At 35.5% G+C, this 286,480-nt stretch overlaps 1 protein-coding gene across 1 annotated transcript; it reads right to left on the minus strand.

The window, feature by feature from the left end:
* Positions 1 to 4,793: 4,793 nt before the first annotated feature.
* LOC142327123 (serine/threonine-protein phosphatase alpha-3 isoform-like) lies at positions 4,794 to 237,817 on the minus strand. The gene is made up of 8 exons (XM_075370002.1): positions 237,567 to 237,817; positions 142,624 to 142,829; positions 69,731 to 69,838; positions 60,807 to 60,895; positions 23,473 to 23,543; positions 17,805 to 17,882; positions 11,180 to 11,437; positions 4,794 to 8,750 (listed from the first exon to the last, which is right to left on the minus strand). The coding sequence occupies exons 1-8, from the start codon at positions 237,648 to 237,650 to the stop codon at positions 8,718 to 8,720; spliced, it is 927 nt and encodes a 308-aa protein (XP_075226117.1). The 5' UTR covers positions 237,651 to 237,817; the 3' UTR covers positions 4,794 to 8,717.
* Positions 237,818 to 286,480: the final 48,663 nt, after the last annotated feature.

Here is a 286,480-nt window from a genome sequence, read left to right on the forward strand (position 1 = left end):
CCTGAGTAACAGCATATTAAAATGAATGAGCCCTTGTTAATTTACATCATAGAAGTGTTCTGTTTTTTACAGGTGCTAAAAAAAGTCATCTAAAAATTTCAGCACGGTCGTGGTGAAATTTTTAAGATATTAATTAAGGTACAGAATTAGTGATTTCGTATGGTTTTCGACCTGAAAAATCTAATAAAGTAGATCCCAGAACCGTATCTGCAGTTGTTTTTGAAAAATCTGTGGTGAAAATCAATAAATTGGGGTAAAAAATTCAGTTTTTAATGCTTGATGTACAATAATTTTGTTAAACAGGTAATAAACAAATAAGACTTTTTAACAAAACTTTCAAAAAATTGAATTCTGAACAAAATGGTGTAAGATAAGTGAATAAAATGAAGGAGATTAGAAAAATTTGATTTTTTTTTAGAACAGTGTACTAGACCAAAATTCATTATACGTACCAGTTTATAATAAATGTTCAAAAATGAGCCCTCCTATTTTCAACACATTTCTTGGCACGTCTCTGTACTGATTTTATTGCTGTTTTTAGTTCTTTAGGGCTGTCTTTAAGTTGCTCAGCAGCATCCATAATGAGGACAATTAATTCCTCACGAGAATGTATTTTTGTTTTGTATACAATATTTTTCATCCATCCCCAGGCACAAAAATCTAAAGGGTGTAGAATCAGGTGAAATTGGTGGACCTTCACAACTGATCCATTTCTCAGGGAGATTATGATTTAAGTGAGTGGAAACGACACAAGAAAAGTGGGAGCATCGTGCTGGAAGTATACTTTGTGTCTTAGCACTAGAGGAACCATCTTCAAGCAGCTGCAGCATTTCTTCTAGAAAAGTACAAATAGACCTCAGCATTTTAACTGCCAGGTAATATGAATGTTCCAAACAACTGATTGTGTAGAAGCCTGCATCATACATTGACCCTAAATCGGTGTTGAAAGTTGCCTTACACAGTTTCATGAGAATCTTCTGCCCATATATGCTCATTGCATAACTTATTGACTCCCTCGAGTGAAATTTGTCTTGTCAGTAAACAAAACATATTTGTAGATTTGTATTCCACCAGTTGCAGAACTTCAAGCGAAGCCAACCTTCTGGTTGTAGATGTTGTACTGACTGTTTATGATACAGATAAAACTTGTTTTGTTTAAGTGTCCTCTAAATCATTGAATGCGAAAATATGAACCGGTTAGAAAGATGTGTATTGATGCCTGGACTGCTTCGATAATAATTTTATCAGCATCATGTTGGACAGATCGTTCGTAGCTGGTACAAATACTAAGTAGTGAACCTGTTACCCAAAGATTTTGAAAAGTCACGCTTTCGTTTTGGGATCTGGAATCCTGCTACTCGGAAAACTTATTTCATTTTTTACTGCAAAAGCTGTAGCATTACCATTACACACACCATACCATAAAGTGAATACCATATCAGCATATTTCTCTGTCGTAAATAAGTATGCTATTACCTCAATGGCAAACCAATCATGTTTAAACTAAAATTCACAGAAAGTCTTCGCTAATGATGACAAATTTCACAGTACCAGATATACATGTACCTTACAGAATGTTTTAAACACTAATACAGTATTGTGCATTTAGGTTGTTATTTTATTGCCAACTTTGGAATAATAATTTTTTAATTATTTATTGTATTTTTGTAATTAACAAAAGATTTATTATATGTAATTTTTATTTTACAGTTGTGTAATTTCCAGTTTTTTGTAACTTAAATTTTGTTTTAAAAAATTTTTCATATCACCAAAAAGAATTAGGTTTTTGTTTACATAAATACTTTTCTGACAAATGTGGTATGTACTCTTTGTAAATAAAATTGGAATTTTCTTAACTTTTCTTTGTTTTATTCAGTTTATCTTACACCATTTTGTTCAGAATTAAATTCTCTACATGTTTAATTTAAAAGTTTTATGTGTTTATTACTCATATAACAAGGTTATTCTACGTCAAACATAAAAACAGGGATTTTACCTCAATTTATAGATTTTCACCCCAGATTTCTAAAAAACAACTGCAGATACCGGTTCTGGGAACTACTTTATTCAATTTTTCAAGTCAAAAACCATAGGAAATCACTAGTTCTGTCTCTTAACTCCCTTAAATAACGTCCTAAAAATTTCAGTATGACCTCATTTCACCAGGTTCACAAAATTCGACTGAATCTTTCACTAACCGTAACTTGCAAACGAAACATTTTAGGATGTGTGTTTATTTGAACTTTTTCCATTATATTCAAGAGTAGAATAGGTTAAGAAAGAAAGAAAAATATTTTCATAATGATTTTTTTTAAAAATTCATTTGTAGGTGCAGGGCCATACTGTAATATTCAGATATACCTGTTCATATTCTCTTATGGCTTATCTAAATTCAGTTTTATGTCACAGACACATAAGATCAGAACACTGACATTTCAGTTATGTAGTGATAAATTTGACAGTAGGCACTGCTGAAAGTTTCAATTTTTGGATTTATTTTTAACTTGATTATTCATGTAGTATACTCAATACTGATTGGTTTAACTTAAGTTGATATTTTATTTTGTGGTGATTATGCATGATCAGTGAAATAAATACGTTATACAAATTTATTTTTTATTTGTAAATGACTAAAATTTTTTAATTTTAAAAGTAATTTTAAAAGTTAATTATTAATCATCTCTAATCAGTATAAATTAGCATAAAATGTGCTTTTCTCATTATTTTTTTTTATCTCTATACGAATGCATTGGAGCTTATGAAATTATTTAACTTACCACATGAAACACTTTTTTGTTTTTCATAATGAGGTCGTAAAAATTAAATACAGTACGTTTAAAAAGTGACTAGCACATGTCTTGCACTATTATACTAGTATACATAACATTGACTTACCAAATAATAGTGGTTGGAAATAGTCACCACGAACATCCAAACATTTCTGCACGCGTTACTTCTTTGTTCTCGAAGGCTCTATGAACAAGGTTTTCATATAGTTCTTTGCAAAATCACATATAACAATTGAAGTTCCTGGAGGTTGTACGTGATTCCTCAATAAACATTTCTTATTGGATAACCCCAAAAATAAAAATCTGGTGTGCTTAAGTACAGAGAATGAGGTGGCCACAAGCCCTTAGAAATGACTTGATCTCCAAAAACCTCTGGCAATAACTTCATGAATGCCTGGTTATATGTGTAGACTTGTTGAATCTAAACATTATTAATTTCATCCTTGGTTAGCTTATCAGTGAACTGGTGAATGATTTCATCATAACAAGCTAAGTTTATTGTTTCTGTAAAGAATATCATTATTCGGCCGACTATTCTTCTCCTGGGTACTGGAATACCATCTTCACTTTATATGAGATGATATTAAGTTTCTCACAAACCACCTTGTGTGGAGTTGCAACATTGATGTTTTTCGGATGGGCAAAATTCTGCATTTACTGTTTGGGTTTATGTTGCATAACAACTGGAGTAATAACTTGGTGTTTTTCTTCACAGAGTACTGTTTATAGTCCATGAGTCCACTCATAGTCCTTTTCCTCTCCCTTCTCGCTTTCTAAATTTCTAGATTACCGATCTTACTCTGTGTCAATTTGGAACTGATGTACCTAGAAATCTAATGAAAAACTGGTCTTTCATTCTCTGTGTATACCCACATGTTCACAGGAGAAATATCCACTGTTCTAAAGTTAACACCATTTTTGGTGCACAGTCTCGGTTCAAAGGTGAACAGCAAAGAATCAATCACACTTTCTCATTTCAAGGTCATCAGTTTAACTGGCTTGTGGAAGCAAACTGCACACAACACAGAATTACCAACCTTTGTAGAAAAGTTTTCTCACAGTGCATGGAATACTATCTCTCAAGTCTAATCATGTTTATATAGGTGTTTAGATATTTTTCAAAGGCCCTGTTTAACTTCCATTGAAAACAGCAGAGAAAATTCTGAATGAAATCCTTTTTTTGCTCTTGGTTTTAGAATTTGCTTAAAGTATTTAGTATCTTCATCCAAATGGCATCAAATTATTTGTATTATTTTCAGACTTAACTCCATTCTTACTTAATAGAATGTAGAAAGTTTTTACACCAGTATGTAGTATGCGTAGTATGTATTCTGTTATGTAGTTTGCACGTATATTTATTCTGTTTTGTTTATTCTTTCTGTACTGTTAAATTCTAATAGTTTTTTTTGTTTTATTTGGTATAAGAAGAGTCTGATGATACCATTGTGTTTTCTGCATAAAGACATTCTTCCTTTTTCTATTGTCATCATTGCTTCAAATTGAGTTTTTATAGTTCAGTGATGCAGACTTGCATGTCATTATGACATTTAAGAAAATTATGTATAAGAATTAAAGTATAAAATTTCAATTTTAAGTATAATATTTCATACCTTAAAAGCATAAATTTAATTGCTCAGTGGTAATTTTGATCACTTTTCTCCACTCATATTTTAATTTTTACTAAGATAATTGTTTCTTGCAAATGGCTAGTTTTTTATTGGCAGCAGTTTGTATCCTTATCTATATTTAAAGAAAGAAACCATAGAAAAGTTGTACTACAAAAAATGCTGATATTTTTTTAGCATCAGCTTTTTTAGTGATCAAGAGTTTGTAAAATTAAAAATTTTACACTTCTAAAATCAAAAAGCATCTGTAAGTATTACTTTTTTAGTTATTAATTCAGATTTTTTAAATCTGTTTAATTCTTTTAAAGTTAATTTTATATATCAGAGTGTTTTTCAGTTGTAGAGAATGAAACTGGAATTAAAAAAAAAATTATTAACTTCTTTTCTAATAATTTTATTTCATAACAATGTTGAATTATATAAAGTAAAATATATTAACAAAACATTAAAACTAAGGCACAACTGTTTATTAGAAATGCCTACAAAAATTAAATACAAATTAACAGTACAGTACATTCATTATTTCTTACATGTATTATTTACATTTAATTAAAAGAGATATATGTCCATAAAAAAGATGGCAAAAGTTTAATTTAAAATAAAAACTTATTTCACAGTAATTATATTGCAGCAACAGTGAGGTACATGTTTTGAAGTCAGGTTGTTGTATCTCGCAATATAAAACAGAAAATATATTATATAATAAATTAATTAAATTTTCAAATCTGAAATTTATCATTGGAATGTCTCTTAATTGTATCTTACAATATGTAGAACATTTTTAAAAACCGACCAAATAAGGGCAATACTACACTAAAAAAAATGATTACTGCTTACTGATGGCTAAAGAAATTATTTATCAAATTTAATGAATTCTTACACGTTTAAAATAGCTGCTATATTGATAACTAAATTCTTGATTCTTTATTTAATATACTTAATTTCTTTTTGGAATTTATTTATCAAGTATCTTCATTACATGATCTAATTCATTTTTATGACGAGTAAGTAAAAATATTGAATTTCTTTATATATATTGCACATAAAATTATTCATCAATTATGCTTGATGAAAAGTGGTGGGAAAATGCATATAATATAAAAGCCAAAAAGTTTGAAATCCAGTCTTTTAAGTAAAATGAAAAATATACTTTTAATACAAAAAACAAAAAAAAAATTATTTAACCATTGATCTTTGAGGTTTTATTAATTGTCTACATATACTGTGATAAATGGCCTAAATACTTTGTAAGGCTATGCTAAACTTATATATTCTTGCTATAATTTTTTCAACCAGAATTTATTAATTTTTTGTATTTCTAAAATTCTTTTGTGAATAACATTAATGATGAAATTATTGATTAATACAATACGTGTTTTATTCCATGATCTTATCAGAAGAGAGGGTATTTGATCTGGGTGATGTTGTTATGTATGTACCTATAACACTAGATTGGTTGTACAAATTTAAAAAAAGATAAGTATCAAATGATTCTTCTAGATCATGTAAATGATATTGAATTTATAAAAATTTAACGTAAATGAGGTGGTTGGTGTAAGATGCCATTTTTCAACCATGAAAATCAAACTTGCTTGAAACATATCATGCACAGTGTATAATTATTACAATTGACTTTTAAAAATTAATATGTGTAGCCGGTTAGCTGATGAGCATCTTAATTCCTATCAGACAAATCATGGGTGACTAACAACAAAAAAATTCCAACATACATATCAGAGATAGTCTAATCTAAAGGTTTCTGCCTGCACTAAGATCTTGGTCCTATAATGAATTAGAAGTACCAAGTGCAGAAGGAAAAATATGCTTAGCAAATGACTGGTTGAGGACACTCATTGTGACAATGGAAATAAACTGCTTATGCGACAAGCTCTGAAAAAAGTAAATTCAACGGCACAGAAAAAGACACTGTTGAGTCAGTAGCTTTAAGCCTAGCTTAATTGATAATAAAAAAAACTTTCTGTACATCATTGTTATACCCGATGAATTATGTTTACAAATTAGTAATTTTTAAATACATTTAAACTGAATCATTGGAAATACTTTAAATTGTTTGAAATAATTACAAAACGCTAAATAAAAGAACTAATATATATTTTAAATATATTAATTAAAATATGTGAATATTATTTTTGCAGAACTGAACATTTGTAATTTTCATAAGTAATGAAATCACACTCTACACATGTCTTTGACATTAGGTACATGACAATAGAAAAAAAATTAAAAATTTATTTAATAAACTCATAATAGTAAATCGATAAATTGTGAAAATTTCTAAAAAATCTCTGAGGAACAGAGTTGATCCTACTACAAAATTAATTTTTTACCTTATGACATACATTATGTCATAATATATATATATATAATCATATTCCTACCTGACATGTTTAATACATTCTGATTTACAAATCAAGTTACAATTATTTGTATTAAATTACAATATCACTACTTCATGAGACCATTTCGAATCATACAGAGTGGTCAAATTAAGAAAATATATAAACTAATAAATCCTGCTCTTGTTTTAAAAGAAGTTATTGTTGTTGTCTGAAATGTTCATTTGTAAATTCATTTTAGTTGTTTTTGACTGTTATTATTTTTAATTGATTGTATGTATGTTAGGTGTCATAACTGTAATGGTTATAGGCAGCCTGATGATGAGTTACTAATCACTCCTAATAATGATATTTTCAAGAATAGTCCATACCAAACTTACTTAGAAAAATGAAAATTTAATGTTTTCCTTTTCATTGAGATTTTTATATAAACTAACATTAACAGATGATTGCAATTCTGGGTGGTGCCTCTTGTACTTCAACTTCAGCAAGTGTAAACTCTTTACTTATGTGTTCTAATTTGTTTATATTAAATGTAAACAAATTATGGGATTGTAATAAAGCTTATTTTAGAATACATGTCAATCATGTACTGTGATCTGTATAATACAACCCATTGATTGGTGGTGTTTAGTTAAATATAAATTTTCTATATGAACGTTCCTCTTGAACATATAGAAAACCTCTTGGTTTTTGAACAATCCTCTTGGAATTTTTTTCTCCATCTTTTAATTGCTGCTCCAATGCAATTAATTTACCTTGTTACCCAAAACAGTATTTATTTATCGTGAGAAATATTTTTCTCACAAATTAGAAATTACAAAACTATCACAAATTAGAAAAATATTACAAGATTGTGACTGGAGTTAATTCGTATTATTCTTTATAACAATACATCATCTGTAATTGCAATTTACAAGAATCTTTTCTATTAAGGCATAAAAATTTAATAAAACCTCAATAATGAGATTAGTGATGAAATTTAGATTTTAATTGTAAAAGAGACAGCTTGTGTGGTTTTAAAATAACTCATAAACAGTAATATACCTAAATTTAGGTGAATTTAACAATTAATAAATAGTTATTTATAACTGTATCTGAACTGAATTTGTTCATATATCTCAAGAAAATTATTAGTAGAACCATTATTTTAGCTTACTATTCAGTTACAAATAACTATTCTATTTGTGTGTATAAATATGCTTGTGCAAAACTTACAATTATATATCTCGGCTAGTAAAAAGAGATACCAATTAATGTATTAAAGAAATTTGATTTCCAATGAAAGATGAGCAGATAGTTTTTGTATGGCCTAAATTTGAATTTAAACAAGTTAATATATACACATAAAACTGTATCCAAGGAATCATTCTATATGAGTGACATTAGAAGATCTTGAATGAATTATATAAATATTTGTCAAAAAAATTGCTCAATTAAAAGCTTTTTATCCATTTAAAATCTTTCAAACTCTCATTGAATTATATTTGATTATAAAATTTAATATTTCACCAATTAAAATTCAACATTTCTTAAAAAATTTCATATCTTAAACTATAACTCATATTGTTTCATTAAAATTTATCTTTAAATTAATGTAGTTTTATTATTAATAGTTACTTTATATTAATTATCTGAACATACTTCAATACGACTTATTATTTTTACTTATTTCTACACATAAGCAGCTAAAAATATTACAAGATGGTGACTGGAGTTAATTCGTATTATTCTTTATAACAATACTGTTTTTTCATAAGTGTTACATTAAAATGAGAGATATAAATTATAAATGCATTATTTTATAAAAGCTTATAGTTATAAAAATAAAAATAATTTTATAATAAAATTTAGTGAAAAAGATACTATCTTTAAAATAATAAAATTCACCATACAATAATATTCATTTCTTTAAACACTGGTTTTCATTCTCTTCTATTGTACCTTCATTTAAATTTTACTGCTTTTTTCTTTTCAGGCTGAAACATTAAATTCATGAAAATTAGACATAAATATCATAAAAAAACTTCAACTGTAAAAATACAATGTTGTTGGTATAATATCTAACTATACTGAAAGATGATAACAAGCATAATAAAAAACATTTTTTAAAATAACTTAATAAAAACGTTTTAATTATAAATTTTAGTTTAGACTGTCATACAGATAAAACGTACAAATGGTATTTGATAAGTCCTTGCATAAATAAAGAAGACACAATTTTTCAGGAAAAAATTTTCTTATTTCTTAAAGTAATATCCTTTCAAATCTATAAACTTAGTCTAACAGTGCACACGTTTTTTAATCCTACCCCTACAATATGATTTATCAAATTTTCAAAATAGAAAAATGTTTCGGCAATAACTCTATCATTTCACATAAATTTCTTTCCAGCGAACCATTTCTTCAGATTGAAACCTGACAATAATCTGAAGGTGCTAAATCTGGCATGTAAGAGGATATAGAAAAATTTTGTAGTATAATTCCAACAATTTTGATGACAATTGCAAAAAAGTGATCTGAGGCATTGTCTTGATGAAAAAAATGTTTTTTCTTTATTTCCTAATTTAGTCGATCTGGCAAAGATGATTTCCAAGTTATTCTGTTATTCTTCTCCAGAGTAAGTCAATGAAGATTATGTTACAAGTGTCCCAAAAGACAGTAGCCACTATCTTTCCTGCTGATGGAACAGTTTTTACTTTCTTTTTAGCAAATTTCCCAACTATTTGACTTCCTTAATTTCAGGTCAATAGGGATGCATCCAGGTTTCATCAACCATTATGAAATAGAGCAAATATGTTTACTTGTTCATACTTTTAATCAATTGTGAGTAAACATGGCATACCGATCTTGTGGACAGCCTTTGCACATTTAAATATTCATATAAACTATGATGGATGATGGGCCCATTCCCTTAAAATGCCTTTTATCTTGGCAATCTCACATACTTTCAGTTTTCTATCTTCCGTCATTTTATCATTGATTTTTTCAATATTCTCTGCATTTTATCCTCAACAGGTGTCCAGAACATCCAGAGTTATTTGTGCACATATGGTCACTCCAAAAAATAACCAAACTACTTGTAATTGTTCTAATCTATGCAGCTGACTCACCATAACAGTTATCCGACCTGGCTTTAGTTCCTTGTGCAGTTTTTGCTTTTCATAAAATAATTACTGAACATTATACAGAAATTTCTTTTGTCCATTTTTAACTAATTACTATAGTCGGTCAATTCCAACAACAGAATTTTGAATTATCTACCTGAATCTTGGTGTCTGCTTCAAACAGAAATACAGAAAATTAAGAATGATTTCGTCAATTTGCTATGAGCCCCCTCTCTTGAATTTGCAAGGACTTATCAAATATCTCTCATAGTAAAATATTAATTGGTGTACTGGACCATCCCAAAGTACTTTTAGTTACATGTAATATATCTTTTATACATTAAATTGCAGTATGTCTGTTGCACACTTTGCTTAAATTTATGTGAGTCTACGCAATATTGTTAATAATAGAATAATAAACGAAACTCAACAAAGTGAATTACTGAGCTGAACTGTTTGTATAAAACCGGTTACAGAATTGCATTTTATGTATTTTTCTTAAACTAGTACTGTAGTACTAGAAACTATTGATAGTTTATTATAGTATTTAGAAACTATTGTTGATAGTTTCTCATTAGATGTTGATAATTTTAGATTTTTTACTAATGAAAGCAGATAGGATTTCTTTTAAAGCCTGCTTCCTTATTAAAAAAAAGAAAAAGAAAAAATGAAATTCAAAGAATATGCATCAAGACCACATTGCTGGAAATTACCAGAAGTATTTGAATATGGAGAGATATATATTTTATTTTTTAAAAGTGTTGGCTTCTGTGGTAGAAGGTAGTATTTCTGTTTTTCATCTAAAATATTCTGGGTTTGAATCTCAGTTAAGCATGGAATTTTTTTATACACAAAAACTCCATTTCTTATACTCACAATGGGTAAATGTAATTGGGTCTAATTTATGCAATCGGTTTAAGAATATATTATTAAATTTTTTTTTTTTTAAATGATAATTTTGCCAAATTATGGATAAAATATTATATTAATGCTGTGCATTAATATAATATTAAAAATAAGTCACATTTAACAAGCTGTAAAAAAATTACTTTGTTCTATACCAACAGCTGCCACCTACATTAATTTTTGATACTCATTTATCCATCTACTGCATTATATTATAGTACCATATTTTGCTTTGATTGGCCAAATATCTAAAAACCTTATAACTTTGACTTCAGAGTTTCTTACCAATGATCAAGGTTTTATGTAATACTTGATAGCAATTTTAGAAAAGATTAAACTAGCCTTTGTGACTGATAACTTATTAGAAAAAGATTCATTTTAAAAATAATTCTTACTGGCAGAATGCTAAAACAGCATGTGAGATCTTCAGAAACAGACATGATTGCACCAGCATTATCAAATTCACCACAATAATTTGGTGCTGAAAAAAGAGTTAGAAGACTGCGTCTTGAAAAAAATTGGTAACCATCTTCAACAACTTGATGTGCTCTAACAATCAAAGAGCAGTCGTGTCTTCGTAGGAAGCTTCTAACGACATCACCCCCAAAAACGTAACTTACGCCTCTGTCATTATGTCCCCAACCGATAACTCCCTGAAACAAAAATATATAGATTAATAAACTATCAATTTATTGATATCTTATTCCTGAGAAAGACAAGTTGTTTAAAAAACCAATCTCCTGTAAAAGAGCAGTCTGTTCTTACGATTATTTTTTCTATCCTCAGCCATTGTTAGAATGAAAATGAAATTAATTCAAAACTTAAGGTATCCTTCAGATGCAAAGAATTATATTTTAGTCAAATCGCATTTAAATTAAAAAATGAGTAAATTTATTACTGTAAAATATATAATTCTCATTTTAATGGAGTAAAAACTAGAAACAACGGTTAGCTCAAAGGAAAAACAACTACTTCATATAATAACACCAATAAAGTTCTTGCTGGAGCTAGAAATTGTATAAATATGTTATCTGAAGAAATTGATTTTTTTGAACAAGCTGACACGTAATCAACAATGGGATTTGGTTTGCTTGGCATTTCTCTTGCCACCACCCCATTCAGTCTCCCTAAAGCATACGACCGAATGTGTGTGACACAAATGGCAACTGAGCCTCAAACAGTTTAGCGACTAGTATCCTAAATAGCTCCTAGAGCTTACCTAACAGCATGAGCAGACTAACTGTGGTGCCATACACCACTGGCTTACATGCCCCATCTGCTCACTTGTCATACTAAAATGGGCAGGCACACCCTGTCAACTACTAAAAATATATATGACATCCATAAATAAAAATTTATTTTATCTAGACAGCAATTTGCTGCCACACCTAGGTCGCTGAATGCCAGGAAGTACCTGTCCACCATATTAAAGTGCTTGGAGCCTTAATTGGTTGGTAGTCAGCCATATATAAAGGGTCATTCACGGGAACCGGATGTTTTTAAAATAATCATAAAAAATTGAATATTTACTTTAAAAAAGTGTTATTGGTACTGAAATACTTGTTAAATCAAAGCATTTGTTACTTACTCATGACCGAAAAAATGTCCGGCAAGTGATGTCCATTTTGGGCAATACATTGTTGTAGCCTTTCACGGTAACTGGCCTCAATTCTTTGCAGCATGTCTACATCAATCTGGGTGATGTGATGACGAATTGCGATCTTTAGGTCCTCCAATGTACGCGGTTTATTGCCGTACACACGCAATTTCTTTAACCCCCACAGAAAAAAATCACAACTACTCAAGTCGGGAGACCGAGGGGGCCAAGGAATGTCGCCGAATCTGGAAACGATCCATCCCGGAAACAAGTTACGGAGAACAGCCGTCGTTGCCCTCGCTGTGTGCGCTGTAGCTCCATCCTGCTGGAATAACACATTTTGAAAATGTATTCCCCGGTTTCGTAACTCGGGATGAAAAACGTATTCAACATCGCAATGTAACGATCAGCTGTTACAGTTACGGCAGCGTCATTTTCTTTAAAAAAATATGGTCCAATAACACCGACCTTTCCTATTGCACACCAGAGAGTCACCTTTGGGCTATGAAGTGGTCTCTCGTGAAGCTAATGTGGGTTTCTTTCTGCCCAATACCGGCAATTCTGTTTGTTGACGAAGCCATTCAGATAAAAATGGGCTTCGTCACTCATTAACAATAACAAATTTTCATTTTCTTCAAAAACAGTAAGCATTTGTCGACAAAATTGTAATCGCTGCGTGAAATCTTGCTCGTTTAACTGATGCACGACGGCTATGTTGTAAGGATAGAAATGCAGGTCTGTATGCAGAATTCGTTTTACCGTACTTGTGCTCATTTGAAGCGCTGCTGAATGCCTCTGGATAGAGCGGGGTGGGCTTCTGATAATCGCTTCCCTTACTCGTTCGATGTTCTCCGGAGTGCTAGCAGTTCGTCGGGGACCCGGTGGTTTTTTCTTCAATATTGAACCACTTGTTCGAAGGTTGTTTACCCATCGCAATATTGTGTTACAAGAAGGGACACTTGCATTACGATGGATATTAAACTGACAGCGGAAATCTCGCTGAACAGCAGTTACGGATTCCTCATTTCGCACAAAACTGTCATACGCGTACAGGCGTTGGTCTGTCGTCCACGGCTCCATCTCAACGCCTAAAATGTAAATGCTATGAACAAAGGAAACGTCAGACACCAGACACGTGCCCCTCCCACCACGAACGCCCGAGTATAACCCACTTCAAAAACATCCGGTTACCGTGAATGACCCTGTACCTCTAGGTTAGCTACATACAGCAGTGTGGTAGGAGTCTTTTTCCATAGGTAAACTACTGATGTTGGTTGAACAAAGCAACCGTATCAAGGAACTCCCACACGGTCCAACAATGCGGCTCTCGCCACATTGACTTGCTGCTTAAGAGTGCCCAATTTTCTCCTTGACCTCTTAAGTTCCAGGGTGGACCGTGGAACTGCCAGGCAGAATTGAAACAGATATTGGTTTAAATTAACATAGTTGGTGAGCACCTGGGTACCTGTTGCCCTTAAAAACAAGCTCGAGACTCCCCCCAGATCCTTGTGTAAGTTTATACAGCATCTGGGGGGATGCTGTATAAACATTCCAGCTGCCATACTTCCATCGCGAGGTTCTGCAGCCTCTTTGCAGGTAGGAGATGGGCAACTGAACAAAATCTAGATCCAGTGTATTGTGATCACAGTACTGGTCCGCCTCAAAACCGCATCCTAAATACCTCTGTTTCCCAGCCTCTTTCCAATCTCCATATAGCTGCTCAAACCTTCACCACTAAATCAATTGGGAGAGCCTTTCCCAATACAGTGGTAGCCTCATAGGAGGTTGTTTTAAAAACACCAGTGCATAAAATTAAGTCTCTGCGCTGGGCACTCCTTAAATTTTGAACAAGTGGTCTAGTCACATCCAACCTACATGTCCAAATGGGTGCCACGTATGAGATCATGCTTTTAAAGACCACCTTGGTACACCTTGTACATTTGACAGCCCAACAACCCATAATCTTTTCGAGCAATCCTCCTAAGTTTGTGGATCACTGAGACGACATCGGCCACTACTTGCCTAATGTAAGTACTACTTACTTACTTACTGAACAGCAACTTTACATCAAACAAAACACCTTGGTACTTACGAACTCTAACTTGGCTGATTACACAGCCTTTATATTTAATATGGGGGTTATGACTTTACGATAATTTGTCTGCACCCTTGAGAAGCATAAACTTAATCGTGGGCAAAGAAATCTTTAAATTTTCAATGTCCATCCAGCCCTCTGCGGTTGACAAGGCCGCCTGTGCCTGGTCTTCTAGCTGTGGTTGTAAATTACCTCGAACTAAAAGGAGACAGTCATTGGCAAAAGCCTGGGCTGTGACCCCTTCTGGAAACGTCAATTCCAAAAATCCGTCAAATACCAGGTTCCACATCAGGGGACCAAGAACGGAGCTCTGCGGGCTTCTCCTGGTAACAGATTTTTTCACAACTAGGTGCGCATCCTTAAACTGGCATCCACACTAGCTTCGATTTAGAAAACACTTCACCTCAATGCTTTCCCAGAGCTGTTCCATAACCAGCCTTTCAGGCAACTTGCCGAATACTGGCAAGAGGTTGATGGGTCAATAACTGCCGACCTCACTAGGATCCTTTCCTGGCTTTAAGAGCACCTTCACCAAAGCCACTTTCCAACAAGTCGGGAACCAACCCCAACTTAGGCATCCAGAGAACAGCCTGCCAAGCAGCTCTCTTATGACAGGCAGCAGATGGTTAAATATATCTGGGTCAAGTTGGTCAGTCTTTTCAGACTGTTGGTGCCTTTTTCAGTGTCATTCGAAAAACCACTCGGTCTATATCAACAGGATCCACAGCCTGTACGCCAGGGAAGGGCATAGCCTTGCCCTAACGCCGACCTCTGCGTCACCTTCCGAAGCACCTGGAAACAGAGTATTTAGAAATGTCTGGTAAGTTGGCACATTATATTAAAGTGTGGTCACGACCACCAAACCTGCATTGAACACTGGATAGCACTTGCAATGACTATCAATAATGGGATATAATTATCAATAATGGATTATAAGGATTTAAATGAAATGTTATTACTTGAATTTGGAATTGATAACCTTTGTGATTTCTTATTTTTTATAAGTATATGGCAGATTGCCTGTTATGCCATACACTGATCCTTTATCATCTCTTCTTCAGTTACTCCAGATTGCTCTTCTCACTCAATTTATATTCATTAATTTTTCCAATTGGATAGAGTCATAATTGTTTAAAATATTTTAGCTTTTAGAAAAAAATATCTAATTCTACCCAAAAACCTTGTGTTTATCTTTGTATATCCTTTAAGAGATCTCAAAAACTTCATCTCTGCACTCTAAATTATCTGAGCAGATGAGATCAGCATATCTTGCTCCCAAATAAACAACCTGGGACTGATATTACTTTATAAAATTTGAGGAAGGTTCCTTGACTTGATTTTTTTGTTGTTTTTTAAGCATCCATTTTACTATGCTATTCATTTTGTTGAAATGTTATATCTCATTGATGTTAACTGATTGTGATATGATATGAACTACAATCTTTTATTTCTACCTGTGGGCACTGTTCCTCGAAAAACCATAACTTTGCTTTTTTTGTGATATATGTAAGTTAGGAGAACAAGACATATTCACACAAAATAAAAATCAAAAAATCTTAAAGAAGGTAAATGTATTTCTTCCCAATAATAGCCAATTTAAATGTTGCTCATTGTAGAGCACCTTCATCATAAGATATCACAACCAGATTATCAACAAATAACAAAGTAAGAACAATTTTACCTTCCCAAAGTCACAACTATACCAAGTAAATAATCTGTTTAGATAAGTATAATCTATATATTTATCCAAGTATAAATTCAAGTACATAATTCAACTCAATCTACCCAAGTACAGATACAGGTACTTATATCTATACTACTTGGGTGGATTGAGTTGAATTATATATTTGAATTTATATTATTAGTGCAGATGTGGTATGAAAGGTGGTCTTGAAAGGATTGATTTCAAAAAAATAATTATCCAAATATATATTGAAAAAATGCTAGAGAAGTTGTATTTCTGCCTTAGTCTTTAATTTATTAAAGAGTAATAGATAGAAAGTATTCTCTCCTGATTTTTTTTATTCCTTGTCATACATGTTTGAGAGTTACGCATACTATTCAATATCTCTACTAAATGTCTAGGAATTCCCTCTAGCTTTAATATATCTAATATTATTTGTTTATCCACCACATCTAAAACTTTAATGTAATTGATAAGTAGTATTAGAATTTTCTTTTTAAACTCCTGATTTTTTTTTTATTGATTTCTTTAAAATATTATTTACATTGTCTGCCTATTTTAAAATCTCTGTGCTCCTCTAGAATAATGCTATCCATTAATCAAATCTATTAGTTACAATTTTAGAATATATTTTATTAACCACATTCAGAAGAGATCACCTACATAATTATTATAAAAAGCTGTATTCCCTTTCTTAAAAATAAGACATTTCATATTTACTGTTTGTTCTGATGGAATAATCCTTTTCTCCCGACATAGTTTCAGAAATCTAAGATTTTTTTTTACATCTAGTGATGCGTACATTACCACCACCATCTATAAGCCATCACTACCTTCTACTGCTCTATTTTTGAACCCACTTCTAACTCCCGAAATTTCAGTCGGTCAACAAAATAAAGACTTTTGAATTCCATGAAATCCTCAACCTGCTTTCCTACCTACAAATCCCCTTACAATACTTTAAAATTTATCCTTATTGACCATCTGAATATTGACTGTATCTCTTTTCAAACACTTCATTATTTTATAACTTATCTGCTGTCAATCATGTATGTATTTCCAATATCTGCACCATATTTGTCCCACCTTTCCTGTAGGGCATTACCAATAAGTGGCATCCCACTTATTAAATTTGAGAACTTTTTTAATTCTTGTTTTGTTTCGTCAGTTACTGTCACAAAAATGCCTATAAGCCTTATTCTTCCTGCTCATGGCATCCTTAATATCATCATTTCAAAATTTAATTCTTTTCCATACTCCTCATTTTCTACTGCTAACCAAAGCTTCTATGGGCATTATCTGTTTTTACTAGTGAAGGTAAGGTTAACAAATGTGACACAACATTAATTGATGTTAAATCATTTAATAAATAACAATATTTTTATAGGCATGTTATTTATAAAAAATTAACATTGTCAAAACAACAGCTGATAAGATGTGATCAGTCGGCATTTATTTTGCATAATGCGATTTATCATTAAAAAAAATTGTAGCAACTATAAATGGATAACTTACTGTAATTGTGAGCATGAATATATTAACAATGAACATTTCATTCTTAAAGTGTTAACATCCTTAAAATATTTTTATCACTTAATATTAGTAACAATAATTTTATTTTTCATTAGTTCATTTAATACCTACTTCATCAGGATCACCCCAGAGTAAGTCACACACTAATCCACTTTCAGGAACATCAAGTGGTCTTGGAATAGTACGAATCTGTAAAAATTCATCAATCTTATTATTCTACATAAATTGCTAAACCTGTTAAGATAATAACACATTTTAACAGTCAAATAATATTTTTGTAATTAAATTATAACAAGCGATCTGTAATTAAGTTATTAAGGTGTAAAAAACTTATTATTAAGGTGTAAAAAACTGTAGACTCCTAAAAATCTGATGGTTATATAATGTCTCCAGTAGTGTTCTGGAAATTGAAGGGTGTGAAGTAAGGATACAATATCACTGACCAAAGCCGTATTTATTGCAGCGATTCATGCAGTACACCTACTGCACTTTTTTGCATGCTGTTGGGATTTACTGGTTTTGATTTGTCTGGCATTTGTCCCACCACTACCCCATTCGGTTGCCCTAAAGCATAAGACTGAATATCCGTGCCACAAACAGGTACTGTGCCTCAAAACGGTTTAGCAATCAATATCCTAATTAGCTCCTATAGCTTACCTAACTGCATGAGTGGAATAAGCATGGTGCCCTACACCACTCGCTCGCATGTCCCACCGCTCACTTGTCATATATTACTAAATTGGGTAGATGCACCCCGTCTACATAATAAAATATATGACTTGTCAATCAATTAAAATTTATTTCGTCAAGGACAGCAATTTGCTGCCATGCCTAGGTCGCTGAATGCCAGCGGTTGGAGCTATATTTGACCGATGGCAAGTCGTTTCTCCAGGGTAGCTTCCTACAGCAAGTGGTAGGAGTCTTATATCCCTTAAACTACTGATGCTGGTTGAACAAAGCAACAGCATGAAGGAACTTCCACACGGTCCGACAATGCGGCTCACGCCACATTGACTTGCCACTTATGAGTGGCCAATTTTCTCTTTGACCTCTAAGTTCAGGGTGGCCTGAATTCTGGCCCCCCCAAGAGCTGGGGAGTCGAACATCATGTGTTCGTTCGACTGGACTTCCCTGCAGACGCATAGCTCATCAGCTGCTAGGTGGTACTGAAACAAATATTGGTTAAAATTCATGTGGTTGGAGAGCACTTGGGCTTCTCTTGCCCTTAAAAACAAACTAGAGGTGTACCATCCCCCCAAGTTCTGTATAAATCTATACAAGGACCTACCTTTAGTTGTGGCATGCCATTCTTGCTGCCATGCTTCCATCACAAGGCTGTAAAGCCTACTCCACAGGCAGGAGTAGGGTAACTGTTTGAAATTTAGAACCGGTGCATTGCGATCACCGTTCCACTCTGTTACAGGCTGACTCGAAACCGCATCACAAATACCTCGGCCCCCCCTGCCTCTTTGCAATTTCCACATGGCCACCCGAACATTCATCACTAAATCGATTGGGAGAGCCTTTCCCAGTACGGTGGTAGCCTCGTAAGTGGTTGTTTTAAAAACACCAGTGCATACGATTAAGGCTCTGCGTTGGACATTCCTTAATTTTATAATAAATGCTCTATTCATATCCAACCTATGCACCCAAACGGATGCGGTGTAAGACGTCATACTTTCGAAGACACCTCAGTAGACTATGTACAAATGACAGTCCAACAACTCGTAATTCTTCCGAGCAATCATCCTAACCTTGTGCATCACAGAGACAGCATCCGCCGCTACTTGCCTAATGTGGTTGCTAAACAGCAACCATTTACTGGTGTCTAATTTAACCATAACAATCAATTTTTAAACAAAGCTATTTAAAATACATCTTAGAGATGAAGTTATACCTATAGATTGCGATTAAATGTGTAGCAATAATTAAACAGACATTGTAAAACTAAAAATTAAACAGTAATAGCAGTTGCAAATAATGATTAAATAGTTATTAGAATCATCATAAATACAGTTTTCTCCTAGTGATTGTAGGTAGTGCATATAATGCATGGTTTTCTACAGAAATGGATACATTAATTTGATGCTTTACACTGAGTATTTTTTTACAGCTACGGATAGGTAAAACAATTCATACAAGAGTCGCCACTCAGACTTACTTTTTCTGAGAATTATGATATTCATTAAACAGGCAGACCCTATGGTATGGAGAGTGAAGGCGGTACTTGCAGAGCTGAATGTCACTAGCCTATTGATAGGTTTGACATACTGATATGCAACAGTATATTTTGCTGTGTGAAGAAGTTAACAGGAATCCAGTTCACAAATTATTTAGGAAAACTATCACAGAATATTTGTTATTCATAACCAATAACAGTTATGGTACCTAACATAAAATCCAATTGTAGCTTTTTCTATTAATAAGTTATTTAAGTTTATTTTAAGATTCTTTTTTAGAAACAATTGTTGAATAAAGCTATTTATTTCAGAAATTAATTCCAATCTGAACATAACTGCTTCGTTGTTAGACTTGTTAAATACGTTTTGTTGACGCTGAAAAAGTAATTCTTGGTTTGTTATCAATGTGGTAATTCAGTAATTGTTTAATAATTTACTGAATAGTTCCTATTAATGGACTATATTAAAAAATATACATAAAAAAAATAAAATTAATGAAATTATTTTTTTTGTATATTGCAATTACCGGATCATATGTTGTAAATTGGATACATATTTCAGTAGATTTTTTTATTTTACGGCTTATAATAGATTATTATTGCTTAATATATTATTTGTTTTGCTACTGAAATAGAGTTGTTTGTAAATTATTTATGAAATGCAATAAAATTTTGGATATCAGGGATTTTGCAAGCGATCTTATGCAAGGGATATTTCAAGATACTCTTAGTTCAAATAACACAGAAAAAGTTATAGAGATTTCTGAAAGATGATGTACACACATACATCTGTGTGTTAACCTGTACTTTGATTAATATCTCTGGGCTGGTTCAACGTAAATTCATTGAAAGTGTCTCAATAAAAGTCTATTCATGAAATTTTGAACAAAATTAAAAAAGGACTAGTTTTCACCTTTTTTAATTATTGACTTTTTTTATATAGAGGTCATTGAAAATTGAGCTTCAGAAGGATGATATTACTTATTTAAAATTCTCAAGTTTTAAATCAATTGGATTTAGAGGTGGGGAGGTGTTCAACATTATTTCTTAACTGATTTTGCATCTTATGTTAAAAACATGTTGATCATAAAAGCTGAAATTTGGCTACCTATGTTCTAACTTTGACTTGATTTTAAACATTATTGACAAGGAAAACCATTCTGTACCTATTTTTTTTTTTTAAAGTATAATTTTTTTGTTGAATTACATTGCACCAAATAGGATCAAATTATTAAAGTAAATAATTACTCCAATAAATAAACTGTCAAGACCTCAAAAAAGAAGGGAACTGAGTTTGAATCATACCTAAAATATCAGTTTTTTAAGCTCTAATTTTCAAGGTTGAAAATATAAATGTATCTAGTATGAATGTTGATGACAGGCAATTTTTTAAAGAAAGGGCTTCAAGGGGCCAACTTATGAATTTAAAAAAAATTTGATTTTTTTTTTTTTACATTTTCTGACACTTTGTTTTTCAAGTACTGGCTGTTATTAAAAATATTATTCAAGGTAGTTGTTGAGCAAAGGGGTCAAATTGGACCCAAATATTTGTACTAAAATTCTTGAGTTTTTTTTAGCAGTTGTACTCTAAATGAAATATAATTTTGATGATTAAAAACATAATTGAGTCAAGTGGTCAACAACTGAATACAAAATTTTTTACTAAGAATTTTTATTTTATTTCTCAATTGTTCTTTTATTATTACATTATTTAAGGTAAAAACAAAGGGGTCAAATTGGACCTAAATATCTTTACTGAACATTTTTATTTTTTCAAAATTGTTCTAAATATTAAATAATTAGGTCATTAATATTAAAAAATAATATATAAAGACCTTATGGGATATTTGAAATGGAAATTTATGAAATTTCATTTTTCAGCTTATATTTCATTTTACAATGAAAATAATGATGAAATCGGTAATTTTTAGCTCTCTTACCCAGAAATATGATAAATATTCAATAAAGTAATATATTTGCTTACTAATAAATTATTCATAAATTTTATGGAATATTCAACAATACTTAAGATCAATAAGATCCTTTTGCTTAATACTAATTATTTTTATAAAAGTTTCACATATTTTCTACCTTAGTATCGGTATATAATTTAACAAACCATATAGAAACTTTTAATAACTTTAATCAAATTATTTGATGACTTTTCTGTAGTTCTTTCCATACACTCTTTGTTGCTGTATCCTTAATTGTCTTAACAAGATTAATGAAAAAATATACCTGTCTTTTATTGGCTCTCAGTTTTTTTACAGAGTTTAATGGAATTTAAATATTCTTCTCAGTGCTTTCTGGAAATGGAAAACGTATTGCAATTCTTCAGACTGATGTTTAATAACTTTTTGAAGACTGCAGGGTTTTTTAGTGAAGTTTTCTTATACGCTAAACAAAGATGTTCTCTAGTGACTGTTCATCAACAAAAGATGTTCAACATCTTGTTTCAGCAACATGATATCTTCAATTTTACTGTTTTTTTTTTTTTTTAATTTTATTTTTTTTCACCTTTTTTCTTTCTTTATCTATTTAGCCTCTGGAACCACCATAAGGTATAATTTTCAGAGGATGATATGTATGAATATAAATGAAGTGTAGTCTTGTAGATTCTGAGTTTGACCGTTACTGAGATGTATAGTTAATTGAAACCCGACCATCAAAGAACACTGGTATTCATGATCTAGTATTCAAATCGTGTTTCCACCTCTTTTTTCCCTGATTAGCCTTTGGGAATCACCATCAGGTATTACTTCAGCGGATGAATGAGGATAATAGCATGAGTGTACGTTAAGTGTAGTCTTGTACAGTCTCAGGTCGACCATTTCTGAGATGTATGGTTCATTGAAAACCCATCCACCAAAGAACACCGGTATCCACGATTTAGTATTCAAATCCATATAAAAGTAACTGCCTTTTCTAGGATTACTGGGAGTTTCCATCTTTCTCTTTTCTTTTTTTTTGTTTAACCTTCAGTACCATCATTAGGTATTTGCTTCAGAGGATGAGATGAATGATTTATAGTATGTGTAAAAATGCCATGCCTGACTGGGATTCGAACCTGGGACCTCCGGATGAAAGGCCGAAACGCTACCCCTCATGACACAGAGGCTGGCAGCTGTCCACCTGCCGGAAGCTTACTGCACCTCTTCATAATATCAAATTTTTTAGCGAGAAGTTTTGGATTGTATTCTTTACTTGTTTCGTTGGACAATGTTTTATTAAATCTCTTGCCTTTGAGGTTTCTTCAAAAAGCTCTACTTCATACTCTTTGAAAAGTTAATTACCAATCTCAGTTTTCTGTTTTAACAGTTTTTTAACTTCTCTTTCCTCTCTTATTATAATTGTCCTTTAACTTTAATGAAATATTTCTGCCAGTGACACTTTTTTTTTTGATTTCATCTTTAACTGCTGAAATCCATCCGACTGAAGATTATAATCTTCAGTCGGATGCTACTATTTTATCTGTGCTTTGTAGAATAAATTTTATGTTTTTGTAAATGTCTTACCTAATGTTCTGAATATATATCAAAATGAACTCTTAAATTTAAAAAAAAAATTATACGTAACATTTTTATTTTAATTGAAACTTACCTGATTTAGATCAATTAATTGAGGAGATAATCCACCATGCATGCAGAAAATTGTACCCTCTATTAAAGCAGCTGTAAAACAAAGTAGAAAAATATTTTTTAATAGTTATTAAAATAATTATTAAGACAAGTCAAGTACTTTCTTTTATTTTAATATTTTTGTGAACAATGATTCTGTTATGCATTTTTTAACCGAATTATTATTTTTTTTTAATTCTTATTTTTTTGTCACCGTCTACTCATAATTTAATTACATATTATATAATGTGATTTACGGTAAATTATAGTCAAAGTAGACATTTTTTTTGTATTAATATATGACCTGAAAAAATTTTAAATCCAGAATTTGTAACAATAAGTTTTTAAAACCTGATAACACCTATCAATGAAGTATTATAAAGAAAATGTTAGTTTTGTTGTTGTTTCTATTAATATTACTCATTACAAAAAAAGAAACCTAAAATTACTGTTTGGAGTAAAGATCAGCATACTTTGTCTTTCTCTCAATTAATTTAATCAGTATTTAGTCTGATATTTTGGTTCAGTTTTATCGCGATGTAACTTAGTTGTTCAATGTTTGTGGATGCGATAACGGGAGTAAAATTTGAAGTGTATGTGTACTACGTAGAGCATATAATTTAAATATTTAATTAAACCTACATTATGAGGGATGATTGAAAATATAATGCGTACTGAAATGTATCGGGTGAACAAAATGTCACACAAATAACAGGTGTTGCCATTTTCGTTGTTTCATTTCCCTACTGCTAAAATTCTAAAACATTTTAACCGACGATCTCTTATTTCTTGTCATCACAACCGCGTAGAGGGGACATTACCGGTCACCTCCTCCATTCAGAGGCCTAAGATGCTTTATTGGAGGTTGTCTTTAGACCCTCTAACTGATTACATCTCACAGTCATCAGCCACACCTCGGTCGGAATGCCACCGATGTAAATGCCGCAAATGGACATCTTCATATCCAACCTAACAAGATTCCCTCAAACTAACTAACCGAGACCAAGGAAGCGCGGACCCCACGCCTTGTCAAAATTTGCCAACACCGTTCGTGATTGAGAACGCCTCAGAAAACGAACGAGTTATAAGTCAAATCAGTGATACACTCGTACCGATCAAAATTACGTTTAACGGAACATAGAAATTCACATCTACACCCATATAAGACGAAAAAATTAGGTCACCTAACAAGGGGAACCCAACCTCATTCCGGTCCGCACAGAAGCCGGGGACAAACTCCGGACCGCCACCCGGTCCAATCATGATGTCTCGTGTGGCATTACCGTCACGATCAGGACCGCGACCGGCGGAGGGAAGCCATTCCTCCGGTCTTACGGGTTAACATACCCCGGTGGCGCGGCCACCCCCACCAGCAGGAGCCCTAAATCGAATCACAAACGATACCGATATAACCGCGGCACGATGCCGATACCCCTACCTTCAACCGATCTAATGTCTAAGCCGAAACCCTAGCCACCTGGGACCCTACGACGATCGAGTACCGTGAAATGTACAACAGTAATTTGACGCTACAAACAAAGAAAAAAACTAGTTTTAGTTGCACGTATGGCCGTAGATTGATTTCCTATCTTTCAGTTTAACAGCGCCGCTAGCAAAGATTGCGACTCCTAAACAGAAAGCCTTCTGTGTTTTGCAGTTTGCTTAATGTGAATCTGTAGTTACAGTTTAACGTGCGTTCTGCAGAAAGTTTAATTGTGCTCCTTCAAGCGACAATAAGACTTGTTGATGTCATAATTAGTTTGAAACGATCGCGTGACTGTGTAAAGGGAAGAGTAGATGACAACCGAGGTGCCTGAAGAATATGTCTAATGCGTTAGGGAGTCTTGCTGAGTAGTTGTTAAAAATCTGTTAGGATTTTTAAGGACTACTCGCTACTTATTTTTAACGCCAAATGATGACAACGTGAAATGCTTTAAGGAAACGCTTACATATGCGTTCATACCGTTTACTGCTGTTACAGGTTTTGAAGCCTACGCTGTGCGAGCTTACAAAGCAATCGAAATGTTGCAGCACGAAGGTGACTTTCTTGATCGTATTGTATTTAGCGATTAGTCAAATTTCATCGTAGCAGAAAAGTTGACGCACATAATATCCGTATCTGGAGGTTACAAAATCCCCAAGAACTCTTTACAATGCTTAAGAGGGGACTCTGCAGAATTAAATTTTTTCTGTACGATATCACGACGGCAAGTTTATGAGCATTACGTTTTTACTGAAACAAGCGTAATAGTAGTTGCATATTTGATATGCTGAGTAAACGGTTTTATTTTTCAGCTGAAGATAGATTAGAGAATTTTATTTGGCGACAAGATGGTGCGCTTCCTCACCGGCATAATTCTGTACGGGTTGGATTGAATGAGGTTTCCCCGACCGTAATGTACCCTTAAGGTCACCGATCTGACCCCATATGATTTTTTTCTTTTAGGGTCTTATAAAGAATGTTGTGTATGCGCCTCGGCTATCTACTGATCTACTCGAATCGAGGCACAGGATTGAAGCGACTATCGCTTTTATTACTTTTGACATGCCGGTTCAAGTACAGGGGCGACTCTCCTACCGGTTAAATTTATAACGCTTGAGCAAAGGCGCTCGCATTGAACACTTGTAGGAAAAAAACTGTATGAATTATTTTATTTTATTTGTTATTCATTTCTGTAAGTCAAATTTTAGAGATATTAAATTAATTTAAAATTCCGGTATGTACACCCGTTATAAAAATTAATTTTTTTAATCCGTTGATGGTCGGCAGTCTGAATTGGAGATTTTATCGGTTAAGATGTGTTTAAGCTAAATTTAAGTTCTTTTCGAAATGATCGTTAACTATTAACCATCTAGTTTTAAATTTTACGTATAATTGTTTTTGAACAATTACGAGCGTAATCTTGTTTTCAAAATTATTTCATTAACCGTTTTGCACAGCTGTTTATTTTATAGAAACTAATAAGTTACGTTAGAAATGTTTCTGCTAGCTAATAATCGAGCGTAAAAACAGATAATAAAATATTATAACTCACAGTATTTCAGTTTCAAAACTGTCCAAAAAAAAAGTTTTATTCGTGTTGCTTTGAGCGACTCGATTTATTTTCCTCAAAACATTTCGAGAATCAACTTCTGTAGAAAAAATATCCATATAAATTAAGGTTGAAAATAATTTAATTTGATTCTTCCAAGTCGATTTATCGGAAAAACATTTTACACAAAAGTATGACGATTCTTTATTTTGTTATACATACAGTATTAGACGAGTAGTAGGAATCACCTCTATGTAGAGTGTGTATATATATATATATATATATTTTAAAAGGTTAAATTTTGTCTCGAATTTTAGTATCCATTTATTTTACTATCGCGCATTTAAGTTTTAATATCGGTTGCGATTAATAATTTTTCTCTTTCCCAAAACTTTCTTATTCTTATCGGTATGCTGTAATACGAGGATCAAATTATACGAGGCCTTTTTTCTCTGACCTCTGACCTCGAACGGTCTGCGGTATCCGATCGCATTAAAATATGATAATACGTATTTATTTTTATACAAATATTATATTTTGTTATAACCGCATGACATGCATCGTTCCAGCAGTAAAAAGGAAGAACATTCTAGCGTTAAAACCCACATCGTCTAGACATGCGACGGAATTCTAGTAGCGAGTCCTTTTTAAAAGTATTACCGTCTTCAACATTTATGTAATTTATTATTCGACAAAGCTATTCCCTTTCTACCGCTTAAAATGTTATTGACGAATATAAAAACGTATTTATATTATTACATAATTAAATTTAATAAAGTGAAATTTTATAAAATTTGAGATAGGTCAAAACAGTTTCAGCGGACAAAAAAATTATACGTACAAACAAATTTTATAATTTTATAAAATCGATATAAATTGAAAACAAATAAAATAGTACTACCGTGTTTAATTAAATAGTTCTTTAAAAAAAAAAACTTCAAAGATTTCAATTTTAATTAATTAAAAATTTTAACGATTTTAAAAAAATTAATTTTAAATTAATTAAAAGATGAAATAATAGAATTGAACGTTTTATCGTTCTTGATTCCACGAAGAAAACGAAACGGTTTAACTAATCTTTGCCGTGTTGATACTCTGCTTAGAAATTAAACATGGGATTGAGGTACGTCTCGGAAAACTGTGTACTTGTGAAACATATTTGTTTGCTTATTAATTATTAAAATTTTGTGTATTTTATTACAGTCTTATTCCTTTATCCGGAGGTTCCGTCTACGAATTATAATCAGGCGTAGGATTTTCCAAGCGATGGAAATTCCCGTACTATATTCTCCCGCTTATAATTTACCAAAGTACACGCCAAAATACTGTTTATATATTTACTTCCCGTTTTTTTTTTATTGCGTTTAAGATGTATTAAAAAAATGTAATAATTTAATAGCGACAGATATCTAAAGGTAATTTTTGCAACAGATAATTCAGAGAAAGCTATTTTGGTTTGTAGGTTAGTAGAATTTGTATGAAAAATGTATTTTATCTATGTCGCAGTTCTCAACGAACGATTTTAAAACGGATGAAGAGATCGGAGGGCAGTAAATAAAACCGGAATATACTACAGAGATTTTGTAGCAATACGTAAGGTTAGCGCTGCAGAAGGCATTGATGTTTGTATTTCTACGTGAAAAATAACGATGAGTACCTAAAAACAGTAACGAAATTATTTATTTTATCTAAAATCTAGTTATTTAAAGGCTAAGACCAAGAAGAGCTAATTTACTTAAATAAATGTTTTATAATAAGAAATACGAAATTATGTTCTTTTTATAATACGCTGAAAGAAGACATTTTGCATTTTCTGCCCGAGTGCCCTCTTTTTAAAGAGATACGTTTGATTTGATTTATCTAATTAAAAGATGATAGATCTTATCTACGAAGCGGTGCTATCGTTCGTTAGCAATTTTCTTACAGATAGGCTATTCTTATATCAAACAATTTTGTAGTCGTTTTACGATCGGTTTTTATTACGACAACGAACGTTCGGTAGTAAAAATTTCGTATACTGTAGAAGTAGAGAACAAATGAAAAAAGAAACTGCGTGCTGTTGCAGACAAGTTACGTATTATTACTTAACCAAGGGCATCGGTTTGCTCGGCATTTCTCCCGCCACCACGCCATTCGGTCGCCCTAAAGCATAAGACCGAATGTCTGTGCCAGAAACGGCTAGTGAACCGCGAAACAACTTAACGACCAGTGTCCTAACTACCTCCTAGAGCTAACCTAAAAGCGCGAGCGGAATAAGCGTGGTACCACCAGCCGATTGTCAAACTGGTAGGCGCACTCCGTCAGCTACTAAAACATATATGACTATCTATAATTAATTTATCTCGTCAAAGACAGCAATTCGCTGTCACGCCTACGCCGCTGAATGCCAGCATGTACCTAGCCCCCGTTAAAGCGCTTGAAGCCTTAATCGGCTGACAGCCAGTCATATCTCTCGGTTAGCTTCCTACAGCAGCGCGGTAGGAGTTTTTTCCCTTAGGTAAACTACTGACGTCGGTTGAACAAAGCAACCGCATCAAGGAACTCCCACACGGTCCGAAAATGCGACTCTCGCCACATCCACTCGTCGCTTGTGAGCGGCCAATCTTCCCTTTGACCTCTAAGTTCCAGGGTGGCCTGAGTTCTGGCCCCCCAAGAGCTGGGCAGTCGATCATCGTGCGTTCGTTCGACCGAACCTCTCCGCAGACGCACAGCTTATCAGCTACCAGGCGGAACCGTAACAAATATCGGTTTAAATTTACACGGTCGGAGAGCACTCGGGCTCCTGTCGCTCTTAAAACGAAGGAGAGGCGTACCGTCCCGTATAAACTTATACAAGGATCTACCCGTAGTCGTGGCGTGCCATTCTTGCTGCCGTGCTTCCATCGCGAGGCTGTAAAGCCTCCTCCGCAGACGGGAGATGGTCAACCGTTCGAAATTTAGAACCGGTGCAATGAGATCACCGTTCCGCTCCGGTACAGGCCCGGTTCGAAACCGCATCCCAAATACCACGGCCTCCCTGCCACTTTGCTATTTCCACATGGCCGCCCGAACTTTCACCGCTAAATCGATCGGTAAAGACTTTCCCGATACGGTGGTAGCCTCGTAAGCGATTGTTTTAAAAACATCAAAGCATTCAATTCAGGATCTGCGCTGGGCACTCCTTAAATTTTGAATAAGTGCTCGATTCCTTTCCAACCTACGCGCACATACGGACGCCGCGTAAGAGGTTATACTTTCGAATACAGCTTGGTATACCGTGTACAAATGACGGCTCGACAGCCCGTAGTCCTTTCGAGCAATCCTCCTAAGCTTGTGCATCACTGAGACGGCGTCCGCCGCTACTTGCCTAATGCGGTTGCTAAACGGCAACTTCTCATCAAACAAAACACCTGAACTCGATCTCGAACTCGACTGATTACACAGCCTTTATACTTAATACGGGGGTTACGACTGTATGATAATTTGTCAGCACCCTTGAGGAACATAAACTTCTTGTTTGGCACAGAAATCCTTCAATTTTGAATGTCCATCATATGCGTCCGATGAATTAAATATCGGTAGGAATGAATTTAAAGCCAGTCTTAATTGGGTACACGGATTTCTTTTCCGACATAGTTTTTCTATTCGAAGAACGACTTAAGCACAGCGACTACCGGAAGCATACGGCGATCAATCGACAAAATTTAAAGATATTTAAAGAATTATCGAAAAAGGAACAATTATTCCCCAGATCGAATCGGGAAAGCGGACCAGACACCAGCGCCCTCAACAACAATCGAAGGTGTAGGTGCAAAATGTGTTCGGCTACTAACTGTCGGTTACGAAAATCAATGTCGCGCAGCGATGCTGACAGTGCTTTCTGTCGGGAAAAATTACCTCCGTATATAATTTTTAAAAGAAAAAATCTTCCGAAAGGTGAAAACCCTTCATCCAATGTTTCGTACGTGCACAAGAAAATAGATGGACGAGTAATGAATCGGTACCGAACCGGATAAAATGCATCTTGAAGTGTCTACCGGGCGCTTTATTATGAAAATCTTCGTACTTGTAACAGACAGTTTTAGGGGGTCATACGATTGATGATGTAAAGCGAAACCAGATCGCTGGAAAGTGCGATCAGGATATTATTTCTGGTAGAATGACATCTACCGTTCAACTTTACCTACGTAATCCGACCGTTTAAAATCAAATCCCGTAAACATTACGCAAACGGGACGGCTAACACTACACGACACTACATCATCTGTTAAAGAAACCGTGTTCGATACTGATTTGCGAGTGGATTATTGTGGATTACTACATGATTTCATTAAATTCTTTTTCAAGAAATATTGTACTTCGAACGCATTCCATCGAAGAGGGAACGATTACTTGCGGTTAAGTGATTACGAAGATAATTGCAATTCTTCGGCTGACTGTAATTAAGGTAAATAAATACTTACTGTAGTTTTTGTTATGTTATATATTGATTTACTGACATTTGAAAATAACAAATACTGTTGTACGTTCAAACAGGGATTTTATTAATAAAATGTAAAAATTAACAATATTTGTTTTGCTTTTATAAATTTTTCCAAACCCAGTGCGCGTTGTACATGGGTCTATATATGGTAATCCATTATGCTATTTTGATGCGACTGCTTTGAATTGTTTGGTTAGCTGGCATTTCTCCCGCCACTACCCCATTCGGTCGCCCTAGAGCATAGACCAAATGTTCCGTGCCAAAAAACGGCTACTGTGCCTCGAAACAGATTTGCGACCTCGTTATCCTAATGCTCCTAATGAGCTCCTATCTTGCGTGAGCGGTTAAGTTGGGTGCCGTACAGCACCCGCTTTATGTGTCCCTACCGCTCATTTGTCACATTAAAACTAGATCGGGGAGGCGCACCCCTTGTTACAAATTAAAACTATAAGAGTTATAAGTTAAAAGACGGCAATTTAAGCCGCCACGCCTCGGTCGCTGTTTGCCAGCTAGTGCCTGTCCACCGTTTAAAGCGCTTGGAGCTTATTACTGGCTGATGGCAGCCGTTAATTCAAGGAAGACTTCCCACCGACACGCCACAGGAATCAATAAATCCCGTTTAATTAAACAAACTAACGATGACGGTTGAACATCGCAACCTCATCGAGGAACTCCCACACGGTCCGACAATGCGGCTCACGCCACATTGATTCGCCGTTTATGAGCGGCCAGTTTTCCCCCTGACCTCTAAGTTCCAGGGTGGCCCGGTCTCTGGCCCCCCCCCAAGAGCAGGGGGCGGTCGAACATTAGGTGTTCGTTCGACTGGACCTCCCCGCAGACACACAACTCATCAGCCGCTAGGCGAAACCTGAACAGATATTGCATCAAATTCACATGGTTGGTGAGCAGTTGGGGACTCGCCGCCCTTAAAAATGAACTCGAGGCATACCATCCCCCCAGATCCTGTATAAATCTATACAGAGATCTTCCCTTAGTCGTGGTGTGCCATTCACGCTGCCACGCCTCCATCGCGAGGCTCCAAAGCCTCTTCCGCAGGCGGAAAATGGGCAACGGTTCGAAATTTAGACCCGGTGCATTGTGATAGCCGTTCCGTTCCGGTTTTAGCCCGGCCCGAAACCGCATCCCAAATACCTCGGTTTCCCGACCTCTTCGCGACTTCCACATGGCTGCTCGAACTTTCACCGCTAAATCGATCGGGAGAGCCTTTCCCGATACGGTAGTAGCCTCGTAGGAGGTTGTTTTAAATACACCAGTGCATACAATTAAGGCTCTGCGATGGGCACTCCTTCAATTTAGAAGCAGTGCTCTAAATGACTCGATGCTCAAAGACTGCTTTGAATAGGAAAAAAAATTTTTCCTATAGATGAACTTATTTGAATATTTATATTTTTACAGTTGCAGATAACTTACCTGAAAGTGTGTTCGCAACTGAATCTTGAAAATCGATGTCTTTTTTCACGAAATAATAATAATACTAGGTCTATAGCTATATTTTTTCCTGTTTTAAGTTTCCATTAATTTCTATATTCGTGTAATAATAAAAAGGTTTTAGATTAATTTTTTTGTTCGTTTAGGCCATCTTTGGAACCACGTTGACGTAATTTGACTTTTTTCTTCCGACCGAAACGTCTTCATTAACTCTGATTGTTTTATTCTTCTTTCTTTGCTCCTCTTGATATTTCTTTTAGATTTTATTTTTTCTTGAAAATTAAAACTCTGTATTTATCTTCGGTTCCTCGAGGTCTTTTTAGACCTCAATTTGTTTTTGTCTTTTTTTCATTAATAAAATTAAAAACGTGTTTGATAGACTGACGAAGATTACGGATGCCCGTAAAATTTGATCCTTTACTCATTATTGTTTGAATATTTTTTATTTCTCGATATAATTTTCGAATTTTCTTATCCGTCTTTATTTTTAGGACCGTAGATGTTCCTTTTCTCAACTCTGCTTAGAGAGTATAGTGTTTCTGAAAGGATTACGGTTTTATATCGTCTTAATTTGGCTTTCTTTGATATCGATTTTTTTACCGTACAGATTTCAAACTAAACGATACGCTATTTGAATTTTCTGTACCCTAGCTTTCATTCCTTCGTTTTTTAGTCCTATTGGGTGTTATTACTTCTCCCAAATATTTGAATCCGGAATCCAGATACCCTTCTGTTTGTTTTATTTTCTGATACATTAATTTCTTTAATTTTAGTTTGAATGTTGGACAGCCCTATTCTGAATTTTTTCATATGAAATTTGGAAACCGATTTTGACATTTTATTTTATCTATTAATTTTTTTCTAGTTTACGACTACGTATTTTTAATTTGTACCGGAAATATCTGATCGCAAAGAAAAAACCATTATAAAAGTTAAAATTGTTTTCTCTACACTTGACATTTACATTATTTAATAAAATGTCAAAGTCATCTTCACCCTTCCCTTCTTGTTCTAAAATAAGTTTGTTATTTGTTTAACGGTGTACAAAACATGAGCTTCAATCACATTCAATGCACATAAAAATAAAAAGTATAAACGTTATTACGTACAATTTTTTTGTTGCTGTTGCCGAAATATCCTTATGAAAAATAAAAATTACATCAAAACGAGACTTGTTTTTGCTATTAGGATTTTTTCGTATTTTAATATTTCAACAAAAATCCTTTTTTTTCTTGTAGTATAAATTATCATTTATGTAAATATTAACTACAAGATAAATTTTCCCCGTCTTTTTTTTGACATTTATACAAGAACTTTAATTAATTACGATAGAACTTACCGTGAAAAGTTACGTCTACTTACAAACAACTTGAAGAAATAAAATTTTGCATGCCTCTTGATATCTTATGAGTAGTTTACCCGAATTTGGTAAATAGAATACCAAAGGAATATATTTTTTTGTACTTGTTAATACCCCTAATGTTATCTCTTATAGAACGTCATTTATTAACGATTCAAACTATTACAAAAGAAAATGACGATATAAAATACGATCCGCCATTCTGTTTAAGCTTTACTACTCGTTCGACGGTGAAATTATTTTGATAAATTTAACCTCCGACCTTTCTTAAATTTAAATAAAAACGACGATAAAAGAATCTTCAGATCGGCTTCTGATCTCTATATTCTTAGGGGTACAGCAGCGCAAAAGTTACTACGTACAAGCATTCTGATTTATACTCGTATTAGTACATAAAGATAAACCGAAGACTTCCTGGAAACGGTTCAAGCATCGGATCTTAATAATTACTTGAAAGAAGAATCCAAGGTAAAAATTCCGAAAGTTTTTCGTGAAATTTCTTTCAAATTTTTATTTCTTTTAATTACCGTTAACAAAAATCTTTTACTAAAATTCATCCCCGGTGAGCAGATCACGAAAAAATCCCTGCAAGATAGGAAGAAACACCCGTTTTTAAAATTTCAAAAAAGCCGGCGACAGAGTTGTTTATGATGCACGGCTTACACATACGTACGCACACAATTTAATTTAAAATATTATCGTTTTAATTAAATATAACACTTTTCGTTTATTTAATTCAACAAATTTTCAAAAGTTTTATCGCATCACTATTTTTGATTTTGATGATATTTGGTATACGGTAACTACCCACCTTGTAGTAGCAAAAAATATTTTTCTATATTTCAAAAAAAATTTTTCTCGAGTAATAGACTATTTTCTAACTTGACAACAGGTAAAAACAGCCATTTTTGTCACTTTTTCCATAAGCTGTAGCGTTCTTATTTTACATCTAACAAGGGGGTCAAAAAGAGATTTTTGGAAACAGTAAAGGTGGAACTTCATCTTATCGTACTCAAAATTAATTTTGTTACAAAACTAAATTTTGTAATGTTTACTGAAGTTACGTTTACAAATGATTTTGGGCCCAAAATAAATAACGAAGGGCTTAGGGTAACAGGCCTGTTTTTTATCTTTTAACTCTTGGTAGTACTATTAGTACTTATAAAAAAAGATTGGACCGTTACAGAGTGTCTTTCATTAAAAAAAGTGGCCGCCAAATCGTGAGATTTTGAAAATGTTACATTTTTGGGGCCCGTAAACCACATGTGGCACAGGTAGAAAAAGTCTGAAATTTTTACAGCAGCAAGTAGTTTTTATGTCTTTTAAAACCGTATAAAATTTATTTTGTTACTCAAAGGGGTTGACGAGTAAAGGAGCCATCAAAACCGCTAAAAACACCGTTCCTTCTAACCGTGAACGATGTAGCTAAAACATTCACAGCGTGTATTTTTTCAGATAATAATGTATATTCTGCATAGTTTGTTACTTAAAGTACGAATCGTACACAAAAACTCACGTTTAAACACGAAAGTGAATAGACATGCACGGACATGAATGTTTGCGTTATCCTGAATGTAAACATTGTAAAAGGCTCGGTTACCGTTTTGATTTCAATGTGATGCGTTGTATCGTTAATACTGCGGTTAGGTAATGTTCACTTGTTTATAAAGTAATTTTATTAGCAGTGAACTTATCTTTTATGCGATATCTTTTATTTTTAATTTTATTAATTAGAAAAATTTTTATTTTAGCCGTAGAGAAACTGGGATAAGATAAAATGAGGTGCAATTAATAGTTTTATAATTTATCCTAACTGTATTATTATTGTAAGAATCCTTTTTTTAGAAACGGATTATGAAGCGTTGAATCGGCATTCACGTTGAAACAGTACGTCCCAAATTGGATTTCAATAAATCTTCAGTATTGCACGATATTTTAGAGTTTACCGAACGGCAAATAACATTGATATCTTTAAGAAGTGGATGTTCTGAAACAAAAAATATCTGTACTTTTCATAAAACCGAATATTTAGATAAATATTTTCATATTAATGGGAAAAGTTGCTTTGACTCATTTAGTCGTCATACTAAACCGGTTAAGAAATCTCTTCGAGAAATACCTTGGGCGCTTTTAACAAGCAAGCCAAATTAAAATTAATTCCAGGCAGAACACTGTGTACAATATGCTTAAACAAAATACAAAAGATGTTACAGAAAGCGAATCGGAACGTCAAGATATATTTGTGTTATTGTCGAGTCGGTGAATAATGCTTGTTCAACACTTGATAATTCCCCCGTTAAAGTTCAAAAATTATCCAGAAGCGCAAAGGAACCGATTTAAAAAAATAAAGTTATAAAATAGTCGAGTCGGTTACCGGTAAATTAAACGACTCCTTTGATCTAAATATTTTTACAGAAGAAACCAGTTTAGTACAAAAAAATTATACCGATTTAGATAAGGAATAGGAGAATCGATCGTTAAAATAATGGATAAAATGAAAACGGTTACATCAACCCGGGAAAAAATTAATATTTTAAGTTACCAAGTTAATATTAGCAAACAGCTAGAGCATTCAAAATGAGTAGTATTAGTCAGAATTTAGCCCGTCAATCCAAACAGTTAGTTAAAATAATTGGAATTTTGCCACAAATCGGTAAAAAGAAACCTAGTCCCATAATTAATGAAAATGTTATTAAATGTGTCCAAGATTTTTACCAGCATGATGAGTACAGCCGAATGATGCCAGTCAAGAAGGATTGTGTCTCTGTAAGACAAGCTGACGGGAAGAAAATTAATCTTCAAAAAAGGCTTGTCTTATATAACTTAAAAGAATTGTACATAATCTTCAAAGAAAAACGTAATTTAAAAATTTGTTTTTTTTTTCAAAATTTGCTGTTTTAAGACCTAAATTTTGTGTTCTGGTTTGCGGGTCAGGTACTCACTCTGTGAGGTGTCCCCACTAAAATGTAAAACTCATGTTATCTGCTCTAAAAATGAAATTTGATTATAAAATTCTCCTTTCAACCGTGGTATGTGATATAGACAATAAAACCTGCATGCTCTAATAGAGTGAAAAATGTCCAGGCACTAATGAACTGCTCAGATTACTGCAAGAGAGGTGGGATGATTTTGATTCTAAAACTATCTTCAAACAGTGGGTTTCTGTTGATCACTGTGAACTAACTATTCAAATTCTTCCATTTCAAGAGTATTTAGATAAACTTACTGAAAATTTAAATAATCTAAAAATGCAATTTTTTTTTGCAAAGAAACAAGCTGCTAATTTTCTCAACATTAAAAAGGAAAACTTATTGTTGGGTGAATATATGTAATGGGAGACTTCTCTCAAAATTTTTCTGCCATATCACTGGTCAAAAACGTACGCCACAGTGATCATTTCTCATATATTTTAAAAAAGAAGGAAAATCACAAAGCCGAAGCTACTGTGTGATACTACATCGTTCTTCTGCTTCCAAAAGTAACTTATAAAGTAAAAACACTGCTGCCAAAAGTTATTTGGGTTACCTCTCCGTTCGGGTACTCCCATTCATACCCGACCCACGGCGGTGTTTCAGATGACAAAGGTACGGTCACACTACAACATCTTGCTCGAGGACGGAGATCTGTGCTCGATGTGCTAACGAAGGTCACAATGTCACTAACTGCGAGGAAAGATGAAAAATGTGCCGACTGCAGTGGTTCACATACAGCCCGCTCCCGCGATTGCCCAACCTTTAAGGAAGAAAAGGCAATTATCAAGATCTGTACTGGGCAGAAACTGTCTTTCCCGGCTGCACGAAGGGGGTATAGAGATATAGTTAACTCACGGAACCTCGTAAAACCAGATTTGTCTTTCGCCACCGCTGTGTGGTCCATACGAAAGTTCCTGCTCCTAAAGTACTACCGGTACTGGCAGAGACTATCACAGCTGACAGTAAGCCGACTAACAAGCTCCCCGCAAACGGAACCCGCATAACTACCCCCTCTGGGATGTCAAAAGCGATATCCCATTCTAATAAGTCTCCTCCACCATCACCCCATATACTGGAGGATATGTTTAAAGAACCTCCCGACCCAAAGGCGTCGGAGTTATCTAAATTAAAGAACACAAAATAGAAAAACAGAATCACATACAACAAAATTTTATACGGTTTCCTTAGTATATTTAATTTTTTTTGTTCTCATTTTTTTAATTTGTTTTTATTTTTTCCTTATGAACATTATTCGGTGGAATGTTAGAGGTCTTCGATCCCGCATTGAAGATATTGGAGTACGGAGTACTGGCACACGTACACGATCCGATAATCATGTGTTTCCAGGAAACTCATCTTCTACAACATGACCCAAAAGCACTCAGAGGATACTTCTGTGAGAGATACGACTGAGAGATACCGTCTACTGAGACGGTAGAGAGAGTGGTGGAGTGGCTATTTTCATGAAGGATGAGGTATCGGCCACAAGGATTCGACTGACCACTCTCGTTCTTGCTGTTGCGGTAAAGATCTCTATCCCCTTCAAGTTACATATCTGCAATCTATCTCTCACCAAACACCGAGTTCAGTACTCTAGATATCTGAAATCTCCTCACACAAATACCATCTCCATCGTTAATAGTAGGAGACTTCAATGCCCACCATATTTCCTGGGGCTCGACCTTCTGCTCCGCTCGAGGAAATATAGTACACAGTGTGAGACAAGACTTAGACCTTTGTTTGCTGAATAATGGATTTCACACATTCATGTCTTTATCATCTGGTACTGTGTCTAACATCGATCTCTCCATATGCTCACCGAGTTTACTCCCTCATCTTAATCGGTCTGTTTGTGATGACTTTCAGGGTAGCGACCACAAACCAATTGTTATTGGTTTCGGTGTGGGCCACGAGATTTAGAGAAGGCCACGGAGGTGGATTGTTGTGGGATGTGAGGTGGGATGGATATCATAAAGCCTTCCAATCACAGTATGATGACGGTGAGAATATCCTTGAGCAATGTTCCTCTTTTACGTCCGTGATACTTGAAACTGCCAGCAGATATATCCCACAAACATCGGGTAATCCTAAACGTCCTTCCGTTCCATGGTGGAATGATGATTGCAAATGTGCTATTAAGTATCGACGGCGGGCACTACGTAAATTCAATAATAGACCTACAACTGAACATCTAAATTTGTACCGCAGGGCTAGAGCGGTATGCCGTCGGGTCTTCTTGAACGCTAAGAGGAATTCATGGATGAAATATGTGAACACCATCTCACGTACTATTCCCACGACTACTGTGTGGAAAAAAATCCATGCAATTTTCAGATCGCCTAGGCAATCTATTCTCGGTCTCATTGATGTAGGAGAACTGCTTTCATCATCTTCGGCTGTAGCAAATACTTTAGCAAAATCTTTCCGCTCGGTGTCTGTCACTTCATCATATAATAACGACTTTCAGAAGTACAAAGTACAGATAGAAATATTGTCGTTAAACATTGGTGATTCGGTTGGTGAATTGAACACTCCATTCGTATTTAAAGAATTGTTGCACGCACTTAAGAATTCACGTGACACTTTCCCTGGATCAGACAACGTTCGCCTTTGTATGCTTTCACACCTTCCTACTAACTCAACACTACATCTTTTGAATATTTACAACGGTTTATTCCCCTAACAAGTCTTTCCGCCCAGCTGGTCAGAAGCATTTATTATACCAGTACTAAAGCCAGGTAAAGACAAAATCGATCCCTCTAGCTACCGCCCTATTTCTTTAACAAGCGTGTTGTGTAAAATAATGGAGAGAATGGTAAACCGCAGGCTTACGTGGTACTTGGAGAAACATGGCTTTCTTTCTTCGGAACAGTGTGGTTTCCGACAATTGACCATTTAGTGTCAATGGAAACAGCCATATAAAATGCTTTCCTGAACCGCCAACACCTAGTTGCTATCTTCTTCGATATAAAAAAGGCGTACGACACAGCCTGGCGACGCTGTATTCTTAACACCCTCAAGAGATGGGGAATCAAGGGAAATATGCTTGCTTTTATCCGGGGATTCTTAAATCACCAAACGTTTCGTGTTCGTGTAGACGATTCACTTTCAGACAGTGTAACCTCGGAAAATGGAGTACCTCAAGGTAGTGTATTAAGTGCCACCTTGTTTTCTATAGCTATAAACAGCATTACCAATTGTGTACAGGCTCCTGTCTCATGTTCTCTATTCGTTGACGAATTTGTTATTTACAATGCAAGCCGTTCAACGCCCACTACAGAGAGACTGCTACAGAACACTATATTTCACCTTGAGGCTTAGTCCAGAATTACTGGTTTCACATTTTCATCCGACAAAACGAAATTTATAATCTTTCTCGGCTACGAAACCCTTCTATTCCGCAGGTTTTTCTGAACAGAGAACTTATTGCTATATCTCCTTACATCAAGTCTCTAGATTTACTTTTTGATAGCCGTCTTACTTGGGTCAAACATACAAAGGAATTAAGGACAACATGTTCCAAACTTTTAGATATGATGCGGGTCCTTAGTAACACCGATCGGGGAGCCGATCGGTCATGTATGTTACGATTTTACTATTCCCTTGTTCGTTCCCGTTTAGATTACGGTTGTGTCGCCTACTCTTCAGCTCGTCAAACCGTGCTTAAAATGCTGGACGGTGTACATCATGTTTTTCTTCGGCTTGCCACAGGTGCGTTTAGATCAAGCCCTATCGCAAGCTTACTTGTAGACTGTGGCGAGCCATCACTTTGGGATAGACGAGACCAGCTTTTGTTACTTATTTTGCCCGTCTCAAAGGACAGCCAAATCACCCGGTTCTTAGGAATCGTAATTTAAGGAAGTATGAGGACCGTCCACGCTGTACTGCGCCTGTGGGTGTCCATACCCGACGTCTGCTGCAGCATATAAATGTTGACACTCTCTCGTTCATGTCCATGCTCATATCCTCCGTGGAGAATAAACCTTGTAAATTTTACATTTTACCTTACAACATACGATAAACAATCAACACCACCTACTGTTTTCCGGCAAATGTTTCAGTATATTCTCACCAAGACGAACCCAGACGCGGTGATATACACTCATGGATCGAAACAAGATGATACCGTTGGTTGTGCTTTTGTTGTCAATGAAAGAACTTATATGTTTGGCCTACTCGGTGTTACGAGTGTGTTCACCGCTGAACTACTCGCTATAAATAAGGCTCTAAATATCGTAACCCTAAAATATAGAAACATTCTTATTTGCAGTGACTCGTGTAGTTCTCTCCAGGCGTTAGAAAACTTTTATTCCAAACATCCTGTCGTCATCGAAATTTACAATGCGATCGCTGAGTTAGGTAATCGCAACACAGAAGTATATTTTTGCCGGGTCCCTAGCCACGTAGGGATTCCAGGTAACGAACAAGCAGATTATGCTGCCAAAGAAGCGTGTATTCAACCTCCCTTCACCACCCGAGTGAAAATTAAGTTAAAAAATTCAGTGTTGTCATGAGGCTCCTCTTGCAGAAAACCTCGTCGTGAGGAAGTGGTCCTCTGCCGGTTACGGATAGGACATACGAGGATCACACACGAGTACCTAATGTCGGCAGGAATCGCACCCCTATGCACACGATGCAAGTGCCGCATGACTGTGCACCAAATTCTCGTGGACTCCGTATGTTATGCGGCGTTGCGTTGTAAGTTTAATCTACCTAGAAACATTCGTGATATCTTGTACAATAATATCGACATTTTGGACCGGATGTTTCTATTTTTGCATAGTACCAGGTTACTGAAAAAATTTAATATTATCATTTATATTTTTATGCTAAATGAGTTTTTGATAATTTTTAACCTTTACTTTAAATTTTGATTTTTTTGGTTCTATGTCTTTAATTTTATTATCCGAGAAGGGAGCCTTTTGCACAACCTATCGGAATTAGGTAAGTTTTATATAGTTTCTTTCTTTTATTATTTTAATTTTTATATTTAAAGACTTCGTCTGCGATATTAGTTTTGAGTTTTATTTCACCTTTTTGACTTTTTTTAAATAAATTTTTATTATATGATTAATATTAATTTTACACCTTATAAGTTTTATTATTGTGGAGTTATTTTACCGTTTTACTACTAAAAATTCCGGGCGATGGTAACGCTCAAGCGTTTTTAGCCAAATATGAATGAGGACTTTTTCAATAACATGACAAGTTCTGTTTTTCAATAACATACCCCATGGCAACACTGAATCTTTAAACCGTCGGAGTTTATTATCTACGGTAGTCGCCCAGTCACTTTGCCACCTTGCTCTCAGTAATTGTTTTACACGATAAATAAAATCGACTGACAAGTTTTTTCAATAAAAAAATGGCAGGGGCACTAAGTTATGTTAATTTTATTATCAAAAAGTGCAAAATTTATTCATAACTTCCATTAACAGGAGTAAAATTAGTTAAAAGTGAATCGAACAACTTGTTAATGTATTTGAATTAACATTATTAATGTTAAACAAACCGCTAAAAACGGTGTTTTTAGCGGTTTTGTTGGCTTAATTACTCGTCAACCCCTTTATGTAACAAAATAAATTTTATACGGTTTTAAAAGACATAAAACGTTTTTACTGCTGTAAATATTTCAAAATTTTGTCACCTGTCCCACATGTGGGTTTTCGGCCCCAAAAATGAGATTTTTCCAAAATCATACGATTTGGCTGCCATTTTTTTTAATGAAGGACACTCGGTAACAGTCCAATTTTTTTATAAGTACTACTAATAAGACTTAAAAGGTAAAAAAACAGGCTTGTTACCCTAAGCCCTTCATTATTTATCTTTGCCACAATTTGAAAAAAAACAACGATTTGTAAACGTAACTTCAGTAAACATTACAAGATTTGGTTATGTAACAAAATTAATTTTGAGTACACTGAGATGAACTTCCATCTTTACTCTTTCCAAAAAGTTTTTTTTTTTGATCCTCTGTACGATGTAAAATAAGAATGCTACAGCTGATAGAAAAAGTGACGAAAATGGCTGTTTTTACTTGTTGGCGAGTTAGAAAATAGCCTATTTCTCAAGAAAGGGTTTTTAAAATATAAAAAAAATATTTTTTGGCCACTAGCGGGTAGTTATCATATACCAAATATCATCAAAATCAAAAATAGTGATGCACTAATCATTTGTTGAATTAAAATGGAATATCCCTAAATCGGGCCCGCATACCGTTTTTAATTTGCGCGGGTGTGGCAATACTAGCGGCGACGGTTTGCACTAACTAAACTAATGTGATTTCACAACTTAAATACAACTAATTGTACGGTCGGCAAACTGGTGTAGCCGCGAGGCTTAACGCACCAGGTACCGAGTCGACCGAGCGATCGAGTTCGACCCGGCCAGACCGAGTTAATTTTTAATCTTCAAATATTGTTCATTTATTTAATACTACCGCTCACCTTTTTTTTTTTTTTTTTGCGTCGGAAGAGGGAAAATCTGCAACCAGGCGCCCAGCAGCCCGTATTGCCGGGTGTGTGGGGTTTCCTGCCGAGAGAGGGACCCGATATAAACCCTCCCCCTCACACAACGCGGTGATAGAACCACCCAAAGGGTATTGCATCATCACCGTGCGGGTCCACAGGCTCACCAGTGCCGACGTCAAGCAAAGGCTTCCAGCGTTCCCCAGAAGCACCCAGCAGCGGCGATGCAGTCGTGGCCACCCCCGGAGGCTGGCCTTCCACCATCACTCTCCGCCCCTACACCACCCGATTATCTCACCTCTTCAACAAGCTACCAGGAGAGTCTTTAAACCGTACATCACAGATTTTCCATTTCGCACATAAGGCCAACATATTTTGCACGATATCCTCCAGGGGGACCAGTCGTTCAACAGCCGCTGTGTAGCCTATTTTGGACACATTAAAATGTGCCCATTGCATGTTCCTCTACCGCTCACATGTGACCTCACATGACTGCTACAGCATCATTTTTTGGGGTGGGAGTGCGATTTTGCAAAGGTTTTTTGCAAATATTGTTTTTTTTAATCGTTAAAAAATGTGTCTAAGAAAAATATGACCTTAATTTTGCGAAATCTCAAGATACTGAGGGTGACCTTACTCTACAGCCTCACACCTTTGACCTTTTACATTGAAAATTTAATCGTATCAATGCCCCATATATATAGAAATAATCTAACCGAGTTAGGTCAAAGTCGGTTCAGCAGTTCCGGAGATATAAGGTAATTTGGAGGCCGACACAGAACACACACCCGTACATATGAACATTAACATCCGGAAAGTTTTCATCCGCTTTTTTTTGGGTTCCTTAGATGTCAAAACGTCAAGATCCGGTGAAAATCGCATATGCCCAAATCGGACCGATTACAATACCCCTTCTAGAGCTATAGCGCTAACTACACGGGAAAGTAAAACTATTCTGATTGATATCTATAATAATTCTGCTTGGAACAAAAATCCAGTTTCAACTAATAAATCGAAAGATACAGTTATAGAAGGAATTCCCTCTTAACTATTTGGAACGAAAAAACACTTAAAAAGTTGTTTCGAATTTATTTTGTACGTTGAAATTTAATGCTAAAACGGAGCATCTTAATCGTGTAAATTTAAAATTTTTACCCAAAAGGGGGCCGTGTACCCTTTTTAAAGTGTGTCTTTAGTAAGTAAAATGCCAAAAAGAATTTCATTAAAGAGAGCACCCATTTTTTTTATCGTTCACCGTTTTATCATTTTACCGTTTTCCATTTACCGTTTTATCGTTTTACTGTTGTTTTGAGTGCTACAGCCTTTTTTGGAGGTTAGAGTAATCAATCGTTCTGTTACCCTGAAAAATGATTAAACGAAGCAGGAGTCAGCAACACCAAGCCTTTCAATATGCTTACAATTCCAGAGACAATACGACAATTAAGTCAGCTGACGTTACATCGGTTGAGGAGAAGAGGAAGGATTGGAGGAAGAGGAACCGCTCTGTAAAAAAAAGTCTCCGTTGATTTAGAAATGGAGAGGGAGGAAAAACTTAAGAGCACCCTGCAGGGTAGCTAGTAAAATATGTTACAGAGCTAGTCAGTGTGAACGGAACGCTCACCAAGCATGCGGAGAAAAGCCATACAGCCGGAGAATTGAAGAAACTTGCTGTAGACATGGCGATGGTGGTGGCGGCCTTTAGTGGATTCGTAGAATCCCATCCTTTCGATGGGAAGGTGGAGAAAAAGGAGGTGACATGTCAGACTAGGGTTGATACAGAGAACAGTGAACTGTATGTCAATTGGAGGAAGGAGTAAAAAATGACGTCGTAGATGTACTTTTTGCGGCTAAGTGAAACAGATAGTGGCTCCTAAAGACAGTGGAGTTGAATGAATCCGTCTTCTGGGAGAGGGAGAAAGATTTAGTATTTATATTCGATCTGGAAAAATCTGGCAGAACCAATAGAACGACTGGCCTTTATGTTGAAAGAGTGGCCAAAAGAGAGAGATTGGCCAGTAGGTCACCTGCCGAGAAGACCAAGACTTTAGTTATTATGGCAGTGGTTATGCAGAGGAAGAAGACCTTTGATGACCTCCTTAAAGAAGTCAAGGAAGGAGTAACTGAGGTGGACAAGGAAATTCTCTCTGACCGTAAGGGACAGGGAGAAGATATTTTTATAAAGGTCAAAGATGAAGTGGAGGATCCGGATAGATTGATAAAAAAATTAAAGGGGTTTAGAGAGTGAAGGTTTCTCTAAAGAAGAGGAAAGGACTACAGAGAATAGATATTAAGGATATAGACGCCCTTACCACCAAGGAGGAGGTAGCTACGGCGGTAACTGCGATAATCGAGTTGGATGGAGAGAGAAAACTGGCTATTAAATTGAGACTTGCTCACTCAAACACCAAAGTGGTCTATCTGGCAGTTTCTAGCGGAGAGGCTGAGAAGTTAATTCAGAAGGGGCGCCTGCGGATAGGAGTGGTGTCTTGCAGGGTTGACCCGGCTTTGGAGCAAGAGAGGTGTTGCCGATGCTGGGACCTTTGTCATAGGCGGCGTCGTATAAGGGCCCAGATAGCTCAAAAAAAATATTTCCAATGTGGCAAGAAAGGTCACATTAAGGCGGGATTCCGAGAATGAGTTGTTTGCTGAAGATGTGGTGAAGAGACCCATTATGAGCGCAGCGGACAATGAGCCAAAAACTGAAGATACAGCTGAAGATTACAACTCAGTGTAAACAGGAGTAGGCGCTTCCACGACCTCCTATGGGCTATTACCAGGAAGGTTGGGGGAGATGTAAGGACAGTTGCTGAGCCAAACTGGGCCGTGGTTTCTAAGTGTGGCCGGAGCAGGGATCTCAGGTAGTGCTGCGATATTGGTGGCAAGGCTGGGGTTAGCTGTCACCCGACAGGGTTGGGGGATGGCTTTTTATGGACTTGTTTTGGGGAAAAATGGTTTTTAGTTTCTATGCCTACCCCAACAGTAGCATAGAGCATTTTGTTTCCGAGAGATGTGGCTCCGAGATGGAGGGAGCTAGCGGCTTTCGGAATTCCACGTGTCACATAGGAGGAGCTGTGGTACGCGGTTTCTCGACTCCACCGGAAGAAGAGCCCAGGGGTGGACGGCGTGCCTTCGGAGGCGATGAAGGCGTTGGTGGAGGCCTCCCCGTCCACATTTTTGGAGGTCTTCAATGACTGCCTACTTAAAGAAAATATTCCAACACCATGGAATGTGGAGAAGGAGTTCTTCTGCCTAAAAACATTAGGGGAGAGAGTGGCCCAACAACATACAGGCCGGTGTGCTTGCTTGGTAGCCAGGATAAGCTGTTCGAAATTATATTGGCGAAAAGGCTGCAGAAGGAGCTGCTGAGGTAAACAATATGGCTGTAGAAAGGAGAGAAGTACAGTGGACGCTGTTCGAAGAGTGATGGAGGTAATGGAGGGAGCAGCCCGAGGGTCCAGGCATGTGAGAAAGATTCCCCTGGTTGTCCTCCTGGATCTCGCTAACGCCTTCAACGTGGTGAGATGGGAGGTCATTTTGCGGCAGTTGGAGGAAGAGGTACTCTTCCTCCAACTTGTGTACCATCCTCGCCGTACCGGCGAGGATGGTACACAAGTACCTCAGTTGAAGGGAATTGAGAATTGTGTTCAAAGAAGGGAAGGAAGTCATTGTCCCATGCAGCGTGGGGTGCCACAGGATCAATCCTGGGCCCCATTCTGTGGAGCGAGGTGTATGACGATCTCCTTCGGAAGGAGTGTCCGCCTAAAGTGGAGTTGGTGGGATACGCCGACGATTTGGTGGTGGTGGTGACGGCGAAGGAACTGCATAAGGTGGGGAGGATTGCAACAGGGACGGTAGAAAAAATTAAGACCTGGCTTCAGGGGCAGGGACTACAACTGGCAGCCAAGAAGACAGAAATCGTATCGATGACAGGGAGATGGTGTATACCCTCATTTTCTATCAAAGTAGATGGGGGGGAGATTGACCCGAAGGATGGGGCCTAGTAACTGGGAGCGTGGCTTCACAGGTCGAGGGGCTTCGCCTTCTATGTGGAGCAGGTGGCCACGAAGGCGGAGGGAATGTTCTCAACACTGATGAGGCTGATGGCCAATGTCAGGGGTTCCAGTGCATATAAACGTAGGATGTTAGCGTCTACTATGGTGTTGGCCATATTGTATGTGGCCGGTACGGTGAGAGGTCTTCAGGATAAGGAGAAATGCTATTCAGGGTGGCCCGACTATACAGGACAGTCTCCCTGGATGATTCACTAGTGGTGGCGGAAATGCCACCGTTGGACCTCGTGGCCAAGGAAAGAAGGGATAGAACTGCAAAAGGCAAGGAACCGCATGTTTACTGAGTGCCAGGAGAGGTGGAGGGAACCCACCGGGTTGGTCTAGCGGTTAACGCGTCTTCCCAAATCAACTGATTTGGAAGTCGAGAGTTACAGCGTTCAAGTCCTTGTAAAGCCAGTTATTTTTACACGGATTTGAGTACTAGATCGTGGATACCGGTGTTCTTTGGCGGTTGGGTTTTCAATTAACCACACATCTCAGGAACGGTCGAACTGAGAATGTACAAGACTACACTTCATTTACACTCATTCATATCATCCTCATTCATCCTCTGAATAATTATCTAAACGGTAGTTACCGGAGGCTAAACAAGAAAAAGAAAGGAGAGGTGGAGGAATGCAAAAGAAGGACACTGGAGCAACATTTTGATTTCAGAGGTACCTGCGCGAGTCAATAAACCGCACGGGAAGGTGGTCTTCTGGAAGCTCAGTGGCTAACCGGTCACGGGTCGTTTGGGATCTACCTCCGCAGGATTGGAAGGAGGCGAACCGATCAATGTCAGTATTGCGAAGAAACGGACACGTTAGAACACATCTTTTTCGTGTGTCCCCGGTGGAAGGAAGAATTGCCATGTGACAGTTTGGACTTGCAGGGGAGAGTCATGCGATTAATGCTGTCGTTTGGTGAGGGTTGGACCGTGTGTGCTCAGCGGTTTAAAAGAGTGCTCCACCAGAAGATACTGGAGGAAGAACGTGAGGAGGACAGCGAGGATGTCGGTTGAGGACGGCGCTGGGCGGCAATCTTTTGGGGCGGGTGGCGAGTGCGCCTCGGCATTGTCGTCACCAATGGCTCTCGCGGGACGCATTCCTGCCGCTGAGGCGGGCATAGCTGTGCGGGGTTAAGAAGAGTTCACGTGTGTAATGTATATATTGAGTTGTAAATGTGATGTGTCAATATTTGTATGAACCTGAGGTGTGCCTGTGACGCACGTGGTGCCGAAGTTGTGTCTTTAAGTCAGTTCCAGCACCACGTTGCGTAAGGAAATGATTTTTTAGTGGGTTCCACTGCAGTAGGCGGTGAACTCCACACACACCCACTATGTACGGGCTACTGGGCGTTTGGTTTAGGCAAAAAAAAGCTATCGTCGTCGATGCGTAATATTGCACAAAAATAAAAAAAAGAGATAACGGGTACAGATTGAAATTAAAAAATAATTAAGTAAAAGTCTGTTTTTTTAATCGAACTGGAGTGCGGAACAGATTACTTTTTAGCGTATGAAAATGCCGTAACTGATCGGAAATTCGAGAACGAAAGGTTAAGCCGCTACCACTCCTCCACTGGAGTCCGCATGAAACAAGAAAGTAAATCGAAAATAAAACATTATTTAACAATTTACAGATAACGCTTATCGGTATAATTTATTAGGTAAAAATATGCTCCTCGCTAACTACGCAAAAATGTAACCACGAAATTTTCTATTAAATCTCAGAGAAAAGTTTTTTCGGTGGTTTTAAATTAGACACCGTAGTAAAAATAAGTATTTATTTTTATAAACTTTATTTGCGTAAACGCGATTTATTCAACGACCGAAACAAAAATATACGAAAAAAGATATTGTGAAATACGACGAACTCTGTTAATTTTTACCGATCAGATCACCCGTTAATGAAGTTATCTTTATAAATTTACACTTAAAATCATCCTCAGTGTTCAATAAAAGCAGCTATAAAATAATAATTAATATTATTCCAAAGGTAAAATAATAATAATTAAGATATTTAACAAAGGTTTATAAGTTTTAAGCGAATATCTGTACGTACAAATATACACTCGAACAGTATAATATATTTATAAACGTAACATGTTGCAAATACAGAATACATATTAACAGAATAGAAGTTTTGTTAAGTACGGATTACAAATTTATTTATAAATAATAAATATAAATCTCTTTATAATATGTACTCGTATATTACCGGAGTCTGTTTTTTTTTTTTTAATCCGAAAGGAACCCAAACACATAATGCATGTATTTTTACGTAGTCTGATGTTAACATACGATGGCAGTTTGCCACAGGATAGATGATCTAGGCTGGATGGGTGGATGTATAGAAGCCTACGCAATTTTATTATTGAGGAAGTTAGGCTATATTCTAAATACGAATTAAGTTTTTGGCAACCGCACACCGCAACTATAACTAATATAAGTGTAGTGTACACACGGTGCGGATGAGATTTTGCAAAATTTGGCACCGAAACAATTTTAAAATGTTTTATATGACCAAGAGTATTCGTTTTACATCCTTGCATATAAATTATACATTTTTCATAAATATACGTAATATAATCGCGCTTATGTTTTCTTTTTTATTACGTAAAAGATTGTAAAATTATAACGTTAATATTACTAGCTTTTTAATATAAAATTTAATTTTTTCTTTTTCGTTTTTAACTAACGATGAGTTAACGGTTAATATCTTTGTCGATTATTTGTCCTTTTACTCTACAGGACTTCTGATCGATATAAAATTACGGTTATATTTATTTGGTTTTATTTTCTCCCGCGAATTTATATGTTAGAATTAAATTAGTAGCATCGATTGGAAAATAGTCGGCCTAGGACTGGATAAAACCAACAACGAGCTAATTTAGCCTAACAAAATTAATTTTTTTTATTTTAGTAGTAAGAAGTAGTATTATCTAACATACGGTATCTTCAAAAAGTAAAGTTATTTTAACCCCGTTATATTTTTTTTAACACTTATTAGCCCTTACCTACTGTTTCTAGTTTTTGGAAGTAGGAATGTTGGTAACACTAACGTACTTCGTTGTGACGCCACAGGTGAGCGGCAGAATGAAATAAATGAATTATATTTATAGTAAAAAAAAGTAACTCGGTCTGGCCGGGTCTCGAATGGTGCCTTAAGCCTAGCGGCTACACCTGTCTGCCGACCGTAAAAGCGAAATTTGTTCTATGTAAGCAAAGGAAAAATATTGTACCGATCGACAAATTTTCTCTCTCCATTTTTTATTTCTCAAATTTTTGAGATCCATAAATTCAAAAATATTAAAATTTCGATTTTAAAATTATGTAAGTATGCGTTTGTATTTATCTCTACTTCGTTTTTTTTTTAATTTCAACATTATATGAAATTTCTTTGTCGGCTTACGCACTAGGAGAGTCGATCTATTTAAATTATTTAAAATTCTTGAGAAGGGGTATTACAAGGGTCTTTTAATAATTAAAAATACAAACGACTAGAAAAGTTATTATTTATTCCGTAAACTTAAAACTAACGCTCTTTACAATATATTTTCCGACTACAATCGAGCACTTGTCTCATCTTTCTGCGAGTTAAATTCCTCACAAATGCGAAAGGTGTCTGTGATTTTGAGTCGACTGTCTTAGAACTCACCTCGAATACGTTTTGCAGTAATTCAGGTTATCGTAGATATCGGAATGAAAAGTACTGATATTAGCGACACAAGCTTACGAAATTTACCAAATTTTTATGCGTCTTTCCTGAAAAATAAGATCATTAATGCGATTTTGCAAAGCGTCAGTCGAAACTTCACTGTTATGTAACGATAAAAATCGCTGATACATGTTCTGTCCGATTTAAATTGTTCGATCCGCTTAAATAAATTTGACGGTTAATGCGATTTTACCTTGAGGATGTTTTAACATACTCGAGTGAATTTCGTACGGTTTGACACTTTCTGAAAAAAAATCTTATCGCTGCTCGCTGTTTTTCCACGGTACATGATTTAAACAGCGCCGACATTTTGAAATAAAGAAAGGGGTTATAATAATGGAAAAGTTTTTCTTGCGGTTGATATGTGCCGACTTGAACAACAGTTTATTTTTTTTAATAGCTTTCCGTTGTTACCATGTGTGCCTTTAATTATTGACCCGTAGTATAACTAAAAGTAGATAAAAGTTAACAAAAATTGTATTTTTTTATTTAATAATCGATTTCATAAAACATTCGTAACTTTCAAAATAAATATTTTCTCGCGTTAAGTAAAAACATTCTTACGACCGGAGCTTAGATATGTTAAATACCACCTAACTGAATATAATAAACGTGCCGTCGACGCTTTTTACAGAGAAATTTTGTGCTATTCGTATTTAATTGGTTAATTTGAGGAAATAGATTGTAGCTGAAAAACGGGTTTTAATCAGACGCGAGCACAAAAGGTTTGTGAGTATTTTGTATTATTTCTGTCGGCCAACAATCAAATTATTTAACGATCGGTTAACTCCATCTAGCGATAAGGAAATAGATCTCTAAGTTTCTTCATAACTGTAGATGAGACCGACTGAGTTGTTTATCGGTGAATACCGTCCAGAGAAGAACGATATTGTAGATAATTTAGTGAAAAAGGGAACACGAGACACTTTAATTACGACTAATAAATTATCCAACCGTTCCATCAAGCGACTTCTTAATAGTAAATTAAAAAAAAGTTATGAAAATTTAACGATATAAGATAAAAGGAAAAAATTCGCCGTCACTAAATTACAAGAACATATTTTCTGCAAATAAAAAAATTAAAACGTTAGAAAAATTCTAAGCCGCGACTTCTTCGCCGAACGTAAAATCGGTAATTGTATCTTAAAATTCCAAAATCGTATAATATAAAAACAAGGATATACCATTTATAAATATCGATCGCCTAAAAAACGGAACAAAATGGATTAACAGTAAAAAAAATATATAGAGTAACATGATCGGTAGCCTGAATAACGGATTCCTACCGATTATTATGAAAGTAATAGAAAATGTAATAATCGGAAGAATCCAGAAAGGGACAAAAAGGAGAAGCCTTTTTGTGAAGTATAGGTCTTTTTAGCGATCGTCCTTTGTAATCCTGCACGCTAACATAAAATGAACACCTGATGTACGGCGAGAAGAGACCAGGTTTGAAATTCATGGGAACAAAAGCCTCGGTCGACTGTTCTCACGCTTCGACTTGGTAGGTAAAGAAGCTACCATTATAAGGAGTTCTGTTAGAACCGGTCTGCGAAGCGTTACGACGTCAGTTCCGCGCGGTAGTCCTACGAGGAGTTCAGGGAGGACAGACTGCGAGTTGTGTGGGTTCGGCGGAGTTCTGCGAACCGGTCCAGCGACACGTTACGACAACGGTCCGCCGAGAAGAGTCACAGGTGTGAGTCTTCAAGACGAGAATGCGAGTCGTCAGTCCAGCAAGGAGAGTCCTGAATCCAATTCGATAAAAGTGAGGTGACGCCAGGAGTAAATCCAAGTATACAAGAAATAATATCGGTGACTTGCAGTAAAACTATTGTATAAGCGAAAGAAATAATGCGCTAGACTTCATTCTGAAAACTGTTAGAGTAGACAGCAAAGGTATCTGCAAGTGAACATTATATGGTAATTTGTTAATATAAGACTAGCGGTTAAAAAGCGTTAAAACTAGCAGTTTTTTTTGTTAATGGTTCTAGTTTTATATTTATCTACCTGGAATAAATTCCGAACGATTATTTACTTTGAATTCTGTCTTGTGTTTAATCTGTATTTACTTATTTACTATTGAAATTACTATCGCTATTTCACGTGTAATATTATGATTGTTATGCTTTGTCGATTACGTTATGTTTTTATGTCACGCTTACTGTTTTGATTATGTTATGTTTTACGTCCGGTAATTATAGTTTACTACTATTATCCTGACTATTATTGTGATTGTAATTACCATATTAATATCTGTGTTTATTATTTTTATTTTTTTTCTTTCCGTAGCGGAGGAAAAAGCTCTGCCAGCCGCCGTCAGGCCCGCACTGACGGTAGTGCGGGGCTCTCACCCGCTAAAAAACCTCCCCTTCTACCATGCAGGGGCCGGATCTAAGCCGTATGGTACGTACAGCCCCTGCATGATCACCCAGGCACTCTATAATCCGAATCCGTGTGACCGGAAGGCGTCCCCAGGGGGCGATCGACGAGCGACGACTCCGAGGAGCCCCCGCCGCCCACCACCAGAAGCTGGCCTCCCTTGACCACCCGTCATCGAAATCCAAGCCTCCATACTCGCATCTACTCAGCCTGCCGTCGCCTCTCTTCATCGGCCTTCTCTCGTATCATTGATGCGATGGTAGTCGAGATACACTCCCGCTTGTTGCTATCGCTGAGCATTACCTCGATTATATTGTTGGCCCGCTCCACACCCTGACCCTCGAGCATCACGCGGAAGTTGCGCCATCTAGGGCAAAAAAATACTACATGTTCTGCTGTATCCAGTCCGCCGCAATCGTGACAGCGACTTGTATGGCATCTGCCCATCCTGTACAGGTAGTCCCGAAAACCTCCATGTCCAGACAGGAACATGGAATTCGTAGCCTGTATTACCGTGCTTTCGCTCCACCCGGTTCCTGACGTCTCGTACGGTCCCATAGGTCCACCTTCCTTTGTCCGAATCTCGCCATCTGTCACGCCAAGCCATGTAGAGACCGTCAATCGCCTTCTTTCTGTCCCCTCCATTCACTATTGCAGCTCTCATTTGCGCTTGTAAGTCTATGGGCGGTACTCCAGCTATAACCGAAGCCGCCTCGGCGCTGATCGTACGATACCCTGCGATGACACGTATGTTCAGCCTACGTTGTTGCATAACCAAACGCCTCACGTTCCTTGCCCTCGACAACGCTCCCGGCCATACAGGAACTCCATATAACACCACAGAAAAGTACACACTGGCCAACAATTTCCTCTTACCCGTCTGTGTTTATTAATTGTTTATTATTGTCACTTATTATTATTATCATTACTGTATTTATCACCGTTGTTATTATTATTAATTTGCGTGATTGTAATTTGAAAAACCGATAAACTGTAATTATATAAACACTAAATAGTCCTAATTTAACACTAAATTGACACTAATTTATCCTGATCGAGCCGAGGAACACGCGACAATATATTGTTTGGGAAGTTTTACTAGTATCTTCAATATCTTAGTAATGTATATATATATATACATTAATCACTCTAATCATTATATATATATATTTTAAGCATTCGATTTAAAATTATTTTACTTTTTTTCTATAAAGTTGGAAACACTTTTTACATAGGGGATACTGGTTATTTCAAGAGAGTTGGGGTTGGTTATACACGCCAACACTTAAAATTAAAGATTTTATAATTATTTGTAACCTTTGATTATTCTGATCAATTGACGTGATTTTTTTAAAATCAAAATATCAGAATGGAATAATTGTTCAACCGATAATAAATTCCTGCAATATCATTAAATATAAGGATCGTATAATTTTTTCTTCCAAACTAATGATAAATTGTAATTTTTTTTTTAATGAGGCGTTATCAGAATCGGGTTTTTTTGTATAATTATTAATGTTTTTTAAGGGTTATTAAATACGATATCACCTTTAAACAGGAATTTTATAAATTTGTTATTACACGACTGCCCAAAAAGTAGAGTAATGTATTTAGGGTGTATGTTTGTATTTATGTATGTTTGTTCCACCGTAGCGGCTCAAGGGGTGAACCGATTTACATGTGTAACCCAGCTATATAAATATGAGTATTTTCTATATATAAAATATGTTAAATATATAAATTATATTTGTATATATTAAAATTTATTTTAACACACACACACACACACACACACACACACACACACACACACACACACACACACACACACATCAAAATCAATTTTAAAAATACTATGCTAATTACAAAATTGTCACCCACACGCCTAACGCGCTCAAAATGAGCGCGTTAGGCGTGCGCATTCACATTAAATTTAATAATAATAAATCACATTTAATTTTCAAAATGTGAATTTCGAAAACCTTGCTCAGACGTTTCCGATTTCGACAGCTAGGTGGCGAACTGTATTTTTTTAGTTTTTTTTTGGCAGTCCTGTTTTATTAATTTTTAATAATTTAAAACTTTTTTACTTTTACATTTGTAACATTTTTATAATTATTTTAATTTTATTTTTGATAAATTGATTTAAACAGAAGGTTACAGAGAATCTTGTACGCGGGAAATGCAATTTTGTAGCGTATAAAAAATGCCATGCCTTACCGGGATTCGAACCCGGATGAAAGGCCGACACGCTACCAGTCCGCCACGGAGATCAGAATATTAATTAAATACTTATTTTTTTAATGAGGCGTTATTAGAATTTAATGTAATTTTTCAAAAAGAAATATATTTTTTATCCTAGAAACAGCGGAGGTAAATTAAATTAATAAATAATTTTTTTGTTCCTATAAACATATAAACTTACTAGCGTAATGATAAATTATTTTTTTATTGAAAATCCTTATTCCGTTTTAAGTTTTTTCACAGAAAAATCGGTTACCATAAAATATAATAAACTTAAGTAACATGTTTTACTTACAATCATGTGAAACGACTTAGCGCCGTCGTTTCAACGTAGAAAAAGGGCCATAGATAGCCGATTAAAAACGTAATAATGCCATCTGAAAAACCTTTACTAATTATACTTGTGTAATTTAAGCCTTTTTAAATTCTTAACGATCTTTTACGACAAAACGAGGAAAGAATTAGGTCTATATCATTGAACGACTCAGAGATGAAGTGGTGGGAGAAAAAGTCAGTAATTAATTACTTCGTAAGGCTTTGATGTCGTATACCCTTCCATTTTTTTATATATAAAATATTAATCGATTGTCCCTTTATATTTTACCCGTAATCCTTAAAACAACTACGCAATTAAAATCTAAATTATTAAAAAAATAATAACAATAAGAAAAGAGTTATAATATTTATCGTATCGGTCTGGTATGGAGTAGAAAGGAATAGTATATTTGACCTTGTAGGTAAGTTATTAAATGTTTATAGAAACTACGTTCAGAAGTATCGTAAGTAAGTAGTAGATTAATAAAATTATTTATTTTAATTATTATGTTTTTGCGATTAGTTTCCACTAATTGGAAATGCTTCAGAGGAAATCAGACTTTGTCAGAAAAAATCCACTCATATCCTAATTAATTTCTCAACAATCGTTAACTATATTATTAAACTAAGATGATTAATTTGAGTTTTATTTTGTTTAACGAAATTCATATATTTATTAAAAAAAAAAAACTAACATAAAGGTTCTTGACTTAACTGGTTGGTCGGTTGGTCTGTACACCACGGTCGTATCAGGTATAATCAATTTAATTATTGTTCCTCTCTATAATTACAGTTACTATCAAAAATTTAGTTCGTATAACATATTGCAGCTAAGTATGTATGTACATTGCACGATGTTGGTTTTAAATCACTGGATTAAAAAAAAAAATTATAAAAATTTCTTTATAAAAATTCCAATAATTTAAATAATTATTCGCAGTTTCTGTGAACGGTTGGATATATCTGACAATAAGGTTCTCTCGCTTCAAGGTTATATAATTCATGACAAAGATCGTTTGCAGTGAGTGTGCCCTCGGGGAAAATAATATCCCGTATTTGTAAAATTTCGGGCGATATAAAAAGGAAAAGTTCTTTATAACGTTTATACTACGAATTCGCTTCTCAGCCTCTGGCCCCGTACTGTAAACTTGCAATTTGCATTACCTGTAGCGGTTTTCTGCAAGGACAGTCAAGGAGTTAGTCAACCTGCGTGGCTGTGAAGTGTTACACGAAACAGCGGCGTTTTTTTTGTGTGTCGGTGTCTCCAATTCGTAGTTCGTGAGACCTCTTGCAGGTTCGGAAAGCGATTTCGCTCCGACCTCGCCGGTGGTCTGATTTGGGAGCTTTTAGCGTTTGACGGATATGTGAGAGCAGGTGACCTTGCTCAAAACGCTCACCTTGCCTTCAGTAAGGTGTTAGTTTCATTCAGGATGTGGTTGTAGTGCCTGGCGTCACAAACTGTGTTTCTTGCTTAAGCTGCGATGGAGCAATCCGGAGGAGATTGCTTGGAGGACTCGGTTGGTTTTACCAAGGACGTTGACCCCTTCTAGCCGAGAAGGTCAATCAGCAGGTATCCGCAGAAATCCCGGTCCTCCGCAAAGGAAGTCTCGGAGGTTTCCACAGGGAAGGTGCTGTGCCCTCTTGAAACGGATTGTACAAAGAATCCGGCCAAAACCTCTGTCACGAGTTGTGAGGGAAGGCTGCGACCGGAACCGCACAAGGAGTGCGCGGCAAGGAGGAGAAGCGCACAAGGAGAAGCGATGTTTCACTGCCCTGCTCTTGGGAGAGGGGCAGAGACCGAGCCACCCTGGAGGTCAAGCAAAATATTGGTCACTCACAAGCGGTGAGTCAATATGGCTAGAGCCGCAATGTCGGACCGTGTGGGAGTTCCTTGATGTGATTGCATCGTTCAACCGATATCAGTAGTTTTTCTAAAGGAAAAGACTTCTACCGCACTGCTGTGTGAAGCTAACCTATATATATATATATGGCTGATCACAACCCAATTAAGGCTCCAAGCGCTTTAATATGGTGGACAGTTACTTGCTGGCAATCAGCGACCTAGGCGTGGCAGCAAATTGCTGTCTAAACGAAGTAAATTTTAATTTTTGGATGTCATATATATTTTTAGTAGTTGACAGGGTGCGGTTACCCGTTTTAGTAAATATATGACAAGTGAGCGGTTGGGACACATAAGCCGATGTTGTATGGCTCCAAGCTTAGTCCGTTCACGCTGTTAGGCAGGCTCTAGGAGTTATTTAGGATACTGATCGCTAAACTGTTTTGTGGCTCAATAGCCGTTTGTGGCACTGGTCTTATGCTTTAGGGCGACCGAATTGTGATGGCGGGAGAAGTGCCAAGCATACCGATACTAGGAGTTCTCCTTTCCGATATCTCGATTCGTGTTCTTTACCGTTCCAGAGAATCGTTCTTTAGTTTCATTTAGCCTGTCGGAATTTTTCCGTTACTTCGGCTACTTTAGCGTAAAATATTTATCGAGCATAAGTTCTTCCATGGTGACGTGACTTAGCCAAAAGTATTGAAAGTTTCAAGATAAATTCGGAAAAACTTCACCCGGTTTTCACTAATATAAATATTTTTTTACAAGATTACCTTATTTTAGCGTCTTCTTAATATAATTTAAAAAATGAAACCAAAGAACCATTTTTTCTTGAAAACGTACCATCAATGTTGTTAATATTTAAACAGGTAATCACAGAATCCTGTAAAGCTTAGTATTTATTTTACTCTTTGAAAAACCGGTGGGAATTTTCTATTCCCATATTTTTCTCTCTGATATTGGTTCATTAAAGTGGTTATTCAGTGATTTTAGGTCCTCTTCTCCCTTTTATTTCAAGAAAATTTAATCAAATTTCAGATCCAACCTCGTTTTGCTTACGTAATTTTGTTCCGTTTTATTTTTTATTTCACAATGAATAAAAAAATCTTCTTTCATTAAAAAAAATTCTAATCTTACTTCCTCAGTTTACCTTACAAATTATATTATTAATCGTTAAATTGTTCCTAGAATTTTTTTAGGACATTTCCATAATTAAATATCACTGAAATATATCTGCATGTCCTAGAACGCTTCCAGAATCAGTGTAACAATTTTTTATTATTATACGTTTGACGACTATTTATTGTAATTTTGAGTTTCTTCTGGTTGCATTCAGGTAATACCCTCACTTCTTGTTACAAAAAATAAACAAAGCCCGAACCCTCCTATGCTTGTGTAATACTTGAACAGCCCGTAAATTAAAAATCTGTTTCACATTTTAAAAACGTTGGTATTACTTTGATTAGACCGTTAATTTTTTTATTATACTAATTTAAATTTAATCATTTGGGTAATATGTGCATTTCTTTTACAAAAAATTACAGATAAATAATAAAAATTACACAAAAATACAAAGAATTGCTTAAAATTTCGTCAACTAAGAACGATGAACAAATTTGTATAAAATAATCAACAGAAAACTTATTCGAACTAATTTCAGACATGGATTTTCAATAACTGTCTGGTTTGATAAGAAGCAATGATATTATGGAAACTCGTATCTTCCTTGATGGATTCAGATGAAATGATTATCAAACTATTCTTTAAAACGAGTAACCACACCTTTGTTAGGATTTCCCACTAACACAAAAACGTATATAATTTATATTTCCTGTGCGATGGAACGCTAGCTCATTTTCATCATTCTGTCATTCTGAACGAAACATTTCCCAACTGGTGTTGGTTTGGCCGAAATGTGCCGCAAGCACGGCCAGCCAAATCACCTGATATATATATATATATATATATATATATATATATATAAAAACCTCGATTTATTATTTTTTTTTGAGTATATGAAATCGCTAAAAAAGCCCAAAGATCAGACAGTGTAAGCGAAATTTAACAGAATAATCTTTGTTTCCTAAGAAATCAAGACTTACTCAAACATTTTGGAGAATATAATCTCATGTGTTACTCTCCTAGTTAAATGTGTATCCAGATAATTTGTAAAAAGTTTTAACAGCTAAAATTTTACTTTGTGAAGTATTTTATTATTTTTAAAATAATAATAATAATGTTTGTTTCGTGAAAATATTTTGATTTATATATCAGAACTGATTTTAGCGCAAATATTGTAGTCAACGTATTTTTTTCTACATGACTGGTTGTTTTTTACTGAAAATGTAATCTATTTACTCTTATATTGTGTCTGCTGTTAATATTTTTTTACAAATTTGTAGAGGATTAAATATTAAAATTTGTAGCGATTTTGTTTTATTCTGTAATTTGTTTGCAAGAATGTGAAAATTTTTTTGGCTGTTTACGATAAGACCCCCAAAAAAATCATAAATTTCTCTTTAATTGCCTCCGCGTAAGTTTAGTTTCGCATTATTTTGTTTTTGTGTTGAAAAGTACAAAGACATTTACGTTTGGCCGAAACTTAAAAAAAATGTGTTTTCGGATCAGTGTTTACGCTATTCTTTTTTCATTATTTTAATTAAAGGAATACGCCGGTAAAGTTTAACAGGAACCTCTTTGAATATTCCATTTATATTCTCATTAAACTTATTATGAAAATAAATAAGGAATAAACGTCGCGGAGGTTCTAATCTTACGGTTAAAGGTGTGAATCCCTTAAAAGTAGTTTGTAATTTGCAACCTAATTAATAAATAGTCTAATAAATAGTTGATTAGGATATCCATTATCATCGATTAAGAACGGAGAAACCGTATTTAATTAATTATCTTTATCCATGAAGTAAGTAGTTTTGAACTTATGTCATACATCGGTAATTACTGTACCTTTTAAGGAGAGTGTTTGATGCAAAGAATAATTAAAATGTTTTTAATTGAATTAATAAAATACTTACCGACTGGAAGGCAGTTGAAGAGATCAGTAAATGTTTTCCATAATTTTATTGTAAACCTTCGTTTACATTCATCGTAAAATCCGTAAATCCTGAAACATTAATTTTAATACGGTTACTTTGTAATAATATAAATTTATAAGGTATTGTAATAAGTGACTTTTTCATTTTTAACCATTAAATCCTGAGGAGGATTAAATCCGGAGGAGGGCTGGATTTTAAACCTTTTTCCCCAGTTCCCATAACATTTTTCGTTAGGTTTTCATAATATAAATCTGAAAAATACATTTTTATAAGTAAAAAATAAATTTAAGTTGAAAAATTGAAAAGTAGAATGTAAAAATTTTCCGTCAGAATTTCATTTCGTCGGAAATAGAATCCAAAGACATTAAAAACGATCTACAATATGTGAAACCTTAAGTAAATTTTCTTCAGTTAAAGATAGGAAAATGAAATTTAGCAAATCCTTCTCTCTCAAAACGATTTGTTTTTGAGAACAAGCAACTAGAAGGGCCCCGTGAGGAAAGGCAACTCAAGCATTTCAAATGGAAAGGATGGGGATTTGAAACGTAAGTTTAAAGCGCAATGAAAAACAAAATACGATGTAAAAGTCTTCAACTCGCATCGCCTGATATTTTTTTAGAGCATATTTGTGGCCTCTTAAATAACTGCTTGACAACGAAACATTAAAGAAATGAAATTAGGAAACGTTCTTACCTCAAAACTCTCTAGTTTTCGATATGAGATCGCTACTTGGGATTTCTGCTGCCCACTTTTAAAACTGGCAATGAAAAATATTGAATGGCCGATGTTTCGGTTTCGATTGCCGTAATCCGATGTTTTTGAAGTCTAATTTTTGTTTTTAAAATAATGATACGAGCTTACTCTTTCTGTTAAACATTTTTCTCGTTCCACGGCGGCTTAGGGTATAGTGGTTCGTACCCAAAAATAGATCTTTCGAAGTAGGAGCATTTACTAAATTTCAATTTTTGTATGTTAAACTGCTGAAAATTTATATCAGAGTTCCCCCTTACATTATTAACATTTTGTACGGGCAGTATATCTGACGTCAGGGATTTTTTTGGAATTTAAAAAATTTTGTATAGTTTACCCAGAAATCAAAACTGCTTTGAGAGAGAAGGTGAGACTGGCGAGAAACTGGACCGAAATACGCGACTCCTTCTTTGAGGAGATTTTGGAACATGCGGCCCTTCTCGAACCGCCCTAAACTGTTGGACCGGAAGTTCGCTTTTACAGGCTTCCACCCGGAGAACTCCCGCTCAGGGTTGACCACCACACCGCTGTCATCATCTCAATTCCCCCCCCCCCCCCCCGAGGGGAGAAGATCCCGCCTCGTAGCGTGTCAGGTCGCTACATCAACCCCCCGTTCCTTGCCAGTAATGGCTTTAACGGAGGACATCCTCTTGCCCTCAAACTGTAACACATTCCACAGTGTACAGCCCGGCCACGGGGAGATGCCACCGTTGCAGATGCCCCGAGGGACATCTACATCGGTAATTCGTCACGAGAGATAGTATTGAGCTCTGCCTTCCGAAGAAGACAGCTGACACCTAACGCTACCACGTTGCCCTCAGGAACTAAGCAAAAGCCTAACTCGCGGAGAAAAAGACCCCGCGCCTACCACAATCAGCCTAAACTATACTACGCCCCTAGTACATAGATGCATCAAGAATGCCACGACAGCAGATTCAGTCACCGCAACGGATCGTAAGTATTTAAGCGATCGAAGTACAGCCGCAAGAAACAATAAACCAAATCCCAGAGGTTCTAAAGTTTGGTCCGTCGGGAGCTGAGTATAACCTCTAATCTCCCACTACAGCTCCGGTTAGGAGGGCCTCTCGGATAACACCCTGGTCGATCGCAACCAATTTCACCCCCATTAGGTGTGCACTCCGTTAGTAAATCGTGCACGGGGAGCGAAACCCCCGAACACAACCTCCATTGAAACTAATCTAACCGAGGCCGGTGCCTAAGCGGCGGTGCCTAAGGGACAAGGCCCCGCAAGCGCCAACACAGGTACGAGAAGCCACAGGCTAGTCAGTAATTATACAGCAGCGTAAGCCGCTAGGATACCTACACTCTGCCAGGCCGACACCATCAAGAAAATGCCGCTACCCAGACAAGTCTGGGACTGAAAAACCTACCGCCAGATCCACCTATGTCCAATGCGGAATCGACTCTGCAAGCAGAGCAACACCAACAGAAACCCGCGGTCGAGAAATAAAACTGCCAAAGAAGCGATTTGGCTTCGCAGTAAGAAAAATACAGCCTTCCGCATCAGAAATGAGGTGGATCATTATGAAAGAACAACTAAACGACCTGGCAGATCGCCCAACTACAATGAGCGGTGTTGAAAAACAACACCGAGACTCCAGCAACAACTATCCTAACTGTGTGCAAAGACAATGCCCCAAAGAAGGATACTAACTATCCAAGGAATTGAAATACAATTCTACCGCACGTAAGTAACAACCACAGTCCTTACTGTTGACCGAATGCTTGCACTCTTTGCGCAACCTTTTACAGTTAACGCATGACTGAGCCTCGGCTTTTTGCGGACAGTCGTCGCGCTTGTGACCTTCCGCGCCACAATGCGGGCAGACTGACGCATACTTACAGAATTTGGCCCTGTGACCAAAACGACAGTACTTGAAGCATCTTTGCACATCAATGTACTCCTTAACCCTACAGGAAGTAAAATCGACATACAACTTACCCTCAGACACAAATTTTTGAAAGAGACCAGCGCCAAGTTCAAAAACGCCATGATACCGCTGAGCCTCACGGCGGCCGGTCTTGAAGAGTAGCCTACACTCTTTTGCAAAAGCAGCCTCATCCAACTCGGTGTTCTGCTCCCTCACGAGAGACAGAACCTCCTTATCAGATAACCGCCGGTCAATGTCGTAGACAATGACCCAGGGCCTACGCTTGCGCTTGGGGTCGACCTGGACCTCAAGCTTTTTCACCTCCGGAGACTACGGGATGACTCGGACTGTCTCCTTGTCATTCGCTGCTTGGAAGCCTGACTAGCCTCACGCTTCCCCTTTACAACACCGTAGAAACGCCTTTGCTCCCTCGGGGTAGGCGTCGGGACACTAATAACTTTGACCTCAGCGGACTTTGAGGCCAACTTCTCGTAACCATCTGCCAAGGCAGACAGCACACCCTTAATATGCCGCAATCGGGGCAATATTCTGGCCCTCGCACTAGCGCTGACGCTTTTAGGACCTTCAATAAAACTGAAGAGATAGTCTAAGCTCTGTCGAGCAGCCGCCAGCATAGCCTCGGAGCTCCCAGGTTCTCAATGGGAAGCCACGAAATCCTCCACCAAAGGATCATTAACACACTCCCGGGTGGGAGCCCTAACCACCTCTATCTCAGAGAGCTCACTCTCCGAGCAAGAGGGAAACGGTGAAACCTCCGCTCTCCTCTTGCGCCCAGGCCGAACTACCAGATGCTCATCTAGACTGGCCAGAGATACCCTAGCCTGCCTACTATCGGGTCGAGACATACTCGCCATCTTCCTTCTACAAGAAACTCTGGGCGAACCCACGTATGTGACGACTGCCCGCAGCGAGCCACGGACAGCTGGGGACCTTCTTTATCCCCTGTCACTCTTTGTTCCTGGATCGCTTCTTCTGGATCGATTAAGTGCAATACGGAACACGTACGGCACAAAACCACGGATAACGGCCCTCGCTCTAAAAAGAGCGCAAGCAGGACTAGGGAAAGCCAAAAATATTCCCTTGCTTGTTACGGGGACTTACAACCAGAAGTCGTTGCCACCTTTCAGCCCCGATGAGGCAGGTACGCGTCGTATAAAACTACTCCAATCACTTCCCAAAGAAAGTGAAATAATGAGTCTAACTTGGAAAGCACTTACCGTGATCGCAATAGCTCTATTCAGCAAGACTGAAACCACTGGAAGGTCCACACTCGACCAGCAGCCAAAATACACCAAATAGCAATCTAACCACAGTACTCTGGACGCACTTCAGGAGACCAGAGTATCACACCGCTGTCATCAGCCATTCTTGACTTCGCAAGAGAACGCCCCTCCGATTTGGCTAGCCACTTGCTACCTTGCTCTCCTAGTGCAGTTCCAGCTACCGCCTTCCCTGCACAATTCGAAGTAGAGGCTACCGCAGGTTTTACGTGCAATGCTACTGGAAACGATAGGTAGAGGTACCTCCCCCGTGCAGATCACGGGATCCTTAGCCGGAACCCGCGGCCTTGGCGGCGACCTTCCGATCAACCTTCGCGGTGCGAAGGGGTCAACGGATACCAAGTCCTTGGTGAAACCTACCAAGTCGTTCAGACTATCGCCTCCGGTTTGCCGCTTCATGCCTATAAAAGAAAAACTACATCAGCTGCAACGCCAGGCACTACGTTTACAGCTCGTAAGAAACCTATCACCTGACACAAAACCAGGTGAGCGTCCGCAAATGTAGTCCGAGCACGGCTGTCTGTCCATAACCCCAATCGAACAGTCAAAAGCTAAAACGCTCCTAATATATGACCACCGGCGAGGTCGGAGCGAAATCGCTTCCCGAACCTGCCAGAGGACCTGAAATTTCCTTGGCCTCACGAAATACGAAATAGGGTCACCGACAGACAAAGGAAACGTCCTTATTTAGCCGACGGTGGCACTACTGCAACACACTATGCCGCTGTTTTGGGTAACACTCCGCAACAACGTAGGTTGATTAACCGCCACCGATCGCTGTACAGCCCCGACGACGAGAACGTAGAACACTGCTCTTGCTGAAAAAGTTTCTGTCTTCTATGAGTTGGAACGCTGCAATATTCTCGTTGCCCTACAGTCCGTGGTACGTGAATATTTATCTAACCGTACGGCTATGTTTAAGGATGCGCACCTAGTTTTGGAAAAATCCATACCAGGGGAAGTTCACAGGATTCCGTTCTCGTTCCCCTGCTGTGGAACCTGCTATTCGACGGATTTCTGGATTGACATATCCTGAAGGGGTCATGGCCGAGGCTTCCGCCGATGACTGTTTCCTTTTAGTTCGTGGTAATTCACGACCACAGCTAGATTAACGGTCGCAGATGGCCTTGTCAACCGCAGAGGGCTGGATAGACATTCTAAATTTAAAGATTTCTCTGCCCAAGACAAAGTTTATGCTTCTCAAGGGTGAAGAAAAATTATTGTACAGTCGTAACCCCCGTATTAAGTATAAAGGCTGTGTAATCAGCCGGGTTAGAGTTCATAAATACCTAAGTATTTTGTTTGATGAAAAGTTGCTATTTAACAACCACATTAGGCAAGTAGCGGCGGACGCCGTCTCAGCGATACACAAACTTAGAAGGATTGCTCGGAAAGAGTAAGGGTTTTTGGGCCGTCAAATGTATATGTTATACCGAGGTGTCTTCGAAAGCATGACCACTTACGTGTCCCCGTTTAGGCGCATAGGTTAGAAATGAATAGAGCACTTTTTCAAAATTTAAGGAGTGGTCAGCGCAGAGCCTTAATGTTTTGCACTGGTGTTTTTAAAACAACCTCCTGCGAAGCTAGCACCGTATTGGGAAAGGCTCTCCTAATCGATTTAGTGGTGAAAGTTTGGGCAGCGATGTAGAAATTGCGAAGAGGTCGGGAAACCGAGGTATTCGGGATGCGGTTTCAAGCCGGGCCAGTACCGAAACGGAACGGTGATCACAATGCACCGGATCTAAATTTCGTTCAGTTGACCATCACCCGCCTGCAGAAGAAGCTTCAGAGCCTTACGATGGAAGCACGGCAGCTGAATGCGACACCACGACTAAGGAAAGCTCCTTGTATATATTTATACAGGATTTGGGAGGTGGTATGCCTCGAGCTCGTTTTTAAGTGAAACGGGTTCCCGGGTGCTCACCAACCACGTTAACGTGAACAAAATTCTGTTTCGGTTCCGCCTGGCAGCCGATTAGCTTTGCGTCTGCGGGGAGATCCAATCAAATGAACACCTTAAGTTTGACTGCCCTGCTCTTGCGGGGGCTAGAGATCGGACCACCCTGGATTTTACAGGTCAAGCGGAAAATTGGCCGCTCACAAGCGGCGATTCAATGTGGCGAGAGCTGCATTGTCGGACGTGTGGGTTCCAAGATGCGGTTCAACCGGCATCTTTTGTTTGCTTAAGGTAAAACTTCTTACAACATTACCGTCGGAAACTAACCCTGAGTATGGCTGACCACCAGCTAATTATTATGGCTCCAATCGCTATAAAATAGTAACCAGGTTCTTGCTGGCATTCAGCGACTTAGGCGTGGCAGTGAATTGCCGCCTGGTCGGAATACATTTTATTATGGATCTCATATATATTTTTAGTATTTAACCAGGTGCGCCTGACCATTTTAGCCAATATATGACAAGTGAGCGGTTAGGACATGTAAGCCGATGGTGTATGGCACCGCGCTTAGTCTCCTTACGCTCTTAGGTTTGGTCTTGGAGGTATATTAGGATACCGGTCGCTAAACAGTTTGAGGCTCAGTTGCCGCTTGTGGCACAGACGTTCGGTCGCCCTAAAACATAAGACAGGTTTTAGGGCGACCGAATGGGGTGGTGGCAGGAGAAATGCCATGCAAATCAATCCCAGCAGAAGATTTAAAGAGAACTAAAGAATTGATCAATACATTGAAGGAAACGACTGAAAAGACAGGCTTACGAATATCTTTCAGAAAAACAGAGCTCTTAACAAATATAAAAGATACATCCTAACACCTTAGCAAAGGTTACGGTAATTACCTTGGAGAAATAGTACAGCCCAGAGGACTAAATAAAGAAGGCAATATAACAGGAGCACAAGTACACTATTTATCGTGGTTCTACAGAGATCGAAACGATTCATAAAAAAAAAAAAAAAAAATTAGAAATTTTTCTGGAAGAATTTATAATACAAAAAAGAATCTTGATTCTATCAAAAAAAAAGTTTTCTTTTTAGTTCTGCAATTAGAACATTTACAATCGGCTCTTTAAGTAAATCGTTTGATAATAAGCACATGCTAAGGCGTTCTTAAGGAATTTCCATAATAACTCAATCCATCATAATAGTTATCTTAAAGTTCATTAGTAAAAAAATATTTCTGCTAACCCATCGTAGTCCATAAAAAAAATAATCAAGCGATAACCAGCCGAACAAAGAACACAACAACCTGCATATAAACCATAAAATAATAAAGAAAGAAATAAACAAAATAACATCACTAGATTTGGGAATAGTAATTTCAAACTGTCATTCACACGGATACTTTTCAACCTTCGGTCGTTCCCACTGTTATCAAGCAAATTGATCGCTAAGCGGTTGACGTGATTTTCTAAACGTTGTTGGTATTTAACACTGTGCTGTCTCAAAACCTAGTGAACTGTGTAATCTCCAGTAATTCGTGAATCTCATCCTTCCGTGTGAACCGTGGCGCCTTTGCAATTGTTCTCATTACCTTGTTTGGGAAGCGTTGTGTGATATCTACGTTACTATTATTTGCTGTCCCCCGCAACTCTACGCCATAAGTCCAGATCGATCGTAGTAACTTTGTAAATCAGAACTTTATTCGACAACGTAAGGTGTGAGTTTCTCCGCTGCAGCCGAAGCAGTTCCCTATACTTCGCGTTCGGTTATTTTCTTTTCATCTTCACGTGACACTCCCAGTTCAAAGCCGATCTAAGTGAAGTTCTAGGTACCTCAAACTCTCTGTTTGTGTGATCAAGCCACACGCCATACATGTTCATCATTAAAAAAAATAAAAAAATAGTTTTAATAAAAAATGTTATTAAATGACAGTAATAAAAGTCGTCATTATTAAAAATAAACCGTCTTTCTTTAAAATATGGCGTAAATGTTTTATTCCTAAAGCGAGTTAATCTTAAGTTTAAGATTTAAAAAAACTCGAGATAGCGCTCTTTATTTTAGGTGCCTGGTTACACTTATCCAGATAAGACTAAAGTCGCTTGGTCGCTTTAGAAATACGTCATTGCTTTTTTATTAAAAAGAATAAAATAAAATATTAATTTATAAAGAGAATAATATTTTGAAAAGAAAAGAACATAAGTTTTGATCTTCGAATCGTCTTTAATCATTTTTTTCTGGATATAATTCATTTTTATCTTTATTCGTAAAAATAGATTTCTAGTAAATCTTACTTAACAGTTTATCGTTAAAATTAGGAAATAAAAAAAAAAAACTTAATACAAAAAAGCAATGTTCGCACCTCTCACTGGGAAATTCAAAAGCTTGCTTGTTTTTGTATCTATTTAGGTCAAACGTAAACAAATGTCAAATTTAAATTTTATATAATATCCGGATATATTTTATTTTTATGAGAACTTTGTATAGGAAGGAACCGGAAGTTGTATTGGAACATGTAACCGTTTTGATTAAATTTCCTCTTTTCATTCGTTTAAAATATTTCGATATTTAAATAAATTTTATTTAATTTATATTTCGATACTTAGTACGTTTTTTTAGTCTGTATCTGTAGTTTTTATTGCCGAAATATAATTTATTATTTAATTTGGATTTTTCCTGCGTAATTGACTCTTCCTAATAATGAAGCAGCCGTCTTGATGTAGCTGTAAGTTTTTGTGTTCATTGAATTACTATAATCTTCCCTCTTAGTCATCCTTTTGTTCTAAAGTCGCATAAATTGAATCGAACTACTAGTTCAGTTTTTACGGTCTATCGTATAGTTGTATTTGAATTAAAAAACATATTTGCATATAAATGTCTTTGTTTAACGTATTTTGTTTGTAATTCTTTTAACGATTTTTATTACTGTCATTATTTAATTACATTTTTTTATTAAAACTAACTTGATTATATATATATTTCAATAGCTAGGCATTTTTTTCACTATTTTTCTTACGGCCAGCGCAAAAAAAGAAAAAAACGATAAAAAAAATATAATAAAGTTCTTACCTGTTAATACTAGCACATTCATGATTTCCTCGTAGTAAGAAGAAATTATTCGGGTATTTAATTTTATACGCCAAAAGTAAACAAATTGTTTCTAATGAATTTTTCCCTCTGTAAAAAAGAAGAAAATTAGTATCAGTCGCTTCTGTGAAAAAATAATAATTTAGTATTTGTATTTACCATACGTTATTATAAAATATAATTGTTAAAAGCAACTATAAATTTTAATCGTTAAAAATATTATTACAATCAGAAAAGTCCAACAACAAAAAATCTGTTGTGTCATAATTTTATTTAAGATTAATGTTAGCGGTAATTTTTTATTTATCCCATTTTATTCTCTGAGCCGTTTAGTAGCGTAGACTTGATATCTGTTCACAGAAACATTACTAATTTTAAATTATTAGCCCAGGGCTCAGGGCTCGCACTAGCAGTAAGGGCTCCGATACCCTTACCCGTGGGATAATCCCTGACAAGGACCGAAGTGCCTGACTCATGATGGACGGCGCAAGACTTCGGCAGAGCAAGCTCACAGCAACTCACCGTCAACCCGTCTGTACAACCGAGTAGCAGGATGGCACTACCCCTCCGTACCTCGCCCAGCGTCGGCAAACAGATTACGGTCATGCCACTTAACCCCGCTGCAAACAGCGAAACCAAGAAGCACAACGGCAACCAGCTCGAACAGCCCGGGACTGCCAATCCCGTACTCCATAGGAAGCTTCTGAGCAACACTATCTCCCCGTCGGCCGACATAAGTGCACGTACTGAAGTACCATGTCATTGTCCGCCCAAAACTTGTGCGTAGTTGAGGTTACATGGACGAGGGATTGGATTTATCCGGAGAATTATAATATATTTTCCTGGTGAGGAAAAAAATGCCATCTACGGACTGACTGTTGGACTCGGTAACTGGTTCCGCCAGATGTAGTTAAAGTGCACAGGTGTACCTGCACGCTACCGACTAAACCTCCGCTAATCAAACCCCCTCACGGGGCCATACGCAGCCCCGAAAGGTGCCTCGAGTGCGGGGAATCCAGGGTTCCCGAGCTTCATCACCGTCGCCTATCCGAGCAATGCGGACGAACGACGGCTCCGCAGGAGGCTGCACTTCACCAACTCACTCTCACTTCTCGGTCTCTGGTCCCGTACAGTAAACTTGCAATTTGCATTACCGGGAGCAATTTTCTGCAAGGACAGTGTTCTACATGCACGTTGTCGTGGCTGCACAAAGATCGGTTGGAGTTAGTCAACCTGCGTGGCTGCGAAGTGTTTCACGAAACAGCGGCGTAGTGTTTTGCCGTCGGCTAAATAAGGAAGTTCTCTTTGTGTGTCGGTGTCAGTAAGGTGCCTTCAGTAAGGCGTTACTTTCATTCAGACTGTGGTTGTAGTGCCTGGCCTCAGTCTGTGCTACTTGCTTAAGCTGGAATGGAGCAATTCGGGGAAGATTGCTTGGAGGACTTGGTTGGTTTTGCCAAGGAGTTGGTGGCCGTTGACCCCTTCCATTCGGGAAGGTCAAAAGACAGGTCTCCGCAGAAGCCCCGATCCTCCGCAAAGGAGGATCGGAGGTTTCCACAGGGAAGGTGCTGTGCCCTCTTGAAACGGATTGTACAAAGAATCCGGCCAAAACCTCTGTCACGAGGGTAGGCTGTACATCTGTCAGGGTAGGCTGCGACCGGAACCGCACAAGGAGTGCGCGGCAAGGAGGAGAGGTGAGCCAAGCTCGAAGGGAGGTTCCCCACGAAGTTAAGGGAAGTGGAGGATGGCGGTGTAGTGATCGGGCCTAGGCGGGAGGTCTTGGGAGGTAAGCCTGCGGAGAAGCAGGTCAATTCCGGGCCCAAAAGTTTAGTTCGGATCCAGGGGATGTGGTCGGGATGGACTAAAATATCCTCAAAAAACGAGTCGAGAGTATCCTTGGAGATTAGTCAGCTTGTCAATTCCTATTTCAGTCAATGTGCATTGTTGGTCTCGGATCTGGCATTAAAATGTGAGATACTCCAAGGTGCCAACATTGCCTTGGACTCGGTCATTTTACGACTGTCCGTAAGGTGGACCAGGTTGTGGAGGGAGTCAGGCGCTTCAAGCCGATGACTGGTGAGGCTCTGGGTGAACTCCACAAATCTATAAAATGGGTGGAGGAGAAGGTTAGAAAGCCTGCAGTGACTGCCGCGCCTGCGCTTAAGCGGATTAGTCCACCGCTGCCAGTTTAGGCGCCGGCTAACAAAATTAAGCGGGCCAATGTTAAGAAGGTTCCGCTAAAACCTGGTCCGGGGGCTTCGTCTTTAGCAATGGAGCTAACTCCTAAGAAGTTCCTGGAAATAGCGGAGGGAAATGATCCAAGTCTCCCGGGGCACTAAAACAAGGGACTACAGTGTCATCATGGAAGTCATAGGTGAGTGGCAAGCAAAGCAGCTGCTGGAAGCCGACGTTCTGACACGGAACGAACTGAAGGCTCAGTTGCTGGCCGAGCGGAGGCCTAGATATTGGTATAAAATATGGCAAGGGCGACAAGGGTAAAGGAGCCCAAAATCCTCACGGCCGTGCACGGGCATAATTCTTCATTGGAAATGTCCGTTGAGGATTTCCTTCTGGAAAACAAGGTGGCAGGCAGCCGGGGAGGAAGGAAGCCCCAAAGAGTCACTGCGTGTTGGAGACCTCTCCAAAGATCCAGCAGGTCTTGTTGGTGGGTGTACGTCTGTTTTTCGGGTTGATCTCGCAAAGGGTCGTCGATCATATAGAGATCGCCCGATGCTAAAAGTGTAAGGGCTTCGGTCACACCTCTTTCCGCTGAAGAGCGCAGTTGGATATGAGTGGTCACTGTGCTCCTCCAAAGCACAGGGCAGCCAATTGCGCTTCCAAGTCTGCGTCTGTCAAGTGCGCCGCCTCTACCTTGGTGAGTGGCAGCCATGCTGGACACCGGATCTGGAATAGACAGTGCAGTGTTTATGATATTGCAAGGGCGAGAGCTGTAAAAAACACAGCTTATGGCGGCGGCTGAATTGGGGGAAGCCGTTGAGGACAGATTCCATCATATTGAACGCTTGCGCCTGGGGCAGTTGAATTTGCATCTTGCCCGGGCGGCCACCAGTGAAGCCATTAGACTCCTTGAGAAGTACAACTGCAAGGCTCTCTTGGTCCAGTATCCGAACGCGGTCGGTGGCAGGGTGGTCGGCTTCCACGGGGTAGATGTTATTCTCGTGGGAGACGACCGCTCTCCGCGGTCGTAATTGCCTCAGATTCATTAGATGTCTCAATGGGTGGATGAGCAATTCACCGTCGTGCGAGTCATGAGGGGTGCGCTGGATGTTGTACTAGTGAGTTGCCCATTCACTCTCCGGTCCATTTTCTTCACCTCAGCATTGGAGAGCTTTTCCTTCAATCTAACTTCAGATGAGAATAACTTCCCTGTATTCCTCCTCCTTAATTTTCAGAAAGTCCGATGGAAATTTGGATACCGCCTCCCACTCTTTGAGGCCCCTAAGCATGTAATCTACTGTGTTCTCGGAAGTGAGCCAGTCTAGGTCCCAACGTCTCCTTGTTACATCCCACCGGTGGCAGACATAAAATCTGTGTTAAGGCGTGCCAACCAACCCACAGAACCTGCACTGAGGTAATTCTCTTCGTTTGAATCGGCAAAAGAACGCTGAGAAGTCCCCGTAACCGAACATGAGCTGGGTGAGGTAGAAATTCACTTCACCATGCTCCTTCGAATCCATGCGTTTAAATTAGGTATCACCCTCCTTGTCCATGCTCCTTTTATCGAGTTATCCCACGCCACTGGCCATTTTTGGAGTAGCTGTCTGTTGCCCACATCTCCTGGCATTCCATCATAAATTCTTGACAGTTGTTTCGCCCAGAGGTGTATCAGAAGGACACCAGTTCAACTGTATCACAGGACACTGTGCGGAAGGCTGACGACACCTTCAGTGCTGCCCGCCATTGAAGAGAAGAAAGCGTTCTGACATTCTTCTCCCTGTCAAGGGCGTCACTCCAGACCGAAACGGCATAAAGCAGGATAGAGGTGAGCCCGACATTATCAACCTCCTTTTACCAGCAGGCGGCTCCTTCATGTTACACAACAATTTTCTGAGGTGGTTCATCACGTTCTCAGCCCGATCTATAACATCAGATATATGTTCATTATAAAGGCCCGACCTCTGTAACCTGACCCCCCTGGTATTTTACACTCCTTGATGCGACTATTCTGATTCCGTCTACACTGATTTCTATTTCTCAGATGTGTCTCCTACCGATCATGGCAAGCATTGAAGTCTTCCTAGGGAACAAGCAATGCCCCTATTTCTGAGCCAGCCGCTCACAATCGCGACGGCCTCATTGGCCGTATCCTCGACATCGGTTTTGGTGAAACCTGCAATCAGCAATGTCAGATCATTGAAGTATGCTATAATTTGGGTGTTTCCAAGAAACGACAGCCTTAAAAGATCATCAAACGCCAAATTCCATAACAGAGAGGCTAACTTTGAGCCCTCTCCATGCATGTCAAATTCAACCTCACCGTCCTCCGTCCCCGCTTTCATTTTCCTTTCATGAAGGTATTTCATGAAAGGTATTTCAACGCTTTCAACGCTGTTGAAAGCGTTCCTTACGTCAAGGAGAACCACAAGCGGGATCCTCGGATTTCTCAAGGTACCGCAACATCTGTCTCTGACTCAACAGATCGATTTTTCATATAGCGTCGATCGTCGACTTTCCTTTTCTGAACTCGAACTGATTCTCTAATCCTCTTCTGTTATCTTGAAGAGGTTCAGTAGGACCTTAGGCCAAACCTTCTCATGACCATCCCGTAGACCCTCGCCTAAAAATTAGTGTCCAGGTCCTCCACAATTTTCCGCCATGCCTCTGCCTTTGCCGATTTAATACCGGCATACAGGGATTTTCTTGCCTTCAGCCAGCACATTTATATTTGCATTACTCCTTCTCCTGACTCGCTGGAGCCTCTTCCTAGAAGCAAGTGCGGTTGCCCTTAGGGAGCCAACAGCCGACGACTACCGGTAGACGCATTCCTTCTGAACCCGCTACGAGACCTGGCGTTCCGAGACGCCTTTGCAAGGGCATCCGTCAGATCCTTTGGTCGTCGCGATTGGGATAACTCAAATCTAGCAGCAGTAGAGTCTACGATCCTCATCGTTTGAACAACCGACGGATTCCACCACCTCTCGGGCTGGGCAGGCTGAGTCTGCGCATTGGATTGTGAAAGCGATTGCTCGATGATCGCTTGCAAACTCTTCGTCGAGGACGAACAGACTCTCGACACCATATTCTCATGTGTCGCCGTGATATTCACCGCGGATCCTCTACTACTGCCTATGTATGTCGGCTTGGTCGATGTGTTTAGAACTACCATCCCTGAAATGCCCAGCACGGTAGCTAGAGCGTAACCTCTGCAAGTGGATCTCAAACCTCCCAACTCCCGTATTCTGCATTTAATCACCCGAAAGAATCACGGGTTTCTTAGCTCTCTATAAATACTCTTCCAGTTCCGCTAGGAACGCTTCTAACTCGTCTCACACAATATCGGGGGAGTCTTAGCAGCATATGAGCGTGAGTTCCGATAACTCACGATGCCCTCACTACTTCTAACTTCAATGACCGCATGCTTCTCTGAGATGTTCCTTATCGCAGCATCGCTATTAGTATCTGTGTACCAGGCCTCATTGACCGTAACACTTTTGTTCGGCTCAGAAAGTAACACAAAGTCAAAGCCGTTCACCGTCACAGCTGACCGCAGTAGGTCGTGAACAGTTGCACTTCTATTTATGTTAAGTTCCAGACACTTCATTGTTTAGCGTGTCTGCAGTTCCGAGAGTCCATCCGATGCCCCTCTTTGCTACATACTACAGACCTCGGCTGTTCTTTGCAATAGAACCTCGACTAATCCTTGGCAGAGCATTCATCTGCCTTGTGACCTTCCATACCATAAATAAGGAGGTGCAGACCTCCTCGAGTTGGTGCAATGAGCCCGTTTATGTTCCACTTGGTCACAGTTAAAATATAGGGCAGATCTGTCAGTACCCTAGCAAGAGCAGGAATATTATTATTATTACTAATATTATTATTTTCAGTAAAAAGTAAGCCGTTTAAATAAAAAAATTAAAAAAGTTATTATTAATATATTTTTGTTTTTAAATAAAATTTTTGAATTCATTTGAATAAATGTTTAAATAATGAATTATTATACATTGAAACGAATAAGTATTGTTAGATTTTCTTTTTAAATTGTTCGGCTACATATTGATAAAAAAGTATACATTGCATAGGATATTATGATTTAATATTAATTTAAATAAACCATAAATAATTTATTTTACGGCTCGTTGAGTATAATAACGACCTAAAAATAATAGAATTATTTAAAAAATAATAATAAAAACAATATATATATATATATACATACTTATGTATTGATTCTTAAATTATAACTTAATGTACTTTTTTTTAGAGTTGGCAGTAGCACTTTGATGATAAATAAGTTGTAACTTGGTTTCTGTATTCATAATTGTCTATAGGATATATATATATATATATATTGTCTTATACTGACTTTAAAGTAACAAATGACGTTAGTCAGTGTATGTATGATAGCTATGCATGTATTAAAAGAAATAATGAATTATTTGCTGTTTAGAAAAAAAAAATTATTGTGGACCTATCGTGTAACAATTTTTCTAAATTAGTTTTATAATTTCATTGTTACTTTCATACACCGACCACTCTAACGAATAGTAGTGGTAAAGCGAAAATTTTATTTAAGTGACACCTTATAATAATTAAGATCATAAATATACGAGACGATTTAGTTTTTGAAATGCAGTGTCGCATTTCAAAATACGGGGTACTAATAATTCTGGTTAAAAATTATTATTTGGTTTTGGAAATGAGTGCGAACATTTTATTTTTCACTTTAGCCTAATTAAATGCGGTCCAAAATAATAATAGATGATAAATTTGGTAAACTTTGAACGAGATGAACATTTTCACCGTTTTAGTTAAAGAAAATTTATTTTAGAAATGTATCCCAAAATAGCTGACTTTTGCGTTACACTTACTAAAAATCTGATTGTGAATTGATGTTTACTAGATATTCTAGAAATAATCAAGGTCAAATTTTATTACAAACAAGTAAATTGTTAATTGTAAACGCGATCTTATTAGTCGCGTTTAATTGTTGAGACTTAACAATTCTCAAAAACTATTAAAAGAAGTACATAAAGCAATTAAATTACATAAAAAGTCACTCGTGAGATTGCTCTACGGAAAAGTGTGAACCATACTTGGCGCGCTTTATCTTTGCTTGAAATCTTAATAAGTCGCTTCTTAATCAGGGTAAAATATTTGTGTAATAACTACTTTTTTTCTCATAAAGGCCGTTTTTAGAGGAATGTTTTACAAGTTATCGGCCACTTTTCAAGTAACGGTTATTTCAGTCGTGGAAGATAAAAAGTCACGAAATTGGTTTTTCCCTCAACAGACTTCTACTTGGAGGAAATTTAAGCGGTAAAAAAAAAAATTAAGTAATGAATTAGGTACAAAAATGTTTCTATTCTTTCAGTAAGCTTCTGAGATACGGGACCCCATGGTGCGACCAAATCTCCCATCCCCTTAACCAATTATAACAAATATTAAATGCCATCCGTGACACATATGCAGAAGCAAATACAAAATTTCAAAGGTTAATCCAAACTAAAGATATCAAACAAACCGATAACCGATGAACAAAATTAGGCTAACTTATCTCAATTTTTGCTCCCACTCCTTGGTCGGAGTTTGATAAGACCAAACAACGCCAGAAAGAATCTTAGCTACCTTAGATTATTTGAAAAAAAAGACCTATCCTTTCAGTAAGATTCGTGATCCGTGAGGTCCACGCGTGAAGCGACCTGTGGGGAATTCGTCCCACCTGACCTGTCAAGACGCAGGGCTCCGGCCTTCAATTTGCTTTCGATCCGACGAAAAGAGGTAATTTGCCTTGGAAACATAACGTTCTTTACGTTCTACAGCCAAGGTATTTATCGGTTTGACACCGGATATATAACACAGACTGCCTCCCGCGAGACTGTTCCATAACCGCCTATAACAGCCGGCAAGAGGAGCCGCTGGGCTCGCAGCAAAATAACCGAATAACACCTAAAGGCCAAGCGGTGAGCCCAGACAGGTGCAGCATGTAGCATAATAGCCTCACTGACACCTTTGTAAAGAATACGCACGTCACGGTAATTCAACCTCCGATCGGGATGAATGACTTTACGGATCGCGTAAAACTCATCAACAGTCTTTTTAGTTACATATTGCAGATGTTCCTTGAACCGAAAATTCTCATCAAGGATAACACCCAGGTACGTTTGAGCCGTAACGTACCGAATGGGAAGACCAGCCATCAGAACTCGGACCCGCCGGGAGGCAGCCAATCGACCCCTCAGCAACATCATTGTGCTTTTCTCTGAACTAAAAATCATCTTCTGTTGGAGACTCTATAACCGGAGTGTCTTACAAGAACGAGCAGCCCGGAATTCTACCCCCTTTCACGAATCTCCTTCAATTAGCCGTAGCGCGTCATCAGCATAAGCGACGATACGAAAACCACTTGGTAACCTTGAGCGCAACATGGAATCAAATTCTGTAATCCAAAGAAAGGAAGTCAAAACACTGCCCTGAGAGCATGCTTTAGTCACGATTTTACACACCTCCAAACTGCCATCACGTAGGGAAATAGTCCGATGGCTGAAATAACTTGAGAGCACTTCTAATTCGTTCCGCGTACATCCAAGCTTCTGCAGGTGAAACAGGGCAGAGGGCCACCATAAGTTATTAAAAGCCCCGGATATGTCCAGAAAAATCCCTACCGCATATTTAAATAAACTAAAGGAAGCTATATCCATCATCTTTAGTACGGCATCCTCAGTACTCTTGCCTGGCGGAAAACCATACTGGTTTTACATTAGCAAATGATCAGTAATCAATCTATCATTAATACGCAAATACAAGACCTTCCAACACTCTTACCGATCACAGGCAAGAGTGACAACGGACGGTAAGAAAACTTCAGTAGGATCTTTGTTGCCGCCTTTGAACTATATTACCAAGTCACCGCGCTTCCAACATGCTGGAAAATACCTAGGTCTTTTGTTTGACGAGAAGTTGCCGTTTAGCAACCGCATTAGGCAAGTAGCGGCGGTCACCGTTTCTGTAATGCACAAGCTTAGGAGGATTGCTCAGAAGGATTACGCACTGTCTGGCCGTCATATCGAGCCACTTGTACATAATCCGAGGGTACCGAGGTGTCTTCGAAAGTACGATCTCTTATGCTGCGTCCGTTTGGGCGCATAGGTCGGAAAGAAATCGAGCAGTTGTTTAAAATTTAAGGAGTTGCTCTGGTGTATTTGCTAAAATTTAAGCTCTGGTGTGTTGAAAACAACCTCCTACGAGGTTACCACCGTATCGGGAAAGGTTTTCCCAACCGATTTAGTAGTGAAAGTTCGCCATATGGAGATTGCAAACTGGTAGGGAGGCCGAGCTATTGGGATGCGTTTTCGAACCGGGCTTGTAACGGAGCGGAACGGTGGTCGAAATGCACCGGTTCTAAGTTTTGAACAGTTGCCCGTCTCCCGCCTGCGGAGGAGATTTTCCAGCCTCGCGATGAATTTATGGCAGCAAGAATGGCAAGCCACGACTAAGGTAAAGTCCTTGTATAGATTTATACACCACTTGAGGGGATGGCACGCCTCTAGTTCGTTTTTAATTGTAAGGGGTGCCCAAATGCTCTCCAAATACGCGAATTTGAGCCAATATCTGCTTCATTATTTTTTTATCGACATTATGAGGTCACCGACTCCAAAAAGGCTTAGATCTTGATTACAAATTCTCTTCGTACGGAAATATTTTTGCACCCGAATATTTTTTTTGGTTTTATATCTTACAAACGGTTTAACATACAATCAAAAATTTGGTTTGGAATCTTTTGATGTACTAATGAGGGATAATTGAATTTTTTTTAAAACAGTCCTCTTTTGTGTTTTTAAGTTTAATCATAATAAACGCCGTTCGTTTCCATTTTTAAAAATACATTAAAATTTAAAAATAATAATAAACATTATAATAAAGTAATTAGCATAAAAAGATATTATTTGAAAATATTTCAATATTTACAACGCAACAACATAAGCTGGAATAGTTGGGTTTATTGAGCCGAGGCATACACAATACAATTAGCGGTGAATGAGGGGCAGGAAAACGGTTATCCTCCGAGAATTGACCTTGTTACGCTTTCAAATGAAAATTGGAAACATAGAAGTCGTTTAATTTGTATGATATTTTATTTCTATTTGTCTTTTTTTTGTACCGTAGTAAACATTCAATATTAGGAACCCGTTTTTGACCAAGAGGAAGCGACAATATTACGCAAATTATTTTAATGCGCTGGAATATCTGGGCTTGAAACTTTCCCGCAAATTTCATTAGAAAAAAAATTATTAAGGCATGATGCTTTAACAGATAACAGACTGTTTTATTTTATTTTTAAACATCATAGTATATATCTTCTACATACGTTAAAACACACACACACACACACACACATATATATATATATATATAAATATACAGACCAGACGCGCGCACACCCCCTACACACATGTACATATACCTCCCCCCAACACAGACACACACACAATGCACGCATTCACACAGACACGTGCGGTTGAGCACGTTGTGTTGTATGATAACTGGATCGCAGTAATTATAAATTTAATTATAGATTTGAATTTTGTATTACGCGTGAATAAACGTTCAAATCAAATCGTTAGTTCCAACCTACACGTCGATTGTAATACTAATAATTCGGTTTGCTCGAAATTTGTCCCGCCACCACTCTATTCGGTCGCCCTAAAACATATGACCGAATGTCTGTGCCACAAACGGCTACTGAGTCTCGAACAGTTTAGCGACCGGTATACCAAATAGCTCCTAGAGCTTACCTAACAGCGTGAGCGGACTAAGCGCGGTGCCATATACCACCGGCTTACGTGTCCCAAACGCTTAACTGTATCCGCTAAAACGGGTAGGCGCACCCCGTCAACTTATAAAAATATATGACATCCGTAAATTAATATTTATTTGCAATAATAGTAATACTAATAATAGTAAATAATATTTTTTTATTAAATTTACTCCTATTTATTTGTGTACAGATATACAAACCGTAAAATAGGCGAGTTAAGTAAGTCGCAAGTCATTTTCTCAAATGTTATACCTATCGTTAAAAGTAATAAGCTTACTGTAGCTTACAGCCGCCAGGCTATAAGTTATGCCTTAATTATGTTTATCACAAGGATTGGCTTTCTATAGCGATCATTATTATTCGCGTAATGCGATTGCGATTAGTTCTTCTAATAGCATATACCATAGGTGCTTTACATTCGTCAAAGCTATAAAAAAAAAGGTGAACGATAACTGTACCGCATTTTGTAACGAAACGATTCTGCTTCGTTTACCCTAGTTCTAGGGTAATTTATTAAATTACTAGATGAAATTATATATATTTCTTCCTACGTTTCAGATTTAATGACTTTTAATAAACATATATACTCGTCTGGTGAAGCGATTCTACGAAAGTGCTTTTAATTATGTAAATAATTGTAAAGCAGTACTTGCTTAAATAATATGTGTGTGTTTTTTAACGTATGTAGAAGATATATATTATGATGTTTAAAAATAAAACTCAATCTGTTCTTTCGATTTCTTTCTTCGAAAGATTAGTCGAGTGTTTGTATACAGAATGTTAAAAAAATTTGCTGAATCTTAAGTAACTTCTGAACAGTAAAACGTAAAAATAAAATTTAGCAAATGCTCGTACTTGAGAACGATATATTTTTCAGTATTAAACTTTCACAGACAGTTTAAGCGCCTCGGAGATTCTTGTGGGGGAAACGTTCATTTTAAAAAGGGTGAAAAACAAGCGTTTGGACAAAGTGGTAGTCATATAATATTTTTTACAACCGATTTTAAAAAGCGGCCTAACAGTACACCCGAAATAGTGATTTCATACCGAATACAGATAGTTTTGATTTAAGATCTTTGTTAAATTTTATACAAATAGTGTCTTTCATTGTCGAGCAGTACTCAACGGTAACTTTGGAAGGTAGTTGTGATAAATATTAAATTCCCAGTACGGGAATATGAATATAGCTTCGTAAATTAATTATTATAAATAAAGGTGTCCCGCCAAGAAACGAAGAAACTTTCTGGAGATAATCTACTGTTGAATATAATGAAAAAAGTTCATATAAACATAATGTTCGAATAAATATGCCTAATTGCACCTTCCAGTATTCGAAACTTATGCCGCTGGATCGATAATATCTTCGATAAATACTTTGTTAATGTATTGAATTGCATATATATTATATATACATTTTATTGCAGATTTATACATAACTATTATTCTATTATTCTATTATTCTATTATACTATTATTCCATTATTGCATTCTTGCCGCATTTGTTTCGCATTATTGAGATTAATCGGTGCATACATGTACAATATTTATATTTGAAGTATTACATTAACTATTTATTTAGATTCGTATTTTTAAATTATATTTTAAATAGCGTTGATGTAACCTTAAGACATCTTTTTTGAATTTACTTTAATAACAACTTAAATGAAATGTACTTTAACGATGGCATTATCAACAGCTATTGAACTAAACTCGATTAACGAGTTATGCCTATATGCCTGACGTAAGTAAAAAAAAAGTTACATAGTTTGTTTTAAATAATAAAGAGGACATGAAATTGAACATAACTGCCCGGCAAAAAACCCCAAGGATTTTTGTTTATAATATTTTAATGAACTAATAATAATCTTTATTTGTAATATCGACAAATTTAATAATATAATAATAAATATGTATCGTACAAAGTAAAATAATTGAAGGTGTTGTATAATAAACACGATGATGAAGAAATGTTTCATCTAATAACATGAAATAGTGATTTTAAATGTAAATTATAGAATATGATATCGGCGAGAAAATTAATTATACATATCATTTACGGTTAAATTATCGAATCGATAGTTTCAAATTATATTCGCGTGAGTTGTACATACTACAATAATAAATAGTAATGAATAATAATAGAGTTAATAATAATAAATATTTTAATAATCATTTTTCCAGTAAATCGTGTAACACAATCTATACCTGAATAATGCACACCGAGATAGCGGTATGTTGTATGTACGTGTACGCTTGTGTTGTATGTATGTAATGCGTGTTTGTACATGTATGTACAAGCGTTAAGTAGTTACATCGATATGTATCTAGCTTGTAACGATAAATTAATTAACAGATTTAGTCGTAACAGGAGATTACAATTTTAACATAAGATAATATACGATCGCAATTATAATAACAACGTATTAAGTCAAACGATATCTTGAAAATATCATCGTTTAATTATTTATTTCAATAATAAAATTTATATTAATCTTCAAAAGTCGGGAAAACATAATTTACGTACAGGTCTAGTAAACCTTTTAGCTTTAGTTGTAAGTCGACAACTCTTAAACGGATGAAGTATTTTCGTCGGTCAAACTAGATCAACTAGATCAAACTAGATCTCCAACCGAAAGGTTATGGTGGGAAAACGCCATTTCTTGTTTGTTGAAGATAGTGCAGATAGTCCTTTGACCGTCGTTTCGAAACCGATTGTAAAAATTGTTTTAGCAGCTGCCGATAACTGCTGCCGGTAATTGACCGAGCTGTTGGAACTGAGTTTTCGCATCAAATCTAAAGCAAGTTAAGCGGTTATGAACGATTGACGAAATTATTCTTTTTGCATTTATTATCCAGTATCTATGTCGCAACGAATGATGTGTTAATTGAACACCCAGAATGTAAGAGTCTTAAGTGTTCAGAGTTGATAATTTCGTAATGAACGCACTCTGATGTAAACGTGATATTGTAGGAGAAAACGTTGCAGTCTGCCTCCTAAACGGATAGACCTAAATCGTCCAAAAATCTATCTATTGAACTAAGCTTACTTTGTTTAGCAATGTCCCGATTGTTTTTAAGATTGTTTACCTCATTATTGAAATACATTGATCGTCAATATGCATTCAGGATTTAAATTATCATTATTGAACGTAATATTACGATCCGTTGAGGAGGAGGACCGTGCCACCACAGTGACATATCAAGTAACTCGCTTGGTGAGCAATCTCTAGACAATAGTTCTGCTGGATTATCAGAGGATTTGATGCCAGTTGGTAATTGAAGTGTTTTGTTGAATTTCAGAAACTATTACCTATGAAACTATTACCTTCCAACTCGAAGAATGTCCATGAATCCAACAAAGTGCTAATGTGGAATCCGTGTATAAGTGTATCTCGTCAAAGGTAATAAACAACCACACAGTTCAAGTCTGATTAATGTGATGTGTTTTAAGGGAGTAATTTTGATTTAGAACATAGTAGAGTAGATGTATTTACACGGTTGCGTATGTAAAGGCAACAACCGTAGCCCTTAATAGAGGCATCAGAAAATCCATTTAATTGAATGGAATGAATTTTACTATTATCATTAAAATTAATGGATCTACTCATTTTAAACGACTCAAATGTAATCGATTATACAGTGAAACCCATTGTATTAATGGTTTAGGTAATATTTCGTCCGAATTAAGTTTGAGCCGTCATAATGATCGTATAAAATGTTTTTATTAAAATATAACAGGGGCCGATGAGTCCTAGAGGATCATAGATACCTGCTATGATGGAAAGAATATTTAAGAATACCTTTTGGTATAAATTTTAGAATTAATAGAACGAGTGATTCGGAAATTTAGTGTATCCGACTTGTTGTTCCATAGAACTCCTAGAGTACGTATGTTGTGTTCTTGATTAGATGTTACGAATAAATTATGATTAGACGTAGAAATACTGCGATTGTTAGATTACCATGTGTGAAGTGAAAAACCATACCGTTGTAATAATTTGGAGATATCGTCCTTTAATGGAATAACTTCATTAAGGTTACCTGAACCGGTAATGAGATCCTCGTAGAAATAATTTTTAATGGCCTGAGAAGCTTGTGGAAAATTATTTTTATTTTCAATCGATATTTGAACGAACATCTTGTGGCTAAATACGGTGCAAAAGAGGTTCCATAACTTACGGTTTGTAGTGCGTAATATTTTATCTTTTGTTTCGAAGAATTACGCCAGAGAATCCGTTGTAAATTAGAATCACTGGATTTAACTGGTACCCGTCGATACATCATTTTTATGTCGGGGGTAATGACATAATTATGAATTCGGAATCTTAACGATATAGAAAATAAATCTTCATGGACAACAGGTCCGACTAGTAGAGTATCGTTAAGAGATAAACCGTTAGTGGTTTTAAATAAACCGTCGAAAACCGCTGAAGTTTAGTAGTTAGACTAGTCGATTTAAATACCGGATGGTGGGGTAAACAACATACATTTGATTTGTCTATTAACAAATCATCGGAGTTTAGTAATAACATGCGACCCGAGTTCAAATATTCTTGTGTGACACTGGAACAGTCACGTTTAAGATTGATATCGTTGTTTAACTTTCTTTACGACGACAGAAATCGTTTCTTCGCGTTTATGAAAGAATCGCCTAGCCTTATATCGTTGGGTTTACGTGATAATGCCGCTACAGATCTGCCTTGATTGTTTCGAATAGAATCGAATTGAAAATGTTTTTCGAAAATAGAAGTTTCATTAAATGGAGTATCAGTATTAATTTCCTCAATTTTTCAGAAGTTCTCAAATGCAGTCGAAATATTTGTAGAATCCTTTCGAGAAATAAAAGATGTAATGGTATTATTACTCGTAGAGTTAATAGGAAAACAACCGCTGGGAATATACCCCGATTTGGTTTCTTGGAGAACAGGATATTTAAAGTTTCGAATAAATTTTTTACGTAAAATAAAACTCGAGTAAAATTGTGCTCCGATAAGGATGTCAATTTTATTTATTAAATTCAGGATCTGCTAAAAACAGATTACGAGGCAAATTAAAATGCGAAATATCAAAGATACATGTCGGTAGGCTGTCTGTTAAAATAGCAAATCGCAATCGGAATGAAAAATTCATAGACGTATAAAGAATGCGGTGTCAATTCAACACTATATGACGTACGATTATTATTTTCAGACATTTTCTTTTAATTTAGAACTAATATCGTTTTTACGAATAAGAGTGTTATGTTTTTAAGAACAAATCTCACCTACAAGTTTAGAATAACATTCGTCAACCGAATCACCTTCAGAAAACAATTTATACGATCGTGGCGTTTCAGAAATTCTTTCCGTTCGACAGAAAAAAAGCTTAAAAATTTCTTACGACAAAATAAATAACGATTGGAATTACAAATTAGACGTTGCTTATTATTAAATTTTGAATAACAGCTAAAATTATTTGCCTTATACTACTTATTAGCATTTATATTAAAACATTTGGTGTAGCATTTAGTTCTGTTGTTGTGTGGTTGTCCCTTGGAATTACTCTTATGTCTTGAGAAGTTTTGCTGTTTTGACTTATTTGCTTTAATATTTTCAAGCATCTGTCTTCTAAATTCAAGGAATTCTTTGAAATCTTCGAATGCGGGAAACCTTTGAGTTAAAATTTCTCTTTCCGTTATCTGGAAGTATTATAATCTAAATTTGATGTTAATTTAACGACAAATTCATACGTATTGATCGGATTATTCATCGCTTCAAGAGCAATGACGTATGAAGAGAAGATATTTTATATATGATGTTCGCTTTATGGAAATTAAGTTTTAAAATACGATCTGCGTTATGAGATGCAAGTAAATATTTATTGTTAAAACGCCTTTTTAAAAGATCTAATGCAATTGTATAATTTTTATTCGTAATCGATAGATTTTTAATAATATGTAACGCCTCGTCCTTCAAAGAGGTGTGTAAAAAGTGAAGTTTTTGTAAATTACTTAAACGGTTTCTGTTATGTACTAAATCACTAATGTTGCCGGTCAAGAACATTACCTCTGAAAAATAGTAAATTTTTATAAATTGCAATGTAAATATACAATGTAATTTACATTCAAAACTGCTTAAATCGTCTTCAACCTGTACACGATCTGCACAAATATCGTCATCATCTTCAATTTCAAGTTGCGTTTGAACGGCACCATATTGAAGATCTCTTAATTTAATTCGTAAAAGATGAGTATCAGTTTGAGAAACATATTTTTCAATAAACGTACCGATTCTTGTTACAGAGCATTTAATTGGTACTATCAATTGTTTTTCTGTGTAATCAATCGATCGTTATAAACTTACAGTCATAATTAACAACGATAGATATAAATAAAAATTAAATGAGAAATAATTAAATGAAATTATTTGTAATGAAATAAGCTGTAGGCTGTATTTCATGAGATAATTGGCAACCTCAGTAACTCCTTTTTTGTTGAACCGTAGATTGATATGTTGAAATATTTATAACGCATAACTTGGATGGTATCTAACTGAACAATGCTACAATAAATTCTTCACATATCCGTGGCACGGAGGACCAAAAAAAATGTTCGAATAACTGTGCCTAATTGCACCTTCCAGTATTCGAAACTTATGCCGCTGGATCAATAATACCTTCACTAAATACTTTGTTAGCGTATTCAATTATGCGTTTATTATATATATATATATATATATATATATATATATATATATATATATATATATACATTTTTTATTACAGATCTAGATATAACTCATCTATTTTATTATTATATTATTATATTTGTTTGTATTATATTATTATATTTATTGTATTATGTTTGTTTATTATTATATTTATTATTATTATATTTGTTTGTTTATATTATTATATTTTATTATTATATTTGTTTATTATTACATTTGTTTCTTGTTACTGAAATTAATCAGTACATACATGTATGATATTTGTATTTGAAGTATTTATTTAGATTTAGATTTTTGAGATACATTTTAAATAGCGTTGATTTAGCTTTTAAGGCATCTTTTATTGAACATACTTTAATAACATTTTTAAAGAGATTGATTTTACTGTAACAACATTTTAGAAGAGAGAGACGATTTAATTTAATAACAACTTTAACAATAGCATTATCAAGGAGAAATATATATATATATATATATATATATATTACAAAATATCTGTTGAACTAAACTTAATTAACAATATCTATATGCCTGATATAAGTAAGAAGAAAAGAGTTACATAATTTTTTTATAAATAATGAGAACATGAAACTGAACACGTAGGTCTGGAAAAGCTTTGTTTTCGAGTTACGCTAGCGAAAGATATCGCTCGGATTTCAGCTCTAATAAAAAGAACGGCTATTGTAATTTTTGGGACACAAATTAAGGAGTGAATTCTGTGGTTGCTCGTGTAATTTGAGCCGGGAAATAGGATAAAACAGGTCCCAGAACTGTAACCGGTAGTTTTTAATACGTCCGACTTAAAACACAAAATTCGTGTAGAAAAGTAAGTTTTATTTTTAGGTTTGTAGTACAACAGCTTTGTTAAATGACCGATTAACGCGGAAGATTTAGTAACAAAACTTGTAGAAGATTTAATTCTAAGAAAATGAATGTAAATACAGCCGATAAAAACTTTTAAAAATCGGTTTTATTTTAAGCAAAATAGACAGAAAATAGTATTGTTCTTTCAGCACCGAATAAACATTATTCTTAATATAGCATATAAAATACGTGAAACGAAAACGGTAACAGAATAACAAACCTCAGTTACAGTTATCGTTCGAAATTCTCTCCTTCACGATGCGCACAGAAGTCTGCCCGACGTAAAATATTTCCGATGGCTTTCCGTTCATCTCAGGATCATTTCGTATTTTAATGAGTAACTCTTCTTTATAATATTGACTTTTTTTCGGTATTCTATTTTTAAGTCGGCTGATCGTAGTGGCCGATCGATCGGTCCACCACGCCCGATCAAATTTAATCCCATTTCTTCGTGGTTCACTGCGCTTTATATTTTTTAAAACCAAGTATTTCTGATAAGGTTGTTACAAAAACAGATAAAAAATAAGATTAAAAACCACAGTCAGTGCTAAAGTAGATAGAACAGTTTATTGTTATGTTAAGACATATCCGGTTCTATTTTTAAAATGTAACCGGAAGGAAAAGTTTAGTTTAATTCTAATTCATTCTTAGGATCGTAAGATTTATTTAAGATTCTGTAAAATTTCAAAATGTATCACGTGCATCTCTCTCTCTCTCTTGATCGGAAACATTCTTTTTTGCTATTTTATTATTAGAATATTTTTTAAAAATTAAAATGATTTATATTTTTTCACAGTATCTTAAAAATAATAAAACAATTTATTCCTCGTATAATTTTGTACATTCTGTTTTTGTTTATAAAAAAAAAAAAGATTATTATATGCTCAAAATGTTTATTTTACAGGGAAGCGTGTGAACATTCAATTTATTAAAAAAGTTTATTTTTTCCTCGATTTAAACTTTGCTAAATCTCATTTCAAATATATTTGACAAAGATATATCCGGTTTTTTGTAGAACCCAAAGGAAACCGCATTAACAGCAGTTATAATAAAAAACGAAATTTATTCCCGCGTATGAACGATACGACTTATAAAAATTATTTCAACTTAAGTTAAATTCGCTTCAGACCTTTATTTTTGGAGAATCGGTGAAAGAAATTTAGCTATAACTAGAAGAGGACTAAATTCGCACTTGGGTATAAAATAAATACATAAACGCTTGAGAAATATTTTAATATACGCATATGTTACCGGTACGCAGTATAATTTATAATTACGCCAAATAATTTCTTTAAAAATGTGTTTTATTCGTTACTATCATTTTATTTAATCGTTTTTTAAATTTAAAAAATACCGTAACTTTTTAATTACCAACACTGCTGTAACAGTAATTACTCCACGTTGTATGAACCGAGTGCGAAATGCAATGCGAGCGTGTAGGTGTTTTGTTTGCACAACAACACAACACCTACACGCGCACACACAAGTAAAAACTGGGTTTGTTTATTTTACGGTTTTTCTGTCTTCTTTCTGTTCATCCCTTAATACAATTTAGCGTTGTTAACCTTTCGACCGTTTATATATTTTTTGTTGCCCACCTCCGTTGCGTTTTTAATTCCGTCGTCTTTTCGTATTTTGTTCGCTCGAATTCTAGTAAGATATAAAAAGCGAATTCCTTTTATTTCACTCTTCTAAATAATTTTCCTCTACGACTAACAACACGGTATTTTCCTTACGTTAGAAATAACGAGGTTCATTTTCACCTCATGAAGGTCTGTTTAGGCGTTCTTTTTTGTAACAACGCTGCTTGGCCGACATTTTTTTAACGGGGTTTTCCCACCTCTTAAACCTTGAAAAGTATATACAGTAAACTGTTTCTCTTTGTGAGACCGAACAGTTCGTTATGAGTCGATGAACGGCCACCGACCGGTTTGGTCTAGCGGTGAACGCGTCTCCCAAATCAGCTGATTTGCAAGTCCTAGTAAAGTCGGTTATTTTTTACACGGAATTGAATACTAGATCGTGGATACCGGTGTTCTTTGGCGGTCGGGTTTTAATGAACCGCACATCTCAGGAACGGTCGAACTAAGACAAGACTGCAGTCCATTTACAATCGTACATATCATCCTCATTCGTCCTCTGAAGTATTATCTGAAAGGTAATTACCGGCGGCTAAACAGGAAATAGAAGATTAGTCCCTTAAAGATTCCCTAAAAAATGCCAAGGTTTAAAAACAGATTAGCGGTTAATATCTAGTTATAAGTGGTCTTATGTGAAATGTAAATTATTTTTGAAAATTGTGTATCCTGTTTCCTGAATTAGATTTATTTTACATATCGAGCCACCGAAATTTAAATGACATTTATTCCTAAAAATGACCCTTTTTTAATCTGATCGCTACAAAAACGGGTTATCTGATGAACAATCAGATCAGCTTCGAATCACAACAATCGGCTTTTGAAGACAACCGCTCAAGACAATAACAGGTGACACGGGTATTTTATATACTACCAGAAATACTGTACAAGTAATGCTTACTCTTTTAGTTGATTAGTAGCGCTTTATATGAATTAAAGCTGGAGAGGATCTTTTTTTATATAATGAAATTAGTGTTATATCGTTCAAATAGTACGTTAGCTCTCACACATGTTTCAGTGGTTTCACGGAAAACTAATCGAGGAGAATATAATAAGATAGTCAGTAACTATAGCTTTTATTATTAAAAAAATATATATATATATCTGAAGCTGTTGTAGTGTTCTTAAACTTTGAAATATTTATTACAGAAAGTAGGAATACTGTACGTTATCTGGATTACTTATAGCCGAGTCAACAGAGACTCAAAAAGGCATTAACTTAGAAAAGCTTCACTACAGCAGATATAGTACCGGAATTTGTTCGGAAAAGTATGTAGAATAAAAGTGTGCCCTAGCGGACCTGGGCGAATAACTATTTAACCTGTTCATTAACAAATTAAAGAACAATTTTCAGTTTTTTGCCAATAGCGGTTTTATTTTTAATCTCATATAAAAATAAAAAGAACCGATAGATAGCCGAGAAATTTTGCATAAAAAATCTCCTCTTACTTTTCTCTACGAGCAAAACCAACGGCGCTAGCGAATTTTTCATTAAGCACCGAAATCGCGTTATGGTAGAATCACTTGGAAACCGGATACCTTCTCGTATATAATAAGATTAAATACATAAATTATTCGTAATTTCTTAATTTTGGTCGTAGAAAAAAGTGTTCGGGTGCTTTTTTTTAATGCAAATTGTCTTAGTTTTCTATTGGCTGTATTTATTTTTTCACGAGATTAAAAATTAAAAAAATATTGATGAAAAAATGGATATTTTTTCAACAAAAAAAAACACTTTTTTCACAAACTGTAAAAAATGTACAAAATCAATCAGATCTAAGGTTAAATATTGAAAAATGATGTATTTTTACATGCATTTACGAAGTTGCATAAAAATATCTGTTTTAATTAATTTTTTATAAAATTTGGTTACTGCGTCATTTTCATGTGTTTATGAAGTTTACTAATATTTACTTGCTAACGCGCATTGAAAAATTAAAGATTTTGAAAAACCATCTCTGCCATCTTAAAGTAAATGTTTTACCTTTCAAATATTTTTATATTTGAAAAAACAGAATTATTAACGATCGGTTTTGACATCAGCCAAGGTACCAAAACACGTTTTTTTCTAAAAAATGCAATTAGGTACTAAGCTCGAGAACACAATTTTATATTGACTTTTTAATTTTTTGCAATTTGTTTATTATTGTAGGTGTTTTATAACCACCTGCAAATGTTCACAGTAGATCCGGATAAACGGGCGATCAGATATTAAAAATACTTGGAAAATTTGATTAATTTTTAGCCTGGGGCCTTATCGATTCGTATGTTTCTGAATTTTTTAATTATCTCATTAGAATAGAGTTATGGAAGTTTATTTATTGTGCGTCCTAGAGTTACGGTATCTATGTATGATAACTATAACGCGATTTTGGTGCTCGTTGTAAAAAGTAAAAAGAGAGGGTTTTTACGTGAAATTTCCTAGATTATCTATCGGTACTTTTTATTTATACGTACAATTAAAAACAAAGCCGTTGTTTGCGAAAACTAAATATTTTTCCTTAATTTGTGAACTAAAAAATTAACACGTTGACTGCCATGTGACTGAATTTTGGGTCAGACTCTACTCTGTGGATAGGCCACGTGAACCAAAACCGTCACAGACAATCTTTTTCACTAAGCCACACCTTCTTTTGCTAGCTCATTTCCCTGGGCTACAATTATTTTTTGTCATAAGTACGGTCAATTTTCTAATTTTTGTGACACTTTTAAATAGTATTTTGCATTTTAAAAAGTTTAATTTTACAACTAAACGGGAGATCCACTTTTGGGTTGACTTACCTATATAGAGGCCACGTAATTCGGCTTTGAGTCACAATGAAATATAGTATTATCAACTAGAAATAACACTGGCGTTAAAAAAATGAGTTTATCGGAATAAAAATTACGTAGGTAAAAATAATTATCGTTATACAGAATAAAATATCTATTTCTTTTCCATCAAAATGATGATCTTGTAAAATATTATTGCTCGTAAATTTATCATACGATAAAGAAATTAATTTACCGTAATAAACATCATAATATCATGGACAAATAATAAAAAATACACTGAGTAATACTAATATAAAGTAATATAAAAAATGAAATAAAAATAACAAAAAGTGTATTACTGCGTAATAAATAGGAAGGTTATTAAGTCTTCGTAACTCAAATTATATTTTGTATCGTTTCAGCATTAAGAGTTTTGAAGAATCGGTTTTTGCACATTCGTTCGTTACACTGATTACACTTCGACTTCACTTTTTTGGTTTTCAAAATGCTTCTTTTCGACCTAGAATTATAACCGGATTTTTGTAATACAATTTGCACCGACTTCTAGTTTTTTACTCTAACTGTTGTCCCTGTTGTAGACGGTTGGACATTTATGACAGTATTACTATCCAGCCGACTGTTGAGAATAAAATCTGTAACAGATATTGCGGTTTTTATAACCGATTTGTTTAGCCACAAAGCGTTGACGACAGCTGTGTTGAGCAGTAGGCCAAATGCAACCTTACGGTACCGTTTTACACTCCGTCTAAGACAACTGGAATGATAAGCGCTCATTTGGTCGGCAAATCTGTGAAACTTTACCTTTATTATATTCTATTACTGCTTGAGGCTTTTTTACTATCTTATTTCGTTTAATGTTCGTTGTTATACCGTCAACTTGTTTAGTATATAAAATAAGCACTTCTCTTCGGTCTCTCCGTTTTAACGCAGTTACATTTTTACAGTCCGTTGCTGCTACTGTTTCTCCTTTCCTTAATTGTACGTTAATAACCTCTTTTGGATTATATTTCCGTTTTTCTCGTAGTGTTCCGACCAAATGAACGTTACGTTTTATTAGTTCACGGGCTAGTGTGACACTCGTGTACCGATTGTCGACATAAATAATCGGTCCAACATTAAGGTAAGGTCCAGTCAACTGCAACACAACTTTAGTGGAGACACTGGCGTTAGGTGAACCTCTTTACCGGCACGGTCCTTCCGCGTAGTTTAAATACCTTAATGCCACAACGATGAGACTTATTTTGTAAGTATTGAAGGAAAACCGCACGACCTCTGAATCGAATTATGCCCTCATCTACGCACATAGATTCTTCAAGAACGTAAGCGTTTCTAAAATGTTCAATAACCGTGTCGATTAATAGTCTTGGTGGAGCAGCAGAATTATTCGAACGATGAAAATTAGCTAAAAATAGTTCATATATGTTCCGAGACATAAATGTAACACTTTAGTATAAAACAATGAATTAGTCTGCGAAAGATGAAATAGTCTACCCGTTTTAATATTCTAGCGCTTGGCGAGATCTGTGCTGCTGCTTTTCGACTGTTTGCATAACGATTTGTCTCCGTAACTAAATGAAGTATTATTTTATTTGTAACAAAATGTTCAAAGAAATCGACAGCTCTGCGTGCTTTCTAATATATCTGGATTTATACCACACGGCTCTTTAAAAGGATCGAAAACAAAATTATTAATGTTAGCCTCACCAACAGGAGCCCGCATAGAAGTAAGCACACCTCTATCGGTAGTAACGTCATGCCCGCTATCACCTTCAGCTGCGTTTTGAATAGTTAAATTTGTTTCATCTTCAACAAATTCTGTCACACGTTCACACGTTTCTTCATCGATTCCTGAAGATAACTCCTCTATATCCGGCTGATACAGCGGGTCTACATCGCTGTTGTACAAGCCAAATACATCTTCTTCATCACTACTACACGATTCTGCTAATACTGTCGAAATTCTTTCATCAGATAATATACTCATTTTTGTGTCGATAACGCAAAGTAAAGTTATGCGGTTCTAATGTACAGAAATTATAATACTCGCTAACAACAGAATTAAAGTTTTATTAAATAAAGTAAGACATTAAATCGTAGGATATAGTAAAACAGAATGGTCACAACACATCAGAACCTTCTTCGTATAAACATAACCTATCGCGCAATATGTTACATGTTTGTAAATATTGCAATGCTATTTAGACTGTGAATAATAACAATGTTTCGTTAATTTCTTCTTAAATCGCAATAAACGAATATATAAAACGTAAAAAAACATATAGCAAACTATAACTGCGTACAACATATTGATATTTCACGCAATATATGAGATACAGGCTGGCTAATTACACTGAATCACTCTCAGAGGCCACGACGTTTTAATAAACTGTATATAAAAACTATGTGAATATGAACTATTGTAGCATCACAAGACCTCCTGGTAAAGATATGCGTGTGCCCCGATTTTGATTCACTCGGCCTGCAGAGACAAGTTACTGTGAACCATTTGTGAGTCAAATAGCTTCAAGTTTACATATTTTATTTTGTTCAAAAATTGTCGTGGCCCGAGAGGATTTATCACTAAAAAATGCGTGGCAGTCAACGTGCTTTAAATAGTTTACCGCTTATGTCCGCTAGGGCAGACTTATTTTACGTATTCTTCCGAGCCCGCTCCAATAATTTATTTGATTAGTAAATTTTTTCGATATTAAAAAAGTCGAAATCACTTTTTCGTAGCTGTTTGAAGAATTATGACAAAAACTAGAAAAAGCCGGCAAAGGATTTTTTAAACATCTGTCAACAGCGAAGCCTGAAAAGTTCCGGGTTCGCTCTTCAGATGTTTATTTCAACTAAAGCATTGCGTTTTTAAATATTAATAGCGAAATTACTTTTTCTTTAAAATCGATGTCGTTAATTAGAAATAAAAATAGGAAACAAGTTTGGAAATCGATTTTTAATAAAAATTTAATAAACAATTTTTTAAATATTTTCTGGTTAGGGTTCCTAGAGGTTCTGGCGATGTTTCACTTAGCCGATATCAAATAGATAATGTTACCTTATATCAAAATTAATAACCCGTTGAATATTTTCCTTAAAGGAAGCATTTTAATTAATTATCACGCGTAAATATAATTTTTTTTTAATGATATTGAAAGAAAACTAATAAATATGAAATCGGTATCACTTTACCCGCTTTTCTGAAGAAGTGTGTGAACGAAAACTTATGCAGACTAACAATTTTATGGTCGTTTTAGGCGTAATTTTTTAAAATGTCAGTCGTATCACAGGTGTTTTGCCAATCGATTTGAATAAATGAGGTGTCATTTAGTTCACAATAAAGCCCTAAATTTTATTCCGTAAAACCAGTATTTACGAAGCTATTAAGTTTAAAAAATCTAAAAGACCGTCATTTTGGGATTTGCAAAGGTAAAATTATAAAACATGTTTATTTTGTAGATGTTGGTAAATTTCATTAAGATATCTCTAAATCCAATGTTTTGTTGAAAAAACATAAAATGGTAGACAGAGTAAAAATGAAGCCAGGTACGGGATTTGATTTGTCTACATGAATCTTTGTTTATTTTGATGTCCGGAATCAATCCGTAAGTTCGTCCAACACCTTCCGGGGAAAAAATAAAACAAGAAGAATTTTTAAAATATGAATTCCATGTTTCCCTCCTGTCTGATGTGATAAAAAATCAAGCCAAAAGAAAAATTATATATATATATATAGAAAGAGAGAGGGAGAGAGAGATATTATTTATTCGAAATTATACTCTAGGATGTGAAATTTGAATCTCAGAATCTTCGACTTGAAAAATCAACTGTTTAACAAGTGATTTCAACGACGAGTTTACCACTAGACCAGCCCTGTGGCCAGAGAAATATTTGCACAAAATTTCGGTTTTTTTTTAATCAACGAATTTTCAATAGATGAGGCGAAGACTGTTTAAAAATAATGTTGAATATCTGTCCATCCCTAATTTCAACCCGTCGGGTTACTCTTAATAGTTAAACTCATCATAACGAAATCGGCCGATTTTCGAAGTCAAAAGTTCCAAGATTCGAGTCCTCGTAAAGGTTGCTTTTATATGGATTTGAATGTTAAACTGTGGATATAAGTGTTCTTTGGTAGTCGGTTTTCAATTAACATCACGTCTCAAGAGTGGTCGACCTGAGATCGTTCAAGATATGTTTACCGGTGCATGTAGACTTTTGCACTGAACGTTGTACTTTTGCATCGTAGACATTGCACTACGTCTGCAGCTACGGCAAACTTGGAAAACGGTAGCGGCCGTTTTCCAAGTTTGCCGTAGCAATTGAGGAGGAGGAACTCTCCCCGGAAGCACTAGAAACATTGACCTCACAATCGGATGAGTATATTATTGCACTGTAACAGAATCTGGGCAAAGATATCGGAAGATATATTATAGAATATTCTAAAGGTTTGTGGGATCTGTATAAAAGATTCGGGCAAATATGCGAGATGTCGCCTCCGATAACTGGCATTATCCAAGCCAGTCAGATCGATGAGTTGAGAGTTGAGAGTTGAGTTATATGACGCATAAAACAGCAGTTGAGTGTGGCTGGTGATGAAGAGTGTAAAACGGCTGCCAGGAATTATATTAACGCGAGACGCGTTCTGAACTACGAGATTAAAAGGTCAAAAGAGATGAAACGGCGAGAGTTATGTGGTGAATTCGACGCGGATCCGTGGGGGCGAGCCTATTGGATTACTGTGAAGCGGTTTGGTAGGCATTTACCCGTCCTAATGGAAGAGACTGCTTCTAGACAGATATCTAAACTCTTCAATAGGGAGGAGAGTGGTCTAACCGAAATCGTAGAATGCGATCGTATGAGATTCACGCAGGAGGAAGTAGTCAAAGCGATTCATCTGCTACGTAATCGCATGAGCCCCGGACCTGATGGAATACCGGCTTCGGTCTTTAAAGTTCTAGCAAGTAAAGTGCTCTGGGAGCTGACTGACATTGCTAATTTCGGTCTTGAGACCAAAAGCTTTCCCGAGTGTCGGAAGGATTCAAGGTTGGGTTTCCGAAATCTTCTGAAAACGTGCCTAATGTTGATTATAGACCACTATGTTTAATTAAAAACATAGGGAAGACTGTGGAAAGGATGCTAGCGTCTCGTATGATTGAAGAGCTTAACGCGGGCGCTGGCATTCTACAAGTCAGTACGGCTTCCGGAAAGGACGGTCAACGGTGCAGGTTGTTCTGAAAGCGGTTAGCTGAGCCCACGTTACGGAAATAAGGGGCACCTGAAGGACCAGGAAAATACCCACGATCATTATGCTAGATGTACGCAATGCGTTCGGGTCTGTTACCTGGAATTGAATAATGACAGCGCTTCTGAGAAAGGCAATTAGCCCCTATATAAGAAGACAAATAGGAGAGTACTTGACTGAGATATGGATTGAGACCGACACATTGGGAGATAAATTAAGATTTCAAGTCTTTGTCGAAATGCCTCGGGTGTCAGATCTGGGCCCTTTATTATGGTTATTAGTGTACGATACGGTTCATAACCTTTCCGTGCCGATAGATACTAAATTAGTAGCGTATGCCGACGATCTCATAGTCCCGGTGAGTGTCAGGACGGAAGTAGGTATAAAGGAACGTGACAATTTGGCGTTAACTAGTATTACTAACTGGATGGAGCTAATGGGGAAAAGACGTATTGGCGGAATAAACCTGAGACTAGGTGACCGATCTTTGCAATTTAGTGAAAACATTAAATATTTGGGTGTCAGGATTGAAAATCCTGCAAGTTTACGCAACATATTCTTGGCTCTTGCGCAAGATCTGAGAAGACTTTTAAGTCGTTGAACATGCTGCTTTCTACGCAATCTGCTCCGAGAGCTTCCAAGTGAAGATTAATAACGTCTACAGTTATGTCTTCCGTTCTATATGCTGCACCGGTTTGGGATGTTAAAATAAATGTTAGATGTTAAAAGATATTTAACTCGTCTTCACAGTTTACATCGCCGTCCGTTGTTGCACGTGATACGTGGATTTCAGACCGTTTCATATGACGCAACCTGTTTGCTAGCTTCAGTTCCGCCAATCGAGCTGCAAGTGAAAGAACGAATGAAGCGATATGAAGGTCTGGGGAAACGTGATACGATGGAGGCTACGAGAAAGTTCTGGAAAATGAAATAGACTACAGGTGGAGATTCTAATTGGATCAAGCGGCTAATACAGACATAGATGTTTGGCTAAATAGGGGTCATGGCGAAATGAATTTCTTCATGTACAATATTTTAACAGGTCGTGTGACTTTTGAGTATTATTAGCACAAGTTCAGCAGACGAAGTTCTTCCTGTTGCATGTATTGTAATAGGATGGATACTGCGGAACATACAATCTTCGAGTGTGAAGAATGGCGCGTTTTACGTAGGTAGGCTGGCCCGGATGGGCTGCTGCCAAAGACTTTAATATCTTTTATTTTGACATCAGATGAAAATCGGAGGGCATTTAATTCGTTTGCCACTAAGGTGCTACGCAACGAAGACGAGGAGGAGCACCAGCGTGGATTTTAGAGTTAAGAAAGGGCGAATAATCCCGGTCGTGAGGGCCGGCATGCCGAGGTGTGTCGGTTACGATGATCGACTGGGGCTCCGGGGTCCTTAGGCTGGTTTGTGGGGCCGGAGGCGACTTGGTCAAGCCCGGTTCTCCCTGCTCAGCGATTAGAGGCGTGAGGCATTAAAAAGTATAGACCGGGACCCGATCTCCGAGGAGGGGCCGGGAACGACATTGTCGGGTCCGCTGTACCCCTTCTCGAAGATTAGAAGCAGGCGATATAAAAAAAGATCCACCGGGGGGGCTGAACTGCCATGCTAGACGTACTGCCGGTAGGTGGGGGAGGCCCTCTTAGAGTTGAAGGACGCTCTGCTGGGTTCAGCTTTACTTTATTGCATGTCCGGCCCAAGGGAGTAAGGGATAATGAGAAAAAAAGATGTAACGGGACTGTCGACAGGCTATCTGTCCCGTTAGTAATGACGTAAAGAACACCGGCCATCTACTTATAAAGCCGAATTTATAGAACCCTAATCGGGAGAAGATGTTAACGAAGGAAAGTAAAAGTAATGCGAGGTAAAAAAGAATCTGTCCAAAGGTGGAATCGTGCTACGAAAATAATAACTCTAGTCGAGACTGTAACCCGTTATTTGAGTTATGTTTTCGGATAGAGCATATACAATACTTACACCTCTAGTTTTTATCACGATTATGTAAATACATCTTTCGAAAGAGTAAATAAGATATTTGCTTTAAATAAAAAAAAGAAAATCATAAGTTTCTGATGTTTCAATTAACGTTTCAAAATTATTTTCACGTTTAGATTAATATATTACGGTGAATATTTTGGTAAATATATTTATTAATGTCTGAAAATTCAAAAATCTTCTGAAATCAGTAATTATTTTTTTAAACCGTATTTAATTTATTTTTTGACGAGATTATATTTGTGTGTTTTTCTGTAATAATGTTTTAAAGACTTTTGTAGTTAATTCCCGCCGAATCTTCTAAAAATTTTATCAAATTACATTCTCACATTAATAAATAAATCTTTATTCTGATCGGAACATAATAATAGTTTTTATAGAACCGCGTATGATATATCGGGCTGTTCAAAAAAATGTATACACACTTTAAAAGCACTTTATACATGCGATACGCTTCAAGGTTTCAGCGTGTAGAACTACGTCAGCAACAGCAACGAATGGTATTTGTCAATCGATGCGATTCGATCAGACGAATGAGTGAAGCGGTGACGCAAACCCGGATGTCATTGAAGGAGCGAAAATAGATTCGGAAGTTCGAAAATGTCTGAGAAGTACGACGACAACGGAGGGATACGTGTAAGCATAATAGGTATTTAATTATGATGACAAGCTTTGAGTTTTATTAAGGCACTTCAAAACAAACAGAACGGTTTGATTTCGTTCGAAAACGAAACGAAATCGATTTAAACGTTCTACGAGATTTAATTAAATAGAACCCAAGAGAAATTTAACTAGTCATTTTATTTAAAAAAGAATCTTTCTTTTATACTTATTCTACATACAATTTATTCTTACAAAAACTATAGGACGCATCAACAGATATGGTCTATAGCTCGCTGAAAATTGGTAGCGTATTAAAGATGCCATGCCAGATCGGGATTTGAACACGGAACCTCCGCACGAAATGCCGAGACGTACCTACTTAGCCACGGAAATCGGCAATTAAACCCTTTTTTCAAGTTTTAATCTTCGGTTAAGTTTGATAAAAAAAAAAATGAACGAATACGCTTCGCTCTCTTGGGTTATGTGTGCAAAGACGGATGAATTTCTATTACATAATAAAAAAAAAAAAGTAGGAAGTTTAAGAACAATTTATTCATATAAGGATGATAAAAACAAATACGGATAGAGTCCAGGATATAGAAAATGCGAGATTTAAATACATCGAAGAAATAATTGAGTATATAATTCGAAAAGGTAATATATTTTCAAAAAAAGTAGGGAAGAATAGAAATTAATATTAGAAAAAGAAATTAAGTATATTAAGGTCACGGATGCAATTAAAAAAAATCTGGAAGACAAAACCCCAATAGATATTAAATCTTTTCCTGTTTTTTTATTTTTATTAAATTTTAACTTTTTAGTTTATATGTACATGAAAATGTAATAAATATTTGTATATAAAACCAAATTATAAAAGAAACGTGTTCGAGGTATATTGTCTCAGTATAAATTTAAAACTAGCGCCTGTAATTTTTTAATAAGGCTACCTGCATAATTTATATCTCCTGCTTATTACATTAAAGAGAATTAACGATAAGATATCGATAAGTAAAAACAGGGCTGAAATAAAGATTGCGACTTGTACAAGTGAGTTAAAAGGGGGTAAATTACGTGCAGCTGAGAGTTTATGTGAACACGTAAGTTATTGTTAAGCTCTGTTTGTACAGAAAATAAATAAATATTACCATAAGACGGCATATAAAATAGAAATTAAAATAAGTGGAAAATTGTTACAAAAATTCCCCGGTATTTATTTAGAGCTTAAAATGTAATCTTTTATTCAATCATTAGCCGGCCCGTCTAGCCAAAATCTGGAGTCTCGCGGCTCAGGTCAGTCTAGGCGATTCCGCCAAGACTAAGGAGCCGACTAAGGGGCTCATCGGTCCTCCCGGGGACAAATAACCTACCCTATGACCAAAGAGCTCGCTTCGCTCCCAATTCCCAATTTACCAGGGGGACTGGCGCCTCAGAACACCCGCACAGCTTGCTTCGGTCGCCGAGGGCCCGTTCCGTGGACGACGAAAAATTCATAACTTATTTCTTTGCCGTGGTGGCAGAAATATAATAATGAAATAAAACGATCAATCTATTTTTTCTTAATGAATATCTTTAATTCACAACTTCAACCTCCTTGGGGGAGAAGAAATAATGAATATTTTTAATATGTTAATCTTCAAGGAAGCTAGGGCCTCTGTCAGCGGCTTAAAACCTTCCCTGGGATAACACAAATGTATCCTGCAAATTTGAAAGTAATCAGTCAGTTAGTTCTTGCTTGATGCGATAACGAAAAAAACAGACAAACTTTATATATATAACCGTGATCTGTTAGATGGAGAGTGTACTTGATGCAAGCTAAAGTTAGCCTTCAACCGACTAACAAATATCCCGTTTGAATTTTTAAAAACCGGACGAATGTTCGCAGAGATATTATAAGAGCATCCCATTGTACCTCCCAAAACAGTGCCCCAGGGGCACCCCCTTTGTTACCTGTTGATGGTGACGATCGGTCTAGCCTCTGACGTGGTTCTTCGGTATCTCACCACTCTAGCCTCAGACGCAGTCCCAACGGGAAACCCTTTATTGTTAAACAGAATTTTTTTTAAATTCGTTTAATATTATTTGATTTAATTTAAATTTAATTATATTATTTTTGTAATATTATTCATTCGATCGATCAAATCATTCATTTCAAAACCGGTTCACACAAAGACAGAGACTCGTATTTCACAGTTTATTAATTAAATTCGTTAAAGTTTGTGCTTCAACCGCCAGATCTCCACTACTTCATATAAATATGTTTTTTTCGAGATGAAATATATCTGAAAACCTTTTCAATTATTCTAAGGAAAACGGGTAAAAATTTGGCTGCGATTGATAGAGTAGTTTTTGTGTTAATCCGAAACAAACAAAATCCCTCTTCCTCTTTATATACTCGCAAAAGTATAGAATAAATAAATATATATGTATTTATTTATACATCAAGGTTATATAGCAGAAATATCAACAATAACAGCTGTAAAATTTCGTACCTATTAACTGAGCTCTACTCTTCATAAAATTACTAGCGGTATTAACATAAGTTTACACACTTATTTAACTTTAAATGGATTAATTTTTTGTAATTCTCATATACGTCAAATAGTTTACGATTTAAAATAAAATAGAGATAGAATCATTAAATACGTTCAATCTACGATTAACTGTGTACCGAAAGTATCTAAATGGCATAAACCGCGATTTACACTCCAAGAGTGTATATTTACTGTTATACATACTTCTATCTAATTCTTCTTCTTCTAATATGTGCTTTCTTATATTACCATGAGCTAAATTTAATTTATTTAAATATAGTATTACGAGTTTCTTCGACTTCCTTACCTCTAAAAAATAGAATCTTCGATCTATAAGTAGTAGCCTAATGATTTTTGTTCGATCTTAAATGTGTTTCGGTAGGTGTATAAGAATGTTTGAATCGTTCAAAAAATATCTAATAGTATTAAATAATTTATTACGAAAATATCTGTTCTATAGTGATTTTTCTTTGATGTTACAGTATTCATAAAAAGGAGGTTAAATATAAAAATAATTAAGTTTTGCGTTGAATCGAAATTGTATGTGTGCGCTCACGCGCGCATGCGCGTGTGTCTATAAACAGATTTTTGTTCATATTTTTTTTTTAGAGTACATAGAAAATTGTAATGTTTTATCATATATTTGGTTCTTAAAAAGACTTTATATATATATATGCGTATATATTTATGTGTGTGTGTGTTTCCGTGTGTGTGTGTGTGTGTGTGTGTGTGTGTGTGTGTGTGTGTGTGGTATATAGGTATACAGAGATTCTCCACTATAATTTCACTTTAAAATGAAAAGTGACTTAAGTGTACACACCGTTTTCTTTCCGATTTTGTGTTCTCTTAAAATAATTTTGACTTAACTTTCTCTCTTAGATAATTTTCACACGATCTTCTCTTAAAATAATTCCAATGTGCCGCAGCCCATTAAAACTTTAACATCTCTTTTACTCTTATAATTATCTAATATCCCAAAGATAATGTATCTACAGTATAATTTTATCTTCTTGTATCAATCTCTTATTTTCAAATTCAAATCTCTTAACTACGAGTTTTTTTGTTTTTTTTTAATGGGAGAAACAATACTGAGATCTGAATTTAAGAGAGCATTAAAAGATTTAAATGGCAGAAAGGTTCCTGGAATAGATGGAATGCCTGTAGAATTACTGCGCAGTGCAGGTGAGGAAGCGATTGATTGATTATACAAACTGGTGTGTAATATTTATGAAAAAGGGGAATTTCCGTCATACTTCAAAAAAAGTGTTATAGTCATGATACCAAAGAAAGCAGGGTCAGATAAATGTGAAGAATACAGAACAATTAGTTTAACTAGTCACGCATCAAAAATCTTAACTAGAATTCTATACAGAAGAATTGAGAGGAGACTGGAAGAAGTGTTAGGAGAAGACCGATTTGGTTTCAGGAAAAGTATAGGGACAAGGGAAGCAATTTTAGGCCTCAGATTAATAGTAGAAGGAAGATTAAAGAAAAACAAACCGACATATTTGGCGTTTATAGACCTAGAAAAGGCATTCGATAACGTAGACTGGAATAAAATGTTCAGCATTTAAAAAAAATTAGGGTTCAAATACAGAGATAGAAGAACAATTGCTAACATGTACAGGAACCAAACAGCAACAGTAACAATTGAAGAATATAAGAAAGAAGCCCTAATAAGAAAGGGAGTCCGACAAGGATGTCCCCTATCTCCGTTACTTTTTAATCTTTACATCGAACTAGCAGTTAATGATGTTAAAGAACAATTTAGATTCGGAGTAACAGTACAAGATGAAAAGATAAAGATGCTACGATTTGCCGATGATATAGTAATTCTAGCCGACAGTAAAAAGAATTTAGAAGAAACAATGAACGGCATAGATGAAGTCCTACGCAAGAACTATCGCGTAAAATAAACAAGAACAAAACAAAAGTAATGAAATGTAGTAGAAACAACAAAGATGGACCGCTGAATGTGAAAATAGGAGGAGAAAAGATTATGGAGGTAGAAGAATTTTGTTATTTGGGAAGTAGAATTACTAAAGATGGACGAAGCAGGAGCGATATAAAATGCCGAATAGCACAAGCGAAACGAGCCTTCACTAAAGAAATATAATTTGTTTAAATCAAAAATTAATTTAAATGTCAGGAAAAGATTTTTGAAAGTATATGTTTGGAGTGTCGCTTTATATGGAAGTGAAACTTGGACAATCGGAGTATCTGAGAAAAAAGATATTGAAATGCGGTGCTATAGGAGAATGTTAAAAATCAGACGGGTGGATAAAGTGACAAATGAAGAGCTATTGCGGCAAATAGATGAAGAAAGAAGCGTTTGGAAAAATATAGTTAAAAGAAGAGGCAGACTTATAGGCCACATACTAAGGCATCCTGGAATAGTCGCTTTAATATTGGAAGGACAGGTAGAAGGAAAAAATTGTGTAGGCAGGCCACGTTTGGAATATGTAAAACAAATTGTTAGGGATGTAGGATGTAGAGGATATACTGAAATGAAACGACTTTCACTAGATAGGGAATCTTGGAGAGCTGCATCAAACCAGTCAAATGACTGAAGACAAAAAAAAAACTAAAAATAACTACGAGTTTATTTACTAACTCTTAGTTATGACATCTCGAACGATCTGATTGTAATCAGCTTCTATTATTTTTGCGGAACCTTCTAATACTTGTTTCATCTTTTCCGAGTTCAACTTCTTCGCATTCTTATAGTTCAGAAGAAATATTTAATCTTACAGTTAAGTTTACGATTCAAAGTCGCATACCCGTAATTCTTCGGATCGTTGAAATAAATTCAGTTACATAATCGTCCTTCGAAAGTTCATCATTCCACTCTTTCAACAAACCGTACAACAAGTCTGTACGGTGTTGGTTCCGTTTTCAGTATACATTACAGAGTCAGTGTCGTAGTAAACGACACTTTCCAACATATCATATAAGCGAAGTCAGGCATTAGCTGTAGTGAAAGCGGCTACAAATACTTAATAGTTTTCGAATTTTCTACAGTGATCTCTAAAGTTGTATGATATTTAAATTATATTTTTTATCGTTTAAAAGTTTTAAAGTTTTAGTCTTATTCAACCTACCATCCAATAGTATCGTGTAGAACGCAAAAGGATCAGTCGCGTTAAGAGTTTAGTCGTATTCAATCGCTCCCCGAATTTACCCCGCACACTATTCAAACATATTTTTGCTACATCGCTCTTACCAGGATTATTTTCAATCTTAACTTTATCTAAAGCTATACCTACACTCTGTTTAATAGCCGTTTAATAGCCCTTCCACAATTTTAAAAATATTTCTGCCAAGGCGATGTCTCAAGCTTAAGAAGTTTCATAAAATTTCTGATGGAAACTTTGAACGATCGTTTGATTTTTATTTAAAATCCCAAATCTCGTATACTTCCATTATCTTGTAGTTTTTATTCACTTCGATTGTCGTCCGAGTTCCTGTGATAACTCTCTGTTCGTCAGTACGGTCGCAAGCCTTAGTCTTACTCTCCTCACAAACAAGACGCGACGGAAAAATTACTTTGTTTGTCTTAACCTGAAGCGTTGGATGATACAAACTCTTGATGGAAGTACTTTACATTTAACACCGAACGGTTCGCCAGGATTATAAGTCTTTCTCTTCTTGAATTTAACAGGGTGTCCGACAAGATAATTATCACAGAACGTCGCTGTTAGATACAGATTACATCTATATATGTCAACCTCTTGCCGATAATTTTCAATTTACTAGCATCAGTTCTTCCTGCAAAGAAAACATTTCGAGGCGTAATCGGTTCTACAAACTTCATTTTAAAATCTTCATCCATCTTATTATATACCTGCAACCTCTTTTTTCAACACTACTTACAAAACGTTAACCGCGATTTTAACCTGACGAATTAGAAGAAAACAAATTATCGTTACAGTTATTTGTTTAAAATTATCGAGAACTTCTTTAAAATAAATAATCGGTGGTTAGATACTTTCGGTACACAGTCGATCGTAGATTGAACATTTTTAATGATTGTATATCCGTTTTGTTTTAAATCATTAATTACACTGATAGACAAAAAAGCTCCAAATTCGATTTCGAGCTCTCGCTGGTGGGGCTGGCTGCGCTGCCAGGGTACGGTACCCCGTGCGACCGGGGGCGTGGCTTCCCTCCGCCGGTGGCGGTCCTGATCGTGAGTTGGTAATGCCACGCGAGACACCATGATGATGAACCGAGTGGTGGTGGGGGGTTGTCCCCGGCTTCTGCGAGGACCGGAATGAGGTTGCGTTCCCCTTGTTAGGTGACCTAAATTAATCGATTTATTCTGGTGTAAGTCTGAATTTCTATGTTGCGTAAAACACAATTTTTATTGCTATGAATGTAGTACTGATTTAACTTTAACCCCTTTCGTTTTCTGAGGCATTCACAGTCACGAATCAAATCTTGAGGGAATCGCGTTTGGTTGGATGTAAAGATGTCCGTTTGAGGCCTATGTGAAGGCGAAATTTGATTTATATTTTACCGATGCAAATGTCTGCCGAAGCATTTACATCGGTGGCATCCCGAACCGAGACCTGGCTGATGACTGTGAGGTTTAATCAGTTAGAGGGTCTAAAGACGACCTCGTAAAGCCCCTCAGGGCATGGAACGGGGCTGATGTGGCGACCGGTAACGTCACAAAGTGGATGTCTTCCCCCTACGGTGTTGGGATGCTCAACTGCAACTGTTCATCGTACAAAACACCTAGGCACTTATGAACTCTCACTCGACTGATTACACAGTTTTTATATTTAATAAGGGGGTTTCGACTGTACGGTAATTTGTCTGCGCCCTTGAGAAACATAAACTTCGTCTTGGGCGCAGAAATCTTTAAATTTTGAATGTCCATCCAGCCCTCTGCAGTTAACTAGGCCGCTTTCTCTCGGTCTTCCAGCTGCGGTCGTGAATTACCACGAACTAAAAGGAGATAGTCATCGGCGATAGCCTGGGCCGTGACCTCTTCTGGAAATTTCAATCCCAGAAATCCGTTGAATACCAGGTTCCACAGCAGGGGACCGTGAACGGAAACCTGAAGGCTTCCCCTGATAACGGATTTTTCCACGGTGCGCATTCTTAATCAGAGCTGTACGGTTAGAAAAATAGTCACGTACCACGGCCAGTAGGGCTACGGGAACATTGCTGCGTTCCAACTCATAGAAGACAGAGCTCAAATACAAGGAAGGAAATGCTGCCTCTATGTCAATAAAAATTGCCGAAACATATTTGCAGTCGGCGCCTTTCACGTCGGCAAGAGCGAAAATCACCCCGGCGAGATCGGAGCGAAAATCGCTTCCCGAACCTGCCAAATGTTCGAAAACATTATTGGCCTCACGAACCTAAGAACGGGATCACGATGCGACACAAAGGAAACGTCTTTAATTAGCTGACAGTGGCACTCATACAATACACTACGCAACTGTGTAGCCTAAACTCCACATCAACGTAGGTTGACTGACAACCACTGATCGTTGTCAACCCCCCGACGTGAACGTAGGAACGTTGCGCTTGTAGAAGCAGATCACCACCGGTAGCAGTAAACACAAGTTATAAACCACGGGGCCAGTGGCCGAGAAGCGTACTGAAGTTATGCGGGAAGTACGAAAACATTCACGTGAAACAACGGCAGCGGTAGAGAGAGTTTGGAACTCCTCCACTAACACGTCGAACAATTGCCCGCATTGGCGATAAATTCGAAGCCAACGGACCTGTTAATGATGTGTACAAGGAAAGATCACCGCTAAAATCAGTGAACCAGGGAGTGCGCGAAAGTGGGGTTAACCGGTCAAATCTAAGACGCATTCTGAAGAGTGGAAAGTGTACATTTCAATACTGCTGCACACAATAAATGAGAACGACACAGATCTAAGGATGGAGTACTGTGAATGGTTTCAGCACACGGTTGACGAGGATGAGGAATTTTCTGGAAAGTTTGTGTGAACTGACGAGGAGCAATTCAAACTTTATGGTACTGTGAACCGCCACAATTGTATCTACTGGGCTCCTGAAAATCCTCACGCGCATGTAGACAGGGCAGTGAATGTATCGGGGGTTGCTGTGCGGTGTGATCTATCAGCGCGTGGTTTGATTAGTTCCTTCTTTAAGGATAATGTAACTGGTGAGATGTATCTTGAACGCTTCAGACAAGCAGACAAGGATTTTTCCTGCCATCCGACACCTGTATGGTGATCAACTTTTCTACGTGAAACAAGACGGAGCCCCGCCTCACTACCGTCGATATGTCAGGCTGTACCTCGATAAAACTCTACCCGGACGGCTGGTGGGTCGAAGAGATGCTGTTGAATACCCACCTCGGTTTCCTGATTTGACATCTTTGGACTTCTATCTCTGGGGAACCGTCAAGAATGACGTGTATCGACAAAAGCCAGCAACAATCGACGAGCCACGTGAAAAAACCTTAGTTATGTGTTGCCATTACGCCAAATACACTAACAGCCGTAGTTCGGTGTGCAGTTTGGCGCCGTGGTAGTCATTTCGAACGCATACCATAATCCTCTCGCAGTGCCAAAAATTTCGCGTCAAGTCAAATTTGTCACGAGATATGAACTGGCAAACAGCGAGTACATTTTTTTGGACCCCTCTTACAGAACCTTATTAGCCCTTTGACAAACATTAACATAACAATATTAAAGTTAATAAAAATTAACGCTAAAATACTTTATTATTTTTTTAAACGATTAATTCACAATCTTCGAAGCTTGCGAACGAGAATATGAAATGGATATTTCGTAGCGTATGAAAAACGCTAAGCCTGACCGGTATTCGAATCCGGAACTTTAGGATGAAAGGCCTACCATACCTATCTTATCTTGTAAAAAAGTATCAAACAAGACGCGTGAGATGATACAACGATGCATTGTTCTGTTATCATAAATAATAATCTGCTATATAAAAAATTATTATAAAACTGCTTCTTAACACAATGTTTTTGTTTGGATCAAATTTAATGTAAAAAATTAAAACTCGATTAATAGATTCTTTATATTCTAAGATGATCTTTAAAATACGTGTACTTATTATTGTTTTTTATTTATCTTCTGCTGTGAATCATAAGGTAAGTTTTTCCGTACAGATGTACGGAAATAAAAGTTAGAAATGAAAATAAATATAGTATATATTTTACATTGAAATGAAAAATATATACTATAATTATGGCGCATTAGAAAAATAGAATAATTTTTTATCTAAATTATTTATCTATCGCTAATCGATATAGTAATTCAAAGTTGAAGTTTTCAAAAAAAGTGCAAGAAATCGTGAGCTTTCCGCTTTTCATACCCTTAATTTTAAAAAGAATAACTGTAACTAAAATCGACTGAATCCAGTTAGAGCAAAAATGATTGCAGTTCCCGGCAATACCTAAATTTTTATTGTTTGATTTTTTAACCGAGCTACAATAGTTTAAACACAAGCGCCGTCTTTCACGGCGACCGCAAAAAATTGAATGGATTTGTTAATAGGCTGACATTATATATCCCTACCGCTTTTCCTTTCTAAAGAAAGAATATTATAAAAATTAGAGAACTTTTTTTTGTTGAGCCAATACCACACAAATACCCGCCGAAAATTATAACTACGCATTATTATCTCTTTATTTTACCTACAAAATTAGTCTACTATTCTATTTCAACTCGAAGTCTGTTATTTTTCTGCCGTATCGTCTGAAATAAAGGTAAACTATAAATAAGAAGGACTTTAGTATTATATATTTTCACCTTCCAAACGTACAGCCGTAAATATCTATTTGTACGGTGTATTTAACCTTTATTAAATGTTACTTCGTAGCTTAAAATTTGTGTTAAACGATTAACAAAACGTTTAACGTTGATTCAGCGTTTGGCAGTATCGTTTAGCGTTAATTTAATTTAAAGTTATTTATTTAAGTCTTAATTGCAACGTTGAATGTTATCAGACTGTTAGCTGTAAAATTTAGCGGTGTAAACGACGATAGTGGGCTTTTATGACTGATACTACCCGATAGGAACGAACGGAAGAACATGTTCAATATTTATCGGTCTTAAATTACTTTAGTATCGATACCAAATTGATGATAAACGACTTAATAGAACGTCGATATGTTAGGTTGCCGAAAATTATATTATTGCCGTCAAACGAAGATATTGAAATATTGAAGAATATAATAAATGTGAAATTAATAGGCTCCATGTGGAGTTCGTTAAACAACCTACTACGTAAATTTCTGCTACAACTCGGTTACTTATCGTATTCGTTACTTATCGTATTATTTGATTATTTATTTTAAAAGAAAGTTCATATCCCTTTGCGTTCAAAATAAAGAAAGTGAAAACCGAATTAAACCTCGATTTTAGCGGAAGCTGTTTTAAAACGGTACAATATTGAAACCGCAAAAATTGATTTTTACAACCGCATTGATAATATTTCTGAATTGATTCGCTCTAAAAGAAATAATTACAAAGGGACGTATTAAAAGTACTGATCCCGGTCTTCAGTAACGGGTCTTGTATTTGGGAATTTGTTTAAATACAACGGTATTCAAGAACGAAAAAAGAGCCGGAGTGTAAGGACTCAGGTATTCGGAAAATTTAACTTCAGAAGACAATATAAATAAAACTACTATCTTTCTACAGCAAAGATTGAAAATTCGTCACGTAATTACGACACATTTTGTTGCGAGCATTATTACCTTAAAATAATACCGGTTCTATTTCTGAAGTTACATTGTTAACTAAAAATTATTTTAATCGATTTATTAAAACGATTTTATATGTTTATTTATATTACGCATTAATTAGTTTGCGTAATTACGTAATTAAGTTATAGACGTGTATATGTAGTTGTTAATTTGCATTGTAGCTTCGTCGTTTACTGTTTACTGCAACGAATAGCGTTTATGTAATTAAATCTATTTGAATATTTTAGTCATCTAATTCTTATATTTCTGTGAATTCAATCGTTTTACAGTTTTTAAAAGAACCCGACAACCGCTTTTATCTTAATAAAACAAAAATAACTATCTAATAGTCTAAAATAACTGTCTGCTTGTTAGTCGTACGGGTTAGAGAAAATATTTTGTTTGTAAAATAACAAAAAAGTGAATTAATTAAATTCAAGTAATAATAACAGTACATCGATAATTTATGTTTCCTATATCAAGCGTATTAAACTTTTACTTGCGATTTAAATAATATAATCTGTTGTTTACCGTACCTGATATTAGTTTAGTTATTTTTTATATTTTCTAAAAAAGTAGTATTATTTTCTGAATTGTGTATTATTTTTGTATAGGGACTAATCCTTTTTCTGCAGCAATGAATCTTTGTTTGCGTTCTCTCTAATTACTAATGTAATTTCGTAGATCTCTCTATCCGAGTACAAAATCGAAAAAAAATTACGATCGTTCACCGCTTTCATATATTTTAGGTCTTCTGGTAATACTTTTTCAAGTATTTTAAATTTTCTACCTACGTAATCGTCTTCCAGTACGCATTCTTCCCAAGATAAATCACGTTTCTTTAAATCGGGCACACTATAAGAAAAACAGTCCGGTTTTCATTCCTTAGCGCTTGCGATTATCTATAGTTTCTTGTAATCGTAGATCATTTTTAGTTACCGAAATATATTTTTTCAAGTTCAGAAAGAAACTGAAAAATACTTTCCTTTAAGATAAAAAAGTAATAAAACTTTACGTCTGGATTATTCTGCGATTTAAATTAATTAAAATTGAAGGTAAACCGGTGTGTCGGTTACGATGATCGATCGGGGACTCCGGGGTCCTTAGGCTGTGATGGGGCAAAATAAAAGACCCAGACCAGGCTGCCGGGTCGGGAGGCTGGGGGCGACTTGATCAAGCCCGGTTCTCCCTGCTTAGCGGTTAGAGGCGTGAGGCATTAACGAGCATAGAGCGAGACCCGGTCTCCTGGGGGAGGGCACGGAAACGACATAGTCGGGTCTGATACACCTCTTCTCGGAGATTAGAGGCATGCGATAAAAAATATTCACCGGAGGGGGGGAGGGCTGAACTACCTTGCCGGACGTACTGCCGGCAGGTGGGGGAGGCCCTCTTTGAGTTGAAGGACGCTCTCCTAGGCTGAGCTCTACTTGATTGTATGTCCGGCCCAAATGGACAATACAATTTTATGGACAATGGATTTTTATTTTATAATGGAAAAAAACGAGGTAAACAGTGCCAAAATTGAGGAAAAATATTTTGAGAAAAATTTGTGGCAAAAAAAAATTGTCAGGAATTTATAGAGCATTACATTAGAAAAGCTGGTGCTGGAATTCCGGCCTATGATAGTAAAAACCACCTCCTGGAATTCCAAGAGGCAAGCTGAAAAACGAGAAAAGAAAGATAAAGAAATAACATTTCTAATAAATTCAATAAAACGGATTATAAAATATGTTAAGAAATCTACTAATAACTTGTGTAAAAATAGTTGAGTGTGTATAGAGAACGAATGAGAAAAATTGATGCTCATAAATAAATCTTAATTCGACATAATTAAAACGCATTTCGACTTGTAATATTTAAATTATAAGAGATTTTTATCGCCTTGCTTGGCATTTCTCCCGCCACCACCCCATTCGGTGGCTCTAAAGCATAAGACCGAATGTCCGTACCACAAACAGTTTAGCTACCAGTATCCTAACATAGCTCCTACAGCTTATCTAACAGCATGAGTGGACTAAGCGTGGTGCCATACACCGCTTGCTTGCGTGTCCCTCAGCACACTTGTCATATATCACTAAAATGGGTAGACGCACTCCGTCAACTACTAAAAATATATATGACATCCATAATAAAATTTATTTCGTCTAGGCAGCACGCCTAGGTCACTAGTCACTAGGTCTAGTCACGCCTAGGTCGCTGAATGCCATCAATCGCCTGTCCACCATTTTATAGTGCTTGGAGCCACAATAATTGGCTGGTGGTCAGCCAAATAGGGTTAGCTTCCCGCGGAAATGCGATAAGAGTCTTTCCCTTCGGCAAATTACGGATGCCGGTTGAACAAAGCGACTTCATCTAGGAACTCTTACACGGTCCCCGACAATGCGGCTTTCGCCACATCGACTCGTCGCTTGTGAGGGCCAATTTTCCCTTTGACCTCTATGTTCCAGGGTGGTCCGGTCTCTGACCCCCCCAAGAGTAGGGCAGTCAATCATCAGGTGTTCATTTGACTAAACCTCCCCGCAGACGCACAGCTCATCAGCCGCCAGGCCGAACAGAAACAGATATCGATTCAAGTTAGCGTGGCTGGTCAGCACCTGGGCACTCGCTGCCCTTAAAAACAAGCTCTCCCCAAATCCTGTATAAACTTATACAAGGATCTTCCCTTAGTCGTGGTGTCCCGTTCCAGCTGCCACGCTTACATCGCGAGGCTCTGCAGCTGTTGCTTGTGGGATATCAAGAACGCGGGTTCAAAAACCCAGAAGAGAAAAAAAGACATGATTTTTCAATCGACATCGCAATCGTGTTCTTTCAGCACGCCGAGAAAGTATACACGACGTTAGAAACCTATCGATGGACTGGACAGGTTGATTTAGGTGTAGTTAAAAGAACGATTAATTAATTTCATTCAAAGAAGAATGAATTACCTACTTTAAAAAAAAAATAAGACAAGAACTTCAGACATCTATTGATTTTAAAGGCGGTGAATCAACTTTACCTGTTATTTTGAAAGAGTTAGGTTTCAATTGATGGAAAACTGACAATAACAGAAAATTTTTAATTGAGAAATCCGATATCAGATGGAAGAGAATCGAATATTTTCAGTCGACGGCTAAGTATAGACAAAGCAATGCTACAATTGTTTATTTGGATGAAACGTACGTTTTAAGTTCCCACTGTTCGACAAAGTCGTCGTCTGATGGTATTGTCGAGGGACTTCATGTGGCGATTAATAAAGGTGACCGTTTAATAGTAATTCTTGCCGGAGGAGAAATCGATTTTATTCAAAAGCATTACTAACTTGAAGACCCAGTTCGAAAAGTGGTGATTACCGTAACATGAATACAGCCAATTTCATGAAATGAGCGCGTGAAAAATCGATTCCAAATCTTCCACCGGTGTTAGTAGTAGTTGTTGATAACGCCCCTTATCGCAATACAGGTATTGATAAAACGCCAAATTCTAACTCCAGAAGAAAAGATATGACCGATTGGCTGGAGAAACCCCGTATTTCGTATAGTTCAAAAAATGCTGAAACCACAGTTATACGAATTAGTAAAGTTACGTAAAACTAAAGTACAAAAATATCACTTGGATAAGCGATTGAAAAAACATGGACATCGTGTTCTTAAACTCCACCGTTCCATCCAGATTTGAATCCGATCGAGATGGTATGATCAGCCGTAAAAAGACATGTGGCGAGTCATAACACATTTTCTTTCACAAATGTTGAAATTAATTCCGCGAATGATGATGACTAAAAATCCTATTGTGAAAAAGTAAAAAAATATTGAAAAAGACTATGAAAAATTGGAAACACTGATAGATAAAATGACAGAACGTTATATTAAACGTGTAGACTCTGATAGTGAAAGTGACAGTGATAGCGATTCGTTTAGCGAGGATGGTGAACTTGCTAGAAGTTTGGATTAGATGCACGAAGAAAATTCAACTAAGCTTTTGTTTATTATTAAAAATTAATAATTTAGTACATATAAAGGTTATAAAAGAATTAATTACGTATCGTTTATAATTATTAAATATAAATATGATAGTTATTACTGCGTTCAATATGATAAGTAATACTCCGATTTGATAAGCGGAATAGATGTTTTCAGGCCGAGTAGTAATACGCAGTCTGCTCGTGACGTCACAAGCTCGTACACTGGCTGGGCCAAGTATACGAGGTATATTTTTTTGATATAATATTGCGCGTGTTAATTGTCGGTTTTATTTGTTTTATAATACTGTTATTTAATTTTTAAGTCTTGTTTTAGGGTTGTTAGCTTAAATATTTTACTGTAGGAATATTGTATCCGAGCGCTAACAATGCGACTTTTGCACACAGGAAAAAGTAGCTTTTTCTTTCTTTTTCCTGTTGCCTCCGGGAATTACCGTTCAGGTATTACTTCAGAGGATGAATGAGAATGATATTTACGAGTGTAAATGAAGTGTAGTCTTGTACAGTCTCTGTTCGACCGTTCCTTAGATGTGTGGTTAATTGAAACCCAATCACCAAAGAACACCGGTATCCACGATCTAGCATTCAAGTCCGTGTAAAAATAGCTGGCTTTACTAGGACTCGAACGCTGGAACACTCGACTTCCAAATCAGCTGATTTGGGAAGACGCGTTCACCACTAAACCGACTCGATGGGTCAAGAAAAATAAAAAAAAAGGAAAAAATGTAGCTAACATCGTTTATCTGCACACTTTTCTTATTTTTATCTAATGCAGATTTCTCACTTTTCCATAAATATTACAATAAATTTTACCATCGTCCAAAAATTAAAAGAGCTAACCGATATCAAGTACAGGATTTTTTTTAGGAATTAAGGTCACTCATTTGAACAACGTCGCTTGTCCTCGGAATTGTATTGTATGTGGAAGCGTCAGCTGTCCTACAAACCGTTCAGCCAGACCCGCATTTTTTGTTATATTTTTAAACTCTCTGCAAAACCCAGAAAAATTGAATAACATCGGTATCAACCGTTTTTCCAAATTATATTATTTGGTAAATACGTTAAATATTTGTTTTTGGGTGTTTCATTTTGGCATTAGCTTTCTATTGCTAATTTTATTATTTTATTTCTTAGATAATACTATTCTAATAAAATAACTTCATTCCTTTTAAGTAATTTTTTTATTTTGCTTTCTGTTGCTATTTTCAATACCGATTTTAACAAATATAATTTTTTCAGGATACTATTACTATTTATTGTTTCTGGAAACATCCTATATTTAACTTCTGAGAGAAAATTTACGAAAATTATTTTTTATTTCAGATTTATACGTACTTTAATTTTTGTTTCTGTCTTTTTAGAGGATAAAACAACAAAATAAAGTAGACCTTTAAAATCCAAGAATAGTTTTCAAACCCTCAAACATATTTTTAAATTTTAGTACGTCGCTTAATATTTCTTCTGATAATCTAGATATCTTATGGTAAAAAATTCTACGTATCGGATCACTGGTTTTTATGTTATAAAATAAGAGATTAAAAAAAATTATAGAAATCGTACCCGCCTGATTAGATTAAACAATAAATGCTTCTAAACCTCAAAATCTTCAATCAATATACGTTTTATTTATTTTTGTTAATGTAGATAGATAAATTCTACTTTTAAGAAAGTAACTTTTATTTATCAAAGTATAATTAGTATGTAAATTTTTAAAATCGTTTTTGTTACAAATATTTTTACATTTAGGAAAAAGAACAATGCTAATTTATAACATTGAACGTTATTCATGAATAGTCTAATTGTGAATTGTTTTCTGTTCTTTATGCTTATTTGGAAATGTAGCAGTCTAATATTCTATTGCAATGTGCCAGATAAGTAATGTTTTGTACAAGTATTGTAGAAAGGATTTTGAAAGAATATAAGGAAGAAATGTAATAGAAAGGATTTGTTACGTTTCTGTACGATAAAATTCTACCGTACACAGAACAACACTTAAGCAGTCTGACCTCACAAATACAAACATTACTACGTGTTTTTTATGATTTCTGGATGTTATCCAACATGTTCTATTCTGCTTACACTTCTGTTTGAGAAATAGATTTACATTTACGGTAGGACGGTGAACTTTTGTACTTCCAGTTCAGTGCTTGTGTAAAAATATTGGAATCAGCAAGGGTTATTGTACAGGTTATAAAATATATATTTTAAAAGCTTACTTTCATAATTATTAAAAAAAAAAAAACAGTTGTCCCGATAAAATAATATATTTTCTTTTCCTGTTTTTTGTGGGATAATGGAATATAAATTTCTAATTTATTTAACTTTAAATGAAACTGATTTTTTTAATCCTTTCTAATTAATATTTTCTACGATTTTTTTTTGTTTTCACATTTGACTGGTTTGATGCAGCTCTCCAAGCTTCCCTATCTAGTGCTAGTCGTTTCATTTTGGTGTACCCCTACATTTTACATCCCTAAAAATTTGTTTTTCCATATTCCAAACGTTGCCTGCCTGCACAATTTTCCCCATCTACCTGTTCCTCCAATATTAAACAGACTATTCCAGATGCCGTAAGATGTGGCCTATAATTCTGTCTCTCAACTAGATTTTTCTAAATGTTTCTTTCTTCATCGATTTGCCGCAAAAACTTCTTAATTTTTTCTTTATCCACCCGCATGATTTTTAATTTTCTCCTATAGCATCACATTTCAAAAGATTCTAATCTTTTCTTCTCAGGTACACCGATCGTCCGAGTTTCACCTCCATATAAAGTTAAGCTCCAAACATACACTTTCAAAAATGTTTTCCTGACATTTAGATTAATTTTTTATGTAAGCAAATTATATTTCTGACTGAAAGCTCGTTTCGCACGGGCTATTCGGTGTTTTATATCGCTCCTGCTTCGTCCATCTTTAGAAATTCTACTTGCCAAATAAAAAAAATTCTTCTACCTCCGTAATCTTTTCTCTTCCTTTTTTTTCATTCAGCGGTCCATCTTCTTTATTTCTACTACATTTCATTACTTTCATTTTGTTCTTGTTTATTTTCACGCGACAGTTCTTGCGTAGAACTTCATCTATGCCGTTCATTGTTTCTTCTAATTATTTTTCCTCTCGGCTGGAATTACTATATCATCAGCAAATCGTATTATCTTCCACAGTTATTCCGGATCTAAATTGTTCTTTAACCTTATTAACTGCTAGTTTAATGAAAAGATTAAAAAGTAACGGGGATAGGAAACATCCTTGTAGAATTCCCTTTTTTTATTTCTGCTTCTTTCTTGTGCTCTTCGATTATTACTGTTGCAGTTTAGTTGTAAATGTTTTAGTTTGTTTTTTTAATAATTATAATTAGTTAATCTGAGCGCTGAAATTGCTTCCCCTGTCCCTATCTTTTCCTGAAACCAAATTGGTCTTCTCCTAACACTTCTACTTTCCCCTCAATTCTTCTGTATAGATTTCTAGTTAAAATTTCTGACGCACGAGCAGTTAAGCTAATTGTTCTGTGTTCTTCACATTTATCTGCTCTGCTTTCTTTGGTACCATGACAATAACACTCAAGTCTGACGGAACTTCCCCTTTTTTGAAAATATTACACATCAGTTTATATAATCTATCTATCGCTTGTTCACCTGCATTGCGGAGTTATTCTGTCGGTATCCCGCCTAGCCCAGGAGCCTTTTTGCTATTCAAATCCATTAGTGCTTTATTAAATTCAGATCTCAGTATTATATCTCCCTTTTCATCCTCTTCGACTAGCTCTTCTTCCGATGATTAAAGAACTGGAGTTATAGAAACTCCAGTTTCTTAATCGTTTCCTCCGTCCTAGTATATCATTAAGATAATAATCAGGGAAACAGACGCGTTCCTTGTCTAGCGTAGGGCACATGCATGCATAGATGTAGCATGTGTTTGTCATTATATTCCTCGTGAACCGATCTAGCAATCCATCTCCATTCAACGCGTTATCTGAGCTTTCTAAACTTTGATGAGTTTACTATTTTATTTTTAAGTTTTCCTTTATAACTTTACATTGTGGTAGCCGAATTATTTTTTTCATATTTTTTTCCTCCTGTATCTGTTTTCAAACTGGAGGTCCATAAATTACACGGTGATGCACATCGTATAACTGTATCTGGTATTATTATTTGTTTTCCAAATGAAAACTAAAAACTTTTTTTATTTCTCTCTTATTATTATTTTTTTAAAAATAAATTTATACATTTATATAAAATTTCATTATGTTAAAATTACTTTTTTCTTCTCTTAGTGATTCAGAAGAATTTTGGTATTTTAATTCACTTTTAGTTTCTTAAAAAATGAGTTGTTAGTGAACCTTTTTTTTTTGAGTGTATATAATTTTTTTAGCCTATATTTTTCTCTATTCTATATTAAATAATAATATTACGATATAAATAACAAAGTAAATTACTACTATTCTTAAATTTAGATAGCGTTCCATATTTTTTCTTATATTTATTTTACTCGTATATTGTTGTTTTAGTTTATAAACAAAAAATAAATCTTAAAATGTTTAGAAACAGAAGATGCATGTTTAAATCAGTTACTTATTACTTTACTAAAAATATTCCGGAAATGCATTATATTTAGGCTATGACGTCATATATTTGTTCATTTTATTTATATATCATTAGTCAGCGTTTATTTAGTTTGTATATTTTTACCGAAATGTAGTAATTAAATATTTCTGGTTTGTTATTCGTACTCGAGTTAAACTTTTATGTATTCTAATAATTTAAGTAATACGTTCCTTGTGTAACGATTATTGCAATAATAGATATTCATTTACTTTTTTAGTTTTATGTTAATTTAAATGTAAGGTAATCATTTTGCGCATAAAATACCCGTAACGTTTTTATTTTGGTTTTACTAATTTGCTTATTATTTCTCGTTAAGAATTTTTCTGAAGTAAATATGAAATTTAAGTAAATAGTTTTCCCGACTTCAAATTTTAATTTCAAAGAATAATAAGTTGACCGTGGGGGATTTTAAACGGTACACAATGATATAATAGAAAAAACAGAAAAATTAAATGTACTTTGACATCATATTTTTTCATTTAACCGTCTCTTTATATTAGCGACTTATGAGCGACCGTGCATTTCATTTTAGCCGATTCTCCTATGAACAGGAACGATTTAGATTCTAAACGCATAAAAAAACCTGTTCGCGGTTCTCTGATGAAATCGTTTGGTAATTGTTCGTAAAATAAGGATTTTTCAAAGCAAAAGAAATTTTGTTTTTGAAATTTATCTATTTTTCACGTGTAGGATCTGATTTAGGCAACGCTCAGAATGTACGTCCGTACATACGTATATAGAACATAGATTTTAAGCTTAAAATAAAATAGACGCGTAAAAAACCTTTTTTGTAGGGTTAGATGCTCGGGCAGAGATCTGTTTCATTAAATTATCTTAACTAATAATAGTTTATATTAAAGAAATAAAATCGTAAAAAAATAATCTGAATTAGATATTTCATAGTTTTAAAATACTACGATGTTATTTGAAGAGATTTATTAGAAGATGAAATAACTTTTATCTTTTACGATTTAATATATTACACGGTAAAACGTTTTTATTTTAACATTAATATGTTATTTATTAGATTTCTAATTATTAAAATATATAGATATATTCAAGTTTCGAATTTATATTGGTAGCCTCATTTTTATTTTTTATTTTTATGTTATACGTGCATCGACTTCTAAGGTTATTAGCCCTCGTCACGTTCTTTAAAAGGAGTTCAAATCACCATCAGGTTCGTCATATGTAAGGGTGTGAAGGGCCATTACATTTTATTTAAAAACACTAAAAACAACACAAAAAATTAACACTAAGAACTTTTACAAGATGTAAAGGACCCTATTATTAAACAATTTTAGAATAAATGGAATCCAAAATTATAAATGACCAAGAGCGGCCTCACAATACCAACATTTTCTTTTTCCTCCCTTATATTATTTTTAAGCACCCCCGGAGCAACCAGCAAACCATTAAGCATTGCATCGGTCGCCGCGGGATCCCGTGTCACCCCCCTATAAATTTTCCTACAGGACTTAACCCACCGGGGTCCCACCCGTGTCATAGGAGCAATTCGACCACCTATTCAGAACTTTGTTTTTAAGGGCGACGGGTGCCCAGGTGCTCTCCATCCACGCCAATTTAAACCAATATCTGTTTCGGTTCCGCCTGGCAGCTGATGAGCTGTGCGTCTGCGGGGAGGTCCAGTCGAACGAATACCTGATGTTTAACTGCCCGGGTCTTGGGGGGACCAGAGACTTAGAGGTCAAGGGGAAAATTGTCCACTCACAAGCGGCGAGTCAACGGGGCGGGAGCCTCATTGTCGGACCGTGTGGGAGTTGCTTGATGCGGTTTGCTTTGTTCACCGGCATCAGCAGTTTACTTAAGCGAAAGGCTTACTCCATTGCTGGGGGAAGCTAACGCTGAGTACGACTGACCGCTAGCCAATTGTTGCTCCAAACACTGTAAAACGGTAGACAGGTACTTGCTGGCATTCAGCGACCTAGGTAGGCATAGCAGCGAATTGCTGTCTAAATGAAATAAATTTTAATTTATTGATGTCATATATCTTTTAGTAATTGACGGGGTGCGCCTACCCGATTTAGTAATATGACAAGTGAGCGGCGGGACACGCAAGCCGGTGGTGTAAGGCACCGCGCTTAGTTCGCTCACGTTGTTAGGCATTCACATAAACGGGTGGATCCTTGCACGGTTCATTTGGGTGCAGTGTAAATCTACAAGAACAAACCTGTTGTCTTGTACAGCGTTCTGCCGTGTGTCCAAATAGTTGAAATCCGAAACACTTCAGTGGAGTCGGAATGAACGGACGCGCTTCAAGTCTGCGGAAACCAGCCTTTATCTTAGCCGGACACTTTGGTTTGTTAAAGGTGAAGACGTGCAAAGCGGAGGGTACATCTTCTCTGTTGCGTCGAGTATTCAATAACCTACACGCTACAACAAACACCCTGTTCGAAAATTTCTTCTACTATTTCCTCTTCGGTGCGGTTTCATAAGTCTCTGCACACGACTACTCCCTTAGAGGTATTCAAAGTGCCATGAGGTGAACCCTGAACATCCATTAGGCCGATCTTCTTAGCTTTAAGAAACCGCGAAGACGTAAATTGACAGTTTTGACGAACAGATCGACCACTGTCGTTCTAACCTCCTTGACTAGCCCTCCGGTAGCTTCCGTGATTCCACGCGAAATAACGAAAGGACTGACTTTTGTAAAATCTCCTTCACTTTTTCGTACGACCAAATACTTCGGTATAACTGACCGACCCTTCGGCCGAAACTTAGTTCGATCCGACTTTTCCTTATTATTAACATCGAAACTCATCCTTCGCTTCGGGTCTGAAGCCAAAAGTTCTCAAAGACGAGGGATATTGTGTGGACTCTGGCATTTTGTGTGGAATTTCTTAGATTCTTTAGTTCTCTAGTGATTTACATGTACGTGTTAAATGTTTTGAGTTCATGGTTATATAGGATCGCCTTGTTTTATCGTAGGAAATCGACCGACTGAAATTTAAAAAAATATTTTTCTAATTTTTCAACAGGATTTAATAAAACTTAGTTCTTATTCGCTAAAAACTAAATAAGTTTATACCTCATTAACTCGATTAAGAAATGGAAAGCCAAATTGCGTTCGACATATTAGGAGAGCAAAGAATTAGTAGAAGGTAAAAAGAAGAGCGGACGGATAAGAATAAAAATCTCAACCGTTTTGAAAGTAGTTTACCTGGGAATAGAGAAGAATGGAAACGAATATTTTGCAAAGGACTTGCCTCAGGGCAAGTAAACATATAATGATAATTTTGCGGGCAATTGATTTTAATGGCTATACATTAATATTTTCTACCGGAAATTAAGTTAACTTTCTGCTTTTATTAAACGTTTTTCCGATTTGGGTACGTTTATTTATTCTTCAGTAATAATAGTAATTAAAATAATTTACTTCCGTGAATTGGAAATGGAGTAAATAATTTTTTCTTGGTTTTGATGGAAAAATATAATTTCCGGAGTTTTACCTTTCTACGGTCATCGACGTTTTTAACAAAAGAGATTTTTCAATACTTTACATGTCATTCAAGGATATCACTGTGTAAATAATTATATTGAATCGGGCAGAATTTATGAATAGATGAAAAGAAAATATTTACTAATAGATAATTTATTTGTAATGTAGACTTTCTTTTTATATAGTAATTATGAAAGAAATAGGTAGGTAGATAAGTAGTTCAAATTACATTTGAGTTTTGAATTGAATTATATAGTTTTTTTTTCGATTTACGTATTCTATTACGTATTAAATAATCTACCTGAAGCAATTTGTAAACTATCTATAATTTTTTTAACATAAATTATTAATTAGCAGATGAATAATTAGTGTTTTTAATACTTTATAACCGCATATCCAGGTATTAAAATTTTGAAACAAAAAATTTGTATAGGTCATTTTATTAAAGTATAAAATGATAATTTCACTTCTAAATAAATAAATTTTTATTCTGATCGGAACATAAAAATAGATTACATAGATCTTGTCAATTTAACATAATTATATAAATACAAAAACAAATTATAAATAAGTAATTGATGCGACCCTTATTAATTATTTAAATACAAACACATGAATGTTAGGTTTGTACATTAAATATTTTTTTAAAAAACTTGTAAACGATTCACAATTCAAAAACCCTTATTAGAAAAATTACTTTTAGGACTTATTTATGTATAGATTGATCGGAATGCAGTAACAGTGGCTGTGGCTGTGTTGGTTGAGCCGCCGCGCCGTACACCGTCGTACCCCTTAAAAAATCGAAATTCTAAGGAACCCGAATCGGTTTTTACATATTTATATGAAGAGTATTTACAAGCGCCGATCTACCGAATATCTCGTTTAGTATTGTCGGGAATGGGAAAAATTTGCAATCATCACTCGAAATTTTTTTTACCGTTCGTCACTCCTTTCAATGTAAAATTCCAAAAAAATCTAGAAATCGGTTTAACAGTTTACCACAATAACAGTAAAACTAAACGCCCCCCCGTTTCGTAGTTGGTGAGGCCAGAAAAAGTTTTAGATCCTCTGGCAGGTTCGGGAAGCGATTTCGCTCCGACCTCGCCGGTGGTCATTAGGAGCATTTAGCTTTGGACTTCTCGAATGGGCTGCGGAACAGACGGTCCATCTTGAGAAAGAAATAGTTAAACGCTCACCTTGCATTGTGTTAGGTGCTGACTTCATTCAGACTGTGTACATAGTGCCTGGCGCCACAGTCGGTGTATTTTTAATGGTTGCCGATGATCCCTTCCAGCCGAGAAGGTCAATCGGCAGGTCTCCGTAAAGGAGGTCTCGTAAACCCCTCGGGTAGTGGAGCGCTCGGGTGCAGCTGATTGAACCAAAATCCTGGCTGAAACCTCTGCTACGAATTGCGCGGGGAAGACTGTGGTCGGATCAGCACAAGGTGTGCACGGCAATGGGGGGAAAGACAAGCTCGGCGGGCGGCTTCCCTTGAAGTCTAGCAAGGCGGAAAGCGGGGAGGCGGTGATCGGTCCTGAGCGGGAGGTCGCTGGGTGGAAGCCTGCTGCGAGGCAGGTGAATTCTGGGTCTGACTGCTTGGGACGTATCGAGGAGATGCGGGCCGAGTGGTCCAATATCTCCTCTAAAAAGGACTCAAGAATTGCTCTGGAGCTTCGACAGTTGGTCGACTCCTACTTGATCTAATGTGCTATGCTGGTTTCAGGTCTGGCACTTAAATGCGAAGGTCTCCAGGGCGTCAACCTTGCCTAGGACGCAATCGTGACACGGCTGTCCGGCAAGGTCGACCAGATTTTTGGAGGGAGTTAGGGGCTTAAAACTGGTGAAGAGTTCTGGACCCGAGGAGGGAAAAGATCCAGGTCTTCCGGTTCACCAAAACAAGGGAGCATGGCGTCATATTGGAGGTCGTAAGTGAGCGATAGGCAAAGCAGCTGCTGGAAGCAGACGTTCTAGTGAAGAGCGGGTTGAAAGCTCAGCTGCTGGCCGAGCGGAAGCCGCAGATATTGATATATGATATGACAAGGGCAACTAGGGTGGAAGATCCCGAAATCCTTTGCACGGTCAAAATTCATTAGTGGATATGACCGTCCAATATTTCCTTCGGGAAAATAAGGGGGTTCGGCAGCTGGGGAGGAAGGATTTCCCGAAGAGTCACTGGGTGTTGGAGACCTCGCCTAACATCCGGCAGGTCTTGGTGGAAGCCGGTGGAAGGTTGTTTTTCGGGTGGACCGCATGTAGGGTGGTTGACCATGTAGAGGTCGCCCGATGCTACAAATGTCAGAGCTTTGGGCACACCTCTTTCCGCTGCAGAGCGCAGTCCGAGGTGTGTGGGCACTATACTTCTTCGGGACACAAGGCAGCCAATTGCCCTGCCAGGTCTGCGCCTGCCAAGTGCGCCGCCTGCACTCTGGTGAAAGGCAGTGATGCTGGACACCGAGTCGGGGGTAGGCAGTGCAAGGCGTACGAAATTGCTCGGGCGAGAGCTGTAAAAATGTCAGCTTTTGGCGACGCCTTAATTGTGGGAAGCCTTTGAGGACAATCTCCAACATGTAGAACGCTTGCGCCTGGGGCTGTTAAACATCCACCATTCCAGGGCGACCACTAGCGAAGCCATAAGGCTCCTCGAGGAGTACGACCTCGACGTCCTCTTGGTCCAGAAGCCGAACGCGTTGCGGATAGAATGATCGGTTTCCATGAGGTGAATGTTATTCATTCCCGTGGGAGACGGCCGCTCTCCGCGAATGCGGTTGGCTCAGACTCGTTGGGTATTTTCTGGATACCCCATCGGGCCGATGAGCAATTCACCGTCGTGCGAATCACGAGGGGTACGCTCAACGTCGTACTGGTGTCGGGCTACTTTCAGGTTGGATGGAGTATCGACGAGTTGCTGGCGAAGTTGGGTAGTATTGTTGACGGTCTCCCGGGCACCAGAGTGCTGGTTACTCTAGACACAGGGAGGAGGTGGAATCGATGGCTGAGCAATTCGGCCGGGACATCAAGACTGATTGTGATAAGGTCCTACGTCGGCCTCGGCAAATGGACGGACCCATAACAGGAAGTCAGTCCACTGATCTGAGAGTGCCTGTAGCCGTCATGACCGTTGCTTCCGGGGGGCCATCTGTTAGACGCAGGCGGAGGCCCGGAATGAGTGGTGGTCCTCTGACCTTAGCGTACTACTCGCAGGGGTTAGGTCCGCTAGGAATAGATATCAGCGTCGCCCCGTAACGGGGATTATCGTCGACGACGTGCGCGCTGAGCGTCTGCGGATCTACCGGCGCGTCAGTAAGGAGTATGTTCATGCCATCAAGGAAGCCAAACTGAAGTTTAGGCAAGACGTCATGCAGGAGTTGCAGCGCAATCCCTGGCAGCTCGCAAAGTTATGTTACAGCCCGAAACCATTGAACACTGGACGAACACTGGACGTGTTCATCCAGTGTTCGCTGCGGGTTTCGTGGTCGAGACCACACTTTAACATCTGTGGCGACTTACCGAACGTTCCTGGATACTCTGTTTTCTGATGCTCCGGAGGGTGAAGCGGAGATTGACGTCAGGGCGGATGATCACCATTCCCTGGCGTACGGACTGTGGATCCCGTAGATAGTGGTTTCTCGAATGGATTTGAGGAAGGCACCAGGGATTGACCAGCATGACCCAGATATATTTTACCATCTGCTGCCTGTCATAAGAGAGCCGTTTGGCAGACTGTTCTCGGGGTGCCTAAGCCGACCCACCGGGTTGGTCTAGTGGTGAACGCGTCTTCCCAAATCAGCTGATTTGGAAGTGGAGAGTTCCAGCGTTCAAGTCCTAGTAAAGCCAGCTATTTTTACACGGACTTGAATACTAGATCGTGGATACCGGTGTTCTTTGGTGGTTGGATTTCAATTAACCACACATGTCAGGTACGGTCGAACTGAGAATGTACAAGACTACACTTCATTCACACTCATACATATCATCCTCATTCATCTTCTGAAGAATTACCTAAACGGTAGTTACAGGAGACTAAACAGGAAAAAGAAAGGAAAGGGGTGCCTAAGCCGGGGCTGTTTTCCGGCTTGCTGAAGGTGGCTTTGGTGAGGGTGCTCTTAAAATCTGGAAAGGATCCTAGTGAGGTCAGTAGTCATCGACCCATCAGCCTCTTGGCGGTCATCGGTAAGTTGCTGGAAAGGCTGGTTGTGGAACGGCTCTGGGAAAGCATTGATATAAACTGTTTTCTAATTTGAGACCAGTATGGCTTCATGAAAAGGGTTGGCATCGAGGATTGCATCTTAAATGCTCTTACCGAGGTGGCAATTTTTATTGACATACAGGCAGCGTTTCCTTCCTTGTGTCGGAGTTCTGTTTTCAAAGAGTTGGAACGCCGCAATGTTCCCGTAGCCCTGCAGGCCCTAGTACGAGATTGTTTGTCTAATCTCTCGGCTCTGTTTAATGATGCGCACCTGGTTATGGAAAAGTCCGTCACCAGGGGAAGCCCGCAGGGTTTCGTACTCGGTCAGCTGCTGTGGAACCTGGTTTTTGATGGATTTCTGGGATTGACATTCGCAGAAGGGGTCACTGCCCAGACATTCGTCGACGAGTGTCTCCTATTATTTCGTGGTAACTCACGACCGCAGCTAGAAAGTAGAGCGCAGGCGGCTTTGTCGATCGCGGAGGGCTGGATGGACATGCAAAATTTAAAGATTTTTCTGCCCAAGACGAAGTATATGCTTCTCAAGGGTGCAGACAAATTATCGTGCAGTCGTAACCCCCGTATTAAATACAAAGGCTGTGTAATCAGCCGAGTAAGGGTTCATAAGTACCTAGATGTTTTGTTTGATGAAAAATTACTGTTTAGTAACCACATTAAGCAAGTAGCGGCGATCGCCGTCTTAGCGATGCACAAACTTTGGAGGATTGCTCGGAAAGACTACGGGTTGTCTGGTCGCCAAATGTACTTGGTGTACCGAGGTGTCTTTGAGAGTATGACCGCATACGCGGCGCCAGTTTGGGCGCATAGGTTGGACATGAATAGAGCACTGCTTCAAAATTTAAGGAGTGCCCAGCGCAGAGCCTTGATAGTATGCGCAGGTGTTTTTAAAACAACCTCCGTTGAGGCTAAAGGTTCTCCTTTTCCCTATTGGGAATGACAGTCTGTAATCCATTCGAGCAATCCTCCAAAGTTTGTGCATCGCTGAGACGGCGTCCGCCGCTACCTGCTTAATACGGTTACTAAACAGCAACTTCTCATCAAACCAAACACCTACGTAATTATGAACTCCAACTCGGCTGATTGCACAGCCTACATATGTCATGATGGAAGCTTTCAAGAGATTTTCTGTAATACGATGTAAGAAAGAAGCAAAGAAATGCTGTAATAAAGTAATAAATGTTTATTTTTATAATAATAAAGCCGAAGCGCACATTCACGCATCGGCTTTATATGAAGTTAAAAGCGATAATAAAGACGAAACAACTAAAAATTAATGCATCTAAATTTAGTCGGGTGCAATTGTACACAACAAAATATTGGTTTGCATGGCATTTCTCCTGCCACCGCCCCATTCGTTCACCCTAAAGCATAAAACCGAATGTCTGTGCCGCAAACGGCTACTAACCCTCGAACAGTTCAGCGAATATTCATATCCAACCTATGCGCCCAAACCGCATAGTTCCTTTAACTTAAAGGAAAACTTAGGCGACAGATGTATGCGATATGTTAGATGTCTGACATGAGTATTGTTTATCGGTGCATTGAGTATGTATGTTCATAAGCATTATTGTTATTTAATAATTAAGTTTGAAAATAAATAGAAGAATTTGATAAGTCTTTACTTCAGTTACATCGTAATCTTTGGATTTTTTTTATGAACAGCTGACTTCCTAAAAGATGACTGACTGTAGAATCAAGTGAAATGTAGAGATTTGCTGTATCTGTCACGTGTTTAATGTGAAATTGCTTACATAATCTCACGTTACACTCGGGCTTTCGCTTTTTCCTTAAAAAAATAATTATAATTTACTACTTTAATTTGTTTTTCCATTTTCGAATTCTACAATTACCTGTTGCAAATATTTTTCTTCTACCTCTACTTTCATAACGAAAAAAATTTACTTACGATTTCCCCTAACAAATTATGTAAATAAACTTAAACAAATAACGATAAAACGAATTTAAAAGAAAACGTTTTAATGTAAAAAATATATATATAATTTAAAATTTTGACGGTTTGAAATCGGCGCCAAATTAAAAACAAGTAACACTAATATCTAATTTAATGCCATTAAAAAAAAAAAAAAAAGATTAAAGAAAAATTAAATTGCATATTTTTTTTTTAATTACATTTTTTATTACTTTATAAGATCAAACCCCAATTATTTAAATGTTTGTAGTAATTATTTCAATAATTAATTAATATTGGTTAGCCTACAAAAAAAATTAAAAAGATTGTCGTAATGAAAAAACCGTTATCGAAAAAAATGGAAAAGATGACAAACGTGTCCTGATAAAGATAAACAAGAGGTATATATCAAATATTAAAAAACACGGCCGAAAAAACCATTCCTCTTTAATATAGAATAATTACTAACACAAGATAACTAAAGAGTGTGCGGATACAAATTTTCTATATAGTATTTGTATGTAGAATAATTTTTTTCACGTATTTGAACACACACACATATATATATATATATATTTGTATAGCCTATAACTCCCGGTAACGTAAGGAACGCAAGGATTCCTTCGCGGGGTCATACATCTAAATCGGTTCAACCGTTGAGGTGCTACGGTGGAACAACATACGTACATACACTCTAAATACATTACACTCCTTTTTGAGAAGTCGTGTAAAGATGTTCTTCGGTAACTGCTACTGAGGGTGAACAAGAATATTCAGAATGCGAAATTATTCTTTGCTTTTTTTACGTTTAATTTTCCAACTGACGTTTTTGTAGTTTTCCTAGTAAATAATTTAAATATCAAAATCTGCGTATTTCTTTAAGCACGAGGAAAAGAAATAGACATCGAATTATCCATTCTCTGGGAAAAAATTTTAGACCTGTTCTCTTTTTTGACGGCGGTTCAAAATCGACATTATCCAGTTTTTTTGGTAGTCGGCGGCTTTTTTTGTTAATTTAGAAAAACGTTCGATTTCTAAACTTTTTTTTTGTAATCATAAATGTATTTTTAAGATCACTCTTCTGTTTTGTATCCGGTTTTCATTTATATATGTATAAAATAATTCAAAAAATGCTTCCTTACTGCTATTAGAAATCTAAAATTTTTACGGATTCTACTTGGCGGTTTCCAGTTTTCTAACGAACATTTTGTACATTATTTAACATTTTTTAATTTATAGAGAGAGGATAGCGAAGAGAAATTCATTTTGGCATAATTTTTTCCCAGTATTTTTGCTGGAGTATTTGTTTACACATCGATAAAAAAACAAATCGTACGCAAACATTTTTTTAAATAGTTAACATATTAAAAAAATAATTACAAGAACAGCTTTAATAAGTTTAATATCTTTATTTCGTTTATTCGCAAAAGTTTTTTGTAAAATGGAATCGTACTTATAGCCTTTAAATAAAATCTTTAAAAAAAGGGAATAATGATTTTTAATGAGAGAGGTACGAACCCTTTGAATAATCTCATATATATTGCGAGGAGAAAACAAAATTGTTGGAATCGTTCACAGGATAAACTTACTCTTTGGAATTATTTCCGCGGACAAAAAGGCTACAAAAACATTTCCTAAAAACAAATTCAGGGATTCCCATATCACTCGTAATCTGAAATAACATTTTCGAAATAAAGATTTAAAAAAAGGATAATGTAATAACTGTAATTTTTCTTTTATTATTACAGACATTATACAGCCTAGTATATTTATTTTTTAATATTTCATTAGGAAAAGAAATAATTTTTTTTGTTTCTCCAATTGAAAATAATAGGTACTACAATAGAAGGAAAACAATGACAAATATAATAAAAATATAAATGTGAAATCGAAAATTTTCACAAGAATTTTCCCTATTCTTTTCCCACTTTTGTATCTTATATTGTAAATCAACATTTTTACGGGGTTGAAGAGACGTCACGAAGTCGAAAATAGAATATGCGCTTTTCAACAAGGTCATAAACTTTTCATGTTTATTTATATAAGTTTACCGTATTAGATTATCAATATAAGAAAAGAAAACTATTTTAAACTATTTTTCTGGTATATTATCGTCGTTCAGTAAACTTAAAATAGATTTTTTAATGAAAAATCTTTAGTTAAAGATTTTTCATTGAATTCTCTTTTATTACGCTTCATATCTTTACAACGTAAAAACGTACAAGGAAATTTAACTGTTAAAAAAAAAATACTTTTTATAATCGAGCGGATTTACGTATCGTATTCCGTTGAATATAATCTGTTATTAACTTAGGTTGAAATCACGTGTCTTTCTATTCGTCCACTATTACGTGGTTACGGATAAAAAAAGAAAAATGGAAAAATGACGATTTTTGAAAATCTTAAATGAAGAGGTTCTACAAGAATGCTTTAATTTTAACGCGATGAATTCAAGATGACAACTTTTTTTTATATCCTAGAAGTTTTCCTGCGACCACGACTACATAATATATTTTTATCTTCATATATGCCGCTTTAGCAGCTATAGCTGTAAAAGGAAAGTATATACAGATCTGTCAAAAAAATCTAAAAGTTGGACTTTTCTTAAATTTTTGTGCCTTAAGGAGACATTTAAAAAAATAGATTTAAGTAAGTTGTAAATATTCTGCGAAAAAAATTTTCTATTCCAGTGCTGCCAAGTCTAAAAACATTATTTTTGTGAGAGGGACGTTTGTGCGTATGTACGGATGATGTACGTATATTTTAGTCGGTCTTATGACACTGGTCCCGGTCGACTGATTTTCTTCAAACTCAGTAGATAGGTACTACCTGTCTACCGATTTACCGAGAGAAAGAACGTATTAATTTTTCGCAAAAATCGGATGAAGGTACGGTAAGGAATAAATTCTCAAATATTTGCTGGGAAACTTTTGCGAAAATCTTTTCTTACAAAACTTGAAGTTATCTTTACCGCAGTGTTTATCAACGTGTGGGGTGGGAGCATATCGAAAAGAAAATATTATTAAAAAATGTATTAATTTTCTAAAAGGAAAGCAAAACAAAATACATTTTGACATAATAAATAATAAAATACACATTTACTCTGATATAATGCGCTTATAAATAGTATCGTATAAGTACCGTATGTAATAATTAACTTATCCATACAAATTAAGAGTGACTTCCTTGGGCCTGCCCTCCAGAGTAAAGTTTTCCGAAGGAAGATTTAATATTAGAGATAGACACTCTTGAGTTATTTTTCTATATTTAGCTGAGATCCACATTTTGTCTTCAAAGCAGCCACCGCAAAAAATCCGGTTTCGCAGAGGTAGTACGTTGAAGACGGTAGTAGTATACGAAGTACTCTTTTCTCAGTGCAGAAAACTCATCATCCACCCCAGCCCAAAATTCAAGAGGGATTTATTACTAAATTGTCTATTGATTTCGCCGCTTGCCGTGAAGTCTACGAAGATTTCTTCTGCGGTAGTTGAGAACCCTTCGGAAGTATTTTGAAATGGATCCCTAACCCGTCCGTAACTTGCCGCGAAGTTGTCGTCAGCTAGAAATTTTTTTAAAACTCTTTGCCGAAACGATTTTCAACGGTTACAAAAACAAATTTCACATGTTCTTTTTCATCCTTGTAAGTTTTAACACATTCAGCCACATTTGTAAACATTTATAGGTTTTTTGTTTTAAGTTTCTGCTCCGCAATTTCGTTTTCTACAAAAAGCATTAACTTTATCACTCGTATCCGACTTATATGTATTTTCTCCTTGGATTTGAAGATTCAAGGTGTTTAATTTAGCGCAATATTCAGATCAGGACTCGTTTCTTTGGAAGCCAGATTCCAAACACAAGTGCTTGTGTTCTTTGGAATCTTCCAGACACTGAACGAGCACCATCGGTGCATATTCCGACGCAATTTCTCCTCTATTGGTTTGCATAAAAATAGTTCTATTGCTGATTAACCATCGCAAAATCGAACATAGGCGATGAGAATCTTTATTGCTATCTGTTGCCTCATCAAGCTAAATTGAGAACAATTTGTTACGCAGCTTCTCGAAAAACTAACGCTGTACATCTTCAGCTTCATCACCGATTTGACGGGCAACAGTATCACTCCATAGAGGCATGGAGTGCAATTGTTTGGCAAAATTATCTTCAAACAGTTTCTACAGTCTCAATTGCAGCTAGCAAAATAAGCTCTTCACCAATGGTGTGAGCCTTTTCACATCTGGCTAATTTATATGAAACTTCGTAAGATTTTTCATTCGCAAAGTTTTTTTAAAAAATATTTGCTTTTCATACGATTTTTTTCCCCGAGAATTTGAAGAATTCTCGGGGTTTGTTAACGTAGTCGCTATGAAGCGTTTCCTTAATACCATACGTACTCAAATGTCGCTTAAGTTTATTAGGTTTCATGCTGTCTGCTGCCAAAAGTTTTGAGCAAATGACACACAGGGGTCTTCTTCTTCATCTACTTCAGTGGTGATAAACCCAAAATTTAAGTATTCTTGAGAATATTTTTTAGATTTTATTTTCGGAACCGCGCTCGTCTGTGCACTTGTTGATAGTTCACTATCGTCTAATGCTCGCTTACGCCCGCTTAAAAATTTATCCATAAATCTGCTGCCGAGAATATTTAATATGTTAATTGCCATTAACACGAAAATTACAACACACACATTCACGATAGATTCGATAGCGATAGAAGGATCGACTCGACTGAGACCGGCTGGAATTGAACGAGGTGCGGCATTTATGCACGTTTGCTCAGACGTTCCAGAATGTTCGAGACAAACGTAAACTTCTCGTGAAGCCGCGAGAATGTCCAATATGGTGGAAGTAAGATAAAGAGCAATAGAGAGGCATCGATTCTAGTTTTGTCAATGCAGCGGATCGGTGTTCCTAAATATCAATAAATTTACTTATTTTTAGTAATTTGTAAGGTTTCTAATTAAGGTCATAGCGCAGCATTAGCGTCAAAATACTAAAAGTACATTACTATTGTATATATTGTTATTGTATGAGAAGGGACGCGCGATCATAATTTTAAATTATAATTGAAAATCGGGTCGCAAATACTGAAAGGTTGAGAAACGCTGCTTTACCAAGATTACAAATTATCAAAGCCTTTAATGTAATATGCATTCTCCTCCCCAAAAAATTACTTTATATATTTTTTTTTGTTTACCTATATATTGCTTCAGAAAAGAAGCGATGGGAGTTTTTTCATCTATATTTTCTACATCGATAGATGCCTTCAGACTAAAAAATCTTTTACCATCCTGCTCCAATGGTCTGTGATAATAATATATATTTTTTTAATTAAAAAAAAAGTAATTTATTTTAAATTTTAAATCCATCCGCAAGTTACACATTACATTAAAAATCTTAATTTTTTGATAGCCGTTACAATTACGTATTTTTTGAAAAACAAATAGTCATAATGTTCATTTCCTTCCTACAAAATTACAAATTTGTTTATTTAGAACTACGAACTGAATTTTTAAACAGGTTTTAAAGTTCTTTTTTTAAAATCTATTATCACCACTTAAGGATTAGTTTCTTAACAATTAATTTAACTAGAATGCTTCTCCCTGAGTACGGAGCCTTGAAAATGAAAAATGCCATCCTACTGTAATTTAAAAAAAAAAAAAAAAAAAAAAACACGCTTGTTCGGATTGCAGTAAAATACAGATTATTGGGAGGGTGGATTTTAGAATCTATAAGTCAAATATTTAGTGGAAAAAAGTACTAAATTTGATTAAAAATGCAACAGCCACTGTTTGTTAATTTGAAAATAATAAAAGATTATACAATATTTATTAACATTAAAAAAGGTTTCATATTAATACTTTAACGAATAAAAATAGAAACCTTTCATTTTGAAACTGTATTTTCAATCGTAATAGAGTACTCGTACTTTTAATTATTATTGAAATTGGTAATTTTTTTGAAAAAATGAGGACAATTTTATTTAATTTTTTATTATTGTTAATTTCAGTTATTAAAGGTAAGAACCACTTCCAAGATTCTCGAATGACACGTTTACAAACAAAATGTTACACCTGCATCAACATAAAGCCCATACGGTTTTCAAATCACTTTTGTGTAAAGATGGTATTATATAATATCAGATGCCGTCATGCTACCAAAGACCGTATTTTAATGTCTGTTACACTAATTTGTTAGAATCTGTAATAATATTTCTAATACAAAACATTTCTTTTAGTTTTAATAAGTGTAATTTTTCTGAAAAAATTATTTTGCGTAATATTTCTGTAAACTCGTTAAAGTATAGGATTTTATCGTCAAACTTCATCTTTATCTTATTGTTCAAATACTGAGAATTCCGGTTTAAAAGAGTTCGGATTACGAGGAGTTTATTTTAATTATAGGAAAATTACTTAAAATTCCCGTTTACCACTTTTTAAATGCCACCCTTTAAATTTTTTTTTTAAAGCCTTATTTATAAGTTTATTTACTCATTTAAACCACATCGATCAATTTGTTCTTGAATTACAATGAGATTGGTGAAAAAGCCATTAGAATATAATTAAACAGTTTTTTTTTGTCGGGAATAAAAATAAAGAGAACGTAATTGTAGTAGAAAAACTCCTTTATTTATAATCATAAATAATTCATAAATAATAATAATAATAATTCATAAATAATTCATTTCAGCCGTTATCAGACCATTGCAGACTGAAATCGCCTTCAGTATGTTTCCAAATAATACGGTCTTTTGCGATCTTCTGTCAATTCGGTCCAATGTAATTTGACTTTGAGGACTTTTCGTAGTTAATAAAAGCCTACGGGCATGGTATTCTCGGTGTGCCAGTCTATAACTTGCTGAACAACCCGGATGTGATCCATTGTGCTAAAACCGCTTTTTAAGCATGTCTTCTTTGGTTGTGATTCATTAATAATAAATATATCTTACTATAAATTGAGAATTATATTTGCTATTTGCTACAGCGCTTAATGCGTTGTACTATTATAAAACATAAAATTTTATAATAACGTCAATTAATTTTTAATAATATCTAAATATAGTATATATATATATATATATATATATATATATATATATATACACAAGCCCCTCACTTTTTCATTTACAAAAGAAAAAACCGCACTGTCTGATATATAGGCAGATCAATATGTATATATAACTAGATGTTGAAATGCAACCTTAAACATAGCCCTTTATATACATTAATTGTAAAATATTATCATTATGTTATGTATATCACATAAAATGTAATTTAAAAGAATTTTAAAAATATAAAAAAACATGTAAAAACAAAAAGAGGATGTTGTGGGCGTACTTCCTTGTTGGTAATCAGACAGTGATTTCCGGTGACTCTGGAAATAGTGTTTCAGATATTGTTAATATAATAAGATTATTTTCGGCACTGTCTAAATTTTACATCATCAACTACGATTGATAATTCCGTTTTACACATCATTTTAATTTTCAATCTCTTGATTCAGTTTTGTTGTAGAACGCAGTTTCTTAACCTTAGTTCAAAATGAACGTGGTCTATCGGTCGTAAAACGATTAATAATAATACGGTTATAATATTTATAATTTTAGACAATTTATTTTCATATGAACTACTTGCAAATAACGTTCGTTTAAAAAATAATTATAATTTTTTTAAAAATCCGATAATTTTATATATTCAAATTTTCTTTACAGTAAAGACTGTAATACTGTTATTTTATTATATACTTTAAATTCTAATTAGAATGTATATATTTTAAACTATATTAATTAACATTATATGCATTTTATTACGTTTTATAATAAAGAGTCCGGCGGAAATAACTCCCCGATTTCGCACCGTTGCTGGTGGAGCGCTAATAATCAGGACGTGGTATCGGCCTGCATATACGTCATTTTGTAGCGAATGACATGTCGTTTCACTAACAACTTTGACTTGGATCGGTGATCATCGCGTTTTCGTTATTGAAATGTACTTTAAAAATGGTTTCTGTTATCTACACGCAGCGATTATTTCGTTCACATTTTCGACTAGGTCGACATGCCGCTGTACCCGAAAAGAAGACAATTCAGTTATGGCTGTCCAGTGTCAGAGCTACTGGTTCAGTTTTGAAGAAGAAACTACCAGTTAGGTCACGTTCGAACACCCGAAAATATTGAAGCAGTAAGACAAGCAGTTACACAATCTCTACGTCACTCGGCTGTTAAACACGCTGCTGCGTTACAAATTTCTGATCGGACTGCAAGGAGAATTTTACACGCCGACTTACAGTTTGATCCTTTCAAAATGATACTCGTGCAGCAGTATATGAACCTGACTGGTTTAGCCGTATTGCTTCTTGCCAGGCTATCATCCCGTGCCCTAACATCCCTTGGCCTGGGGTCACCCGATCTTGCAGCATGCGGTTATTTTCTCTGGGGACATCTTAAGGCTGACATTTTTAAACAGAAGTCAAGAACCCTCGATCGTTTAAAAGTCGCTATCCACCAACAACTCGCTGCAATACCGTTGGACATGACAAGAAAAGTAATTCGGAATTTCAAGGACAGTTTAAAGACATGTATAGATAGTGAATGACATAATCTCTAAAAGCGGATAAGGATATGAGAAAATAAATGCCAAACACTGTTTTTTCAGAGTATATTTAATTTTGTTGTAATATCTATTTTACTTATATTTCAAATCGGGGAGTTATTTTTTCCGGACCCTATGCTATAACCGCAATTACTAATATCCAGATAAATATATTCCAGCACGTAAACCGACTACTGAGAAACCCCATTGAACGTGTGTATAAGATGAAAGAAAATGCAAATATGATAGCGATCGCACCAGAGGTTTTGTGGAATATAAGGCCAAACAAATATATAGTGAACTTTTGTCTTTGTGGCTCGCCTTCGAACACGAGTGACCTGGTAACAAAGATCTGGGGAATGGAGGGACGCTCCAGTCGCCTCGGCATTTGGGTCTCTGGTCAGTAGCTTCATATCAGAGCAAGACGTTTCATCATAACATTTATTCTATCCGTGACCTCGTTGAAGACCGTCGACATCATGCGGTTGATGAGATCGTTTTGAAAAAGGTTAACGGTGATGGAAGTGCCCATTCCATTATCACAAACCATCTTGGGTATCCCAAAACCTGTGCGAGGCGGATTCTAAGACTTTTGACTCGGAATCAGAAACAGGCCTGACAGGAAATCTTTCAAAGGTTTGTCAGAATCGATTGCGTCGAGAGGAATTATTTGCATCAAATAATCATAACCGACGAGACACGGATCCACCAACACATTTTCAAGTTGAAATCGTCGAATATCTAACGGCGTAGGAATGGAAATAAATGTCGTGTATAGGCAAAACTCATCCATCGGTTGAAAAGCTCTCGCAACTATATTTTGAGACTTGAAAAGCGTATCGCCTGTCGAATTTCTCTACGAATTCTGCGCACTACAAATTCTGCATGCCACTGCTAGCTCTTGGACAAAGGGGAAGCCGCATACAAGAACAAAAAACACCATCGACCGATCAGAGATTCTTCTTCACCGCAATGCCATGCCTTACACAGCAGTTAGCACTCTGAATAAACGAGACGAAATTTTATCGGGAAACCTTAGAAAATTATCTGTAAAGTCGAGATTTACATCTCTGTGATTAATTTTTGTTTGTACCATCGAGGAAATTATCGGAAGGACATCGATTCTAGAGTTACAACGAAGTAGAGGAGTTCTTATACGATTGACTCGTGGCTTATCCTCAAAAATTTCACGAAGAAGGGATTCATAAACTCTCTATACGTTGGAAAAAGGATATCGAATTCAGAAAAACTACGTAGAAAAGGCAATAAATATGTCTTTTTTATTCTGTACTAATAAATGTTAAAAACAAAAGCCCGGTACTGACCTAATATTTCACCCGCAGTTTCCGGGAAGATGGTTTTTAAAGGTGTAGTAGACAAACGTAGAACAATTATTACCGATATTTTTAACAATATATTTCAAAGAATCTATGTTCATACTGTACTTATGTTCGAATCAATATTTTAAAGAACGGTTGTAATTTGTTAGAAAGAGACAGACCATGTCATTCCCACTCGTATGTAACTTCTCCTGTTATCGACTACAATACCTTTTATAACTTAGATAAATAAAATAACATTTTAACTGCTTTAGGTCAGCTAATAGGTACCTAACATTGATCTCTGTCTGCCGGTAAAGGCGAAATTCATTTTACTTCGCGTTAATTATACTCGCACTGATAAATGCTACTTTAAAATTTATTAGTGTAAACCGATATTCTCTATTAGTTTTTTATTTTATTACAGTAGAATAAAGTGAAAGTAGATGTTTTCCCGTTGAAAAAGTGTTTGTTTATAAAGCTAAATAGATTCAATTTTACAGAATTACATTTAGTTTTAAATCTTTGTATTCTTTTAGCTATACTGAACGAATAACTTGCATTTACAGTTAGTTGTTAGAAAAAAAATTGCCTCTGATGCGACCAGGTGTAGTCAGTTAAGATAAACTCTTGATTTTATTTGTTAAAAAAAAATCGAACGTAAACATGCAACGTGATTCAATAGATAAGTGGATTTAACCTTTGCTTAACAAGTTTTGTCCTTTGTTTTAAAAATTCGAATTGAAATTGATAAGTTACAAATCATATTATATCTTAAAGTTATTAAATTGATTTACCGATTAATTAGAAAAATAGTTACCGCTGTAGTTTTTTATTTTACAGTAAATTATTATTCTAATTTTTGAATTGTAATTTTTTAGAGCACCGATGTGAACTTTAAAGCCGATTCTAATTTCATTATCTGTCAATTCTAGAAGAAAGATAATGCGTATTATATTTGTTTGCTTGTTTGTCCTTCCGTAATTGCTAATTTGTTGCACCGATTTCCACGATATTAATATCAAAGTATCCGTCTCAGTCGCACAACTATCGTTGGATAGATTTAGATCTGTAGCAAACGAATTTGTCCACAATACAAACTTCATTTGTTATTCGCAAAAAACCCTTAATTGTTTAAATGAATTTATCGAGCGAGATATAAAATAAATGAGATGTTTTGGATCGGATGGGATAACAGGTGTGTTGGGGGATGTTTTATCCCCCTATTATTGTAGAGCCTGAAAATTTTTCCGTATAAAAATGGTGGGTATTTAATTTTACTGACGGGTATAGGCTAAATTTATTAGTTTTTAATTTAAATAGGCGGAATTTTTTTATTGCGTTCCGATTTCTTTAGTTAGTGAATCTTTAAAAAAATTATTAACGGGGTTATTCCTTGGGGAAGTTACTGAAATTTTTCGTTCTTCTCCAGGCAGATTCTTCTTCAGTGCGTCTTTTGAAGTCCTTTCGATGCCAGTGTCTTTAGGTCTAGAAGGAATATGCCTGTTCGGACCTTGTTTGCTGGAGTGTTATACGAGTTACACTTTTTGAAGGTCATACAGTATTCCTGGAATACTTATTTCCAGGTCATTTATTTGCAAACTACGGGAAAGAGCACAAAAATGACTTTACACTATCGTATCTCTGATGATTAGTCGTATGACCTTCAAAAAAGGTCCGACATTAAAAGTGCGACTATATAATCCAATGTAGAATTTTCTTCATTTTCATCGGTGGGGTCAAAAATAGGTCATCCCATCTAAAAAAATCGAGTTAACTTTGAAATAACGGTCAAGGTCAAATTCGAGGTCACTTTAGATGTCCCCTCCAATCAAAGTAACATTTTTTAAATAATTTTTTTGTATTGTGCGTATTTTACGATAAAATTTCCTGGGGGTGGTAAAAAACTATGTGTGTGTGTGTGTGTGTGTGTGTGTTGTTTTGTTGTTGTAAGTAAAAATTAGTTAAAATACTCTAAAATATTTATTTAATAATAATAATAATACATTTGTGAAATTATATATTTAATAATATTTACTAAAAATAATTTTGAATATTATTTTTAAACTATTAATCGTAAAAATTAAAGCGACAAATTTTGTTTAAATAATTTTTTTTTTAATTGAATTTGAGAGAATTTTTCATAGAAATATAGTTTAAGTTTTGAAAAATCAAACTGATAAAAGACCGCAGGTAAAAAATGAAATTAAAAATTATTCTTAGAATTTTTACAAAATTAAAGCAAAAATTTCATCGATCAAGCATGAAGTATAAAATTCCTTGTCTACGAGTATTTCGTTCTACGTGTGATGCTGTTTAATGCCAGTTTGAGGTAAAAGTTATTTATTTATAAAAATATTTAATAATTGCGAGAACTTTTTAAAAATGTATAGCCCAGAGAATCATGACGTTAAAAACGTTTTTTTTTTCTTTCCGTCAAATATATCGTTTTCAATAGATGTGATGATAATTTTAATAAATTGCTTAATGTTTGTCTTTGTCATTTATTATTTTTTTAAGTAAACATCCGTTGAATACTATCGATTTATTCTTTGATTTTGCTATTTGAATAAAAATGGCTTATAAATATTATTTATTCAATAAAAAAAAAAAAAAAACTAGCAGTCATTTGGGAAATTTTTATTTAAAATTATAAGTTATATTCCTTCATATGAAAAAAATTACATGAAAAATATATGTTTCTGCGAACGTTTCTAATAATGTTTCTACTTAAATTAATTATAAATTTTTTTATATACAAAAAAAAAATTACTTACCTATCAACGTAATCACCAAGAAATAGATAATTTGCTTGGGGAGGGTATCCAAGTTTATCAAAATGTCTTAAAAGGTCTTCGAATTGACCGTGTATATCTCCTACTATATTTACTGGTGCTTCTAATTCTAATAGCATCGGTTGTTCCAAAAGAATTTGTCTTGTTACTTGACATAATTGCCTCACTTGCCATTCTGATAGTGTCATCTGAAAATTCATTAAAATTATTATTCAATATTAATATATATAATTTAAAGATAAAATTACTCTAACTAAAAGACCTTCTAAATATCTTGCTTAATTGTAATACTGTACTATATTCAGCTAGAGTCTGTGTGATGTGCAGTTTGTGCATAGGTTTTTTGTATTTTTGTAAGTAGTCGACTTTCACGAAAGGGAGACGCCGTGGATTTTAGCGTAGGGAAGGGAGGACAGCCCCATCTGTGAGGGCCGGCAAGCTTAGGTGTGCCGGTTCCGATGAGCGGATGGGGACTCCGGGGCTAGTGTAGATCAGGAGTAAAATTAAGATTGAGGCGTACTTAGCGCGTAACACCTTCACGGCATAGGTTTTGAAGGCCCTCCAGTTCTCTTCTGAGGCCAGCATGGAGGACACCAGGTTTTCGGGTCTTAATCTATCGATACCGACTTGGGTCCGCAAAGATGCCATTCTTCACATATAAATAAGGTGTGCTCCGCTGTGTCCTCTCTGTCGCAAAACATGCAGCACGGAGAATCCTGCCTGCGAAATCGATCGAGGTAATGCTCAAACGTTCCGTGGCCAGAGAGCATTTGTAATGTATAAAAATTTACATCACCATTTCCTTTTCCTCCACATGTCTAATTCTGCGATTAATCTCTTTGTCCAGGCCGGATCATTTCTTGTCATCCATCTTTCACGCCATGTCTCCATTAAGTTAGCTTTGGCCTCACTCTTCCCCATGCCATCGAAACAAAGCTCTCGCACTGTAACTTGCAGATCGATCGGCAAAACAGACACCAACACGCACACCGCACTGTACGACATAGTTCTATAACCCGCCATAATACCCAACAACGTTCGCCGGTGGACCCTCTGCAGACGTGGCCGGTTCCTCATGACCGTCATTGCTTCAGCGCAAACCGGGGCGGCATGCTGAAGTTATCGTTGACATGATTAATCGGCGTTTGAATGTCCTTAGGGCCGACTGAGTAGTGATCAACGTATTCAGCGATTTCAAGGTTTTTTCGGCCCTTGTACAGCTGTCTACCACGTGTCGACTAAACTTACACGATTTGTCGATCTGTATCCTCAGATACTTTATCATGTCTCTCTTTTATAGCAAATGTCCGTCTAGCATGAGGTTTATTCAACCCACGGTCCTTCTACCCGTTAGCGTAATGTAAGCACATTTCTGTGGGGGCCGTGTCCCCGCTTCCAATCCCTGATCGAATTTAAAGCCGTGTTTCCCTTTCTTCCAGCTCAGCCTCAGACCTCCCACGACCAGAACGGCAAGGTCGTCAGCGTACGCCACTGTTTCAGTTGGAGTCGGCAAAGGAAGCCCTAGGACACCATCATATACCAAGACCCAAAGCAACGGCCCCAGGACAGACCCTTGCGGCACGCCCCCAATGATCTGAAAGTTCATCCTTCCGTTCTGGGTGTTAGCATCAACCCGTCTGTCGGACAGGTATTCAGAGACGATAGCGATAAATTTCTTCCATTTCTGATCTGTCTGGCCACATTTTCGACGGCAGTTGCCACTTGCTTTCGTGTCAGTCTTGGAGGTTTCTGACGCCTATCAATCGAAACGACGGGTCTTCGATTTCTAACAGTGTGGCCAAGCGATCACTTGTCGTTTCGTCCTGCAGGACTCTCCAGTTATATCTAAAGCGGTCAGTTCCATTTATATATACTATATACCTACACGCCATTTATACGAGTGTATGTATAGCTCAATTTATTGATTGTTCTTCGTATCGTAATTTATTCTTCCTTTCAAATACTACCATTTAGTCACTTTGGCCGCCTCACGCTAGCTTGATTTCATACAGCGTGTCGTTTTTTGAAGCATTCAAATTAACCATGCGATGTTTTGATTTCATCCCTTTACCGATGTTTTCATCACTTTAAAAGTTTGAGATTGAATAAATAATCATAAAATAATTATCCCTTTATACACTCAACCATTCACCATTCCCAAATGGCGCGGTTTACCGAGGTATTGTCGCAAAGTTTTCGTTAATTTGTTCAATCGTTTACAGATTACTGTATTGTATTTCTAATGACGTTGCATTTTACGGAATTTATTTTAAAACATTTTTCTAAGAATTGCATAGTAATTGTTATTTTTCAACGTTTATTTTTCAGTTAAATTATGTATATTTTTATTTGTGTCCAACATATAAAATTATTTATTTGTTTATTTTTTATATCCAAAAAATTGTTAATAGATTATATATATGAATTGCCGATTTATAAAAAGGTTATGTCTAAAAAAACGACTAAAGTCGTCTTAAATTCTTGGGATGTTTTTCTATTGCGGCCATGTCTTCGTTCAAAACAATGCCAATTCTGCGTACTATGAAAATCTTTTTAAAAATAAAGAAATTTAAAAACAATTTAATATCTCGAATTCAATTAATCGCCAAAAAAGGTTCATCGACTTGTTTAAATAATTAATAGTAACGCATTTAAATAAGCAGTAAGTATAAAGTTTAGTACGATACTGTAGCGTACGGTATTATTTTTAATCGGTTCAATCCGAAATAGAATACGTTATCATAAAATAACATTTGTTAAAGTACAATACTGTAACAAATGTTATTTAATTATAAAATGTAAAATAATTTACGAAAGGTTATCTTTTTTCAAAAAATTTCGTGTTACACATTCCCCTATAAGATCGCATTCCAGTACCACATATAAGACCGTAGTCTACTCTATACTGAGTTATGATAATTTAAAAATATTATACTATTATAAAAAAAAAGTAGTATGTTTGCAGTTAAATCGTGTCGAACAAGGCTGGTAAAGATTTCCGATACGTTTCCTTCACTTTAAACTATTGTACTCCTACGGTAAAATATATTATTTATTTAATTTTCTCTCTATAAAAGTAAATATTTAAAAAAAGAAGATTTTTCCCTTTCTTCTTCAGGAAAATTTCTAAGTATCTTTCATATATAAATATGGACAGGACCGATTCAGTATATCAAATAAATTAAATAAATTTCGTGTTGGAAAATGCTTTATCTCGCTTTATTTTCCCTCTATCCGTCATTTTATGTTTTTTCAATAAAAATTTATATCTCGAGAACAATTTGAGATATCTTAAGGATTTTTGTACATTCAGTCGACAATACCTTATACAAAATTAATAAATTTAAAAATATCGCCTTTGAAAATTCTAAAGTGGCGGCCATATAACTTTTTTAATTATTAATGACTGCGTCGATATTCCACTTATAATCTATTAGATAAAATGTTAAGCCGATTAGTAAAATGCCACCTTATTTGCTCAAATCGGTTCATAAATAGCTGAAATTGTTAATCCTTCTCAAAAATTGTAAAGTCTGACAATTTTGTGTACGTTTGTTATTATTTGTTGTAGAAATTACTAATAATTATTTTTAATTAAATTAGTGAAAGAAGATAAAGCAGGCATAAAATTGAAAAACTGCTTATTCAGTCAGACAATTTTGCGACTAAGTCCAGTTAACTTTATAGTTGCAAACTAGATATATGTTACCGTGAAAGACCGATATCTGGCAAATGACGATATTCTCCGGTGAATGTCGACACATACCAAATACGTCGGTGAAAGAACGAAATATTTGCTTATTCGGACCTTCGCCGGTGTATGTCGACAAACGCATATAAGCTCTGGCGTGAGTAACAAAAGTCAGACCGCATTTATCTAAGCGCTATTTTTGGGGACTTGAATCGCATTAGTATTGCACTGCGTACAGTGAAACAATTTACCGTTAATGTGCTGATTTTGCAACTGGTTGTTTAACAGCAAAATTAGCATACAGTTAAATTAGAAAGATGCATAGAAAACATAATGAATTAGTTGCATAGTGTGTGTGTGTGTGTATGTGTGTTTGAAATAAGTCGTAAATATATATATATATATATATACACCCACATAGTATAGTGTATGAATATTCATACATAACACCCTCAGAGTGTCATGCCAACAATACGCAGTGAAACTGCACTCAATGTTGATTACAATATACCTTACTTTAATTATTACCGCTTTATTTATAGTTAAAATACGCTACTCTCTGAGACATTCCAATTGTCGTGGACATCAGGTTGTAAGAAATACAGTTGATTTTTTTTTCTTACTCAGAACCCAAGATTTATTTCAATTTATTCTGTAATTGTCGTAAACAATTCTGAATGAAATTATTATTTATTTCTACAGATATAAAATTAAATGTGTCATTTGTTTATTTGACATATTTTAACTTTATGTCCTGCTATCTGACATTTTGGGTTTCTGGAAATGTAGTCTTGATAATTTTTATAGTGCGGCAAGCTGAATATTGAAAAAATGTGTTTTTCATAACGTAATGTTGTTTAGACTACATGAAGATATCTACATAAATATACGTATAAAATGTTGAATCAAATGCTTTGTGATGATAAATTTTGGTTGGCAGAGTACTGTGTGCAGAACTAAAACGCTTTTACTTTAAGTTTGAAAAAAACTGTTTAAGCCTAGCAAAAGTTTTTCTAAACATTTTCCAGATTTTTAAATAAAATTTTCACTTCTATTTTCTAAATAATAGCCACAATATAAAGTCATCCTGCCGTTTTTAAAACTACGAACGTCGTTGATATTGTCTCTGATAAAGAGAGAATGCTTTTGTATTCAACTTTAAGGCTTTGGTATTTGATTTAAATGTTCAGTATAATTTTTTTTGAAATCCACGTTATTTTCAATTTTTAAGTCGCGCGATGCGAGAATTATTTGATAGAATCTATATTTTTAATTTTAATAATTATTCCAGCGGGACAATGTACATTTGCGTATGTAATGTGTACCTGAGCACAAACGGGTATTTTCAGGCGAAGATACACTTTGTAGTACGCCTAATAAGCGTATTTAAAGACGTAGTTTTTAGATATTCAGTTAAAATCTCTACTGGGGAATAAATAGGAAACTGTAAAAACATCAAGAACCACTGCACAGTACTGCTGAAGTCAATAGCACCCTCTGGTATACCGAATTCATATATTTTTAACGACTATCGTGGGAATTGTTCTGTTACCTCACGCCAAAGCGATATGTCCAAACGATTGAAGAATTTTTGTCTTCTTAAATTATGTAGAAATCGGAAATCGTTTCAGACAAGCGCCTTCAACAGGATGTGGCGATCGGCTACGTAGCTTAGCGATGAGTAAATCCAGTTAAACTATGTTTTCCAGAATTGATATTCCCAGAACTATCTGTATTTCTTGGTCCGATAAATCGCTGAATTTCATGCCGTACGGTTCTTCTTGTTCGGCCGTATGACGGATAAGAAATATGTTAACGATCCATTCTCGTAATTCGTCACAAACTTACAGAAATTTCTTTGGATTCATTGTGTTACGGGGAACGTAAAAATTCGACTTGGGGATTGTTTAAACGAAATGATATTTTCAGGATGTAGTATTCAAAACTGGAATGTTTTAAGGTGTAGTTAAATACCGTTAAATAAACTGTTAATCTGTGTAGTAAAATGTATAAATTTTTTAATTAAAGTCTAATCGATTTACTCCCAACATCGATTTTGTACAGCCTGAACCACAAAACAGAGTAACGAAACGATTCGAATGTCATTTAAAAATCAACAAACAATGCGAACAATTTTTTTTATCGAATTTATTAATAAGTTAGAGTATTTGAAATAAAAATATAATCCGTATAACATCGATTTCTCGGAAAATCACTTTGAAATTAGTTATTATTTCCCCAATATAATTGTTTTGCTTCTAAAATTTTATTAAAAGTTTTTACAATAAAATTGATGCTTTTCCTTTTTTATTTCCCGAATTTCTCGGGAAAAATAATCTTATAAACGGAATAGTCTTAAAAAATTTATTTTGGACGCCCACCATAACAAATGAAGCTTTCTTATTACTCGGCTATTAATAAATACTCAGGTTCTAGTGTTATGTATTTGTAGCATTATGTATTTAAAAGTTTTTTTCTAAATACATAAAAGTAACAAATTAAATTTTTGTTAACTAACCGGTTATTTGTAACGATTATAAATGTTTAAAAATATTCTTTAATTATAATATTTATTTTTCAGATGTTGAATTAAATATCAGTTATCGGGTCCATTAGATTGCTGTTTTACTATTTTAAAATTCTTATTGTAATTTTATTTTTTTAAGTGTGTTGTAGGATAAATAAAATTTTAAAATTAACTTTTTTAAAGTAGTACATTATGCAACGAGGCTACAACGGTAGCCATTGATGAAGGAGTGCGAAGTTAAAATACGGCCTTTGAGTGTCGTAAACTTCTCAGAAATGCATTAATGCCCTTTATAGAGAGTTGCATACCGTAATTTTTCTACGTTTAAGAAAATATTGAGATTATTGGCTTAAACCAGTGACGGAATACATTGTTTAGGGAATATCTTATTTTTAATTAAAAAAAAAATAATGCATTAAATAAAACATTCTGCGGCCATAGGTTATTAGTCATAAGTCTGCCTTTTCTTTAATATCGATCGGTGTTAAAGACATCTCTTCCTCAGAATCCGACATAATTTACCGAAGGATAGAGTGTAATATAGAAAACTAAGTTACCTATCGGTATATTAGCAAATAAATCTCTGATCGCTAACTACTTTACTCTTTCTTTTCTGTTTAGCATCCGGAACCGCCGTAAGGTATTACCTCAGAGGATGATATGTAAGAATGTAAATGAAGTATATTCTTGTACAGTCTCAGGTCGACCGTTCCTGAAATATGTGGTTAATTGAAACCCGACCGCCAAAGAGCACCGGTATCCACGATCTATTATTCAAATCCGTATAAAAGTAACTGCCTTTACTAGGATTTGAACCTTACAACTCTCGACTAAGGTTAAAAAAAAACGACTAACGTTAAAAAACTGCTGATACATTAAACAGTACTCGCTTCTGATCGGCTAGTGGTTGAAAGGAGTAGGCTTTTTATCAGTTGCTCACCTTTATCGTAATAAAAATCTTTCCTAAGGAGACTCATTATGATACAGGTTCCAACTGTATAATTTAAAGGTTATAATAGAGTCGTAGGAAAAATTATTTTATTGTATCCGGTGGATCATATTATCCAGAATTTTTTTTTTTAGCTTGATTATATAATAATAAATTAATTAATAATAAAAATAAATAATTTTTATTGTTTTTTTAACTTTTTTTTTTGTCATTTGATGCCCGTTCTTGGGTAGCAGTTCTATGAAAATTTAAATACGATCAAAATATGCTGATGTAACGGCGTAACTTTCTTTTTTTCTTCTGCTGTACCATTTATTGTAATGTTCACATTAGAAGTTACGAGTATGTAGATTACCATAAAGTACATTTCATAGACCTTATTTTCGTGTATTTTATGCGTTTTCTGCTATAATGTTGTAACATACGGAATCGTTATGTTTAACATGAATATTGGCATAAATCCAAATAGGACAATACGTTTAATTTTTTTACAAAAAAAATGAACATACTCCAGAAGGAGTGCGGGGGAAAAAAAAGATTTAATAAACATTTGTAAATATCGTGCCAAGTATTATCCGATCGATGGAATTGTGAATCGGTTGTTTAATAATACTGTTTTTATAAATTTATTTTTATTTACACAGTTCATTCGCGAGAATGTAGTCAAATATTTTTCTTTTTAATCGTATTCCACACTAAAAGTTTTATAAATTATTTTTATTGAATTTTTTTAAAAATTATTTAACCGTTGAAGTTTTCTTAATTGTATGTTTTATTATTATTTTATTCTGAAATAAAATAATATTTAATTTTTCCGCCAGGCGCAGTACTGCTCGTGATATGAGCTTACTATTTCAAGTAAGATATAGTAATTTTTTTTTTTTATTATAACGTTACAGTAACTTTAGAATCTGTTCAGAGATAAAATTGAACAATAAGTAAATAAGTTAAATTTGGAATGAACATTAAGAAGCTACAAACCCAAGGTTTGTAACTTAAAAGTTAACAACGAAAAGATATGAAATCGAAGCCGGATTATAAAACCACTTAATTGAATCGATACGTCAAATCAATGATATTGATTCTCATTAATATTGAAAAATCGCTGATAGTGTTATCCAATAAACTGACTCCCGTATAATTTGGATTTTGGCATCGTTGACCGACCAGAGAGATTTCTTGCCTAACGGTTCGTAATTTAAAATCATTATATATGAGGTTATTGCTTATTTCACAAAGGTACGTTTAACATTTTTTGCAGTGTTTTTGTCTGATAACGTTCAAGTATGTCAATATTGGGATCGCTTGCTATACCCCACGATTCAAGCCCGTAAGTCCAGATGGATTTATAAATCAATAGTTTATTTTCTACAGAGACCGAGATCTGTGTCCTGTTAGCCAGTACAGGTTTTTAAACTTTAGATCTAACTGCATTTGCTTAGATTTGATACGTTTTACCCAAGGAAGGCGCCCGTCAAGATGAAAACCTAAATACTTACGTTCTTGAGAATTTGGAATTGGAGTATTACAGTCGGGCAGTTTTCCTTTCGAAGGGTGAATGTGACGTGCTTCGACTTTGTTTCATTTATCTTTATTTTCCGACTTGTAAGCCAGGATTCGAAAAGAGTGAGATAATCTTGAATATAATGAGATGCAGTAGCTGGATTATCATGGACAGCAAGAATTGTAGTATCGTCAGCAAACGTTGCAACGGTTGTATCTGACGTAACTGGCAAGTCGGCGGTAAGCTGAATATGTAAGATGGGTCCGAGAACGCTTCCTTGAGGTACCCCTGATTTTATTAGAAACAAATCCGTTAAAACTTCTCTATGTTTAATTTGGAAATACCTATATTCCAGATAAGATTTTTAGCACTACATAGAAAAATGTAGTTACACCTTTTTTCCTACGTGCCAAACTTTGACAAAAGCTGACAAATGACATAGAGGAAACCGCTGAGCAGTATTTTTTGTTGTCTAGAATAGGATTGATAAGGTTAACAATTGCGTTTGCTTGCTCCACAGTACCGTGTTTCTCCCTAAACCGAAACTGATGATTTGGAATTAAATCGTTTACGAACTGCTTTATTCTTTTTAAAAAGAGCTTTTGAAACACTTTAAAGAGCACTGGAAGCAGGCTGATAGGCCTATAATATTAAAGATCTGTTGGTTCTTTACCCGGTTTTGGTATAACGATTATTTATGAAATTTTCCACGGACCAGGAAAATGACCGATTCAGCAACAGCATTAAAAATTAGAGTGACTAAACGTATCTCTTGTCGAGGTAGTGCTTGAAGAACCTGACCGGTGATTAAATCATATCCCGGCGCCTTTGTTGGATGTACTTCGTTGTTAATCACTGAAGAAATCTCGTGAATTGTAAAGCGTTTAATCGGTAAGGAAATTTGAAAAGGAAAAATCAAATATACCGAAATTTTCCTAATTTCGTTTGGATCAGATTCGATTTTATCGGTCTGCAACACATCTGAAAAGTGCGTTTGCATTGGGCCACTTCTTTTTTAACATACGGAGCTTCAAATCTTACAATTGTATAGTTAAGAGATCTTACGTCAAAAATTTCTTTATTATTAGTTTTGGGCTCCAAATCTATGAAATAAAGTAGCAGCGGTTCCTTCGTTTGACGATGTAGAACGTCAGTAACGTCTCTAACCGCGTGGCGTAACTTTGTCAATTCATCAATGATTACCGATTTATTTTCTGTGCGATGCATGCCTCGCATGACCGCTCTATATACTCTTTCATATTTAAGTTTATATGTATAGTGATCAATATTGTTTTCAAGCATTTTTGACCTAATAATTTTATATGTTTCAATATCAACCGGCAGAACTTTTACCGTGTGACCCGATTTCATTGTTGTCAATTTATTTTTAATACCATTACAATTAGGAAATAATTGTGACAGAAAATTTTTCAATTCGGTTATTGCATTAACGCCTGTTACAAAAATAGGCTCAGGTTTTAACACATTTGCATGACAACCTTCGTTGTCAGTAATTTTTTCAAGAAGACTAAATTTATTTGATGTAGAAACGGCAAAAGTAGATGGGCCGGCTGATTGTTCGCAAATATTAGGTTCAGTATAATTTTTACGTTGGCGTTTTTTTGCCGCTGGAATTTCATCGATCTGTCAACTAACATTTTCGTTCTGTATGCGCGATACAGGTATTGCTTGGCGGGGAGGGTTTGCCTCACCAAAATCCGTAATATCACTTTCACTCTCTGCTCCTGAAAAGTCACTCGTGTTATAGATAATGTCGTCTCTGATTAACTTACGCCGCGCCGATTTCCGAGGGTCCCTGTCAGAACACTTTAGAAGCCCGCGTATTCTATTACCTTGTAGGTTAGGGTTTACACGAGATAGTAGGTTATTGTTTATACGCGATGATTCGCCGTTGCTAGGAGTAACAGCTTGTAGCTGGTCCGTAGCAACTCGCAATGGAAGGTTATGTCGCTTATTTAAAAACGACACCGAGTAAAAATAATCCTTCTTGAGACAATACTAAGATAATAATACACGATATAGTCTATAGATAATACAGTCTACAATGTGATACCTGGTTATCAGCGCAAAGGCAGTACACCATGAACTCGTGACTAATTTATCAACAGAAACCTTTATCTCTGCCCTACGAAGATTTGTAGGATGCCGAGGATTGCCTTCTCACATTTTTTCTGACATTGGAAAAAACTTTTGCGGTGCAAATCGCTATCTTCAAGAAACGTATGATTTTCTTAAAACCGATACCGCTAATTTCAAAATTAAATATTTCTGCACCTCTAACAATATAAAATGGTCCTTCATTCCTCCGTACTGTCCTAGTTGGTGTGGTTTATGGGAAGCCACTGTGAAGAGCATGAAGTTTCACCTGCGAAGAGTCATGGGAAATTCTGTTCTCAACTACGAAGAATTATCTACCCTGTTAATCCAAATAGAGGCATGTTAAAATTCAAAACCATTATATTTACCTTCATTTGACACCTCTGATCCCGCTCCAGTCACTCTTAATTGAGTCTTAATTTTTGCGCCTTCAACTTCCTTACCTGACCCTGATTTCCATAACGTAAATAAGCTCGCTAGGTGGCAGCTTACACAAAAATTACTAAGTACTAAGAGATTTTTGGAAGGCATAGTCTAGCGACTACTTACATTCTCTACAACAGAGAAGTAAGTGCAAGGTTTCAAACACTAACATTTGCGTTGGTAACGTGGTTATAATTAAGGAAAATTACCTTCCTCCACCAATGTGGAGATTACAAGTAATAGTTCAAGTGCATCCGGGCAAGGATGGACTCACTAGAGTAGTAGACGTCAAAACAAATAACACCACCAAAAAAAGAGCCATTAATAAACTGATTATTATTACAAATTTAGATGATCGGGACGATATGAATCATTCTAAATCCAATCGATGATTTTTTTTCTTTTAACGTCATTCATTGTAATTTTTATAAAAAATATAATTATAATTATAATTTGGTGGGCGGTGTGTTACGTTTTCACCCCCTCTTGCCGTCGGGTGCTGAAACCTAGCGGTGGCTAGGGTGCCCACGACAAACTATGGTCGCCAGACCATGACGCCACACTACGTCACAAGCGGCTCCCTCGAGCACTGTACTAGCATCTTCTAACCAGTCTGCACGCATAGCTGACCCAAGGCTGTCGCGTCCAGATGGATTCTCTCAATTCTTGTTCGGATGAACATTACTTTAAGTTTTATTTAGTATACGTTTGCCATCTTTAACGTTAAGTTATAAGTTACAAGTGTTACGTTACAAAATTATTTTAAACCGCCAAGACGGCGTACAATTAAACAATTCTTCAGTAATCAACAAGGCGTTGTCTTCATTCATCACCTATGAACACATACAGTCCACCCTCGCTTTAAAATCTACCGCAGCACTGTTAAACAAGGGCGTCCCGTCGACGTCGCAACTAGAGAAGAGATAAATATATATAAAAAGGAGGAGAGAGACATATATACATATATCTATATATTTTTACACAGAGAGAGATATATAGTCGCAACCGTATGCTGTCGCTGTTTTTTTGCGTTTGTCCGCGGTATGATACCGCGTTCTAAAAAAGAATAAATCGATCAAGGCTAGGCATGCCGACATTTATTGTTTTCGTTCTTTTGATGCGAGATCTCTGATCGGTCCGTGATCCCCAGGCCTCAACATCATGTATAGATTTTCTGTACGTATCCATGATCAGGTCGAAGGGGCGCGTACTATATCAGAGTGCTGGCGGAAACCGTGACCTAAGGTTGTGAAACAAACGCGTCTAATAATATCAACTGAATATTCGTAGTGATCGTACTGAATAGCTGTTAACACACACAATATATATATATATATACGAGTATACCGTAAATATATATACTTACACGTAAAAGATAACATGCAACTTATATAAGATAATTTTCAATCGATATATCACGAAGCTGGTGTAGCCGAGTGGATTAGGTGGATTAGGACGTCATTCGACAGCATCCACTAGTGAACTGGTAAGGTAACTCAGCCTATTTTTTTTTATCGTTCTTTAATGTATCGAAAAAAACGGGAAAAAATAACCAGACACTCAACCGCCAGTTTCTTTGTTGTAATTTTGGAGGCATCTCAAACCCGTGTCTTACTATGTTCTTTGCAGTAAATCCACTCTTTCAGCCGTGTAAATTTAACAGAAAACATATGTTCATCCTAGAAAAATACCACACATTCAACCGTCAAAGAATCATTACTTTCATACAAAGTAAAATGGCGGTTGAACCTAGATTTCCATATTACTTACAAATTTATAAAAATCTAAACCATTTAAGATACTTCTTCTAAAATAATTATAAAACTGAAATGAGAACAAAATCTTATATCTTTTTAATAGATTTAGTAAATAAAATATAAAATACGAGAAAAATAATCACGGCTGGAATGTTGTTTATCGATTCATTTCTTAATATATTAATAAATATTTTTTCGTAATAACTGTAATTTAATAAACCATCAGAAATAGATCTTTTTTAAAATTTTCGAAATGACTTATTTTTTAAATAATAAATTATTATTTTATAAGTTTATTATAAATGTTAAGCGTAAAAATTTCAATGTAATCTTTTCTTTAATATGAAATTTATTAAATTATTTATAACTGAGGGTAACTGATAAGGCTATTGTTAATTTATAGTTAAAAAACAAACCGTCTTTTGGTTAAAAGTAATCACTTGTATTGTTTTTACTGTGGAAATGTAAATTTCAAAAACTATATTAAAAAAAGGCAAAAAGAGAGAGAACGTGATCAATAAATGGTTGTGAAAGTATAGTCGTATATCTCTTGTCGACAGCCAGCCTTATTACTCAGTCTAGTTGCACGAAACGCCAACTTCTATAACTTTTTCTTTAGAAAGAAAAGTCTAAGGAATATCGCACTTAAAAATAGTTTTTGTAGACATTCTCGTTTGTTATAAACTTCCTCGTAAAATATTTTTTTTTTCAGGAGGTGAGTCGAAATAAGTCGTGAAATGAATGCACGTATATTTTTATAAAGATGAATGAATTAATTTATTTTATATAAATTACTAGCCGATCCGTGTAACCAGAGCCTGGACCCTCCGGGTTCAGGTCAGCCCAGGCGGGGCTTCCCGGAGCCAAGAGTCTTACCACATGGCCGAACAGCTTGCTTCCCCCGAGCGAAGATGGCGTATCGCGAAGCCTGAATTGGAAAAAGCTTTCGAGGACGGTGTCACCATATTGAACCGTTGCTCCTGGGGCAGTTAAACCTCCACCACGCCCGGGTGGCCACAAATGAAGCCAGGAAGATCATTGAGAACTACAATCTCGAGTTCATCTGGGTCAAGGAGCCGTACAGGTCGGAGACTGGGTGGTCAACAACTTCCACGGGGTTGATGTTATTCATTCTCGTGAGGAACGTCCGCTCGCTGCGATCGTGGTGGGCTCGATTTCGTCGGGTGTCTCTGAACGCCTCAGTTTTCTGACGAGCAATTCACCGTCATGCGAGTCACGAAGGGTATGGTCGATGTTGTACTGGTGTCGGGATACATCAAGTTTGGAGTATTCCTGGGTACTCTGTTTCCAGATGCTCCGGAGGGTGAAGCAGAAGTCGGCGTTAGGGCGGGTGAGACACTATTCCCTGGCGTACGGGCTGTGGAACCCGTAAATATAAACCGGCTGGTTTCTCGAAAAGCACTGAGAAAGGCACCGGGGATCGACCAACTTGACCCGGATATTTTCTAACATCTGCTGCCTTTAATGAGTCGCTTGGCAGGCTATTCTCTGGGTGCTTAAGCTGGGGTTCTTTTCCGACTTGTTGGAAGGTGGCTTTAGTGAAGATACTCTTACAATCAGGAAAGGATCAGAATGAGGTCAGCAGTTGTAGAACCATCAGCCTCTTACCGATAATCGGCAACTTGCTTGAAAGGCTGGTTGTGGAACGGCTCTGGGAAAACCTAATATGATCGATTTTCTAAATCGAGGCAAATACGGCTTATGAAAGGGGATGGCACCGAGAATTGCATCTTAAATGCTCGTGCAGGGGTGGAAGGCGCCGACTGTAAATATGTTTTGGCAATTTTTATTGACATAGAGGCAGCATTTCCTTGCTTGTGTTGGAGTTCTGCCTTCTATGAATTGGAACGCCACAATGTTCCCATAGACCTGCAGGCCGTAGTACGTGACTACTTATCTGATCGTATGGCTCTGTTTAAGGATGCGCACCTAGTTGTGGGAAATCCGAAGGGCTCCGTTCTCGGTCCCTTGCTGTGGAACCTGGTATTTAACGGATTTTTGGTACTGACATTCCCGGAAGGAGTCACGACTCAGGCTTTCAACGATGACTGTCTCCTGTTAGTTCATGATAACTCACGACCGCAGTTAGAAGACTGAGTGCAGGCGGCTTTGTCAACCGCATTGGACATTCAAAATTTAAGAATTTCTGTGCCCAAGACGAAGTTTATGTTTCTTAACGGTGCAGACAAATTATCGTACATTTGTAACCCCCGAATTAAGTATAAAGACTGTATAATCAGTCAATTTCAAGTTCATAAGTACCTAGGTTTTTTGTTTGATAAGAAGTTGCTGTTTACCAACCGCATTAATCAAGAAGCAGCGGACACCGTCTCTATGATGCACATTTTTAGGAGAATTGCTCGAAAGGATTACTGATTGTCGGGCCGTCATTTCTAGATGGAGTACCTAGGTGTCTTCGAAAGTATAACCTCTTACGCGGCGTCCGTTTGAGCGCATAGATTGGATATGAATAGAACACTTATTCAAAATTTAAGGAGTACCAAGCGCAGAGCCTTCATCGTATGTAATGGCGTTTTTAAAAAAAACTCCTACGAGGCTACCACCGTATTTGGAAAGACTCTCCCGATCTTTTTACTCGTGAAAGTTCGGGCGGCCATGGGGAAATTGCGAGGAGGCAAGGAGGCCGAGGTATTTGAGATGCGGTTTCGTGCCGGGCCGGTACCGAAGCGGAACGGTGATGTCAATGCACCGGTTATAAATTTCGAACACTTGCTCATCTCCCGAACCCGGAGGAGGCTTTACAGCCTCGCGATGGAGGCATGACAGCAACAATGGCACACCACGACTCAGCATAGGTCCTTGTATAGATTTATAAAGGATCTGGAGGGATGGCATGCCTCTCCCTCGTTTTTATGGTCAACGGAAGCCTCAGTGCTCTCCAACCAAAATAAACCAAATGCAAATGTAACCGGTGTAAATAAATAAATCAATATTTGATTCGGTTCCAACTAGCAGCTGATGAGCTGTGCGTCTGCGGGGAGGTCCAGTCGAACAAACACATGATGTTCGACTGCCCATTTCTTCGGGGGTCAAGTACTCAGGCCACCCTATAACATTAAGGTCAAGGGGAAAATTGGCCACTCACAAGCGGTGAGTCAGTGTGGTGAGAGCCGCATTGTGGGACCATGTGGAAATTCCTTGATGCGGTTACTTTGTTCAATCGACATCAGTAGAGCGCCTAAGAGACAAAAACACCTACCGCGCTGCTATAGGAAGGTGACCGAGAGCTATGGCTGGCTTTAACAGATAGTTGCTGGCATTCAGCGACCTAGGCGTGGCAGTGAATTGCTGTCTTTGACTACAAAAATTTAATTATTGATAGTCATATATATTTTAGTAGTTGACAGGGTGCGCCTACCCATTTTGGTGATATATGACATGTGGTCGGAGGGATACGCAAGCGAGTGGTGTATGGTATCACCCTTATTCCGCTCACGCTTTTAGGTTAGCTCTAGGAGCTAGTTAGGACAGTGATCGCTAAACTGTTTCGTGACTCAATAGTCGTTTGTGGCACAGACATTCGGTCTTATGCTTTAAGGCGACCGAATGGAGTGTTGGCGGGAGAAATTCCAAGCAAACAAAATTAATCCTGCATTGTGACAGCATCTAGACAGCATCCACATTTTGAACAAGGACATGGACTTTCCTACCACTTCTTCTAGCCAGAGCCGTAGTGGCACTCTCTACCTTTTTGGCGATATATCTGCCCGACTGTTTGGCCACACCACCATCGGCTCGCACTTGGAGGTGAAATCCTCCAAGCCCTTCTGTACGGAGAGGACCCCGGTTTCACCCGGCGATTCTGCATCCTTCACGGATCTGAGAAGATCAGCGTAGGACCTCCTCTCTGCCTTGACCACCGCCGTGGTGGTCATTGGCCCCGCCAATCGTTTCTTCCTTTGCTCCATCGATGTTAACCACGGACCCAACAAACGAACAAAATGCCGCTTTTCTATCAGCCTACATGTATACTTAAGGTGCGCCTTAAAAATCTGTCCGATCCGCCCAGGCGGCCCGTAGAAACAGAATGGTCGACTCTGTCCATCATTCAGCACTTGGGTAACTGATCTGCAGATGACAGAGGCCATCCCACGATCTTCAACCCCCGAATCGATTACTAAAACGTAATCCTTCCTTCCAAGATTTATCTTACACGCATCATCTCTACGAGATAGAACGCGGGTAGTTGATCGCTCAACAAGGTCCTGGCCCACCTTCAGTCTACCGGTACGAGCCAGGTCCCGAATCTAGCATCATAACGTTTCGAGGATTGTCGACCCCAACCACCATATAATCCAATAATATCACAATAATCCAATCGGATCCAACACCTATATCCAATTCAGTAGCATCTTCTATCATGGCGAAGATTCAAAGATGTCTTCCGGCCAGTTCCTCAAAACCAGCCGATCGAGGTCTGCGTCGGTGACCCTATTATTGATCGCCCGTTAAGATCCTTATCCGCCCAAGTCATGTTCTGCCACAGGCTGCCGTCCGGTGTCTGTGAGGCCACATCCAAGATGACGATGAAGTAAGTCTGTGTGGCCTCATCCACCATGTCCAGTTGTGTAGGCCATCTTGGCTGAAGCCCCACAGTTATTCGTCAGGTATGTCTTTAAACATTTCCACCATACGGATAATACCTTCCATATTGCGGGAGCATTCCTTTATTGCCAGCTAAACGGTCGCGTTCTGGCTGACAAGTAAACTCACTTCTTTGACATACCGGAGTAAAACTCCAGTGTTTAACGCCAAACTTCCGTTTTCAAAGGTCCGCACTTGCACCATCCTCCGTTTCGCTGCTTCCCCTGGCCTTCCTTCTTCTATGAGGGAGGCAGAACCACGGGACAAGGAACTTCTACTTCCGGCCTTGGATTTTTTCTTCTTCTCTGTTTTTGGGGGTGAAAACCGCAGCCTGCGTTTCCCCACCGTCCTCGAAAGTCTCGGTCCATCGTCCTCAACGTCGTCACCCAAGTTCATCGGTAGAGACGGAAAATCTCTCTCAAGGTCTCCGCTATCCGAGGCACCCACAGAAGCCAGAACCGGTGAGTCAACTACCCTCTGCTGTAGCCGAGCCGACGCTTCTCCCCTCTTTTTCTCTTTTCGCCTAGTTACCGGCCGATCTACCCGTTGAATCTCTTCCATTACAATCTACGCTAGGCTTTTACAGCCACTACTTGGAACGTAATTGGAATATCAGATGAAATAATTTTAGCGTACGAAAAATGTCGAGCCTGACCAGGATTTGAACTTAGAGTATTAGAGTGTTAGAGTTTGAAGACACTCGTCGCTCCATAGTGGATATTGTTCAGCTGTACGACACCATGAATATATTTCTTCATTAAGTAGTTTTTTTTTTTTTTTTTTTTTTCTTCAGTCATTTGACTGGTTTGATGCAGCTCTCCAAGATTCCCTATCTAGTGCTAGTCGTTTCATTTCAGTATACCCTCTACATCCTACATCCCCAACAATTTGTTTTACATACTCCAAATGTGGCCTGCCTACACAATTTTTTCCTTCTACCTGTCCTTCCAATATTAAAGTGACTATTCCAGGATGCCTTAGTATGTGGCCTTAAGTCTGTCTCTTCTTTTAACTATATTTTTCCAAATGCTTCTTTCTTCATCTATTTGCCGCAATACCTCTTCATTTGTCACTTTATCCACCCATCTGATTTTTAACATTCTCCTATAGCACCGCATTTCAATATCTTTTCTTCTCAGATACTCCGATTGTCCAAGTTTCACTTCCATATAAAGCAACACTCCAAACATATACTTTCAAAAATCTTTTCCTGACATTTAAATTAATTTTTGATGTAAACAAATTATATTTCTTACTGAAGGCTCGTTTAGCTTGTGCTATTCGGCATTTTATATCGCTCCTGCTTCGTCCATCTTTAGTAATTTTACTTCCCAAATAACAAAATTCTTCTACCTCCATAATCTTTTCTCCTCCTATTTTCACATTCAGCGGTCCATCTTTGTTATTTCTACTACATTTCATTACTTTTGTTTTGTTCTTGTTTATTTTCACGCGATAGTTCTTGCGTAGGACTTCATCTATGCCGTTCATTGTTTCTTCTAAATCCTTTTTACTCTCGGCTAGAATTACTATATCATCGGCAAATCGTAGCATCTTTATCTTTTCACCTTGTACTGTTACTCCGAATCTAAATTGTTCTTTAACATCATTAACTGCTAGTTCCATGTAAAGATTAAAAAGTAACGGAGATAGGGAACATCCTTGTCGGACTCCCTTTCTTATTAGGGCTTCTTTCTTATGTTCTTCAATTGTTATTGTTGCTGTTTGGTTCCTGTACATGTTAGCAATTGTTCTTCTATCTCTGTATTTGAACCCTAATTTTTTTAAAATGCTGAACATTTTATTCCAGTCTACGTTATCGAAAGCCTTTTCTAGGTCTATAAACGCCAAGTATGTCGGTTTGTTTTTCTTTAATCTTACTTCTACTATTAATCTGAGGCCTAAAATTGCTTCCCTTGTCCCTATACTTTTCCTGAAACCAAATCGGTCTTCTCCTAACACTTCTTCCACTCTCCTCTCAATTCTTCTGTATAAAATTCTAGTTAAGATTTTTGATGCATGACTAATTAAACTAATTGTTCTGTATTCTTCACATTTATCTGCACCAGCTTTCTTTGGTATCATAACTATAACACTTTTTTTGAAGTCTGATGGAAATTCCGCATTTTCATAAATATTACACACCAGTTTGTATAATCTATCAATCGCTTCCTCACCTGCACTGCGCAGTAATTCTACAGGTATTCCGTCTATTCCAGGAGCCTTTCTGCCATTTAAATCTTTTAATGCTCTCTTAAATTCAGATCTCAGTATTGTTTCTCCCATTTCATCCTCTTCAACTTCCTCTTCTTCCTCTATAACACCATTTTCTAATTCATTTCCTCCGTATAACTCTTCAATATATTCCACCCATCTATCGACTTTACCTTTCGTATTATATATTGGTGTACCATCTTTGTTTAACACATTATTAGATTTTAATTTATGTACCCCAAAATTTTCCTTAACTTTCCTGTATGCTCCATCTATTTTACCAATGTTCATTTCTCTTTCTACTTCTGAACACTTTTCTTTAATCCACTCTTCTTTCGCCAGTTTGCACTTCCTGTTTATAGCATTTCTTAATTTCCGATAGTTCCTTTTACTTTCTTCATCACTAGCATTCTTATATTTTCTACGTTCATCCATCAGCTGCAATATATCGTCTGAAACCCAAGGTTTTCTACCAGTTCTCTTTGTTCCGCCTAAGTTCGCTTCTGCTGATTTAAGAATTTCCTTTTTAACATTTTCCCATTCTTCTTCTACATTTTCTACCTTATCTTTTTTACTCAGACCTCTTGCGATGTCCTCCTCAAAAATCTTCTTTATCTCCTCTTCCTCAAGCTTCTCTAAATTCCACCGATTCATCTGACACCTTTTCTTCAGGTTTTTAAACCCCAATCTACATTTCATTATCACCAAATTATGGTCGCTATCAATGTCTGCTCCAGGGTAAGTTTTGCAGTCAACGAGTTGATTTCTAAATCTTTGCTTAACCATGATATAATCTATCTGATACCTTGCAGTATCGCCTGGCTTTTTCCAAGTGTATATTCTTCTATTATGATTTTTAAATTGGGTGTTGGCAATTACTAAATTGTACTTCGTGAGTAATTGCATTAAGTAGTATATTTTTTAAATATTACTGTCTTTTAAATGTTATTGCTATTAGCAACGCCAGTACTATTTGAGATAACGCTAAGTAGAATTAGTCGGCATCTATGTATTTATGCTTTCCGCTCTCTAAACTTTGACGAGTAACAAAAATAATTTAATTCAGTTTTCCCTCGACTTTTACCTTCTCTTTTCTTGTAAAAGTGCATTTTCATTATCCTTTTTAATGTTAATAAAGCTGTAGCTTTTCTCCCTACCGCAGAATGAAAGCAGATATAAAATAGTATGTAATACAATTTTGGAAGAAATAAAACATTTTACTAATGAAATAAAGCGTTGCAAGAGAGAAATATTATTAAATTTAAAAAATTTGCATTTTGAATTAATTTTTTTCTTACATCTAGATAAATATATCTTAGTTTATTAGTAGTTTATTCTCGATACCGCTTTCGTTTTCTATTCAATTTTCCTGAGTTTTCTAATATAATATTCCAATATTTTATTATAGTTTTACGAATCCGGTATAGATAAAACCTAAACTTTTCTAGATAAGTATTATTAGTTATATTTTCACCGATTCCATTCACAAGTCTGATAATTGAGAATGTCTATATAAAATATGATTTTTTTATACAGAAATTATTATAAACTTTCCACCACTTTTGGCCGCTACCACCTGCGAAATCCGCAGCGACTAAAACGGGCGAAGCGACAGCCTGTTCCCCGCCTCCGAACCTTACTTTTCGGTTTCTCTGCGTCTTTTCATCAGTCGCTCCTCACGCCGAAATTCTGCAATATCCATTTCCGCCGCGCTATGCCGTTGCTGTCCGAGGGAACCTCACTCGCCAAAATCCGAGAAGCACCAAAATCCTCTCCAAATAGCGGGGAAACGCCCCGAAACCGATCTGGCTCGGTCATAGTTCAACAACAACAAAAAATTAATTAGAGAAAAGAAATCTAAAATGTAAACAGACCGAATGTAGTTTTTTAAATTTTTAGTTTAACCTCCGCGACCGCCGTTATGTATCGGCTTCAGAGGATGAGATGAATGACAAGTAGCGTGGGATAACGCCATGCCTGACCGGGATTCAAACTCGGGACCTCCGGATGAAAGGCCGAGAGGCCTTTTTTTTCACGTCGTGTGAAAGTACGAAAAGACTCGAAAATGTCTAACGATAAATCTTTTCTCGTTGTACATGACGTGTTTGAGTGTTGTTTAATAAATAGTTTTCTGGTCGTATATCATTTTTAAACTATTAATTATTTTAATCAGAAACGCCTAGTTTTTAAAATTAAAAAAATAAAATCAACGGTACGTTCCTTTTTAAAAGTAAATTAATTCATAAAATGTACTTACTAATTAAAAATAACTAGTACTGAAGTTTTATTAAAAAGAAAAATGTTTAATGATTCTCGGCGCTGTTATCTGATATGAAGCGAAACTACAGCAACGCAATATCATATTCCTTTCTTGTGAAAAGGAGCGTTATAGTTAGTAAATGTAAACAGTTGTAATCAATTTTTTTTGTAGGTGTTAGTTTATATCGTTTGTGTATTGTATTTAGTTTACGTTTATGCAGATAAGAAAACGATAAAAATATTTTTATATTATATTGAAAAATTATTGTTTTTAATTAAAATATATTTACATTAATTAGAATGTAAATTAAAAAAAGATAAGGCTAAATAAATACAACCCGCATTCGAGTGGACCTGCCATTCAGGTACGGAACCGTTTATTTGGTTAAGTAAAAATAACTGACCACTTAACAGTTGGCATTGAATCTTTGTTATTCATTTCGATCTTTTTTTGTGATTTTTCATGTTTTTCCTCTGTCAATTTTTACGAGAGACTTTTAATTCGTGTCTGGTCATTTACAACGACTACGGATATGGAACTTATACGTACTGGATGTTAATAAAATACGGTGTACTCCTTAAATAGCTTTTCAAAAATTAAACTGAGGAAACGTTTCTACCCGAAACCATCTATTTTAGAGCGAACCAAATCGCCCCAAGCACTCAGGTGTAAAGCACTCTTTAAATGTTTAAAAGGGTAGAGTTATGTCAATCATTTTCAAAAATCTGATGCGGATACCACATGACTTCCTTGTACACCTATTAAATTACATATATTCACTTTATTTTACAGTCAGAGGTTAATAATTACTAATACATCATTGAATTTATATTTAAAAAAAAAAGTTTAAAAAGTTTAAAAAAATTGTTTCCATCACAGGTTAATAATAATTATTAATAAATCAATATATTTAAATTAAAAAAAAAAAGTAGATGAAGTCTGATTCGAACCGATATGTCTTCCTCTTCTAAGATCCAAATATTTCGTTAATTAAAATTTTATTTGGCTATAACTCTACAACCGATGAAAATAAGTACCGCTTATGATATATCTTTGAAAAATTCTCAATGAGGGCTCTTCTTAATGCGGTTAAGAAAAAGTCCAAAATTCAAATTATTTTCGATTTTGGGCTTTTTTGGACGCTTTTCGTTCAGTCGATTGCAATCGAAAAGGGAGGTGCACAATTAGATGTTACAACAGTATCTTAATTAGATGTTAAAATATATCTTAAATGATACCACTGTCGTCATCGACAGGACAAATTAATATTAAGAAACCGCTTAACATGAAACATTAAAAAAATAAAGTTTAGCATATCCCCCTACCTTGAAACCAAATTTTTTTTTCTATATTAGCCATTACTTGAAACGCTTTTAAACCTAGCACCATTAGTCGTTTTTGAGATTGCCGTTACGCAGCTAGTGTTGTGGCCCTAATTTAAAAAAAAAAATTGTTTTTTAAAGTCCTTTAAAATGACGTGCTGTAATCTTACCCTTTTTGAGTTACGGCCTCGTGCTTGGAACGACGTGGTTTCTTTCTGAGAAAAAATGGATGGTTTCGAGCCAGGAGCATTTCGTAAATTTCATTTCTTTATTTTTAACTGTTGAAAAGCATATTAAGATGTCATACTTAATTATTACCCAGCATATATATATATATATATATATATATATATATATATATATATATATATATATATTTCGATCATCAAAGCGAGCTTATCGACTTTTTATTTATTTATTTTATTTTTTTAAACTATCTCTTAATAAAATATTAATCATTTGGAACGTGGCTAACAGCTAAAAGCTGAGGTTCAAAAACTGTTAAACGAGTTAAAATGGCTAGTTAAAAGATTTTTTACAGGTAAATACACTTTTTTTTTAATACATACACTTTTACAGAAGCTTTTGAAATGCGGTGATATAGGAGAATGTTAAAAATCAGACGGGTGGATAAAGCGACAAACGAAGAGGTATTGCGGCAAATAGATGAAGAAAGAAGCGTTTGGAAAAATATAGTTAAAAGAAGAGACGGACTTATAGGCCACATACTAAGGCATCCTGGAATAGTCGTTTTAATATTGGAAGGACAGGTAGAAGGAAAAAATTGTGTACACAGGCCACGTTTGGAATATGTAAAACAAATTGTTAGGGATGTAGGATGTAGAGGGTATACTGAAATGAAACGACTAGCACTAGATAGGGAATCGAGCTGCATCAAACCAGTCAAATGACTGAAGACAAAAAAAAAACATAGTCCTCTCGCTTTACATGTGTTTTTGTTACAGGGTTTATCTATATGCATAGATTTTTATTGCGTATTCGGTCAAATAAATTCGATTTTAAGCCGTTGGATTGTTCTAACGGTAAACTCGTTGTCATAAATCAGTCGTGAATTCTCAGGTTCAAATCCGATGCCTTCTCGAATTTGAATACTAGATTGTGGATACCGGTGTTCTTTGGCGGTTGGGTTTCGATTAACCAGACGTCTCAATAACGGTCGACCTGAGTTTATTCAAGACTGCGCATTTACCGGCAAAGTTACATTACAGAGATAAGTCGCTAATGGCTTTAATTGCTGATAGGCTATAAATAAAAAATTTAATTTTTTTTTATACTCGATTTTAACAAAAAGTAAACTTTTATTTAATTTACTGAAATTCTTATCATCTTAAAATTTTATACGAAAAATATTTATATCTGTTCAGAATAAATTTTAAAGATAAACTCGAAATACAAAATTTGAAATTTATTGAACGGTTTATATTTAAAGTTTAATGTGAAATTTTAAATCAGGATTTTTAGTTTTTTGAGATAGATTGGTTCTCATTAAGATAAACGAAACCAAACCGTTATTATTTCTATAAATTTCTAATCGATGCCTCTACTTCCCTCACGATGAAAAACTTTTGCTTTGTTTATTTAAATATGCAAAACAAAACATAACGAAAACTAAAATTACATTTTTAGTTTGCAAAGTTATTTATTTATTTCTTCTATTGTCGTAGGCCCGCTCAAAACATTAATGTCATTATTAGAGACCGAATTATATGCATTTGCATATTAAACAGTTCTCACCGGTTATTGCATATTTTCCTTAAAATCTAGTGATGCTAGATTTTCGCTATATTTACAATATTTTTCGGTAGGTACCTCGTTAATAAATGAAATCTTACGTTGTAGCCGGCTAAACCTATTAACCGCACGGTTCTTACAGCGCACTTAGCAGCCGCGCGTCTATTGTTTTGGTAGGATAATATTATTATGAGGCCAAGTAAAAGAAAAAACTCACGCGAGACAAGGACGGAAGATACGTTCTGCGCCGCGTATGCCTACTGCAGCATTCCTCCCACTAGGCAATTAAATTACGAATTTTATTGTTGACGGGTTCATTGTAGCGATTTATTTTATTATTTGCTTCTGTAAAGTGTAATGTGTACCATGCCTCCCGGAAAAGGTGTCTCTTCGTGGATAGCTGTCTATCCTGGATTATTTACATACGACGGAAATGTTTTATGTTGTCGAGTTTGTGAGAAAATATTTCGTGCACAAAAACGTTGCAAATATGAAAAGCCCACACAACTTGTAACAACGACAAGTAGCAGTGATTTCACTTCAAAAGGTAAACAAAAAAACCACGTTAGCATGGATTTATGTGACGCATTGCTTACAAGTAATATTCCTCTTCACAAACTTATAAATCCTACCTTCAAAGGTTTTTGTGAAAATATCGCTCGAATCAAAACATACCAGATGAATCAACATCGCGTAAAAATTACATACCGACAATTTACCTGCATGTTCTGGAAGTAATACCCGATGAATTCAAGCATAGCATTATTTGGATCTCAGCTGACGAAACAACCGACACTTGTGGCCGTTACATTACAAATTTAATCGTCGGTGCATTAAAACTAGGGCCCTCTTCTTCCTGTCTGATGGTCTACAAACACGTCGAAAAGACAAATCGTTCTACGATCGCCAGATTCGTAAATGAAGGTATTGAAAAAATATTTCCTGAATCTTCTGCAGATGAAAGACTGTTTATATTTCACTCAGATGCTGCTCCCTGTATGATCAAGGCGACCAAAGCTCTCCGAGTATTTTATCCGAATTTGATTCAAGTGACGAGCTTCGCTCACGGAGTACATCGACTAGCTGAAGAAGTACGATCCACGTTTGGGAATGTAAATAAACCCGCTTCATCAACAAAGAAAGTGTTTCTTAAGGCATTTGCAAGCAATAAGACCTATAAAGAAAAACTCCCAAATGCGCCTTTACTTCCGCACCAGTGATAACTCGATGGGAAATGTGGATTGAAGCTGTGCTGTTTTACAATGAACATTTCGAGGCCATCAAAGTTGTAGTAAACGACTTCGATAGTGCAGAGGCTATAGCAGTTTTTCAGTCCAAGGAAGCATTTAAGATTCTAGTATAAAAAAAAAAAAAACGTAGCTGTGATTAGTACTTATTTTTCCCACATACCTGCTAGTATTAAAAAACTTGAAACGCAAGGTTCGGCATCGACTGAATCTATTCAGTTAACGAATAAAATCCGCCAAATTAACTCCACACTGCCAGAGATATTCCCATGTAAACTTAAAGAAAAATTTGATAACATTTTGAATAATAACCCAGGCTTTGAACCTGATAGTTTCATTAACGGGACGGGTGAACTTTTGCCAGAAACAATAAGTGCTAATATAGCTCCCAAATTCAAATACTGCCCGGTTACCTAAGTGGATGTGGAGCGATCCTTTTCCACTTACAAAAATATTTTGACTGATCGAAGACACACTTTTACTGCCGAACATTTGGAACAGTACCTGATTGTTTACGTTTACAAAAGTAAAAAAAATGTTAAATAATTGCTAATTATCGAATTTATCGATGTGTTATTCAACTACTTACTAACTATGCTGATTCTGAAATAAAAAAAACTAAAAATTACTATTTATTTATTATTTAAAGTTGCACATTTTGACGCTTTTTCATATTTTATATGCATATTTTAAGCATATTTCAAACTTTTTGTATTGCATATAATTCGGTCTCTAGTTATTCTTATTATTAATTATTAGCAATAAGAAAATTTCAATGTTTTCAGTTTGTATCCGATTTGTGTGAATCGTTAGTAATCCGGCTACTTGGCATTGAGCTAACACTAGCGCCGATGACTGCAATGTTAAAACCTTTTATACGTAACGAAGTTGTTGAAAATTAAATTTAGAATGAATTACTAGTTAACATTAAACTAGTTAACATGTTAAATTTCATTTTAGATATTTTACATTTCCTTAACCGTTTTAATCGCTTTATTTAATAGTCGTATGAAAACTTGCCAATAGATTAATGTACTAGAACGCCACGTGTTAACAACGATAAGTATTATTCCTTCATAGTGAAATTTTTTATTACGTATAATAATATTCATTTATTTTGTTTATAAAAGATTAAAACAATGAACCTTTTATAATTAAATAAATAATATATGAAAAGCCTGGTAATAACGTTTCTTAAACTTTTCGGCATGCAAGTAAATCTTAAAATACAAATCTCTTAGCGATTTAATTTGGAAATTATTTTTACCCTTACGATCTCTGAATTAAAGAGATAAGAAATCAGAATGGATTTGTTAAGTCGTTAAAGAATCGTTCTGACGAATTCGTATTGTAGAAAAGTATTCTTCGTTTGAAAGTGCAATAATACGTAATTAAAAATTCGAAATAAATAAACTTAATATTTTGTTCTATAACAAATTAAAACTGGCTACAACACCCACAATAATTGTAGATCTACAATAGGCCTACATTACCCGCATAAGATACTTGCATAAGACTTGCAAAAATTAAAATATACACAGTACTAAGTGACGGCAGTTTAAATGCGTTCACTTCAAACATACGACGATTGTTTCATATGTTAACAAGTTTTACACGTTTAGCATATGGGAAACCTCTTCTTGCACTTCCAACAATCATTTGGTCATCCTTTGCCGTAAGGGTTGGTCGTATCAAAAATCGTTTCAGACAAAATTTTTAGGTAATATTTACAGGACTAACGAACACTTTAAACGGATTCGATTCTGTGCCTATTACGGAAGGTATGATTCTTTTTTGTTTTCGAAACCCAACTATTTCCACCCCTGGGCCCTTATCCGAAGAATAGTAGAAATTTTAAACGAATTCGATATATTACTTAATAAGAAAGTTATAGTGATATTTTATTTTCTCAAAAAAGTGCCCCGATTTCCACCCCCATGATCCGATTATGCACTAACGTACTCGACCGTGATTTTTGGTGGTTATATTTTATGTATCAATTTGAAAGTGATTGGCGCAAAATTACGGCAGTTATCTAGTCCACAAGAAAGTGAAATATATATATATATTTATAAACTTTTGGGCTGACGGTGGTTTTGGGGTATGGGGGATGTGATATGCGAAGATATATCGAAATTTCCGGAAGTCGAATCACGGTACCCATTACAATAGGTAGCTTTATTATGAAATCTATCTAAAATGGCAAAATACGTATAAGAATAGTTCATGCCCGTATGTTTGAAAAGGGGCTCGAGTTCTGTGTATTTAAAAAGAGAGAGCCAAGTGAGAGAGAGATAGAAAGAAATAAAAATACGCCCGTCTGTATCGGTAGACACTCCCATTTGATAATGTTTTTACCCGGTTATTTCCTAAGAGGTCTTTGGCCTGAGCGCCAAATTTTGTTTGATAAAATCCAAACAATTTTCTCTGTTTTGAGGATTTTTAAAGTCGATACGTAAACAATTAGGTAAAGAATGGAATCGTCTCATCCGGTTGGGAAAAAAATCAACTTTTATCAATTTTTTTCAAAATGTTTTTATTACATATTCAGCTGTTATTTTTAACGATATTATTTCTGAAAAGTTAAGAATTTCAAACGAATAAAATTTGTATAACATATCTTCCTCTAGATATCTCTAACCTCTCATCCGATTTCTTTGAGCGATTTTTGAACCCCGGAGACCTTAAGCTCTGTAAAAAACAAAACTTCAAGGAGAATATTATTTTACTGTTAGTACTGCTTGCGTCATTAAAGAGTTACTTTTGCAAACAAACAAAAAACTGTTTATTAAAGTATTGTTAATGAGAAAAGTATAATCAAGAAACGGTTATCGTACTAGCCGATAGGGGCAGTCGTAGTAGTAATTCAATTTCAGTGTTACCAAAGGTAAACGGACAGAAACAACTGAATAGCTGTTTCAACCGAATCGATCTTCAACATTCATTCGCTTTTTATCTTCCTTCCTGTCACTTCTACAGCTAAATCATAAAGTGAAAGAGGGAAGGAAAATGAGATTCGAACGAGAGATAGAGAGAGAGTGATCTAAAACGACGTTCTAGATAGATTTCCAAGAGCGTGTTGTCACAATCGTGTTTCAATTACAGTTAACTGATAAAGAAAAAAGAATGTTTTTCGTTAGAAATGCTTTAATTTTTAACTAAATTTAAGATTATTTGTATTATTATTGTATTTTTTACCCTAGGATAACGGTTGAAAACTGTTCCCATTCTAATGACTGCCTCATTCAAAAATGATAAAGGTTCCGAGTTGACCGACTGAAAATGTAAAAAGTTAAAAAAAATGTTTAATATTTCGGTTTGTTGAGGGAGTCGAAGAAGTATATTTTTTATAAACTCTTTTTTAACATAGTTCCAATTTTTGGATTATTTTTTTATTATATTTAAATTAATATGATTTTTAAATTATCTTTATTTCAAAACTTTCGAAATATAGCACCAGTAGCCTTTGATCTCTTTTTCAAAGTTAAACAACACTGGCCGAAAAAAAATACATTTTTTGTTTGTTAAATGAGAGTAAATGGCTGATTCTTATAGTATTTTTATGCCATTCATATATGTTAATAGAATTTTTCTATCGGGCTCAGTTTTTTTGTAATTAAAATTTCATTTGTACGGTGAACGTAATATGGCAGTACATTACATGCATTCTGTAATCTAAAATCTATTTCTCTTGGATTTCCTGCTGTAATTTGCTGTAGGTAGATCCCTCTTTAGATTCCAACAGTAGTCGGCTAACACTTTTAGGTTCCATTTTCCCCGGTATCGTGTTTCCATTGTAGATATCTCCTGGTGAAAGCGTTCACCATGTTCATCACTGATAGCGCCGAGATTTTTAGGGGGAAAAAACCAAATGTAAGAAATGAATTTTGAGTGATATGTTACACCCACGTTCTTTATAGTTTTGAAGAAGTTCACTCGCAAGTTTTCTGTAGTTACTGGCCTTATGGCTTCCAAGGAACTTTTTTATCACATTTTGAAATTATTTCCATGCAGCAACCTCCCAAGTCATTCAAACTCCTGATCACTCATTAGTTTTCTTATTTGTGGTCCAACAAGTATACCTTCCTTTATTTTAGCATCGCTTACATTAGGGGATTTGTTTTTTTAGAAATTGAAACCGTGCACCGATGCGATTCATTGCTTTAACAAAATGTTTGAATAAACCTAGCTTAATATGTAGTGGCGGAAAATAAACTTTTTCTGGTTTTACTAATGTCTAACAACATTCTTCTCTCCTACAGTCAGTAGCTCTCTCTTTGGCCGCTGCTCTTTTATGTAATGGTTTATCCTACCCCTGCTCTCCCACGCGTACAAAAAATGCAACAGAACATAGTGCACCCAAGTTGCAGTCCAAGTAAAAGCGCTATTATTTCCAGAACTCCACAAATATGCCGTAAATATTTCTCATACTGAATCCCTGAATCTTGCTCGATACAAGTTTCATATTTTCATAAGATCCTTCACGAGAACGGCGTATGCTAGTAGTGTGATGGGTATTTATTTCGAAAGTGATGTAGAACAGGCTTCAAACTAAGCTTGGACGAGTCGATAAAAAGTTTCACCATTTGTCAGAATGGTTCATACAATCCAAAGCTTCCAGTAAAGTAACATCATTACAGTACGCGAAGTTTTCGTACTGAGAAAAGATATGCTCAAATTTTGACTGTCTGTCACGGAAAGAAATTATTTCAGTGTTTGGTTGTAAAAAATGTCATATTTTTAGCCTTGATGCAAGTATTTTTCTTGCTTCTTTGTTAAATTCAGATCACGAACCAGATCATTTAATTCTGACTGATTATCTGCCGTGTGACCGTATCTGCAGCAATTGAAACATCTTTGGATGTCCACCTACTCTTTTACTCGTTAGGACTCTAAATCGATAAATAGTCTGCCCACAGACGTAAATTTTTGAAAGAGACCATAACTTAACGCGAAGACTCCGTCAAGACTCCTCGAAGACAGCAAGTTACTGTCCATAATCAAAGCGCTTGGAGCCTTAATCTGGTCGGTAGCCAGCCATATCTCTCCGTTAGCTTCATACAGCAGCTCAGTAGAAATCTTTTCCCGTAGGCAAAATACTGATGTCGGTTGAACAAAGTAACCGCATCAAGGAACTCCCACATGGTCCGACAATACGACTCTCACCATATTGACTCGCCGCTTGCGAGTGGCCAATTTCCCTTTGACTTCTAAGTTCCAGGGTGGCCTGAGTTCTGGCCCCCCAAAGAACTGGGCAGTCGAACATCACGTGTTCGTTCCACTGGACCTCCCCGCAGATACACAGCTCATCGGCTGCCAGGCGGAACCGAAACAAATATTGGTCTAAATTTACATGATTGAAAGGCACTCAGGCTTCCGTTGCCGTTAAATACGATGGAGAGGCATAACATCACCCCTGATCCTGTACAAATCTACACAAGGATCATTCCTTAGTTTTGGCGTGCCAATCTTGCTGCCATACTTCCATCGCGAGACTATAAAATCTCCTCTGCAGGCGGGAGATGGGCAACTGAGTGAAATTTAGAGCGGGTGCATTAAGATCACTGTTCCGCTCCGATACAGGCCCGGCTCGAAACCGCATCACAAAATAATCAGCCTCCTTGTCTCTCCTCAATTTCCACATGGCCAGCCGAACTTTCACCACTAAATCGATCGGTTTGCTTGGCATTTCTCCCGCCACCACACCATTCAGTCGCCCAAACCATAAGCATAAAAAATTCGTCGAATACCAGGTTCCACAGCAAGGGAACGAGAACGGAGCTCTGCGGGCTTCCTCTTGTAACCGACTTTTGCGAGAGCCGTTACCCGGCGCCTCTCCATAACTAGGTGCGCATCCTAAAACAGAGCCATGCGATCAGACAGTAGATGCTTTCCCAGATCCGTTCCGCAACCTGCCTTTCAAGCAACTTGCCGATTACCAGCAAGAGGCTGATGGTTCGATAACTGCAGACCTCACTCTGATCCTTTCCTAATTTTAAGAGCATCCTCACCAAAGCCACCTTCCAACAAGTCGGAAAGCAACCCCGACCTAGATACTCCGAGAACAGCCAGCCAAGCGACTCTCTTATGACAGGCACCAGGTGATAGAAAATATTCGGGTCAAGTTGGTCAATCCCCGGTGCCTTTCTCAGTGCCATTCGAGAAACCACTCGGTCTATAACTACAGGATCTACAGCCCGTACGTCAGGGAATGGTATCTCACCCGCCATAACGCCGACTTCTGCTTCATCCTCCGGAGCATCTGGAAATAGAGTATCCAGGAACGTCTTGTAAGTCGCTACAGATGTTAAAGTGTGGTCATGACCACCAAACTCGCATCGAACACTGGACAGCACGTGCAATGGTCTTAGCCGCTAACATGACTTCGCAAACTGTCAGGGGATGCGCTGCAACTCGCGCGTGGAGTTTTGCCAAAACTTTAGTTTGGCTTGCTTGATGGTATGAACGTACTCATTACGGACACGCCGGTAGATCCGCATACCCTCAACGCGCACGTCATCAACGATAATCCCCGATACGGGGGCGACGCTGGTATCTTCTCCTAGCGGACCTAACTCTTGCGCGCAGCACGCTGTCAGAGGACCACCCACCACTTTTTCCCAGGTTGCCGCCTCGCCTACGTTTAACAGACGGCTCCCCGGAAGCAGCGGTTATGACGGCTCCAGGCCCTCTCCGATCAGCGGACAGACCGCTACCTAAGGGTCTGTCCACTGGCCGAGGCCGCCGGCTACCGTAACCAGTGAGGCTACCGTAGCTAGTCTTGTTGGCCCAGCCGAATTGTTCAGCCATCAATTTCACCTCATTCTGGTGCCATTCCAACCCCTGTAAGGCAGCCGCACACTCGCACTGCAGCCTGTTCTAATCCAGGCTCCTTAGGTTAGAGCAACCCAAATTTGGAGCTCTTGGACCGCCACCGTAAGCGATCTCATAGGTTATAAGCCTATGATCACTCACACTGGCCGCGGGCCAGACAGTCCAACTACTTGCACTCCTAAACAGATCCCCAATCACCTACGTGACGTCGATGTAACTTTCCCCCGGTTCGGAAGAGAAAGTCGGCGGTTGTTCTGCCTCGTTAACCAAGTAGAGGTGCCTGGCTTCAAAGAACTGTGCGAGACCAGCGCCTCTGGGGTCAGTGAGTAGTGAACCCCAGGCGGAAGACTTGGCGTTAGCGTCCAGTGCATCCAGCACTCTGATGCGTGGGAGACCGTCCAGAATCCGTCCCAACTTCGCCTAACCTAGAGATATATGGCTGATCACCAGCCGATTAAGTCTCCAAGCGTATTAATATGGTGGACATGTACTTGCTGGCATTCAGCGACCTAGGCGTGGCAGCGAATTGCTCTCTAGACGAAGTAAATGTCAATTTATGGATGTCATATATATATTTAGTAGTTGACGGGGTGCGCTTACCCATTCTAGTAAATATATGACAAGCGAGCGGTTGGGACACGTAAGCCGGTGGTGTACGGCACCGCGCTTAGTCGTCTTGTGTTGTTACCTAAGCTCTAGGAGCTATTTAGAACACCGGTCGCTAAACTGTTTCGTGGCTCAGTAGCCGTTTGTGTCACAGACATTCGGTCTTATGCTTTAGGGTGACCGAATGAGTTGGTGGGGGGATAAATGCCAAGTAACCAATCGCTTACACAATTACTGAACAACATGTACCCGCAAATATAAAAGCCAGCTACAAAACTGAATGTTGTTACACGCACGTGAACAACATTGAAATATTTTTAATTCTCATTCAAGCGCCGAATGAATGAGAATTAAAAATATTTCTCTTGTCTGCGCGATAGTTTGTAAGTAAAAATAATAACGACAGAAATAACTTACGAGTGGATGATATGTTTACAGTAAGATGAAAACAGGAAGAACGTGTCACATTCTTGTTCGTTTTAATTAGCGTGTAAATAATAAACGTGATGACTAACGGCCAACAAATCAATGTGACAACAATTAACGGACTGTAAGAGGAGAGGATGGCAGGAAGGATATTGAGAGAAATAATGTACAATAGAAAAAGAAAAGGAAGATCACAGAATAGATGAATGGATGATGTGAAACGTGACGCGAGGACGCTTGGCGTTATCAATTAATCGAAGACAGGCAGAGGATCAAGATAGATGGCGGGGCTATGTTCGGAAGTCGGTTCACATCGGCGCCTAGGAGTAAGTAAGGATTAGCGTAGATGTTATAAAGAAAATAATTTGTATTTTTTTTTTTTTTTTTTTAATTTAAATGACTTTTTTTATTTTTAGTGCATACATTACACATTTTAAATAAAACCGTATTTAAACATTTTTTTGGCTTAAAGGATCTTAAATAAATCGGGAAATTTATTTAAGCGAGTCATTTATGATAAATCGTCATCTGGTCTTTTAAGATATATTAATTAAGCAGCTTAAGAAAATAAATAAGTAAAGGTTAATTTTTAATTTACGATAAACGATAGGTCTAAATAAATATTATTTAAAACAGCAACAGGCGTAATGTTACCTTTAAAATATTTTTTTACACAGGTTTAGAATGGTCAGCGATTTTTTTTCATTTTTATTTCATTTCTTTTTTGAAAGCTTGTTTTACTTACGCGTTACTAAAAACGAAATTGTCTAGTCAGAATAAACAGTTAAGAGTATTATATTTTATTGAAAATCCTGCTTATTTATTACTCGAGAGAGACAATTTGTAGAGTTAACTTCTGTAATCGCTTAGCAGATAGCAACTCCGTTTCATCTTGCCTTTTTATTTTTTTTCACATAACATTCTTTACAGCTAACATCCATTGATTCGTTTTCCCATCTCTCTCTTTTCTTTCATTCCTTGTCTCCTTCAGTTTCTTTTATACCCTTTACCCTTTTTTTCATTTTATTTTTATTAACATTAATTTTCAATTAAGATTTTCACGGTCAATCTCTTCCAGTTGTTTGAATTTATATAGGTTAACGTGAAAAAATATATACATATACAATACGTATTTCTTTTTTTTCCTAAAAAAACGTTTAAATAGAATTTACTGTTTGTAGCAGCTTATTTTCAATTTACTTTCTCTTTATGATTACACTGCCTTTTCCTTACTATACTGTTTCTCAGTAAAGTAAATCTCGATTGTACAAAGATTACATTTTCTTATAACCATGATACGTGTCATAATATACTAGGTGTCTTATACTAGGTCTTACTAGGCTTATCTTATTTTCAGTAAAACAGAAGCAATAATAGTTTTAGTATTTTGGCCTTCGTAAATATATTTATATAATGTTAAATTTTGTGTGTATATATATATATATACGTGTGTGTGTATGTATGTGTGTGTGTGTGTGTGTGTGTGTGTGTGTGTGTGTGTGTGTGTGTGTGTGTGTGTGTGTGTGTGTGTGTTTGATTACGAGTTTTTTTTAAATTATTTGAATGAAGATTTGATTAAACTGAATACAGAATGATTATATATATACACGAGCACCAAATGATTGGATTCAGAAAGACAAAATAATCTTTTTTTAATTATTTTTTGTAAGAGGGAAAATAAAAAATTCTTCATAAAAATTCTTACAACAAGAAAAATGATTGATAATATAAATGTCAGCCTCTGGATTTTTTTTTATTAAGAAATATTTTTTTTTTTAAATATTATATTCAAGGCCTACTTGTAATATCTTTTAAGAATAATTTCGTTCGACAAAAATAAAACGGTTAAAACTTCAAATTTACTTTATATACTAGTAAAATATATTATATACTCGCAGCCTTAAATGAAATAAAAAACTACAAAGCAAGCGGAGAAGACCAGCTTTTCGCAGAACTCTGGAAACACTCATCAGTTTATTCAGTCAAAACTTCCCTACATCTATGCCTCGTGAAAATATGGAACGAAGAAAAACTTCCAGAACACTGGACCACAGCCCTCATCCATCCATTACATAAAAAAGGGGATAAAACTAATCCTGAAAACTACAGAGGCATATCTCTCCTGGATTGCACATACAAAATCCTGTCGAGAATCATATACAACCGATGCAAAGACCAACTTGAACTGGAACTTGGGGAATACCAAGGGGGATTTAGGCCATGGAGAGGTTGCCCGGAGCAAATAATATCCCTAAAACTTATGATGGACTTATATAAAAGACGGAAAAAACAACTAATAATCACCTTCGTCGACTTTAAAAGGGCTTATGATTGTATACACCGACCATCCATGCTGAATATTCTGAGAAACCTGGGCCTTCACCCTAAACTCGTAAACATGATAAAATTAACTTTAACCGATACCCAGTCCAGAGTGAAATTCAGAGGTGAACTCTCTCAACCCTTCTACATAAAAACTGGATTGAGGCAAGGAGACGGCCTCTCACCACTCCTTTTTAACTGCGCCCTCGAATTTGTCATGAGAAAATGGTATGAAATAAATCCCAAAAATATAAAAATGGGTACTAAGAAAAACTCCATCGCACTAAATCGCCTAGGATTTGCAGATGACCTCGCTCTTTTAGCAAATAATATTCAAGAAGCCAAAACACAAATCATGAGCCTTCAAAACCTAGCACAAAAGATAGGGCTTCATATCTCTTTCGAAAAAACTGAACTAATGGCCATAGATCCTCTGGTAATAGAGCGCATTACGGTAAACAATCAGAAAATTAAAATAGTAAAACGATTTAAATATCTAGGGGAAATAATAACTTATAATTTAAATGAAAAAGTGACATGGCAAAACAGGACAAATAAAATGATTAAATCCCAAAAATTAACTCGGTCAACATATAACAAAAAATGCCTTTCTGCTAAAACAAAACTTAAACATTATAAAACTGTAGTACAGCCAGAAGTCACCTACGGAAGCGAGACTCTTTTCAAAATCACTCAGAAAAACCGAATTGAAAAAATTCTGAAAATAGAGAGGAGAATTGTCAGAACGTGTATCGATAAAAAACACCAAAAAGAAGGCCGATGGTGGATTGTGCCAAATGAGGTGGTGTATCGAGAAATAGAGCCTGTTACTGATACTATGCGGGAAAAAAGAATCTCTTTCTTCGGTCATCTCATAAGGACACCGCAAACAAGACTGTCAAGAAATATCATTGAAAAGCTCTGGTTCCAAAAGCTAGAAGTAGGATGGATCAAAGAAATTAGAGAAGATATGAAAGAATTGGGAATTTCCCTGACCGACCTACAGAATAAAACTGGAAAAATTACAAAGCTAAAAGATAAAAGCATTAGATTTAAACAAAAGACAGACAAACGACAAAATACAACGAAGAGGGTGTTTACGGATGAAGAAAAGAAAGCAAGATCTGAACGGATGAAGAAATACTAGGCAGCTCGAAAGAGTAAAATAACACGCTTTTCTCAGAAAAGATCCAACTAAAATTGACTTAAGTGGTCCCATGTTGGCCGTAAAAGCATAATAATAATAATACTAGTAAAATCAGCGTACAATAAACAGTGTCTACTACTCAGAAATTCTGATGAAAAAGGTAAAGCCAGCAACGAGAGAAAAACGGGGATCTCAAAGAAAAGCCGTGATTTGCTACACAACAATGCTCGCCCTCACACCGTCCAGCTGACCCAAGAAACCATTCCAAAAATGGGTTGGGAGATAGTACCACATCCTCCCTACAGCCCAGATTTGGCTCCCCCGTATCTTCATTTTTTCGGTCCATTCAAGGAGGCATTACGTGGAAAAAAGTAAAGCAATAACGAGGTCAACGAATTTGAACAAAGAGCTTGCAAAGGATGCTTTGGCACAGATATCTATCGTATCGTGAATACTTAAAGAACAATTCTGTATTTGCTCTGCGAATATCAAAAGGTATATTGCGTATTGGAATCGCATTCGACAAGCGATCAAGAAAAATGAGCATGGCATTTCATTCTCCGCCTCCTAGAGAACAGAAGAAGACGTACCACCTAAACACCGGGGTATTAATATCCCCCGATTAAAAAAAAATCAATGATGAATAATAAATTGTATATATTACTGTAATTATGTAATTCGTGGATTTTTAAACTCGTTTGTGTTATTGTATGTTAGACGCGGATAGTTTTTCCAGAATATACACAGTATATCTACTAGTAGACCCGGCAATGCTTCGCTATTGCTAGATTTGAGTATATATATACATATATATATATATATAGATTAAATGAACACAATTGAAAGTTTGATAAAACATTAACAAAATGAACATTACGGAACTTCATTAAATTTAACCTTTCCCTTTTCTTCCTTTTCCCCATTTCTTTTCCCATTTTCATTTCTGCCATATTCCATGTTTCTTTCCCCCATTTCATTTCAATTTTCCCTCTTTCCCCCCTTTTCATCCCCCTTTCCTTTACTTCGCCATTATATTACCCTTATTTTCCTTTGCCCTTCATTTTCCCCCGTTTCCCCTTTTCTTTTTCCTCTTTTCCTCTTTCCGTTTCCTTTTCCCCGTTTTCCTCCTTTTTGCCCATTCTCCCCTACTTCCCTTTTACCTTTTTAGATTTTTACCTTTTCCGATTTTTTCCTTTCTCCCTTTTCCCCACGCGTAAATCGGTCCAGTAGTATTTTAGTCTATAGCGGACATACATATCGGAAACACTGAAATGGGAATCGTAAAATATTTGGTACAGCGTGTGTTGTTTTTACGTCCAACAGATAGCGCCGTTTTACAAAAAAAGCATGTTTTTACCTGTTACAGGTGTGACATCTTAGGTATATAAAAACACAAGCGTATTCGAATTCAACGTTGCGTAAAAATTTCAAAGCGATCGGTGAAGAAGTTTTGGAGATTTAAGATTTTTAACAAACGAACATTTATTTTTATTTATATAGATAGTTTGATATTTAATTTCGTAAAGGTTTATTTTGTAGATTACTGTTCAACCGTTCTGTAAATATATCATCGATAGTGAAGTGTACATAATTTATAGCGCAACTATAATGTAATCGCAGCTATTTTTAATAACTATAATTTAAATTTTAAAAAAATTTCAAAAGGCAGATTACTGCAAGAAACTTCTGAAAGTTCCTTAGAAGCCTAGAGCGGCCTACTTGTTTAATATTTTCATTTCGATTTAAAATAATTTTCTTAAATTCAACAACTTATTGCATTAATTTACAAACTTTAAAAATAAATCGTACTCTGAACTTTATCGTCTTTTCTTTGGCTTGTCACCTCATTCCTCACCTCACGTCATTTATCATCCATTATTTTACGTATTATACATTTTTATGAGAGTACTTAGAAAGTAATTAACCGGTTTAAGTATCGATTTGTTTGTTATTATTATTGATCTATATGTTGTAACGGTTTTGTTACAAATTTAATCGATTAATTTTGATACTCTTACAATAAAAAATATTTCGATTCGTGTAATTATTACGTGTCGGTGTGTTTTATTACAAAGAGTTTATATGCTGAAGATTGCAAATATTTAAATAGAAAATATGACGAACGATTAAAAATTCTTGCAAGAAAGTTCTACGATTATGATTCTTATTGCTGGTATCTCCCCTGTCGTAATTATAATGCTTATTTAACTTTTGATGAACAAAATTTGTGTAATTTTCAAGTGTTTCAAAACATTTAATTTAAAACGAAATGCAGATATGAACATTAAAAACGTTCAATCTACGATTATTGTGCACAGAAAACATTTTAACAGAAAAAATTAACATTAAAAACCGACTGAAAAGCAATTAAAAGTAACATTAATTAGCACAAATTAACATTTTTAAAGAAATGTTTGAAAATTATAAAAAAATAATTGTAATAATTATTATAACTTGTGAACTTAGTATCGTTTTACTAATATTATTGTTCCCTTCTAATTAGTTACGTTTAAAATCACGCTCACCGTTTTAAAATTTGTGTTGAAAGAATAATAATTTTATTATAAATGTTAATAAAAGTCTTTTTTTAAGAAAAAAAACTTTTTTCCAAATAATTACATTTATTTTTGCAACACTTATTTCTGTAAAATTTAATGCAACAGATCTTAGTGATAACTATAAACCACCTTGTGAGAAAAATGTTCCGATATTTAATTTTAGTGATGTAACTCAAAAATGTATAAATACTCAACAAAACAGTCAGTGTTTTCAGATTGTAATATTTTTTTATCTACAACAAGAAAAATGTGTCACACCTCCTAAAACTAAACTTATTGGAACCGACTGTCTCCTTCCTGCCATAACCACAACTTAGGTCTTCTCTAAGGCCAAATGAAGACCTCTCTCCTCCAACCAGGTATGTTCCATCCGCATGGCTTCATTACCCTTCCTCACCGATTCATCCTCCGTTTTAGCCGATACAACCAGCGACAAATCATTTCCAAAACCGATCGGGTCCACGCCCTCTGAATAATCCAGGCGGAGCACCCCATCATAGGCTACATTGCACAAGGTTGGTCCCAACACTGAACCCTGAGATTCTCCGGCCTGCATCTCAATCTGAACCTGGGCCCCCTCTGCACAGCCTACCGCATTCGTCCACTTAAGTAATCTTGAATAACGCGCTACAAGTACGGGCTAACCCTCTTTTCTTAAGTTCACTCAAGATCCAGCCGAACGGCAGTGAGTTAAACGCATTACTCACGTCTAACAACACCACCGCCGGGATGGACCTGGTTCTCCACGTCCCAAACGCAGCTTCTTCAACGATCATGATTCTATTTATCGCCGCCGTAGTTGTATATCCCTTCCTAAATTCAAACCCTCCCCTCGCTAATTCTCTTCTAAAAGCCTCATGACAATCACCCGCTCAGCAAGCTTCCCCATACAGCTGAGAAGGCACAGCGGTTTATAACCACAGGGGTCATCTACTTTCCTTCTTCCCTTCTTCAGCAATGCAACTTTTGCAGTCTTCCAATCTCGCAGAAAAACACCGTCCAATAAAACCTTATTGAACACCGACAATACTTGTATCAGGAACTTCGTTGCAGTCACCGCTACAATCTCATCCGGAATATCATCCAAGTCCGGACTTTTGCTCTTGCTCGTTTTCATTACAGCACAAAAAAATGCCTCCTGTGTAAAAAGAAGAATTTCCACAGCCGTAATTTCCTCTCTCTCTTCTTTTTGCCTCCTCGGAAACAATTTCATCGAACCCCTGTGCATCATATCACTTGATAGCACCGGCAGCTTCCGTCCAAACCTTCCACTAACAATGCGAAAGGCAACTCTTCCTATATCTTTATCTAACTGATCGCATAGAACCCTCCACTTTTCACTCTTGCTATTCATTACCTCACCTTTATACCGCCTTTTCATTAGCTTAAGTACTCTCTGTGCTTCCTCCATCTCCTCAACCCTTCCCCTTCGGTTAGCACGCTGCAATCGCCTACGAACCCGTATGCACTACATCCTGGCCACAGCTACCTGGGGAGACCACCAATAGATACCTTTTCTACCGGGCCTCTTCTTCTGCAAAGAGTCGTCACAGGCCTTCGCCACTACCTCCGTAAGGAACTCCGGAGTAATCTCTTCCATATGTCTAATTCTTTCATTTATACGACCTATTACTTCCAGCAGTCCCCGCTCACTTATAGCTCCTAGCGGACTTCACCTGATCCGACGACTACGAGACACTAACTTCAAAATATATCGCCGCGTGATCGCTAAGAGTCTATTCTTCCTTCAGGACTGACCAACACTTAGCTGTCCTCGAAAGTCCCGGTGAAACAAAGAATACGTCTATAAAGGACACTGCATTTACCCGAACTAAAGTTGGTAACTCACCGTCATTGAGAAAGATGAGTCCCAACCACGCCATCACCTCTTCTAAAAGTAGACCCCGTCTACCTGTAACACCGCCACCCCGCGCAACATTCTTGGCATTGAAGTCACCACATCCTTACGTACATCATTTCTCAGCCTACTCGATTCATCTCTTCAAAAAGAGTCTCTTCAAAAACGCCAAACTCAACATTTGGGGACACGTATATTCTAGCCACACGAGCCCCAAACCGGCACCGTGTCTTACAATAGGAGTATTACTATTGAAATTACAGCCGCACTGCAAGTAGCATCATGCAGCCAACTCTCATATTGCATCTTCCTAGTATTAGGCTCCGACACAACCACTAGATCCACACCTCTCCTCCTCAGAATATCCATTATGGCGTCGTGAAAAGCTAAACTCTTGTTCATGTTTATTTGTAGTGATCTAACCATTTTTCTTGGCAAAATGTACTCCTCCTATTCTGTGCCCAACTCCACCATACATCAAACACGTAGGCTTCTTCTTACACTCCCTGGCCTTACGTCCAGCATCTCCGCAATTAAAACGTAACCTCGACCTATCAGAACCGATACATCCGGCAGCTAATTGCCCTCCCTCATGGCAACAAAAACATCTCTACGATTTTAGTCTATCTTGTTAAAACTATAAATTAAAAGTAGAATAAAATAAAATAGGGCTTTCTGTATAATTAATATCCTCTACATCTGTAACAAGATGTCCCATATTTTCTGTAAAAAGTCTCCTAATTATTCCAGCATCGGTTACTCTCTATAAATCCATTCCAAAGAAATCTTTTACTATTGTTTCTATAGCAGATGGAATTTTATTTGTAACTACTTTTTGTTTATTCATATTGTTGTTTATTTATTACACGAAACATTTCTCGTATAATAAATTATTCTCGTAATAAGACATTTGCTTTACTCCCTATTTATTTTCCGACTACGGTTTTATTTTTCAACTACTTTCTCTTGTATCCTCTTACTATATTTTCTAAAGACTTCTCGTATAAATTGCTGTTATTAGAATAATAATAATTATTATTATATTTTCTGCTAAGAACAACCGCCTACCTTTCTTAGCTTTATTCTTTTTTTGTATGTTGACGCGTTTCGGAATAACTCCATTGTCAAAACTTATTGTACTACAGTACAATAAGTTTTAGTGTTATACGAGTATAATAAAAGAGTGAAACTATAAAAGGTAAACAGTGCTTGTTTCGTTTTATTTCTATTATGTGTTTGTGTCGGTATTATTAATGCGGGGTACACAATCCCCCCGCCACGAGGAAAAAGAAATCCCGCCTTGTGATATTGCCGCTTGCCACACCACCCCTTCCATTCCTAGCCATGATTGGCTTAATCGGAGGACATCTTCTAGCCCTCAAACCGATTAACATTCCACAGTAATCAGCCGGCCTCGGTGAGATGCCACTGATACGAATGCCTCGAAAGAAATTCCCATCAGTAATTCCGCCCTGTCCTAGCCCTCTCCGAAGGCATCGGATACTTAAAAAAAACCACATAGCCCTCTGGAACTACTCTGCTCAACTAAATTCGCGGAAGTTCGAAGACCCCGCGCCTAACTTTGCTAACACCTAAATGTTCTGCTACCTAATATGCCACTTCAGAGCCGGTACATTCATTAAACCGCTGATTGCTATGATAGCAATAATAATTGATCGTCTGATTGGAGCGTTAACAAACCCAAAAATAATCCAGAACTCAGGTCTGATTCGTCCGGGAGCTGTGTATAACCTTTTGTCTCCCACTTCAGCTCCAGTTTTGAGGCCCGCTTGGATAAACTAAAAAGTTGATCGCAACTACAATTCGTTAATTGCTCCTTAATAGTGCACTCCAATTCAACCAAAAACTGCCATGCTGTCAGTAAACAGTACCCGGGAGTGTGAGAACACATTCCCGATCCCCATTGAAACTTGAATTATCTATCTGGGGAACGATGCCGATCACGACAACCTCCGGGCAATCATACTGCCTAGGCGGAACCCTTCTTCTTTCTTCTTTTTCCTGTTTAGCCTCCGGTAACTACCGTTTAGATAATTCTTCAGAGGATGAATGAGGATGATATGTATGAGTGTAAATGAAGTGTTAGTCTTGTACATTCTCAGTTCGACCGTTCCTGAGATGTGTGGTTAATTGAAACCCAACCGCCAAAGAACACCGGTATCCACGATCTAGTATTCAAGTCCGTGAAAAATAGCTGGCTTTACTAGGACTTGAACGCTGGAACTCTCGACTTCCAAATCAGCTGATTTGGGAAGACGCGTTCACCACTAGACCAACCCGGTGGGTTGGTCTACCAGGTCTCCTATTAATTCACAACAGCACTCGGTCGAAGATCGAGGCTAACGCAAATATAGGCAAAGATCCATTCGTTTACGATGCAAAGGCGACCCTGTGAACAGAGCCAACAACTCATAAGAAATGCCCACAAGTTCATCATCTAACCTTTGCCAAAGAAGCGATTCGGCAGTCGCATAAAACCTAAAGTCAAAAAACCCTCTGCATCGAAGAGCGGATGAATCAATATATTTCGAAGAAAACTTAGAAACCCATGACCCGGTAGATCACCCGACATTTGATGGGCGCTGTAAAAAATAACCCCGAGACTCACATCTATTCACCTAACCCTATGCACAAACATCCAACTTCAAAGAAGGATACTATCTACCCGAGGAATTGAAATAAAATTCTACCGTACGTAAGTAACAGCCCCAGTCCTTACTGTTGGCCGAATGTCTGTGCTCTTTGCGCAATCTTTTACAGTTTACCCAGGATGGAGCCTCGGCTTTCTGCGGATAGTCGTCGCGCTAGTGACCTTTCTCGCCACAATGTGCGGAGACCGACGCCGCATACTTACAAAATTTGGACATGTGGCCAAAACGACAGCACTTGAAGCATCTTTGCACGTCAACGTATTCCTTTATGCGACATGACGTTAGATCGACATACAACCTACCCTCAGACACAAACTTCTTAACCAACACCAGGTTCAAAAACGCCGTGAAATTTAATACTTAATTTAATACTGTGAAATTTAATATTAATACTTAATCTTTTTTTTCTTTTAATAATTCTTCTTTAAAGTCTTGGTCGGTGAACATTTTTGGGTTACAAGTTATATTTATCGAAGGTATAGCTCGTAAATAAATCAAAACGGATGTATTTTCACAATACAACGGCATAATATTGACATATAAATGTAACCTTAATCTCTACATTGTACAATATTCTTCCGTACTTTTATAACGAATTAAAAAAACAAATGACATGAGGCAATACACGTGTGTCATTATTTTACAGCTAAAACAATTGTAGTATTCGTACGAAATTTAATTTACTAATCTTAAATTTAAAATAGGAAAAACTAACATTTGAATCTTAATATTGATTTTTATTTCGTATTCAAATGAAAATTCTGTACAATTCACATCCTGATCTATGTATTAAAAATTATCATTTTTGCAACGCATAAAAAAGTAGTTGATTATATAAAATCGTTACATATAACTTAAATTGTATTATCGATACGTTTTTTATTATCCTCAATTATTGTTTACAAAGAAAGCTCCCTTTAAAACCTTTTGTTCTAGTTTGCGGCAAAAATAAGATTTTGTTAAGAATTTACCTTTACCTTGTCCTGTTTTTTGTTTTCTTTCAGGCGATATTGACCTGATTAAATACTGAAAATTTGACCTTAATAAAAATTGTTTGTTATTTTAACGATGTTTAAAAAATAAAATGTTTACATTTTATTTATCCAAAACACGTTTATATGATAACGTTTTGCCAAAATACGAATTTAGTAAATTCTATCTCATACGTAGTTGTAAGGTGGTCAAAGAACTTTCATTTTCGTGTTTGTTACAGAATATTCTTTGTGTAATGAATACACATCTGCAAAATTAATATTTTCTTATTATTCGTACGATTATTATAGTTGGGCGATTCAAAAAGGACTTTACAACTTTAAAAGCATGTAAAAATTTTCAAGATAACTTTCAAATTCGGTTAAGGTCTCATTTCAGTACTCAATTTTTTTTTTTTTGGCAGGGTGCCAAATCTTCGTTCAGTTTAGCACTGTGGTCAATGTAGGTAATTTTAAGTTATAAAGCTTAAAACAAATGCCATTACTTAGCGTACTTTATTATACTTATGTTAATTAAGTTATGATGTCAGCTAAAAGGAAAAGATAGTAATCGCAATCGTAAAACAAGTGCGTGCACAGAATATTTTGGGAAAAAACAATTTTTAATATCGGATAAAAATTATGACTGTATAATTATTTTCTTAAAAATTATTTTATCTCTTTAGTATGTATTTACCTTAACAGTAACATCAAAGAAAAATTTACGAATCTCTATGTAACTTAAATTATTCTATATTAAATATTAATAATTTAAAACGGAAAAATTAATTTTAAAACGAAAAAATTTTATATTCAAATTTTTGATGTATTCACAATTTTTTCTGTACACATTATTACGATTGAGCGTTCAAAAAATGGATTGATCACTTAATACATATATAAATACCATAACCAGAATTGCTGTTCTCGGTGTGACATAATTCACAATCGCTACCGAAAATTGAATAGTACTTTTGCACATATCAGTAGTTGAATATTAAAAACTAGAACAGCTTTTATTAAAAAAAATAAAAATGTAAATTTAGAAATTTAGGAAAAAAATAATATTTTTAAAAGTTTCCGATTAGGCAACGAACGTAGTGGTAATTTATGTACGTTGATTGTTGTAACCAGTCGTCTGATACGATGCAACATACACACAAAATTGATAAACAATTTCAAATGCGATAAATATCTAAATTCACATTCAAAAGCCGCTATTGAAGATTATTTTAAGCTCATGTTTATATACGCGTTAACGATGGAGAAAAATCAGTTTTTTTTTAATTAGTATATTTAAAAATTCGTCAACAGAATAATATGTTTCCGTAAAAAAGTCTTTCAATTTTATTTTTCACCAATTATTGAAAAGATTCTTCAAACGGTTCGGCAGTTTATTAAAAATGACAACGGAAGCGTAATAAGGACCTTTCTCTTAAGCCGAAATATGGTAATCGGTTATGCGAAAAGTACGGTTAGGTAAACGTTTTTTTTTTGTCTTCAGTCATTTGACTGGTTTGATGCAGCTCTCCAAGATTCCCTATCTAGTGCTAGTCGTTTCATTTCAGTATACCCTCTACATCCTACATCCCCAACAATTTGTTTTACATACATCAAACGTGGCCTGCCTACACAATTTTTCCCTTCTACCTGTCCGTCCGATATTAAAGCGACTATTCCAGGATGCCTTAGTATGTGGCCTATAAGTCTGTCTCTTCTTTTAACTATATTTTTCCAAACGCTTCTTTCTTCATCTATTTGCCGCAATACCTCTTCATTTGTCACTTTATCCGCCCGTCTGATTTTTAACATTCTCCTATAGCACCGCATTTCAAAAGCTTCTAATCTTTTCTTCTCAGATACTCCGATCGTCCAAGTTTTACTTCCATATAAAGCGACACTCCAAACATATACTTTCAAAAATCTTTTCCTGAGATTTAAATTAATTTTTGATGTAAACAAATTATATTTCTTACTGAAGGCTCGTTTAGCTTGTGCTATTCGGCATTTTATATCGCTCCTGTTTCCTCCATCTTTACTAATTCTACTTCCCAAATAACAAAATTCTTCTACCTCCATAATCTTTTCTCCTCCTATTTTCACATTCAGCGGTCCATCTTTGTTATTTCTACTACATTTCATTACTTTTGTTTTGTTCTTGTTTATTTTCACGCGATAGTTTTTGCGTAGGACTTCATCTATGCCGTTCATTGTTTCTTCTAAATCCTTTTTACTCTCGGCTAGAATTACTATATCATCGGCAAATCGTAGCATCTTTATCTTTTCACCTTGTACTGTTACTCCGAATCTAAATTGTTCTTTAACATCATTAACTGCTAGTTCCATGTAAAGATTAAAAAGTAACGGTGACAGGGAACATCCTTGTCGGACTCCCTTTCTTATTATGGCTTCTTTCCTATGTTATTCAATTGTTACTGTTGCTGTTTGGTTCCTGTACAAGTTAGCAATTGTTCTTCTATCTCTGTATTTGAACCCTAATTTTTTTTAAAATGCTGAACATTTTATTCCAGTCTACGTTATCGAATGCCTTTTCTAGGTCTCTAATCGCCAAGTATGTTGGTTTGTTTTTCTTTAATCTTCCTTCTACTATTAATAGGTAAATGTAGATATTATTATTATTATTATTATTTAAAAAAAATAAGTTATCGTTCTTTTTAGCAAACATTATACGTTCGTAAATGTATAAACAGAAAGTTAAGTTAACGTTTTTAATTACCTAAATAAAGATCTAGACGATTCATATTTTTGGACGACAAGTCCAAAAATATGAATATATTAATATGAATAATATAAATATGAATTCGGGTTGTAAGATCTTACAGCCCATTTTTGTGTCTTGTAAACTCGTTCTGACTTTTTGAGGGAGCACAAAGAGATTCATTATACTTTATAGAAGAGCGTATATGCAGGCGTAATAATTATTTAATAATACACTAACTTTCACAAAACAAAATGAGTAGCTGGCTTATTATCTTAAGCAAAATGCAGGCCTGATCAAGCCATTCGTTAACTCTATCTTTCTTATTGAAATAAGTTTTCCTTTTAAATATCATTAAAAACGCGTTGTATATTGTACACAAGTTCTTATTTAGCTTATTAAAAGTAAAAAAAAGGAAAAATGATATTAGTTATTTTAATTTAATATTTGTAAAAATAACCGTTTCCAAATATTTATTTCTTAATGTTTAAAGCGATGATAAAACGTTAGTTACTAAGCAATACGTTTAGCATATGGTGTTCTCATACGATAAATCCTAGGATTCCGATCGCTAGTATCGCATAAATTACTTCTAGGTGTCCGAAAGTTATAATTTTTCTTCTTTTTTTTTTGAAACCGGCTTTGTAGGAGCGCAGACTGGAAATTGTTGACATTTTTATGCTTCTTTTCACGGTTAACTTTTGTTTCGTTTTAAAATTTCAGCTTATCGCAGCTGTTTTATCAACCGATTTGAAAAAAAAAATCCGTATCACGATAAATACTTAAAAATTTATCTTATAAAATTCGTTATTCGATTAAACTTTTATTTACGGAGCTTTTAACGGTTAAAAAATTTAAATGGCCGCCATCTTCGAATTATAAAGGTAAATATTTTCAAACCGATTCGTTTGTAGAAGATGGTATCGGGTACATGTATATCAAGTTTCATTAAAATATCTCCATACCTTTTCTTAAAATATAAATCTTTATCGAAAAACCAAAACGGTGAATAGAGGGTAAATAATCGAAGTCGAGAGTTCTAAGGTTCAAATTCTAGTAAAGGCACTTACTTTTATACGGATTTGAATACTAAATCGTGGATACCGGTGTTCTTTGGCGGTCGGGTTTCAATTAACTACACATCTTAGAAACGGTCGATCTGAGACTGTACAAGACTACACTTCATTTACATTCTTACATATCATCCTAATTCATCCTCTGAAGTAATCCTGACGGAGGTTCCGGAGGCTAAACGAAAAAAGAAAGACAAAAAGAGGGGAAATAAAGCGACATAGGAATTTGCTTACGTGAAATTGGTTTTTGTTTATTTCGCGATCTGAATCGGTCCCGTATGTTTGGCCGACACCTTCCGGAACATCGTGTCGAGAGAAAAATATAGGTACGATGATGCCCCCTTGCTTGATGGAGTTGAAAATCAGGCTCAAGCTGGGATATATACAGCCAAATAGTTGTACTCCATTTTAAATTTTTTGATCGGCGAGGTTTTCAAGATGAGACGAACGATTCAAAAACTGTTTAGAAATAACGCTGAATATTCCTTATTCCTACTTCAATCGGTTTAAAAGTTTGGTATTTTAAATAACTTAAATACTTTCATCGTATTAATTCTGAATTGTGTACGACCGCTGTACAAAAAGTTAAAAATTTACAATTTTATTAACTACACCTCCCCCTTTTTAATCTTTACCAAAATTTAATTCCACAAACGCCCCGTATATAGAAATTTTTTGAAGAATTAATGTCGAAAAAGTCTGACGATATCGATCAAAATACAGACCGACACACGAACGCACATGTACCTTCCGAAAATTTCTAGGTTTGTTTTTACGTTTCTTGAACTCAGGCGTTTGTAACAAACACTCGCGACAAATTTAACATCAAAATTTAGAAACGATCTATACTTTCCCTTTGCTTTGCTGCTATATAGCGGCAATAGCCAGGAAAGTAATAACGATGCAGTCTATTTTTCACGAGAAAACATCGTACTGGTGATGTAACCGTATAAACAGGTTTAATTTTTCAAACAACGGGATTATCGTTTGGTATTGTCGAGTCGTACAATCCTATTGTAATCTGGTGAAATTAAAATGGATTTATTAAAAAAAGTTTTTTTTCTATTCCTTGAATATTACTGTATTAAATTTCAAAAAATGTATTCTAAATAAATAAAGATTTATATCTTTTTTTTTTAGAAGAGCATATAATGTGGAATATTCTGACAGGTAATATAGTTAAATGTTAGTATTTGGCAATAAAATACAATTTTGTTTCGATTTGATACAGACAGAAGCATTTAAATTGCTGTTTCATGATATCAAGAATAAAGTTTTCCCACGCTATCTTAAAATGCGAAAAAGAAAAACACGATTCATCAGTAATGTATTATACTAAGATGTCGGCTGGTTATCGGCACGAAGTTCTTTTAACTTATATCATTCACACACTCGGTTCACTAACTCATAGAACCGCACGCGTCCGTATTTTTGTATTAAATTTCGCTTTAATAAGTTCTTTGGTTATTTTAAATCAGGAGTTCTGTTTTATTTTTAAATTACAATAACCGGTTATATATAAATATAATTACAATTTACTCGCATAATCGTACAATCTAACGGGTATTTATTGTTCATACCCTAATCGTAATAAACAAATGAAAATATTAATATAATTAAATTCTAAGAATGTTCGTTATGCTCTTAATTTTTGTTTAACAAAATTTAACCGAACGTTTCTACCAAACTATCAGTTGCTACCTCTCACTCGCTCGCTCTTTCTCTCTAAGACAAGAACGTAACACATATGACGCTTTACACTGTAATATAAATATATATATCGTTTGTCTTATTTATATTTATTTATGTTCAAACATACAGCTAAAAATTTCACTATAAATAAATAAAGCACGTTTATTCGTCTCATTTTAGATGTGCATTCAATATCGTATATCGAACAGTTTTTTCTACACGCCTAATCTTAAAAAGAGAAACTAAATAACTTTAAATCTGAAAGTTTTGAGAATTTTTTTACATCATTTAGTATTTGTTTCGGTGTTTTCTATGCAAAATATAAATTTGGCTGTTTCACATCTTCCAAATTTAGTTTCACTTTCCCGTCTAGATAGCATGTAGCATAGCTGTAGCTCTAAAAGAGAAAGTATTGTAATCGGTGCTATTTGGGCGTATGCGGTTTTCACCGGATCTTAACGTTTTGACACAATAGGAACCCAAAAAACCGGATGGAAATTTTCCGGATGTTAATTTTCATATGTACGTGTGTGTGTGTGTGTGTGTGTGTGTGTGTGTGTGTGTCTGTGTCGGTGTCGGATTGTAAATCACCTTATATATCCAGAACTACTAGTCCGATTTTGACCAAACTTCGTCACATTACGTCTATATATGGAGGATGGATGCTAATAAATTTTCAACGTAAATGTCAAGGAGCGAAGCTACCTTCAGTATGTTAAGATTTCGAATCGTTCAGAAAATTGTTAAGGACGCCGTCCTTATCAATTACCACACCCTCGCGGGTCGACAAGGCTGACAAGAGGAAATCTTTCCTGCGCTTATATCCAACGTGTATATAGCCCCAAGACCCTTGGGGCTATATACACAACGCCCCAAGGGTCTCTATTCACTTGCTCTTGAACGAAGGAGCGCTAGTAATTACGGTTGAAGGACCTTATTTTATGAAAGTACCTAGTACTTCGCGGTAATCTGCAGTTAGGACCGCATGACGATCGGGATCACCCTCTCGTTGCGCACCCCTTCTGAGTCGGTTCACAGACTGCTTCATTGCTGTCAGATTCCGTTCCCGGCCAGTACCTCTAGGAATGGCGGCTTCAGCCTTCGCCACCACCTAAGAAGTGAAATTTTCTGCCAGGACATCTAACGGCAGGCCGTCAAGAGCTCGAGAAAAAATCTCCAGTCTGGACTCCAACGAAGAGGAGAATTTAGGCCAGTCCGCCCTCCTATGTAGGAAGCGTCCCCGGTAAACATGCGAGTGTTCCTCATGGCCATCGCGCAGCTCATCCGCTATTTCAAATAATATCAACCGATGATCGCTAGAACAGTCGTCGACCACAGACCGGTCAAGGACCCTGCCAGGAATCTCCCTACGGATGGTGATGTTATATTTGTACCTGAAAATGCCCTTCGTCCGTTAACCGTACCGACATAAGTGGCCAACCCGGTCTGCAACATTAAAGACCTCAAAATCGTGCTGCGCTATGAAACTCTCAATTAGGCCATCGCCATGATCAGTAATCCACCGTGCCAGAAAAGCGACTTCGCATTAACATCGGCACCGATCAGGATCGGACCGTTACCCGCAATACGAAGGATTCTATTCCACGTCGCTATGTGTTCCTCAGTGGGATTCCTGTATTGGAAATATAAACCAACAACTGTAAAGTTCTGTCTGCAAATGGCAAGTCTGACCGCAATATGATGCGCGTCAGAAACCTGCCGTATAAAGACTCAATCTCCTGCTCAGAATAGCAGACATACAGGTATGCCCTACACAAAACTTTTTCCAGCTGTGAAAGCCTGGCAGATCAATCCTAATTATGTATGGGTGCTGCAGAAGGACAACATCGAGGCTCCGTCTCTCTACAATCTCATCTAACTCAACCTGGACCACATAAGCACCCTGGTTATTTAGTTGACCGCCTGGTCTTTAGTTGACTTCTAAGGAACAGCCACACTCCTTACTAACAACTGGGTGCTCATTACTCTTTTGTAACCTCTTACAGTTAGCACAGTCCGGAGCCTCGGACCTATGCGAACAATCATCACAACGGGCACACACCAAGGCAAACTTACAAAATTTAGCCCTGTGACCATATCTGCAGCACTTGAAACATCTTTGGACATCCACGTACTCTTTTAGTCGCCAGGACCCTAAATCGATAAATAATCTGCCTGCGGACGTAAATTTTTGAAAGAGAACAGAACTTACTTCGATGACTCCTTGATATTTCTGGGTATCACGCCTACCGGTTTAAAGACCAACCTGCAGTCCCGCCGGAAGGCGGTTTCATCCGAGTCAGTGTTCTGTTCCCTAATGACGGACAAGACATCTTCGTCGGTTAGGTTACGGTCAATATCATAGCCTATATAATACGGGGCTACGCGTTCTCTTCGGGTCTATTTTCATATTCGATCGCTTAACAGCCACGGAATCTCTAATTGCCTGAATAGTCTCCATATCAACCGCTCAGAAGAATTCGAGTAGGGGCAATAATCTCCTCTTGGTAGCAGCATTAGTATAGTTGGGGTTTGCTAAATAGGAAGACAAGTCACCTATGTCTGCCAAAACATCACGGGCCAAAGGAGCAGAGTTGCCAGACCTGCCCCCGGCTTACAAAAACTCTTCAAAAACTGATTTCATACCTTCCCAGGATGTCATCCCTATATCTACCTCTGAACTACCGTTATCAGGACCGGTGTTGGAGGAGGCCGAAGGATAAGGCTCCGGCTCCCTCCTCACTAACATCTGTCGTAAAAATGCATTAAAACTTAAATGGATTTTATTTAGGTTAATCGTTTAATCGATTGTTTTTTATTTAAAATTTAATTTTCTCTAATTTATAATTTAACATCGGCTGTATATAACTCTTCGGCTGGGCCATACCTATTGAAACTTAAAACACCAGTTTGTAGGCCTACAGCATTTTTGAAGATGAATGACTAAAATACGATCAATTTTAGAAAAAAAAGTCTGAAATGAAATTTTAATGTTTTTTTTGCAAAGAATTCGATTCTGCAATAAAGAATATAGGTTACTATTTAAAAGAGTTGATCTTGAACTGACCTTTATTTAACTTTATCAAGGACAACATAGGTTGTGAAAATATTTCCCCCTTGAAATGGAAACACTTTAATAGGAAATATTTTTTCCTAAAATGTGTAGTTTATGAGATATAAATATGTCTCAATTTAAATTGACCATACGGTATACTGCACGTAAAGTGGTTGTACATAAGAACGCGCCCTACGCTTTTCATTTTAGTCATACATAAATAGAAAATACTTTTAAATGTAATTTTCTTGAAAATGAGATTATTTTTACTTCCTTGTACGAAGTAAAGGAAGTATTGTGATAGCGAAATTTTCGGATTTCAGATTACAACCGAAATATCTGTTTTGAACATCCCTGAATCCATTTTGACTAGATTCGGCGTGACGTCTGTACGTATGTATGTATCTCGCATAACTCAAAAACGATTAGCGGTAGGATATTGAGATTTTGTATCTAGGACTGTTGTAACATATAGCTGTGCACTTCTCTTTTTGATTGCAATCGACTGAACGAAAAGCGTCCAAAAAAGCCCAAAATCTAAAACAATTTGAATTTTAGATATTGCCTTAACTGCATTTATAAGCCCTCATTGAGAGCTTTTCAGCGACATATCATAAGCGGTACTTATTTTCATCGGTTCCAGAGTTAAAGTCAAGTAAAATTTTAATTAATGAAATACTTGAATCTTACAAGAGGAAGGCACATCGGTTCGAATCAGATTTCATTTCCATTTTTTTTAACTTTTTTTTTTTAAATTTAAATATATAGATTTATTAATAACTATTAGCCTCTGATTGTAAAAAACGTTTTACGATAAATAATAATTCAGTAATAACAAATAAAAAATATGAAAAAATATCAGAAGTTATAAATGAAATAAATTTTATATACTTTTATACACATTTAAAAAAAAAATGTGAATATTTAATTTAATAGGCGTACAAGGAAGTCATGTGATGCCCATATCAGATTTTTTACTTTTTAGTACGAATTGTTTTGTTTTTGGATTTTCTTTGGAGAAGTAATTCCTGCAGAATTACTTCAAATTAATTTTAATTCATCCGAATAACCTAAAAAAAACTTGTTTGACTGTGGTTTTTATGAATATTAATTTTCCATCGATGGTTTTTTACAAAGAACAGCTTTTTATTTCACGACGTATACTGTAGTTCTTCATTTTCGCAATTTTCCTTTTTGTTTGCCAATTTTTTTTTTTTAAATCTCATCCTTTTTACATTTTAAATATTTCATCTGTTTTTTGTATTTTTTGGAAGAAAATAGATGTAAGGTTACTTATAAGACCTATTTACGTTACGTGTTCTTTTGAAAAATTGAGTTATCCATTAATTTTTTAAAGTAACTAAATTAGAAAAATTAAATCCTTTGTAAATTTCAATTTTGTTCTTTAGTTATTTCAAGTTTATTATTTCCCGTGAATTTACTATGTATTAATACAAGAGCTACATAATTCAATATTTACAAAATGGAGAGTAAAAAAGCACATTGTGATGCGATTTACGACTTAATGCGTATGAAAGGGATATATATTTATAAACCGTAAAATGAAGTAGCCGTTCAATACGTCTTATATAAAATTTTATTACACTTATTCTACGTATTATTACCGATGCAGTTAACCGTACGATGAAAATATTATGAAAAAGATGTAAAATTCATATTACTTTTTTACAATTTGATTTACCGTTGATTATTTCTTATTTATTTATTAATAATATTTTATAATATAAGATTTTAAACATCGATACGTAAAACGATTTATAAAACTTTACTACCGATTTTTAAATAAATAAAGTACATCGTTAAAATAACTTGAATTTTTTATTTAATATCGGACTTAAGTTTGATCATTGTTTCTTAGAAGAAATAAGTTCGTGTTTCATCTCGTCTCGAAGAAATTTTATGACGTTTAACGATCTGTTGAATCGTGAACAGTAGAAGATGATTTCTTTGTCGAAGAGACTCATCGTATTGAATCAAGTTCTTTAACAGGTCGCATCCGCAAATAGGTCAGGTACACAAGCGATCCGAGCTGATAGTCAAATGTTTTATACTCAAATTGCTATTCTACACATCTATACGATCTGTAGAGAACTTTGTATTAGCGTAATACAAATTAATTTATCCGTTGTATAAATACCTGTTAATAAATATATACAAATAACAAAGCCCGTTACACGAAAAAATATTCCTCCAGTAGGCCCTAGAAAAGTGTTGATATCTTTTTTTTCATTAAAACGCAAAAAGAACTAAAGTACTCGTGTTTGTAAAAACAAAAACCGGCCTTCTTTACAAGATTAACAAATATAATCCTCTCTGTTATATACGATACGGTTATCTACCTCGAAGTAGGTTTCTTGTATCGCATCATTTTTCCATTCGTCTTTACTCGCGATCAGACCTCTGATATTCCCGTTTTATTAGTCCTCATTTCCTTATTTTTTCGGCTGTTTTGTAACTTTAAGTAATCCTTCTTCCCTGACTATTAATTAACTCTTCTTCTCTAATGTAATATTTCCATACGGCTATCTTTCCTGTACAGAATTATCTTAATTAATCCTCTAATTTCTTTCGTTCTATTCATTACTTCTTCGTTTTTCACCCGTTTATCCATCGACTCGTAATCTTGTACGATCTCTTACCCGCTTATATTTTAAATATAAGCTGCCTCCACGTCTTTTTCTCTCCTATTTTTTATTTATTTTGACATCCGCTCAAGAGTATTTTCCAAACACAAAACTTTACAAGACGGTTTTTTGGAAGATAATTTAAATCGTTAAGCGAAACAGTCTAAATAGAAACAGATTACTCTTCAAAATTTGCAAATCACCTCGATCTCCCCTTAAATTATAAATCCATCGCGATTAATAATAGCTTTAAAAATTTCCATTTATATAAAAGAAATCCGCATTTTAATATTCAACATTGCGAGATATACGAATAGAAAACCAAGCAGATACAAGAAATTAACCCGTGTAGCAGTAGCATTTACAGAAGATGGCCTCAAGCGACTGTAAGCGTTGTGAAATAAATTTTGGAAAAACCTTATATTAAAATAAATTTTCTTCGTCGTCATCTAAGTCAGATGAATGAAAAGCTATGACACCGTTAAGCAGTACAATCGTGTATCACCTTTTTAAAATATATAGAGGAATAGTGAATTCTTAACGTAGAAAGAAAAATATTTCAGAATGTTTATTTTTTCAATAAAAATAAATAGGTCAGGAGCGTTTCTCATTTGAAACGTTTTCTATTTGTTTATTAATTTGTTCTTCTTGGTTCCACGTTCTGCGTATTATATTTTGTTCGCGTCACGGTAATGTTTGTTTTGAAATAAACGAATGTCGTTTACGATTTATCGATTTAAAGCTATTACTTTTTTTTAATAATTTATTTTTTTCCAATAAACTGTCGGAATAGAAAATATGACGGACTAATTTTTAACGAATAATAAGTCGTGTAAGGTTTCTTATAGATGCAGATAACTAATTACTTTTTTGCCTGAATAAACTAAGCGATCTTTTAAAACAGAAAACAAAAATCGTTTTACATTCTCGATATAAATAAGTCGCTAATATTTCTGCTGATTATAATTGCGTCGTAACTACGTTCTTTAAAACGATTAAATTCTCAAGCGGTTATGAAAAGAGATATCTTTGGCGAAGAAAGCAGCGGGTACAAAATATATGTCGTTATTCACTGTATTATTTATCGATACGATTACTTTTAGTGTAAATTACCAAACCGTTAAGACAAAAATTGTAATTTTTAATTTTATTCTCAGAGAGTACAGAGAATAATTTAATTATATATTGTAAAAATAATTCGGGTTACTGTTGTTAAATGTAGTTTAACGGGTGTCAAACAAAAGTTTAAATAAGATAATTGATATGCAATTTCTGAACTAAAAATACGAGCGGATTCTACGAGAGTCATTCAATAATAAAAGACACAAATAGCTGTGGAGGCAAAACAGTCGGTAAGAGGTTATGATACATTCAGAAAGTAAGTCGGTAATCTTACGATGACTTTTGATCGGCCATTTGAATAATAATATTTTTTTGTTCTCAAAATTTCGTTTTACGATATCGAGTCCTCTTCAATTAGTTATACGGATCCGTTTTTTTTTTTTTTTCAAAGGAGGAAAACCGATTAACGTATTTTTTGATCGAACTTTCGGGCGATCAAAAAATACGGATATACTTGGATAACCCGAAAAAATTTTAGAAGCGGGCAGAAAAGTTTAAAGACGATCGAACTGCAGTAACAGATAGTTTCGCTCCGGACTTCTGATTAAAGTTTCAACTCCAGCGTTTGAAACTAGCTAAGACTCTCTCGTCCACAAAGATCGACGGATTACAGTCAAAAATATAGCTTAGGAAGTATCGTACAGTTCGTAACATTATCACCTACAACCTCAAGCACCGTTAAATAAGCACAAGATGGCTTCCAAAAGATTTGACAGATCGTCAAAACTTGTCAAGACTTCGCGTATACTTAGAGCTGAAACAACGATATTAGCAGGAAGGTGATTGCCCGGTATTCTTATCTGTAATGAGATACGGATTCATCGTTGCGAACTGGAATCAAAAAGACAGAGTGTATAGCGAAAGCGCAGGAGTTCACCTGTCAAAAAACAATTCCAAACCCGACCGTCAACAGCAAAAATCACGATGAAAACCTTTTGAGATTGGAAAATGATATACATTTTCCAGAAAATCCTGGACTTCAGCAAAAGGTATCATTCTGCTTTACGATAACGATCGGTCTCATGTAGCTCATTTAAATTGAGAAACCGTCGACAGATTGCGTCGGGACGTTCTGCTTCATCCTCCTGATTTGGTCTCACGAATTTCTACTTGTTTGGTTCACTCAAGAAGGTCTTACGCGATAAGAAGTTTAATGGCGATAACGACATAAAAGAAAATGCGCTAAATTGGCTCTGACATCAAGACAGAGATTTCTTTGCAGAAAAGAAAAGTAGGGAATTTCGAACGATTACTGTAACTGAAGTTTGTTATTCTGTTACCGTTATCATTTTATGTATTTTATATTTTTCGTTTTGCTATATTAAGAATAAAGTTTATTAGGTACTGAAGAATAATACAATTTTCCGTCTACTTTTCGTCTGTTTTGCTTCAATAAAAAAAGATTTTTAAAAGATTTTATTTACTTTTTATCGGCTGTATTTGCATTCATTTTCTCAAAATTAAATTCTCCACAACTTTTGTTACTAAATCTTCCGCATGTAACTAAGCTACTGTACTACCAACCTACAAAAAACTTGTTTTTCAAAACCTAATTTTGTGTTTTAAGTCAGATGTCTTACTGCTGGACTTGCTGTTCTGGCTTATTCTGACTTATTTTACCCTATTTCCCAGCATAAATTACAAAAGAAACTACTAGCTTTACTCCTTAATTTATGTCAAAAAATTACAGTAGGGCTTTTTTTTATTAGAAGAGCAGAATACCGGCAAAATCTGTTGCTAGCCGTGACTCGAAAACATAGCGTTTCCAGACCTACGTTTACGGGTACTTTTTCCATTATTTTAACCGGCAGATGTGTCCTGGTGGCACAACCTGTATAATACCATTGTTGTACGCTTTAAATCTTTTTTATATTTAAATTAAGATGGAAACTTCTTCTTTTAAGTCAACCTTTTGAACGGTTTTGAATATCCAAAGTGTTAACAAAATACCTTAAATAACTTTTTTAAGCGTTAAACATAGAAAAATGGCATTTAACAAATGCTCTTGCTTCAAAACTATTTTTTTTTCGTTATGAAACCCTATTTTGGGTGTTTTGTAGACCGCTTTTGAAAATCATTAATTAGCCTCCATTCTGTTAGGGGATGTCGAGAAATGTTTTTACGTCAAATTGTTTGACGCGTCATAAACCTACCCTTTCTATTTTTATTGGTTCTCCTTCCCATCAACGATTGGATTGGAGTGAGGTGTCTCATACAAAAAAATAAGTCGTTTTAAAGCGGAGGAGCAGTTGCTAAATTTCACTTTTCTGTGTTTTACAGTGAAAGATATTTAATGCGGTTTGCCATATTTTTTTCGTTAACATTATGCATATCTATAGCAGTAACAACTCCCGTGCACCAGCACAAGTGTTTAAATTTACTTTCAATTTTTACGGGCTACGTAAATAATATCAGTGCAAGTTCAAATGTTTGTATTAATGTCCTAAAATTATGTTCTTGTTCAAAAAACGTGTTTCTTAGTATTTAATTTAACGGAAGTTATAAATAAATAAAATAATTTTTAAACATTAAAAAAACCTTTCGGCTAAAACAATATGCGATGTACGTATCTGTTGGCCCGTATATAATGTATATAAATGTATTATGATGTACAACGTAACAAAACTCAGAACGGTGGAAATGTTTTTTGATACGAATAGCAAACAGTTCTGTTTGGGGTGTCCCGGCATAGAACAACGAATTCCAAACTATCTCCTGGTATTGTGCTATGCATTCTTTCTCATGAAACGTTGGTACAATGTTTCAGATCCGCACATCAAACTGGATATTTGTTTATAAAACCAAATTCAATAACAATTTTAACTTTTTGTTGATATAAATTGCGATGTTGTGGTTGATATTGCAGCTGTATTAAGTTACTTGGGGTGCTAAATTTTCTCGTAAAATAGCTTCATAATTGTGGTAGAAAAAATCATCGAGGGTGACTGTCCCCCCCCCCCACGATCGCACTTCTATTAATCCATAAAATTTCATTTTATGACCGGCTTTTTTTTTAACTAAAAATAAATATTCCTTTCACATCCTTTTTTTACCCGATACGATTTTACGTCCTTGTAAAATGAAAAAAGAAAACACCTTAAAAATATGCTCTATTAGATGAGTGTAATGATCATTTCTCATTATTCTCAGCTATTTGGGTCGTTTCAGACTAAAGGATTTCCAGTTGTGGCCATTTCTTTAAAAAACATTTCGATCTGAAATGATTATTATTTTTTTTTTTTTAAATAGAATTGTCCATATTAGTAAGCTAGGAAGAAAAAACGAATACAAAAAAATCATTTTATTATTATAGATGAATTAATATTTGCAAAGAAAAATATTATACGATTAGATATTTCTCATCAAAGCGGTCAATGTGTATTATCACAAAAAAATTTATTAACCGCCGTATTTTTTGATGACGAAATCTGCTGTGTAATCCATGTTACACTATTTTTAAAAGAAGTGTAATGTATTTAGGATATATGAATGTATATTTGTTCCACAGCAGCTCAACGGTTGAACCGATTTAGATGCATAACCTCACGTTGAAATCCTTACGTTACCGGGAGTGACATATATATATATATGTGTGGAGATTTTCCGGTTGAAGCACAAACTTTAATGAACTGTGAGGCTCTTTAACTGTGTGAGCCGGGTTTGAACTGTATGATTCCAATCGATCGAATGAATAATTTTACAAAAATAATAGATTAAATTTACGTTAAATAAAATATATTAAAAAATTTTAAAAATGTCCGTTTAAAATAATGAGTTTCCCATTGGGACTGCGTGTGAGGCTGGAGTGGTGAGGTTAGACCGATCATCACCATCAATCGGTAACAAACGAGGTGCCCGGGGTATTTGTCAGTAGGTTGAAGGCTAACTTTTGCGCGTATCAGGTACACTCTCCATCTAACAGATCCGGTTATTCGGAAATTTTGTTATATCCTCGCAACCAATCTTCCGATTTTCAAAATTCATACGTGGTATTTGCTAGTTTAATACAAAATCACGAAGGAACCAAACCGCAACAAAAAGAGCAATGCTTATCAGCAATGTTTCTTTTTCGGCAGTTGTGGTTTATAATTTTTTGATTTTTTAAACACAGTTTCCGCTGATATATTTTAATAATAACAAAGTAGTTAAACTTTTTTTAACCGTCTTACTAGCAAAAAAGATGTAATTTCTCAAGATCTTTCGGTTTTTCACAACCATCTTTTCTGCTGGTAAGGTGGTTAAAAAAATGTTTTAATTATTTTTTACGTTAATAGTTATTTCTTGATTAAATGTTTATTATCCCTTCGCAATAACGGTTATTTTAAAATATCGCCCGCAATTTCTTATCGAGTTGATAAAAACGAAAATAGATTTTAAAATTTAAAAAATAAAAACTTCAGTTTTAAAAACGGTCGATATTGGAAAAAATTGTAGAGACAAATTTTTTTGCGTTTCACTATTTACAAAAGTAGTCTTTCTATGACGACTTTAAATCATCACAGATACAACAGGTACTACTCAGAATTACTTACTGCAATCAGTGAAATTGCGTTTATGTAATCATATTGGCGGTTAAAGGTCGATCCCCATGACAATCGCATTAGGTTTTTTCTTACAGTTACGAATGATGTATTGAGCGGATGAAAAGTAATAGTACTTGTACCGTATTTCGGTAGACTTGGTATGTTCTGCTCGGTAATAAGTCAACGAAATCTATCCTTTTTTCATCTAAAAATTGTGTATGAAACGTTTATTATTTTTGAGAAGAGCTGTACTACTTTCAAGCGAAATGTGTTTCACGTTAGGTCACCTATATGTCTCGGCTAGTAACTTGTATTGAACTATCATGGCCAGAATTCACGCTATAATAACTGACGTACATTAAGTACAAATAATTTTTCTATTGCCGATGTTAGATTTAACGTCGATAAAGTTTCTTTAAGTTTAAAAACGGAGTTTATTAAGTTTTTAAAATCTTATGTGGACATTACATGACTTCCTTGTAAGCTTATTAAATTACGTACTTCATTAATAACTTCTGATATTTTTTCATATTTTTTTTTAGTTATTGAATTATTATTCATCCTATTTTTTTTTTACTACGAGAGGTTAATAAAGCTATTATTAAACTATTAATAAATCAATATATTAAAATAAAAAAAAAAGAAATGTCGCATTCGAACAGATGTGCCTTCCCCTTCTAAGATCCAAATATATCATTAATTAAACTTTTATTTGGCTATAACTCTGGAACCGGTGAAAATAAGTACCGCTTATGATATATCGTTAAAAAGCTCTCGATGAGTGCTTATAAATGCAGTTAAGAAAATGTCCAATATCCAATTTTGTTTTTTGATTTTGGGCTTTTCTGGACACTTTTGGTTCAGTCGATTGCAATCAAAAGGGGAAGTGCACAACTATGTTACAGGTACTAAATCCTAAATTTCAACATTCTACGGCTAATCGTTTTTGAGTTATACGTACGTAAAGTCCGTACGTGCATGAAGTCTGTACGTACGTACAGACTTCACGCCGAATCTAATCAAAATGGATTCAGGGATGATCAAAATGGATATTTCTGTTGAAATGTGAAATCCGAAATTTTTCGCGATTACAATGCTTACTTCTTACAAGTAAGTGACTTGTACCTGTACAAGATGTACAAAGGCATTTTTACAATTTCTTGTACAAGAAACAAGTACAAGATTACTTGTTTTTCGCGCAAGGAAGTAAAAATGACTAAGCGAATTTAAATATTTGATTATATCTTAATCGCATTTAATAATAATTGTAAGAAATTATTTTAAATTAAACTGTATTTACGTATAACATTTTGAAGAATCTAAAATGTTTAAACTACACCGTTATTATCGAGTTCACAACAGAATACGAAGTAATCTAAATAAAACTGTACGCTGACGTATGCATCTTTATTGTGTGTTCCATTTTAACAATATTAGAAATTCGATTTTTGGCTTCTCTCCACATAATTATTCACACTTTTAGACAAACTAATTTCTTAATTTATTACTATTTTACAAATAAAATAAATTTAAAAAAATATCAATATTTCTTATCGATTTTATTAAATTTTATTTCGTATTTCCAAATTATTAGTTCTTTAAAATTAACTTCTCTTGACTTTTTTGTATACGTTTATATTTCTTTTTCCATGATTATTTCTCTTTTATTTGTTATTAAAGAAAAAAGTTCTTACAAAGCTCTTTTTTTCACAGAACATGCAATCATAACTTCATAAGTTATATAAAGGTTTCGGCAAACAAAACCTTTGCAGCCATGCCAATTTTTTTCTTCGTCCTAAATTATGTTTTGGCATTACCTATGTCAGTTAATTTATATGTTTATATGTGTTTTTTTAAATAAAATTTTGTGTTAGTATAAATTTAGCTTCGTTTCATCACCGCATTTTGACCTTTCTAGTTTCAAAAAACTTATTAATAATTACTATTTCTTAAGTTTTAATTTAAGGTAGGTTTCCTAAAACAATTTTTTTTAAATTTAATTAAAAGAAAATATAAACTTAAAATATGTTGAAGACCGGGTAATTATATATCAAATTAATTAACGTCTTCGTTAAACTTAATTAATGAATATAAACAAAGCGGTAAACTTTCAAAATAAAACTCGTGTTTCAATCGTTTAGAAAAAACTTATTTTTTCTTAATGAAACGCCTTCAAACATTTAGCTCTGACTGATCGTTGATAACAACGCCTCATAAAGCGTATTTGCGGAGTTTAAAAATTTCTTCTTGGATGATCCTTTATAAAATCCTCAGAAGCAGAATTTACGATAGATTCTTATTAACACTTCAGAAAAATAGATATCGGAAGTTTAAACGATGCTTCCCACGAGGAAACTTTCAGGACATGTTCTGTCGGTGAAAATAAAGGAAAAGGTTCGTATAGACATAGGTCTGGAAACACTTTGTTTTCGAATTACGGCTAGCGAAAGATTTCGCCTGGATTTCAACAATTCTAATAAAAAGAAGCCCTACTGTAATTTTTGCACCCAAATCGAGGAGTAAAGTTGGTGGTTTCTTATGAAATTTGAGTCGGGAAGGATAAAACAGGTGCCAGGACTGTAACTACAGTAGTTTTTAAGAAATCCGACGTAAAACACAAACTTCTGTGTCGGAAATCAAGTTTCTTTAGGTCTGTAGTACAGTAGCATTGTTAAACGACTAATAATTGCGGAAGACTTTACCGTGTAATCGGCCCATTTTTTTTCCCGAGCCTACTGTCATAGGGAATGTTTATTCAGCCCTGCTACAATTGCACGTTTTCCCGCAATTTGGCCAAATTGAACAAGAAAGTAACGTTGCTTTCAACGTAATGTTTCAACAAGATGTGCGCCCCCAAACTCTATCCTAGACGTTTGACGCGCTCTTAATGAAAGAGTCCCTAATCGTTCGATTGCTAGGGTCGATCCTGTGATTTGGCCCCTGAAAAGCTCAGATTTGACACGCCTACATTTATCTACAGTGCAAAAAATCAAGAATGTAAAACATTTAAGACAAAGGATCACCGCTGCTACTGCCACAGTTACGCCTGCGATGATCCAGCAGAACTGGACAGAAGTCGATTATCGGCTGGAGGTTTGCAGAGTGATCAACTCGACGGAACGGAACTCATATTGAATCGTTCTAAGACCGATGAGTTAAGAGTTGATGCCCTTGCTGGGGATTTGACAGATGTGGAATCGTTAGATCAACTGTCGTTGAGATGGCCATCGGCTTTACTTAACAAGGTTAGAAAGGTGAATAATATTGCCGAAGAGAACAATGACATGCGCTTATTTGTGGATCTTCCCCCTGCTGGGAAAAATGAAGAAAATAGACCCCGCAGTGCTACATTCAAACCCGGAGATGTCGTGTATGAAGTTTCGTACTTATCGGTGAAGATGTCGACCTAATTCAGAGAAGTAAATAGAGCATTTATTAAAACTCGTCTGGAGGGGACCAAGAGGGGGGGGTCAGAAGTAATCCTGAAATCTATTAGGCGAGTAATAGTAAAGTCTTCAGCTGTGTCTCTATTGGAGTAATAATAAGAAAGATTAGTATTTTTATTTAAACCGATCTCTGTTACAATTGTAGCGGCAGGGGTCACAAGATTCGGAAGTGTAGGGAAGGAATAAAATGTCTGTATTGTAGTAGTATTCATCATCGCACCGGAGGCTTGACGTGCGCTTTATAGAAACGTGATTAGGGCTGTTTTATCGAATGGAAATAGGAGTATTCTCTCCCACGATCTAGTGCGGGAACTGGCAAGTGGTCTGGGAGCTGATTTCTTGATCGCGACGGAGCCTAATCGGTTTAAAGCCGCAAAGAGAGAGTGGTGCTCAGATATGGCGGGAGATGTTGCCATACGCAATATCAGTGGCAGATGAGGCTTTCAATTTTTTCATAGAGCTCAGGGTATTATAGCTATTGAGTTGACAGACCCTGTTTTGATAGGGGCTTATGTCAACACAAATTGCGACTATCAAGACTTCGAAAACTATATGTGGAGTCTTCATGACGTCACCACAAAATCCCCGAAAAGATCATTGTGATGGGCGACTTTAATTGAAAGGCCTCGCGGGAGGTAGTTCTTATACCAATAGAAGAGGCGAAGTCCTGAAAGATTTGATGATGTCTACTGGTTTATACTGCTTAAATGATCAAACCCCTACATTTGAAGCGAGAGGGCATCAGTCCGTGCTGGACTTGACCGTCTTTTGTGGAGGCTGGGACCACTCCAGGTGCAGCTGAAGGGTCCTGCAGAAAGAGACTGCCAGTGACCATCTTGCCACGTAGTTAGAGATCGAAGACCCCCTGACTAGAACAGCTGGATTGCAGAGGCCGCCGAGACTGAGTCGGAGACAGGTTGCAACAGTTGTAGACAATGTCGCAAGACAGCTGGCAGATGGTCGAAAGCTGTCACCTGAAGTTCTTCAGGAGATTATAATGCAGGAGATTTCTTAAATACCAAAGGCAGTAGGTAGGCATCATCCGGTGTATTAGTGGACCGAAAATATTGCTGAACTTAGGAGGAATCTACAGCGGTTGTGAAGCATAAAACAGCAGTTGAGAGTGACTGGTGATGAAGAGTGTAAGACGGCTGCCAGGAATTATATTAACGCGAGACGCGTTCTGAACTACAAGATTAAAAAGTCAAAAGAGATGAAATGGCGAGAGTTATGTGGTGAACTCGACGCGGATCGGTGGGGGCGGGCCTATCGGATTACAATGAAGTGGTTTGGTAGGCGAGTACCCGTCCTCACGGAAGAGTCTGCTTCTAGACAGATATCTAAACTCTTCAATAGGCAGGTGAGTGGCTTAACGGAAATTGTAGAATGTGATCGTAAGAGATTCACGCAGGAGGAAGTAGTCAAAGCGATTCATCTGCTGCGTGATTGCAAGAGCCTCGGATCTGATGGGATACCGGCCGCAGTCTTAAAAAGTCTAGCAAGTAAAGTGCCCTGGGAGCTGACCGACATTGCTAATTTCGGTCTTGAGACCAAAAGCTTTCCCAAGTGTTGGAAGGATTAAAGGTTGGTCTTCATTCCGAAATCTGCTGAAAACGTGCCTAATGTTGATTACAGATCACTATGTTTAATTAACTACACGGGAAAGGCCGTGAAAAGGATGCTAGCGTCTCGTATGATTGAGGAGCTTAATGCGGGCGCTGGTATTCATACAAGTTAGTACGGCTTCCGGAAAGGACGTTCCACGGTGCAGGCTAATCAGAAATGGTTAGCTGGGCTGTTACGGAAACAAGGGACACCTGGAGGGTCAGGAAAATACCCACGATCATTATGCTGGATGAACGCATGCGTTCGGGTCTGTTACCTGAGATTCAATAATGACAGCTCTTGCGAGGAAGGGAATTAGCTCCTATCTAAGAAGACAAATAGCAGAGTACTTGACTGAGAAGGTGAATTGAAGCCGACACATTGGGCGGTAAATTAAGATTCCAAGTCTTTTGCGGGGTGTATCAGGGGTCAGTCCTGAGCCCCCTATTATGGTTAGTGGTACAGTTATAGGTGGGCCCTCTGTTATGGTTATTGGCTCCTTATTATGGTTGTTGGTGTATGGGGTTCTTAACCCTCCCATGCCGATAGATACCCAATTAGTGGCATATTTCGACGATCTCATAGTCCTGGGGAGCGGCAGGACGGAAGCAGATATAGAGGAACGTGGCAAAATAGCGATAACAAGTATTAGTAACTGAATGGTTAGATTCCAGCCGTCGAAGGAACTTGCTCCACAGAAATGTATGTTCACCACCCTAACGGGGTTAAGTTATGCTGTAAATTTACACAAAACATTCTTGACTATTGCGCGAGCTCTTAGAAGACTTTTAAGTCGCTGAACATGCTGCTTTCTACTCGTTCTACTCCGAGAGCTTCTAGGAAGATTAATAGTGTCTACACCAGAGGTTCCCAAACATATTTTTCTCATAGACCACTTTCAAAATTTTTCTGGATCCGGTGGACCCCCTGCAGCTACATTTCTACCGTATTTATATTAGTAATCGTATTTATATCAGTGAAGAATCAAACAAGTTCATGCAAGATTGCTAGCACACATACCACAAGTCGTATATCGTCCCTTTTCACGTCTGAACAAGCGTTGCGGACGGCGGCGGCGGCACTTTGCAAGTCTCGACACGTTCGTTGTACTGAATATGGAATATGCAAGTTTTTACAAGTAACGGTCGCTGAGCTTCTGAAAATATTATTTGTCTAGATCGATACGCAAAGTCAAGCCAACATTTTAGTTCTTCACTATCGAAACCAGATGAATTTTCGTGGACATCCGCTTGCGAAATGTGAACCACCATTTTTTTGTCACGCTAATGTAGACCCCCGTCGAGTCTCCCGTGGGCCCCTTGGGGTCCACCTGGACCATTTTGGGAATCAATGGTCTACACTTATGTCTTCTGTTCTGTACGCTCCACCGGTTTGGGTCACTGCCGTAATGTTAGAAAAAATTTAACTTGTCATCAAAGTTTACAACGTACATCGCCGTACGTTGTATGCCATGATATGTGGATATCGGACCGTTTCATATATCGCAGCCTGTTTGCTAGCTTCAGCCCCACCAATTGAGCTGCAAATGAAAAAACGAATGAAGCGATATGAAGGTATGGGGAAACGTGATGCGATGGAGGCTACGAGAAATTTCTAGAAAATGAAATGGACGACAGGTGGAGGTTCTAATTGGATCAAGCGGCTAATATATACAGACATAGATCTATGGCTAAATAGGGGTCATGGTGAAATGAATTTCTTCATGACACAAATGTTAACAGGTCATAGAATTTTCGAGTATTAGCATAGGTTCGGTAGACGAAGTTCTTCCTGCTGCATGTATTGTAGTAGGTTGGATACTGCGGAACATACAATCTTCGAGTGTGAGGAATGGCGCCTTTTACGTATTTACGTAAGTAGGCTGGCCTGGATGGGCTCCTACCAAAGACTTTAATACCTTTTATTTTGACATCAGATGAAAATTGGAGGGATTTTAATTAATTTTCCACTAAAGTGCTACGCAACAAAGACGAGGAAGGGCGCCGGCGTGGATTTTAAAGTTAGGGGAGGGCGGATAACCCCGGTAGTGAGGGCCGGCATGCCGAGATGTGTCGGTTACGACGATCGACTGGGGACTCCGGGGTCCTTAGCCTGTGATGGGGCAAAATAAAAGACCCAGACCCGGCTGCTGGTTGGGGGGGCCGGGGGCGACTTGGGCAAGCCCGGTTCTCCCTGCTCAATAGCTAGAGGCGTGAAGCATTAAAAAGTATAGATTAAAAGGGACCCGGGAACGACATAGTCGGGTCCGGTACACCTCTTCTCGAAGATTAGAGACAGGCGATAAAAAAAAGATCCACCGGGGGGCTGAACTGCCATGCCGGACGTACTGCCGGTAGGTGGGAAGGCCCTCTTATAGTTGAAGGAAGCTTTCCTGGGTCCAGCTTTACATGATTGTATGTCCGGCCCAAGGGAGTAAGGGATAATGAGAAAAAAAGATATAACAGGACTGTCGACAGGCTATCTGTTCCATTAGTAATGACGTAAAGAACACCGGCCATCTACTTATAAAGCCGAATTTATAGAACCCTAATCGGGAGAAGATGTTAACGAAGGAAAGTAAAAGTAATACGTGGTAACGCACGCGGCAGTAAGATCTCCGATACCCTTACCCACGGGACAATCCCTGCCAAGGGTAAAAGTGACTGATTTACGGTGTAGGGCGCAAGACGTCGGCTGAGCATGCTCACAGCAGCCCACCTCAACCCGGCTCCACAACCGAGAAGAGAGATAGGCACTCCCCGTCCGCACTCCGCCCAGCGTCGGCAAACAGATCACGGTCATGCCTCCCATAATGAGAAATAAATTCCCTTTTACGAATAATAAATAAACTTAAAATAAATATTTCTTCTGGTTCATACAATATACATGCTAGGCATATTAAAGTAAATTTTCATTATTTAAAATCTGTTTTGACTCATTTTTTCAACAGAATTTTTGAAAAAGGGACAATACCGGATAGAACGAAATTAACTCGCGTAAAACCCTTGCATAAGTCAGGTGAAAAGCACAAACTAGGAAATTATAGGCTTATAGGCAATCTATCTGTGTTTTCAAAAATTATGGAATCCTTTGTAAATGTACAGTTTCTTGATTTGTGTACTACTATTTGCATTTTTCCTGAATCTCAACACGGCTTTATACATGGTAGATCGACAACTCGAGTTTTGGAAAAAAAATACAAAGATAAACGAGTCACTTGATAATGATAATTACATAATGGCAGTTCTAATAGATCTTTCTAAAGCTTTTGAAACTGTTCAGTATGATATTATATTAAAAAATTCAGCTCTTGGTGTTGGTGGAAAGTTATTAGAGTGGTTTCAGAATTATTTTTCCAATCCAATAGACTAATAGCTGGTAAAATACGAGATACGGTTGACAATTCAATGAAGCAAGGTTGTGGCGTTGTCTAGAGTTCAATTCTTGACCCGATTATCTTTAACTTGTACGTTAATGATATTTGTGGGCTGAATTTAAGATGTTCGCTGTTTATGTTTGCTGATGACTTAATTGTATTATTTTTCAATAAATCTTTATCTTTAGCAAAAAATACTTTGCAAATTGATTTAGATATTTTAATTAAATTATATTAATATAGCAGAATCCATGTTAATCAAAAGAAAAATCAATTGTTTTTAGAAAGCCGAAATCTAATTATGATTACTTAGCTGACTGTAATCGCATCGCTTGTCCTTTTCCTACTGTTTTCGGATTTATTATAACTGTTCTTGCGAGAAGATTCAATATTCTCATACAGACAGGTATCTTGGTCTGATGTTTGATTATAATATGAAATGATTCTCTCGTGTTGATTTTTTGTGTAAAAGACTGAGAATTATCTCGTTTAAATTCTATCGGGTTGCTGATATATTTACTTTCACGGTGAAAAGGATTCTGTATTTTACATTAGTCGAGTCAATTATGAGATACGGTCTTACATCTTATGGTTTTGCACCGCAGTATATTTCAAATCCCGTAGAACACCTTTTAATTAGAATTTTTAAAGTTTTATTTGCACATACTGATATGGCTAATCTGGGAATTATGAAGTTGCATAATTTGTTGATGTATATTACACTTTTGAAGAACTATTCTGTAAATATACAGTAAAAAACTTACACGTATAAAAAATATAAGATAACGAATTATGAATTAAGAGGGACAGGTATATTGTTTAATGTGCCGCGATATTTCACTAGTTATAGGAAGTCAACGCTCAAGTTTTTTGTTCCTTCTTATCTTAATGAACTGCCGATTCATTTGAGATCTATAAGTGGCATTTCTAAATTGAAGACTGAACCGAGACATCACTTTCTGGCATCAGCCTAAACTTTCACTAAAATCTTTGTTCCTTCTGTCAGAATACAGAGTTTTCATTTATATGCGAAATCAGTTTATATCAATGTTCATTTTAGACACTAAAGTTGAAATAATTTTCTTTGTAAAGACAAAATTTTTATTACAAGAGAAATTTTATTGTAATAAGAAAATATGTAAAAACTATTTAATATATTATAAAATACTGTATTATAATTAATATTATAGGTTAAATAGAAATATTTTTGAATGTAATTCCTCAAAAAAGCTTATTGAACCTTAGAGGAAATTTTATCATGACTGTAATACAACTCAATAAATAAATTAATAAAAATAAAAATTGTTATTAATATTATATTTACAGAAATTTTTACTTACATTTTTTAAAATGGCTTAAAATGACTTATAGGCCACATACTAAGGCATCCTGGAATAGTCGCTTTAATATTGGAAGGACAGGTAGAAGGGAAAAATTGTGTAGGCAGGCCAGGTTTGGAATATGTAAAACAAATTGTTAGGGATGTAGGATGTAGAGGGTATACTGAAATGAAACGACTAGCACTAGATAGGGAATCTTGGAGAGCTGCATCAAACCAGTCAAATGACTTAAGACAAAAACAAATTTTTTAACTTTATTTTACAATATTATTTTCCTTTTTTCAGGATTTATTTTTAATATTTTTTTATTTATTCTTGCATCGTTTATATTTGCATATCGATAATAATATTTGAATAATAGAGCAAAGTCAAACCTGTCTTATATCTATAAATTGTATGCGTATAAAATTTTTGCTGTACGCAATTGACACATATGTAATCAAGAGAATATTGATTATTTTTTTAATTAAAAATTTTCCAATTTTCTTGTATCTTTGTTCAAAATACAAGAAAATCTGGGATAAACGCTAACAACCTCCTTGTCAAGGTATTTGTGGATAAGGCATACATTTTTCACACGCTAAAAAACCTATATATAAAATCCAAAATATAGAGAATAGTAAATGTAATTGGGGCCAGCCTTTAGGTGCCGAATAAATAAATTAATTAATATTAATATTTATCTATATAAATAAATTTATAAAATATTTGTGAATCGGTACAGCCATTATCTAACTTTATCATTCAGCTTCAGAAATAAATTTCATTTCTGCCTTCTTTTTCTTAACGACTCTTTTATTTACTCTTATCACAGATGTGTTGAGGTAATTATATCGACTAATGATGACGGCATATGTGTATCACCTGCTTGAAACAAAATACCGATTACTGCAAAAATATTATTTCTCTAAAAAAATGTATTAGAACGTTCAACGAAAGAGCTTCTTAAATTCGCGAAGATTAAATTTTCTTCTTATAATTTTTTTTTTCGCCGCAAGAAAATGGCAATAAAACTACGAGGTTCCTAATCGATCTTTCTAACCGTGAGGAGGAGGCGCCCCTGGCTTACATTTGACAAATTTTAGTCTAACTTTGAATAAGTGCCAGTACAAAATTAAACTGCGAATTTCATTAAATATGCCGTTCTGGAATAATGCCCGAAAGACAAGACAAATTTTCACGTTTATTTATAGCTTATAAACAACGATTATATATTCCATTCTTGTAAAACGACTTATGTAAAAAAAGACTTTTTAGCATTATTTTCTTTATATATTTAGAGTAGTACAAATTACAGATTTTTCTTTCGATTGTAGGAAATGTTTTTTCTTTCTTTTTTTGCTGAGAAAAATATTAATTTTAAGTAATAAAATTATCTTAAAAATGTAGTTTTTCAAAACCCGATCTGAAGTTTCGTTTATGATAATATGTATGTAAACTTTACAAGCGCTGTTTTCTTTCAAAATAAAATTATATTTCAAAATTATAAGATTATACCAGTAAAATTATGTAAAAAGGGAAAAATTTAGAAAAAAAATTGATGAAAATTATATGCAGGCAACCATATCTGTACAAGTTAATAACATCCCGGTTTCATGTAGCCACTGAAATAAAACGTATCGATTCAAATACCTTAGTCAGATGTATACAGAAATTTTTCACCATCAGTCACGAGATTCATAATTTTTGTTGTAAATAAAAAAATTATAATTTATAAAGAATTATAATATTCCACCCAAATTTCTTTAAATTGAAAGTATAAAGTTACCTGTTTAGTAATAAAATAGATAAGAAATAAATACATTTTTTTTACTTGATGATATCGCCACGTTTAAAGCTTGTTCGTGGGATATGAAAATGAAATTTTGTAGCTTATCAAAAATTTACGAAAATGCCTGATCGGGATTCGAACCCGGGACCTCCGGATGAAAGGCCGAGACGTTACCACTCTTCTTCACTATGACGCTTCACGCTTCACTATGACGCTTCTTCATTAAGAGTTGCTTTTATTGTAACTTAATTATTTTAAATAGTCGTATACCATCGAGTTTTATTTTCATTTCTCTTAAAATTTTTTTCTCTGTGTGGATTTTATACTTTTATGCTGCGGTTATTTTCTCTTTTGGTGGGATCCCTTTTGCAAAACCTTAACGTTACAATTAAGAAACCTTTTTGTGCAGTTGTATGGGATTTATTTCCAAGGTTTTACAAAATAAAATACTTATTTTAGTCAAAGCTCGAGGTCAGAATTTTTGGTTTTTTTGTTCGGTCGATAACGTTTTTGCTTGTTTGATCTTAAAAAAGAATCATATCTATTATTTTTTTCTCCGCTTATAGGCCTTCAAGACCGCAAATATATCATTTCGTGCTGTTTCTTTCTTCCAGAAGTTCTTTATTTTTTCGGACTGTTTAGATCTTTCTTCAGCCTCTTAGCTCTTCTGTTGAGTTTTTCCTTTTCACCAAACGGTAACCTTTAATTCAAAAATCTTCTTTCTGAATTCTTTTCGTTCTAGACAGTCATTTTCTGTAACGTTGAACTTTTTGAGCTCTTCTTTCTTATGTTTAACACGGCTACGTTGACTTTATAATTCCAGAGTTTATTGAAAATTTATTTGTTTAGCCTTGATCGCTTCATTTGCACCCTGTGTCTATAGAAGTTTAGTCGAGGTTTTCTTATTGTTACTTACAAGTGATCAATTTTATCGTATATCTCTTTATTTAATTTCAGGCTGTGGCCTTCTTGTGTTTCCGTGGTTCCTTTTTAAAATTCTTCTATCTAACTCGAGTGGATTTTCTATCCCGGTTAAATTTGTAGTTTTCTTGTCGTACAAGATTACCGGTCTTTCAACCGCGCTACAACGACTTAATTTTGCATTTATAGGAAGGTTCTTTTTATCGTAAATATTTTTTGCGTAAAAGTTTAGTCGTTCGAATTTGTGTTTTTTGGTGTCAACCGCTGGTTTATTTGTTCAAGATATTTAAAACGGTCCGTGATTTTAATTTTACCATACTTTGTTTATATTGTTGTTTTTTTTTATATTTACTGGCACTTATCATTTCTATCTTTAGAAAAAAAATCTGCAAATAATTGTCTCTATTTTTTTGTGAAGTAAATTTTAAAAAAATGATTAATTTTATTTTTTCATTATGTTCGTTTAAAATATATTTGAAAACATGGACTTTTAATTTTTTTTTAAGATATATTTCACGGAAATTGACATTAAACTAAACAATCCTTTTTTGTTAACTTGCGTACTTTTACGGAAGATTTATGAAATTTTAATCATAGTTTCTATTAAAAGGTTTTAGACGGGACTAATTCCTATCAATCCTGATTTATAATCGTATAAAAACCTAAATGTGCATTTGTATAAATTTCGAAAATCTATATTTTGTAAATATGTCACGGATATATTTTTGTATGTATTTTTTTGTCTATATTTTGTAAGGAACTTTATTTAATGAATTACTACCGAAAGGATTAAACGTTACATTCGTAAGTTTTCTGATCGTAAAATGATTCTGTACCGCATATTATATTTCACGAATAGGTTAGGTTAAATTTATTAAATTAAATTCGGATTTGACGATTTACTTTTTCCCTAAGGAGAGATTTTGATATGTACCAGTCGCTTCACGGGGATGTAACACGTATAAAATATTTAAGGTACAAGAAATATTATTAAGAAAGAGTCGTTTATCGTTCGGTAAGACCGATATTTCAGAGGACTTAGAATAATCATGTATATTATTGTAATTCGGTTCGATAGGGACCCTCCCCTTGTGTAAAAAGAACAATTTCTTTATTTTTTAAATCGGCTTATTTACGTCCTAAACTCTTTTGTAATATGATGTTTATTTTTATCAAGTCGCTATTTATGATGTCGTTTTGTAAGAAAAATTTTTTTTGTAATCAGATTCTTTCTCTTTATTAAACTACAGTACGAATATGTTACTAAAAATAACGAAAACAGTTTACGCAGGTTAAGTAGCAATTTTTATTATAATTTGACTATAGTTCAATACCATTGCGATATCGAAACTTTGTTGGATAACAAGGTGACTGATACTTTTATTACTGTAATTATTACAATACTTGCTTGCATATACAATTGTTCACCTTGACTTAATTTAAAGACGAGGTTTTTGTTAAATTGTCCGTAATGCGAGGATAGTCAATTTAATAATTTATTAAATTGTCATCTTTTTTACTAACCTCAATCTATGTAAACTAAAAATTTATAATCCGTAAATTTTATATATATATATATGTTAAAATACAATATAATATTTTAAATATTTTAATATTAAAAGTTAGAAACTGTGCATAGTTAGCAACGGTTCTGTATTTATAGTGATATTAGAAGAGGTATTATTTTCTTACAATTTTCAAAATATAACAACCTATTCTTGACTGAAATAGTTATCGTTTTAAAAATTGCGGATAACTGAAAAATCATCGGTCCAAAAACGTCTAAGTTAGACGAGGATAATGAGAAAAGATTTATTACTTCTAGTTAATGTAATTTTTTTCCGGTCTTATACGGATATAAATTCGAATTAGGATAAAAAGTAGGAAAATATACATTTTTGTAATTACTGAATAATCGCTTACTAAACCGAATAAATATTAGAGTAAAGATTTATTTACTCGTTTCAAAAAGTAAGTACCCTCGATAGACATTGTTGCAAATAAACACATTCGGGAACGCGCCCCGGTTTGAGGCCACGTACGCTACTATAGTACATAATACATAACTCGGCATTAGAGTAATACTTTCCCGTACTTTTAAAAAAACCCGCAGTTCTTTTTAAAGAGATTTCATCGGTTAAGAGAAAAGTAATTAGGAAATAAAAAATGACCTCGATTTTTTTTCCTTATTATGAAATAAGATTGAAATTCATCGGCAAAGATATAGCGTTCTAAGTTTAATTTATACCGTTAAATAATCTTTATCGTTCCCTTTATTTTCTATTCGACTATTAAAATTATAACGACTTCGTTATTTACCTTCAAATACGGTAAATTTATAAATTTTATTGACCGTATTTTATAAATATAGTCGAAACGTTTAAATATGAAATTAGATATTTTTAGTCGTGTTTTAACCGTTACGTACGGCTTGTTTCTAATTAAAAATGTGTAGTTTTACTTAAAGAATCCATCGGGTCGGTCAAGTGCGCTTAAACTAGTTATCGTAAAATCAGCGATTTTCGCTGTCGAGAGTTCTAAGGTTCGAGTCCTTGTAAAGACGTTTGCTTTTATAAGAATTTGAACGTTAGACTGCGGATACCGGTGTTCTTTAGCGGTCGGATTTCAATCGACTTCACGTCTCGGGAACGGTCGACCTGAGTCAACGCAAGCCTACATGTTTACCGGTACACTTAAGCCGGTAGCGGCGGTTGCAGTCGCTAACCTGCCCCGCATATACCCAGACCAGGCGGTAGCCGGAAAAAAGTCGAGAAAACAAACAGTTTTATATAAAGAGGATTCACAACGTAAGACGACTCTGAATAACTTTTCAGCATCTCAAAACCATCTATTTTTTTCAGTATAAGACTTCTCAAAACCCGACTGTTCAAGCGGCACTCATTACAATACCTCTAAATAATCGCTCGACATCGAAACGTTACAAAAAAAGCAAATGTACTTTCTCAAAAAAACCTGTGTATTTTTCGGTATGAGATCACTGCATGGGGTGTACTCTGGTACACTTTCAAACTTTTTACGTCCGTAGAATCCGGCAACCCTTAAATAACTTTTCGACCGTTAAACATAGAAAATTAACAATTTTGCACGCTTCTATATCAAAATGATGTATTTTTTCGGTATGAGACCGACCGCATCTTAAGCGCCTTTCCCCGTCGTTAAATATTCAAACATTTTAAACCGATAAGATAGGTTAAATGAAAAAGGGCATTGAAAATAAACAAATTTGAAAATTTAAAAACATCCCTAACCGAAATAGTGCTTACGCCGTTTTCAAAAGCGGCTATAGTACCTCTTAAATAATTGCACGATGAATCCCAAAGAATTTAACGAATGTTTCTATATGAAAACGATGTACTTTTTGGTATACGAACACCATTTGGTGCGTCTGTAGCTAACACTAATTACTTTTGAAAATAGCTGTAAGAGAGAACGACTGCCAATTTGTTTCGGGTTGACGTTGCTAATGTCGGTAAGATTACCGTAATCCAAAAATTAAGGGGGTTCATACCTCATTTCAGTCAGTATCTTCATCGTCGACTATCTCGATTCAACTCTTTCCGTTTATAGTTTTCGAGTTGTCTGTCCTCAATGAGATGTAGTCTCTTCCCGTTTTGAGGTAGGAGTATTTGGTAAATTTTATTTTTCTATTTTTAACGGTAGAAAATTATTAACGGTCTGCGTACTTTATTTTTTAATTACTTCTTTTGTTTGGTGAAAAATTATTTTAATATTCGAAAGCTACGTAAACAAATGTAAACTTAATTTGATATCGGTTTATCAGGGTAGCTATCGGTTATAGATATAACGGACTAACCCGCTTATGTAAATGTTAACAAACACTTAAGCTTTTTTATCTATTTTTTTTTTTTTTTTTAATTATTATCAAGTCAATACGTGTACTTGTTAATGGTCGCTTACCCGATGAAGTAAACAACACCGTTATCGTATTGAAGTTATTTCATAATTAAAAATATTTAGTGTTGTAAGGAATAAAGCGATGTAAAACTAATTAAAAATTTTTTTTACATGATTTTTGTTTTTGTCGACAAAAAGTTCTGGTAATTCTAAAAGTAAAAATTTAACGGAATTTATACAGAACTTAAAATTTAATCTCTGGCATCAACGGTGAAGTTGAAAATTATTATTATTACCCTAAGATGCTTCTAACTTTCTTCTAAATCTATTTATTTATTTCTTACCTAAACAATTCTTTTTAAACGTCGGATAAAATAAAAATATTACTTTTGATACTTATAGGATGTTACGTAAAGAAAATATTGTGAAAATCGGTACAGCGATTTAGAATTAAACTTCGAAAGTACTTTTTTAAATTAACTGTAAAGTACGTCACACGCGATCGTATTTTATACGGTGAACTAAAACAATAAATAAAATAAATAGCGTTTAATCCGGAGAAAGACATGATCACGATGTATGCGACGGAAAAGACTATCGACGATTAGTTTTATCGATTGGCCAAAAAAGAGAGCAACTTCTCTGTCTTAGATTTGAAAATATTCAGTCGGTATTGAACAGTTTGAAAAGATCGATTCTTCTCTCGACGGCTTAAAGGATATTATGTAAAAATATTTATGAAAAATCGGCTTAATAATTAGATTCTAAAACTATTAACTCATGCGTATTTAAAGATAATTAAAATTCGTAATCCTCTTTTGAATGTTGAAAATACCGCTTATTTATTCTGGAAAAAGGTACGATCGCATCGCATAACGTCATTTCTATTCCTTTTCTTTTCTAAGTCAGAGAGCAGATTCTTTGTCGGGTTTGAAAATATTCAACCACCTATAAAAAAAAAAAAAACAGTTCCATCTCTTTCTCTTAAAAGCTCATAAGATTTCTGTATTGGAGGTTCTGTCAAGTCCGTATTCCATTGAGAAATATTTCATCATCGTATTAATATTTTATTTGTGATTTCCTATTGCTTTTGAAGTAACTAAGCGGTCGTGAATAAAGCCGCTGACAAAGATTAGATAATTAAAGGTAATTAATTAATTAAAATTACTATTTCTATCTAATTATAGCACCCGATTTTTATTTTGTTTCAAAACGAAAGATTTTGAACTCACCACATTTACGATGATGGTAAAGATGACAGGGTCTTCTAATAGTTGCAGTACGATACATTTTTTAATAAATATAATAATTAATAGTCGGTTATGTTTAGTACTGTAAGGAATGACCTAGTTTAGAGACATTAAAATTAGTTACCCCGTATAATGGATAGTCCATTTGTTTTCATGAATGGAAAAGTTAAAGGCGGTTGAGTTTGATGATAACCTTGTTGTTATCTGTTAATGTGCTTATATGTGTGTGTGTGTGTCTGTCTGTGTGTGTGTGTGTGTGCGCGCGTGTGTGCATGTATATATGTATATATATATATACCGGGTGATGATTTGAAAAGTTACCGTATTTATTATTCAAAAGCTATCAGTGCCATCGTATTTTTGTTTGCAGGAATGTACCATTCTCTGGGGGGAACCCAACACCTACTCCAGCTCAAAAATCTTAAATGACAGTGGTAACATTTAATTGCATTAATTGGCAACCCGAAAGAAATAATGAATTTTGGTAAAAAGAAAATTAAAATCCGCCCTCACCGTCCCTCGATAGCCGCAAAAAACCATTTGGGGTAGTACTTTTTTTTAAATTTCAGTGCGACAAAAATAACTATAAAATTGCACGATATTACTTCTTAAACCGCGTGAAATAATCATAATCTGTGAAATTTATTTGTTAAATTACCAACACAAAATTTCGCCGTTAAATGTTTTCCAAATTTTCAAGGGTTGAAAACATAATTTTTTTAAACGAGACGATGTAGCTTCTGACACCTCACTAGAAGGCCCTTTCAATGACAGGTAACTTGGTACAAATAAAATAAAAATTGTTTCACCGGCATTAATGTTACGATTAAAAATGTGGTTTTTTAGACTGTGTTGGAATACAGTGTTACTGACCCAAAGCATTAGGTCTAAAATCGTTTGTTCCAGGTTAAAATATGCGGTTCCGGTTTCTCCAGCATCGAAAAACATTTCGATAGACGCAGCATTATAACATCTGTTAAACATATGAAAATCCAACGATAAGGTACTTCTTTGCGGAAAAATTGATTACCTTGTTATAACAGGTTATTAAGGTTGTAAATAGCGTGTAATTAAATGTTCCTATTGCCACTTAAGATTTTTGAGTCGGGGTAGGTGTAGCGGAGAGGGTTGTTGTGTTTCCACCCCTTTGAAAATAATTTAAAAAAGTTTCACCCCGAGAACGGTATACATGCCTGCAAACAGAAATACGATGGGACTGATAGCCGATGATGCGGTAACTTTTCAAACGATAACCCGGAATATAAATTATACAGATTTACAGAGAGAGACTGAAAGAGTATTAAGAGTGTAATTTTTTGCAAAAAAAAAAAGAATTGACAAATTAAGAGTAACTTTTTATTACCGTTAGTAAATATTTGACTAAAGATTTATTTACTCGCGTAGAAAGGTAAGTACGTCTAAGTACTATCAGGAACGTGCTCCAGTTCGAGCCCACGTAAAGTGCATTTGGCAATTAAGTTTACAGTAAAAAAGAAAAAGAAGATTAGTAAATACACCGTTAAAACAATCGTTTAAATATTTTGGGTAAAACTTAAACATTTCTGTATTTTTCGTTTATTTTTAGTTATAAAAAAGTGCCGGTATTTTCTGTGCTTTTTTATGGATAATACCTGGGAACGAATCACTCTTTTCGAAAATTTTCACGTAGAAAATAAATTAGTCATTTTACTATAAATTATCCGTAGAAATAAAAAAGTGCTTACAGATTACGGTAGAAGCGATTCAACGCGTTTTTTTAACATAATATTAAATAAAGCTGACAACAGAGATGTAATACGTTTTTGGCATTGGTTAGAAGAAAAAAGTTTCCAAAGATTTATTTTTTGGGAGGGTAAATTTATGTTGAAGTCTTTTTACAAAACTTTTATTATATATTTAAATAAACAAAAAAGGTTTACAAATTGAAAAAATCGGTAATTTTTTTTTCTGTTCATCTTTCAAGAACTACGTTAAATTGAAGAAACTAAAAAAATTCCCCTAAAAACTGTAATTGACAAAAATTTACCTAAGATTTCTATTTTGGGAGGGTGAATTATGATGAAATTTTATTACTAAAAGTTTATTATTTAAACTTTTAATAACATTTTTAAAAAATCGGGTTAAAAAATATACAATGAATAAAAACATAGATTTTTTAATTTTTAGGGAAAGGGGAATTTTGAGGCAAATTTTTGTTTTTTTAAATGGTAAAATAGCTCTCATTTACTAGCTTAATGTTAAGCGGAGTTATATTTGCATAATTTTGAGAAAATTAACCGCTCCAAAAAAAACCTCTTTACCGACAAATTACCCAATATGCACAAATCTCTGTACGCATACCACGATAATCAGTTTATGCAGTCAAAAGTTATAAAGTTTCAAATATGTCAACACACGTACATACGTACGAACATTACCCGTCACTTTATCTTTACAACTATTCTTTTACAGAATTAATGGCGCATTGAGCGATCCTGTTTGGTTTCAGTTCCTGAGCGATCTGCAACTTGTACGGACAGAAAAATAAGACCTGCAACATGTATTCATCGAACGCGATGACGAATTTAACGTGCGGGCATTTTACGACACCAACTCTAATAATCTTGATATAGTCTGGCGTACGAACGGTCCGCGCATCGTCTGGAGGTTTCTTTTTCACGCTGAACCTGTGTTTTTTTTTTTTTTAATTACATATCCACGTGTTAGTTGCAAGTTCGACAGTACACTTAATTAATTAAACTGGTGGCAAATTTTCTACGGGCAGCTTCCACATTATTATTTTTATAAAAGGTTTTGGTAGCAAAAGCATTTTGAAAACTATTTCAAGTATCCACGATAACTCAACGCAAAATGGCGTGAAATGGCTTCTATAAATTATTCGGTGTCGATGCTCGCCCGGAGCTACCGATACAAATTTCAAAATTTCTCTTCCCCGAATAACTGTTGCGTATATTATGATGTGTGTATTATAATTATGTATAAATCGAACGGTCGGATTAAAAAATAAATTTACACTTTATAATGGAATGTCTTAAATGATAGCGTGTCCAGTGCTACTTCTTCAGAACAATAATTAACAAAGAATATTAATCTAACAAAGAAAATTACAGTATATATAGACTTTTTTTTTTTATTTATAAAAGGTGCAAGTTTAAATAATTTTATTATTTAAATAAACGAGTAATAATTTGAAAAATACGTTGTTTTTAAAACTACCATTTGTAAATTTCAGTACCATTTGCGCCTAGCCAATAAGGACACACGATTTATAGGCGCACTCTATCTATATCTAATCTGCTAAAATTGTAAGCGAGGCAAAGCGAATTCTCATTTTAAGTTCTACTCTGAAATAATATTTATTATTGTAATCTACGATTACAATAATCTCAGATTAATAGTATAAGGAAGATTAAAGAAAAACAAACCGACATACTTGGCGTTTATAGACCTAGAAAAGGCATTCGATAACGTAGACTGGAATAAAATGATCAGCATTTAAAAAAAATTAGGGTTCAAATACAAAGATAGAAGAACAATTGCTAAATGTACAGGAACCAAACAGCAACAGTAACAATTGAAGAACATAAGAAAGAAGCCGTAATAAGAAAGGGAGTCCGACAAGGATGTTCCCTATCTCCGTTACTTTTTAATCTTTACATGGAACTAGCAGTTAATGATGTTAAAGAACAAATTAGATTCGGAGTAACAGTACAAGGTGAAAGGATAAATGTGCTACGATTTGCCGATGATATAGTAATTCTAGCCGAGAGTAAAAAGGATTTAGAAAAAACAATGAACGGCATAGATGAAGTCCTACGCAAGAACTATCGCGTGAAAATAAACAAGAACAAAACAAAAGTAATGACATGTAGTAGAAATAACAAACGCTGAATGTGAAAATAGGAGGAGAAAAGATTATGGAGGTAGAAGAATTTTGTTATTTGGGAAGTAAAATTACTAAAGATGGACGAAGCAGGAGCGATATAAAATGCTGAATAGCACAAGCGAAACGAGCCTTCAGTAAGAAATATAATTTGTTTACATCAAAAATGAATTTAAATGTCAGGAAAAGATTTTTGAAAGTGTATGTTTGGAGTGTCGCTTAATATGGAAGTGAAACTTGGACGATCGGAGTATCTGAGAAGAAAAGATTAGAAGCTTTTGAAATGCGATGCTATAGGAGAATGTTAAAAATCAGATGGGTAGATAAAGCGACAAATGAAGAGGTATTGCGGCAAATAGATGAAGAAAGTAGCATTTGGAAAAATATAGTTAAAAGAAGAGACAGACTTATAGGCCACATACTAAGACATCCTGGAATAGTCGTTTTAATATTGGAAGGACAGGTAGAAGGAAAAAATTGTGTAGGCAGGCCACGTTTGGAATATGTAAAACAAATTGTTAGGGATGTAGGATGTAGAAGGTATACTGAAATGAAACGACTAGCATTAGATAGGGAATCTTGGAGAGCTGCATCAAACCAGTCAAATGACTGAAGACAAAAAAAAAGTAATCTACGAAGAAAAGTACGAAACAAATATTTTTTTGTGTAGACAAAAAAAAATTATAAATAAAATTAAGTTTATTAAAGTAGCTTGAGTAGACGTAATAAGCAAATAGAATATATCTCTATTTTATTTCACCACGAGTTTTATAGAGAAATTTTAATTTTGATAAAAATTACGAAGTACGCATGAAGCCAATGCTGCACAAGTAAGACTATATATAATCTTGACTTTTAGATTAACCGGTTAGGGGTTTGCCTCTCCGCTAATCTCTAGCATCATTTCATTAATACGATTTACGCATAAAAGTATGTCCGATGTCGTAAAAACATATAACTTAAAAAAGAGAAATAAACGGAAATATTTTTGAAGTATAATAATTAAAATAAAAAGTGTTTACATTTTATTTTGTATATAAAAATTTGAAATTTCTTCTTAGTTTTTCAAAAATATCTCTAATTAAATATATACTGTTGTATATATATATATATATATATATATATATATATATATATATATATATATATATTTAGTTTTAACAAAGTATGGTAACTTAAATATTAAAATGCCAATTAATATTTTTATAAGTTTCAAAAACAGTGGCTGACAATAGCTTAAGGTGTGGTCTACAGTACCCCCAAATTATCGTCTCATACCACAGAAGAGATCGTTTAGAGGTAGAAAAATTTTTTTATTTTATATTTTTAGTCGTTCACTATTGAGCAGTTATTTGTACTGTTTACCGCTATTGAAAATAGCTGTGAAAAATATTATTTGGCCGTTATTTTGGGTAGAATTATCGTAACCGGAATCGGTGTTTGGGTACGATGTTTTTATCACAAAACGTTCAATTTTTAATACTCTTTAATACAACGTATCCGTTTAAAATATTTGAGTTTCTCTTTATGTGACCCCTCGACGCTTGGGATGTGGTGGTTTCATATCGAAAAAATAGATCCGTTTTGAGATAGCTACATTTTTTTAAATTTAGATTTTTACGTTAAACGATGAAAGTTATTTAATATTAGTTTATGAAAAGTATTAGCTTAAAATTTTGTAAAACTAGATCACGAATAGAAAGAGAAAAATCACTCGGATAAATTATTCTTCGTTATTTTTTTTAACGCAATAATTTTTTTGTGAAATACAAGTTTAAAAAAAAAATATATATATATATATATATATATATATATATATATATACAGGTGAAGCAATACATATATAGGTGAAGCGGGAAACTTGAAAGTTTAGATTTCTGGATACTCTTGTATGTCAATGTATTTCTTTAAAAATTTTCTGTAAAAGAAATATTTCATAATTTCAAGGATGAAGATTTTGGCTTTAAATTTCGCAAAACATTTATTTTTATTTAAAATGAATCAATTTTAAAAAAGGTTTGGATTTGATCGTGGATTTCTTCTGATTTTTTTATAGGTATATCTACTACAAATTTCTTAAATGAAAAATCCTATGTTCGTAATGATTTTTTAAAATCGTTTAGTAACGATAGAAATAAAGGTTTTCTGATTTTATAAAATCAGTCGTTTTTTGTTTTTTTTTAATTTAAAATTTGTATTATAATTGGAAGTTTAAAAAATTAATTTTGTCTGCACCGTAAAAATATTAACAGTTTTGCCGAATAATATTAAAATAATATATTTAATAGATTTATTATGAAACGTGAATGTTACAAATCGCATTAAAAAGGTCTAATAATAGAACATTTTTAAAAGTCGCCAAAGATAGTACAGTTAAACCGGTTTTCTTAATTTTTATGAACTTTTACAGCAAGGTTAATTTAATTTTTGTAATTTTGTACCGAGTGAAAATTTCGTGCCTGACCGGGATTCGAACCCGAGACCACCGGACAAAAGGTCCCGAGGCCGGCAAGGTTATTTCGATTAAACGCATCGAAGTATGAGGATTTTACAAGAAAAAATAATTCACGTCTCATAATCGGGGGGGGGGGGGGAACAATAAAAAACGAAAATAAAAATTAAACAGATAGGATGCGTGAAATAAAATCACGTAATCATTTTTCGTAAAATTATCAGTTTCTAAATAGCGGTTACTAAGTGAGGTCTCTCAGTTGTACCAACTGTTAGAAAACGCTCCGACCATTAGTTCTTTATCATCGCTAGGTGGGCGTACTTTTTACGGATGTACTTGTTTAGAAATATTAAGTTTATTGTACGTACTGGATATACTATAGTTAAAAAAATTATCGATATATAAAATAAAAAGTACCAAATAAAATGCAGATACAGAGGAAGTCTCTCCAAAACAGTCATCACTAATAAGTGAACTCTACTGTCCCCCAGGAAATAATGAATGCAATATTGTTAACGCAACATTCTTAATTTAGGCGCTGGCTAAACCTATTACGATCAACAGTACCGTTTTATTAATTCATTTTAATCTTTACTCTGTTAATCCGGTTTATTTTTAGTAATGGATTTTTAGAAATAAAGTTTTTTTTAAATATATTAAAAATAGTAAAAAATAAAATATTTAAAAATAAGAAATATTTTTTTTTAAATAGATTTTTTTATTAAAGTTTTTTAATAAAGAATTTTGCAAACTCGTTTATTAATATACGCAAAATATATAATACGTAAGCAAAATTTCACCGAGTTTGATATTTGTTTTCGGATTGAAATTTTACTTTAGGTACTGGGCTGCGGTATGAAATAAAATTTATAAATTTTTTTATTTAATTTTGATTTATTTACGCGCGTTCTTTGTAACATTTTTTCTCTATAATTTTTAGCGTTCCAGTATTTTCCTCGTTAAAAAATAATTACAAAAAATAATCGATAGATGAAGCCGTTGCTCGATAAAAATCATCATAACAAAAAGAAAATAAACAAAATATATTATTTGATTTTCACAATATTTATTCAAAAAACCATATCGGCTGTTTCGGTACATTGTAACTTTCTCAGGTGTTACGATCAGAATACTACAGCTATTAAAGCTAAAGTAATTACTACAAAAAAGGTAAATTAGAAGGAAAGACGTAAAAGAGATAAAATTCTTTAGTTTTTGTATTTGCTTCTTCCGTTGTAATGTACTTTTAGCTTTGGTATTCTGTTTTCGTAACACCTGAGGAAGGTACAATGTACCGAAACAGTTGTATTTTTTTTTTTCAGTATTTTATTGTGAAAATTTCACTTTTGTTTACGATGTTTACATTTTCTTTACAATATTCACCAATTGCCGTCGTAGTTTCAAAGGAAGTTTTTTATTTTTATTATTGATATTCAAAATTTTAACTATTAAATTTTGTAAATTATTATAAATTATTTTTTATTTTGCAATTTAATAAGAATTATCTTAGTAAAATATTTTTCACTGAAATTTTATTTCTGATTTCTTTTATAGTCACCCTAAATCTGTACGCATATTACGGACTGATGCTTAATCATCATATCAAAATGTAAGTTATTTGTTGATGCTGCTACTTTACGGGACGGGTTTCATAACAGCCGATCGACAATTATTCTATATTTATTTAATTATTCCATTATTTGGGTTTTATTTTTAATTTTCAGAAAGATGATCGTATTTCTTTCTACCGAAGAAAAATCAGATCGGTTAACGTGAAATATTTTATAAATATTGCATTTAATCATTTGTTATTAAAAAAGGCTATTTAAAAACAACGCTTCTGAATATCTGAAGTGTACATTTAGTTTGTTGTTAGAGATTGTGGCCGTTTAATTTGTTTATTCTAAAGATTCCACTTCGGCTGGTAGGAAGACAGTAATTTGTATTTTTCGCTGTGCTGTAATTTTTCGTCGATGGAATTACTGAGAGTTCAACACGCGATACGAGTAGGAAAGGTTGAGTTTGTGTTTAGGCTCTGTAATTTGGATATTTATTTGGTATAACTTTATCGTTATATTACAGTTTGTTAATTGACTGTATTCAACACGACTTGGTTTACGGTTTTGTTCTTGTTTTAGGGCTTCTGGAGGGTTTTATTACTCTTGTTTGGTATTGATTTGCGTAGATAGCTTGACAGGCTATCTAGACTATGTTGTGTAGTTTAAATTCCCTTTGAACTGCACTCCCGGGAGTGAAACCAAAATTTCTACTGTTTTCTCGTATATTTGTTTGTTTTTATTGTTTAGTGTTACTTCAGTTTCTGACATTTATTTATTTTTAAGTTAGCTGTTATTTTCTTTTTAATAGCTGTTACTGATAGCAACATCTTTAGGACGATCGAAGCAAACGTCGAAGGACGGCACGATAGCAGGCCGTCCTTCGACATAAAAGGAAGAACTTGAAAATTCGTAATGTTAGAGAGACGAAGAAGGGTTTAATCGTCGTTGCTGACGACAAAGAAACTGTGCGGGTCATCTCTGACTTCTTTAAAATCGGAAAGTCCGACATGAAAGTCGATCTAAAGGCAAGAGGCGTCCTAAGGTGATTGTTTATGACATAGATCGACGGCTGTCTGAGGAAGAATTAATGGCTCTCATTAGGGAGCAAAATACTCAGATGGATGAGGCTACATTCAAGTCCGAATGTCGATTATTATTTAAATCGAGTAGGCGCGAGGCGGAGCGCTATCGTGATATATTTGAGGTTAGTCCTAAACTTTTCGGCAGCTTCACTGCGGAGGCCAGGTTATTTGGAGACTTCTCTTCGTGTAAGGTCAAGAAGTATTTAGATGTCCAGCGCTATTTTAAGTGCCGCAGGTTAGGTCACAGGGCTAACTTCTGTGAACATCCTGCAAGTTGCGCTCATTGTGGTGATGAGCACATGCGTGAGAAGTTTCCAAAGAAGTCGGAGGGTCCGACTTGTATTAATTGCAAACATCTTCGGAAGGTTCATAAGCACGCTATGAACAGTAAGGATAGCGGGTGTCATCAGAGAGCTCTCGATATGTACTATAGTTCTATTTCATTAAATGATTAGATTTGGTCGGTTGAATGTTCATGCCGCTTACATTGCTGAGGTTGAGTTTGAAGAGATTGCATTACGTAGAGGTTTGGATGTTGTTTTTTTGCAGCATCCATATATTGTGTCCGATGATTTGCCAGATTTTTCTCGTTGGAAGAGGTTTTGTTGTGGTTCTGAAAGCATGTCCGCTGTTTTGTGCAGAAGGGAACTTGATTGTATCTTTATTCGACAGCTGTCGGATAATCATCATGTCGTTGTCGGTATGGATGTTCAGAACTTGTATCTGTATGTTGCTAGTTCATATTTCCAGTGTAGAGATCCTGCTGATCGTCATCTTGAGGTCTGGGATAAAATCCTACGATTCTCTGGCACTGGTTTATTTAATCCTTATAGGTGCGGATATGAATGCTAAGTCACTCTTGTGGCATAGCGGTTTCACCGGTGTTAGCGGTGAATTAATAGAGGCCCAGCATGATCTTTTTTACTTTTTTATTTACTAGCCCCCCTTTGTGTAGCTTGAAGCTGATCTCTCGACGGGTTCCCTCTTGGCTCATTAAGACATCACGATATCCCTTCCCTATCATTTAGTCTGGGTCCGAGTATGCACCTCACGCATACCCCCCATTAATCGCGCAGCATGATCTACAGGTATATAACGTACCTGGTGAGTTGCCCACCTACGTAGGTATGGTAGATGGGCGTCGATTGTTTGGTGGAACGAACATCGATATTACCGTCGGTAGGTTTATTCCTGCCAATGTTTGTAATAGGAAGGTAGTTGATAATTGCTCGAGCGATCATCGGTTGATTGTCTATGAGATTGTTGATGGCTTGAATGAGCGCTACCGATGTAACGTTCCTGTTCAGTAGGGTCGTTTCCAGCACAGGAATGCAAACCGGAAGAAATTTGTCGATTTACTTTCGACCAGGCTCCGAGTTTTAGATCGGGATCTGGATATCTTGAATTTGGAAGATCTGGCAATAGATTTGTCGGTGGCTTTTCTTGATGCCGCTGAGTGTTCAATTCCCCGAAGTTCCGGTCGAGAGAGAATTGCATCAAGGTGAAATAGGGGCATGAAGAGGACGGTTTGTCGTTTGTGGAGAACTTCTCAAAATGAGGGTGTTCCGGAACGACGGACCGTCCTTGTTGCCGAATATAGAACCCTGAGGTGTCATTGCTTTCATAAAATCAGGACTGCAAAAAGGGACTCCTGGCGTTCCACTGTTCATGAGCAGGGAAACAGTGATTCCTAGGGCGTAGTAAATAGGGTCTTGGGACACAAACAACGAAAGAACGTTCTTCAGTCTGCTCTCTCAACCAGGTTTGGTATAATTTCGGATGCTTCTGAGATTTTATACAAATTACTAGACGGTTTACTGCCTGATGATAGTGAAGTTGGAGAGACCGCATATCATCTGCGGGTGCGGCGAGAGGTCGCTCAGTTCCGCGGGCGTGCAGTGTCCTTAGAGATCACCAAGGCTGAGGTGCGTCATGCTATCTGTAGTTTAGGTAGGGGTAAGACCCCAGGCTTTAATGGAATAACGGTGGAGCTTCTTGTTCGCTCGGTCGAGGTGAATGTGAGAGTTGTCACACGTGTATTTAATAAATGGTTGTTTGGAGGATACTTCCCTGTGTGTTGGAAGAAAGGGATTATGAAATTGTTGTTTAAAGGTGGCGACAAGGATCTTGCTGTTAGTTCTCTGTATGTATACGCCTCTGACGTTACTTCCGGTTATCGGCAAGGTCTTTGAAAAGGTTCTGTATCTGCTTATAAATGAAAGGTTAACCTCGCAAAGATTGTTGATGGAGAATCAGTACGGGTTTCGTCCCGGAAAGGGTACGGAGGACGCCATACTCCATGTGATGAGTGTGGTAACAACCGGTGGGAGGAATGTTTCCTGGAGATTTTCCTGGACATTTCCGGAGCATTTAATAATCTATAGCGGCCTGCTATTTACCAACTCCAAAAAGAGGATGTACTGTAAGTGAATTGCAAGTTATGCAAAGTTACTTCAGTCATCGGGATGTGCTGCTCCGCGAGGGCGGCTATGAGGTTGGCAAGACGCTGTCTAAGGGATGTTCCCAGGGCAGCATGTTGAGTCCATTATTGTGGGTGGTGGAGTTTGATTCTCTCCTGCATCTGAGGTTGCCCAGCGGATATTGCATCGTGGCTTGTGCTGGGGTATGTTGCTAAGAAGTCCGGTGAGTTGACTTCGGATAAAGTTCGAGAAATTGAACTAATAAAAATATATGACGCATTTTCTTTCCGGCCATGGTGCTTTTTGGGACAGACTGCAGAAATTCGGCCCGGTAGATTCTGGGATGTGTCCTCAGTGTGGACAATTGGATGACACCTACCGTGTTCTTTATGAGTGCTCAAAATACGAGTTAATGCGTACGAAGACCGTATGTCGGCTTGATGTTATCGGGTCGGCGTTGGATCTCCGTGTAAACTGGAGGAGCCAGGCCGAATAGGCTATATATATTGGTGAGTTTTGTAGTCTACTTAGCAAAGGAAAGGATTGCTGAGGGGATCTAGAGCTCTGCTTGGATTTCTCATTTATTCTATTTTTATTGATGTTCTTGTTCATTTGTCTGTTGTTATTGTTCCGCGTAATATTTTTATGTAGTACACCGATGGGAATGTCACTCGTGGCATTCGCATCGGTGGCGTCCTGACCTGGACGGGCTGGAATATGTCAAAAGCCGAGGTTTCAAAGATGATCTCCGGTAAAGCCCGTAACGGCTCGTAACGGAGGGGGTGGCGGAGGTTTTCTTCCCTTACGGGATTAGGATGATGTCATTACTCGTCAAAGTTTAGAAAGCTGAGGTGATGCGCAGGAAGGGGATGGATTGTCAGATCGGCGTCTGGGTTTCTTGCTAGCTACGATTTATTAAAGCGGTATACTATCCCTTTGTTGTTTTAACACTAGTTCCAACAAAGGATCGTTGGATCTCTACATGTTTAAAATTTAACTAGTTATAAAATACTGTTTACACTCAATCTGCCGACTTATGATAATTTACTTGGATCGCTGTAGGTACATAATGTATAAAAATATTGCCTTTTTTCTGTACGGAGAAAATTATTCTAATAATTAAAAGTTTTGATGCTGACTTTTAAAGTATTTCTTTCTTTCTTTCTTTCTTTCTTTTAACCAGACTACATTATGAAAACGAACTGTACTGTGAAATGCGTTTGGTTTGTCTTTATATTTCTATCCCTGTAATTTCGTAACGATTTCATGACTTGATAACCGATGCAACCGATAAAAAAGGCAATCTAACGAATTGTAGTAACCTTCAGTAAATTACGATTTGAATTAAACTAAAGTAATGGACGGTAGTTGCCAATTTCGCATACCCGAAAAACACTCATCAAATGAGGTGCCAAAAAAACTCCTTGTAAAACGGATAACAAAAATTGTTAATCTCAAGGTTGTATAATAATATTACGTACGAAAAAAACATTTTTTATTTTTTTTATTTTTTTTAATATTCGGTTTATCATTTATGAGAAATATCAATAAAATATTTTTTAAAGATAAATCTTTATTTTTTAAATTGGGAAAAATTTTAAATAATCATAAAAAATATAAATTAATAATAAATCGTAGTCGTGATTTATTAATTATAAATAATAAAAATTAATTGATGTGTTAACTAAAATTAAATTGAAGCATTGGAAGTTCTGATTAGAAATATTTTAATTTCTGCTAAAAAAGAATGAAAATGAGAAAAAACTCATGTTATTCAGAACGGTATGATTTTAAAAATCAATTTATATTTTTATAATCGTGTAAAATAAGTTATGAGATAATACTTATTCATAAATTAATTACAAGAAGTAATCTACACACTTCATCTTGAACGGTCATCCAACAACTTATTAATTATGTCCGATGCTTGTTAACCTAGGTGTTTATTGTCAAATATTAATCAAGTATTTTTCGCTTGCAAAATTTTCTTTTTATAAATACGCAAATAAATATTTTAAAAATAATTTTACGGAGTTGTTACAATTTGAAACTTTAGTCCTGACCGTAAGTAAGATCTATTTGTTAATAAAAAAACTGGACTGTTGGAGTTGTTTAAGATTATTAAACTGAAATAAGAACTGTGAACTGTATTTTGCAAGGAAGATCTTGTAAAATTATATATATTTATTTTGTTAAAAAATAAATTTAATTTATATGGCGAATACTGTTTACCTTTTTTAGTTTCATTCTTTTATTATTAAACGCGTATGTTGACGCGTTTCGGAATAACTCCTTTGTCAAAATTTATTGTACCGGTACTTTTAAATTCTTTTTTATTTTTTACTATTGAAAGTACCAGTACAATCAATTTTAACGATGGAGTTATTCCGAAACGCGTCAACACGTAAAAAAATAATGAAGCTAAGAAAGTTAAACAGTACTCAACATAGAAATCAGAAAATATAATAATAATTATTATCTTAATAACAATAAGAAATTTAATTAGTTGTAATATATATTTTTTTTAAGTGATAAATTTTCAGTAATATTCGTCGATTAAAGACCTAGTAGTTGAAATTTACGATAAATTAGTAAATTTAGGGACAGGACGCCGCTGTATTGTTTGCTTTGTGTGCTCGAATAGTTTTTCAAAAAAACTCTAGGCTAGCGATTTGGCTATAATTTTTTTTCTTTTAACAAAAGGACAAACGCGGGAGTTTATTCGTAAGCGATTCAACAAAATCCTGAAGTTAAAAGTCGATTGTTTTTTATTAAATTTTTTAAACATAAATAATCGTGAATTAGTTACTTATTTTTTTAAAACTTATTTATGATTTTTTTTCTTTTAATCTATAAACGTGGAATCGGTAAGTGAAATTTCATGTACTTAAAAATGAGTGCTGAAAAAAAAGTTTTAGGATGTATAATCTCATAATAAGAACCTACAATTATCAGCGCTCTGTTTTAAAACGGACACTTGAATCGGTTCTTATTTGAAATGTACCCTTAATTCAACAACTTAATAAATAGAAATATGGACTCTACATGATTATGTTTTTTAATTTCTGCGTTTAAGCTACAAAATTAAATTCCAAATTTATTTTTTACGTACGTATAAACTAACAAGTACCTTCACATTTATTTTCACTAAACATTTGTAATTATGTCGAGCGAATACGTAATTTTTTGCACAAATATTTTTGTATTCTGAACACAAAGAACATTAATATATTTTACTTACGTATTTCAAACTTCTGACCTCATTTAAAAACTCTTTACCCGTCAGAATCATACTCGCAGATATATTAATAAAATAAAATAAAAAACTAACCTGTTTTTCAGTTTTCTTTTTGCCGGCTTGAAGTAAGTTTGTAATCACTTTATTAACATCTAATATTTGTTTATTGAATTTCATTTTGTCGAATCTATTTTTATTTAAAACTTTTAAACGTTAAATAAATTAAACTATATTTCAATAATTCGTCGGGTTATTAGATCACAACATCGTTTATTTATGTTTGAACTTTGCGTACCTAACGAGCACCGCGACGTCTCAACTAAAAGGCGTCGTCGTGTACTGAACGTGCGCTGCGACGCTTAAGTTGAACTTAACATTCTCCCTTCCCTTTAGTCTGCCGTTGATTTTAAAAACGCGCATGTGCAGAAACTATTCGTGTACACATGAATTTCGCTTGTACTTACGTGTTAATTCTACTAGGTTGTTTCTTTTCTATAAAAAAAATAATTAAATGTTAAAATGTGGTACTTTTTAACAGGTAGAATAATTAATTATATTTTTATCGATTAATATATATTTTTATAATAAATAGATTTACGTTTATATTAAAATTACTAATACCACATTCATATTACGTATTATTAAATGTACTAAGTTACAATTTTATTCAAAACTAAACTGGTTTTTTTTAAATTATGAAGTTAATTTTTGGTTTAACAAAAATATGTTGAGTTATATATATTTTTACGCTTTCCGTATAAAATTCATTACTAGGTTTCTATAAATAAACATTTGGAAGGCTAAAGTCTTCTCACTATGATGTTCGTTCTGCACTGCGGAAGCATCGAAGAATATCGTTAGTATCAAACACGAAGAAAGGAAAAAGAGAAAATTCATATCAAATTTAAAAGTGCTACCTTAGATATCGAGATGTTTCACGCTCCGTCTGAAAGGCTGCTGACCGAAAAAATATATTAATAAATATTTATTTATTTGTATATTTTATTATTACATCCATGGACACGCTTTAAAAAAAAAAAATATTAGATGGATAAAACTGTAGGTTTAACGTTTTCACATTTTCCAGGGAATCGAACTCAAGACTAATTATTATGAAAATCAGTCTGCTACCGCTCTCCACCTTTCCGATTCCACGCACACTCATATACACAACATCACTTTTCTGGGCGTCAATCCTTGCTTTGCCATCTTTTGCGGAGCTTCACTTTTCTTCGAACACGATATTTTCCATACATTATGTCGTACGCGATCCATTTTTCATAGCCCGTAATGGACCGTTTCAAAAAGGTACAATTTTATTCGGTTTTAGCAACAGTTCGACGTTGGAAATTCAATCCGTTAAATTTGTCGTTGTTAAATCACGCGGCACCCGATGGTAGTTTCTTTTTTGCATCCGGTCTTCTTGAAACCGTTTAAAAGGATTTTTTGATCGGTCAGTCCGTTACTGATATTACGACCGCTAATATACCGATTTTAGTCAGTGTTTTCCACGATTTCATCGACCTTTTTACCGGCTGATTAGAATGAAGTACATCGACGTAAAAATGACCAGATTGAAAAAGCTTGAACCGGCTTTATTCCACACTTACTGATACCGCATCATATTCACAAATATTATTAGCAATCTTATTCGTAATCTTCCCTTTTATGTAATAAAAGTTCAAAAAATCTCAAATGTCTTTTTTATTTTCACTTGTATTCAAGACTCTTACTCTTAAACAAATAACCTAATACAATCCTAAAAAAGTTATGATCTTTCTACAAAAATTCAGCGCTATGTTACCTTTCAAAAAATAAAAGTATTGTCATATTTGATTTTATACTTTTTTACTTTTTTTCTGGGTGATTAATTCACTATACAAGCAGCACCAAGCTTGTGCGTGGGAATACGATATGGAAATATTGTAGGGTATGAAAAATTCCGTGCCTGACCGGGATTCAAACCCGAAACCTCCGGATAATAGGCTTAGACGTTACCACTCGACCACGGAAATCGGAACTTATTATTATATATTATACATATTTAATAATATTACCAGAATTATGAGGTCCTAATGCCATCTCCGGGATAGTATGAAGAAATTGTTTCGCTGTCTCCAATATTACAAAAAAGAAAAACATCAAAGATCAAAAGGTTACATTAATAATACGAATAATTACGATATCTATTGGATACTTGGGTAGAAACCAGCACTAGAAAACTTTAGTTTTAACTCGTTTAATTCTGATCGGACCAAGTAGTTTAAATCTATCTTCAGTAATACGCCCGCAATTGTATTTTCATCTTATCTCAGTAACTTTCCCCTCTTCTCAGCTAGAATAAGTCTCACTTGCTATTAAAGTATGACGAATCTGGCATAAGTAAATTCGCAGCAAAGAACAATCGCTTGACAGCTAGTTCATTAATCAGTATTTTATTTTCGGTATGACTTCGACAAAGACCAATACGCAACAAACTGACGTAAATGTCTTTTAGAAAACTTCTAAGATAACCGTATTTTTGTGCTGTAACATATACTTTTTCCTCTAATGTGTACGTTGCAATCTGTTCAACTAGTGAACCATAAGCGATCCCCTCACGATCCAGTGAAATGAGGATGACAATAGGACATGTGAATGAGGTGTAGTCTTGTATAGACTCAGACTGAGCGTTCCTGAGACGTGTGGTTAATTGAACTCCGACAAATAAGTACACCGATATTCACTGTCTAATATTCAAATTCGTATAACTCTAACTTTTACTAGGACGTTTTCTAAGAACCTTTTAGTTCGGAAATCAGCAGTTAAACAACCGATTTGCGATGTCAAGTTAACCACTAGATCAGCCTTGGCACTGAGATTTAAATTTTATAATTTCTTCTTCCCATGTTTTACGGTATTGTATTCGTATAATATATCTGTTGTATAATATTATTTTTCCGCCATCCTTTAAGATCATATAAAATTTATAACATCTAGGGTACCGTTTATTTCTCGGTAACAGTCCGTGTTCGTAAATGAAATTTCGTAATTTCACTTCTGGCGAAAACCGTGTAAAACTCGGTAAAATATTCTCTCAAGCAGTGCGGGTGGGCAGGAAGTCTCTTTATACTGTAATAAAGTCATTTAATCGGTCTCTACTGCTGTCAAGTCTCACCGTTGATATCGCTCACTGCTGCTGACAAAGGCGGAGAGGATGAGCCACGGTGGGGATCGTCCTGCGTGTTCATTCGCGGTGGGACGACCTTAGTCGTAGTCGAGTGTGGAACGGTGGCCGATTCGAATGCGCTCTCGGAGAGCGTTTGTTAGCTTGCGTGTAGGTCCACGAACATCCGCACTGTTAAAATATTGGAAAACATTAAAATGATTTTTTTATGCGTTTTGGTAAATCGTTACCGTCACTGCAAACGTTGCTGACGTAGACGAAGAAGACTTTTTCAACGGAAATATTCTTCACGCGCCACGCAGCGGAAGGTCCAGCACTCGAGCTGAGACGTGTGCCGCTGTGGAGGCATCGATTCAGCGGTCACCGATGAAATCAACGCGCAAACGTTCTGCAGATTTAGATGTTCCAAGATCGACAATACGAGACCGTATGCGGAAAAACTTGAAAGATAAATATTTTCGTCCAGCCGCTGTTAATGATTTGAGTGACAATGATCTTGATAGACGTGTTTATGCATGTGAGCTATTGTTTGAACGCTTTCCAAGAGCGAACGATAAAAAAAGTCACCTTCTCAGATGAGTGTGCGATTTATCGAAACTTTCGTAACCGTAATGTTTTTTTCTGGGCGATAAACAATCCTTATTTTTTTGAGGAAATCAAACACTATCCGACTCGTGTTATGATCTGGACCGGGATCACACCTGAATATCTCCTTGATCCTTATTTTTTCTATAGCGCAGTTAATCGGTAGTTATCTGAGAACGATCGACGAGTGGTTGCTTCCAGAATTAACGGCAAAAGGGATTGCTGATGTCATTACGTTTCAGCAAGACGGGGCTCCAGAGCATTTTGCTTTGAATGTTCGCAGACGCCTCAATAAAACTTTTCTGAATCGCTGGATCGGATGTGGGTTAGAAGGGATGCGGCTCCATCGCCTTTGCCAGCAAGAAGTCCTGATCTCACCACACCTATCGCTGTCTGGGGTTTTTTATAAAAGGAGAGGTCCGAAAATACAGATATTTCAATAACGAACAGCTCCAAGACGCTATTAGGTCAGCGTTTGAAGTGATCACCCCTGATATACCGTGTAGAAGAACAATCGAACATGAAGCCGCATACAGCTGTGTATCGGGCGGGACTAAGCGCCCACTCCATACACATAAACTTATTCACGTCCGACGTTTGCCCAAAACAACTGTAACATAATTGATTTTCCGTTCATATCAAAAAGACAACAAACGAAAAGCAGGTTAGGCTACGGGAAGTGACCCTAACTAATCGCTTGATTGCTAGTCTAATTTTCGTTTGCGATATTTAATTATGGATGTTCTTATTCCGTCGAGTTGTAGTATTAAACTTCCAAATATGAAAAGGTTTGTTGGTGAAACATTAACTGCCTCATTATCTCTCTCTCTCTCTATCTCTCTCTCTCTCTCTCTCTCTCTCTCTCTCTCTCTCTCTCTCTCTCACTCTATCTCTATCTATCTATCTATCTAGCTATCTATCTACTCTGTGCGTGTTTGTTTATATTAAACCTAATTTTTGTCTCAGCCCATTTTCTACTTCCAAGCTTTTTTATGCTTTGTATAAAAATGTTGCTGTAAAAATAGAAAATAAAAAAGAAAAGATTAGTGGAGTAATAAATTTTTGCATGTTAACTTCACGCACACGTTTGGAATCAATGAATCTACAGGACTATATAATATTTGAATAAAGAGAAAAGATAATAATACTTTAGGAAAGTGAGAAAATTTCGTTTGATAATTCAGAATGTTCCGGAGGTTTTGGCCAAACTTATTTAGAAAATCAAAATAAACAAAAACGTTCTTGTGGACAAACGCCCTATCTCTGTTCATTTTTCCTATATCCACCGTTTTAACTTATTAAACAAAAATAAGAAGAGGTATGCAGGCGGAGAGAGATGTTATGATTGATTTCCAGCAGAGGTAATTGAGGCAGTTTGGCGTTGTAAGTAGGATGGAGTAAGGCTTCCTAAGGAAGTTTTTGAACGGGTACCTTGAGAAAAAAAACAAAATAATACGTCCTAGACGCGACTGACAGGATGAAGTGGAAGAGTTAATGATGGGAACAAATGTGGATGTAGAAATTCGATAAAAGTTGAAACTGGGCGCAGAGAAAAGGCGAAAACTGTAGAAATCCGTTAAAAGTAAAAGTAAAGCTAAATAAACAAGTTCAGGGATGTCTGAAACTAAGAAAATTAAATGAAATTGTGCATAATTAACATTACTTTCCTTTTTAATTCAAGAAAAACTATTTAAAATATGTACGTAATATATAATTGTTCAATAATAAAAATTTGTAATTTAACCTTTCATAGTCGCCATTTTGGAATTTTCAAAGGTAAGTTTTTCAGACATATTTGCTTTGTAAAAAATATATTTGGGTATATGTAGTGAAAATAGAAAAATAAAACGAGATAGTCCACATGAATTTTATGTCGTATATGTTGCATAAATAAGTTTTGTAAGAAATTATAAAACAAAGTTTTTAGATTTTATAAAATCTCCTTTAACTTAGCCTTGTTTTAATCATTATGCGACAAAACTTACCTTATATACGGCGTTCTGAAATAATAACTATCTGATTACCCTTTTCGAAAATTTAATTCGATAATAATTTCACGGTTTACCTGAAAACATCGTTTTCTCCGCAAAGTTTTCTTTAATAAACTCGACTGATTTTTTAATTTTCTTTAATTTTTTATCCCGTTATATTTTACGTCAAATAAAAACCAAATTAAAGTCAAAAAGCTAAAAGGTGCCAACTTTTTGTATTAGTGTTAGTGATATCTGAACTTAAAAAAATTAACTAAAATTGTGCGTAATTGAATAATATTATTTTCCTTTTTATTTCAAGAAAATATGTTTAAAATACGAACGTATAGTATAATTTGCCAAACGTATTGCAAGTGATTTCTCCCTTTTTATGTAACGATCCAAAAAAAATTAAATTTTCTGATTGACGGACCATATACATTCATGTCCTTATCGTCTGATACACTATCCAACATCGACCTCTCATTTTGCTCACCGAGTTTACTCCCGTGTATTAATCGGTCTGTTTGTGATGACGTTTACGGCAGTGACCACAGGCCAATTACTATAGCTTTTGGTGTTGACCGCGAGGTAAACAAATGTCCACGGAGATGGATTGTTGAAAAAGATGATTAGAACGGTTACCTTAAAGCCTTCCCGTCACAGTATGACGATAATGCAGACGCCCTTGATCAACTTAGCCCTTTTACGTCCCTGGTACTTGACAATTCTAACAGATATATCCCAGAAAAATCGGAAAACCCTTGATTTTCTTTCTCCCTTGGTGGAAAGATGACTGCCATAAGCTATTACACGTACTAAACGACGGCAGGCACTGGACAAATTTAACCACAGGCCTACAAATGGACATCTAAATTTGAACCTTAAGCTTAGAGCGGTATAGTATCGGGTATTCTTGGACACTAAGAGGAAGTCATGGACGCACCACTCCCACGTCTACTGTGTGGAAGAAGATCCGTGCAATTTGCGGATCACCAAAACAATCTATTCTCCGACTGATTCATGAAGGAGAACTCCTTTCATCACCTTCTGCAGCGGCAAGTAACTTCTTTTTTTTATTTAGCGTGCGCAGTGATGAAACTACCTCTGTCTCCGGCCGTCATACCGAACGGAAGAAGTAAAGTTGTTGGTATTGCTCCTCGGAGTCACGTAGGCCCAGAAGGGCCGAAGCATGACGCCTCCCAAGTATGTGGAAGTTGAACCCGCTAAACAAAAAACAGAGCCTTATCCCCGGTCTAGGAACCGGATTCACCAAAATGCATGAGCAGCTTCCAGACAGGTAAGAACCCTTAGCAGAGATGCATCGGACACTGTGATCCTCCAGTCCCGCCCGCTTCAAGGTGACAGTTCCGTGGAGGGGTGTCACGCACGGGGGATGTCGCATACAGTGGCAAGAAACTTGTTACCGTTCGGTGTTTCTCACTTAATCGTACATTTATGAATTTCAGAGATACAAGACACAAATGGAAGTATTATCGTTAAACTTGGTGATTCGGTCGGTGAATTGAATACTCCATTTGCATTCAATAAGGTGTCACACGCACTAAAAAACTCACTTGACACCTGCTCTGGACCTGACAACATTTGTTTCATATGCTGTCACACCTTCCTTAATTCGGCGCTAAAACACCTATTGTGTATTTATAATAGTTTATTCTCCGCACAAATCTTTCCACTCGTCTGGTCAGAAGCCATTGTCGTACCGTACCTAAACCCGGTAAAGACAAAGGTTGCTCCTTAAGCTACCACCATACCTCCTTGACAAGCGTTTTACGTAAAGCGGAGAGAATTGTGCACCGCAGGCTTACATGATATTTAGAGAGACGTGGTCTTTTATCTCCAGAACTGTGTGGTTTCCGGCAAGGATGATCTTCTATTGACCATTTAATATCACTGGAAGCAGCTGTACAAAACGCTTTTCTTCTCCGCCAGCGCCTCGTTGCTATCTTCTTTGATATCAGGAAAGTGTACTACACAGCCTGGCGACGTGGTATTCTAAACACCCTTAATGAATGGGGAGTCCAAGGGCAATATGCTTGTTTTTATTACGGGTTTCTTAAATAACGAACTTTCCGTGTTCGTGTTGGAGATTATTTTTCGGATAGCGCCACCTTGGAGAACGGGTGCCTAAAGGAAATTTATTAAGTTCCACCTTGCATCCACCTGTTTCATGTTCTTTATTTATCGATCGTGTATATTACGTCCCGTTCAACATCCACAGTAGAGAGACGACTACAGAACATTATATTTCGCCTTGAAGCTTGGTCCAAGGTCACCGGCTTCCCTTTTCACCTGAGAAAACAAAATGCGGAGTCTTTTCTAGCCTGCGGGACCCTTTTATTCCGCAATTCTTCCTCGACGGAGAGCTGATTACTATCTCTCCTGGTGTTATGTTTTTAGATTTATTTTTTGATAGCCGTCTTACGCGGGTCAAGCACAACAATTAAACACGAAATGTACCAAACTTGTAGATATGCTGCGAGTCCTTAGTAACACCAATCGGGGAGCTGATCGGTCATGTATGTTGCGTTTTTATTATTCCTTGTGTCACCTACTCTTCAGCGCGTCATACCGTGCTTAAAATGCTAGATTCTGTACATCGTGCTTTCTTTCTTCTTGCTACAGGTGCGTTTAGATCAAGCCCTGTCGCAAGCGTACTTGTTGACTGCGGTGAGTCATCGCGTTGGGATAAATAAAACCTGGTCCGTTTTATCGTATTACACCTTCGAGCTTTGACACCTTCGATTGTAGCGGAGACTCAATGATTCCTAAAAGTATATTACATCTGCAGGAGTTTTTTTGCTGCACAAATTTATTTTACATTTTATTGAAAAGTTGGAAATATTTTTATTGAAGATTTTAAGATTCCGTTGAATAATTAAGCATAAAACAAAACACCTTCTGAAATTAGCGTTTAATTGTTGTTATGTTTATATAAAAGAGTAATTCAATCCAATAATATTCGGATATAAAATTTCCGTTTTGAAATAAAAAAAAATAATTGGCGTGATATAAACAAATATTGTTAAAACTTCTAAAAGCGGATAATAATTTTAATTTACTCGAACGTAAAAAGAAATTCTTATTTTCTACGCGTAATACACTAATGGAAAAAAATAACCGATTACACTTTCAGACACGCAACTTAACTAATACGATAACAAAATAATTTAATTTTACTTTTCTAAATTAAGTTTCAGTATCGGCTATTTTAAATGATATTTTGAAAAGAAAGTTTTCATTTTTATAATAAAACTACCGCATTCTCTTTTATTTTAACTGCCTTATATTTTATAAAAAAAACCTCTACATTATTTTGTTTTTCTTTTTCTTTATGTAACGATTTTTATACTAATTCAAATAATTTGCCGAGACTTTTTTTTTTGTCTTCAGTCATTTGACTGGTTTGATGCAGCTCTCCAAGATTCCCTATCTAGTGCTAGTCGTTTCATTTCAGTATACCCTCTACATCCTACATCCCTAACAATTTGTTTTACGTATTCCAAACGTGGCCTGCCTACACAATTTTTCCCTTCTACCTGTCCTTCCAATATTAAAGCGACTATTCCAGGATGCCTTAGTATGTGGCCTATAAGTCTGTCTCTTCTTTTAACTATACTTTTCCAAACGCTTCTTTCTTCATCTATTTGCCGCAATACCTCTTCTTTTGTCGCTTTATCCACCCGTCTGATTTTTAACATTCTCCTATAGCACCGCATTTCAAAAGCTTCTAATCTTTTCTTCTCAGATACTCCGATCGTCCAAGTTTCACTTCCATATAAAGCGACGCTCCAAACATATACTTTCAAAAATCTTTTCCTGACATTTAAATTAATTTTTGATGTAAACAAATTATATTTCTTTACTGAAGGCTCGTTTCGCTTGTGCTATTCGGCATTTTATATCGCTCCTGCTTCGTCCATCTTTAGTAATTCTACTTCCCAAATAACAAAATTCTTCTACCTCCATAATCTTTTCTCCTCCTATTTTCACATTCAGCGGTCCATCTTTGTTGTTTCTACTACATTTCATTACTTTTGTTTTGTTCTTGTTTATTTTCACGCGATAGTTCTTGCGTAGGACTTCATCTATGCCGTTCATTGTTTCTTCTAAATCCTTTTTACTCTCGGCTAGAATTACTATATCATCAGCAAATCGTAGCATCTTTATCTTTTTATACTAATTCAAATAATTTTCCGGGCCATTTCATTTATAATTTTATACTTGTTATTCTGAATAAATAAATTTTTCATTCCGTTTTTTTTTTATTTTTCGACGTATGTTAAAATAGCATTTTTAGGTCACAGTCACTTATCTTTGATCCTTTTCACTCTGTTTACGTGAAGAAAACAGGTTAAATGTAAAATGAAAGCGTTATAAAGGAAAAGTAATATTTTTATTTATTTTTTCTCTAAAAAATTAATATTTTTTATTAAAGTATGTTTGTTAAACGTTTTCTTTAAATAAGAGTACATTACATGAATTTCTTTATTTCTTTTTGTTAATAACGTAACATTATTGCACGTAAAGTAATGAAAAAATAAATATTCTTATATTCTTTAACCGCGTTAATTTCCGAAAGTCAAACAAATTTTCCGAAAAAAATCCAAGTGATTCCGAACAATGTTACCTTGAAACCTAAAACGAAGACCAAAACACTTTTTTCTGAATGTCTGAATTAAACGGCCGGAACCTGTATCGTACATAGTAAGTGTCATTATGAAACGGGTTTTCATTACGATACAGGTTCGACCGATCAAAGACCTTCTCTTTTTTACCGCTGACCGATCAGAAGCGGATATTGTTTAATGTATCAGCCGTTTTCTTATTTTGACTTAATCCGATTTAGTAGTTAGCAAGCAGGTGTTAATTTGAAAGTACATCGGTAGGTAACTTAGTTTCTATATTACCACTCTTTATCCTTTTGTTAATTATGCCGGAATCCGAGAAAGAAATGTCTTTAACACCGTTCAATATTAAAGAAAAGGCAGAACTTATGACTAAAAACTTATCGCCGTAAATGTACGTTTTGAAAAATTAAAAAAATTAAAAAAAATTCGTAAATAATGTATTCTATCGTTGATTTAAATCAATAATTTCATTATTTTCTCAACCACAAAAAAATACGGTATGTAAGTAACTTTCTATAATGACCGTTAATGCACTCTTGCGAAGTTTACGACACTCGCCGAAGCTCTTGTAACTTCCTTCGCACTCGTGCATTATAGGCTCGTCGCATAATGTATTACCTTATATCTGCGCCTTTATACTAAAGATCGATTAACTACGCGTACCTTTATATCGCAGTTTATTTCTAATAACGTAACGGATTTTGTGAAATCTATCGGTAAGAGATTATAGATATCGATTAATTGCAGGCAACCGATCGAATTTTAAATAAATATAATTTAATCTTATTACCTCCTACGATATAATTGTATATTCAAGATCGAAAGAACAGATTTCTAGATCTACATTTTGTTTCAACAATTTTTTAGCTATCATAAAATAGATCGAAAATGTTATTTATAGTAATGTACGTTTACCAAAGTCGGGACAAATTCAAGGTCATCCGACGCTGCCGGGTGAAGTGCTGCATGTGCGAACCCCTGTGTGAGGCAAGGCGAGAATCCCGTGCGAGGCTAGAGCAGTGAAAAAAGCGAGCACCCCGTGCAAGACTAATCTAACTAATAAAACGAACATTCTCTCTCACACAGGTCATTCTCTATATCTCTTTCACTCTGTCTCACAGTCCCTTCCACCCAAACTCTCCTCCCCCTAACGTAGTTCTTATATTACAATTTCCAGTCTATCACTCCGAATACACGTTAGGTGTTTATAACAAAATAAACGGCTGTTTATACGTATTTTATTTCATTTTAATCTTAACTTTTATTTTTTGACACCGTTCTCCTTACGTTATTATATTTTACGCATTTTCATTACGCTATTAAATACTTAAACTTATCGTGATTTTTACAAAAATTTTTAAAGATTTTCTCTAGTATTTTCTTTACAAAAACAAAATTATTAATCCAAAGAAGTATACGTAAATAAAAACATATGATTTGGGAACAGAGTGGAAGTTCCTCCTCGACAGTCTGCGATGTCCTTACGATATTGTTAATACAGTTTTAACTTCGGCGCTGATTAAAACTTTCATAATTAATCGCCATCGAAACTTATACTTTGCCCTTTATTTTAATATCGATTTTTTTCTAAATCGATTTCGCCGTTGAACTTAATCAGTTAAATTCGGTTAGAAATAAACTATTCCCAGAATTGAGAGTAATAAAATTATCAAATTATTTAGTTAGTCTAACCTGAAAAGTAATTTTTAAATAGATTTTGAAAAACATCTGAAGGATATTCAGTTTAAAAGTATTTAAATCATAATTATCAAAGTATTATTGACGCCTAATATTTTTACATCTCTCCCTTCAAAGACTTGTGTAATCGATAATATACCGTTATAAATTTTACGTTTTATAATTTCTCTAGGATAATTGTAGTAGTCTCATTCAAAGTAGATTGAAATGAGGTATCAGAGTTTTTTAATTTCCGTATCAAACTTCAATATGTTACTGCCAATTTTTTTATAATTTCATATACGGAAAAAAATATTTAAGAACTAGAATGAACATTTAATTTTCCATCGGAGAGAACATCACGTGTTCATTCTGGCAACAACTTCGACTCGGTAATAGAAACCTTCCCTCCAACCCGTTTCTCATTTATCTTCTATCTTGGAAAATTAGCGGCCGCTATTTTTAAACTTTAAATTTTATAAAAAATCGTTAAACAAATAAAGATCGGTTAAGATCTTAAAGATTAAATAAGATCGCTTCGCTCAGCCGATGAATTACTATTTATGTTACGTTATTTTAATAATCGAAGTACAAATTGAAGTGGTAATGATAATTTATTATTTATTTATTTTTGTTCTCATCACAATAAATTAATCGATTGTTTTTCTTATTCACTGTAAACCGGTAAAGTCATATGTATTTTTTTACATTAATTATCTACAATAAAACAAGTTTAATAAATGTATTATTTCAAAAACGAAAACCTTTATCTTATAACTAGTTCTACTGATAATTTTTCACTATATCGATATCGGAGTCGATATTCTCTAACCTAACTGCCACAGACATGCATATACGGTAATTTATTAATGAGAATAATACGGTGATGTAAACTGTAGAATATTATTTATAGTTTTCGTATGTTTTATAATTCGCGTTTAATAATTATCTTCCTTTTCCTTGGTCTATTAAATCTTGGTCTTCGTTTATAAAACAGAATGCGCTTTAAGCACGTTTACGTTAATTGTCTTACATTTATTGTATTGCATTTTGTTTTCTTATTTATTTTTATTTTTTTAAATAATTTTTCATATAATTTAATTCTTTAGTCGCTTGGGTTTTCTATTTTAGTTTTTTATTTATGTCTGTAGTAAGCCGAGTTTTAATATCTAAGTTTTACGTCAATTATGCTAAACGCATAATTTATTTTATATAATTTGCATTCGTTTTAATCTCTTTTTTTCCTTTTACGTTTGAACTATAATATGTCGGTCTTTTATCTTAACTGTAATAACACTAAACAGGTATATACATTATCCCGGCGTAGACCAAGCAGAAATAAGTACATTATCCCGCTGTACTGTAAGCAAGTACAAATACAATAACCCGGTGTCTTAACGAGATACAGACGTGCTATCGCTGTGGACATCAAGCAGGTTTAAATACACTATCCCGGTGTACATTAGGCAGGTATAAATACACTATCCCGGTGTACATTAAACATATATAGATTTACTATCCACGTGTACACTGAGTAAGTGTAGGTAACATATCCAGGTGTACAACAAGCAGGTATAAATACTCTAACCTGATATTTATACACCGGTATAGATACACTATCCCGGGGGACACTAAGCAGGTACAAATACGCTATTCTGGTGTACATTAAAACGGTATAATTACACACTCCCTATGTACTTTTAACGAGTCCCGGATACATCGTCCCGGATTATGTGCACCGGGATAGATGCAGTATCTCGGTGTTCATAAGCGGATATATATACCCTATTACGGTTTACATAAACCGTATAGATACACTACCTTGGTTTACACTAAGCATGTATAGATACACTATCTCGGTATAAAATAAGCAGGTATGTATACCCAACGTAAATCGGGTATACATAACCTAAATCAAGTATTGATTACTTACTTGTATCAAGTATGTATACTTGATTAGTGTGCCGGTGTTCACTAATCAAGTACACATCACTATCCTGGTGTACACTAGGCACGTATAGATTCACTATTCTGATGTACGTACATTAAACCGGTATAGATACATTCTCCCGATGAAGATTAAACAGTTATAAATACATTATGCAGGTGTGGATACACTACCACGGTGTACATTATAATTATATAGATACACAATCACGGTGTACCCTAAGCATTTATAGATACACTATCCTGGTTTACAGTAAACAGGCATAAATACACTATTCCGGTGTATTTTAGGCAACTATCAATACACTATCAGGTACGATATACTATTCCTGTGTACACTAAGGAAGCGCACTAACCAGGTATAAATGTAATGTAAGCAAGTATTAATATACACCGAGATAGATACAGTATCCTGGTGTACGTAAACAGGTATATGTACGCTATTCCGATGTACATTTAGCAAGTATAGATACACTATTTCGTTGTATATTAAACAGGTGTAGATTACGTAATCCCGGTGGACACTAAGCAGGTATTAATACACTACCCTGGTGTACATTAATTAGGTTAGTATACATTATCCCGGTGTACACTAAGCCGATATAGATACAGTATCCCGGTGTAGATTAACAGGTACAGGTACACTGCCCCGGTGTACTTAAGCCGGTATATATATATATACACTATCCCTGTGTACATAAGCAGTTATAGATATACTCTCCCGGTGTACATTAAGCAAGTATAGATTTAGTTAGCCGATTTCCTAGAATAGTGATTATTAAAACATTTTTACATTTATTTGTTACAAAGAAAAAATGTCTTATAAATCAAGCTTTTTTGTTATTATTATTCATTACTTTTTATTATTGCAATTTGAACAACCGATGTAAAAAAAATCAATAGCTAATTTTAGCTATCGATTCAATAATTTAACTGTAAATGTTACGTGTAATTAATTTTTTCGCCTTTATATTGTATAATTTACGTTTAAATTCATTATTTCATTTATTAGCTGTAATTTTTTTTCAGTCGGCTTGTTATTATACAGCGTTTTATATATTTAACTTTGTATAATAAATTTTTATTGTTATATTGTTAAACTTGTCGTGATCACATTTAAAGATAATTAATCTTATTTCATGAAAATATTATAAAGAAAAAAATCCTGGCGATTTTTACGTTCGGTTTTTCTTTTAACCTCCAGGACCGCCGTTTATTGCTTCAGAGAATGAGTAAATGATTTTTAGCGTGTTAAAATGCCATGCCTGACCGGGATTCGAGCCCGGGACCTCCGGATGAACGGCCGAGACGCTACCACTCGCGCCACGGAGGTCGGCCCTTTTTATTATTTATAAGCAAACTATTTAACACTTTTCTTCTTACTTATGTCAGGCGTATAAATATGTCGATCAAGTTTAGTTCAATATATATATTTCTTCTTGGTAATGCTATTGTTAAAGTAGTTTTCATTTAAGTTGTTATTAAAGTAAGTTTTCTCTCTCTTGTAACATGTTGTTACTGTAAAATCAGTCGCAAATGTTATTAAAGTAAGTTCAATAAAAGATGTCTTAAGGTGAAATCAACGCTATTTAAAAATATGAATCTAAATAAATACTTAAATCTAATACTTCAAGTAAAGTACTTATTGAAGATATTATTTATCCAGCGGCTTAAGTTTCGAATATTTATACTATTATCAAATACTTTCGGCGCAGTAATTCGAAGACGATTAACCGTTCCTGAAAAATAAATTTTTATTTTCAAAATGCAAAATGACAAAGCCTGTAAATAAATGCGGATAAAAACTGTTTTTCTTTATTTCAATTTGGAGGATCGTGCCCTGAATTTGTGAAACATTTTATATATAAAACCGATTCCGATTAACATTCTTTTCAAGAAAAATTATTTAATTTGATCATACGATTAGACCGCTCAATTTAGCTAATTGAATTTCGATCAAGACCGCTCGCTACTTTGTCGACCTCTTTAGCAGAACGGTAACGTCTCGTCTTTCAAAAAGATCCTGGGATCGAATTCGGTCAGGTATTTCTTCAAACGCTATAAAATTTCCACTTCTTATTCCCGCACACAAGCTTTGATAAATAATAAAAAAATATTGCATCTTCGGTTAAATCCACTTTCTAATATTACATTTTAGCGAAATGATTATCGTTGTAATTAAAAAAATGTCGTTAGATTTCTACAATTATTACTTAAAACGTTTCGCCTACTTAACCTAAACTTGCGATAAGCGCCTGACTGCGTATATTTATAACTCAGTCTATATGTAAATTAGATAACATGCATGCGAAACAATCTACAGGAATAAACGGGCGATAAAATGCAGGCAATATGATATGTTACGTCATATCGATTGTTATAACCTACTGTAGCAATTCTCTTCGTTTACATATCCCTTTCCAGGTTGTCGGATCAGATTACATACTATTCAGGTTCACTATCAGGTTTACATACTATTTCCCCATTAATTTTTTGCTGATATAAAGTTAACGCGAAAATATTTTTGTAACAAATCTGAAAAATGTTGTGATTAATTTGCATATTAAAAAAAAAAATTAAATAATTATTTTACTTGAAATTATTCGATTCATTAACCGCCTAAAAGGAGTAGGAGGCGGTTTCTAATCAAAATCCTTATCTTTTCTAAATATATATATATAAAACCCTTGTCTTTTTTTAAGACTGGAATATATTTGAAATTAGTCTCCAAAACATTTATCAAATGAATCGATTTCTCTAATTCTCTTTTTATATTGTTCCTTAGTCGATTTTCTTGTTCTACGTTCATTTAATCGATTCCGTTTTAAATTACTGCCAGATAATTACGTGCAATTTTTTTTTAATGAAAAATGTCTTTTCATACGATTTGAAGACGTAAAGATTTATATTTTTGGCGACATCATTTCTTAGTATTAGATTGTTATAGCGTAATTATTTCATTCTTATATTCAAAGAATTTCCACGCAAAAATTCAAGTAAAGGCAAGTTACTTTTACATAAATTTGAATACTAGACGGCGGGTACCGATGTACTTTGGTGAATGTTGGCGTTCAATTAATCGCAAATCTATTCAAACTACGACTTATTTCATCGGGCCGTTGACTTGCTTATTTCTCTCACGTTAAAGAGATTGCAAACATACATGTAATAGAAAACAAATTAAAATATTTCGATTTAGCTAGTTTAGGTTCGGATTTTCTTTGTCTTTTGTTTACGCCCTACCGTCTACTTGAGTTTCATCTGTTTAAGAAAAGGTTTTTTAGAAGACAAAGATTTGTTAAGTTTAATTGCACGATAGTCGCTAAAAATTATCTGCTAATTACCATAATGTGTATATTTTATCTGCGTTAATTTTTTTTACTTTTTTGAAAAATCGTTTTGTAATGTGAAACGACAAATCGATTAAAACTATTACTACGACAAATAAAAATGTTACCTTACGATGAATCTATTTTTCTTAAACGTCTGCAGAAGTAATGATGATATCACAGTATTTTTAATCGACTACTGCAAGTCGGTTCGTAATTCTATTATTGAAAAAGGTGAAATTGAAATCATACGAGCGCATCTAATTAAGGTATCAGATATAAAATAGGTAAATCATTTTTTTTTTTAAAAATGACTAAGTAAAATTGATGAATTAAAGAAGACAGTCTCAGAGTTGTTACTAGAGAAGATTATAATTACGGTATTGAATCTGTTAATTTTTTTTTATACCTAATATTTCATCCTGTGTTGAGAAAATTAAATATTTCTTTAATGAAAACTTATATAAAGCGATTTGAGTTGACGTATTAAAAGGTTATTTCAAAAATATCATCGTGTGAAATACTTTTATCTATAAAAAATGAAAATATTAAAATTTTTATAATGTTTCATATAATAACCAAAATAAAATGGATTTTTGTGAAAAAATTAGTATTTCTTTAAGAAATACAACTGTCTTTTGTTTAATTGTATAGAGGACACATTCGCGTAGTAAAACATAAATTATTTAAATTTCAAGGTCGGTTCATCAAAAAACTGATCGAAAAATTAAGATGAGAGAAAAAAATTTCATATTAAAATAAAACAACTAAGAAAAAAAATGAATGATGTTCAAAAATATGTAGCGATGCGTAGTAGATCGCAGTACCGTTCATGATTCCTCTTTACTTGGCTGTATCTTACGAATTTTCACTCTTTCCGCTTTTTTTACTTCTTTTATTAATTCGTAGGAAAATCTTCGAATATATAAAAATTTTATTCGATTTCGTTTTACTTCCTCTTTACACAAGGATTATGCAAGGAACAACCGTTTCGCTATGTCGCTCGGGAATGAAATAATTTATTTTTAAATTCTCTTATACCTTGTACAAAATTACTTAAACGTTATTAACACTACGAAATAATATACGAGAATATATGTATAGAAGGATATTTTTTTCGTTATAAATTGCACGTTTATGTATTTTCAAATTCGACTTGCCACAAAAATGTAGTAAAATTGGAGTATTTTTTAATTCTTTTATTCATAGCTTGTGCCGAATCGTTTTTATTATGGAAATACTGACTATTAATTAATTAGGAAAACACAAACTTTAAAAAGTAGTATGAATATAATCTTTATCGCTTCGTATCGATAAGATGCACGATTTCAAATTCAGATATCATCTTTCCTTTATTCGCTGTAGTAATATTCACTAGGCTTTGATTAGTTTAAGTGATGAGATCCGAAACCTTTAAAGATGGTAATTCTCGTGAATTCAAATCGTTCGATTCAAGTACTTATTTTGGAAAAGTTCATCGTTACCTACATTATGCACTGGAGGATGTATACAGACATTAATAGCGCATAAGATTCATTCTACCGGTGAAGAAGAGGAAATTACTGACACGAGATGAAAATGGAATCGTGGACGATTATTTAAGTTTGGTTTTAATTATTTAATAGGTCTGATCGGGATCGAACTAGTCAATATTAGTGTTTACCGGTATCGGCTGATGTACGAGTGACCAACAGAGACCGTTAACGAATCTACTAATGTATTACGGTTTCCTAAAAAAAACAAAACCCCGCAGATCAACTGAAGAAAAAATTGACGATTTCGATAAAAACGCGATTCGTAAAAAAGGACACGTATTTTATTTATTGAGAAATTTTTTAGCAACATGTTACTTCCTCTGGAAAATAATTCGGTTATCGTCTTAAACAACGCCCCTTATCATTCGTGAAGAAAGAAAAAATTTCCAGCCGTCTTGAAAAAAAGAATGAGGATCAAAATGCGGCTTAGTTCAAAAGGAATGATTTTTGAAGAGAATGAACGTAAGGGTCCGGTTATTGCAAAGCGTTTCGCGTGTTAAAAGAAATTTTAATGCGTATAAAATCGATGAGTTAACAAGATCCAGAGGCAAAACCGTGCTTCGATTACCTCCCATCATCGTGTACTCAACCTGATCTAGTTGATTTGGAGACAAATCAAAAGTTATGTAGCATCGGAAAATACTGCTTTTAAAATATCTGATGTTAAAAAGTTATGCTTAAAATCCGTCGATAAAACAGGCCACCAGGAATTTAAAAACTATATAAAACATATAACGGATACTATTGAACCAAATTATAGGAAATCAGATAATCTAATAGAAAATAAAATTGAGCTTCTCGTTGTATTCGTTGTATCTCTTAATATTGACAGTACTACGGATTTCTCTCAGTAATATGATGAAAACTGAATTGAATTTATTACTTGTTTATTGTCATAGAAATTTAATCTAAGACATGAGTGAAATTTTATTTGTGTGGGCGATTGATAATTTTATAACTATTAAATACTCAAATAAAATGTCTTAATTTATTTAAATTTAAATATATATTATATAAAAATATCTATATATAAAAAAATATTAAGTTCGTTTGCGTACGCTTCAAAAACTCAAAATGTTCTGCACCGATTGAGCTCAAATTTTAGCACGATATATAATAACCCGCATCAAAGATTGTTTTCATCTATTTTTAATAAATCTATCTATCTATTTTTAATTTTTACATTTTTAATTTGGAAATGTAAACAAAGGAAAACCAATCAGATCAATGCAAGATGGCCGCTGTCAAACACAACGACCAAATTTCTTTGAATTATATTTAACAGCTAAAACATCTGTATTTTATTTTTAAAAAAATACGATAAAAAGAATTTTAGCACGATGTATAACCCGCATCAAAGATTGTTTTCATCTATTTTTAATAAATCTATCTATCTATTTTTAATTTGTACAGTTTTTTAATAAATAAGAGGCTAATAAATCAGATGGAAATGTAAACAAAGGAAAACCAATCAGATCAATGCAAGATGGCCGCTGTCAAACACAACGACCAATCACAAAGAGCCCGTATGGCCGTTGCCAATGTAAACAAAATCACAACTGATTAAGTAACAAATTTCTTTGAATTATATTTAATAGCTAAAACATCTGTATTTTATTAAAAAAAAAAAAAAAAAAAAAAAACACCAAAACAAAAAGAAAAGCCACCAAGTAGGATGACTTACAGTAAATAAATTAATACACCCGACTTCCTTATAGCCCAGATAGACTTAAGACCATGCAAACAAAAAAAGTCGAAATAACCAAATACACAGAAAATAATATCCCTACATAATGACCAAAAAATCCTTTGTTAGGTTAAATATTCACTTTTATCTGAATTTACAGAAGGCATTTACAACGAAGCATTGATAAATATTGAAGACAAGTGCTTAGCTAATGCAAATAAAGTTCTTAGTCGATTGGGAATGCCAGCACCCACCCGAGCTGCTATTGTTTCATTTGATGTGGATTTACGCCGTGAACAGAGTTACAACATCGGTGATCTTCAGTCATATGTCCGATCAAACATTCCCAAATTAACGCGTGAACAGAAAGGCATTTATGATCGCATAATTCCAATGATAAATGACGGAGTTGGGGGAACCTTCTTCTTGGATGCGCCAGGAAGAACTGGGAAAACATTCCTCATTAGATTGATTCTAGCAACGGTTCGATCAAAAAATGACAGCCTTAGCTCTTGGTTCGTCTGGAATAGCCGCGACATTGTTAAAGGACTGCGCATTCAGCTCTGAAGTTGCCATTAGACATGCAAATCATCGAGACTCCCGCGTGCAATATTTCCAAAGCATCCTGTATGGGAAAAGTATTACAAAAATGTAAACTCATTGTTTGGGATGAATGCCCGATGGCACATAAAAAATCGCTTATAACTCTTGATCGATCGTTACGAGATTTGCGTGGAAACGTTCAACCGTTCGGGAATGCTTTGATATTGCTCGCAGGAGATTTTAGACAAGCATTGCCTGTAATTTCTCGATCGACACCAGCAGACGAAATAGATGCTTGCCTGAAATATTCAACACTGTGGCGACAAGTACGTACATTGCAGTCGACTACGAATATGCGTGTACAGTCGCAGAACGATCCATCAGCTGAGGTATTCTCACGATAGTTACTGGACATTGGAAACGGACAGCTGCCAGTCGATGAGACGTCTAGACGAATATCATTTCCTGATAATTTTTGTAATCTAGTAACATCGAAAGAAGAACCGATCGAAAAAGTATTTCCTGATATTCAAATTAATCATAGAAATCACCATCTGCTCAGTGCCGCAAAGAATAAAGATGTCTATCAACTTAATAATGTTATTCAATCCAGCATTCAAAGTGAAGAAATTACATATAAGTCGATAGACACCGTTGTGGAAGCAGATGAAGTAGTTAATTATCCAACGGAATTTTTAAGCTCACTTGATCTGCCAGGGATGCCACCACACATATTAAAATTGAAGATAGGTGTGCCAATTACCCTGTTGCGGAATATTAATCAGCCAAAACTCTGCAACGGCACGCGACTTGCAGTTAAGAAATTGATGAATAACGTAGTGGAAGCAACGATTTTAACGGGGCCTTTCAAATGTGAAGATGTCCTCATTCCTCGAATACCCATGATTCCGACCGGTACACCATTTCAATTTAAAACATTGCAATTCCCGATTCGATCGGCATTTGCAATCGCAATCGATAAAGCTCAAGATCAATCTTTAGAATTGTGTGGTTTAGATTTAGATGCGGATTGCTTCACACATGGGCAACTGTATTATTCTTCAAACAGTGTGGTTTTATCAGGATCTAAACGATTTCTACCCTCACGCAAAGTTCAAGGGCAGAATTAAACGTAATAAAAATTTAGGGTTTAAGAAAAATCAATTCTTAAAAACAGGAGTTTTATAAACATATTTATTAAATTATCTAATTAGTGGACTGGAAAATACTAGTTTTTCTTTAAATGAGAGTTATCCGATTAGAAACCCTTTTCTCAAGGTATGTGTTATAAATTTTTTACTCCTAAAATAACAATCCTGTAAATTTTTTCTCTGCTTTAACTGTGTCACTTTAATCGATCGGAACTCTTCTAAATGAGGAATTAACTTAGGTAGAAGGAATACTTAAAAGCCTTTATGCAAATGTTCATTTGAAATTTGTTTACCAATTTAGTTAAAATTCACACCTAATTTTAGTCGTTTTTAACTTCAATTTTTACCTTAAGTTAGAGTTATTAGGCTCCGGATTTGATTAGTAATGATAATTCAACTTCTTACTAGTATAAAAAAATCTTAATTTTCTGTTTATTAAGAAAATCGTACGTAAGTTGGTTAGAGTAATACGTATCTACAACTTTGGTTAATTAAACTTTACACAAATTAAGGGAAATTTTTTTTATTTCGTTACCAGATATTTTACTCTTTAAATATGCTTAATAAAAAATAATTATTAATTATAATCTTGTAAAATGATTTTTTTTAATATCTTAAAGCGTAAAAATGATTTTAAAAATTTGTGCCGGCCTCTGTGGCGAGAATAGTAGCGGCTCAGCCTTTCACCTGGAGGTCCTGGGTTCGAATCCCGGTCAGGCATGACATTTTTTATACGCCAAAAATGTCCATTCGGGCTAAATGATCCCAGCAGTCGATGCCTGCAGAACTCGTAAAAAGAAATTGGTATACAGGACTGTATGATATATTGCCTACTGGATATTCTGAAGGTGCTACGCTCTTCATAAATCTTTAGGGTAATACAAGACGATTAATTAAATCTTATTAGTGAAATTTTTCATAATTACACTTAGCGTTAATAATTAAATCGTGAAAACGTTTCTAAGTATTTCAAAAAAGTGAATTTTCAGATTATGAAGTACATTTGACAACGTAATATTTTGCTGTTATAAATCGTTTTTTTTTCTGTTTAGCCTCCGGGAATCACCGTCAGGTATTACTTCAGAAGATGAATGAGGATGATATGTATGATTGTAAGTGAAGTGTAGTCTTGTACAGTCTCAGGTCGACCGTTTCTGAGAGGTGTGGTTAATCGAAACCCAACCCTCAAAAAATACCGGTATCCACGATCTAGTATTCAAATCCGTATAAACGTAACTGCCTTTACTAGGATTTGATCGTTGGAACTCTCGACTTCGAAATCAGCTAATTTGCGAAGACGCGTTCACCACTAGACCAGCCCGACGGGTTGCTGTTGTAAACAACCACGGTCTTCGGTAAACAGAGGTAATCGCACAGTAAAGGAGTGCTTTATAATACTGGAGTTACCAATGTGGAACTTCTTTGTAAACATATAAAAAAAGAAGTCTTTTTTAGATAATTCATAATCTCCCTTGAGTGATATTTTATGAAGAATACGTAGTGTTATAATGGTTGTATATATCACCGACGTAGCAATTCTTTTTAAACAATTTTGAACACAAAAGAGTATTGCAGAAAGTTTCTATCGCACTTTACAGGCGCATCCCTTCAATGTAGTTCAAAAGTATGAAAAAGGCTTGAATATAGGACTGGAAACTCTTTGTTTTCGAGTTACGGCTGGAAAAAACGTTCGTCTAGATTTCTGCTCTAAAGCAAATAATGCCGTACTAAAATTCTTGGGACGCAAATTATTACAGAGATTTTAATTCTCTAAGGTTAATCTGTAGAAACGGAACATAAACCAGAAACTATGCAGACTAGAGCTTCTAGCGACTAAACAAGACGCTAAAAGAAAAAGAAAAAAAATTAAACGTCGTAAAAATTGTTTATTTATTTATTCCTAATAAATAACCGAAATAAATTGCTATACGTTCAACTAGGAAACAAAAAGCAACCTCCCTTCACCTCATGGCCCGATGAGATGAAGATGATACTTAGACATGCGAATGAGGTATAGACTGAGTCGTGTACAGATTCAGGCCGATCATTACTGAGATATGTGGTCGGTTGAACCCCAACCACCAAAGTATACGGTAACCGTTGTCTAGTATTCAAATCCGTGTAAAAGTATTTATCTGTTATTGAGATTTGAACTTCGACTTCGACGTAGAAATGATATTTAAAAACATTTTTAATGCCAGATTACAGAATTTTTATGTTGCGTTTGGTTTTCTATAAAAATAGATTTAAAAAAACGTATGCCGCTTTTATTAACTTGTCGCATGAAATTCTCTACAGATTTTTTTTTAGTTTTAATCGGCTACTGGCAATTTAACAAAGTAAAATTATCCCAAACAAAAAAAAAAGAATAGTATTTTTCAACTCTATTTTTCTGGGAGTGTTTTACAATAATTTTCACGAAAATTACACGGATATACAATTCTAGGACAATTTTTTTTGTTGAAATTTTTCACGTAACGTTGCGTATATAGCCGTTAATTTTATCCAATAATTTGTGTCTGTAGAATTTAAATCTGGGCTAAATCTCTCTTTAGCTGTAACTCAAAAACAAATCATTTCCAGGACTATTTTTTTATGAATTTTGTTTCATTTTTAAAGTATAGTTATTAATTATAGCAAAGGCTTCCTACTCTCTACCGGTCTCTCTGCGTGTGCGCGCGCGCGTGTATATACATTTAAAACATTTTAAATAGAAAACTATATTTTTTTATATAACGTATAAAAATTAATCGAACTTTATTTTTAGAATAATAGGTAGTCAAAAAAGAATCGAGCCTTAGCGCACAAGAAAAGTATTGTGTATCGCGTACGAGATAGCGTTAACGTGTTCTGAAAAAGTCGAGGAAGACCGGTATGTAAACAGTCATGATATCGCCAATGACCGAAACATCCATCGCCAAATAGCATTAAGCCGGATACGAAAAGAAACTCGCCACACGATCCGATTCAGAAAAGTCTACTCGATCGAATTTCTACGAAACGAAACGAAATCAAGCCTTTTCTAAAGCGGTTAATCGCGAGTATTGAAACGCGGATAACCTACAACGACAATATGCGAAAAAGATTGCGGTCGAAGCGGGGTGAAGCTTCACAGTCTGCGGCAAAGCCCACACTAACGTCAAGGAAGGTTACGCTGCGCGTTTGTTGGCATCGGAAGGACATCCTGCATCCCGAGCTGCTTCCGCCTTGCAGAACGTTAGACTGAGATTTGTACTGTCGACAAATAGCGCGATTGCACCTAGCGATTCAAAAGAAACGTCCTGAACCGGTCAACAGAAAGGGTGTCGTACACCACGCTGACAACGCCAGCCGTATAGATCTTTAACGACCCTTCAGAAATCGAGAGAACCTGAAAGGGATTTTTCAATGCATCCACCGCATAGCCCGAACCTAACACCATCAGACTATCATTTATTTCGGTCTCTCCAGAACTCCCTGAATAGAGTTAAGTTAGTTTCGAAAGAGGCCTGTGGAAACCACGCGTCACAATTTTTCGACCGGAAACTACAAAAGTTCTATAACGTCGGGATTACGGTGTTGCCGGAAAAAAGCCCAAAAAAATGGTGCATATGCGATCTCGTAATGTTATTTTACAACGGTAAATGTATTCTCGATTTTGACCTCCAAAGGGTCAAAACTTTTAAACAACCTGATATATATATGTACATATCTCTAAAACTAATTAAATTAGACGCATTTAATTACACTATCTTCAGTACACCGTACATAATTTAGTGAATTCATTTGTATATATGTACACTTTTAAGGCTATCGCTTTTATAATAGTATCGATTGTATATGTACTTTGTCCTGTGTTGTTTTGAAAGTAATACTTAAAGAAAAAAGAAACAGAAAAAGGTACGAGAAAAAGTTTATTAAATAGGGAAGCAAAAAGGAAGAAGGCCATTCTTATTGATTTTTATTTGACCTAGATGCCCGGTCACACCTGTGGGAGGTGACGGGAAAAAATATACGTATATATGTTTGTGAATATACGTGTTAATTTTATAAAAAAATATCGACAACATTACAACGGTCGGAAAGATAATAAAGTAATTTTACCTTACTTAATGAAAAAACAAACGCGGTATAGATAATAAATTTAAAAACCGACTAAAAATATATAATAGGTTCGAAAAAATTCGTTACATTAAAAAATTGAAAAATTATATATTAACTAGCTCCCCATCGCAGCTTCGCACCCCTTAAAGAATCGAAATTGAAGCTTTTTTTAGCAATATGTGACAAGTGAGCGGTGGGACAAAAAGCGAGTGGTGTGTGGCACCACGCTTAGTTCGCTCACGCAATTAAGTTAGCTCTAGGAGCTAGTTAGGACACTAGTCGCTTAACTGATTCGAGGCTCAGTATTCGTGTGGCACAGACTTTTGTCTTATGCTTTAGGGCGACCGAATGGGGTGGTGGCGGGAGAAATTCATGCAAACCAATTTCCCTGGCAAAAAAAAAATTCTCCGGGGGCCTTGGGCTCTGTCGTACTTTCAACTTTCTTTTTCCTGTTAAGCCTCCGGTAATTACCGTTCTGATAATACTTCAGAGGATAGGGTGTCGTACCGTACTACAGATCACCTGGCGCACTTCCGCCTGTGATTTCAGAAGATTGTAAGCCGGTCTCAAAAATCGCTTGAATTACGCTTGAAGGACCTAATTTTATGAAAGTACCTAGCCCTCGCTCTGCGGTAATCTGCAGTTAGGGCTGCACGACGATAGAGATCACCCTCTCGTCGAGCACCCCTTCTGTGTCTGTTCACAGACTGCTTTATTGCTGTCAGATTCCGAGACCACCAACCAGATATACGTTCCCGGCCAGTGCCTCTGGGAATGGCGGCTTCAGCCTTCGCCACCACCTAAGAAGTGAAATTTTCTGCCAGGACATCTAACGGCAGGCCGTCAAGGTCTGGACTCCAACAAAGAGGAGAATTTCGGCCAGTCCGCCCTCGGTAAACAGCGAAGTATCCCTTACGGCCGTCGTGCAGCTCAGCCGCTACTTCAAAAAGTATGAACCGAAGACCGCTAGAACAGTAATCGACCACAGACCGGTCAAGGACCATGCCAGAGATTTCCCTACCGATGGTGATGTTATATTTGTACCTGAAAATGCCCTTCGTCCGTTAACCGTACTGACGTGTTTGGCCAACCGGTATGCGACATTAAAGACCTCAAAATTGTGCTGCGCGATGAGACTGTCAATTAGGCCACCGTCATGATCACTGATCCTACTGTGCCAGAAAAGCGACTTCACATTAACATCGGCACCAGTAAGAATTGGACATTACCCACGATTCGAAGGATTCTACCCCATCTCGCTGTGTTCCTCAGCGGGTACCCTGTATTGGAAATATTAACTAACAACTGTAAGGTTCTGTCCGCGAATGGCTAGTCTGACCGCAACATGATGCGCGTCAGAAACCTACCGTATAAAGACACTAACAAGCGACTTCCTGCATAGAATAGCAGATATACAGGTATGCCCTGCAAAAAACATTTTCCAACTGTGAAAGCCTGGCATATCACCCCTAATTAGATATGGGTGCTGCAGAAGGCCAACATCGAGGCTCCGTCTCCCTACAATTTCACCTGACTCAACCTGGACTACATAAGCACCCCGGGCATTTAGTTGACCGAACCTAACCGTCTAAGGAATTAAAGTACAGCGCACTGGCCATTACGTAACAGCCACACTCCTTACTAAAAATTGGATGCTCATGAATCTTGTGTAACCTCTTACAGTTAGCAGAGGCCGGAGCCTCGGACCTATGCGAACAATCCTCACAATGGGCACACACCAAGGCAAACTTACAAAATTTAGCCCTGTGACCATATCTGCAGCACTTGAAACATCTTTGGACATCCATGTACTCTTTTAGTCAACAGGACCCTAAATCGATAAATAGTCTGCCTGCGGACGTAAATTTTTGAAAGAGACCAGAACTTACCTCCAAGACTCCGTGATATTTCTGGGTATCACCCCTACCCGTTTTAAAGACCAACCTGCAGTCCCGCTGGAAGGCGACTTCATCCAAATCAGTGTTCTGCTACCAAATGAGGGATAAGACATCTTCGTCGGTCTGCTTACGGTCAATATCATAGATTAAAATAAGGGACCTGCGGGTTTTCTTCGGATCTATTTTCAAATTCAATCGCTTAACCGCCGTGAAATCTCTAATTGCCTGAACGGTCTCTGTATCATACGCTACCATAACTAATATCTTGCCGGTATCTTTAATGTTCCTGATTTTAAGACCTCTCCGGTCACCCCGAAGGGCAAACTGGAAGTCTTTCTTCAGCTGACTGCTAGGTTCAGTCGAACCCTCCGCCCTATTAACAAACGCAACTTCAGGTTTCTTAGAGGACCGGCTGGTTTCATGTCTGCCCCTGACCACCTCAGCATACCTAAGCGATTGCATCGGGGGCGGGGCCGGTTTCTTAGCTACAGTTATTTCTTTAGGCCTTGAGGTAAGATTTTCGAAATCCTCGACGAGAGCTGTGAAAACCGCTCGGAAGAATTCGAGCCGGGGCAATAATCTCCTATTGGTAGCCGCACTAGTGGATTTTGGGTTTGCTAAATAGGAAGACAAGCCGCTCAGTTCCGCCAAAACATCACGGGCCGACGGGAAGAGCTGCCAGGCCTGCCCTCGGTTTGCAAAAACTCTTCAATGAGTGGGTTCATACCCTCCCGGGTAGTCATTCCTATATCTACTTCTGAACTATCGTTGTCAGAACCGGTGTTCGAGGAAGTCGAAGGAAAAAACTCCGTCTCCCTCCTTCGGCTAGGCTTTTTACCTACCTCACTAACATCTGTCGTGGTCGGAGATTTCCTGACCTAACAGTATACGAACAAACTGCTCGCTGTATTCCTTCTATTTAGAGATATTGGGCGCAAGCCCACAAGCGTGACGACTACCCGCAGCGAGCCACGGGCAGCTGGAGACCTTCTGTATTCTCCTGTCACTCTTTGCACCTATTCGCCGCTACTGGATCAAATCTGCGAAATCAGATATCAACACGCAGTTACAGATTACGGTTCCCGCTCTAAAAAAGCACGCGCAGAACTAAGGGTAAAGGACTTGCGATCAGGAGTCGTTGCCACTCTTCGTCGCGATGAGGCGGGCGCTTCAACAAATCGTACGCCAAATCCTCTGAATCCCCGCGAAAAGAGTATGAATCGTCTAAACAATAAGGGCGCAAAACCGTTGCAACAGTTCTCAGACAGCAATACTGTGAAACCGGGGAAGGTACACGCTCGACCACCAGCTCAAAAATAGCACTGAAAAAGACTTTATGCGACGCAAACCTCTGCGCACGAAAAGAGAGCAGAGGTTAATTTTCAATACTGTAAACGGTTTCCAAACTGGATTTGACCGACGGTTTGGCCATAGTAAAGTTGAATATCGGCAAAGAACATAATCTGGTTATTACTGCCAGCCGTTAAAACGGCCACCATATTGAAACGGTGAAACATTTCATAACGCCAATAGTCATATGTTCTTTTCAAGTATAATACCTACGTACATGCAAAATTTCAGTTAAGTCGGTTGAGTAGTTGTTGCGTGAAAGAGTAAACACTCACAAAAACTATTAGTTTTCTATTATTTATTTATTTTTATTTTTATTTTATTTTATTATTAAATGCTATAAATTTTAATACAGATATAGAGAGTACAATAACATAAAAAAGATGCAATAGTAATACAAAGGAAATATACTCATATTTACACGTAAATACTTACAACATATATTAAACTAAATTATAAATAACATAATAATATTGTTAATTGGCACCGACCGGCAGAAGGACTAAACAACCCGTGTATGCCGGTGGGAGAATCAGTTATTATACATCGCATGAATTATTAACGCACTTTAGTAAGTATAGATGAATTTACCTTTTTGAAAGTTGTAATTTCTCTTTAAAATGAAATTGGTGTATGGCGTCAATTTAATTGTGTTTGTTAACAGGAAAATCTTTAATTTTCAAAAAAATAACAATTTTTTTTTACAGACTTGTAAAATAACAAATAAAAAGCTTGTATGTATACAATAAACAATTTTTTTTATTGGATTATCACCATTTCTGTACATTTTATTTTAACGTAAATCGCTTTAAACCTTATGTACTTTATACTTGCATTTAATATTACAAATATCAATAAACATGTCAACTGAAATTTTTCAAAATTAAAAAGGATTTATCCTTAATTTAATCTTTCCGATTCTTTATTTTAACAATTTTTAACATTACCTCGGTCTGAGCCTTTATTTTTTCATTAATTACGTCCTCCCCTTTTAATTTTGGCTTGAATATTTCTGTTTTCTAGAATATTAAGGAATCCAGAATATTTAATTTAAAAAAAATGAATAACTGTTAGAGCGGCAGTGGCAGAATAGAAGACGCCATTACAGTAGGGTTGGGGAATAGGAGGATCTTGAAATTGCCATTTATACGACGATCCCGACTCAGAAATACTCAGAATGGAGGTACTCGGAAACGCGTCAACAACGAATGTTAGTGACAATGTTAGGAAGGCCAGAAGATAACACTTAAATCAAAATTCTAAATAGATCAAAAACATATTCGAGTCGCTTAATATTTAAGGATTTCATTGTTTTGACTATAAGACCGCTGTAACTTCTGAGTGTAATTAAATATTTTTATAACTATAGTAATGAATCTGATTTGATACGTGATTGCATTGAAAGGAAGAACAACTATAATAACTTGAGGTATTATCTTTCTAATCTATACAAATCGTATATTTATAAATTCCATCCTCTTTAACTTAAACGATCGTAACAAAAGTAATTTTAAACCTGTTATCATCGACTCCTATAAGGGAAATTATTTTTTACGACTTGATTTCATAATAACTCTTTTACATTATAATTTCTAGTTTAATTTTTCTATTTTATAATTATTTTAATTTGTTGTTATAATATTCGCAACATTTTAAACAATGTACGTTTTAAACAATGTAAGTTTTTCTTTTGTTATTTTTTTTTCTTTTTTTATCCGCCGGGACCACCGTTAAGTATTGCTTTAGAATGACAATTTTTGTAGCGCGTGTAAATGCCATGCCTGTCCGGGATTCAAACCTGGGACCTTCACATGAAAGGCCGAGACGCTACCACTCGCGCCACGGAGGCCGGTTTGTTAGTTATTACCTTGTTATTCTTTCTGTAACCTTTAGTAATATAATGATTTTTTTAATTTATAATCGTGTAATGATTCTTGTATTAATCATTTATTATGCAAATATCCATTTTTTTGCGTAAAAATAATAAAGACGAAGCCGTGATATTTTACGTCAACTACGAGTAAATATGGCAGTACGAAGAACGACCCGCTACTACGAATCGAACCGGGCCAGCCTGAATCCGGCCGATGCGTGATGATGAATACAGCCCGAGTGAAGAAAAGCTTCCCGACTTTATTTCACCGACCAACAATCCTTACAATGACCTCTTATGTCAGTGCCAGCACATGCGACTCCCTCCGGCAAGGGGAGTGCATTGCATCCTTCAATGATTAGGGCCTCCCAAGAGACGACGAATTTTTGCTAGGCCGGAAGGGGTTAGCGGCGTAAAGACTGAAGGAAAATCATGTCGGTAGAACGAAGCGCATACGCGGCTAGTTTTCCGAGGTCAGCCCGATTAAAGTTTTCAATCCGGTCTAAAAGATCGGAACACAATAAACAATTCCGTCCGTAAATAAATAATTAAACAAATTATATATAACCGCCGAATAAATAACTACCCGCCCGACAAAAGAGCGAGTGACACAGCAGCAAGGAACTTTTGTCCAGGCTCTGCGGTAAGTAGGGAGATACATAAATCTCCCGCTATCCTCGAGTTCCGTTCCGTTCCGAGTATATAAGGAAGTAATGTAACTACTAGCATTCTACAGCTTATATTTTCAGCATCAGTAATAATAAATCTCTGTTAAATTTTGGTAAACTGAAGCATTTTACGTCATAAATTTTTTTTTAATTTACCAGGATTCAAATCGATAACCTTTCGATTAAAAATTTAGTACTCTACAACACAGCTATCTTTGTAAAATGTTTCTGCGTTTTAAAGAAACGTTCTGTCCTTTTATCTTTACGTTTCCACACGCGCTTTCGTATGAACATCGACAGTTTATACGCATATATTTATTTTTTTTTTTTATAATATATTTTGAGAAAAGAATTTTACTTTTGTTATTATTTTTTGACGTAGAATGTAAAACCTTGTAATCTAATATGAAAAATTTTTACAACAATTTACGTACGTATTTTAATGCTATGACATTAAAGATGTATCATAAAACGCTTTAAACAAAGAAATTTAACTCGTTAAATGACCTCGGCTAATGTTTTTTTTTTATTATAAATTACGAAAGGATGTTCGTAGATAGTTATATGCCACGGAAGACACGTGTTAATCAATAATGTAGTCTGTAAACGTCCTTGATCCACTATTGAAAATAGGTCAAACTAAACTCAAATTGTTACTCATAGGCGACACCGAATGAAACCGGGAGTAAGCTCGTGCAGCTTAGTTTTTTAAACGGCGTTCATCTTTTTTGCTTTATTTTATATTCATCGTTTTACAGCACTTGTGAACGTAGAGTCGTGGCCTACGCATTAAAGAAATTACTCTTTTCTGTTGTCGGTTGTGTCTTTCGGTTTATTGAATATTAGAATGTTATATTACTTTTTCGTTCTACATATAAATAGTAGTTTAGATACGAGCGTACTGTAACTTGTGTTATTTTTACATTTGAATGGTTACATCGTTATATTTCTCGTTCGATAAACACAAAAATCTGTTTCTTAAATAATTTTTTGAATATAGAATAATTATACTTGCGCGATTTCATTTAATATTATATATCTGTCTAAATATTTAAAACAAACAAAACTTTTCATTTGTTTTAAAAATTAAAACTTTTTAAAATTGAAATCATATTTTTTTAAATTACTAACAATTTAATCGATTAATTCAGCGCTAGTTTGAGAAATTCTCACTTACAAAAGATTTTAAATGTTTTGTATTTTTTGTCTTAGAGTCTGTATTTTTTTTAAATTTCATGTTATACTAGCCGGCCCGTTTAGTCAGAACCAGTACCCTCAGGGCCCAGGCGAATCCCGAACCCAACTCAGGGGTTCCTTGGAGCCTACCCCAGGGCCGCAGAGCTCGACATTCCCGTGTCGCAGGGGAACGACGCCTTGGACACCCGCAGAGCTCGCTTCGGTCACCGTTCCCAGAGGGCTCCGACTCCCGCACTGTTCGTTACCCTCATAATTGTGAGAATAATACTGATCAATAACGATTAAAGTATTCAGGATTTATAGAAACTAGACAAGAAAAACGGAGGCAGAAATATATTACTGAAGTAAACCCAAAAAGTAACAAAAAAAAAATTAACCGTAAATAAACCCGACATAATTAAAGCTTCTTTCTTTCTTTATCCTGTTTAGCCTCCGGTAACTACCGTTTAGATAATTCTTCAGAGGATGAATGAGGATGATATGTATGAGTGTAAATGAAGTGTAGTCTTGTACATTCTCAGTTCGACCGTTCCTGATATGCGTGGTTAATTGAAACCCAACCGCCAAAGAACACCGGTATCCACGATCTAGTATTCAAATCCGTGTAAAAATAACCGGCTTTACTAGGATTTGAACGCTGTAACTCTCGACTTCCAAATCAGCTGATTTAGGAAGACGCATTAACCACTAGAACAACCCGATGGGTAACATAATTAAAGCTAAAAGGAAACAACAACAAAAATAATACAGAAATAACCAAATCTAAAATAGGAACCAAAAAAAATAATAAAAGAGATAAAATAAAATTCTTTAAAAGGATTAATCTTTTTTCCTTAATGATTACGTTTAATTTACAACTTTACCCTTCTTAGGGGTGAAGAAATAATGAATATTTTTAATATTTTAACCTTCAAGGGAGCAGCTAGGGCCTCTGTTTGTGGCTTAAGACCTTCCGTGGTATAGTACGAATGTATCCTGAAAATTTGAAAGTAATCGATCGGTTGGTTCTTCGAGATTTTTCGAGATAAAATATACCTAAAAACCTTCTCGGTTATGCCAAGAAACACTGGTAAACATTCCGTTGCGATCGGTCGAGAAGTTATTTTTTTTATCCCGAACAAACAAAAACCCTATTCTGCTTTATATAATAGTATAGATAATTTAGAATTACGAATTTTTTTTTACATTTTATACGGATCCTACAGTCCCTTCTCTTCATCCAATATCGAAGTCGCCAGAACGCTCTAATTGCCCGCCCGGCATTATCCGCACCAACCCTCCATCTACGCCTCTTTGTAAAGACTTCTTCGGTGCCTTTCCAGACGGTTATCTAAAATCTTCTTTGACCACCTTGCCTCCTTCATGTACTTCTAACATGGCCGCACCGCATTAAAAAGGTCCATTTATATACGGAACAAACTTGGAGACGATGTAACGCGGAGTAACCTGGCAGAGCAAAATATTCTTTAATATATTAATACGGATATTTTATACTTTTATACAAAAACGCCAACCCTCGTGACTCTCATCCGAGGCTCGATTTGTACTCGTTCTTTTTTTAAAAACTCCTCAGCTATTAGGGTTCTTCATTGTTGATCCCGCTACTGTAAATTGCTTCGATGGGTGTTTAGAAGAGTTTTGATAGCGTAATCCTACTGAGATTAGGTGCGTTGTGACGTGAACGCTAGTTATTTTCTATTAAGATTTAATTTCTCTTTTCTTTTAAAGTTATTTGTCGTTTATTTATCGTTAATATGAACGATGAAAAATTAATCTAATTAATTTATAAATATAGCGTTCTATATAATCTATCCGGTTAAAAATACACTGATCCTAAATATAAGTTGGCGATATGAAAGAAACGAGTCTATCAGGTAAATTTAGCCAAATTAACTAAATTCTTAAAAATGTTAGTATTCCTCTTCATTTTACATTCTCGGCTGTAGCTATATGTATCGCTATAGCTGGGAAATTATGCTGCTATATTCCCGTTGTAGCGGCTATACAGAATGACCCGATACGCAAAGATACGCGACCCGATAATTAATATTCTTAAAAGATTTTTATTAACGTAATATACTCTTCTAAATCGAATAAAAATTATTTATATTTATTTATTTTTCTCAATAGATGCTGGAAATATCCTCCATCTGTTATTACACATGCCTCGACCGTTTCTTTATGTTAGTTGCTACTTTTCGGATGGTCGCTGCGCTTATGCGGAGTAATTTGTCTTCGATTTTGCGCTCGAGTCGATTACGTGAGGGTTATTCTTGTAGGCGTTATGTTTACGAAGCCGCTTAGGTGAAACCTGCTTCATCAGAGTAGAAAACATAATCTAACACCCGAACACCGGTACCGATAAAACTGAAAAACCATCGACAGTAATGTAATCATTTTCCCCTTTCAGATTCGCTAAGCACATGCAAAATGCGAAGGCGACACGGACGGAGCGTCAGCTCCTTTGTGGCTCTGCGAGCACTCCCATAAGATATTCCGGTTTATCGACTTTCTCAGTGAACGTAACAAGGATACGCGAACACTTTCCAAGAACGCATCGCTTAAAACCGTAGGTCGGCCGGAGCGCTTACATTCATCCGCATTACCGGTTTCTCTAAAACGAGCGACTACGCGTAAAATTTTGATTTATTAGGCGCTCGCGATTCAGGAAAAGCTACCCTAACGTTTTCCTAAAATTTTAAGAACGACTGCGATTTAAAGGAATTTTCAACAATAAACGCACGATGAGCACGGGAAAAGCGCTTGTTTGTCCGCTCACAGCTTACTCAGCACTGTCATCAAAATGGAGGGAAATTGCTTGGCTATCGTGTGCTAGTCTTCTACCACAAGGTCACTATTTGCCGATACAACATTCCCGCCGGTAAAAAACTAAATTTCCCTCCGCAATATGTTATCGAATTTAAGGTCGCGTATCTTTTGGCTCGTCTGTAAAACGAGAAAGTACATTATAAATCGATAAAAAAAAATCTAAAATGTTTGTCTTTTTTAAACTTTGTGACTTAGGAAGACATTTAAAAGAAATTTTAAACAAAAAAAAATTATATTTAAGTAAGTTGTAAAATCTGCGAAAAGAATTTTTTATTTCAACGCTCCCGAGCCCAACAAAATCTATTTTATCAGACGGACGTTTGTGCGTATTATGTTTTGGCCTGCATTTGATATTACAACTTTGGATCTCGTTGACCGATTATTTCTAAATAAGGTAAACTAGTACTACCTTCGGGGGAAAAATGTATTTGGAAAATTTTGAAAAAAAGGGATAGGGGTGTTTTGGCCGAAATAATATGTTAAATCTTTACCGGGGTATTTGGGCAAAATGTTTGCCTTACAAAAGTTGAAGTTTTTTATCAAAATCACAAATTACCAAAAATTTGTATTTAATATTTACCGCTCCCCCCAAAAAAAGTTTAAGATATTTAGAAATTTTTCTTTCAGCTATATTAGCTTATTTAGTTATAACTTCCTTTAGAAAAGGTGTTAACGGGGAATTTTTGTTCTACATTTCAAATCATTTTAAAGCTTTTAGCCCGTAAATAAAAAATCACTTAATACTTTACAAGTTTATAATTTTATTACGAATGAAATCGACCGTACAACAGCACTCTACCGTTTACTGAACTAAAAATTTAACGCATTTCTTCTTTTTTTTTATTGAAGTGTGTTTAAATTAGTCATGAAAAATCGTGCTACATCCAGGATTATTATATTTGTTTGACTCGTTAAATAATATCAAAGTATAAAACTAAGTTCATTGACAAATTTATTTATTATCACTATGCTTACCCCCGATTACAGTCGATTCCTTTTTTTTTAGTTTACATGGTGTAAAATGATAAACCTGGCCGGGATTTAAACCAAGAGCCTCGGCAGAGTGATGTAAGGCAGAGAACTTCTCCAGAAGATGTGGTGGAGAGATCTCCGCACGTCACATGTATTTAGGGTGTAAATGATATGTGTGTATGTATGTTTGTTCCACCGTAACAGCTCAACGTTACGGTGGAATAGATTTACCGATTTCGATGTATGATCCTGCGTTGGAATCCTTACGTTACCTGGAGTGTCGTAGGCTACATATATATATATATATATATATTGTAAATAAATTAAAAAATCTGATGTGGACACCACATGACTTCCTTGTACGCCTATTTAATTACATATAAACATTTTTTGCTGCATTTCATTTAAACTTATTTCATTTGAAAGCGAGATACGATCCTCAAATTCTTTAATAAAGTGGACCGTTACACGATTGGGTATTGATAATTGTTATATCAGATTATATAATAATTTTGTTTCACGTCGCTGAAGTAGTTTGTGGTTTAAGTGAAAACGTGTCGGATCCGTTACCATAGACACATCGGTTCGAATTCGACTTCATAGACAAATATATTTTTTTTTTAATTTTTTTTTAGTTAAATATATCGATTTATTAACCTCTGTAAAAAATTTTGAATTAAAATGAAAAGTACATAAAATTTTATTTCACTAATCGTAAAACATTTTACAATAAATATTAATAATTCGTTAACAATAATAAAAAAAATGAAAAATCAGAAGTTATTATGGAATTAATATTTATTGTAAACATTTTTTTTTACAGATGTTAATAATTATTAATAAATCAATATGTTCAAATTAAAAAAAGGTCATAAAAAAAAGAAAATGAAGTCGGATTCGTACTGATGTGCCTTCCCCTTGTAAGATCCAAATATTTCATTAATTAAAATTTTATTTGGTTACAACTCTGTAACCGATGAAAATAAGTACCAATATGACATATAGTTGAAAAGCTCTCGATGAGGGCTTATTACTGCAGTTATACAAAAATAAAAAATCCAAATTGTTGTTGGATTTTGAGCTCTTTTGGACACTTCTGGTTTGGTTCAGTCGATTGTAATGAAAAATGGAGGTGCGCAATTAGATGTTACAACAGTTCAAAACATAAAATTTCAACTGCTACTGCTAATCGTTTTTGAGTTATGCGAGATACATTCGTACGTACGTACAGACGTCATTCCGAAACTAGTCAAATGACCGTCACTCAGGGACGGTCTAAATGGATATTTCAGTTGAAATCTGAAAACCAAAATATTTCGCGATCACAGTACTTCCTTTACTTCGTAAAAGGAAGTAAAATTGTCACCCGCACGCTTTTAATTATCCTTTTTAGTAATTATCCTATAATAAAGATCAACGGTTTTTTTGGCGGGTCGTGTTTTTTAATATTTTTCTCTTGGTTTAGCTTAGTAACTTCTCAAAAAATTACATCTAAAATTGCGGAATTTTTTTAAGCTTTCTATGAATTCTTAAGATATAATTTTATTTTCCTTCTACATCCTTCTTAATAAATTTACTAAATCTCTACAGAAATTCATTCCATTAATATATATAAATCTTTTATTTTCATTTATCAAGCAAATCCTGCACCATTTGTCACCCTATAAACATATCATTTGAAAATACCAAACTTTTAATATTTGCTTTATTAAATTCATTTTTTTTTTGTGTCGCCTTCCCCCCCCCCCTGTGGTCTTTGTGAAGTATACGGCAAAGGAGCTAATACATTACCCTCTTAAGCTCTAGTGACGATTTCAAATCTCAAAAAACCAGTGGCTGATAAATTATTATTTTTTACTTCTTTAATCTATTTTTGTGTAAAAAAGCCGAATTCAAATAAATAAATAAACTTGTAATTTGGCGCTAGACGCTTTATATACAATACAATCGATACTACAGTTTTTTAATATTTCATTATGATTATTCATTACTGAACCGAATTTAATTATTTTAAACTATAAACTGTTTGTTTTTTTTATTTTAATGAAAATTATGTCTGAGAACTAGAAAATAGAATAAGTAAAATAATTTCGGATCTATTCTACTGGAAAAAAATACGAATGCTTTTACATTTAAACAGATAAAAGACAGTCGTTAGAAAAAAATTTAAATCACTCTTATTATACTTTGTAATTTGCCGTAATCTATCCGGTAAATTAAAATCTAATCAAATGACAGACGGATTCGATATTCAGTATACACCCTTATATCCGATAAAACGGTACGGCAATCTAGACACGAATCTAGAGCGATTCTTGAAACTGGAACGACAAGAATTATTATTGGGAATTCGCACGATCGTGTGTGCACGTAACGTTACTTCAATAGATAGTCAATATTAGGTCGTTTTTAATTACCGTTTTCGTTTAGCCGTATTTATTAATTTTCATAGAAAAAAACGACTGCTATTAGTATTAAATTGTACCTACTTTATATTTTATTAAACGGTACTTGGCTTAAAATATAAACCGATGTAACGGTAGCTAAAAAGTCAAAATTATTTGAAATTCATCAATTTGGTAAACCGATAAACGATTGTTAAGTTATCATGTATGTAATTAGTCACAACCTTTAGAATAAGAGCGTATAACTTGTGCGGGGGTCAATTTTTGGCAGCGCTCAACTCACGGTTAACTACACGGAGTGGATACGATCTTATACATTAGTATTATTTCAGTCCCGATTCCGTTGTATCGCATTAGCTGTGTTTGTTCTCCCAGGATAAACGTGTATATTTTAAATTCTAATTTCGCGTATAAATCTCTCAAATATTTGAAAGACGAGTTACCGTTGAAATTTGTCAGCAATTGAAGCGTTCGGTTGTTTCCGATAATTGAACCGTATCGCTTTGATATATATGGAACGTATCAGTAGGATGTCAGTTATCGATAACTTTTGCTTTCAGAGTTATTTCTTCTTACTGTTAATAATACGTTACCAATATATAATACGAAAGGTAAAGTCGATAGATGGGTGGAATATATTGAAGAGTTATACGGAGGAAATGAATTAGAAAATGGTTTTATAGAGGAAGAAGAGGAAGTTGAGGAGGATGAAATGGGAGAAACAATACTGAGATCTGAATTTAAGAGAGCATTAAAAGATTTAAATGGCAGAAAGGCTCCTGGAATAGACGGAATACCTGTAGAATTACTGCGCAGTGCAGGTGAGGAAGCGATTGATAGATTATACAAACCGGTGTGTAATATTTATGAAAATGGGGAATTTCCATCAGACTTCAAAAAAAGTGTTATAGTTATGATACCAAAGAAAGCAGGGGCAGATAAATGTGAAGAATATAGAACAATTAGTTTAACTAGTCATGCATCAAAAATCTTAACTAGAGTTTTATACAGAAGAATTGAGAGGAGAGTGGAAGAAGTGTTAGGAGAAGACCGATTTGGTTTCAGGAAAAGTATAGGGACAAGGGAAGCAATTTTAGGCCTCAGATTAATAGTAGAAGGAAGATTAAAGAAAAACAAACCGACATACTTGGCGTTTATAGACCTAGAAAAGGCTTTTGATAACGTAGACTGGAATAAAATGTTCAGCATTTAAAAAAAATTAGGGTTCAAATACAGAGATAGAAGAACAATTGCTAACATGTACAGGAACCAAACAGCAACAATAACAATTAAAGAACATAAGAAAGAAGCCATAATAAGAAAGGGAGTCCGACAAGGATGTTCCCTATCTCCGTTACTTTTTAATCTTTACATGGAACTAGCAGTTAATGATGTTAAAGAACAATTTAGATTCGGAGTAAAAGTACAAGGTGAAAAGATAAAGATGCTACGATTTGCTGATGATATAGTAATTCTAGCCGAGAGTAAAAAGGATTTAGAAGAAACAATGAACGGCATAGATGAAGTCCTACGCAAGAACTATCGCGTGAAAATAAACGAGAACAAAACAAAAGTAATGAAATGTAGTAGAAATAACAAAGATGGACCGCTGAATGTGAAAATAGGAGGAGAAAAGATTATGGAGGTAGAAGAATTTTGTTATTTGGGAAGTAAAATTACTAAAGATGGACGAAGCAGGAGCGATATAAAATGCCGAATAGCACAAGCTACACGAGCCTTCAGTAAGAAATATAATTTGTTTACATCAAAAATGAATTTAAATGTCAGGAAAAGATTTTTGAAAGTGTATGTTTGGAGTGTCGGTTTATATGGAAGGGAAACTTGGACAATCGGAGTATCTGAGAAGAAAAGATTAGAAGCTTTTGAAATGCGGTGCTATAGGAGAATGTTAAAAATCAGATGGGCGGATAAAGCGACAAATGAAGAGGTATTGCAGCAAATAGATGAAGAAAGAAGCATTTGGAAAAATATAGTTAAAAGAAGAGACAGACTTATAGGCCACATACTAAGGCATCCTGGAATAGTCGCCTTAATATTGGAAGTACAGGTAGAAGGGAAAAATTGTGTAGGCAGGCCACGTTTGGAGTATGTAAAACAAATTGTTGGGGATGTAGGATGTAGAGGGTATACTGAAATGAAACGACTGGCACTAGATAGGGAATCTTGGAGAGCTGCATCAAACCAGTCAAATGACTGAAGACAAAAAAAAAAAAAAAAAAACTGTTACTAAGGTTTAAAAATTTAACTTGTCTGTTCCTAATCGTGATCAGCCCTTCTATTTCTCGGCGTACCAGTATCTCTGGCACCTTGCGGTTTATACCTCGTGGCTTCCAAAAGAAGTCTCAGCTGATATTGTACCGCTAAATCCTGTAGTCCTTGATAAAATCATTCGGCGTCTGGATTCTGAATTCTGCAGGGATATCTCCATCGGGAAATTTATCTAAACTGATATAAACTTTAACCTCCGTTCAGAAAGTACATTTCTGTTAATCGGATGCTCTTTTCTTCTTTTGTAACCAAAATCGAGTTCCGCTACCAAACATCAGTAACGAGTCCGCCAGGATTTGATAGAATTTTTATTTCCTTTATTTTCTTCCTTTACGGGTCAAATTTCTATTAACCGTTCCACAAATCGGCTAAAAGTTATTTATTTTCTAATACACGGTAACATTTGTCGTATGTAAGAGCGCACTCTAAATAATTAAAAGTAGATACCTGCTCCAAAATTACATTTCCAAACGTTGCCTTTGATCTTACAGGCCATTATCTCCAGAAACACGTAATCCTAATTTTTAGTCGCTTTGGTGTTTTATCGTTGTTGGCGATGTTTCACGAATGATTATTATAATCTCACAAACATTTCTTATAGTGTATAATTAATCTCGAGCCCCACAATTTATATCTGTTATTTTTTTTATGAAACAAGATGGAAGTTTATTAAACAGATAGTAAAGAAAAATGAGAATAACAATCTGGAATCGCCTGTTATGCGTATAAAACAAAAGCCATGCTAAAGAACCTTTTAATAAATACTAGACCTGGAAAGACATGTAGCTAGGAACGCGTCCGGATCTTAAACCGCTAGATTTTTCCTCTATAGATACTTAAAACTGTGATTTCTTTAAACCTATCTTGATACACTTGACAAATTAAACAGCAACATTGAAACCGAGATTTCAAAAACCAATACAAAACCGTTACATAACGTGGCTTTAAATGTTGGGAAACAGTAAGATAAAATAGAATATGTTGGTGTGTGTGTGTGTGTGTGTGAGCGTGTGAACAGAGGTGGAAGCATGCAAAAATTCACACGCTGGAGCATTTTTACGATTTAAAATGACGATTATCCTTTTTAAACCGTTGTAAAATTCACGTCAAACCAATGATTTAAAAAAATACATAATAAAAATTAACGATGCAGTTAGAAATTAGTAGTATAAAATAACATTTAATATTTTATTTACCCTCTTCTTTACAAATTCCCTCTCAAAACTTTCTTTTCGCTTTCAATGATTACCTTACTTTCTTTTTATTTACAGAGAAATTAAAAAAGCTAACGTATACGTTTTTAAATAAAATTTAACAAAAGTTAATGTTATCTAAAATTACTAATTCTGTTAGTAATTTCTGTGTTAAACAGAATTATTAATTCTGTTAAAATTACTTTTAACGCACTTTGACTTAAAAAAAAGTAACATTATTATTAACAACACTTACATTACGTACCAGTCACGCGCCACATTCGGGTCATTGATCTTTCACCTTTACTGGATAAACAACGATCGACTCTCGATATGAAAGAATTAACTTTCAGATTTTATATAAATAGTAAATTTGCTTAATAAATTCTTTTCGTATAGAGCTTAGCGACCGGTAAAAAATTTAATTTGATATCGTTGTATTTGCATAGTGAAACTTATCATTAACAGACTGTATTAATGCTTTCTAAATATTAACGCTAGCGACCCCTAATTGAGAGGTAACGGCAGACTTTTCACGCTATTTTATTAAAAACTTAAATATAAATAATAAACGCATTACTTCGTTAAAATATGCAAAAAGATATCTAAAACGGTGGGCTGGCTATACATTTTCGGATTCTGTGCGTCAAAATGAACAAAAAATGTCGTACGAAGAAATATCAATTTCCACTTCCTTTTTCTTCTGTCCACCGTTTTGTGTTGATTAATGGGAAATTTAATTTTGAGATCGAATTGAGGAATCATAATAATTTTTTATACACATATTTATATAATCTGAGATCTGAATTTAAGAGAGCATTAAAAGATTTAAATGGCAGAAAGGCTCCCGGAATAGACGGAATACCTGTAGAATTACTGCGCAGTGCAGGTGAGGAAGCGATTGATAGATTATACAAACTGGTGTGTAATATTTATGAAAAAGGGGAATTTCCGTCAGACTTCAAAAAAAGTGTTATAGTAATGATACCAAAGAAAGCAGGGGCAGATAAATGTGAAGAATACAGAACAATTAGTTTAATTAGTCACGCATCAAAAATCTTAACTAGAATTCTATACAGAAGAATTGAGAGGAGACTGGAAGAAGTGTTAGGAGAAGACCGATTTGGTTTCAGGAAAAGTATAGGGACAAGGGAAGCAATTTTAGGCCTCAGATTAATAGTAGAAGGAAGATGAAATAAAAACAAACCAACATACTAGGCGTTTATAGACCTAGAAAAGGCATTCGATAATGTAGACTGGAATAAAATGTTCAGCATTTAAAAAAAATTAGGGTTCAAATACAGAGATAGAAGAACAATTGCTAACATGTACAGGAACCAAACAGCAACAGTAACAATTGAAGAACATAAGAAAGAAGCCGTAATAAGAAAGGGAGTCCGACAAGGATGTTCCCTATCTCCGTTACTTTTTAATCTTTACATGGAACTAGCGGTTAATGATGTTAAAGAACAATTTAGATTCGGAGTAAAAGTACAAGGTGAAAAGATAAAGATGCTACGATTTGCCGATGATATAGTAATTCTAGCCGAGAGTAAAAAGGATTTAGAAGAAACAATGAATGGCATAGATGAAGTCCTACGCAAGAACTATCGCGTGAAAATAAACAAGAACAAAACAAAAGTAATGAAATGTAGTAGAAATAACAAAGATGGACCACTGAATGTGAAAATAGGAGGAGAAACGATTACGGAGGTAGAAGAATTTTGTTATTTGGGAAGTAGAATTACTACAGATGAACGAAGCAGGAGCGATATAAAATGCCGAATAGCACAAGCTAAACGAGCCTTCAGTAAGAAATATAATTTGTTTACATCAAAAATTAATTTAAATGTCAGGAAAAGATTTTTGAAAGTAAGAAAGATAGTAGGAAAGATAGTTCTTGCGTAGGACTTCATCTATGCCGTTCATTGTTTCTTCTAAATCCTTTTTACTCTCGGCTAGAATTACTATATCATCAGCAAATCGTAGCATCTTTATCTTTTCACCTTGTACTGTTACTCCGAATCTAAATTGTTCTTTAACATCATTAACTGCTAGTTCCATGTAAAGATTAAAATGTAACGGAGATAGGGAACATCCTTGTCGGACTCCCTTTCTAATACTTAATTAACAAATATAAAATATTACTCATCGTTAATGTTTACTTCTTTATTCAAAAGTAGAAACTTCAAATGATAGGTTACGTTGCACTGAAGCTACTATTAAAAAGTATTGTTTTGTGTTAATATTTTTAAGAATGAGAGCATCAGAATTATAATTCAAATTACCTATGAAACTAATGCTACGTAACTGATGATCAAGTTGAAACGATATAACCAAATGCGGTGAAAAAAATTTAATCTAAGTTAAAGAGAAAGATTCAACTCAAGTAGAACTGCAAGAATATACTAAATCTGAAATCAGGCGATCGGTTGATTTGACGATATGTCAAGTCTAGTCAATAACTAGTCATCTGTTAATAATAAGATTCTTCTTATTTTTATGAAAAAACAACTTCAAAATTCTCATGAAATAAACCACTTGATCTTCACGAATGAAAATATTTTGTTCATTTTTTTGCAAAAATATGTCTTCACGTAACTAATATATATTCCCAATATGAGTTAAATCGGACCATAAATACAATTTTTGAAAATATCACGACCGCAGAGTTACCAGATAGTTCTAATTGTAGAATAAAAAGTTTACCAATTTATTTGTGTTTTATTTATTCCTTTTTTAATAAAACTAGTATAATCTCTTTAAAATTTTATTATTTCAACTATACGCTACCAAGTACAATCAAGTACTGCTACCTGGCGACTCGATTCGTAAACAGGTTAGGAAAAAATTCAGCGTTAGAAGTACAAAAGTTTCATATTTTCAAATTCAAAAAACGTAAAATTACAAATATTATTACATATTTACCAAAAAAAAAACATATACTCATTGAGAACATTTTTTTCTGCAATGATAACGTAGCTTTATTTCATCAAAATTATTATTTTTTTTTATATTTTAAATAATTTTAAAAATTCAGAAATGTCGATTTGAGAGTTGGTAAGAGTAAATAAGTCTTCGGTGTTTCCGCCGTCGGACAAACTCTCGCCGGCGTCATTCTACCGAACGTCTTGATGCTAAAAAGTAAAACCGCCTAACGTTTTTGTTGTTTCATTCAATACTTTTAAAGATTAGCAATGGACTAAATCGAATACCTTATCTATAAAATAATAGCCGACTAAAATATAAAATCGTATTTTATTTAAGCGGTTTAGTTCTAAATTTTTAAATCGTTTTTCATTACGAGTATATAAGCTTACATAGTCGATTTGATTATCGCTATAAAATTTACGTTACCTGTTATTGAAGTTTAAATGTAAAGATAAAATGATTTAACTGGTATTTAACGCGACAAAAATTCTTATTTCTTTTAAATTTTAAAAGTTATTTAAATTTAAATACATCCTATTAAAATTAATCATCGGTTAGAAATTATGTATACACAGTTTATAATTATTTGAATGTGAAATTATACTACGTCGTAACCTAATAAAAAAATAAATATTTTACGGCTATTGGAATAAAAAATTATTTTCAGTAATAAAACCACTTCAATACTTTATTTTTTTTAAATGTGATATAAGCTGTGACGACTCATTTTTCTGACCTTGATTATCAACGACAAACTTCTTTAGTTCTTTAAGATGTGTAACAACTGATAATATGAAGGTCGTTCAATAATTAAAAAGATAATCGTATGCGAAAAAAAATTATTCAATGACAATGATAATAACAATACTTTTCATATCAAAATAAAGCCCGAGAACGTAATTCTTGGGCTTTATTTAGGCATTCGTCCCATCATTTATTCATCTCGGTGTCTGAGGCGTTCTTGTACCGCATTCTTCACCCCCTGATTGGTGCCGCGTAAAACAATCTGAAAGAACTGAACAAAAAAGGATTTGATGGTGCCAGACAAAAATCGGTGACTCTGCTTCTGCCCGATTTAAACTGTTCGAGGCACTTTAATAATTTGTACGGTTAATACTTATTACAGTACTTTTTTAAAATTCGGGAGTGAATTTCCGCCGATTTTCACCTTCAGAAGACAGAAAAATCTTACCTTGCTGTTCTTCCGCATTACATATTTAAAGTGGAGCCGACATTTAGAAATAAACAAAACAGATTATAACAAAGGAATTTTTTTCGAACAGCTGATATTTTCTGTTTCAGGGGTGCAGATATGAATGTCATACGGCTTCAGTTTATTCTGCTAAATATTTTTTTCTGCTGCTACTATTTGTTTCTTTAATTATTTAATGACCTTCGTATCCTAATCTCATAAAATAATTAATATCGGTGACATAAATTCTTCTTCTCGGCAATTAAAAATTAACGTAAAGTATTTTACCGATAAATATGTCCCTTACATTTAATACGAGTAAATTTACACGTATCTATTTATTCGGAATACACGTGTTTAATCGATACTAATAGATAAAGACGAAGGGTTTTGTTTTTCGGTACAAACAAAATAACTATTCCATCTATCGCAACTAAATTTTTACCCGAGTTTCTTGGCATAGCCGAGAAGGTTTTTTGATATATTTTATCTCGAAGAACCAACCGATCGATTACTTTCAAATATTCAGGATACAGTCGTACTATACCGCGGAAGGTTTTAAGCCACAGACCGAAACCCTAGCTCTCTTGAAGGTTAAAATATTAAACATATTCATTATTTCTTCACCTCCAAGGAGGGAAAGATATTCATTAAGGAAAAAAGAGATTACTCCTTTTACTTCATTTTATATTTCTGCCTCCGTGGCAGAGAAATAAGTTACGAGTTTTTCGTCGTTGTGTGTACTTTAGTTACCGTAGCTAGTATTATTCTGTCTTTTGTAATTTAGTTTTTTTCAGGTTTCTATAAAGCCTGAATACTTTAATCGTTATTTATCAGTATTATTTTCACCATTTTGAGCGTAACGAACAATGCGGGGATCCGGGTGGCGGAGCCCTCTGGTAGACGAGAATGGCGACCGAAGCAAGCTCTGCGGACCAGTGGTAGGTCCCGTGGCCCCGGAAGGCCCCGGGGAGCCACTGAGTCGGTTCCAGGGTTAACCTGGACCCTGAGGGTGCAGGTTCTGGCTAGGCGGGCCGGCTAAGAGAAAATAAAGAAAAACGATAATCGATTATTAAAACAAAATAGCGAAAAAGAAACGATTTTAAATTATTTAGAATGCGCATTTTGATTTTCAACGGTCATTATTAGCTTATATTATAGAACTAATTTAAAATAAATTTCTTAGGAAAAACAAAGATTACTTTGAACAAGAATAAATTACGAAGGAAAAAATTTTAAATATTGATTTTTGTTTCGTATTTGGAACGGTAAGGACGGCGGGTTTTATCTATTACGAACGAGAGCATTCGGACCACCACCAGAGCTAAAGCCTGAATAGTTGTCCAATGACGTCACAGTAATGGCCACTGTTAAAAGCTGTTACACAACGAGTAATACCTTTATTTGTATTTGCATAGTTCGCTTCAAAACCGTGAAGTATTTACAATATTAACGTAGACATCGTAAGACATTTATCTTCTTTAATTTATTTAAATCGTTTAATTAAAAAAATACGTAGATATACTAAATACTTTCGTTAATAAGTTTCAGAAACTTATAAATGTCGATAATTTTATTTTATAACTTATGAAAACGTTTTTGTAATGTAATCCCGATTTCTGTATAACTTAACGATTTTCTTTTTGAGAAAGGCGCGTTGCTATTTATTTTAAACGTATTGACTCAGAAGGCAGCTCAAATTTGAAAGGAAATCTACAAACCGATTATAAGGAAGAAATAAACTTTATTACGTTAAATACCCGTAGTTACTATGAAGGATATAGAGGCCCAAATATTTTCAAACGGAAGATACTCGGTTGACCTTACAAAATTGAAACTCATATTTATTGACTATCGTACATCCTTCATGAATCTACGTAAAGTT

Source organism: Lycorma delicatula, chromosome 6 (genome assembly GCF_047948215.1).
Source record: "Lycorma delicatula isolate Av1 chromosome 6, ASM4794821v1, whole genome shotgun sequence".
NCBI lineage: Eukaryota > Metazoa > Arthropoda > Insecta > Hemiptera > Fulgoridae > Lycorma > Lycorma delicatula.

What these genes read in the sequence shown, in the direction of transcription:
- LOC142327123 (XM_075370002.1), bottom strand. Translation starts at nt 237,650, where the DNA reads ATGAAATTCAATAAACAAATATTAGATGTTAATAAAGTGATTACAAAC. An exon ending in AATTAATTGATCTAAATCAG is followed by an intron (nt 17,883 to 23,472) that starts GTAAGTTTCAAT and finishes GAATTTTTACAG; the next exon opens with ATTCGTACTATTCCAAGACC. An exon ending in TCTGGGGTGATCCTGATGAA is followed by an intron (nt 11,438 to 17,804) that starts GTAGGTATTAAA and finishes TTTTTGTTTCAG; the next exon opens with GGAGTTATCGGTTGGGGACA.